A 235,764-nucleotide genomic window follows, 5' to 3' on the forward strand; every position below is an offset into this window, starting at 1 on the left:
TTCGCTAGAAATCACTTCCTATCGAATTCCTGAGGTAAGATTAGTTGGAATTGATTATTAAAATCGTGTCAAACACTCCACAATTCATTTCGAATTTGAAGATAACAAAATAGTTACTTTATTAAAATTAGCTTTTCTAAAATAATAATTGAATTTTTTAACCGCCAGTATCCACCTCCGCCTGTCTCATAATCTTACTTGAAATACGGCAAAAATCCATTAATTTGTAAGGATTTTTGGGAGTTATTGTAATTACTTTCGGATTTTTATCTCTATACGATTTATGTGAAGTGCCTGGTAATTTATTTCAGTTTCTTGATAATTTAACATCATGTTTATGCATGAGATGCGGGAGAGATTTTTTCTCCCGCATCTCCGCATGTTCCAGTTTCCGTTCGGGGCTGTGACGCCACGAAGCCAAGCTCATTTGGATTCTTATTTGAATAACACATCCGAAAATAAAGATTTTTTTGTGTTTCATTTATCCATGTGAAAAGGCCATACAGCAGTCGTCTGTAGTTTCTTATTTACTTAATAATTTTGTATTATAAGGCGTAAGCCAAGTCTTTTGTATATTTTAGTCTTATTGGTTCCGAATATCTTCATTTCTCTTCTTTCTCTTTTTCATTTTCTTCTTTGTCAATTAAAGTAATTTTTCCTCATGTCATAGAAGTAGATTTACCTAGTTGCCAATGAATGTCATATTTGGATTCTTGCTACTTTTAAATAGGAAAAAAATATCTGCAAATCGCCATGGAATCTGTTTATTGAATTGCAAAATATGAAACATCTATTATTAACTCCATCACTATTAATTTATTTCTAGAAAGTAACTACGTAGTTGTTACTTAATAAGATTAACCTGTGAATAGTTCTATAATACCTATTATCTAAGCCAGATAATTTTAGGTAATTTGCCACATTCCTAAGAATTCAAGAGAGAAATTAAGATAAGAATAAAATACTTATCTCGCTGCCGCGGCATTTTTTTTCCTTAAATATATACTTTTGTCGTCATCAGGCACTGAGCCATAAAGACACTCGACATGAGTGCCATTGGTTGAAACATTTTTTATTAAACTTTAACAAAAGAGTGTCACTTATTTTCCTTGCGTAGTTGATACCGCGATCTGTCGGGGATTCGTTGTGCGCCATTCTTTCATAAGGTAAATATAATTGTTCACGGTATACATTCTTTATACTTATCAGATCTCTACAGACATTAGTACTATGAAGACTTACTTAAGTGCATGATAGCTTAATAGCCTCTGAGATAATTATGACGATAAAAAATAAGGTGTTTATTTCGTAGTTAAGTACTTAATTATTATTTTGAAAGAATTGAAAAGTCCATAGTGATTACACTTAAAACTTCAAATTTTTATGTCATAAAGAGTTTCACGTTATTGTGTAAAATATATTGACTGAACCAATAATTATAATCTCCAAGTGGTGGCATCTCTTGCATGGTTTAAACAATGGTATAGGTAGGTATGTGTGTAACTGGTAAATAACCTATAATTTTTCGTAATGATTTAATTTTTTTAAAAATCGTTAAAGATTTTTAACCGATGAGCCGTTGATGATAAGGAACTTTTTATGATAAACAAAATACTGAAATGACTTTGACTTACATTGTTATACTTACATAAAAAGATACAACGAAGTATTACTGCACTTATACTTATTTGATGATACCTACTTACTACATGAGACTTATGTATGTTTGTTTTATATAAATTATTAATGACAATAAGATGAAAATGGCAACGCTAAATTTTATATTTATGAAACTACAATAACGTTTTCACAATTAATATTTGTAATATTTAATGGTTATATATAAAATGTGTTATATAAAAATAAAATGACCTTATAAATTAATTTACGTACAAAGGCGACTGTCAAACAATTGTTTATATTTGTGTTGTGTCTCGATTTTGCGCTATCGACGGATTAAAAACATCAAGAGATAGCCCTTAGGCAAGGTGCCTATAAATTTTAGGTACAAACCCCTTATTAACCTTAAGTAAGTATTCAGTTACATTTATTTTGGAATTAAGTACCTTCAAAAATAAATGCAACTAAGTCTAATCAGATTCAAACTCACTTTTGACCCTCAAGGAATGTACTTGTTGCGGAATAAGGTCACGAAATTGGTAAAAAAATCACGTATACACGTATACTTCTATATAGAAGTCGTTTATAATCTTAATGCGTAATGTCCATGGTAATATTTTCATAATGACATTGTTGTGTGACGAATATTTTTGGGGTAAAGAATTTTTTTTGGCTACGTAGCCATTTAGTTCACGCGCGGCCCGAGCGGATCGCGATCCTATTGTTCAATTGTTTTATTATCTCCAGGATCGAAGGGTACCTAGTGGAAACCTTATGAGAACTATTTCATCGCGCTTACTTTTAACCCTGTTTAAATTTATAACAAACGAATTTTTAACTAAGTAACTGTGTAAATATACGCGCCTAAAGTTGTGTTTGTCAGATTTCTCTTGTTGTTTTTTTTTTTGAGACACCTAGCCACCTTTCTATTTATATTTCTATATGTACAATTTAGAAAAAAGCTAAGATTTTTGATATTTTCATCTTTATTGAGTGTTGATTGTACCAAAAATAGATCAACAAAAATAAAGAAATACGCGGGTAACAATAACTTAAAATGAACTGGATTGATTTTGGACCAGAGATACATAAAACCTTCGGACAGATGCCGAATAACATTGTGTAGTTTGTATGGGAGCTTTTATTTACCGCTAATGAAAACCCAGCAATGTATGAGGAGTCCGTAAAACTTTGGTGAACTGCTCAGCGATGATGTGTAGCCGGCAGTAGAACACTTACCTATTTAGGAAGCATTAAATTCCCACGGGAACGACGCCACGGAGCACAACTAGATTTTATGTATTTTTTATTTAACAATGTGACTGGTCTATGGCAAAGGTGCGTAATTAATTGCCATTAGAGTGTAATTATTTGGAATAATTGTACATGAAGTGGGTATGTAAATAGATAAATGTTGTAATAACGTGAACACTGGACTTGACTGGACGCAATTATAATATGCCATTTTCAATTATTACCGTGTGCAGCCATGGTCTTGTTCTATCTATATAACAATCATTGATTTATATTTAAGTTATGTACTAGTACGTTAACTTAAAGTTGTTTTGTTTATAATATTCTTATGGCACCAAAAATAAGTAGGATCAATTAAAACAAGAATGATACCGTGTACAACGGTTGACTTTACAGTTTACTCACAGCAGCTAAACTCACTCTCTGATAACGTCCAATATTTGTTCGCATAACGAATAATTTTGTCCCACAGTTCAGCATGATCTGGTATTTCCTAGTCCTGGGCTTCTTAGCAGTGGTGTCGGCGTTGTGGTTGCGCTGGAGGTACAAGAACAGACGGTTACTGGCCATGGCGGAGAAGATTGTTGGTCCGCCCACAGTGCCTCTGCTCGGGAACGCTCTCATGTTCATGTGCGAGAGTCAAGGTAATATTATGATATAACTAGCTTTTGCCCGCGGCTTCGCACGCGTGAATTTTCCACGGGAACAGTCATTTTTTTCCGGATGAAAGGTGTCTATGTCCTTCTCCGTACTTCAAACTATATTTATACAAAATTTCAAGAAAATATTTTGACCAGATAAAGCTAGGTAACAAACAAACTTGTTTTCGCATTTATAATATTAGTTAGGATTAGTCCTAGTGTCTTCGCTGTAATGAGAATTTTGATATTAATAATGCTATGGTAATATGGTTAAATCAATTTTAACGAAAACCGTTCAGAAAATAGTGTATTTGAAACAAACATCCAAACTTTCGCAATAATATTAGTAGATAGTAGGACCGCAGGATTATACAATACTTCCAGTGGTAGGACATAGGATATGATAGTAGATATCATATAGTGGATAAGTTTATTAGACTGAAATAATCATAGAACAGTAAACTTAACGACCTTGTTTGTCAGAAAGGTGTAGGATATGGCTCGCGATTCAGTTAGATCTGACCATTACTTTAAATTACAGTAATTTGAGACAATTAAACCGTAAACACGAGGAATCAGGAAAATAAAATAAAGTAGGTATTTGATTAGTAAATTACTTGTTTAATGACCATGGGTAAAAGACTAAAGCACCAATAAACTTTTACTTATTAGTGGGTACATTTAATTAATTTTAGGCATCTGAAAAAAGCTTCATTAGTCATAAAAAGAGCCCCATACTTACATTGTCGCGAAAAAGTTCGTCAAACTTTGGCGGTTCGGCATACATTGCTGATTTTTCATTACGCTAAATAAAAGCTCACATAAAAACTCGGTAAGGTATGTAATGTGCGTGCATGCGTCGACATCTGTCATAGTTCGGCCATAGTATATCTAGCCAGCATTAAAATCAGTTTGGGTGGTTGTCATTAGTTTTGCCTAGAAAAGTGTCGAGAAAACCGAAAATATAAATTCGTCGTTGATTTACTAACATTCTGACAAGGATCATTCAACTTCGATGGAGATTAGCTAAAAGCTAATCTCCATTATTATATTAATTCTATTGAAATATTTGTATATATTTTGCACCCTCTGTGTTTGACCCAAAGGTTGACTGTTAGATAATGTTTTTAGCATTAACTTCGCCTATTGTACATTAACTTCGTAAATTGTACCTATAGCTGTGCAATATATATATAAATAAATAAAAAAAATAATATATATATATATATATATAAATAAATAAAATAATACCTAACATTTATTCTAGTTAAAAAGTCTCTACTGTCTAGCTACAAATTCATTTGAAGACAGTAGTTGAAATATATATGTGACAAAGATACTTCTTGAAGGAACAACTCGTTCCCATATAATCTTTATCTTCTCCTGGTTATCTGAAGATCGAAGCCAGCATACACACAGGGTACCTCAGAACCTTCGGCAAAGGACCTGCCGTCTGTAATCGTTTACCGAAGATTCTGAGGTAAACTGTGAGTAGAACTTTTCTTCTCCATTCTTATTCTTCACTTCTATTTTCTGCACCTTGTCTTCTTCTTTTTTTTCTAACCGTAGCATAGCCTGTAGAAAGAAATAATAAGGCTAAATATTGTGATATAAATCTTAGGAATGTTTCTATTTATAACTTCGATGAGATATTGTACTGAATAATTCACACAAAGTATTTTAAACTGTTTAAACGGGGCAACTCCTAAACGGTTCACTGCATGGACTTTGAATGCAATAAGATCTCTCTGACAACAATAAAAGCTTGTGTTAAAATTTTATTATTGTTTTTTTCATAGACATTTTAAAAACTTCTTTTTTCCAGTATTGATGGTAACTCACTAATTACCAATTTTGAGATTTATTTTTTATTAATTCACAGTTCGCCTAGTAAATAATAAGTAAGCTAGTTACCTAGAAAACTAATATTATTTGTAAGTGGTTGAATATTATTTGTAAGTCGAGCCAGACAACCTATCACTCAAGAATCTAAAAACACTATAACTTTGGTTTCAGAACAAGTCGTCGTTATAAGAGACCTAATGCAAATGTACGGAGATATCTTGCGTTTCTGGCTGGGTCCAGACCTATGTGTGCTCTTGAGCAACCCAGACGACCTAAAGGTGAGTATAAGACCTCGTTCGCACGAGCGTTTTATGTACATAGTCAAAGCTTTGTCTGTATTTGCTCAAATCAATGGTTTTATAACGCAATTTTTATAGCATGCTGCCAATGCCGTTGGAATATATATCTCTCTCATCTGAGTGACTACCTCGTTTCTTCCTCAGCCAAAGTGCGTCGGAGCCCATGGTTCCTTTTACTACTTTTTCTTCTCCATTTCGGCCGGTTGGCAGACCTGATGGTCTGGTCTGGTCCCATAGTACATATTCATCATGACATCAAGCCAGCACTTCTTGGATTTTCTCCATCTACCGAGACCAGGCGAAAGCGCCATAGGTAGACATATTTTGTTGTTGGAATATCAATTATCTCGAAAGCGTTGAAAGAACGGACGCATTATAATTAACTCTCGTGCGAATGAGGCTTCACAGCCAATTAACACCTTTCTGTCATCCCACATTTGTTACCAATTTACAATGTTATTTGTTTTTACAGTACTTAAAATCCTACTAACTAAATGCTAAAGTTTGTGAGGATCTATGAGTGTGTGTTATTATTGTGGTATTTCACGCAAAATCTATTGAACCGATTGTTATGAAATTTGATACACGCATAGAATACCTGGAATAACACATAGGTACTTTTTATCCGGAAATTCGCCACGAAGTAGTACTTATTTAAACGTATAAGCATTGTGTTTCGTTTTGTGTGATTTTCTTAGGGAATATAGTTATGTTCCTGTAGATCGATAGCAGAATACCAGAAAAACTAATATTAAGGTTAAAATTTAACCTTCTCTGCATTCAATATTTAGTGTATAATGCCAGCTCCATCGGCAAACAGTTCGCCAAATATGGCGGTTTCGACGTACATTTCTGTATTTCATTGCGGCAAATAAAATCTCTCTTATAAGTTGCGAAGTAATAAAACCGGTGTCTATCCAAAGTGATGCTACTTTTAAAATTATTTCAGACATTATTAAGCAACTCTAAAATCAGCATAAAGGGTCCACAATACAAGTACATGGCTGACGTCCTCGGAGGAGGAATATTGAGCGGCTCGGGTAAATTTTTATTTTTGACTAGTTAACTTTTCATAACTATAAGAACATCAAAAGGCGAAGTGGAATTTTCCGTTGAGTCCAGAAAATCTAATTAAATAAGCACCTTCAACAATTAAATATTTAATTATAATATATTTTTAAAGTACACAATATTTATTTTTTTATTAAGGTCCAACATGGCGAAAGCATCGCAAGATAGCAACCCCGAACTACGGGAAGCGAGCAATAGAGAGTTACGGGTACGTGTTCAACAAGGAAGTGGACGGTCTGATGAAGAAGTTCAGATCCTTCCCAGAAGGGAGGGCCTTTAACGTCTATCAGTACATAGTGCAGAGCACCAGTTATGCTGTGTGCCGTAAGTACTACCTGATCACATCATTCTAGCTAGGCTAGCAAAACGTCTAACAATCACGACATACAAGTAACCTATCCCGATCCGTGTTTCAACTGGTTATACACGATGTAGAAAGAAAGAAAGAAAATATGTTTATACGACAAGAAAAATACATATATTTTTCAACTAACTATTCTACTTAAAATTAATATTTCAATATATTTGTCGAAAAGGCGACCAGCTCAGCATATTGCTGTAGCCAGAAACCATAGCGCTGATTCAGCTGGCATCATGAGGCGTAGGAGGTATGGTGGCGTGAGAACAAAGAAAAAGAAAGAAAAACTTTATTCGGCTAAACACATTTACATACACGTTTTAGAAACAATTCTGTTTCTGAAAATGACCTAGGGTCAACTGGGTGGCTATTATCAACGCGCATAACAACTGATAGATAATATTGCTATGTTGGACCACAGAGAAGCAAAATTACCTTTAATTGCCAAAATACTATTATTAATTTTCAAATTTACTTTGAACTATCATTACTATTAACAGGATGATCATCATCCAGGTTCAGAGTTCTCCGGTTATGCTCGATTTTAGGGTTCCGTTTTAAAATAATCCGATCACTTGTCTATATGTTTTTCACTTACGCCTTTGTTATATTTCTTTATAAGTCATTTAATTTCTTGTATCAATATCATTTGTTATTCAATATGTTTCCCTTTCAGAAACGCTTATGGGTTTGACTAAGGAACAAACGATGTGTTTGCCTTATTTACAAAGCCTTATAGACAAATCTCCCAGGTAATGGTTATATACGTATAAAACTCAAATTTAAAATGCAATGTCAACGTTTTATACAAAAAATTAGACCTTCACAGACTCTCATTTATGTCAAAAAAATTATGATTTCTCGAAGCTACAGGTTAGGTAGGTACCTAATAGAATTTTGCAAGAAATTCCGAAAGAAACATAATTTCCCGCCAGAAGGGCTTATTACATTTTAACAAAACAAATATGAATAAAAGTTATGAATCTAAACAAATCAGAACAAATGTTAATATCTACTTGAAACTTCGCATAACGATCTACTATTTACCACTTCGTATGTATATAGGTATTTTGTAACACCTCATCTTTGCTTCACATCAGGCTAGGGCTATATAAAGGTCAAACTCTCTCAAATTTTTAATAAATAAAAATCTTAAAGCGTCACAGACAATTTCTTGGATTGCTTTTTCGCAGGATGTACGATATTTGTTATGATAGAATGACAAGATGGTACCTTCAAATCGACCCGATCTTTTGGCTGTCCAGAGCCAATAGGGACCTGAAGGAGTTCCTAAGTATGATGACACCATTCAGCCGAGCCATAGTAACCCATCGCAGGGAGAGACTCAAAACTGTACGAGACAGCCAAGACCTGATGAATAGTGAGAAGGACGAGTCGATTAATACCACGTTGAGTGTTATCGATAGATTTATTCTGTCCCAGGAGTTGGATGACGATGAGCTTTTTACGGAGACCTTTACTGTTTTTACCTCAGTAAGTAATATCCGCCTGTGAATTGAAAGGTGTTATGTTCGAATTGTACTCGTGCCACATGAGTTTGAATACCAATCTGACATACAATACTGAAAGAAAAAGTCGTGAACCAGCACAGTTGTCGATTACTTATTGATTATGCAACTATTTAACACTAGATGGCAGTAGGTAGCTGTAAAAGTAATTTAGACTTGAATAAAATGTGACATCAATTAAGTAGTTACCAATAACACACTTGATAAGAAAGAAGTAAGCAATAGTTATTTCTGTAATCGAAGCTGTAATACAAGATAAAATTTTATTTTGTAACAATATAACTTCAAAAATAAATGAGTTTGGCTTTGTTATTTTTCTTTGGATTATTTTTCAATCAAATATCAATAAGTAGAGAAGAACAAGAAGGTATAGCATCGATGTTTAACGACTAAGAAAGAAATTAGATTTAACGGTCGGTTGAGAAACATAAAATATATCTGCTTAGTTTCGTCTATTAGTTACCTATTTATGTTAATTTTTTGTTCGTGTCAAGTCGTTTCAAGTATAACAATGCTACCTAAGTGTTAACATTATTTTGCACTCAAAAAACATGAAACTTATCATATGAAATATTGAATTATTCATTAATTTTTTTCAGAGTCAAGAAGCTTCAGCTAAAATAGCTTCATATATTATATTGATGATGGCGTACCACCCAGAATGTCAGGTGCCTAATAAGTAATTCTTAGAACAATCTAAGCTACAGACACGTGCATTAATATGTCTATACATGGTTCTTATTCCGATGTGACAAAGTCTACTACTACTAGACGTACTAATCAATGCAAGTGAATGTACAGCTGATGTTGTAACGTGAATACATTCTGTCAAATGACAGTAGACTAGCGACCCGCCCCGGCTTTGCTTGAGTAAAACCGTAATAAAAATACAGCCTATGCTAATTTTGTAAATCGCCTTTCTAGGACAAATTATTCGATGAAATAAAGCGCGTGGTCGGCGACAATGATAGAGAGGTCACTGACGAGGATTTCAAAATCATGCCCTATCTGGAGATGGTCTTCAAGGAGACCATCAGACTGTTCCCGATCGGCGCCATCTTGCAGAGGACTGTACCGGAAGACACAGTCATAAGTAATTTATTGTTTTTTTTTTTTATTTACTTACTGCGTCCCACAGATATAAAAGCATTACCTGCGTCCCGAGTTTATGTGGGATTTTTCTGGACAGTAAGCAGCATTTTTTAATCAATTGGTATGCTCCATATTTCAGTTAAATGATTAAAATTGTTGAAATAAAAGAAATTATACTTCTGAGAAACTAGTTTTCTTTATTTTAAATACAGTACTAATAGAAATTTGCAAGATAAAAGCAGGACGTACACCCGGGAATGGAACAGTCAAAAAAGGTCCACAAACTAACAAGGTAAATAGACAGTTTGCGCTCTCGAATCACTAGATGACGCTACTTGTATTAAGATTATAATTTACTCTAAAATACAACAAAAATAATTAGTAGTAAGTACCCATAATTTATTCCATATTTCGCAGTTTATGTTATAAAATAAATTGCCAAAAAATAATAAATTTATACTTAGGTAGCACTTGGCAATAAAAATCTTTAGAAACAATACAGATTCAAAATATAATATTGTTTTCATAATACTTATTTAGAACCTCTAAATGACACGTGTCGCACCGCACTGCTGTGCAAAGATTATTTTTCGTTTTTTTTTTTCTTCAGAATCCGGGGTTTTGCCAGCGGGCTGCTCGCTGGTCATCCCCATCTTCCACCTGCACCGCGACCCTCGCTTCTGGGAGAACCCCGAGGACTTCGACCCCGAGAGGTTCAGTCCAGAGAACAGTAAACTGCGGCACCCTAACTGCTATATACCATTCAGTTTGGGTCCCATGGACTGTTTGGGTGAGTTGAGACAAAAAATAAGAGTTGGCACACATTTTGAAGACAAATCACCAAAACTAATTTTCGTATAGCCAGATTTTTATTATTCCTATTTAACTTAGATACTGGTGCGGGACAGCTGAAAGGTAACAACAGTGTTCCCAAAGTGGATGACGGTAGACAAGTGGCCAATATTGTAAAACAGACATGTCTTAAGGTTTATTTTAAGCACTAGAATTGTGACCTGCACAAATGCAATCGGAAATTCAATTATGACGACAGAGAATAGAAGTTTCAAACTTTTCAAATAAAATTAAAAGTAATAAATTCCCCTTTCAGGTCGTTACTTCGGAACCAAGTTGGTGAAGACCGTCTGTACTCGCATACTGCGCGAGTTCGAAGTGTCCTCCCCGCAGACCTACCAGGACCTCAAAGTTACTATATCCATATCCGTAATGTCGATCACGGGATACCCGGTCATGTTGAAACGGAGAAACTTTAAATAATTATGATTTTGTTTTTTATAACATTGGTTTTTATAAATGGTCATAAAGGGCGAATGGGTATAATTAATTGGATGTTATTGTTATTACTTTGATTAAAACTAATGTGAGAAATAGACATTGTAAGGGCCATGTCCCATTGTTCGAGTCGAGCTTCACAGCTCGCAACACAGCTCTGTTATTTTCTATAAATTTTGACGGTTTTGGTTTTGACACTGACATTGACGTACGTTTTGAAACTTCAGACCGACGTCAACATGACGGAGCGCAACGGGGCAATGAGGCATGACTCTTATATTGTTGGCCGGTCTTGAAAAAGGTCTTCAATAAAACTGGATCTCAAACTAAAGTCGACCTTATCCGTCGATAATGATAGGTGGTGACCAGTATTTTTTTTAATTTGTAATTTTTTATACATAACTAAGTAGCACTCCGTCCTAGTTGCGCTCGGGTAAAAAAATAATATACCTCTAAACCATTCTCTGGAATCACTCTATCTATTGGTGAAAACCGCATGAAAATCCGTGCACTTTTTGAATTTATCGTGAACAGACAGACATACAGACGCGGTAGAGGACTTTGATATATAAGGCTAAGAAGTATGTACCGATTTAAAGAGAGATTCACATCTATAGACGGTTATGATAATTTGATATTTTTGTGCTATGGAGTTTAGGTAGGTATACTTAATAAACATTTTTAAAAGACATTTTACACTTTCTCTTTCTCCTCTCACCAGAACGTTTTCCTGGTTTCTTCCCCAGCCATTGAGCGTCAGCCCTGTATTTGCTTTTATGTAGGTACATAACATGAATTAACTTATAGTTAAGTAGTTTACTTTTGAAGTTTAGGTAAATGTCACAACATTTTCTCTCATTTAAGTACTTTAAGTTAAACTCACGTTATGTACCTACATAAAAGCACAAATGTCCGAAATTATGTACATAAACAATACATGTTTTATGTTATTACGTAATAAAACGCGAATTATATTTATTAATTATATAATGTTTTTCGAAAGCAATACAGTGTCGAATTATTGTTTTTCGAAATTGAGAACACGTCGACATAATTAAATGTCGAAATTGAGTATGACGCCAAAAGAATGAATTGGTGAAACGAAATGTTGATTGATTTGTTTTGTAAAATATGTAACGACTAGCATTTGCTTTAGTGAATGTCTCTGCGAAATCGGAATAGACATGATTTTCATACAAACTTTCACCCCCATTATGGTTGTATGGGGGTTGATTTTTGAAAAAAAAAGTAGCCTATGTAACTACATGCATACTAAATTTCATCAATCCGTCTAACGGTTTTGCCATGAAAGCTGAACAGACAGATAGACAGATTTTCGCATTTATAATATTTGTATGGCTATAGGTATTACCTAGTTATAACATAAAATAGAAAAGTACTTACATATTCTTCTTCGGACCACAAAAAGCTTGAATAATCACAAATTATACCTACACGTAGATATTTTGATTGTATGAATTTTGTAGTAAATCTAAAGAGTGTTCACACTAAGCAGCGCAGGACACAAATGACAAGCAGAGTCAGCATATAATCGAGAGAAAAGAAAAAATCCATTACCATTACAAGCTAGACGCAATGATTTGAATTTTTAATTTCCATAACAGTTTTTAAGTTACGGGTCGTGCACTCGAGGTGGTGACGTATCGTTATCCTACAAGAATTTAACTTAAGCGCGTAATGGTAAAAGCGCAGTATGGTAAAAGCGCAGAATGGTAAAAGCGCAGAATGGTAAAAGCGCAGAATGGTAAAAGAGCAAAATGGCAAAGGCACCGATTCCTAAAACAGCAAAATGGTAAATGCGCAGAAAAAAGCAAAATAATTAATGCGCTGAATGTAGCAAAATGGTGAAAAATTCAATTGTTAGTATTATATTTTCGCTTTTACCATTATACGCCTAAACGGAATTTAAGAATCTATTTTTTTTTTGCTTTTAACTGAGAACTCGATGTAGAAATTTACAAGCTACTTAGTATCTAGAATTCTAGAACGTATAGGTAAGTACTATACATTCATTTTTTTTTTCTTTTCTGTTGATCTATGATTTATACATTAATCATATATTTTTTATTATCTACATATAATCTCCTAAAAATGTCAGTCTAATAACATTAAATTTTTTGAAGAGGAAGAACCCTAAAAATATTAGGAAAAAACATGTAAAAAAATTACCGCGTAACATTTTTTTGAAAGCAGCGTTAATGATATGCAGCGGTTGTTTCTTCTATTGTCTGCGTTATGTTGTCTGCATGTCACATTGTCACTGTTTTTATTTTCGGCGACGATCATTTTTTCTGTTTTGGTACCCAGTTTAACCTTTTCTGTGCGGTTGTTTTGGAACTGAACACATTCGTAGAATATGACATAAAAATTCGTAGAATATAACTCTCTGTCCATGCAACCATTAGAAAGATTATTAGATTCAGCATTAATTTCATGATTGGCCGCCTGATCGTCGTCAACCCTCGTTGCCTATCATCTGAAGACATATTTATCCCTTTATCGCTTTGAACAACAGGACAAGCTAGAAGGACGAGCAGTGTCCTCATTCCATAATATCACGCTTTACGACTTTGTGTGGTAACTAACTACTTACCTATATCTATAAGATCAAACACTTTTTTAAATTGTTTTTTTTATGGTATGGTATAATGGGCATACGAGAATGGAGGTCACCATCATGTAAGCAAACACCGCAGCCCATGGACACCGGCAACCCGATACCGGTCATCAGTGCGTTGCTGACTTTTGAAGAAAGCGATGAGACTCTTTTCTTAAAAGCCACAATGTCGAAACTATAGGGAACACTGTTGAGGGAAGTTTATTCCATAGCACTTCCATAGTTTAGTACAGCGCAGACGACGTGTACGAAATATCTTTCGTCCATTATTACTCGTTTTAGTGCTCTTTAAAATCTGCGACTTTATATGAAAGAGAATATATAGCTGTATTGGGCCGGTAACTTGTATGGAAATATTTATATCTCATTTTCTTTTTTTATGTTAAGGTTCCATCGCTCGCCAAAACGATGATTTTACAAAGTCAAGGTGGAGAATAGCACCGGACGGGCACGGTAGGTACAGTCAACAGCACATCAACCTACCCAAATTCATTGCAAACTCGTCGCTATTACCGCAACATAGAGTTTCATGCAGGGTAACTTGATGTACTGTTGACTGTACCTACCTATATAATCTACTGAGGCAGCAGCATAACTAATAAACATCAATATCAATGTCACTGTCAACGTTGCTAGTTCTTATTATCGTCATCCGACTGTCATCTCGCTATCTGTCAATGTCAGTGTCCATCCATGGGGAGGAGTGGATTGGATTGGATCTAGGTTGTTTAAATTCTGCTAAGGTTAACCTACCAATTTAATCTTTATAATTTTACTTAGGTACTGTCGCATAACCAAATTCAACTACAATAATAATTTGAGTGTTTTAAGATATTACATAAAGTTTAAGTAATGGCTTCGTTTTCACGTTTGCAAAAAATAGCGTTGTTAAGTCTGGGTGCCGTCGGAGGCAGCTTGGCTTATTATCATGTAAATAGTGAGAAAAAAGAAGGAAAATTCGGTGTGTACAACTCATGGACTACGAATTATACCCCCAGCGTGAAATGGGAGAAAAATTGGGATCAGTAAGTGTGTTTTTGTACAAAATATTCATAAGTGGCACACAAAGGATTTTATTCGTATTTTTTATTTTTTTAAAGAAAACATTAAAAATGTAATAAATTATCTAGTTATATATTTCCAATCATTATTTTTGCAATATATAATTATCTATGTTAAATCAATTAGTTAATAGCATAACACATTAGCAGCAAGTATAAAATGTATGTAATGTAAATACAGCAATGATAAAGACAGCCACAGCTGCAACCAATCAACATTCAATTATCTGCATGTTATTACTCAAAGTAGGTAGCTAAGCTACACTGACTTTTTGTTTTCTAGTCGTGAACCAGAATCAATAGTAAGGCCCGAGAAGACAAATAAACCAGATGATGACAACCGTTACAATGAGCAGATAGATAAAGCAAGAAGTAAAGCAGTGAGGCATCTGTTTCTCATCAGACATGGGCAGTATAACCTAGATGGCGTCACCGATAAGGAAAGAACACTAACTGAATTAGGTAAGGCATTTTAAAGATTAATTTAAGCTATACTTAATAAATAATATTGTGATAAACTCAAAAACTATGCTACTATTATGCAATTAATTTTCATGCGGTTTTCACAAATAGATGGTGTGATTCCTAAGGAACAAAATATATTTTTCTATGTAAACTACATAAACATAACTAACTATAAAAATAAAATGTACATTGATTTTATTGATTGATTGAGGGAAGCTTAATCATTTTGAATTCACAAATTTTCCAGGTAGAAAGCAAGCAGACCTAACCGGCCAGAGGTTAGCATGCTTAGACATCAAATGGGACTTGCTAGTGCGGTCGACCATGACCCGTGCACAGGAGACAGCGGCCATTATCGCTAAGCACTTGGACAAAAACTTGGAGATCAAAGACTGCCAGTTGCTTGAGGAAGGGGCTCCTATACCGCCCGAACCTCCCGTTGGACATTGGAGGCCAGAACCTAAAGTAAGTTTGGCATGGAGTACTAATCTTGTGTAATGTCTACTAAAATTCAAAAGATACAAATAGGTCTTCATGCCTAAAGGGCTGAGCCAACAGCCCCAAGACTTTTCGTACATGATAAGCTGGATAGCATACATCTATAACTATATCTATATAGAATGTTGTCTATAGATATCTATAGACATCATCATATATAAGAAATATAGACAAAGTTCTTTTATTCCTCATTGTGGCTTGTTTTAAAAGCCTTTATTGTGTATGGAAATGTTCATTCATCAAGCATCAACCATCAAATGTCGTTTTGGCAATGCCAGTTTGTTGACTAGCTAAAATTGAGATTCTATCAAAATCAACCTTTGACAAGAATCTCGAGTTTAGTCTTTTCCTTGGCAAATTTTTATGTTAAGCTTGGGGATTTATGTGTAAAAAGTACCCTGTGTATTATTCTAGGTTCCATTCTGTATACCAAATTTTATTAGAAACTATTTAGTATGGATTTACTATTCTTAGATAATAGAAAATAAATTGAAGTCCCCTTGTCTATCTGTCTGTAGTGATAAATAGTGTGTTTCCTGAAGAAGGTGTAAAAGTATAAATCATTATGGTTTTACCTGAATGAAGGCTGGACGAGCTGCTAGTTAATAAAACAGAAATTATGGACGATTGTTTGATGATATATTAAAATTTACATATATCATGTTATTACAGCTGACGATAAATTATTCCCAATGTAAACAATTACAAATTCAAATATGTAATAAGACTTGTAAAACCATAGGTTGAAACAATAAAATTATATTGACAAATTCTAGTAGCTAATTCTAGAGACTTTGGAGGATATTGAGTAGTCCTATTCTAGGGCTGAACCACACGCCACCTAAATGATATCATCTGTATTTGCTTGTTTATCATACTGAGCCCGAAATCGCCATTTTGAAATGTATATTTAGTGTTGTGTTGTGCCTGTACTGACCAGTATTGCATTATTTCATTTAACCCTTCATTGTTTTTTTTTCCATAAATCATTTCCATTTTTTATACATATTTCTATAGAGTTGTATAACTATGTCTACTTAATTTACGTAAGTACATGTCTTTGTACCTACTGTAAAATATATTTTTTTTAATTGAAAACAATTTCTTTCCACTACATGCTCAATACCTATAACATTAATTTTGAACAAAGCGTAAAGCTTCATTTTTATTAAAGAATTTAAAAAACGAACATAATACATTGCGGTTTGCGGTAATAATTTACAGACAATAAGACCGCACGCTTATTTGTCTATTACCTACCTCAAAAAAAGTTGAACTATAATTATTTTTATTTTTAAATCATCTTCTTTTTGTTAGTAATTTTTCAAATTAGGATCATGCGATACCGGCCAGTATAGTAATGCGGTATGGTTGGCACTTGTAGCAGTTCTTCCAGGATAGCGCGCGGATAGAGGCGGCGTTCAGACGGTACTTCTACAGGGCGCCGCCGGAGCAGGTCAATGACACCTACACGCTGCTGGTCTGCCATGCGAATGTCATCCGCTTCTTTGTGTGCAAGTGAGTATAAAACGTAGACAGTAATATATACATTTGTCTTAGTCTTTAGTATAAAGCCTAATTTTCATTAAGATACTATATACCTACGGCGCTGAAATTAGATGAACTTGATGACTTTTCGTCAATATTTCTCGTGTAATCTTAACACCTGACGACAAGACATAAAACTGAAAATATACTAGTTACTTTCGGAAAGACCATTGCTGAGAAGAAACGCCATGAGAAAACTGCAGCTTGCCTGACGTCAACCCTCTTTAAGATTGCTGTTGTTACCTCTCAACTTAACCTCAGCAGCCTTCCCGATAGCCGAACACGCGATATGAGGGATTATTGTGTACACAAAGATAGGAGTATAATATAAAATAATTGCAGAGCGCTCCAGTTCCCTCCTGAAGCGTGGTTGCGGATATCCCTGAACCACGGCTCCATCACGTGGGTCTCCATCATGCCAAATGGCAACGTCGTGCTCCGCTCCCTGAGCGACACCGGACACATGGAGCCCAAGTATATCACCAGCCGGTAAAGCTGTTTAGGTATAATGTAACATATAGTGGATTTGCATTTTAGATAGCTCATTCGATGCCTTCTACGTATTGTGGAATTGCGGATGCTGTGTCGCTCCAAATTTGACATTTTCAACAAAACATGAACAAAACTTTAATATAGATATAGTTATTATTGACTTTCTCGTCAGACCATAAACTAAAATATGTTATATGTCGGTTTTGTAAAGTTATTTGGAAATCAAAATCACTTTAGTAATTAAGATTTATTTGAAAATGTATATATTAATTATATGCGTATTCTTTAATGACACAAAAATCAATGTGGAATTTTTTACGTTTCGCAAAATAGATTACAAAAGTGAAATCCAATTTTTGTCATACAATATCAACATAATAATTAGGAGGCATCGTGTTGTTGAAGTAAAGTTAGCATTAGAGAAAGCAAATAGATATTGATATATCACCAGATGTATAATTGTAACCCATCTATCAAGGGTATCGCATTTTAGCTAGATAAATTTTGAAGTAACGTTTCATTTTGACATTGAAGAAATTCTATCGTATACCTAGTCTTTTTTTTTTCTAAAAATTATATTAACTTATTTCACATCTTTAGGCGAAATACAATCGGTTCAACTTCTACGTCTACTTGTTCACCTTTGCATTCTTTTTTGTCTATTTTCTGAGCGGTTCTCAGCCGTTGACCTTCCTACATTTTCGTCTCCACTTCACTTGGTCGTCGACATAGTCCCTGGTCGTCAGGCTATTGGCACGCATATAATTCTTAATTTCGATTTTTTACTGCATATTTTATACATTGACAATTAGTTACGTACGTCATTATATTAAAATGTCATTCAAAAGGTATGAGGCTTATATACACATAATAAGTAATGTCTATATGTAAAACTGATTAATATAATGATTTTGTACAATAAGCACTGTTACACTAGTATTTCTTCAACGTCAAAAGAGGCACCATTTAGTTTGATTGTATAAAAATTTGTGACCAATGTAATGTTTGTGCCAACATTGGACGAAAAATTGTGAGGCTTGTCGCGCACTGGTCATATTGATTGAAGTATTTCATTCACAAATTTGCAAATAACTTGAAATATAAATTATATTTTTTAAATGATGGAATGCAAAAAGATTGATTGATTTAGGCTGAAATTAGCGTTTAAAATTATTGTTCTTTTGTACTTAATTTGTAATATTACAGATTACATTTAACTTGAAGTATCGTTAACTTGAAATGAGCATTTAATTGTTTTCCTTTAGTGTTGTTATTTTTTTAAATGTCATTGTCAATTCAATACTGATCAGTGCGTAACTTAAACATTTGATGCTCAAAATTACAATACTAAAATTTACTTGTAATATGAATTTATTATCGGCCGTGATTCAATTGTATATTAATGTAGATTTTGAAAATCAACGCGAACTTTACATAAGTAGGTACGTTTAATTTAGTTTTATTTTAAAATGTAATTTTGTTTTACAGTGCCTTCCATAGTAGTGTTCATATCTTAGTCAATTTTAGACGATAATGTTATAATAATGAAAAATGTTTTATTATATAATACATACTCGTATATTGTTATTGAGTTAACAACATAATAGTACTAGTGGTTTGCTTTGATGTGATAAAAAATATTTCATTTGAAAACACCGTAGAAGTAAAAAAAATACTTACAAGTTTGTATTAATAGTTACTACCTACCCAATACCACTATTATTTTGTTTTTTTGTCCCACTGGTGGGCAAAACCCGGTTAAAAACTTGAGAATTGTGTATATATAAATTACGTTTTAAAACACGAAACGCGAACGCGCGAAAACGTAATTTTTAAGATCTAGTCTAACTCTTTAGCGAATTTCATCAAAATTAGCCTATTATTGAGTTTATCCGTTGCAAAAAAAAATCTCCTAATAATATTATTATAGAAGTAATGTTTTACGCAGTGTTTGAAATAGAGGTTTCTTTTAAAATTCAATATCAAACAAACATAATTAAATAGTTAATATAAACATAATTAATAGCAATAGTCTAATCTTATTTCTACTTTAAAACGGCAATCGATAATTCTAATTTTAACTTTAAAACTTCTCATCGGAAAAAGTGACATTAAAATTTCGTATGATTGCTAAATTGCATGAGTCAGTTAGTCAATGGACCTAAAGTGATCCTAATGACGTTGAGATTGGGTTTTTGTGATTTCAATTAAGGCCCACAAAAGAATGTCCGTACACGTATTAATGTTAGTACTATTGTAACTCAATTATATGAGAATAGCCCACTCGATACTAATCGAAAAAATTGTGACAGAATAAATCTAATGACAACAATCGAAATGGAAATAAGAATCGCGCTTCCAGTCTGTTTATAAACAGTAAAAAATTTTTTACCGAACTACATTTTTACCATTGCAATACGTAATAAAATTATTATTTGATAATCAGTCTCGTTCTTTAGTGTAAAAAAATAAATACATTATTTATTTAACTCAGCCTTAAATACCTAAGTAAACAACTATCCAACGTATTTTTGTACGATTTTTACTAATAGAAAGTGTGATTTCTGAGGAAGGTTTACAATATAAGTTTCAATAGGTCTTTCAGGCCAAATATAGCGTTCTGGGCATATAGTAAATTAAAAAAGTTCTCGATTAAAACATAATTTACTAACAGGAATACGGAACCATTCCGAAGGACCTATCTCACTGAACGTACTTGTGAAGAAACCCGGCTGCTTAAGCAAGTTGAATCGTGTGCATAAACAAATATTTTCTTTTATAAGTAGAAAGCCTTTGTGTTGTGCGATGTAGGGGTTTTTATTTTTTTGTACTGAATATTACTTATTTACTGCTGTATTTTTGTTGATTTTTTTTAATATTTCGTCTTTTCAATTTGTATATAACCAGCTGAATGTTTTTCCTTCAGTAAAACTACGTACAACGTCTGAACAAATCTGAATTTTTATATGAAGATATGTTTGAAATAAATAAATATTTTTATTTAATACGAGTTTGAACACTAGCCCCATTACACATAAAAAATTGAAGGCATACATTATGCTAACGTACGTTTTGTCTTTTTTTTTAAATGTCAAATATCGTGACAAAACGTACTTTAGGTTAAAGTATGCTTTAACTTATTTATGAATAACGGGGTTAATGAACTACGATTTGACTTTACATACATCAGTCAATTTTCACTTTTTTTAAATATGTGCAGAAATAAGATCAATGTGAAGAAGAAGACTGTGTCTGAGACAAGTTTTTGTTTCATTAAAAAACTTGCTTAGATTTTGCTAATTTCAAGTGAACAAAATTGTTAGTATAGTTTTCATATCGATATAAACAACTCTAAAATTGTATGTTATTTATTTCCTTACTTGTGTACATGTGTCAAAATATAATTCTACTGCCAAACCGACATCTTTTTTATTGTCTCAATGGTACCTAATGAGGGTTTCATAAATTGCATAAAATTGCAAAAAAAAAGTATTTTTGAATGTATACGGAATGACAAAGACCGACCTTTGTCATTCCGTATACATTCAAAAATACTTTTTTTTAAATGTATACGGACACGGTGACCAAAATTTAAAACATATTATATCAGAAGTCATTTTCTTTTTTTTTTTCTATAACTGTAGCAACGTCATCGCCAAGCCCAAGATGTACTTATGTTTGACAGGCCCATTGATATTTAATTGCACTAAACATAAATACGCTATTAATAAAATTATAAACTGTTAAATATCTACCATAATACCTCTAATGTGTTGTATTAAATATATACCAACCTATATAAATAAGCTGTAAGTATTTTGTATGTTAATAAAAAACATCGGAATATTGCATTGTTTTATTCTTTATTTACATTTTTAATAAGCATTTTAACAAGAACCTAACAAAACTTATTTTTGAATTACGAAATTGTTTGATTAAAAAAGGTATGTAAGATACATATTACATAATCATTTAGTATGTTTTGACTCCAACATTGACCCCAGTTTTTGTAAATAAATAGTTATATTATTAAATTAGTAGTAATTTATAAATGTTCATAATTTAACTAGTGTAAGTATATCTAATAGGAAATAATTAAAACTATTTTAGATATGTTTTAGACTTTTAAGGATATATGATTAGGCGTTGTTAGTTATAGATATGTATATTTTTAAATATGTAGAGGAATATTAATAGTAGGAAAAATTGCCCTATAAATGTAGTTTATTATGAGTTCATTATATATTTTTATACCAACACAAACGCGACTCTAAGATCGTTGATATAGTATGTTGATACGTTATTAGAGTGAGTAAAGAGATATGTATAAAAAGAGATCGCATATATCATATTGGAACTTTCATTTCTCTAAGAATTTATATTTTTACTAGCTAAAATATTTAGAAATGATTAATATCGGAAATATATATATTAACGTATAGCGCAAATATTCGTAGTCAAGTTCAAAAAAATTCAGTAGGTAAATTTGAGGCGTCATCAGCTACTAACAGCCACCGTCGCATTTTTTTTTCTTTTATTTCTACAAATGTGATGATGGCGCTAGTGTCGCCTACGTAGCGCCATAATTAAATATTTTTTAGCCTAAAATATTTACTTCTCAAACGGGAAATATTCACAAGCAATGTACAGTCGCATACAGTGATAGTGAAGATTATTCATTAGTGACGCTTCGCTGTGTGGTAACTACATTTTTTTATAAGGATGTTCAATAGGTAAGACTTTTAGAGACTGCAGTTTTTAATGTCAAGTGATATCAGAAACGATCAGGACTCGAGCCAGCCGCGTAATTTGAATTTATAATCATTTAAAGTTACCTATATTTTTTTCTTACAAGTCTTATAATGTAAACTCGTAATCGTAACATGTCCTTTTATGATTTTACAGCAAAATTAAAATATTAGGACATTATTTAAGTGGTTAATAAATGTTTTACTTAGAAAATGTAGGTTTGAACTCATATTTGATTTTTTTAAATAATATGTGTGAAGATTGGTTAGATATATGTTAGAACTTTAAGAAAAACCTACTTTATATAGATAGATACGCGACATATATGATATTACACTTATGTTAAAATAACTTCTCATGGTGTGAACTTAGTATTTGTGTAGTGGTAATATATTAATAATAAAATAGAAAGAATAAAAAATAAAATGTCAAATTAAAATCATTGCCCTTATAACAGAAATTTACGTATTATTTTCACCTGACTGCAACGACAGAATATTGCAGTATCAAAAGCACTTTACCACACAGTGAAGTACAAATCGTGTAAAACTAATTCGCGATAATAGGCCGTTGTATAAGGAGGTCTGCCGCCTCCGTGGCGTCTTCATCATCATCGTCATCGCAAGCGTCCTCTGGTTCACCAAGAGCTCGGACGAATTCTACAATGAACAAGATTTTTATGAAAATGTAATTTTCGCCACAACCTTTTATTGTTTTCAGAGCGATTTTGTTGCGTCCAATGCGTGACAAAAAAATATTTCCGTTCAGTAAACCATTGAAGTATTCCTTCGTTAGAAAACGATCCTGTGTGCACCATCAGGTCATGCTTATAATAATGCATTGGCATAGAAACTGAATCGACGTAAGAAATTTCAACTCCATAGGTGATATTTAATTAACAAAATTTGATTACAGACAAACAAACCATGGAATTAGTAGGTAGGTAGGTACTCCGTTGTACGTAGTATTTACTAAATCTATGTTATATAATCTATAAACAAATATCGGGACAGATGACACTAAATAAAAGCTTGTAAAAAGGTTCGTGCTAAGTCCCGCGTTGACATTTATACAGTCAACAGCGCATCAACCTATAACGAAATCATTGCGATTTCGCCCATATCGCATAGATATCCCTACAGGATAACGAGACATGCGGTGGACTGTACTTGTGTTATTGAAGCAAGAAAGTTTTAAATATACTAAATACGGCGAATTTCTAACAAAATCTCACCTAAGAAGTCAATGCGGCCATCTCCATCAGAATCTACTTCTTTGATCATGTCCTCGACTGAAAAAGAAACACCTTTTATAGTCCTACTAGCTTTTGGCCGCGGCTTTGCCCGCGTAAATTTTCCACGGGAACAGATATTTTTCCGGGATAATGAAAGGTACATAATACGTATAAAGCACGAAGAGGTAATAAACAAACAAACTTACTTTCGCATTTATAATATTAGTTAGGATTAGGATATCCACTATATAATAAGAATAAGCATTATTGGCGTTTTTGTTATCGTGGTACCTAAGCATACTCTGGACTGGACCCGCTTATAGACGAGTGTGTTATCGAATTGCCAACGCGTTATCATTAAAATTGGCGACAGAAAAAAATAGTATAAAAATAAAATACGATTTTTTTTTGTCGCCATGTCTAGACTAAACTTGAGTGATTTTTAGCGGATCAGATGAAGGCTATGTCTGATCGAAATCAGTGGATGAAGCCATTTTAATTAACTGAATGTCGTATCGCTTATGTATATAGTTTCGTTCATATGCCACCTCATTGGGGTGATTTTAGAGCCGACAAGCCTTGTTTAAATAATTACAATTTCTGTTAGATTTTTTCACCGCCTGACATATGCTGAATACATAGATTAAAAAAAGAAAAAATGTACTTATATGACTCTGAAGTTATCCTTTCAGTCGAATTGAATATTTGTATAAATTATAATGTTTAGTTAAGAATTGCGATAAAATAAAAACAACGACGTAACACACTTTCCCTCATTTCTCAACAGAAGTCTGCTTAAAAATATACGCTTGTTCATAATTTCTATTTGCTGTTGCCTGCAATTTTCATCAAAATCGGCCCAGTGTTTTATTAGACAAAGCGTGACAGACAGACTTGCAAATTTACAATATTACACTAAAACATAGTAAAAAATAGGATGACGGCATGACTCACTTTCTTCTTCGGACAGATCTTCTCCCAGGCACTGCAAGACAGCCCTAAGGTCAGATGCGCAGATGTACCCTCGGTTGTGTTTATCGAACACCCTGAAGGCGTCCCTTAGTTCCCTCTCCTCCTGCTCTGCCGAGGTGGTGGCGCCACCAGCGCCTGACATCGACTTGGACAAGATGCTCACGAATTCCTCGAAACTGACGTTACCGTCACCTGTGGTAAAGGACAACACTGCGGTATTTTCACGGAGAACAAATTTATTAATAGTAAAAATCTGTGACTACATACATACGCGCCTTTTGCCATATTTACCTATGCGAATAAACTGTTCTTTTTTATTATTTATCTTTCACTGGACAGAAATACTGCCTATGTCAAGTCTATATAATAGGAATAGTTATATACACCTTCTGCAGCTTGTCTTGCATCTTCTCCACCCACGCGAACTTGCCCAGACTCCTAATCACCTGGTCTAACTCCTTCCTGAAGTCCCCGTCTACTTCCATATCTTACATGAGTGCCTACCGTCACTGTCAACTACTTGCAACATCTCTTGCGGCTCGTCGACCCACGCAAACTAACCCAGACTCCTCATCACCTGGCTCAGCTCCTTCGTTAAGGTCCCTTCTCCTTTCTTGTCTTATATAAGTGATTTTGCACCCACCGTCACTGTCAACCTCTTGCAGCATGTCTTGCAGCTCCTCAACCCTCGCGAATTGGCCCAGGCTGCGCATCACCCGGCCCAGCTCCTCTTTCGTGATGGTTCCATCTCCGTCCTTGTCAAATAGGCGGAATGCTTCGCGAAATTCTGTTAAAATGTGGATATCAATGGAAGTTTCCTTAAGTACTCATAGATGTTGGTGTTACTTATCTTCTATATCTGTTTACAATGAGTTCTGATAATAGAAATAGGCGTTTTATTCTGGTCAAGCTATAGGCTAAGTGTCCGGTGTCCACTGTCTCAGCCCCGCATATCGTCACACAACGTCAGATAAATGGCAGAGAGCTGTCTTCTCTTAGTTTCACTTCGTGATTCACCTTTCATTTGTGTCCGGGTGATGCCTGTGGTCTCGTCCACGATAGAAGCCTTTCTGTCCAGGGTTGTGTCCGCCGCTGGCTTCAGGAAGGTCACCTGCCGCTGCTGCTGAGGCCGGGAGGAAGTGATCGACTGGTCTGAGAACACGCTGCATAAAATATGTATAAAAGTTATCATTAATTAACTACATAGTACCTATAAAACAAAGTCGCCTCCCGCAGTCTGTCCCTATGTATGCTACGATCTTTAAAACTACGCAACGGATTTTGATGCGGGTTTTTTTAATAGATAGAGTGTTTCAAGAGGAATGTTTATATGTAGATATACATGTCTATTAAACCCATGCGATCACGCCTAAACAACAAAATTTGTATAGTAGAAGCTAGTACAGTGTACAGTTAAAAACCCGAGGTCAAACTGCGCTGAGCTGCGGGCAACAGCTAGCATGTCAACTATAAAGTTCCCTGTCATTTCGTCTGTTTTTATATTCGCCAAAAACTCAAAAACTATATTTTTATGCGTTTTACATCAATATAGTGATTCGTGTGAGAAAGGTGTGTATGATATATTAAGTTCCGAATTCCGAGTTCCGAGATACCTACTTTACTAAACCTGACTTTACATCCCGGGGAAAGCGGAAAATCTAAAAGGATCTGACCACACATAAAAGAATAATTTTATTTATGGGTTAGACATTGACGTGCGTTGCGATACGTCGAAACCATGTAATTAGTAGGTACCTACAAAGTACTTATTAAATCCATGGTCGATACTTCATACAATTTCTATGTTCTTTTGCGTTAATTCGTCGTCGGATATCAACGTGACGGAAGACTGAGCAATGGGAACACGCTCTATACTTATTTATTTACGAGGACGAAGCCCCGAACAAAAGCTAGTTCAAAATATTTAAATATCCCATCTCAATATTTGCATATCACTCGCAGCTGCAACGAGTTTTTAAGAATTCAATTTAAAAGTTCTATCTGTCTCACAAAGATGGCCTGATCAAACAGAGGACCTACTGTTGCATTTACAATCGACCGTAAATGGGTTTGCGCCCAGAATTCTTCCAGTTTACGCCCAAAAAGCCGCAAATTTTATTACAATAGGTTTTCGTCAGACTTTTTGTGAAGAAATTGGTCGTAAACTTGCGTATCTCCGATTCTGATTAACTTAAAGGAAAAATGTGTAACAAAACACGAAGAGGTCGAGTCAGCCTTGTTAATATTTAAAAGAGAACTTCGCCGTGGCGGAGGGATATAAATAATTCTTATTATAAACTCTCGGCCAAAATTTCAATATTGAAATTGTTACGGACTTAACAATTTCCTTGGTTTGCACGACATTGCGATTGCTTATCTTCTCCCAAATTCACAAATCGAACTCACTTTATAAATGTGAAACTGAGTTTTATCACGCAAAAGCTAATCTTGTTGAAATTTCGCATAAGTAAGTACCAACCTATACATATAGTTCTTAACTATACGGAGAACAGTTTGATGGTTTCCTGCACATTGAACATTATACAATAAATTATGACAGATAAACCTGCTTATTTTTTGCATCTAAGTAGATAGTACTTACTGGATATGCATATACGACAGAAAATTAGTAAGCCATCAAATCAATACTGCGATATGATAACTTGTGATAAATACATATTGATCCAAATGTAAATACACGTTGAGATTGAGACACACAACCACGCGCTCTATTGATTGTGTATTGCAATAATTGAGGTACTATTCTAAGGCGGAACCACACGCCACCACTAAGAACTAATTAGAAATAAATATGTATTATATTATTAAAATAATCCCATGACGCATGGTTGCAGTCTTAATTTCTATATAGATTGTTATCGATATTGATAAATCATTATAATAACAACTTCTAGTCGTACCCCGGAGCTCGTTTCCGGAACTAACTAAAATTGTAATTATCAGGCTAATATTTATATCTAGCTGATGCCTGCGACTTCGTTCGCTTGGCCGAACAATTTTTGGTATGGAGTCAAAATTATGAGAGCAATTTAATTGTACAGACAAATGTAACAATACCTGTACATACAGAAGATGATAATCAAACTAAAAAAATATATTTTCTATAGTTCAGGTGTTCCAGATCTTCGATATTTATACTTCAAAAGAAAATGCTCATCAGACTGAATAACTTTTGTTAGAACGTCATTTCTATGTCTCCTAAAGTTTAGCTGTACCATCATAGGTCTACATCAGGTGTTCTAGATATTCGATTTTTATATCTCAACCGAAAATGCTCATCAGACTGAATAATTTTTGTTAAGGCGTCATTTCTGTATTCCCTATAGTTTAGCTGCACCATCATGAGTCCACATCAGGTGTTCCAGATCTTCGATTTTTATATCTCAACAGAAAATGCTAATCAGGCTGAATAACTTTTGTTAAGGCGTCATTTCAATATTTCTTATAGTTTAGCTGTACCATCATTATTCTCCATCAGGTGTTCCAGTTTTCAAAATCATTTATACCCTATATGTTGCCCAGGCTTAATAGCTATATAATAAAAAGTTTCATTCAAAGACGTGCAGTAGTTCCGAAGATTAGCGTGTACAAACAGACAGACAGATATTTTTTTACTGAGTTGCTGTGGCTTTATCGCCTAATTTTATTTTTATTTAAATTTATTCAATGTATAGGATTTTTTTTTCAACTGTTTTATTATGTGCATTGTTGTGCTAGTGGACCATCTCGGCTTCGCCCGGGCAGTAACATAAAGTTTTGAAGGAAAGTTTAGATGTATAGGTAAGGAAACCTAAACTTTCCTTAGGAATCTCACTGTCTATAAAAATCACATCAAAATCCGTTGCGTACGTAGTTATAATGATCTAAGTATACATAGGGACAGAGAGACAGCGGAAAGCGACTTTGTTTTATACTGTTTCAGATTAATACATTAAAAAATCTAATGGATTGATCAGGCGCACTAATTATACGTTCCACTCATATGTCTCATATTTTTCTAGCTGGAGTAACGTACACACTTTAGACACAGTGAACTGAAGTTATTTTCATAACCCATAAAACATACTCTGCGCCACAAATTTATTGCGTGTCACTTCGATTTATAGTAATTATTTTATATCCGACTACACTACTACAGCTCAAATGGGAAACATTTGTTATTTACTTAGATACCTACCCTCATTTTATTCGTTCGATGTTAAATATATCAAGGTGATGGAATTCGCCCAAGTGAATTTTCCAGTAACGATAATTTTCCCGATAAAACGCAAAAGACAATTTTCTTTCCTAATCTCTAAGAACATCAATCTGAAAATTTGCTTTTTTTAATAACTAGCGGCCCGCCCCGGCTTAGCTCGAGTAAAAATACAATAAATTATACACCTAACCCTTCTTCAGGTACCACACTATCTATTGGTGAGAACCGCAAGAAAATCCGAGTAGTAGATTTTGTGTTTATCACAAACAGACAGACACAGACGTGGCAGAGGAAATTTTTTGTAACAAATTAAATATGCTTATATGAATATAGCTTTATAATGTACAAAATAGTTATTTTGTTGTTTTTTTTTTTTTTTCATGTTACACATTTTTCATGTTTTTAGACGTTTTTCTTATGAACCACTTATTTACAGATATAACTCGCCTATCATCCGACACGTGACACACAAATTGATTTGTTGATGTAATATCCAAACACCAGCGCTTGACCCTTTACAAGGGTGCTAGATGTTAAGGAAAACTTTAATAAGCTCGATTCTCCTTCCGTAAGAACCTTGTCAGATTTCTTTAATGTTTACCCTCATCGCAGAAAGGCCATTTCTACGAAACAGCGTTTTTTTTTTCTTATTCAGAAGTTGAATACTTTACATCCTTATTTAAACATAGATGAACGGAAAGTTCTCGTTTTCAATATGTTTCAATAAGGACGGCAGGAACCAACCTTCACATCTATTCTAATACTGTCAATTATCAAAAATGCGAAAGTCACACTTTCACGGCTAAGCCGCTGGGCCGAATTTGATGAAATTTGGAATACATATCATAGGTAGACATAGGCGAAGTGAATCAAATATAGCCGTGGGCGAAGCTGTAAAACAAGCGGGGTGGGTGTGGTAAAATTGGTAGCGAAATTAATAATTAGCTACCAATTTACCATTTAAAATAAACATAACACCCGGTAGTGTTTCTCGTTTTTATGAAGCTTGAATCTTTTTTACCGACGGTGCACGAATGCTGGATATCTCACCTTTCTGAAGGGCTGAGGGCCAGGGCCGGCGGCTCCCTGCTATTGAGGCGGGAGCAGTCGTCGGGAGGCCCCGGCTCTCCCCCACTGCTGCTTGTTTGTCGAGTCTGGAAATAAAATAATTTTTATGCTGACAGTATCTAGACACTCAGAAAAAACTCGAGTATCGAGTTTTTTCTATTATTATTAGAATACCGCCTTACTTGGAGGTTTCATAGGTAATAAATATGCAATGTAAGATAATTCGCGTCAGCATCTGTCTGCGATCGGCCATCGGCGGTATAGTGTAGGAGAAATTGGCTTTTCTATATTTTGTAATTTCACAACCACGTACTCATCTATTTACGCAAGGTCATATTATATATGTATTCATAACTGCTACAAATGGCTACAATGCTACGAAAGTGCTACACAGTCTACGCTACGCGCTACGAAAATCTAAGTTTCGTAGCAGGGACCGGACAAGCCGTTCGTTTGCTTAATCCTTTGAAAAGCTTTCTCATATTCTTGTGTAACCTGGTCAATGGCTAACCCAATCCAATGACTATCCCATATGGTGAGGCTAACCCTTTCAAAGGATTTCCCATATGATATGGCTAACTCTTTCGAAGGGGTAACCCGTTCGCTATAGCGCTTGTAATAAATTATACACATATACATTTCTCTTGAATCTTTATATTTTTAAAGTTGCACTGTGGCTCTCACCATGATGCCCTTGAGCTGATTCACCAGCGGCGAATCAGCGAAGAAGTTGTTCACCGCGGAGAATATGTTTGTTCGTGTGCTCGTCGCGACAGGCAGGCGTTCCCACGCCCGCCAGATGTACTGAAACAACAAGCCCTGTTACATACTGCGCTCGTTAACGTTGAAATATTTCTCAGACCGTTTTTCGATCGATGAGGCCGCGCTGTCATCATAATTTTTCAAATTTCACACATAATTTTACCAGCTGACTTTAAAATAATTAATCTGTACTGTGGTAATGTCAATTGAATGATTGATTTTGGAAATGATTCCTTCTATGGAATTAGTAGAACGGAGTACCTACTATAATTCCATGTTCCTTCCTCAAGAAAATTAATGGATCATAACAACAGCGCGGTCGCAGCGGTACTGTTTTACGAGAGAAAGAGAAGAATTTTTCACAAAACATTTCTGTCCTAATTTTGTATCTTACAAGCATCTATTCAGTTTCAACTGTCCCTATGTTTGTTTGTAATGAAATCTTGCAATCAATTTCAACCACAATGCATTATTATTATAAGCATGACCTGATTGGGAGTCTGAAACGGTTCTCCGACAATTGTTTCGTCTACGAACGTTTCGTCGACAGAATGTTCGACATCGGGCGTTTGAACGACAGAACCCTTCATCTACGAACGAGTCACCGACAGAATAGAGGAGACATTCTGTTTCGCAGACGAAGCAATTGTCGGTGAACCGTTTCAGACTCGACCCGACCTGATACGCTCAGAATAAGAACCTAACGGTTTACTGTCAGCTACGAAAACGTTTTATATATTGATTGACGATGATGATTGATTGTTAATAGGTACTAATGTGATAAAATGATCTAAAAAAATGATGAATACAATAACCCCTTGCAAACTGACCGACTTCAACTCAAGCAGCAGGTAGCACATGTTAAAACATTTTCCACTTTTGGATTTAAAAATAAGTAACTACTTTTTTATTTCACTACGAGTATTTTGTTACAATTCGGTACATTTTTCGGAAAAAACGATATTTTCATTCACACTAATTTTGTTCGAGAGATTCACTTCAAATAACGTGAGAATGGCACTTGAATCCTAAACATATCAATCAAAAACCTTCATATAGAGATTAGATAATATACCTAGTTCGTATACGTGTGATCATAACCGCTCGCTTCTTGTCCCATGGGAAATCACATTCGCTTTAACAATTTACATTTGATTTCCACTATTCCCTTTGCCTTTGTCAAATACCCCCGAAACTACCCTTTTTACGCGCCGATCAAAGGAAAAGGAATGTAATATTTTTCTTTCTTGACTGGTTCCTTTTTTTCTTTTTCGTACATGTAAGGCACAGGAACGTAAAACGTATGTAACTTATGCTACTAGTTATATATAAATTATATAAATGACTGGATATGAATATCAGTATGAAAATGATTAATGGTTTGTTTGTTATTCGATCTCATAGAATTGCTACTTATACAAGATAGATTTCGATGGGTACACGGGTATATAATCTAGAATAGAATTCGTACGAACGAAGAAATACCGAAATAAGTTATTAGTGATATTACTATTGTTCCTGTCAAGCCTGAATCCCCCCAATGTTTCATCATTTTATAGATCAACTGGATTTAAGGTGCCAAAATCGAGAATCGCAATCCGTAATGCTAATGGTAGCATTCTGATTCTCGATTCAAAGCACCGAGTAAATATATTCCACTAGATAGAATCGGTGACTAATCCTAGTTGCGCCATTCTCCATGTCTTTTAATTACTTAACTTTTGGCCTAATCGATTTAACCCGATGTTTCAATTTGTACGCTAAAACAAAAGGATCCCAGTCCATTGATCATACTTGAGAAGTCATTATTTAGTGATTAATCTTCCTAAGAAAATGCGATTCGTTCATCTTCTGCGATCAATCAAACTGTACCGAGCAGGTTTTCACAAGACATTTTCCCTTTTTTAAAAGTAATATTTATTATTAAAAATTGTTTTAAGTTTCCATATAATACACTGCAAGCATTTAGTGCTAAAAAAAATACCGAAGTAAAATCAATATTAGTATTGTCCGTATTGAGGTAATTTTTCTTATAATAACTTCAATCTTAACTTCTGAATTTATTGTTAGTTGCGACAGTAAAGCCTCTAAATCGTTAAAGATTTTTATTGAGTGTATTTTAAACATGCTATGAAACTGGGTCATCAAAGTAAGACTTGCTTCTATATAAAAATCAAATAAAGCAAAATGCAATCACTGTAGGTTTATTACATAGTGACTGCACATCGAGTTGAATTTATTTACTTAGAATTTTGTCTACGACAAAAAAAATATTATGTCTATCTATAGTATTTTGAGGTGTTCTAATGATCATATTTTTTGAAACAGGAAAGAGAAAATAGGTAGGTGTAATGTAATTGCATAATAATATGGACAATTTAAAAAGCATTCATAAATTACTGACGGAATTATAACAAAAATTCTAACTGGATCGGGGCGTAGCTAGCTCAAGCAACACTGCTAGAGTATACTCATAAAACTATGAAAAAAAAATCATCTAGAAAATATATTCTCCTGTGTCTTTTTTCCTGTGGAAAAACCCCAGAAAAACACAAAAGAAATATATTTAAATCTAATTTACGAAATATAGACGCATAATTCTGGTATTATTTTGAATTTCAATGGGTAAGTGGGTGATATAGCAATTTTTTTAAAGGAATTAGATTGTCCATTGTCTGTGCACGCTGATTCTTTTTTTTTGAGCATTCTCCTTTGTTATTTAACATGAGACAAAGATGTTTTGGTAAGAAGGAAGCTAAAGTACAGCCATTTAGTATTAGGAAAAAACGCCTTCGTAAAATTGCTTTTTTTTCCCTTTATTTATTATGATTTTTCTAGGTTACTACAAGGTTGTGCTTGCTTACCTTTTAGGAGATCGTGGAAGATTCTTCGAAGGTGGGGTGGAGGCGACGGTGCCGAGGCCTGGGAGGTCAGAGGCGAACTGAAGAGATGATGGAACCGTGGCTGAACCATTGCGCATGCGTATCTAGCTAAGGTTTAAGTGAAATTTCGTTAACGCGATTTCCGTAATAAATATTATACGAGAATTAATTTTTCAAACATTTTTGAAATTCACAATCGGTCACATCACATGTGTGAGGGAGATTGAGAAATGAGAGATTCTGTAAATTTATGATTTAAATAATGTTATTATTTATATATTAATGTATTATATTTCCTTGTGATAAAATAAAGATAGAATTATACTTTAGTGAAACGTAATAACGACGCAAAGGAAGTTTACCAACTAACCAGTCAATTACCTATTGTCCCTATTAAGAACAAAAAAAAAATCCAAAAACATATATTACTGGAAGTAAGTATATGTAATTTGTAAACATGTGAAAAAAAAATTATTTTTGTATTAGTTTTATATGATGACTGCTCAATTAGTACTAGTACGGAGAGTAGTGGCCAAAGGTCAGCATCCCATCTAGCCAATGTATAAAGCAGATGTAAACATGTATTTGTGCCTAGGCTAAGTTATTGTGAAATAATTTTTTTTTATATTATAATATTATTATAAAATATGTACTGCTTTGGTATCAAACAAATTTTAGAAATAAAGCTTCATGCAAGCACAATTCGTTCAGTGATAAGTGATGCGCCGTGGACCGATTTTAAAAAGGTCAATGAAACTAGGCCTTATCCTTGCCTAAATACAATGTGTAAGCAAAATATATACAGTTAACTCTACAGCAATAAAATACACAAGCACATACTTCCGACCATTTCAGTCGATATGTTTGTTCGAGAGGTCTGTAATTAAAACTTGTACTTATTGTTATTACCCGACTACAAAGGAATGGTATTGTTTTGCGCGTATCTTGTATGTATGTATATTTATGTGTAATATTCTGTAATCCTCATTGATGTATCCATTACCTACAATGGTCTTAGTTTAGTCCAAGAGTTCTTAGAGGTGACGTTAAAAAAAAACAAACATGGCGGCTGTGCAACGTCATTGGACTTGGTGATTAACATATTTTTTTTCGAATACTACAATAAGGGTAACAAATTAAAAAGCTCAACGTAAGGATATTTTTTTTTGCATGTTTTATAGATTCTAATATTAATATCATGTTTTTATCCGTTGCGGGATAGACTTGAGTTTAGACATTTTCCTACAGAGGTAGAAGTGAGATTCTGAAATAGTGATACTGCTCGGGACGTGGGCTGGTTCATTGAATGTTCTTCTATCGATTCTTGACTAAGAATGGTATCAATTCAATATTAAGTCTATCTAATACTTCTATCAAGTTGATACATCTAGGTACTGAGTGTTATTGTGTTTTGTCTCGTTCGGTCTATGTCAAATATCGTACAGTGCAATAGTGACAAAACATACCAATATATAATTACCGTGCTTTAATTATTTTTATGAATAAGAAGGGTAAAGATTACTGCACGACTTAATAGTTAACTATACGTGAAAATGTAGTCTTCTGTAGTCATTAGGCAATCAGTTCTATCAAACAAATCTAATATAATGATTGGACTCTGCACTCCAATGTTGGTAAATATTGGTTAATTTTAGGCTCATATGAGGCTATAGTTGCATGTTTTTTACTTTGTAATGACTTAATATTACGATTAATAATTACATAAATTAAAGATAAAGATTATTTATTTGTAAAAAAATATGAGTTTACATTTTTTTACAATGTGGTGTTAAAAGAAGTTTCACCGTCCACGGGTATGCAAAATGAAATGGGGAGCATGCTATTATCCCACAAAACAAAATGGAATAAATAAAAGTAACTAAATTAACTAAATTTGTATCTACCTATCATTAAAAAAATCGTTCAAATTATAATAACATTTAACAATCAGCAAGGGTGCTTTTTAAATAAATTTAAATTCTGATCTTTAACTTGTTGTGGAATTTTGTTATAAATTTTACTTGCCATACATACAATACTTTTACTGAGTAATGACGTTTTAGAAGGGTGTAAACATAGTATGTTAAAATTAATACAAGAAAAGGTGACGCCGGAATTATCCCTTTTTTAGTTACTAAAATATATTACCTAGTTACACCACAGATTATACTATAACACTAGTAGTTATACATATAATATTATAATATCTTTGAGTTATACCAATATAGTTAGTTACAACCAAAACTAATAAACGAATTTGTCCAATCGTGAAGCTGAAGACAAGTCAATTTAATTTAGAACTTTGGTGAGCGAACTTGACGGTTGGACAGAATGCAGAATGGGAATAAGTTCCTAAAGTCGGTGGAAACAAACGAGAAACTAGTACGTGGCATTCTAACTTGAAAATCTAGAGCAAAGGTTAAATGGCCATTACTAGCTTTTGCCCGCGGCTTCGCCCGCGTGAGTTTCCCACGGAAACATTTACCTATTTTTCGATACCCTGTATCCTTCTCCACACTCCAAACTATATGTATGAATGAAAGAAGATTGGATAAGTAAATAAAGCGTTAAGCTAACAAACTTAATTTCGCTTTTATAATAATTTTAGTTAGGATTAACTAGTAGATTCCCGCAACTCCGCCTGGGGTGTATCATGTGTATCGGGTGCGTTTGTACTAAACTTTTTGCCCGTTTGTGGTAAACGTTAAATAAATAGACTGATATGTACCTCTATTAACGACCTCGGTGGTGCAGTGGTAAAGTACTTGCTTTTGGACCGAGAGGTCTTGGGTTCGATCCCCGGTCGGGTCATGATGGAAAATGATATTTTTCTGATTGGCCCGGGTTTTGAATGTTATATATATATATATATCTACTACATTTTCGTCTCCACTTCGCACGGTCGTTGACATCTCTAGTTGCTAGACCAGCGCAGATACAGCTCTTATCTTCCTCTACTTCTACTATGTAAGCCTTTCTTGGCTTTTCTCTTCTTTTTCCAGCTTCAATTGAATATTTTTGTCTTCTATAAAATATAATCAAGAAATTATAAATATTATTATAAAGATCTATTCTCTTTCAGACTTAATTTTTTCATTCAAAATACTATATGAACTTGTTTTGCATGTGTCGTCGGTATTGTTTACTTATCGAAAGTGTCAGTTCGTTGATAAAACGTAGCACTGGTGTCAGATTTTATCAAGAAGAATTGACAAAAATATTGCAAACAAGTTGCTTTTCATAAGATATAAAAATAGAAATGATTTATTTAACAATAATTATTATTAATCAAGTGCATAGAAGAACTCTTAATCGTTATACAGTCCTTTTTACCACTTATTGTTCATTTCATTCATTCACTATTAACACCGTACGATGCGTATGTTCGTGGGTTCGTATTTAAATTGATAGTCAAGTTGTGTCAGGGAGCCATTCATTCAGGACTGCCTTCCCCTATTACTGCGGGGAGTTAGGGGAAAGGGAACGAAGTAAACAAAATTAAATAGGGTTGTGCTTGCTTGCTGTTCTTAGTTAGGCAACTCTTGAAATTCGCCAAGTAATTATTTAGTAACAATGTTTTTAAAACTACATTTTCTCATCTCATCGCACAAATTTCTTCATTGCACAACAAGATACATATTGAAGGCAAATGAAAAATGCATTTATTTACGGCAATAATAAAAAATTAATAAGAAAAGAAAATATTGCTTCGACAATTTTCCCTACATACCTACGGTTAATTTATTTATTTTGTTTATTTAGTTATGACATCCACTTAGTATATATCTATATATCAATAATGTAATATAAATATTGCCTTGTTTAATATTTTAAACGCCCTGGCCCGAATTGACAGAAATAAGAGTGTCGATATCACACTCGAGGCGACATTTCGGAAATTTATTTCAAATATTGTTATTGTTTGTGACATTTTATTACAATGATAACGAATACACAAGATGAACTTGGATCTGTGTTAACTAAAACATCAATCTGATAAAAACGACCGTGACCATGGCACGATGACGGTGAGTCACTTCACATCACTGATCTGACGAGCATTGTCTGAACCTGAATAAGGAAGTTACAGAATGAAACCAAACCAAGGTAAGTAGTGCATGCAGCATGGAGTTCTATTTTTAAAGAATGTCGAAATTCAATTTGTGAGTCCAAATTGAATTTCGACAAACTGTATTCCGACAAAATTTTTGTTTCGACAAACTAAGACTCCGAAACCAAATCATTTCGACAAAATTGTAATAGGAAATTCTTTAACTCCGACACCACTTTACTCAGACAAAATTTCGACATATTTCATACTTCGACATGAATAATACACTAGGAAATTAAGTATGCTACTACGACTACATGCATAGATACGATAGTAATCGAAGAAGCATGTAGCATTACTATGCTACTCCGACACTAGCTAATTTCGATACATTCTATACATCGACATTATATAACCATCATAGAGTAATTTGTGTCGTGTTCTAAAAAAATCAGTAGTGGTTACGCCCTCAACGGTATTTTCCGAAATTTCCATTCTGTATTTTCCTTATTTCAGACAACATGGCCGCCATTCACTCATTTCATTCGTTCACACATGCGCTCAGCCGACTTGTTACCGGCAAGCGGAATCATCTCGCCATTCTAGTTGTAGCCGCGGGCCGGGTCTCACATTAGCTTCATATACTAAGAGAGTAGTTATATTTTTTTAACAAAATGGCTTTCATCGGCAAGAAGTACAAAATGACATCGTCAGAGAACTTCGACGAATTCATGAAGACTATTGGTGAGTTTTTTTTTATTGTATTTTAACGGACAATATGGTTTTTGCAAAAATGCCGGCCGGCGACGTCGTGCGTGGCATGGATTCCAATACTTTTTGCGGATAATTGGTTCAGTTTTTATTGGTGCAATTACCCTATTCACTGCAATTAGTTTTTCATATTCATATAATTGTATAGTTATTTATAAAAATAAAAACTATTAGGTCTTTACTTTTGTATATATTTTTGTTAAACAAAATCGATCGATAATTACCTAAGTAGGTTTTTTTGTTTTTTCACTGTGTTTATGCAGTACCTACAATTTATTCTTAGTAATTTTATTTCGTTGCGTTATTTAATTTAATTAGAAATCACAAAAAGTAATTACCTTGCTGTTTTTTGTATCGGGAGTTGAATTTCCTAAAGTACGCCACGTTACCTGACGAATGTTTGAATTATTCAAAAGTTAGGCTGGTAGGTGCTTACCTGTCGTTACGTTAAAACGCCGTCTCTGACCTATGAACCTTAGTTTGTCATCGAACTTTCAAATCTTCATACATTAACTATAGTTAGTGGGTAGGTCCTCCAGTGCCGTATTCCTTATGACTGAGGGTCGTGGATTTCGTGTGAAGATTTTTATCATCCATCGAGATTGAATTAGTCATCTCATCTTCACCAATGTATTTAAGATAATATAATCGAATAATTTTACATCGCAAGTTATGTTTAGAGTATAGATAATCTAAACCACGTAGGTTTTAGATTAATTTTTATATATATAACCATATTGCGTGCGTTTTAAATCAACTTTGTCGACGATGAAAGTACATAAAAATAAAAAGCCATTCCTTCACGTTCCACACGTATACCAGAGATTATACAATACTTCCAGTACCTATTTTATCTAAGTACCTAAAGTACCGAGGCAAATCAATACTTCCAGTACCTATACTACCTAAGTACCGAGGCAAATCAAACTGGAGGGTATGCATACGGGTCAGTCAATAGGACCGCAGCGTACACTGCAACCTCTTGGCCGAAATAAGAACTCTGTGTAAGAACTAACAAGATCCGTGTATTTTTTTGTTCGAACTGTAACATGCAGCGCCGTCCGTCCCCGTGAAGTCAGTTGGTGGTCGTGTACTGATAATGCAATAAAAGAACAGTCTGATATGCAGATAGACCGGCCGTCGACATCACGCTTGTACACAAATATTTACATTATTTTTACGCTGTTTGTCGCTAAATATTAACTTTTGCGCACTTTAAAGATATTTTTGTTTTTTACGAACGCTCTCGAAACGTAGCGACTGATTAGTTTTGCCCGCGACTTCGCCAGAGTGAGTTTCGCGCAGGAACAGTAACTTTTCCGGGATAAAAAAGGTACCCTAGGTCCTTCTCTATATACTCCAAACTACATGTACGCATAATTTTTATTAAGATTGGTTGAACAGATAGAGCGTGCAGAGGTAACAAACGAACCAACTTACTTGCGCATATAATAGGTATTAGTTAGGATTATTTTAAATCCTGGGACGGAGTTTGGGATCTCTTTCGCTTATATTTTTTTCTCTTTGGATTTATTATAATATGCTTTCATACTTATTTACAAGCAACAATAAATTAAAAATAAATTGCCTATTTTGTTAATCTTGAGATTTCCAGGAATATAATCGCGTTATATAGTTAAGTGCATTATGGAACCAGTTACGACCCACAACCTTTCTAATATTGTCATTTTGAGAGGCCTATTATTTTGAGTGGGAAAAACAAGGTTTTATCAATGATAATTATATAATATAGTTAGGTAGCAGGGGACTTAACTCGATAGGAAAAAGCGATAAAGAATTAAAAAAAAACAATAAGTAGGTAGGTATTAAGTAATAAAAAGATAACACTGCTTATCGCGTGGCGATTTGCACAAAATGTATCCTGTTCGTAGGTGTGGCTATTAACACAGACTCATAAAATACAGATAAGATACACAATTTGTGATACACGTCAATACAAGCAATACACATTTATCTTGACAAATAAATCCGACAAGTCACCAAAATAGGTACACAATGTAACAAAAGTGAATTGAAATGTAGAATCAATACGTCGGTGCATATTATCTCGATGCTATTCATTATACCGTATTGATTCCATTAATATATAAGCGAAAGACACTCTCTCTTCTCGAAATTCCAAAAACTCTAAGCCAATAAAGATGTAGTTTGGCAAGAAAGTAAATCGTGATAAGGAGATGGCCGCAAAGAAAGGACTTTTGTTAATTTCCGCACTGTGGGTTTGAAAAGTTGCAAGTTTTACTTGGAACTATTGTTTTGTAAGGCAAATTATCGCTGGCAAAGCCGTGAGCTATAGCTAGTATAGTAATATTATTGTTATCGAAATCGATAATACTTCAAATAGTACCTATTAAAGAAATACCTATATACTTGCTAACGAAGCGTTATTATTAGTAAGATGTGAACGTTTTTATATTGAAACGACAAATAATTGATGTAATACGAATTATATCAGTTTAATATAGATTTATTGTCACCTTTTTTATCCAATCGATAATTAATACTATTTAATCACAATAACAATCTTAATTAAACAAAGTGATAGCATATAAATCACGTTTTAGACTATTGTGTATGTGATATGACGGCAACTAAATAGGATTGTCTCTAATAAAATATCTAATTTATCTATATTTAGTCAATCAATGCCAATATGGTGGCAATCAAAACAATTCGATAGTTCGTCTCTGTTCAATAAATAAAACTGGCCACGTGCGAGTAGGTCTCGCGCTTGAGGGGTTTCGTACCAATTATTTACGGCAAAAAAAAAAATAATGTTTGTTATATTAGCCTTATGAGACCCTTGTGAGTTTCTTTCGACATTTTTTCTCATCAGTGGCCGGCCAATAATTTGTAGCTTTTTAGAAATTACTATCCATACTAATATTATAAAGAGGCAAGATTTATACATTTGTTTTACTCGAGCAAAGCCGGGCGAGCCGCTAGTATAGTATAAAATTTACTTTTAAAAATGCCTGTGAAGGTCTAATTAAAAAAATATATAAAATTTTCTGTTTTTTAGTATCTGTTGAATGTTTTAGTGTTTGTTGAAAATAGTTTCGCCTGAATTAAAAAATAATGTTGAGGTGCCTCTGATACTTGTATCATTACAGACAAAAAGTAAAAAGACTTGTCTTTTTACGTATAATCGTGACTCCTCCCGGTTAACTTGGTAATAAATGGACCCATTGAATAACAGAAAATTCTCATAATAATTATAATCTCTACAATAAATGCACCTACTTTAGGTAGGTAGGACGTTAACAACAATAGTAAGTACCTAACAGGTAATTAAAACACTATTGTTACTTATTTCTATTAGTTATCGGTTGCATTTTCCTTTGTGTTGATAAGGAATGAAAAATTAAGTTACGCCTGAAAAAATCTAAATTTTTACTTGGACTAATATTGTAAATGGCAAAGTTTGAAAAATTAGTGGGGGTGTGTTACAAAATCGATTTGACTAATTTCGATAAAATTTGTTACATAAGTAGAATATAATAAAACCTAAAATTTACTTAGCACGTTTTACTCCGAATTGGTACGGAGTCTGTGAGGATATAGCTCGGGAAACCTGTGTTTGCCTGTGTGGTACCTCTCCCCAATCCATGGAACACTTGCTGTCTTTCCCTGCGTGTCCTACCACCTGCACGCTGGAGGATCTGTATGACGCCAGACGCCACACATAGTGGTGTATCGGTGGAGTCTTATTGCTCTTCACAAATAAGATTCGCCGAGTCGACACTATAAGAAGGTAATAGGAATATAAAGTAAAGTCTTGATTTACATAGTAGTTTCGGAGAAAATTAGCTATGAAGATCGAACAGATCTATTCTTTCTTTCAGATGTTTTTTTTCCTTTTGAGGAACGCTGAAAACTGTCTTAATTTTTTAAATTAGTTACTAATAGTTCAATGTCTCACTAATTATAATCAAAGTACATAAGAATACTGTGTAAAATAAGGAATGTTTCAATTTGTACTATTAACACAAAATGATAGAGGCCGATTCATTCGATTTCGTCATCTGATGATCGAATAACTGAGCGTTATTCGTTATCATTCGAATACCAATCGTTTCTCAGTATAGTTAGCGGCCATATCAACAACGGAGCTTATATATTTTTATGACTTCATATCTTTACGACTGTTTATCCTTATTCTTTTAATATTTTTTATGAATCATTTATGAAATTTTATTTCGATCAAAGATTAAGTAAGTACTTATCATGGAGAATATTGGAGTAGGTTGGCAACCGACGTTAGTACACCTAATTCAATAAGGTATTAAATTAACACTTGTAACTTTGTCCTTAGACATTTTGAGTATTGTTTAAATATCAAAGTTGTTGTCTCTTTCATATAGTGTGTGTTTCATACAGTGCTAACACTGGTGTCAGATTTTTTTCAAATCTTCTAAATCTACATCCGCGTAAAGTAAACTATTTTATAATGCGAACTATTTTAAATTCCGCGATTTCAATTATTTTCCAATGCTCGAGAAATAATCAAAAGTGGTTCCGCCCTAGAATAGGACCACCTATCTTCGTACGAGGCGACTGACAGAAATAAATTATCATAACGATTGACGTCAAGTGGTTAAAAATGCAATTACAAAGCGCATCAGTTTTTCATTATAACCTCCTTGACACATATCGTCATGAATGTCGTCATTTACTACCTAGGTTATGTAAATCTCCTTTTGTATTTCAGTCTTTCGCTTAAAAAGACTTAGGTTACAAAAAATTACGTAACCAGTTTATGTAAATTTACATATTTTTTTAAATCCGTTGTGAACCAAGTCTATAAATGCAACGTCTTTTAAAAAAAAACTTAGCACAAATTCATTCTTGCATGACTTGTAAATTTAACAAGGTTTTAGACTATGCTAAAGTTGTTATTACATTTTTGTCGTCTATTTCGTCAGTCATTTCCGTTGGGAATGGATCTTACTAATTATAGCGACTGCTTTGTTAAAAAAAAATCCAAAAAATTGTTTTTGTTTCTATTAGACCCATAAAAAATGTCCACAATATATGATTATATTTAATGAAATGAAACCTAGGTAATTCTGACCATATATCATACTCATCGCTATGTATACGATCTTTCAATTTTTCCTGAAGGTCGACTGGTAGATTACGCGCTATATCCTTGCATATTATAAAACAAAAGTTTATGCTGCGTCTGACTGTCTGTTCGTGTGATAAACTCAAAAAGTGTTGCACGAAATTTCATGCGGTTTACTAATACATAGTATGATTTCTGGGAAAGTTTTAGGTGTATCATTTGTCTTTACTCAAACATACCTACAATATCATTCATTCATTCAGTTGACGAACTGCGGTAAAAATAAATGTCTAAATGCACTTTGGACTTAGCGCCGCTCGGAGTGATGCCAAATGCAAATATTACTAAAGTTAAATGTAAGTTCAGTTTTATAGTATACTTTTATACGTAGACTAGCCGCCGGTCCCGACTTTGCTCGGGTAAAACATAATAAATTATACACCTAAGTCTTCCTCAGGAATTGCTTTATCTATTGGTGAAAATCGCATGAAAATCCGTGCAGTAGTTTTTGAATTCATCGCAAACAGACAGACGCGGCAGAGGACATTGTTTTATAATATGTAGGTAAGGATGTTATATATAATATTTGCTACTATCAAGTAGGCAAACGGGCCTCGAATGGGCCTGAAAGTGGTCACTGCAGTCTACGGATGCCTGCGACATCAGAAATGTCACGTTGCCGACTTTGTGATTATTCTATTTGGTATAGCTGTAGCAAAAAAAATATTCGTCAAAAATCCATTTTCTTGACGGACTGTTTTTTTTTGACGGCTATTTTCCTCTAAACATACCAATGTAAATTTAATTGTGAAGTTCACGGCTATATAATTAATGAACTATTGTTTCCTATGTATGTATCACCTCTGCCAGTCTGGTCTAAGAATGTTAATGAAGGTCATATATACACGTATAGTTTAAACTGTATAAATTGATGTTTTTACAGTAAAACATGGTTATACCTACTTACGAAATAGTGAAGAGCATTGTAGCTTTTAATTGAATAGTTAAGTACCTATTTGTCTAAGGTTGAATGATATTAAAATTAATATTACTTAATACCCTGGGACATAGTATATAATTATATAGGGTTACTTGTAAAACTGCAACCACCTCTCAACACTAGGAAGCCGACATCTTGAATCAGTTTTATAAATGTTTCCGACTTCAAAAATTACATACATAGGTATATCACGCCTCTTTCCATTGCGGGTTAAAAATATTTTTTAAAAGTTATTTTTATAAATATCTCAACATACTTTCTCGTGTAGCATTCTGCCACTAACTTGTTGATAACAGCTTGTTGATTCTATCCTCGCATCAAAGACCCGCACCGATCCTTGTAATTATGGAGATCGCATGTGAATATCCTCAGACGCGATTACCCCCATTGGTCGGTCAATTGTAGTAAAATGGCCGACAATCAACTCCAATTGCTGCCAATAAGAGACGAGACGTTTTCTATAAATGTATGCTGTTCCGGTGGCGAGATAACTGTTGTCATGCTAGATGTGGTTATATGCCAAATTTTTGCATTGGTAATATTAATATTTGCCCATAGAAACGTCATGATGCTTATACCAGAACTTGTTGCGCCCCGATGATCGGCTTCCTTGAGATTTTCGGGATCAAAATTACCCTGATTGCTATTCCAGGACATATTTTACCCGTGTACCAAATTTTATAAAAATCCCTCCAGTAAATTTAGCGGCATTGAGTAATAAACATCTTTGATAACATTCTCACTATACTTTAGCATTTACTATTTATATTAGTGGGATAGGATGGAATGACAAGGATGCTTGCCCCAGCGACCAAAATGGGCAAGTTTTGGTCTTTTTGACATTTGATTTTCTTGTCTTATTAAACAGTAGCGACGAAAAGATATTCCCGATCCTTTCTCTTTTCCATAATTTCCCAGTATGTTTTTAGGATTCCGTACCTAACGGTTAAGAATTAAACACAATGCCTATGGGTTAGGTTAGAGGGCTCTCTACAATTTTGAAATATTCACAAACGATGTTTTAAATTTTATAGTTATTTGTTCGAAACTAATGATGTCATCATCATCATAATTTTTATGTTTTTTAATCTAATGTACTGTATCTAATGCCTCTACGATACGATTATAACCTAACATATAATCCTGACCTAAAATTATGATTGTGATTAGTGTTCACAGACTCTTTGACTGAGCTCCTTCCCATAAATGATGAAAATAACGATATGTCAGACATTTCCTTTCTGAGGGACAATTCAAAAGACAGATTCGCGGATGTCGTCGGCGTCAGTTGCCTACGCAGATTTGTTCCAATCATCCTAACCTTTTTCCTGATTGGTGATTCAACTGGTTTGCAATTATGTGATTGGTCATATGATTCAGTGAGCACGAGTGCTTTATAAAATCATGAAGACCTAATATAAATCTTTATTTTATGCCCAATTTACACGGTGCAGTAACGTTTATATCATCACTATGTAGTTGATTGTGTAAAAAACCTATATAATGGAAATTTTGACAAACAAAATGAATAACAAAACGGTGATGCACGTAAAGTATATATAAAAAGGTTATCAATGATAAGTACACACTCTAGTAGTTGTACTTGGCATTGATATAAATATTATTTAATTTAAAATATGACGAAGTGCATGTGAAGGTCTAATTTCTCAATAAATGCCTATAAAAATGACCTCCTTAACCTTATGTACCTAACTGACAAAGAGAAAAAAAGTCTCATCCAAACCCGAAACCATCGAAATATGAAATCCTTACGGAACCCGTTAGGATATAGGTATAACTTTCTTGGCCAAAACTCACGACACGACGACTCGTAGACAGAATGGAAATTTTGACAAACACAATGAATAACAAAAACTGATGCACGTAAAGTAAGTAGGCAATATAAAAAAATCAGTAGGTATGTCGTCACGTAATCCATTGCGATTATACCTATTTGTCTGGTGGACGTTGAACCACTATTAATAGTTATCTATACATCAACATTTTTATTATACCTATTGTTTACAGTACCTGACCTGTTCTTTTCCTCTTCCCCTACGCTTAATTATTTTATTAGACTAGCGCCACGCGGTGATACCCGCGTAAAATTATAAAAAAAAACATACGTACATTTTACCTATGCATAGTAGCACCAGCTACTTTAGAAAATGCCATTGACTATCAGACTTATTAACCAAATCCTACGTGGATCGCGTACATTCTGGATTAAAAGTAGGTACCTACCTACTTCAATAAAATTCACCCAGCCGTTTGACCGTATAGGGTACAACCATACTCACAAACTTTCACCTTTATAATATATGTAGATTTTTTATTTCAATAGTATGGGGAGAAAAGTCTTGTAGAATTTTATTTGCTAATAATAATAACTTTTTTCACTACCTACACCATTGAATTTACACTAATATCTCGATGCCACGGAACATGGAATTTCATCGATAGATTGGTCTACTATTCATCAATCTTGCTCCGCTTGGTTTTGTTTGATAACTTAGACAATATTGTATGATATCGAAAGTATTTGTCCGAAGACTGCTTGATCGTGTCACTTAACCTAGACCCCTGATTGAGCATGTAGTCACAAAAGATAGCTATTTATAACTTTCAAACACGTCACAAATACATATCGTATTGTTATTTTATTCAATCTCCTTCTAATGGGCCATAAATTGAAAAATTGCGCCAATCGAAAGGTCATTAACCTTACCGTCACACCACCTCGGACAACCAATAGAATCATGGCTCACACTGAATCGTCCAATGGGAGATCGGGCGGGACGCCAGCCTATTGATTCTGTCATAGATTTTGTTTTTCTTTGATTCATCTTGCTGGAACGAATGAGAAGTCCGTGTGTCCGTGTCCGTACATTGCGTTAGAGTAGAAGTGAATGATTGAATGATACAAATATAGCAATAAATTTAGCTGAATGTAGCAGATTGTTGAACCCAAACTCTGCTAGGTACACGTTACAGCTCAAAACAGATACCGCCACGAATGCACGAACTCACTACTCAAAACTCAGCAATGTATGCTGAATCCACCAAAGTTCGGCGAACTGTTTCGCTATAATGCAATGCAGCAGTCGCGATAAGAAATGTCTTTACCTAGCACGAATGTTAAAAATAAAAAAAAATACTGAGTAGGAAGGTACTTACGTACTTTACCAAGCCGTTCAGAAATTATATCAATATTAATAGTCGTTATCTGCAGTTACTTTTATTTTGTAAAACATTTGTTATGTTAGTTTATCAACTGCCTGTTTTATATCCGCGAAGAGACAGCCTGTCTGTTATCGTTCTGCGTCGATGACAAACACCTACTTTGTAGATAGGTATGAGTACTTATCATTATTGTTTAACCTTTCACATAGTTAGGTTAATGCACCGATTAATTTCATATTTATTGCTAAATGCATGAAGGTGAAAAACAATCGATAAATATTTGCAGACACTAAGTTCCTTATTGGTATTATATAATTTTGTATAGTCAACAGAATAAAAAAATATCCTACCTAATTCATAACATGTCATAAATTTGACATTTAAAAATTTCACTATTCAATTCCCCGAGTTCTTCGAAACGGGCGTGAAAAGATTTATTCAGTTCAGGGCCGTCAACGCGCCTGAGTGTGATGCCCCAGGCATCATCTACCTGTAGGCTGCGGTGACCACGTTCCATCAGCTAAGCTGCCTGTTTGCTTGCTCAGTAGGATAAAAATGTTTTTTTTATTAAGAATGGCTCATCGCTATTCGTGGCGCCAGAGAAATATCCAGGAAACGATAAGCCTGGATCTGGCAACTCTAAAGGATCCTAGCCACAACTAATCTAGTCCTGTTATAGAATAGTGTTACATATTGAACCGCTATGCCGCTTGCACGTTGCCCTTGCATATCACCTTACAGACGGTCTAGATTCCCGGTGAAAGGACCGGTCCCCAAAGGCCCACGGAATGCGGCGACGCGACCGACGGTTAAGGGGGAATTCGCTCAAAACCGGTTAGGGCCTGCAGAATAGGAACTTTGAACTCGCAAAAATTCTGACTTGTATGATGTAATGTACTTACTTTTACGTAATTTGAAATATTGAAAAGAATCGAATAAATTATCCGGCACGTCACGTAAGCAAAGAGAAAAAAATAAAAACATAAATAAACAAAACTAAATTAAAACTTAGTAAAACAATTTCTATCCAAACGTGTAGTTCGAGAACAAACTAATGAGATTTCAAGATGGAGGCTCCAAAATGAAAAAAAATAATAGTTACTTAGTTATTTCCGTTGACCATGAACCACAATTTTGGCAGAACACAAGCGGATATTAAGGTTTAGATTAGAAAAGATTTTTACGTGCAGCAATATGGAATAATGTTGATTGATATAGGTTACAAAGCCTAGGTATAGGTTATGTAGCCGATGTCTGCTGTGGTAAAAGGAAAGTTATTTTAAGGAGACTCTCTGGTACCATTCTTTCATTGTTATATAGTTTTTTCCCCACTATCGAGCCCAGCTCTCTTCTTTTAGAATAGAATAGAATAAAAATCATTTATTCCAAAGAATATGGTGATATAAATAGATGACAACAATCAAAAGTACAACATATTCTGCCACAGTTGGTGTAGGAATGTCAAGAATTAAAATTACATTACATTATACATATTGAAACTTTTAAATGTTATACATATTTTGGTCAACCATTTAATAATCATAAACGAAAGTCCCGTGTAAATTTTTCAATTATAAATGACTCTGGAACAATTCCTTAATTTCATAAAAACATTTATTTAAGAGCCAGTCAAATGATTTACTTTTGAATTTAATAAATTTTTGTGTCTCTCTTATCTCTACTGGAAGCGCATTATACAATTTAATCGCCACGCAGAAAACATTTTACACCAACCTTTTCTATCCTGAGCTAACCTAATCCACATACAACTTGCAACTTTGATGATGTCACACATACATATGGCAGGGCGGTATTATTCAAATCAAAAGTACCTACATATCGACCCCTTTAAAATAATTTGTACAAGGGTTGTGTTGTGGTATGGCTCCGATGAACAATGATTGACCGACAAAATTTCAAAATGTTGTAGGTATTTAAGCGGTCGAATATGTACCCAGAAGCATTATAAGTCCAGAGGAAATAGAGAACTTTTTTTTTTCTTAGAGCATTAGGAATGTTATAGAGGCCAACCAAGATGAAATTTAGCACGAAGGTAGATTGTAACTAGGAGTGCGTCCGCTAAACAGGATTTTCGGAAATTCCATTCAAGGGGGTGAACGCGGGCGAAGCTGCCGGCAAAAGCTAGTTAGAAGCCGTAATAAGCGAAATAATTAATTGAATGTATCACGTATCCAGTAAATTCCTGTGGGGGAATGAAATAACAGGTCTTCTAAATAAGGTAGTGGAGCCATAGACATACAAAGCATACCGATCGCAGCTTAGTCGGTTCGAATGTCGCAGTGAATAGCGCTTCTTGGAAATATGCAGTAGTACTATGAATATCAAAAAATATAAAAAGCAATTTATTTTTTTATGTAAGAAAGCAAAGGTGAAATATTTTGCTGAATTTCTAACTTTCTTTCAATTTTAACGCTCGTGTTTCCGCCCGAGGCAAGATTTTTTTCAAGAAGTGGCAAACAGGCATGCTGCCCTCCTGATAGTAAAGTGGTCACCACAGCCTATCAACGCCAGCACCATCAGGAGTGTCACACGAACGCCTATTTTGTGGCCTTTAAGTATAGCGGTTCTCAATCTCCAACACTAGTACTAACTTAGTATGGAAGCTTATATTTTATGGTTACTTTTGAAAATATTATTTGGTATATGGTACCAAATAATATACTTCTTCGGTATATTATTTGGTATATGGTATATAATCAAGACCTACATTTGTTAATTTGAATTTGAAGTCTTTGGAGAAAAGGTTGCGATGAAGTTTGTTGCGCCGTTTCTTCTTCACCTGCGCTTTGGAAGTCGACAATAGACTTATACAAGTGATGTATATCATCCTAAATTGAATAATTTTGAATTTTTGCTAAAAGGAAAAACATCTCACCGTGCGATATAATTATCCTATTTGGATAACTAATTTGGCAATTACTAGTACCTACAGCCTGGGTATATATTTTTTGGATTTTCATCTATGTCTACAGCCATTTGATATTGGATTTTTTCTTTTTTTATGTGTGCCAGCACAGATATAAGAACATCAATTTACCTAATATGTTCTTATATATGTGGCCTAGACCCTGCTGCAGAACATATATATAATATTAGTAGTTCCAAAATTAGAACCTTCTAGAAGTTTTTACTTTATTTATTATTTGACCATGTCAGTTGTCAAGTTTGAAGAGTTGTCGTTCCGGGAAATATCTATATTTTTATTTAAGAGTTGAAAATCCTGTTTCTTTTTGGTTTCTTGTGTGTCGGAGTTGTGATGACGATGGTATGGCTAGGGAAGAAATATGTCCTGTTCTCCAGCGATAAATTTGACGAATTCATGAAGGTGTTGGGTAAGACCTTAGAAACTATGTACCTACAATTTACATGTCATGTTTGGAGTTGATGCATGGAATGGTCTTCTCATCAGAGTGTTTTTCGCCAATGCTTCCTGCTCCAGGGTTCTCTTCCCTACTTTTTCTTCTGGCCTTTAAGGATTCCGAAGACCGTGCGAAGTGGAGAAGAAAACTTAAAAAATAAAGTCCTGAGCTCCGACGATTTAAGGCTATGGAAACAACCGAGAAAACTCTTAGATTAAGTAAACATTTTAGTTCAATGCGCGCCACGAAAGAAAAGACCATAATAATATAATATCGCTATTAGCTGTCAGCTGTCAAAGCTTTTGTCTTAGTCGCCATGAGACGGAGTAGTCCTAATCAAGGGCGGGAACCACACACACTGATACCATGGCACGACATCATCTCATCGCCCACACTATCAGTACTGTTGACAAGGCATATTTTCTCAACTCTTAAGTCTGTAACAACTGTTTATGAAAGCCGATCGCCGTGTCCCGGTTTTCTCGGTATTTTAACAAACGCAGGTAACAATAGCTCAAGCATTTAACAACAAAACAACTGCACAAACCACTTCCACCTGTGAACTTAACTACTTTGAATATTTTGATCATATTCTTGATCGATTTCGCTGATTTTTTATATGGGTACAGCTATGGAGACGAGCACAATTATAATGAATGCTGCACATTTTTAATGGGGGGGGGGGGGGTTGCAGCTAAAGACGAGGTCAAAAATAATGCTACTTTTTTCACGCGGGCATAGCCGCGGTCTACGGTCGATCACTTATTTTCCCTTCATGTGAATTTGCAACTTCACCATCATCACTATCACTACAAAACAGTCGCCCTCCACGTTTGTCTGTTTCTAAGCTTTCATCTATTACACCACGCAACGGATTTTTATGCAGTTTTCACTGTTATTTATTTTTATTTATCTTTTTTGAGATAACAATCGTGTACGAAATAGTAAATCGTCACTAAAATATCATATAAATAGACATTATATCATATAAGATTACAGTGCTGTAAAATTTCTATGTTTATATGATAAAAAGGTTGCATTACATGATTACATGGCAGGAACTAATTAACCAAAAATTAGGACAATTTATTACTTAAGGACCTCGTTTGAAGCCGGGATAGGTCGTAGTTATAAAAGAAATTAGAAGTTCTGGGAGGACGTGAGAAACATCAAATAACTCAATCTTTCTGGTTGCAGGCGTGGGCCTCATCACCCGCAAAGCAGCGAACGCTGTGACCCCCACAGTGGAACTGAAGAAGGAAGGAGACGCCTACATCCTGGTGACGTCCTCCACCTTCAAGACCACTGAGGCCAAGTTCGTACCTGGCCAGGAGTGCGACGAGGAGAGAGCTGACGGTGCCAAGGTATAAAAGCTTATTTCTTGTCTATCTTACGAAACGGTGCAAATGCGCCGGTCAAACAACTACTTACTTACGTTTATCTATTAAGTCTTGATACTGAGCGAACAACGATCGAAACGTTCGAAGGCGGATAAGAACCCCACTATGACAATAATGGATCATGTCTGTTCCGCTTTCGCAGTGTAATCCACGCGGGCGAAGCCGAGGACTAGTAAGCTAGTATGATAGCTACTTTATCCTCTTCAGCCCTCCGCGTGATACACCCAACCTTATTAATTGCTGGCAATCGTTGCCAGCAATGAATAAGCTACAACAATTTTTCAGGTGAAATCCGTGTACACCCTGGAAGGCAACACGCTGAAGCAGGTGCAGAAGGCTCCCGATGGTACGGAGGTCACCTACGTCAGGGAGTTTGGACCTGAGGAGATGAAAGCTGTAAGTGGAACTTTGAATCATATGATGTTGCCTGGACTTCTGTTTCGCATCATTATTTAGTACAAAACCTACCAAAGGTCGCTACACCCTCTGTCTATACTTATGTATTCTTAGATCTTTAAAACCTCGTAACGGATTTTGATTCTGGTTTGTTAGTAGATAATGTGATTCCTGAGGAAGATTTAAGTGCATTTATTATGGTTTTACCCGAGCGAAACCGCTATTTACCTATATTTTTTATCTTTAAAAAATAAATAAATAAAAAATTAGGTTTTGATGATTATATTTATCAAGCGGTAGATTACGTGTCTGTAAATGTAGGTATTTAGACACTAGTATTGAAAAGAATTCTGTTTTTATTATTATTGGCGAATCAAAATCAAATTATACGTATGTATCTACATATTTACTTAATTAATATTAATTTAATAAGTACATTATTAATATAGGTACATCTTTGCGGTAGTAAAAATAAAACCAGAAAAAACATCCGAAATTTTGGAATTTTTCCCATCAGAAAGAATACCTTGATTTATATTCAATGCCGTTAAAATTTATTTCTGTTTTTTAAATTATTATTATTTCTCTGTTCCAGGTAATGAAGGCGAAGGACGTGACCTGCACCAGGGTCTACAAGGTGCAGACATAAACATCATAACTAAAGGTTATTTTAAGTCAATGGGTGCAGTGAACAATACTGTAGAACCTATTCCTATCCTACGTATAGCACTATTATGTTTAACTTTATTTTAGTATAGGAATATTCTCACTTTGGTTTTGTATTCAGGGGAATACTAAATTTTATTTTTGTACGCTGTACTTGTTTGCCAAAGTTGATTTGTCGAAAGTCTAAACGACTGTTGTATAAGTTTTTCAGTGCATATTTAAATAAATCGTTTTGTAATAATCAGACATGTGTTTTTATATAAATCCCCCAGGAATCCTTATCCAATTAAGTACTTAAATTCATCGAAAACAGATTGTCATCATCAATATCAATTCATATAATAAAACAGCAAAAAAAGTGTTTGTGTACACTGAACATATTTAAATAAAAAAATCATTGAGAGAATCAGTAATAGAATAAGAATTTTAAAAAAGGTCTGTTTATTTGTTTGCACACGCTAATCTCTGGATCTAGATCCAGAGTTTAGCGTGTGCGCAAACAAACAAGACTTTTTCTATTACTGATTCTCTATCGATCTCAATTTTTTGTTTAAAAAAAGTTTTTTGTTGTACTCGTAAAGCTATAAAGCCTGGTCAACATAGGGTATAATTTATTTTGGAAACTGGAACAGCTCTAGCAGAACCTATAAAGACCAGCCAAACTGTAGGAAATAGAAAAGTAACCTTAACAAAAATTGTTCGCCCTGATGAGCATTTTCTGATGACGTATAAAAATCGAAGATATGGAACACCTGATGACGAGCACCAACAGACCAGCTACACTATAACAGATGTGACAAAAGCGCCTTAACAAACGTTGGTCAGCCTGATGAGCATTTTCTATCGACTTTTAAAAATCGAAGATATGGAACACCTGATGATGAACTCGAACAGACCCGATACACTATAACAGATATGACAAAAGCGCCTTAACAAAAGTTGATCAGCCTAATGAGCATTTTTAACATAGGTATAATATTTTATAAAGAGACTCAGAGGATTATTCCCCATGTCTTCTTTGCTTCGAGCAACAGCTCTTCTATAATATATATGAAAATGACGTCTTAGTAAAAGTTAACCAATCTGATAAGCATTTTCTGTTAAGTGAAGTCTTAGAAGAAATTGTTCAACCTGAGGAGCAGTAACGTTGGCGTATTAAAATAGAAGATTTCGAACATATCTGAAACGGAAGTTCTGTAATAAAGTTAATCTTATATTTACCCTATACTATTATAACATAAGCTGGGAGTACCTCCACGTGGTGAAGGCGAAAACAGTTTGTGCTAAGTTTCGATGACGACGGAAGGTATTCGTTGAAAACTTGCCTGAACTGGCTAAAACTCCTATTTATGTATAGAATATGCCTTCGGGATTATGTTTTTTTGAGTGGTTACTTATTTCCTTTCCAGTTTATCTTTGTGACACGGCAGCCTACTCGGTAACGCAGGGGAGCAGTCACTTAGATTTTAATAGCAAAGAAAATATTTTAAATTTTGTAACCATGCCTATTGATGATTGTGTTTCAGATTTTTCTGTAAGTTAACCCTCAACCCTTTTAAAAGGGGGTGAAAGATTGTATGGGACTTAATAAAATTTTTAAGATAAAAAGCTGAAAATTGGAAAACATACTCTTTATCATTTTTCTCAAAGAATGACCGAGATTTTACTATGAAATTCACGCGGGCGAAGCCGCGGGCAAAAGCTAGTTGTACCTATTATGGGATCATCGAAGCATCCTGAAGCCGACATGTTTCGCAGCGAGTAATGGAAAATAGAAAAAGAGCAATGCTCCATAACATAACATAGTATGTAGGCAGCTAGCTTCGTTGTACTCAAGTTGTTTTCTCATGGAATTAATAGGTACCACTACCACTAATTATAGTTCTACTACACTACAAATTCCATGGTAGGTATCACTCCGTAGTACCTCCCTCTTCATAGTCGTATTCCTCATGGCTGAGGGACGTGGTCATTACGTGAAATGAAACACACAAAACAACTTTCTTGGCATTATTAATGGAGTGGTTTGCCTTCTCCATTTCACACACAAGTTAATAATCAACAAGTGTGCAGGTTTCCTCATGATGTTTTCCTTCACCGGAAGCAAGTGTTGGTCGATGAAAACTACTATACATGAGTCAGATTGGTATACAAACTCATGTGGCACGAGTAGGATTCGAACCTGGGACCTTTCGAACCACAGGATGGCGTCTTAACAATTACAGCACCACCGCCACCACCACCGTAGTACCTACCTATATGTTTTCCATGGAATGAGTAGATACACGGAGTACCTACTAATTCCATGTGTTCAATTCATTCTATAGTTTGACACTGACATGCGTTGACGTACGTCGACACTTTATACAATTTTAACGTTGTTCTGGACGTAGGTAACGGAGCGCAACGTATCAATTATTTTACGGCTATGCCCCATTGTTCAGTCGAGCTCTATCATTTTTACATCCATCGACAGACCACGCAGAATTTAGCGTGAGCGCCATCTTTGATAACATATAAGTACTATTTATCAAAATGAAACGTGAAGGTTTTAAGCTACTCGACACTAGATGGCGCATCCTACACATCAAAAATAAAAATCAAAATATTAACAGCCAAAAAAATATTAAATATCATAAAAAAACCGCGGATAATAATATCTTTTTTATTTTAAATATATGCAATCGTGTTTTGATTTGTTTCTATAATTTCTGAAAATTTTGTTTCGAAAAAAAAAAAAAACAAAACTGATTAATTTTTGACAGTGACTTAGCTGTCAATGTCACTGTGAGTTCAGTTTCCATCGGTGTCTGGTTGGTTGGTTGGTCGGCCTTGGTCGATCGAAAAAGCGAAACAAGCGTGCGGGTACGGGCAGCCGGGCGTTGTTGCTTGCTTGGTTGGGTTGCTGTGCTGAGCTAAAGCGCCTCACCCACTTCATCTGATCGTCTTCTACCCTGACTAATCTGTTTAGGAATCGTTACCGTAGTAGATACGCTTCTCCGGTACTCGATATCACGATTAAATATCAATATCTGTCAAAAAAATATATGGATTTTTAGTGCTTCGGATCGGAAACGTATTATTTACTACGGAATTCGTGTAATGTATTTGTGTTTGTAGTTATGAAACCGGTGTAACAGTGCTCTTTCTCGTCTCTCGTGAAATAATGCCTGGAATTTGTAGTGTTGTGAACTGTGTGTGACTGGTTGGAGGGTCGTTTTGTCTGGATTACATTTACTTTGGATAAAAATACCAGCAAGTAAGTAAATATTTATGTTAACTCATCTCATATGTTTAGCTTAGTTTTCTGTAGTCTGTCTGTACTTACAAACATTTTGTAATGTACAAGACATTATCAGTGGTATCTACCTGTCTCTTGTTTTATTTCTATTATTTATGACCTTTGGTTGACGAATAAATAATATGAATATTATAAAAACTATACACAGCACACAGTTGCTCAATACATACTGTGTATTGTTAATTCTTACCTTAGCATGAAGTTTTTTTCAAATCCACAATAATTCACTTGGCTACCATACCTACTTATTCAGTGATTATTATGTTTATATATCAAACAATTTAGTCTAAAGATGTTATCATACAAAATGTTCCAATACATAATTACCTAGATATCCAATATTCCTATAGGTACTTGTGGAACCTGTCTGTAAATTATATGACACAATAAGTAATAAATATTATTAAATCAACATGTTTACATATCATTAAAGACTCATTAAAACTAATAATTATAGTGAAACCAATTAATTTCTTAAACCAAAAAGTTTTTATTTATTGGATGTTATAGATCAACACTAGTTAGTATATTCTATACAAACTATGTATACAATTTTGTGACATAGAGTTTTCTATCATTTTTATATTGGTACGTAGGTATGCTATATGTTTTGGGTCCATGGTGAGGGGATCCTTTTAAGGCCTTTATACCAATTTATCCAGGTCCAGTAGTTATTATGTCAGTCTGAAAACTGAAAGGTTCAAATCATACTCATCACACTCTGACTGGTGTGTAGTAGTTTTAACTAACAACTCTTGCTTCTGGTGGAGGTAAACATTGTGAAGAAGCCTGCACTACCCCATTTCCATTTAACACTGAAAGCATAAGTGTGAAATGGAGAAGGCAATGGCAAACCATTCCATAAATATTGCCAACAAAATTGTTGTATGTGTTTCATTCCACTTAATGACCAACCATGAGGAACAACTGTAAGGGAGAAAAGAGATGACTGCCTTTGTAAAGATCTATTCTATATCTGCCTATTTTATTATAAAACTTTTGTAATGTGTGAAACTAAATATTGTAAATACAATATTCTCTAGTTTTTAAAGGTCACTCAGAAAATGCCAAGAACTCATAAGTAGGTAATAAATGTCTATGTAAATGAATTACTAATATGATGTAATTTACATTGAATGGTATTTTTGTACTGTTATACAATGTAATAATAACTTATGTTGTTGTTGTAAGTAAATACAATAATTATTTTAGGCTCAGGAGGCTGCTTTTCATAAATGTACATTATACTTTATAATGTTAATTATACACATTGTATTTTAGGTAATTCCTTATTGTAATTTTCCTGTAGGATGAATTATCACATGGGAAGCTCTTAGAGTGATGACTTTGTATGACAGGAAAGGATCAAATACATGGTTACAATTTTGCAATTCAATTTTATTCTAAAGCAAAATTCTTACATAATGTTAAAAAGAAGTCTCCATGTCCCATCTGTCTGTATGAACGCGATCAACTCAAACTATTAGACAGATTTTCATGTGGTTTTCACCAATAGATAGTGTGATCCCTGAGGTAGGTGTATACTATGGTTTTACTCTCGTGAAGCTGCAATGGGCCACAGTTCATCTATATTACAATCGCATTAACTAAAATACCTACATTAAACTTGACTCAATTGTATTTATAGAAATAAACTAAATCTGTTTAACTAAATACTTAAACATTTTAAAATGTTCAGGGTTTTTTTGTTTTTAATTGGGCAAAGATATAAACTTGAATTTCTGGCGACATGAAAAATTGTACTAAGTCTAAGTAGCATCAAATAAATTGATGTGGTTTCTAGTTTCATCAGTATGGTCTCTGAGTATATGAATAAGGTAGTTACCGTCAAGCCAAATCAGATACTTTTTTCTGTGTCAAAAACAAAACAATGACATCACAAATGTCACAAATCTTTGAGTCAATAAGCATTAATGAAAACTATAAAAAAATTGAATATTCCTACAAATAAAATTAATCAATTAAAGTGACATTTGATTATCGTGTTTCATTATGTGAACGTATTTTATACCCCCAGGAAAGTACACAATTTAACATTTCCTTAGTTTCCTTAGTTGTGTTTAAATTTCCTTTCCTTAGTTGTGTTTAAATTATCTTGGTCCTGAGTCCTGGCTGCGGTGGGGCGTCGGCAATCGATAGCGGGTGGCGGCGCGTCGGCCGCGGCGGGCTGTCAGCTGGGTGTAGTAAACATTTGTTTAATTTACGTCTAATGTAGGCTCCACACTATCGCTGAACTCGGAGAGATGCACGCGAATGCATGAACATTACGTAGTTTGTATGAATGAATAGAATTTATATTTCATTCAGTCATTTTCAGACTGGACAGACATACCTACCTATGTAAATCAATCACAACATTAATTAACGGTATTTACTTATTTGACTATGTATAAAACATTAGTTCGTTCCCTGCTTGAATATGCAATACCCATATGGAATCCTATTTACGATAAGTACGTAGGGAGTGATGTAGTACGTGAAGATGATAAATTTGACTATTTTAATCTTTGTGATAAAATATACGGTGCCACGATCTGCCAATGTGAGCTGCGGCTGCGGTGCGCCTCGCTTGTTCTACCTTGATCAGTGAACAAACGCAGCTTGCGAACTACCAACTACGTGCTTGGCAATTTATTTTTTGTGTTCATGAGATAAGAAAGGAAATCTACTAATGTTCTTGTGATACCTGCCAACCTTGAATGGTAAATCGACAGAGTATACGGCAGTCACGACGGACCGGGCACGTGACTGTCCATGTGTCTTAGCTATTTGATCCCTTAAAAAAGTCTATGGAATGAATGGCTCAGTGTTTTGTACAAATAGGTACGTCTAAGCATATTGTACATTTGTATGAATAAAATATAATAAATAAATATATATTTGTGTATTGATTGATGGGTCTAAACCCATTTCTCAATGTAAAATTGTAGAATATATAACATCCAGGGGTATGTTCTACCTATAATTTTGCCTAAGTCAATTGTGTGACCTACCTATGTGTGTGTGTGTATTCGCAGCTACGTATAATATAATAAAGATACTAATTTGGGTAGTGGTCATATTGCGACGAAACGAGAATTTTGTACTATTCGTGTTTATATGTAACTTGTCGCACACGAAATCTGAGCGGATCAAGAACGCAGCCTACAATTTCGGTATGCACCTTTCTATGTCAGCAATGTATTCAGAATATAACCAAAAGTCGCCTCGCCTTTAGTCCAATGTCATTCAGTGTACAATGCATGTGGTGTGCATATTGCGTTTGTGCACTCCGTGACGTCAGAGGACTGGTGCGCTGCATGCAGATGCTGTGTGTTTAACGATTGACTGCTTTATTGACTGTAAAAAACAGACTATGTCTATTTGAAGTCAAACATTTGAGATACATTTTATGTGTCATCCAATAGAAGTTGCTAAATAAAATAAGTAAAGCTAAAAGTGAGAGGAATGTCGAATGGAATATTCTTAGATAAATAATATGAAACCTGATTGAATCGAAATCATTGACAGAAATGAAGTAAGCCAAGGTGGCAGTGTCTAGCTGAATTAATAAAATTGTTGCAATCCAAGATATTTAAGATTTTAGAATCAAATAAATACTATTAGAAGTCATTGCAGTTAGTCCAGTGCTTGGTCCGAGGGTCCAGGTGAGACGACGTTCTTCCGAACACAATTTTCCCGTTTCTGTTTCATTAGTACTTATGGATGATTATTATCTTCTGTCACCTACAGTTCCTTTCTGCCTTGCTCTCTTTCACATGATATTATGAGAAACTTTTCTCGGTACAGGTTTAGGCATGTATGTGTTACTATGTAGGTACACGTTCTCTTGGGTTCAGACCTTGTAAAACAGAACACACATCCGTTCGGCCTAGCCTCAACAAGAAATTATATATGGAGTTAGTCATAACTTTAAACCTAATAAATGACTATTCGAACCAGGAATTCGGTGGAATGATTTGACATCTTGGACTAATTATATGAAGGAATAAAGCATTATCTGAAAATATGGGTGTTTCCGCCTTTGCACATGGGGCCGTGGTACCGGAGGCAGTCAAACCTTGAGTTTTTGGACTCTTGGCGTACAATATTGTAATACTTGATACGCCAAATATGTTGTATCGTAATCTTAGTCTGCCGAACACACACTCCATCCAACTTTTGTTCGGCTGTCCCCTACTGCTTCTTCTATTATATTTTAAATTCCGTACATGTTTGATTTTCATCAAGTAATTTCATACCTTTTCGCGCAGTTGGCCGCGTTCCTAATTCGAAATGGAAGTGTTTCGTTCTCGTTGTACCGCGACGGGAACAAAGCAATTAAATGCGGTCATTTCAGAGCAGTTGAATGACCTGGAATGTTGTCAATTAGTTGCTCACTTCTAATTATGTATGTTACGCGCATTCTAATTGGATGACTTGGTCAGGGTCGTGAAAAGCATCCCGTTCATTGGCTGAGGACGCTCAAAAAATATTAGGTTTAGCAGAAAGAAATTGGTCAAGGTCGAATTTGATATATAATATGGCGGCTGGCCTCAAGATTGCACTGCAGCAATCATTGTAAACGGAGGGCCTAAATTTATACATAGCCACATAAACTCTGGACCGTCCTGGAACATGAAAATCCCTCCCGTTCTCGTTTCACGTTCTCACCATCATCATCATCGTTGATGCTTCAATATAGATACTATGGATAGTGGTTTCGTTGCCAGACAAGTTTAGAGCGTACAAGACTTCATCGAGGCCAGGTCCAGAATTAATGTGGCCGAATGATACTTGGTGGTAATGCTTCCTCAGCTATAAAACGTTGGAGCTCACGCTTCGCTTTCTAAATTACATCAAGCCAGCTCTTTTAGACTTTGCCGTTTCTGCTAGGACCGTGCGGGTGGCAGCAGCATTGCCAGTATTTTTTTTCCTACGTAACTAACGAGATATAGAAGTTTTGGTACTTCAGCATAATATAATGTAAAGTGAGAGTGTGCGCAAAAACACACACACTTCTTTCGTGGTAAAAGAAGTCTTTATATAAGATTTAAATCAAATTATTATAATACTATTTGTTGGATCGAGCACAGCCATAACATATAGAATTCGATGATGGAGAACAATCTATTAATGCCAAAGGTTATTTATTACTAACGGCAACACGAGGAGTACCTGATGATATAAATTCACCTGTAAGATTATGTCGTTGGTGCTAAAATTCTTTGTCATCTGTCATTTGTTTTCCGTCATTACCTCCTTTTATTGCACTTGACTAATGTCGGTAAACCACATCAAATGATTAGATCTGTTGTAGACAATTAAACAAAATGTTCAAATCTTTTTCCTACGAAACGGGATTGTTAGAGGTAACACCACATAGAACAAATGGTTTCGGAGTAATGGACGAGGTTAACGGCCTTAATTACTGCGGCTACAACACTGGTGTTAGGTTACTGGAAACTGGCCTGTTAATTAAATGTATTAGAAGCTTACCTAAGGAAATATTTTTTCTTAAAACTGACGGTTTCTTTTTCCTGTAACTGGTAAATGTAAGAAGTAGCTAAAATATTCGCATAAAGAGCATACATTAATTTTGTTTTCTGATGACGTTGTCCTGAATATGGTCTTGAAAATTAACTGATTATAGATTTTATAAGGCGCAAAACAAATTATATGGCCCTAAATTTCATAACACGCCAAAAATCAACAAATAAAATTGGATGCCGTGTTACTATATTCGTAACTCTACAATTAGCACAGTTATAATGGGCGCGGTGAATCACACGTTTGATTTGTAAGACGTTTTACGATTGTTTATATGTGTGTATGTCGCAGACCGCAGACATTGACCTTCTGAGCTTGGAATAGCATTGACTTCGGGTACTAGTTTATAGTCTTCCTTATTCCCTACAAGTACTAGATTTATCTAATCTTACTATGCAACTAAAGGCTGTGGTGTAGTTTGTTGCGTCTTTGCAATTAGCAATAGACTCATCGTCAATGAGAGACGAAATAAGCACTTATCCATCCTATATAGAATTTAAATTTGATTTTTGGATACGTGTAGGATAAAATTGCATAAGGAATAGAACCATTTCCACAGATTATTAGCTATTCATTTATTTTTCTGTGGCGATGGTAAGTATTTGAATTTTATATTAAGTAACGTTAATTTATATTCACATGTCGTGTTTGCGAAAAAAAAAGCGCGGATCTGGTTGAATTTGGACATCTTAATCATGGATTCCGGATACATCATAATGTTATGGTCCCGTCTCCGCCGGACTTCCTCGATGTAATAGCAATGTGTTTCAATTTAGCAAAGCCTCTATTCTGCGCTGACTAGCTGAGTGGTTTCAATACGCATTTAAGATACATTTAAGACACAGTATTACGTGTTTGTCCTTTACTGGGTAGACGGAGCCAAGGCTTGCGAAATTCGAAGGCCAAGTACATCTGTGTAATTCTTAGGGTTTATAGTAACTATTCTTCTTCCTTCTTCTTCTTTCATCTACCTTCAGGACTTCAAGTTCAAGGTAAAATTTATAAATGTTAGCACGTAAATTAATTCCATACCTTAGATTTTGCAACAAAAATCGCAGTTTCCGCACTGCGTCGTGTTATCATACGAGCGAGAATCGATTTCCTTCCGAGTGCAACGGCCTACTACACGAACTGATGGACGGAGCGATAGTTAGCCAGCATCCGCGGGCTGCGCGTGCATAGGAAAAAATGGCGCTCATCAAATCATATAAAACAATTATTGTATTTGGGTCATGCTCGTAGATAAAATAAACGTAACTTTTACACACATGCTTTGTTCATTCATTTTTTATCACAATCCAAAATTGAATGAAGAATTTTGAATTTCGAATATTCAATCCTTTATTTCTTCCTAATCTAAATCCAGGTGTTTGTAATGATTGGGAGACATAAATTGCTCCTAATCATCAGTCCTTATTCTCATTTTTTAAGTAATTTCAAGCTATAGAGAAATAGTTTCTTTGAGTCCTTCCCATAGGCAATATAAAAATATTTTCTACGATCTAATCCTAAGTAAGTGCGAATATTTAGATGGCTAAGGATATAAACTTCTAATAATTGCAAGTTTGTTACTCAAACGCGCATATTTTGTAGCTATACCAAGACTTATGAATATAGATTAACTTCGTTCGACGTTTTCATCCAGGATTTTTATACGATCCCTCGGGACATTCGACAAATCTAACTTCACACATGCATTACATTTATTAGCTGCTAGTGTGTTATAAAAATAAATATATTATTACCTCATTCCCATTGCAGCGCTGATTACATAATGATTTGCAGTAGCATTCTCAGTGCAGCAATTAAGTGCAATAATTGATGTCATTACGACAAATTAACTGAAGGAATGCTTGAATTTACACACCTTAGCGTCTCGAGACTGGAAATTATACTCGGCCAAGCAAGATCTGTTTATTTGTCCATGTCTGGAATATTCTGTTCCTCTCAGTACCTTTGAGGGAAAGTTAGTTTCTTTACAGAAACTCATAATATAGTTCTTTATCATTTATTTTGATGATCCGTTACATGCACTGAATGGCTACTTATAGTTGTCCATTGCATAATGTAGTTACAGTTGACTAAATCGAACACTAAATTTCTTTTAATCTACTGTGACCACATTATAGAAAACTATAATACTTTCTACTAAAATTATTTATGTAATTTGGCATGATCTGTTAAAATATTTTTCGCCAATAAACAAGAAATAAAATAAATTGATCAAAATATGATGATGGCGCGCCGATTAAGTGCAACTTTGTTGCAGTGAGTATTACGCAGGTGTTGAGGTGTTACGCCGTGACCAGCGGACCGGGCTGGCGACAAAAACCGTCGCGCATTGTGGATTTATAGCTATCATGTGTTGGTATCATGATGCAACCTCAATGCAGTCCCTAGAGCAATATATCTCGATGTCGGTCGGTGCGTTTTGAACTTGCGAGTTTGACTACTAGCTGTGGATTGCGGCTTCGCTTTCGTGATTTCAGAATTCTGGGTAGCTACTAGCCTTAGTCATGATTACTTTAAAATAGTCGTAGAAGCACTATTATATAAATCTGTACGTAGAAGTCATGTTAGACCCCTTTAAGAGGACTTGTAGGTATATAATCTAACACCAGTGTTAGCAATAACACATTCGAAAAGAAGATGACACGTGATTGTGGCTTGTGGCTTACAAACGCAGATTAATGGTCAAATCCTGTAGCTCCTAAGCTTTATTTTATTAATATTGGTCTGTATTGATAGATTTGTTAGGTTAGCATGAATTTTTGCGAGTGCGTAATCACATTCGCCATCGGCAAAATCGGATGAAATCGAAAAGCGAACATACCGAAGTATATACATTTTGATTACTCATTATGTGAAGGCCCGTACCCCGGCAGTAAAAAGTTTTTATAATGAAGATGAATTGCAATATGTCCTAATGCATAATGTTTGTCCAAAGTTTGGTACAGAGCTATAGCAGAGCGGTACTGTACTATCGTGTACGATATCTCTATAAAAGACGATACTGGAAAATAACGGCAAAATAAAATGATAAAAGACGCCTAAATATTGATACTTTACAAATGGCCGTCAGCAACGAAAGAGCAAAGAAACCGGTAAAAGAAATTGCAGCACATAGCAGTCGTTTCGTTGCACAATGTTACAACAGGTCTATTTGCATGGCTTGCCGTCATAGATGCAATCACTACACTCAGCCACTGGTACTGGTTGCTGGGTTTGTTTGATTTTCATTCGTCTTGTAACTACTTGGATAACACTAATATCATAAAGTCTGCCTGTTGTCCATTAATAGCCGTTAAAAATATTGTAGAAATTTACTAGGTCACTAGTAAATTTCTATCATCTTCAGTTGACCTTAAATGATTAAATCTACAACTTATCTTACTAACAAAGCATCAGTATGTAAAAAATATCTATGAGAAAATCTTAACAGCAAAGACCTACATAATATACAAGCGTCAATAAATAAGGACCGTTATCTACTATAACATTTGTTTATCATAAACTAGACTGATTATATGGTATAGGCATATATTAAAATGTGAGTAGTTCTATAGTCAATAAGGACTGGCGTTTATGGTTATTATACAAACAGAGCAACAACAAAAAACATTATTCATTAATTAGCAAATCTTTCAAGACTTTCAGATGAAGGTTAAAGCTTATTTCGTGTGTGCTATAAAGTTTTAGAGAAACAATCACCTACAATTAAAGTCTTATACCCATTTTCACCAGCGGATCCTAAACAAACACTTTACTAAGGATTTCTTAGCATTAAGGACATCTTAAACCATTCCCTTTCTTAAATCCTGTTTCACAACCCCATGGGGTACCTAATTAAGAGTCTCCTAGTTAAGTGACAAATAGTGCGAAACCAACACGGAAGTTATTGTCGATAACATATTTACAATTAATATTTTCGAAAAATACGACCGTAATAATATAAATTACTTATAATATTGCAACGACGCAGCACGCTGTGACTCCATAGTTTTCTATAGGTTTTGACATGGACGAGCGGTGACTTGCGTCAAAATTTATGTGGATTACAGATAGACGATGATATCAAGATCAACATCGATTACTTATTTGATTATTCGCTTTAATTCAAAGCGTAACAAAACTTAATCTATTTTCCCTATAGCGTGTGCTTCAGCCAATATAGTAGATAGAACTATCTATTGGCTGAAGCTCGCGACAGTGGCGCCGCGGACGGGCCAACATTGTAACTTCCGATATCGGATTGCATCGGCCTGGCCTGTCGATCAGCTGGGGATCGTGAGAAGACCCGCTTCCGGCAACAGTGTGGGTTTTCTTGCAAAAACGGGAAACTTTCATTGATTTTATTCCAAGAAATGATTTTAAAAACAAACATTTAATGATTTCGTTGTGTAATGGGCCACGTAAATTATTCTAGAAATGTTTTAGTTTTGGGGATATTGGGATAAGAAGATATGTCGTTCGGAAAATAATAATGTAGCTTCCTACTTGTAAAATAATTTTGGAAATTGCTTGAAGTTCCGAAGATTACCTCCTACACGTGAATTTGGGAATTTTAAAATACTTCCTCATTGTAATATCAGTAAAACAACAAATATGTATATTTATTACTCATGCTTTAATTCAATTTTAAATTAGTTTCGGTCGCTACTCGCATAATTAACCCCACAAGAAGTTCACTCAGATAACAATCAATTCAAAATTCAGCGTGGCACGTTGGTGCACAAATTTTGTCAGTTGGTGGTGAAGGTGTTGCCAGGACGTGTTGTCTTAGCTAGTGATGTAGCTATGTAAACTTCGTCTGTAATTATTCATATTCAGAATTTAGTATAAATTAAGGTAGAAGGTAAATATTTTTTATAATATTGAAAGACAACATTATTTTTTCTTTCGTAACCCTTAATTTCTCGCAACATGTTCATTGCGAGGCCCGCATGGCGCGAGATGAAAAACTATGGGCCGCTTACGCAATAGGCTGTTGAACCCTATTGATTGAATGATGTATTATGGTGCGTGTTTTTTAAGGTCTTGCTTAGTTAGGGACCTCTTTTTGTGGTTTCATGACTAATGGTGATTTTCATTCAACATTAAATAAATTAAGATTTAGAGTCGAATGAATATTAAGTGTTGTGGGTAAGTTTTCAGTTTCCATGCTGCACAATATAAGGATAAAACTGCAGTTCTTTTGAGTCAAATTTTAGACACTCTTTATTTCAACCAAAACTTTATGTTGGCAGCTAAATAGTATATGCAAGAAATTAGACCTACTAATATAGCCTTCTAAACAAAAACTTATTTTACAAATCATACTTTATTCATATCAATCATAACATCGTTGGCATCTTCGGAACACTAACCTTACGGCTTGGTAGGTAGGTTCTTTTTCAAAATCATTAACAGTCAGTGATGCCACAAAAGCCACTCAAGCTATAACATTCAAGTCATCAATGCTGGCAAAAAGTGAATAATTCTCCACGGGGCTATCAAAACTACCTATCATCAAGTCCGATCGTTTGTCATCCGGTGACAAAAAGTATCGTAAAAAAATATTGCATGGAGAAGCCATTGCGCAAACGGGTGACTGAACCTTAGGCGCGTATTGTTTGTGGTAGTGCTCACGGTATTACGTGCGAAACGAATTGTTTACGTCTTACGTTTCATTACTTTTATGTTTGCCAGTATCCGGAAAAAATGCTATCGAAGGACATGCATAATGTCCTTCGATAGCTTTTTTTCCGGTAATTGCAAAAGTAAGATTCGTCCTACCTATGATATTATCGGTCCGACAAAATTAAATATGATATAGCATTAGTTGATATACTTCTTAATACTGATTTGATAAATGAAGAACTTATTGTGATATTAATAGTGGGTAACCTGGTTGGTGAAGATCCAAATAAATCTAGGCTGAATAAAAGTGATGCCAACTGGACCATATGATTGCATGACAACTATATATTACAGTATTAGCTCATATTAATGAAGCAAATGTGTTGCAAATGAAAGAAAATATAATTTTAATGAAGAAAGAGAATGGATGCAAAGATACAGCGGCATTTGCTTACCGAACCGAAAACGAATGGAAAACAGATATAGGCCAAGCCGCTCACGTTACTACACCACAAAATGTAATATTTTACTAGGATCACGTTCACACTAAGAAACTTGACCTTAACGGTAACCGCACACCGCGACGTAAAACGAAAACGAATAGTAAAGCCGCCACGAAATGTTTGTCATTATTATACTGACAAAAACCTCACATCAGCATCTGTGATGACGCTGGAAAGCAACGTACCGTTCATACGGTCAAATAGATTGTGGATTATGATACTTTTCCTGGTATAGGTAGCGATGTATGTAAATGACTATAATATATTGGTATTCTTTCACGTTGAATATAAAAGACATGCATGCCAAAAACACCATACTAACTTATTGATTAGTGAGTGTGCCATTCATTTCATCAGCATCTCATTTGTTTATTTTAGTTAGTTCTAATCTAACCTTGACACTTTACATGTTGTACTTGTATAAACGATAACACGCAAAGCTATAATTCAGTAATTATAACTGTATTAGTTAAGTAAATTTGGATGCAGATGATTATCACGTAAATGTCAAATGGTAAATTATGTCTGGATGAGCCCATTCATTTCTAAGCAAAGAAACGGATTGTGGTTCTTGCAGAAGAAATGTGGAAACCAATACAGGCATCATAATGTGTAACAGTGAGTGAAGTCGCACCCATAATTCTGAGGTGCAAAAAATGTTTAAACTTATAAATCGTCTGCAGCTATGGTCTAGGGACGACTAAAGTCTTTATTTACGATCTGTCAACTTGCAAGTTCGTTTGCCTACCATGCTATAAAAAGTTTTGTTTGCCATAGTCTTGCGTTGACACACAATAACGTCGTTAGATATAAACGCGCTGCTATCAACAATAGAGGGAATGCGACCGGTGTTAATTACCATTTGTATCGGACCACGAGTTGCATAACACGGCATTTGGACAAGAGGAAATTACTGTGTATGTAGCTTCCGTCCGCGGCTTTGTCCACGTGGATTATTATTTTCAAAGCAGTTTGTTTAGTTTTAAAAACATCGTGATTGATGTTAGATTTTGAATCGAATCTTGCATTGTTTGGGACTAGAACGTCGGAAACCTTATTGAATTTTGACATATATATTATGATCAATGAAATATCTAGAGTAATTAAATATAATGATCAGTGCAGCTCGCAGATACCGTCATATTCAGATATATAACAAAATCTCAAAAAACTTTACAGGTTTCGAGGCCCTTTGTGAAAATTTGTAGCCTTTTTGCCAAACTTGGTTATACGTATGTAGTTCAATGTATTTATAATATTTATGTCACTGTCAGAGATAGGTACAATTTGTAGTAATAATACAATTGGTGACAAAGGAATGTCTCAACTTCTGTTTTTCCCAACAATAATTTGTTGGAGATAATGCAGATTTTCAGACACTCCTGTCTATGGTCCGAAACGAGAGGTATAGAAATTTCTTTTAGAAATAGAAATTTCACAATTACAATTTTAAATTCAAGTTCTTTTCAGTATTTTATGACTAGGTAATAAACATGAAATTTATATTCGATCTCGTGGATTTTCTAATGGTCCATGTAATCCCTTTCTCTCGCCAAATTTAATGCTGCCAAGTCAGCCCCTTTGTTCACACACTATGTTCTGATTAATTCAATTTAATATTTAAATATATACCGTTGTATTCTCTATTTGTAATTTGAACCGTTATACTTCCGATGTACATTTATATGCGAATTTTGTAGTAAATGGGAAAACTGGTAATTGGTAGCGTGCGGGGCGAGGTCAAATTCCCATTCAGTTTCGTAGCAGACATAATCCTTATTTGTAACAATTATGTAAATATTTATCATAGAGTTTCACACCTACCTCATCATTTAGGTACGTTCAAGGAGAACATTTCTGTCGTAAATAATGATTATGTGTGTGATTATGTGGGTCATGATAATCAAATATACAAAATTTACTAAATAATATTAGATTCTATTATTTGATATCTTCTATCGATAATATCCACTATATACCACCTGCATCATTGGGTCACGCGTCCAAAAACAGTTAATTCTCAAAACCCATCTCTAAATTCGTATCACGTGGATTAACGGTGACGATTCTATGCATGTGGGTACTGTTAGGCTCGCTGACTTGTAGGTAAAATATCTGATGGTCATCATTGAACGTTTGCTAATAATCTGCTTCACGACTTGACAGGCACGTGTGAAGTTCGTGATTACGAATAGATTGAAGGATGAAAGCTCGAAGATCTTGTGAAAACAATACGCAATGCCATACCAGATGTTGTTTATATACATCACTTATTACGATCTAGGAACGTGTACCGGCCGGATAGAAGAATAAGTAATTGTTTCTTTGCTATTAATTGATCAGAGGAACATAGAAGTAAATAAATTAGACACACCTCTGCCCATATCTTCTGCCAAGTTATTCTGACCGTCGTTGTTGTTTAACTTGAAGCAACCTCAACAATAAGTCAATTGTTCACACTTTTATAACCTGAAGAACGCAACCATTTTAGTTATTTAACAATACTGTTTACTAAATACAAGCCTTAAGGAAATAAACATCAGAAAGTCTGGTTTGTTGTCTATTTCAATGTTTAAACTGTTATTTCCATCTAAATACAAACTGTTCCATGGTCTTCTATATTGTAGGACGCGTCCCTTGACGTTACTCATGTATGTACAGAATACTTAATGTTACCAGTATTACAATGAGGTTGGTTGCTCCAAATAGTTGGAATGGCCGGAGTTCCAGACCAGTCGCCGCCAGTACATCGATCGCACTGACCGGGTTATGATATCAGCAATGACAATGTTCATTGGAAGATTATTGTATACGTCACCATGTTTTGATAAGTTACGCCTTATGTCGTGAAGGATGATATGTGTACTGACCTTTTGAGAGGGAGGCGAAAAAGTAGGAAAGCGGACACTAGGCTCTGATGCGCAACAGCTGAGGATGAAACCGGGAAAACTCAGATGGAGAGAGGATTGATAAATTTCGAAAATTTTACACATTTGTAATTCCAAGTTTGCCGAATGTGTCTTTTAGAAATCAACATTTCGTAATAAAGTTTAGTACATTACACATTGCTGCTCCTTGTTACTAGAAGGAGTAGCAATGTGTGTGTGTATGCAATACTTTGCATGGTGTTTCTTCATAAGTCATTACTCCACATACCCACTACAGGGCCACGTAACTTGGACCTTAAAAATAAAATTACAGAAGGACCATCTTATCGAGATTGCATCTATTCTAATCTAAATCTGTGGATTTATTACCATCATATTTTTATGAATAATGCATTGAAAATTCATTTGAGATTCTGCTGGTAATAAAAGTTATGATGGCGGGCCCGCGGGAAATTTAATTTGCCTGTTGAAATTATTTTGTATAAAAATCATAACATCAAATCAATCTGAATCATTTTCATATCATATCAAGTCTCGGTTCATTATCAGCTTCTGTATTCTCTTTATTATTTGCCTCATATCTGGCGACGCAATCACCACTAGCAAGAACGCCTGCCGGAATGCCTCCGCTCACTCTTTACTGTATAGTAATTGAATTAGATCGTCGACAGATGCTAATGGTTGACTAATGGAATTAACATTAACTTGGGAAACTGTGCTGATAATGCAATTTCTGTCTGAGTAATCAAGAGCACGTCAATTATGTTTCTATATACATATAACGACACGTTAAAGATTTCATTTTATGATTAATGGAATTGTGTGATCTCTCATCAGCAATCATGATATGAAACCTATTCCGTCCTGGAAGCAAGTGAAGTGATAAAAATAAAATCGACGTGTTATTAATGCCAGAAAAACGAGCTGGCCGCTCTGTACCGCTAGGCTCCAGACATGTCCTTGTCGAGATAGCCGCACCTTCCTATTTATCATAACGGCCAATAGTACACCTTGACTCATCCGTCAATGCATTTATAATATTTAGTAGTAGACCTATGAGATCCGAATCGGATTCTGAATTACCTTTTAGCCGCAGGCTTCATGTATTTCAGATTGTAACTTTTTGGTTCCGTAGTAAAGTTAGAAATGTGATATGAAAATCATTTATTTAAGCAACTTTCAAATTTCTTCCGTGGCCATTGAGATTCGGGACCCAGGGGCCGCTTTCCTATTTTTCTTGTCCACATCGCACGGTCTTCGGCATCCTTAATTGTCAAACCATTGGCATGTGTATTGTTTTTGACTAAATCGTGGTAATGGATTACTTACGCTCATCAAATCTAGGTTTCATACAAAATGTGACAACGAAACCATTGAATAAATGTCTAAGTCATACAAACAATTTGTATGCGTTCCATAGTCGTATTCAGAACACGATCGCACAATGTGTCGACAGTTAGTCACTCAGATGGCTCTATCGATTCTAGTAACGGTATGCTATTGACTGTGGACACATAGTATTTTATCTGTGGACTGGATGCAGGTTTAATGAGGTCTCAATAATTTAAAAATATGTTCTGCTGCTTTGCTTACTCACTGTTATGATTGTTGTGATGTAGTTGAAAAATAAGTCCATTGATACGGTGATATTATAATTATATTCCTTCCTTTCCTTCTTAGTAACTTTTCCTTTTTTGTTTGTTTTGTTAATTACCTACATTGCAAAAAGCAAATAACGACGAAAGAGACGAAATCAAGAAACAAAGGAATCATTGATCTGGTCTATCTGTTAAAAAATCAAATCGATAAGAAAAGGGATTAAGGATTTATTAAGGCCACATATATTCGTAACCTATATATAATTCAAGGTCAAATTGTCTATTAAAAATTGGGTTTTAGCCGTCGAAAATATTCACAGTGCTAAGTCTTTCATTTTATTAATTTGGAATATGTTTTGTTTCAGGATCCTCCGGTCATGTTCAACTTCATGAAGAAGACCGGGCTGGCGGGCGGCGACGCCGGCGCCTGCGAAGAGAGAGACGGGGATAAAGAGCGGAGAAAGAAAGAGAAGAAGGAGAGGAAAGAGAGGGAGAAACGGGAGCGCATCGCCGCGGGGCTTGAGGAGCCTCTCAGGCTAGAAGAGGTGAATGCTTCGTTATAATAATAAAAGACTGAGAAAGCTTTGATCCCGTCACATCTTCCATTTCGCTCATGTGCGTATTAAAAATACATCAGAAGACATGAGACAAAGCGCTGACATCTTTTGTCCTACATCACATAGTAGTACCTATTCTATTTCGCTTGGAGGAGAACGAACTTATCTGGTCCGGTGAGGAGAGGGTTGTTGAAAATTACTTCTGAAAGTTTTGATTTAGATTACCGGGTCGATTATTCTTGCTACAACATCAAAATCTAAACAAGATTTTGATGTTGTGTCACGTGACCATCGTGGCTCTGTCAGTGTCAATTGTTTTGTTAGAAAATGAATGGCTTTAGGATTATATTATGAACACTAGTGTTCATAAAACATAAATTAAAAAAAACGAAAGTTATCACTCATATGTATGATTGATAACTTTCGTTTTTTTTTTAATTTATGCACAAATCAAGTTATTAAATATGTATCTAGTAAAACAACAACACTCATAAATATTATATTTATGAGTGTTGTAAAAAATTTACTAGAAAACTAGTTATACTAATTTTAAAAGTTGATACACACAAATTCGTCATTCTAACAAAGCGCCATTCTTCTAAAAATCATATATATGATTGATAACTTTCGTTTTTTTTAAATTTATGCACAAATCAAGTTATTAAATAGTAATTATTATTTTATGAGTGTTGTAAAAATTTTACTAGAAAACTAGTTATACTAATTTTAAAAGTTGATGGTTTTGTTTTAAGACAGCCTTTCGCAGTTGCTCAAATATTTGTTATTGTCAACGATACTCACGAACAATACCAACGCATTTTCCAATGCCATCAAGGCTGTTCATTATGTTTAATTTTACGTACAATAATTAATGATTTTTATTTATAAATGACAATAAAATATTAAATCAAGGGAAATGTCAGATCTGTGTTCAAACATTAGATTATGATCTCGTGTTGCAATAGGTCGGCTATTGCAGCATTATGGCATTTGCATGCCAGCTTTGTTGGCATTCAGAGGTCGTAGAGATTCATGGGTTACTTTAATTCACATAAATCTTTATCATACGCCGTTTTATAGAATAACATAGCTCGATTGCAGTCTTATTTAAAATCGGTATTATTGTCCTTATTCTATGTTTATAGCCAGCCTATAACGACCGTTTCTCCAAATTTTAAGAAAATATGTGATATTATTGTTTTATATTCTTTAGTTGATATCTAAAAGAAATAAAGATAAATCTTAGATAAAACATTAAATACACATAAAGTAGTGTTATGTGTATTGAATGTTTTATCTAAGGTTCATCATTCTTTCATAGAAGTTGTTTCTAAACAATTATACAATGGTGTAATCTAATTTGACCATAATTTGACAAGCACTAGAAAAATGTGATATGATTTATACATTTATCAAGTACCGTAATATATCAGACAGCGTTTTATCGTGGAGTGGACAGATTGCAATCGATCGCATTGAAGCGACTAGTGCCTACCTGCGTGACGTTTATTGTTATTTGATCGATTTGGTGATTGTCTTACGAAATAGACTAATTAAGACTCCAGTTATGAGTGTGGCAATATAAATTGCTCATTTCAAAACATTATTTCGATCAATTTTAGTACAAGAAGACTTACTTCTTGTACTAAAATTGATCGAAATAAGATGTCAAAAAAGTAATCATAGCTTCTTTCTGCATATTCACAGGCTGGCCTCGACAGCCGGGTGTCACTAACGACACGGTCCACGAGCTAGAATCCAGTAATAGATCAGGTTTTGTGGGAATGTAGGGTGGGAAAATTCATGTCGCGTATTATGATGTTTCCCACAACACTCCAATATCCTTTCGAGTAGAGATTTAGATCGACGTTTTATGTTTTGTCAAGATTGTCCATATATTGGACCAGTTAATTGTTAACAAGTTGATATTCAGATAGATGTTTTTTCACAGCAAGTTGTACTCAATTTGGGATACGTGAAATTCCTTGGCTTCGCCCGCGGTAGCTATGTTTGACCTCGAGTAATTAACTATATCAATTTCAGACAGACTTAGACTTTTGCATTCAACATTCTTTAATGTCAGATTTTATTGCCTAAAGGCTAAAAGCTTTTGCATTTACAATATTAGTATGGAAGTAGAGTTACTTACATTTTTGTGTACATCGTTCAGTTCTTTCCTGTTCTTGTCATCTTTATTTTGATCTAGCGACTCTCACTTCACCCGTTATAAGCACTATCCGAATACTGGCTTTGTTCATCTGAGAACAGGCAACACTCATTGTTACATACAATCTGTCTCTGACCATTACTGTTTATTTACTTTGTTAATTACAAGCTTGTTTTCAATTAGAAAGTGAACAATAGGATTAATACAATTATGTTTATTATTTGTATGTGTAATTATAATAAGTTTGTTACAGTCTATTCGATCTTTCATCGTCAGGAGTTAATCAGTTGTTCTGTCACTGTGCAGTTGCTATTTTGTCGTTGTATCGTTTTAGCCATTTCAATAAATATATATATTAATTTGTTGTGTAATATTTTTTACATAATGGAAAATCTTCAAGTGAAAAAAGGAAAAAGAGGAGTACTGGGAATAATTTTCTCAGCTTTGGTAATTTGAAATACAATTTTGTCTATGCTTTAGAACGGTAAACATGTCAGTAACCTTAGACTGTCTGTACCTAGGTACTAAAATAAGCTGACAAATGAAATATTTCTTCAAATTAATTTGACGTGAATCTTTTAAAATAATTTCTTCTCTACTTTCTTCGATTAGAAAATATTGATTGGAAATTTTGCCAACCTACAAACCAACAAATAAATCTTTGTTGTATATGACGCAAGCCTTGATGGGTCTTCTTGTTTTCATCCAATTATACCTCCACGAAGGCTTTGTTAGAATGGCGAATTTGTGTGCGCGCTATCATGGTGTATATTGTAGTTTTAGGAATTTAAAAATTGCTTTCTATTTTCAAATAATTTCGTTTCATTTCATGACTTTTTATAGATTTAATTGTTGATGTTTTCTGTATTACTACATAGACTCTTGTTTGCTACACACCGATTATTCCGACCTAATATTTTATACTTAACCCTAAGTTTAATTCCCTACTAAAGCTACTGAAATAAATGGGTCATAATAAAAAACAGCAGTAAAAGCTTTAAAGTACAAAGTTAATGTTGATTAAACACAAGCAGTAATGATTGTATTAAGTAGCTAAGTACCTCATTACCCACTGACCAAGTTACCCGAACAATAAACTGCAAGGATTCGAAATGCAGACCGGTTATTTACACTTTCGATGGTAACACGAGCATCGGCGCCGGCGCCGGTTTTTGCAGAACGTTGACCAGTCCCACTACCGTTATATCTCTCCACTCGTGCAGATATATTTCAAGCCATTTTATTATCTCATAATCATCATAAAATACATAATTGCCCGTAAAATCTTAAATAACGGACAATTCGAACTCTATAGATATACTATATGTTGCCCGGGGCTTCGCTCCCGTGGCAATTTTAAGATATAATATAGCCTATAGCAATAGCAATCTTGGATAATATACCTTTCTAATGCTGAAAAAATTTTTGAAATTGGTTCGGTAGTTTCGGAGATTACCCGCCTGAAACATATAAACTCGCAAACGCTTATCTCTTTATAATAATAGTATAGAATAGATTAACCCAAAATATGAGTTAATATCGCTCTGCATCCATGTTTTACTAACGATTACTCTGCGTTTTCCTTTTGCATTGATTTATAATATGAATTATGAAACCACCAGGTGTCACTTGTTTGATGAATAGCTTATGTTTTGTTTTATTCACATGACTTTGAAGAGCCGCTAATTGTTCAAGGAAAAAATGTTTGTAAATTACTGAACTAATCTCTAAGTATTAAACGACGACCACGATAGATTTTTATTGAGGCAACATAATTTTGACTCCGCGACCCTTAGATTTATGTCGTAAGTCATCGGAATTTGCTCATTATGTTATTTCGTCCACAGGTACGGCGATCGCTGAAATTGCGAGGCAGACGCAAAGAAAAGGAGAAATTACCTTCAGGCATCACAGCCGATTACACCGCCTCATTGTTTGCTCACCTGGAACAAGACTCCAATTACTCTAACTACCCGTTGATACCTACATCCGGCTCAAATTCTAATCTCAGCGATGAAAACAACCACCTGTCGCCGGGCTATCCCGCTACACACAACTGGAACAAAAAAGACCCCGTGCTTCAGTCGGATAGTTCAGAAACTTCTTTAAATTCCCTCAACAACCCTAATAATGCAAACACTAGCCCCAGACAACCGCCCAGTCTACCTCCCATACCGCCGCGACCACCCAAACGAGGTATACTTAAAGGACCTCGTCTAAGCAATACTAGTTCTAATTCTCAGGAGAGCAATGTCCAAAGTAATGACACAGTTGATTATATTAACGGCCAAGATTCGAATGTCCTCGCTAGGAATACTCAGCAAAATGAACTGATTTCATATGGCATCCCACCGTCGAAAAGTACCTCGTCCAGTGATGACATGCAGCAACTGCAGAATTTCACCAAGAAGGTAATTCACAGTCCCGTTGAAAATCAGTATAAAAGTAATCAAGGGTCTAACAATCCTTCTATTGTGACACAGGATGTTGACGAGTTACCGAAGACCAATGGGAACAGTTACCATGGAGTGACCTCCACTTCTCCAAGTGCTGATTCTTTGACCGACACAACAACAAATTCGTCTTTCGCCACTCCACCTTTCTCTACCTCACCCGTTGGGGAATCGCAGGGCTTCCACAGATGGTCAAGGACTAGCAACTTCGAAGACGTTTATTTACCGCTACCACCATTAACTCCTCTACAACTACCAAAGCCTAGGTTGCTGACGATACAACGACAAAAAGCTCCACGGAAAGACTTCGGATTCAGTATTCGAAGGGCAATGGTCCAGGAGAGAGTTTTCATTGGCGATTTGAAGCAAATGAATGGACATGAAGAGAACGGCCTAACTAATGGTGATAATAAGTGTAACGGCAATGTTGCGAATGGTTTGACTAGTAAATTGACACATAAAGCTGTGATATTGGCAGAACCCGGTTCATATCCTGGTGCAAGCGAGACTGGTTTGCTTCCTGGTGATAAACTTCTGGAAGTCAATGGGGTCAGTGTTGAAGGAAAAAGCAGAGAGGAGGTCATCGAACTGATCAAGAGCAGTCAAGATTCAGTTACCATCAAGGTTAGTATTTTATAAAGTTAATGTCATGCTAATTACTATTTATCATTAAACGCTTCGTGAATTATCTGAGACTAGAAAGTAAATACTTAATTTACTTTAGAATTAAAAGCGTACATATAGTCCTAAGAGCTCAGTGTGAGAATTCGCCTCCAGTTTTGGATTTGTGATTTCGTGTGTCCTCGAAAGTTGGACAATTAGAGTATCGAAACCTGTCAAGCATCCTCAGATGAAGGTATGATAATTTTAGTAGCTGGAAAGTTTTTTTATTTCATTACGGATCTTCTCTTTAAGAGTTTTTTGTGTCATTTGATTACCTAAAATGAGACTTGAGGAACGATTATTTTATCAGTCCAGAATCCTAAATCCTAAATCTTCTAATTGCTCTCAAATAATAATTTATCAGTGAGATTCCCAACTTTAATGAATCTAAAACCTAATGTTTCAGTAACGACGCTTACAAAGGTCATTTCAATGCAACATCTTAATAATTACAAAATTGTAATTATGCCACATATCGCACAGGACAATAAAATGCAAAAATTTTCTCTCATCTAAGTGTCCCAGTCTTATTCTTGTCTGTGACGCCTTAAAGTCCGGAGTCCGCTTAAAATGTAAACCTTATAATTTCGCTATGGTTTACGAGCCGTCTTCCGGTCATCAACCCTCTTTGGGAATGCTGAGGCTGCCTCTCAGCTGTCATTCTTGATATCCATTAATCGCCATCCATAATACGACATCCATGGGAGTATTGGAATGGTTCTGGTCTAGGGCGGGAACAAATGTACGTAAGTCCAATTCTAAGAGTATTGCTAGGCCAGACGGCATCGCGTGACCAAAGCGTTTATAATTCAACCAAATGAAACAAGCATTCAAATTGTTGCAAAAGTTTAAACGCTAACTGTCATAATAACTTGTGGTTTTTATGTTACTGTTCCGAATTACGGGTCCAGTTATAGGTAATTATTTCGTCGGGACTGCACTTATTTATCCCCCTTTACGAGGGGTCCGTACTCCTCCACTGATTTATATAAATATAATACATTTTTTTTGTATAATAAAGTTTCCCTAAGTTTCTAACACGTTTTTAATAGTCATCTTTCCGTTATCATCATTATCGTTAGGATTTATATTAAATAGCCATACTTATATGTGTCAATATAGTAATAAATAATTTTATGAAGTTGCTGATGATGTGATGATCAGGTTTTTCATGATTTTTAAAAAATAGTAAGTTACGGATTTCTTGTAAACTAGTAAAGTTTAGAAACTAGAAGGCCAGCTAGGAGGAACACTGAAATATGTTTCACAGGACAAAAATTCACTTAGGTCCAGTGTATTTTATATACAAAATTGTTAATAACAATTTCATTTATGCAAAACATTCGGCATACTGATTGGCTATCGATCGAAGATTTTTTTCTTATGAAGTACTCTATTTTCGTAATTTTAAAACGAGTTGTTTATTCTAGAGTTGATTCTGGAAGTCACATTTATTGACTGCATCCAACCACAACTTTCGTATCAAGAATTGTAGTAATTTAATACGTTTTCCCATCGGGTATCTAGTGAAATTATCTGCCATTTAAAGAAAATTGACCGTTATCTGCGTAACTATTGGCTATTTAAACTATATACGTACATGTTGGTTTTCCTATCTGTCAATTTCTAGTTCGTATTTGCCGGCCACACACTATCGCCTAACTCAGACTTAGGCTGACGTAAATGCACAAGCATTGTTTAGTTTATTAGTTTATACGTCGAGTGTGACAATTTTGGCTAAATGTCTGGCGATAGTGAATAGCCGGCATTAGACATAATGGTGCATTTACTTGCGCGCACCTATCTGGACAGCTGAGCAGAAAAATCATCAGGTCCACTTTTGCTTCTTCACTTCGCACGGTCTCCAGCATCCTTAGTACTCAGGTCATAGCAGAGGCACGCATCCATACTTCCATTATAAATGGCTGTCCGTCACTCTTTTGCGACCAAACGAAAGTCGACAAAGATATTGTTGATGACCCAAGGTCAAGACAACAGTTACCCTATATTTTAACATCTATGTGATTGACCAGGTCCAGCCAATAGCAGAGCTGTGCGAACTGTCTCGTCGCCAAGCGGTGGATGGAGGTGCGGATGTGGACTTGTTGGACAGCAACGTGCGAGGAGGAACGCTCAGCCGCTCGGGCAGTCGACGGTTCACTTCCACTCAGGTAGGTGGACTTCACTCATCATCAGCGTCTTATATGGCGGAAGGAACCGCCCACTATTTTACTTACGACATCTTGTTTAGAGGTAGGAGGCAGGATTTCATTACTTTAATGGGGTGTAAACCACTTTCCACTGCATGCTATTCTTGACTTTATCAACATGTCGTCAATATAAGAAAGGATCTATATTGATTAATGTATTATTTAGTCACAATTTTATGTAGCTGGAGTTGTCACCTTGCATAATAGATGCAAAAGTGGGACTTTTTATTATTATTTTACTCTATACTCATATGGTTAAAACTGGATCCAGTAAAATGTTCGGTAAGTACTTAGGTAGGTATTAACCAAAATTTAATTTGCTATTTATCTTTATTTGCAAAGACTTTGCAGACCGCACTGCAGTCATTTTCTCTTATCAGTATTGATTGATATTGGAAATGGATTCGGCAAAATATCAAAACATTTGCACGGAACAAAATATAATGCGGCGTCTAAAAATATGTTAGCCTGTTCCGTAACCACCTACTAATAAGGTTTACAATGTAATGTTTTTCGACGTGTCAGTATTGCATCAATCAAATCTCCCTCGAGTATGAGTCACTGATCAGTCTCGCATGGGGTCAATATCAATACTAGTCCATCTCAATTTACACATTTCTCCCCATTTAGGATGAATGTAGTATGAAATAAGGCGAACGATGTGATTTTGGGTACTTACATGTACAGTCGACAGTAAATAAAGCTACCTAAATTCAGATCCCACACTATTAATCCCGATTTGGCGTTCATCCTGCATGGATCCCGATCCATGCAAGATGATTTGTCGTGCAGTCGACTGTACTTATTATTCTATTTAGTATAACTCAGTTGTTTTTACACTCACTGACATTTTCTATGACGGCTTTGTCAATTTTACTCCATATTTTCCATAGAAAAGTGAATTTCGTTTATTATCCTTTATTTTATTTAATTCTGCAAGGATTTTCTCTTATAATAGCTGTTATTTATATTATATTACCAGCCAGTACGTACGCTATTCTAATAAACAAAAAAAAAACTAAGATTGTTATTTACACTATTAAATGTTTTAATTACAACATTATTTCCTAACAATCATGCTCTACCACAATTTGTGAAGCGAATGCAAAATGTGGCACATTAATTTGACGTGTGCAGCGGCCTATAAGTGATTGAGTACAACAGCGAATTAGTAACACATTTCCTAGACTATTTTTTAAAATCTTGTTCAAAATTATTAATTTGGGGACGGATTAACTAGAGTACCGGATTAACAATTAATCATTATATTATTATTTTTAAAGCTTTTAGAGACAAGAGTGATTAGCTATTTTTACGTTTTTATATATCCACCACTAGTTTATATAGCGTCTGTCTGTCTGTTCGCGATAAACTCAAAAACGACTGCAAGGATTTTTATCCGGTTTTCACCAATAGATAATGTGATTCCTGAGGAAGGTTTAGGTGTAGTTTTTTTTTTAGATCATTTATTCCTTAGAACATAGAGTTGTTAAAAGAGTAAGGTACAGCTTATTCTTCCCTGTATTTTTTACCCGAACGAAGCCGAGACGGGCCGTTAATATTCATATAAACACCATTCTCTTCATAAACTTACAGATAATAACGACGTATATTTATATATGAGAAAAATGCTCATTTACAAGTCATACATAATTTAGCAGCATAAATCGAGTGCGAATGATATCATATCGCGTGACAGTGCGCAACGGCGCGATGCAATGACAAAGAAAGTGATTTTTTTTGTCGATCTTACTCAGCATTACACTCGTGCGCATAGATGGGTTTACGCCCAGTATTCTACCCAGTTTAGTCCAAACAGTCCGGCGCAAACCCATCAATAAGTTAAGTTTGCACCCGTCTTTCTGAGATCAATTCCCATCAACTCGTAGCTTGTGCTATATCATATGTAAATGCGCTATGGTGTTTTATTAATAGAAATTAGCACTTGCCCTTAGCTCCGCCCGCGGTAGCCTATTTTCGACCTCGGGTCGTTAACTATGCCTATTCAAAATTTCATCAAAATCGGCCTAGCGGTTTAGCCATTAAAGCACGTTTTTAATTACATTAATACTTGTAGAACAAAAATAACAATAGGTATATTCTTACACAGTGCTGATTCTGTGTGTTGGGTGAGATGTGTCCATCTCATGGAAACAAGAAAAACTTACAAAACATTTTACATACAAATCCCTTTACTAAAACTCGTAACAGGTTGCCGTATAACATTTTCTCTCTAAAGCTCTAAAAAATATATATTAAATCGAGACGATTCCCATCCAGATATCTCAACTCTATCAAGTTGTCGTCTTCCTACAATGATTCAGCTGTCGAGGGTATAACGCCGCATAACTTGACGACGCCTAAAGTGGGTCAAGAAAGCCGATAGTGGCCTATGTGGCGTTTATCGGATCAGCAAAGTGCAGCTGAGCTTATAATATAAAACCCCTTTTCTAATTATCTTGTTCCCGGTTTCTTCCGGCCGTGCGTGAATTTTCAAACATTTTGACCGCTGTCATTAGAGTCCTTTAAAATAAAGAATCTTAGAAATCAAATGTTGATAAAATTATACACTACCCCCAACACAAATTATTATTCATAAATTAGGGTAGACAATTATTCATGAATTAGATTATTGTCTTTGATGAAATTTAAAGGACGGTAATGACGGTGATCGAAATTGTCAAAAATTCACCCCGGAGCCCGATCCGATTTCGTACTTTTTTTTCTCCGCTTCGCACTTGGTCATACTAGTAGACAAATCATTCGATAGTCCGCCTACAAATATTATGCGAAAGTTTATGAGGATGTATGTGGATGTGTATGCTTGTTACTCTTTCACGCAAATTCTACTGGACCGATCATTATTAAATTTGATACACGGGTAGAATATAACGTGGCATAACACCTGAATAATATAATATAACCTGGAATAACACGTAGTGTACTTTTTATCTCGAAATTCCCACGGGAGCGAAGCCTCGGAGCGTCGCTAGTTACACAATAAAAAACTTTAAGAAAATACGAGTTGTGAATTCGATTTTAATTTCTATCTAACCAATTAGTAGCATAGGTGATTCTGTCTCTCTTTCGACAAGATTCTTGATAATACGGCTATATTTACACGTCACATGTAGCTGTATTTTCAAGAATTTTTTTTTTCAATAAACAGTAAAGTAGAATTTCTAAAAAGCCAGTTTATTTTTCCAAACATCCATAGAGCGCTTGCAGCGCTAAAGCTGAGGTTCGACACGACACGGCTGGCCAGAACATAAAAGTTGCATTTTTAAATTAGTCTAGACTTCTATTCAAATGCACCATTCGTCTAGGCTCAAGCCTCGTTAAGGGCACAGCTGGAGTCCTAAATATACAGGGTGTAGCTATGTATTATACCTGCTTTTGTTTTTCTTTTACAAGTGTACATAGAAATAATAAAAAAACCCTGTAGCATGATAGGAACTATGTATCTTGATATAGTATGTACGAAACTATATGATTATGTGCTCGACTAAATTTCTGTAAATCTTTTATTTAAATGCCACAAGTTACTAGTACCCAATATAAAGTTGTTATGTAAATTTATTATAATTAATATTAATGATTTCGTTTTTGTTTTTACAAAAACGCATGACCTTCATTTCCGAAATAGCAAAAATGACGCTCAGAGGTTACTTATTACGTACAACATACAAAGTTTTATTGTCAGATTTTTTTTACTTACAGTACCTAAAATTATAATATTCAAGACCACAACAATAGGAGTCATATTTCAGGTGTGTGGATCCGCCCTAAAGTAGGACCAATCCATATCCTCCGGTGTATGTCTACGAGGCGACGAAGTGTCACATAGGGTTAGCAGCTGATAAGCTAACATTCCCAAAGAGTGTTACCGTCAGTCGTAAAAACAGCTAAATGTTCAACATTTTAAGATTTACTCTCGCAGCGTCACGGTCCCGAATACAACCGAGAGAATACAAGTAACGATCATCCTGTATATTGTACACACGCACGCGTCGCCGCTGCAAGTTTTCAAGTAAGGGTGGTTGGTACAGTCAACAGCACATCAGGTTACCCTGTTCCTGTAGGGCTCTATGGCGTGCTAATAGAGACGAATTTGCATTGAATTTGGGTAGGTTAATATTATGTTTACTGTACGTTCAAGTATTGTTGGCTGGTAGTATTGTGATTTGATGAGTGGCTTTGCGCTGTCAACCCTTGATGTGGCTCGTAGTTTGCTGTGTCTAATTAGCTGCGAATATTTTCATTCTCTCTTTAACAAAGAATGAAAATATTCGCAGCTAATTTAAAATCAATGGTGTAGGAAATGTATTCAACGAGTGGTGGTTGTGTACGAAAGTTCTTTAGAAACATATAATAAATAGGTGCCATCAAAAACGTTATGTTTAAACTTTAGTCTTGTTAGTCTCTTTTTGTCTCGTTCTGTCGATGTCAAATATTGTAAAGGACGATAGTTAAAAAACATAATTTAGCTTTAAGTATATAGTAATTTAACACTTTGTAGGATATAGAACGAGGCGACTCAAGTATAATCGTTACAACTGCTGAACTGTCAATTTTCGAGCATTTCGACCGCCGTCATATTAACTTCCTTCAAAATAAAGACCTTTCTAAAATCTTAAAAATCAAATAATGATATAATTTTACACTACTCAGACAACACAAGATTCATAAATTACGGTAGTAAAAAGATTCTTGTCTTTGTTGAAATTTGAAGGATGGCAATGACGGTCATATAAATGCTCTAAAACTCAACCTGAAACAACGTCTGTCCAATTCAACCAGGACGTGTTAATAACTTTTCACTTCTGCTATGATTTGATAACCCTGCAAACGCGACGGGTGGTAATAACCACTTAGGAGCCATCTTGGATCGCCTGTACTCAATCATGAAATGCATCTCGCGCAAACAAGATTTGTCGTAGATAAATCGCATCTAAGTCATAGGTCGTACAGTCAACAGAACACCAACCTACTACATCAACAATCAAATTCATTGCAAACTCGCTATTACCGCGCCATAGAGGTTTATGCTGGGTATCTTTGTGCTATTGACTGTACGTGGCTCACAGAAAACAATAATGACGTGTAGGGAAATAGGCCTGGGGCTTACTATTTTGAAGTGAAAATATTAATTTTTTTGTTTGTAACATTTTGATGAAATATGGCACAGAGATAGGCGAAACTTTCATGAATAACATAGGCAATTTTTTTATTATGGTTGTACCCGAGCGATGCCGGACCGCCAGTCTTAATAAAGACCTAAACTGATCTGCATGGTAAATTTGAACCATCAATTTAATTTTAATACAAGTGCGTTCACTGCGGCTGAATTTAAAATGACCTCTGGCTTTCACAGCCCTTTAAATATTAAGCATTGTCGTCTCGAAGCGTATATATACGAACTCTCTTATAGAATTTAGAACGCCATAGTATTTTAGAGCAACGAAGGATACTTCTTATTAACCCTTCGATCCTGGAGATGATGAAAACAATTATAGAACAATATGATCGCAATCCGATCGGACCGCGCGGTATGGTAGGATAGTTTTTATTAAGAACAAGCTGTTGTCCTCGGCTTCGCCCGCGTAAAATTCACACGGAAACAGTTATTTTTTCTGGATGAAAGGTACCCAATGTCCATATTTTAAACTATATGTATACAAAATTTCAAGAAGATTGAGCATATAGAGCGTGAAGAGGTAACATACAAATTTTCGCGTCTACCACTTTAGTTTAGCCGGATTGGATAGGGAAGTTATATGAAAATCTTCTATCTCATCCGTCGTTTATACAGGTTGATTTTTTATACATTGGCATTATTTTTTCTACATGCTCAAGTCGATGGTACTGAACAACTTTTTAATATGGGAGTATCTCCGAAATCAGCTGATCTATACATTTTCCACAAATTAGGTATTTAATTTTGTGTAGAACATTTTTTTACACGATATCGGAGTTACTCCCATACTAAAAGTTGTTCAGAATCATGAACTGAGCATGTAGACAAAATATTACCAATGTATAAAAAGTCATCCTGTAGATATAGTTTATTAGTACTCGTATGGATGAGAATTAGTAAGGATTAGAAGAATAGCGCCAACGTCTCATTTTTACCAGTTTATTTTATTTATTAAAGCTATTTTATTTATAGTGATTTGGTACTAGGTACCTGAAAATTAGCGAGCGCGGGCAGTGACCGATGTCGTCTAGACACCCCCGCCCTCTGCCGTCGGTACACGCCTAAATATAGTGGTGCTAATATACTGCCAGAAGATAATAAATAAATACATATTAGGACAAATCACACAGATTGAGTTAGCCCCAAAGTAAGTTCGATACTAACACAACGATACCACATTTTATAACAAATACTTATAAATAGAAAAACATCCAAGAACCGGGCCAATCAGAAAAAGATCATTTTCCATCATGACCCGACGGGGGATCGAACCCGGATCGAAGATAAAATATAATTGTAGGTTTGTGAGGTTTTTCTTCTTTTTCGACTCTCGCTACCCTATCCCGGCGTCCTATTTCCTTATAATCCTACAATTTAGGACAGCAAAATTTGGCAATGGTGTGGAGCCGGTATTATACAATGCTAGCTTTTGCCCGCGTAAATTTCTCATTTTTCCGGGATGAAAGGTAGCCTCCATACTTCAAACTACATGTATGCAAAATTTCAAGAAGATTAAGTAGTTGAGTCAATAATAAATAGGGCGTGAAGAGGTAACAAACTTTCTTTCGCATTTATAATATTAGTTAGGATAATATATACATACAAGATCCATATTTTTTTTTTCTAAATTCGCCCATTATTGATCCCTACTGTGAAACATCAATTTTAATTAGTCGTGGTCCCTCAGCGATCTGTTAATAATGGACAGTGCACTGTTTATTGGTCATGTATTGGTGTAGGGTGACTGGACGTGTATTGGTGTAGGGTGACTGGACGAATTCCTCATTTGGGGCCAAATTTAAAATTCTTTTGTGTAATCACAATTTCAATATTTTTCTTTTCGAGTGTGTTATTGCTAACACTGGTGTCACCGAAAGGCATCAGACATGACTTTTACGATTACAATTTCAGTAAGTATAAGATCATTACATAACAATTACAAAACATTATTGTATGATGAAATCTATTTTTTTGGCTAACATTAAACATGGAAGCATGTAATATGTGATATAGCTATAAAATTCCCGAAGTTTCCCCCCGACTCTGAAGAGCGTAAGTAATAAGAATTAGGTACAATTAAATCATTATTTAAGACACCCATAGGTTTTATTCAGTAATCTTCATAAATATAAGTAATAATAATTAACAGAGCACTAAATCACTTTAAGTGAGTCTTTAATAAATATTTTACTATTATGTCATTATCACATTACATACAGACAATTATAGGAGCCACAAAACAATGCTAATAGCAATGCACTTACAAGAAGCATTTTCAGTCTCCTTTTTAGTTGAAATGACAGAGCATGATCCATTAGTCAAATATCAATATTTCACATTAAGTATGTGGATTTTTCTCAAAGCTCTGCATTTCGTATTTTGCAATAACATTGCACACTTCCATTTTGACTTTGGGTATTAAATTCGGCTGTAGTTTCTTCACACTAGCAGCCATGCTTCTAAAGAACACATCAATTTCATTTGTGTTTTCTTTGAGTACCTTTTCAATCAGTTTATCTATGACTTGAGATCTCTGCTCCGGTGTCTTTGGATTCTCCACGTACCGAAGTAATTTTGGACCATTCAGTAATATAGGTTTGGGCAGAATTTTCACTGGTGGGATGTCTTTAGGAATCGGTGCAGCCTTTTTTCGTCCAGCCGTCTTTCTAATCTTCTTTGGAGGCTCTTCCTTAGTTTCTATCCGTGGCAGTATTTTAATAAATGGCTTGATTTGTGGTTCCTGTGGTCCGTCTACTACAGTTATCTGAAATTGAGAACAAATATGGTTAACTTAAGAGGTTAACTACTAGTAGTTTTAGTTTAATGGGGCGCTATGTTGAACTAATTGTTTTAACTAAGATACAGTTAATGTTTTTTCATATTTAGATAAAATTTTGTAGACAGCTCTTGTTGAATATCAAAAATGAAGAAAATTAGGCATTACTACGAACTCAACCTCTTTTATATTAAAGGCAATTTTTGAGAGAAGATTTTAAATGACAATATGATAACTTACCTCATAATATTCTTGGTTGTCTGTGATAACTTGCTCCTCGGTTTTGGTAACAACTCTATTTTTCTCATGCTGGTCCGTGATCACTTCTATAGTGTCCAGATTATCTTCCACACTCTCTGCAGACTCGTCAAGGAAATGCAGCTTCTCGAAAATGCCGACTTTAGTTTTGTGCATCGCTCCAACTCGTTTACATCTCATGTAACTGTCTCGAAGTCCACGCCATCGCTTTTTGCATTCTTCAACTGAAATTCACAAAAGTTTTTATTTCAATTTCAATAATTAATATTTTAGGATTTTTTCCCGATTATATGTACACTTGAATCATATAATTGTACACATTGCTTTGGTGCCTTTGCATTTTTAACATTTTGTCAATGTAAAATAAATAATGTAACAAATATAGTTATTTCATAAATTTACTGTAGGTTGGTCATTTTACAATGAAGTCATAATGAATGGCACTATTAGGAATAAATCCTGGTTCACTGACCTGAAGATTATATTTGTTTACACAACATTTTGATGACATATCTCAATCAGCTGATTGTAAAATATGCAATATAAATATGTCGAATACACACAAGAATAACTTCATCTCAAGCATATTATTACAATATATACTATTATTTTTGGTAATCAATAACAAATTGCAAAATCCTGCATTATTATTATGATACGTTAGAGACTTGGCGTTTTTCCAACCGAGCGACAAATATTGCGGTCGTATAATGCAGCAAAGCTTTTGAAAACCAATCTTGTCTTACCTGGCTTGGACAATGATTGCGCTATTATTTGCCATGTAGCTTCTCGCGCTAAAATATTCTTCCTTGAAGGGTCAAGCACATTATACAAAAAACTATGAGGTTGCACTAATTCGACAAGGTTTTCGTCTTCTTCATTTGACCATCCGTTGGCATGCAAAGGCATATTGCCCGTTTTCGCGTGCGTCAGGAAACTGAAACAAAATGTCGGACTGACCTATCAGGAGACAAAAATAGACGCGCTGCGCAATACGACGCCACAGCGAAACTTCTTTCTCGAGTCGAGTGTTGTGATTGGTCGATATATTTAATGTATTTTTTGTCCATTCGCCATCTATGAACGAATAGGAAAACTATTACAAGCGCCATCTACTGTTGAGTAGTAGCTCAACAGTAGATGGCGCTCTCTCGTCGCGGCGCGCAACTCTCTCGTTCTTGCTTTGTAACTAAAAGTTTTATTACTGCATCATAGATGGCGTTATAGTGATTAAAAAGTTTCACCATTTTGAAAGTAAAAGTTACAAATAACTTTTACTTTCAAAAATGGTGAATCTTTTTAAAACCGATGTATATATAAAACATGTAGAATGTAAACAAGTCATAAATTTATGACTTGTTTACATTCTGCATGTTTTATACATCGGTTTTAATAAATTGACGAAAAAATACATACTACACTAGTTAAACATAAATATATTTTTTATTCTTTAATCAAATAAGTTCAACTAGATATTACAAGATCTATGAATGCCCTTCGTGCCTTTCCTTTCTCTCTCCGAGCTTCGACTTTTCCTTCAATCTTGCCTTCAATACTATTTCTGGATTAGGATATGGGATTATATTATTCACTGTATATTATACATAGTGCTGTTAGTTGAACACGTGTACAATCATAAATATATCTTGCCTCTTTATCTGCTTACAAAATGCACCGATGCGCCGACCCTATTGCCCAAACAAGATTGAAATAAACACGTTCCAATCGCGCTTCGTAAATAAGTGCATTAATTCTTATAGATTTAAATTTAAACGCATTCACTTCACTAATTAGTGCAGGCCGTCCGTATCGGCAGCCTTCGTTGTATTTTTATAATTTTGTTTTTCACTTGCACGTTATCTTTGAAGTGTGAAGATGCCGCGGTCTCAGATGTTCGATTCATTTGTTTTTTTCTCACTGATAAAGGGCAGTGGACACACACGCAATATTTTAATGATGTAGGCACAGATGTATATATTACTTAGAATGTAGGTCTAAATCGTGATTGGTTTTTCACAAAATCATTTCCCTCCCGATCAGAAAGTCTAATTAAAAGAGCTGAAGGTTTCACTCAACTGAATCCATTTTCCATATTCACATAGCTAAGAAGTTTCGATTCAATTCTCCTTCAAGTTGCTAGGCGTACGGATAAAACCGGGCACAGTTAGGCTTTTTGATTGCGTGTCCGGCCAAAATAAACCAGTGTCCGGCTGGTCCGGCTCATTTAAATAATAGTGAATTCACAAGTTTGCACAATTCTTGCGATTACGAATGAGCGTCGCTGTTGCATACAATATTTTGGTTGTATGTATCCGTGTATCGTCCGGCAAATCCGACCAGCTGGCTGGTCTGTCCGGCTATGGTTTTAACATTTCTTTTATCTATGGTTTTAACCTTACACACGTTGCCTACTTTGTGTCATTCTACATATTAGTATCTATAATTAACTATTTAAGTAGATTCAAAGATTTTGACATTCAATTTAATACAAATACAAGCTTTTCTCAATTCTCAATCGGCGGATAGCGAGTGCGTAGGAAGCTGTTTGTTTCATAAGATGCGTTATGTTATGTGGCTGTCGGCTTGTCTAGTCGGCTCCCCATGGCGATTCTCGACGCGATGTGTCCATTCAGTAAGTAATGTGTCATTGTGATACTTGCTTATGGATCGTTTGACGACTTATTTCTTAATTCAACTGTAGAGCGTCATATGTTCTTCTTTGCGTGTCGTAAGCCGGGTCAACGGTGAAAATTTGTATGAAAATTGTGTCTGTTCCGCTTTTGCAGATAAATTCACGTGCAAAAGCTTGTAAGTAATATTTAAGTAAATAAAAGCTCTCATACAAGCCACGCTATATTCACGATTTCGCGTCGGCGGTTTCAATCTGAGTGCTGCGATGTTATGTAGCCGGCATAAAACACGAGTAGACAAACACTGGTGTGTACATGCGTACTTTACATATACTGTTAAAGTCATATCAGATGCCTTTAGGTGACTTGAGTATAATCTGATACTAATGTTAGCAATAAGAATAATGTGGTAATTGACTACAAAATATTGATATATCATGTGGAAACACAGAGGGTGAGGCTCGGTGGACTGTGAATCCTATAGTAAACAAAAGAATGCATGGACAATAAAGTTAATCAATATGTTTGTCTCTGGTAAAAACACAGTACAGCATACATCTAAACCCTCCATATTATATTGGTGAAAACTGCATGAAATTCCGTTTAGTCGTTTTTGAGTTTATCGCGAACAGACAGACGCAAAAGAGGACTTGGTTTTACAATATGTTAGGGGTGATTATAAGTACCTATCCAATGAAAATATGATATGAATTAATTCCTATTTATACAAAATGTTCAGTACTTTAATGTGATAATTTAAAAAGGTTGTTAAACAGTTTGCTAAATGATAATACTATGAGTTGTAAATCGACATCAAATCGATATGTGTTTCTGCGCACGTTAAAGTTAACGCCAAAGGTAACGATGTAACGTTAAACTAACTTTAGCTTAAAGCTTCGCATCCATTTACCAAACACTCTGTAATGTTTATGTTGTCTTCACTCTTCAGACATTGCTCATCGACGGTTCGCAAAAACGACAAAGGTCTTATGATATACCCTTGAGAAATACCTAAATACTGCCCACTTTAAATAGTTTATACTCGACAATCTGACACCTAAACAGTTTATATTATCCCAAGAATGCATTTCAAACTATACTATACCTCCAAGCAGATAAACAAAGATTCAAACCGCACTAAGCGCGAGAGACAGTTAAATTCCGCCAAGCGAACATTGCGCACGCGTCGCGTTGTCGCGTCAACCGTTTCGAACGTTCGAATTTTGAATCTCCGTAATTCGATTCGAATTAATTATATTCTTTGTGAAGTGCCGGTGATTTAAATTTTTGTTTTTCATTTGTGTAATTGTTTTGTTATATGGTGCAAATCGGTGTGTGGTTTATCTTATACAAGACATAAGAGATGTCAAGTCAAATAGATCTTGAGCTGTTAAATTGACGACATGTGGACATGACAGCTTAACGCTTACCATCGTTGTGAAACTTAGAAATTATACGGCTATTGCACATATGCGTTTTGACACTGTTATTAAATCGTCTAAGTAGCTAATTGATTGGGCAACGAGCATGCTTAGATTTAGATGTTACCGTTAGTATGTCTACCGGTTTGGATTCAAACTGTTGACAGATCAATATGTTATAGATTTAAATAGGTTATCGACTGGTAGGTCAACAAATCAAATACCAATGTTAATATTTCGTAATTTGTAATTTTTTTTTCTAATACTTTTTTTCTTACTGCAATACTCTTAGGTTTGCTTTTTCTGTTTAGTACAATATACTTGTTCTTTACATAGTTAACATTTATCAATTTATTAGTTTATTCTTAATGCTGAAAAATAAACATGATTTTTTCCTCAGTTGACTCTGAGTTGAGGAGTATCAGTATGCGGACCGTATGTTTAGATTTCATAACTAATTATCAGCTTCAAATGTTTATTTCCACGGGAGGTCGAATCATTTTCTTCTACACCCAATCTATACTTCTTTAAGTACTGATTATTTCTGTCAACGTACACAAAATGATCTCTAGTAATGTTCTCCTTTTTAATTCCTCACTCAGTCCTGTGTTTTCTCACATAATAAAATTAATGTAGATTCCGTCCGTCTACTGATTCGGTATGACCGGAATCCGGTCTATATAAGGCACTGGATTAGCTCGCACCCAACCTATTTTCGTCCGAGACTCGCAAATGGAACAAGATTGTTCAAAGGGATCCTTACGGACATGTTTTGGACATTCATATCTTTTATGTACATGTTTTGACTTTTGATATGGTCGGGATGTAATGATTCACGATAAAAGAATGAACTATGTTTTAGCTCGTCATAGGTGGATCGAAGTAGATAAAAGTGTTCTAGGACCTACATTTGGAGAGGCATTTCGTTGTATAAAGTCTACTGTATTAAAAAGTCCAATGTGTTAAAACGACCGTGGATTTTTGTAGGCGAAGAATATAAAAAACATAGGTATATAGAAGTATCTAAAGAACGAAGTTAGAGCTTATAATTCGGATAAGATCGATGTGCGAAAACACGTAACAATAACAGTAAAAATAATACATTTTATTGTGAAAAATATTAGAAAAATAATAAATATTATTACGTCGGTGTTGTTTCTAAGCTATTTTGTGAACCGTGTGTTCGAAATGACAAGGTTGAAACGTAAAAGGTGAAAGACCAGAAGGTTCAAGTATAACGAGAGTTCGCTTTTGTTTACTCAAAAATTTCACCGCTCTCAACGACCGCCCACGACTATCTGTTGTATAATGTACATGTGGATTAATATTTTATCTTGTATCGAGATTAAGATTATCAAACTTACCTACTTCTTCTCACAGGAATCTGATATATTCTGTGTTTCTTCTTCGTCCACTTAATATTGTCATGTCTTTAACACTCACACGCAGTATTGTACAATAAAGAGTTAAATTCATGTGAGATGCTTTCCGACATAAAAAGAAAGAACGCCTCAGGAAGTTTTAGTTTGATAGTGTATTTTTATTTTCTTTCCACATCAATGTACCATTGACTAGGACCAATCATGCATGATTTTCTTGTTCAAATCTGAAACTGTTCCAGAAAATGGCGGTGCTTTTATTCAGAACTATCTATTTACCACAGCTTCGCCCGTGGTAGCCAATGTTCAAACATAGGTCAATCGACCAACGGAGGTCAACTTTGGGTCGTTAACTATATCTATTCCTAATTTCATTGAAATAATTAATGTTATAGCTAAATAAAAATCATCAAAATCGTCCTTGCGGTTTAGGTATGAAATCGTGACAAACAGACCTCCGCATTAATAATATCAGTATAGATTAGAATTCTCCACACGTTAGTGTCATATGACTAAAAGTATTTGACGGCTAAAAAATAACAATAGTATTAATAGGGTTAACTCAGTCTACTGCCCGTAACCACGGCTCATCGAAAGTTTTAAGTTTGTTTTTCAGCTAACCCTGGGTATCCAGGTGTCATAGCCGCGAAGGCAACCGGGATCGCGCTCATATGATAAGGAGAGATATGTCCCATCTACTTCATATTCATCCAGTTCCACACAAGTCTGCTATGAATAAAATTATCTCTATACACAAACGTCGTTCGACGTTATTGAAATCTAATGAATAATTTGAATATACTAGTACAAAAGGCTTACTTTGGTTGATGTATTTGGGTCGGGGTAGAATATTTACTACGTATGTACATATATTTAGAGAAAATATCTAAGAACTAATGTTCTTCTTCCTTCGTTCCTCGCACGGCCTGATCGGAACGCGATCCTATTGTTGTTCAATTTTTTTTATTATCTCCAGGATCGAAGGGTAATCAAATTTAACTGGTTTTAGGTATTGCGTCTTCATTCTTAAACATTTCATATTGTATTGTGTATCGCATATCTCCTAAATGTCTGTACCGGTGATTTATAATTTTTATTCCAGGTTATTTTGATAAATATTGGCTATATTTTATTTATATTTCCGTTACATACTTCAGGGATAAAATTGGCGTTATTAGTTTTTTTTACCATTTAGCCTAGTACGTAAAAATCATATGAAAACAACAGTTTCCACACAAGTGGTCTATTGGAAAGCGTGCTAAACAAAAAACGTGGGTCGAGCCATCTTTGTTTTCTCGCAACTCGATACTTAAATCGATAAGCATGCGAACCGATTGATCGAGTCGACATCCGGACTCGGATCGTCTCAATCCCAATACCAACAGTACAGAGATGTAGCCAGCGAACCTTCTGGCTAAATTTGTGAACCTTTGACCTCAGATTGTAGAAATTGTTCTAAATTTGAGGAATCAATAAATAAATTGAATTAGAAGAAGGATAACAGTCCTATTACTATTTAATATTCACTATAATAGTAATAATTTATGTATTATGAGGTGTTAAACAAATTGAGGTCTTTACTAATAGATGTAATTGTATACGTCTTAATTTATTTATTTGAAGAAACATCATATTCACCCGTTCACTCCATTTCTTTATGTTTAAAATGTTATTTTACTCTTTAATTTGTGTAATGTAATATATGTAATTACATTTATATACAGTGATTCTATTATGCACATTTGCATATAGGTAACATTGTTACATTCACAATTTAAAAGAATATTTACATAAATTTTAATTTAAAATTGATATTTAGACGATTCTGTTTAAAATAAGAAAAAACAAAGCAGAAGTTATTGAAAATAATGGAAAAACTATATCTTATACGCAGTTTAAGTTCGTTTTACATTTCATGCGAAAAAATGTTCATGCCACTCTTAAACACATTCACCATTTCCATATTTCCTCGTCTTTGATCTATTTCTATAGGTTCTAAAGTACAGTAAATTTTACAGACTTAGTTTGCACCTTCTTCTGGTGCCTCTCTGATTAGCGAAGGTGTGTTCTTTTCGATTTTTTATTGCTAACACTCGTGTTTTGAATATAAAGGTTTCTACTCTTTTCCTATATTTCTGCTATTCGGGCCACACACTACTCGTTTCTTTGTGGTTTAACAATTTTCCGGAAACGGCGGTCACGGGCATACACTTTTACATAAGCCCCCATTGGTCGATTCGATGCGTGCGCGCAACGACCGACGGTTTTCATGCTTCTCGTTTCAAAGTATCACCATTGTTCTAATATATTGTGTATGTTTTTGTGATTTGAATTTTTATGATGAACACGCGAGGCGTTTTTTATTATTAGGTATTTTTATTTATTTTGCTTTATGTATATAATTTTATCTGACTTCAAAAAAGTGTACCAAACGTTCGACCCGTATTATGTATCTTGATAAAATTATGATGTAGAACTATTGCATATAGGTAGGTATTATAATTATTTCGAATGTAGGAAATAACAATAGCGTGATAATGTTTTGTCAGTATGTAAATTTGTGTTCTTTATTTCATGGACAATGTAATTTCATTTATTTCAATCAATATCTTAAATAATGTAACTTTTAAATAGTTTTTGTTTAATTATGGTTATAAAACATGAACAATAGTTTTGAAGTTAAACCAAAACAATAATTCTATCAATATACCTATAGAAATTCGACTGAGATTCTCGTATATACATTATTTGTTAGGTCCCCGCAGAGTCTGTGTGAAGGACGACCAGTATTGAATATAATTGTATGACAGTACATACATATTCTAGTGTTCAGACACCTATTTATTGTCATCTCGAATGTTCTTATGCAAAACAGTCTGGTGTATGCTTACCGTCATAGTTGCACGAATTGCTATTCTGTATTTTGAGAAATATTTTTTTATTGCTAAATATTGATTTATTATATGCCAACTGAGTCTAGAATTAATAGTAATTTTAATGTATTTACACACTTAAATCCCTTAAACCTCTTCGTCACGATAAGTGTTGGTCTTTATTGAATACTGGATGTTGTCCGGGGCTTCGCTCCTGTGGGAATTTTGAGATAACATATAGCCTATAGCAATCTTGAATTATGTACCTTTCTAATGGTGAAAGAATTTTCGAAATCGGTTTGGTAGTTTCGGAGATTACCCGCCTCAAACATACAAACTCACAAACGCTTACTTCTTTATAATAATAGTATAGATTTGGTATGTTTTCTCAAACTGTACATTTTTCCCATTCCATGTAGTTCTATTTCCGTAACGTTTGATTAGCATTCCTTATCCTTATCTTATTTGTTCCAATAGTCTGCTTACCTAAATGCACCAAATAGTCCTCTTGTCCAAATGGTTTACTTTCCCGATGTAACTAATTTCATAAACATAAGTCACCATAAGTACTAGCGCCCTTAAATCACAAGTAAAAATGTTGCTTCCTTTGTTACATTTTGTCACGGATAGTGAAAATACCTTTCAAACTTATTTTTTTATTTTTACATCTGTGAATCGAAAAGGAAGCAATCGACAGTACGATATAATAGAAGGAGTCTGTCCGTCCGTCGTTTCCAAGTAGGACGCCAAATAAATCGTGCTGTCGACACCCCATTCCGCCCCTCCCCAAGTCGGATAATTGAGTTGTATGAATATTTATACCGGCACTAAAATATATCGTAATGAATCATACAGTAAACCGGCCACAATTTCATACAAAAATGCGCTCGCGTACGTGTAAAACGTGCGCTAAACAGTAGGTGTGTACGTGCGTTAAAAGCTCGTATGTACGAAATATGTCTATTTTCGTAACTTAATACAATTTTAAAAGATAAATTTTGGACAAATGGTGAATGGTTTACCCAATCTTTGCCACTATTTGGATGAAATTTTGTTAAGTATCAGAACATGATTTTAGGCTATATTTCACCCTGGAATTCTCAATGGAACCCTAAACCTGGAGCGCAGTAGATGTGATGTAAATGTTTTGCAATGTTTGGAAAATAAACATTTTTTCTTTTTTTAAGTTAGTTTACCTACACGTATAAATGTGATGACGATTAAACTTATTTGTACCAAAGGAAAAATATGTTTGTGTATTAATGATTAAATAATTAACGGTCTCGTGAAATAGTTATTACTGATCTTAATTCAATAATTGTAATATTATGTTGTGTAAATTTACCAAATGTTTCGTAAATTTTGAAACTTACTATTGGTTAAATATCTATTAAATTCTAATGAACCGAAACATTAATGAGCTAGTCGTCGTTGTTGATGGTCATTATATTTTACAACCAATTAAACATTTTGAGTCTTGTAACTGTGGCAAAATCGTTATTATTTTATTACTTTGGCCTACGGTGTTTTTTGCGTACATCGTCACGTGTGTGTATAAAATATGCTGCTGGTAATTAAAACTGCCGGTTAAAAACTAAGTACTTTTTCATGATTATATAGGTATTTATAAATAATTATATAGGACCTACTATACAATTGATTTTTGAAAAATGACATAAAATATACAGGTCTTCCTTGGAAATATAATAAAAAGTACTCTATGTCGCTCAGGAATAATATAATATATATGTGAAAAAATTTTGGAAAAAGATATCCCTCTTCAACACAAATTTACAAACACTTCTCTATAATATTGGCGATTAAGAATAATCCTGCAATTATATCACTAGTTGAGCTTTGTTTATAGATATGATATCAACGGCTTCCTTCATATACATTTATACTACTATCAAACTATAAATATTATAGACGGAAGAACCTCAATGCGAAGTACCTTCTTAGAACCTCATACGTGATCTCAATATAAGTCGTAAACATTCTAAGAAGTATTAATATTCAGTGGTAAAACGACCGTTGAATCCATTAGACCCTAGATTAGAAATACGAAATAAATAGGACACAGAAGAGTTTTTTTTATCGAAAGTTCTTACTTAGGTACTCCGCCTCAAAAGTGGCTCGAAATCCCTCGGCCACGTGGTCCGGCCACGTTTTCCTTTGTAACGAGAGAGCCCATGTCTACTATTCTATCTATGCGATGGTTCGCCAATTGAATGATCCCAACTTATGCCTGTCAGCTCACACAGTGTCGCTACAGCGATATTTCTTTCAGCTTTTTTTGCCCACTGCCGACCATAGCCTTCTCATCGCGTATGCCTGCCCCCTACTATGTCCTGTATGTATCTCCCTCATCTATGTACGACCTGGGACTTTTGTCCGCCCATCGAGGGTTCTACTTTAATTTAATTAGCTTTAGATAAAAATAACTGGAACAGGTATTTTTTTACAAACGTTTTTGTCTACATTTCAAATATTATTAGAAAATATTTTTTTTATACTGAACTGATAACTAAGCCTATGTTTTGTTTAAAAATCTATAATCGATGTGTGGCCCTTCTGTGCTCTGCTTATTCTGTGTCACAGTGAATATCAAATCGGTTATCCTGTTTGGAATTTCGATCGGAAATCTGTCGCGCGTTGGTTCAGAGTAATTATAGTAATACTGATAAGATTTGGCGCCGTGGTTTTAACCATATTTTAAAGGTTATTAAAAAGTGGGGGACTTTAGTGAGGTTTGCTATCCTATAACAATAGTCCATAATCTGGACTTTATTTAACTTAATATATATAATAAATTACCCATTCTTGTCCGCGGTTCTGAGTGTGTTGTGCCCCCATATTTGCGTCCATCGGACTCGCGATACAAGCTTAGTTAGTGCTTAGTAATGTTGTCAATTTATAAAGGTCAACGCAGGGTAACTTCACATACGTTTGACTGTACTTTAGTAAAACAATGGAATAACAATTGTAAGTTTTTTTGTTCAGACTTTATTAGTTTAGACCACTTACTGAAATGAAATATTATGTAATGATGTATAATTATTTTTACGCTAATCTCGGACTTCGCGACGTCACGGTCGCGAGTTTAACCTGTAAGGAATTACGATTGTAACAAACTAATTGGTAATAATTATAAAAAACTCAGCTATTGTATTACCTTACTGTTCGATTGTTTGGTATTTGAACCACTTCCCGTCACTTTTGATATGACGATTGCCAAAAGCGAACAATTTGTAACTGGCCAGTGCCAAAAATTTAATGTCTACTGAGGGGACAGTTCATTGAAAATGACCAATAAATCTATCTAAAATCTCGTATATAATTAATCCATACTAATATTAGGTATATATGCGAAAGTCTGTCTATCTGTCTGTCTGTTCCGCTTTCACGGCTAAAACGCTGGACCAATTTTGATGAAATATGGCATGCATGTTTAACGAACCCATTCAAACATAGGCTACTTTTTTTAATTACTATAAAGGGGGGTTAAAATTTATAAGAAAATCGTCTGTTCCGCTTTCACAGATAAATTCACGAGGGCGAAGCCGCGGGCAACCGCGGGAACTATCCCGGTTAGGCGTGGGTTTGATTCCCGTTCGATTATAGACATTTTTATTTTATTAGATTATTTTCAAAACGTCCATATTTGTTTTACTCTGCCCTCTCTAGCGAGGTCGGGTTTCGTTTGTAACCGATTTGTTAATTGAATTGAGTAAACTTCGTCTTTCATGTGTTACTGTGATTTCTTAACCATGATATTTGATATAGCATTAACTAAGGTAATATGAACCGAAATGATGGTTTTATAATTAATTTATTCATCGATTATGGAACAGTTATCTGTTTATTTTATTAAATACCCAAATGCAGTATTTTAGTATAAGCAGAAATACAAAAAATTAATTCTATTAGTCAAAGGGCAAAATCGTTCTATCTCTCTCTCATCTCCTCATGTTCCGGGTTGTGTGTGACGCCGCGGAGCTCGAGTCATCTTAAAAACTAATCTAACAATTTTGAAGATCGGCTGTGATTTTACAACTGTAAAACTGTCCTCCCACCTGACCAGTCAACCAGCTTTGGGAATGCCGGTCCTTCAGCTGCCTAGGCTGTGTCCCTTAGTCGTACGACATCCAAGATAGTACATGGAGTGATCCTATTCTAGGGCGGAACGACACGCTACGAAATAAGGCAAAGAGCAAAATTTCGGCCATATGTCAAATATCTGTTAAGATACTTCACCTGGTCAACCATTGTCTCCTGGGCTACCGCCAGACTAGTGATTGGCTGCATATCGTACATCTGTTTGGCAATACCCCGATATCTCAGCAAGTTCCCCGTCACGATTGATCAGTCACTAACTAGGCACATTACTGTTGGCGCAGTTCCACAGTCTCACGAGATTTTAAGCATTTTCGTGACTAGTCTGCAAAATTACAATGTGATATCAAACTTTTTTGTAACTGCAGTCGTATCACCTAAGTTGAAACTTATGTTTAGTTTTCGGAACTTTTCTCAATGTACGGTATTAATGAATATTTAAAATGAGACTAATCTGATCCAATCAATGTTTTCAACAATAGATTAGCTTGTTTCCTAGGTCCGGCCGGGTCACCACGGCTGCGTAGAGTTAGCTGTGACGAACTTATTTGACATTTCAACTGAGGGCCAGTTGAATTTTTCTTGCAAATACTTAGACATAAAAAAACGTTTATTTGTATAGCGACACTTATTGATCTTATGCTTGCTTCTTAAAAGCATTCTCTGACAACCTTAAGGAGAAAAGGAAAATAATAGCGATTGTTATTTAGTTTCTCACTATCAGTAGTATTCCGTGTAACATTGGACACGAGCAACGTTATGCAATGTTTCAATATTATCGAATAGATGGCATCTATGTCGTCGAATTTGCATGGACGCTTGTTGACCCACCCTATTTGTTTAGGTTCTGTCCACAAACTGACATAGCTTGAGTGCTTTCTCGTGTATTAACCTTTATTTCAACAACGTGTTGATGTTTTTGATTATTGAAACCCATATCTGTATCTCCGGTTATGCTGACTATAAATATATTATTATCGAGATAAATCAAAATAATTGAACTCTCTCTTTCTCGAGCGATTTTTTCGTTGTTTCCGTAGCCGTTAAGCGTCGGAGCCCAGCGCCCTGAGATCATTTAGTTCTCGTTTCATTTTCTTACGGGGATTTTTTTTCATCGTCTCATTAATACTACTTCAAATCATATATTTTTTACCTCCGATGATCTCCGTAGGCATCATTCCCACGATCGGGTGGAGATAGTGAAGCCAAATATTTACGGAACTGATAAACGAATTAACAGACTAGCGAGGAGTATTTCTGAAGATATTGTGATGAAAATCTTTTACTTTGCACGAATATACTTAAATTATGTAAATCTATATCTGCTCAGCCCAAAAGCAATCTGTTTCATTGAATTAGATTATTGTCTACACTTATGCAAAATTGATTCACGCCACACCCACACAAAAGTTAGTAGGACTTTTACTTTCCTTAAAAAAACGATTAATATTAGGTTCGATGTGACTGACCTTTCTTACGCCACCACTATGTAGGCTTTTATTGCTTAATAATAAATGGTACGAATTTATGAAACAATTCGAGCCAGTAGGCGATCTAATTGATACAGCTGCCCCATGTTTAATCTAAACATGACACGGTCATAAATTAGAATTTCTACAGTTCATTTAGGTACAATGACAACTGTCGATTACGCTAAGCACGTTTATTTGTTTTTATAAACTACAATTGCCAATTCGTTTATGCAATTTTTTCTTTGCACTGTGCCTTTGGTCAGAATTTCAATATTCTCTTAAATTGCATCTGATAGTGACACGTGTCTATACTTACCCCATTAAAATGTTCCTTTAGTACCGTGATAAGCCAATTTATCCTAACACGTTCAAAGCGAGTGCGTGCAGAAATGCCACCCGGCCGGAAATTTTGTACATGATTGTTATTGCCATGAGGTCGGGTCCGAGCCCTCTAGAGTGAAGGGCCTATTTGACACGACATCTAAAACTATACGTTGACCCAAATTTGAATGAAATTCAGCTAACAATCACGAATTCAAACCGCAATATATATCATTGATCCTATCACGCCGATCTGCACCACAACCTCATAACTAGTAAATGCTCTCATTGAACAGTGACATACACTATGATCCGATCTACAGAACGTAAACTCTGACCCCAGAAAATGCCAAGCGTGGCGACCAACAGTCTGCGTGAGAACTCGGAGTAATTGAAACATGTTTCACCTCCAAGGCTCTTTCGAGCAATCCCTGCGGTGCGGCGACGAAATATCGCCAAACGGAAATAAGACTCTCGCTGCTTTAGCTAAAATACATAAACATTGCACGGGGAAAGCACATGCTAATGGATGTATTGACCATAAACACAGTCCTCTCGTCAAATCTGATTCCAATACCAGCCTTCAATCGAGACGATCATTTCGAGGAGACTGTATAATAGAAATCAAAGAGTCAGATAAGAATCAATTTCAGAAAAACCCAGATGGCGCATATACAAAAAGCTTCAGTAACAGCACCAGCTCTTACGAAGGCCACAGCGATACCGATTCTGAGAATATGCCGAAAACTCGACTCGATCAAAATAAATCGGTCGATCCCTGCGAGCGCTTGTTTGCTCAAAATACAAAAGCTTCCTTGATGAAAACAGCTCGTATGAGATACGCCGACGATAGCGTTATCTCGATGATTCAAGATGAAATTGACGGTGACAAAAGTAAACAAAACTTTAATAGAACACCTCTGAGGTCCAGCTATAGAGAAAGGAAATCTAATGTCGTAACAATTGATGAAGTTAAATCTGATGGTTCCAATAACGACGAAGATTTAGCCAATGCTGTTCTTTTTAATGAAAAAAGGAAAACTGTAACGCCAATCAAAACTGGACTTCAAAGAAAAGGATCTAATGGAAGTTCTGTTGTAAACGGAAAGACTAATGGAACAAAACCTCCATGGAGAGGTACATGCAAAAACGGGATTCCGCCAGAACCCTTCGTGCGCACTCCATCTTTGAGAGGTAGCATTAGGAAGAAGAAAAATGATGGTGTACCATGGCGAAGGCTATATGAGCTGTCACTATGGCGCAGATATGGAGTAAGCTTTGCTACTGTTGGAGCGGACGTGGAAAGAGCACTTCTTAGACCATGGAGTGAATTGTCCACTACACAGCATCCGCCGCAGTTTATGGTAAGTTACCAACGTTTTTATTTCTTATTGCCTCGACAACGCTAGCTAAGTTGCTCGTTCTTTTTATTACTATGCTTTTTATTGTTTTTTTATTATGTTTTATAAGTTTAATTATTTGAGTTTTTTTTGAGCCGTACTTGGCTTAGCTGATTACACCTTCGTTGTACATGTATTCCGTTTCGTCATACAATACACTTAGCTCAAAGACGAATTCTATGAACTTTCATCCTGAGTTGCTCTGTAGTCATAGTTTACCCGCCCCGGGCTTCCATTGATATCTTATTTGGCACTTGATTACGGGAACAACAACGGTGCAAACCTCACGATCTGCCTTATACAGCAGAGGCGGTCACGCGTTACCACTTTCTGTAATAGAGGCGTTTACTAAATGTGTGTTATTGCTAGAGATATGGCCACTTTATCTTATCTCTGCCGCAATGCCTTTGTTTATTCATGGTGTCTCGTTGTCTCAAAAATATGAGATAAGTGGATTTCCTCATTTGGTCCTTTAAAGTTTAAAATAAATATTAGATACGTTTTAAGATCTTCATTTATTTACCTTTTGCGTCTCTGGCGTTGTAGTATTTTTGTTTATTAATATTTTCTTTTATATAATATTATACAAGTATTAAAAAGAAAAGAATATTTTACGCCATTATGTCCGATATATTTGATCTTTGTTCTCCAAGGTCTTACTGTGAACCAGAGCACTTTCCTTAAACACCAGATGCCCTGAGGAGAAGTTGAGACTGTCTTAACTGTATGTAACTGCTTATATTACTATTGATCCATATGTGAATCGTAGCCAAAGGCAGCGGGCACAACCTCTGTACCGTGGGATATTGTGCTTTATTTTGCAGTGATGTCTGGTAGAGTATTATTTTCAATCCGTAAAACCTGTGTATTGATACATTTTGACATCATAACTCGTTTAACTTTCATGAAGTTTGGCTTTTTCACTCATTGCAAATTGTTTATTATATAAAAAGAGGCCTTGAGATAAAAGTCGTCTATAACTTAGTACAAGATAATTTTGACACATTAAACATTACTTTTCAAAAAATTACAATAACGCCGCCAGGATTTTATTTTGCTATCATCAATCTATGATTTTCTGGTAAACTTTTTTTGAAATATAAGGAAGCCAGCATCACTTTCGACCCAGGTCACGATGCCTGGAGGTGTTGTTTCGGTGTTGCCATGTGTGGTAACCGGTAAGTGGTTACCGTCGGATAAAGATGGCCGCCGACGGCGGGGGCGGTCATGTCGTGATATATTGATTTGTTGTAATTGAATTGTAAAATGGTATTGTAGCTTAAAAAAGAAGCTGAGTAGTTATTCCTTTGTATATGTAATATAGACGTTAAATCAGACAGAGCAGATAACTTATTGTCGATAATGTACAGACTGCGTCAATTAATTACTTAATAAAATTGATTTGTGATAATTGTAGCATTTTGTATTGGAAATAGAATTTGGAAAGAGTTGGAAAGACATTGCCAAACAGTGGAAGGTTATACTTTTGAAATAAGGACTTCAAAATTAGGATTTCTAAAAAAAATTACGAAGTTTCCTTTTTCCGTCTTTAAAATTCAAAGTACAATGTTCACAACACACCTTGGTACGTTAGCATTAGCCTACAAACAAGTAAATCTGAATAACAATAGCTCACAACATCAGTAAATCCACGATCATCTTGACAAGCTTGCGTAATCAGACCTTAGCAATTATTTATATTCTGTGCCTTGCCGGCTGCAACGCGTCGCATGCAAATTGTTCGCGGATCACGAATGCCTTTATCAGCTACGATGTTGGTGATAATTGTATATTATACTGATTTAAATGTAGATATGTAAGTATCAGTCAGAGCGTAACATTGTTAAGCGCAAATGTAATGAACTTTAAATAAAGGGTTTTAAAAAAATGGAAGGAGTCTTTTATCCACCATTGGGACTTTTGGCGGCTCTATTTGATTAGACGACCTTAATGAGGCCAACGACAAGGTGATTGACTGGTTAAATCAATATAATTGTACTGCTATTACGACTCAAAAAGGGGAGAATCGAGGTAAAAGTACAACAGACGCCCAGAAATGCGGGAAGCGTTCATGCTAATAATTGCGTCCTCATTCTCAAAGAAATTGCCGTGGCATATCGGAGCCGGTTGTGATGTTACATAACATGGCTATCAGGACGAATTGTTAGACAGACACACACTGAGCCAACTCGTTTTACTACGATTTTGTAAGAACCCGTTTGATTAAACGACTGTACATTCCAATGGCAAATTCTTGATGCAAATTCTATGCATCCATTTGTGACTTATTTCTGATTTCTGGTTAGTTTTCCACGTTTTATGGTTCAGGTGGTATAAGATTAACCTGTAAATACCATGTTCGTCGGTCTGCTAACAAATATGAGGAAATTTGATGTGCAATTGACGTAACTACCTATAATACGTGGAGGCTCTACATCTGCCATGGTCTCCAGAAACAATGGGTGTTGCAATCAAATTCACCGCTAATCTCGCGTATAATTTGTCTCCTACAACCGATTGTATTGAGTAACAGAATTTACATTTTTGCATAAGTGTGACATTGCTTGCTCTTGCGCAAAGGTTACTTAAATATAGAAAGACATTTTGTTCGAGATCCCTTAAAGAAGGTCGGGTTAGTCTAGCTGGACAATGCAATTGATAAAATTTCGAAAACTTTCACCTTCGATCTTTAGGTTTGATCAATAATCAACCTAAAATATTTTTTAAATAACAAATATCGTCTACATTTCTTCTTCAAGATCTATAAATAAACATCGCGAAGATTACTTTAAATATTACCTTTTGCATTGTCAGTTTAACAAATAAAAATTGACGTCTTTTGGACAAAATTCTTTATGCAAATTCGCTCAGAGAACTTCCCATTCAGAAATTAGAATAAAAGGGATTGTAAACAGAAGGCAAGGACATAACTCGTCTCCTACACAGATTGAGTAATTGATCACTGGTAATAGTGACTAATGTATGTATGAACTTGAACCCACAAATAATGACTGAAGTAGAAGAACTGCGCATATGATCATCGATGGAAGTAACTTTACTACAGCCAAAGTATATGTGTGACGTGTGACTGAGAGAGGAAAAATAGTAATACGCTTAGAAGATAAGGAACTTTCCCTATCTTATCTATGTGTTTGAAATTCTATGAGCAGACATGCTCGTGGTGTCCCAATTTGTCCCACCGTTAGTGGTGCTTCTACTAATCTTAAATACTAAGGTAGAAACTACTAAACATTTTTTATCGAACGAAAATAAAATACTTGCAAAAGTTTTACAAGAAAGATTATTGAAGATAATTAGTCGGTTCCTTTCATAAATATATGATTTTATAATGGCTTCCGCGGCGCCTGTGTGTTTCCATTATTGCTGTTTCGTCCATCTCGGCCTGTCGTCTGATGGCGTGATAACGAGTAGTTAACAGTCGCCTAATGGGAGGAAAGTGTTTAAATCTGTGTTAATTATACCACCGGACTTAATAATAATTTGTATTGAGGCGTTTCTATTTGAGTAAAAGTTAAATTTATCGTTAGACATTAACAAGTGTTTACAACTGTATCATAAATCGAATCTTAACTAATTACTGCACAATTTAACATTAAGCCTAATTGTTTCCCTCTCGTGAGCTAGGAATATGCTCTCATGATGACGAAACTGGCTACCATATAATTACTAACGTATTTGTTAATTGCAGTTGACATAACTGCATCGAATTGTTAATATTACTATTGTTTCGTTTGCCTTTCCGTGCATATTTTCGTGTATGCATTGATTACAAAATAGCCAACACTTTTTGTTTTGTTTTATTCTAGTTGTAAGAACTTACTCGTACTAAGAACACTATTAGTTAAAAGTGATTCAATGTCGCTGAAGATGCTATCATTATCATCTTCTTTAGGTGGGCAAGTTCACAAAGAGACACATAGCCAGTTTTCCATGGTATTATGTATGTAATGTAATATACAGTGGTAATTTGTTGGATGGTGAGTTGGTGGCTAATGATATCAATTTGGTCTCTGTAATAAAATAAAAACTTGGAAATACTAATTGCATATATCTATATGCAAATGGTGGGTTGGTTGGAGATAATTTATTATTTTTATAAATTACAATATTTTATATAATATTACTGAGTATTAATGAATTTATGTCTTTGTTACAGGTAAGAATCGATGCAAACTCCAATTGACTGGTAAAGTTTTCGTGATTATATTAACAGCTGTTATATTTTGTGTAGGCCCAATGTTTTAGTTCATTTCACAAACATTTATCATAATCAAAGACGTCCTTTTATCCAGTGATTTTAGGTCGAGTCCCGAGGTCCAACCGTTATTACTCCCTGGTTTTTAATTGTCAATCCTTTTATAACCTACTATACTAAAGTTTAAAATTAATGCTGTTCAAATGTAACCTTCATTTGTAGATACATTTCCAATGAAGATAAAGTTGTCAGGAAGACAGATTTGTTAGGATGATGTATCGTAGATGAACATTTCATCACTGCTGCATTACTTAAGTTATATTGTGTAGACACCCTCATAATAATGTCATTCTTAATTAATCTTTCTCTTCTTGTACTTTACTCCTCTGGTACTTCACGAGTCTTATTTAAATCCTTTTCAACGTGTGTTTTTGCACTCGTAGCAGCGTATCATTGCTTCGTTGGAATGCAGGAATCCGGGGCCAACAGGATGAAGATCTGAAGATGGCCAGGCGCCTGTTATGATTGCGTTTACGATAGAACTACCGATATACACACCCTGTATATTGCTACGATTTTATCACGCTAGAGTGCAATACTAGAATGAGATGTAAACACCATTGATTTAGTAAGTACTTCGTCGGAGTACCTACTAATTCCATGGTAAACACAACAAGATATTTTGACATTGACATTTACAAGTCCGATGTAACTATTACAACTTATATTCAAATATCTTATTCGAGTTTGATATGCTTCACTTATTGATGTTAAAAATTGACTTAAAACTAAGCGAAGACGTTGTCATCAACGGTTTATATACAGCAGCTAGTGCTGCCAACTGCGTCAAGGTTTGCATAATAAGATTTTGTATAGATTTTTTCATATATGTATTTTCCGACAGCGAATAAACCTTTGCTTCCTCCGCGTTCTCATGCATCGTAATTTGCATCTCTGTTATGTCAATTGCGTTTAGCATTTATTAATTTTCCAACTATTTACAGCTACAGGGTTCTAAATAGATACATGATAATTCTACGGCTATGTTGGTCGTAGATATTGTAATTACTGTTTGTAATTTGTGTGTCATCTTTTGTGCGTTAATTTTACGACTGTACTCGTATATATTATCATACAACAATGAAATGATTAGTTAAATTCTTTATCAGTTTATTGCCCTTATAAAGATTTTAAGATAAGTGTATGTCTCATCTATCTTTAGCATTAGTAAATATTACGATCCTAAAACACTCCTGGACGTGAAACAACCCTGGTGTTGCAGGGATTGTTAGGCTGTGGTGACCACTTACCGGGCCGCTGTTTGCCTACTTGATAGTATATACAAATATTTAGTTTGTACTAAAGATTGATGAATAGTGGTGAAATTTAACGAGTTAAAGTGAATTAGGTTGAAAACATGGACGAGGCTTTTATGCCTAATGGCTGAAACGCACAATATTCACTATTATCACAGAATGAGTAAAAGTAGATACTACATGCATTGCGATCAATGAAATCGAAACATGAAAAGAAATCCGAAAGCGAATTCCATGAATGGTGTACGAGTACGAGTGCCCACTCTCCTGGAAAGCGCGTCTGTTTTACCAATCGGCTGTCACTCTCAATTACTTTTCATGCTTCAGAGACACATGTTTTGATATTTGTCTCAACATTTTGTATTTTTTTTTTTAAATTAGACATACACTTCTGTAATTGTATGTTCTACTACACTCGGCAGTGCTTAAAAATCTCAAAAAGTCTCAGTGACGAGATGCCGGTCTGGTTTGTACATAGTTGAATCTTGACGGCTAATCACACATACTATTTGTTTAGTCTCTGTTTTAACAGCTGTAGCTGTCATATTTTTGGAGTAAAAATAATAATTCTTAATTTTTAGTAAAAATAGACATTCAAGATTTAAGAGTTTTTGATTGACGTGTGTAATTCCTTACTAGTTATGACATATTTTGCGGTTACTATTACGTTTAATTAGGGGCAAGGTTGCAGCAAGATAATCGTATACATTTTGCCACTGTTTGCAAAGTTTCTTGGCCACGACGATGGTCGATACGTGACTCTAATAATGTTGTGCAGCACGTTTTCTAGTTACTGTATGATTATATTTATTAGTTTGAGGAAATATCTGTATTTTTTTGTTATTTTTATTCAACAGTTACAGTTGATCATTTGGACTGAAATTATTATCTGTGTATAACCTTAAAAAGCATTTTTACATTATCATCGTGCAATAACGTGTATACTATATGACATTATCCAATTATTTACAAACCAAATCATAATTAAATTGGTATTTCGTACAAACAAATCTGTTTCCTATTGCATCCTCGTTTATTGACCCCGGGATTGCACTCCACTAGGTTTATTAATATTACGATTTCGATAACCACATCACAGGCTAGCGAGAGTACAGAAATCGTTTTATGAAAAACTGAAAGACACAAGCTTCTTTTTCTTGTATCCTTAAAAATTTGGCGAAATGCTTTATTAATTTTTCTGTACGGAATATATGTAACAAAACTTTAAGAAACAAACTATTCCATTTTAGTTCTTTAAGTTCAGGAGTTTACTCTGCGTTGAAGTGCCAATTAGTCATACAATGGTCCACCATTTTTCTTTTTTTCACGTAAAAAAGAATTTCGGTTACTAAAAAATTTAAAAACAGAATCATTTTATCGTAGATAAGTAAGTTATTCAGACCTCTATTTCTCATTTTGTCGATTTTCACGTCGTATGCTTATTGCAGTACAAATATTTAACGCCTTATTTCTGTACTGTCCATGTTTTTGAACTGTATTGCATAGTTCTATATCTATATCAGTAATATTAGTATGACGATAGTCAGTTCGACTGTTTATTTTCAACCACTTACATCAATATGTGGGATATTATCGTTATGTAAAATGTTTAAAGTTATTTTTGTATGTTTTATATTTTTGTATAATGGAGATTTCTTACCTTACTTTCAGATTTCTAAAGCTATATTAGTTCTGCCACTGCTGGGCAAAGCTCTCATTAGTCTATTCTATTTGTTCAATGTCATCTGTTAACTAGTGGAATATTTCAGTTTCATCGAAGTTATAATTGTAGCTCACATCAATACACTGCTATACAGACCTCCCATTTTTTTCGCGCCATTTCCTACGATCCCGTGCTAATCTCATCCATATCCATCGCTTTCCCATGACCTAAACAATCCTGACCAGCGGGCTGGTGGTTTACCATCCGATTCCTGTTCCTGTCTCAGCCACTTCGTCACTGCTTTGATCCAGCTCTCGGACAATATTTTTTTGCGTTTTTAATTTATTCTATTATATTTCTTCTATTACGCGTATTATTATCCGAATAGGTTACTTGTATTGCAACGTTTGCGTACCAAGTCGTTTATATTCCCTTGTTTCGCTACCAACAATATTGTCAAGATAACATACAATAAACAGTTTTGATAAATACGCTAAACTGAGAAGTTATTGTACAAGAATTCTCACGCAGAGACATACTGTCGATTCGATTGTAACAATGAGCAATTCAAATTGATAATAATAAACAAGTAATAGAGGTGTTATTTGTGGATTATGAAACATTTGTATTATCTAAAGTTACGTAAAATTTTGCAGACTTATATGATGAATTGGCTGGCACTGAGCCCGGGGCTTCGCTCTCGTGGGAATTTCGGAATAAAAAGTACCCTATGTGTTATTCCATATTTTCTATCCATGTACCAAATTTCATAATAATCGGACTCGTAGATAATGCGCGAAGAGGTAAAAAACAAACAAATTTAATTCAGAATTTATAAGTTGGGATAAAGAAAGCAGATTTAATTTATGAAAACAATGTTTTAAACAATTTTTATTCTTTTTAATACATTTATAGAAATGGAACGTCTTCCATACACCGGCCTGCGCAGATTGTAAAAGAAAATCAAGAGAACCGTTTCTCTTGATTTTCTTTTACACTGAAGATTCTTCTCATAGGCTAGTAACCTAATCACTAATAGATCTCAATCCTAACAATAAATCCGCTATACACCTAAAAGTGGCCTTCAAATTTTGCGTAAGTCTTGACTCTGTCTAGCCCGTAAAGATTAACGATACTGCATCTGAAAAGGTACAGGTCTGCATTTCCTGCAATCTACTAATCACTGTGTGGCATTGTGACTTGACGACAACCACACCGCAATTTGATTGGTTGACTGCCTCTCACTGCAAAATGATTCGATAATAATTAGAGAATGGCTTTTTTATAGCCTGTATTTTGTGTCCCACTGCTGGGCAAAGGCCTTCCCAAATCTTTTCTATCATATCCAAAGGCTTTTATATCCGGAGAAAATTTTTCAGTAGCCGAATTTAGTTATCGTGCCACCGAAGGCGGCTATTATCTCCTATTATATCTCACATGTAGAAATCGATTGTCCAAGTTGCAAGGCCTAATTTAGAACGTGTGGGTGGATAAGTATCACTTTCGGTGGATGAGTCATGATGACCTTTGATTTGGTAGTAAGAATATCAGCATGAGTGCGAACTTATATGTGACAACGTATAGTGCTAGTAATTTGTAGCTTTCGAGAAATAACTAAGTAATATATAAAATTTGACATTATGTTCATGTGAAGGTTTATTATTTTTTTTTGTATAAAATTATCAAACAATTATATCACAAATTATCAAAATTCTAGCTAATGGTATTCTGAAGAACCGTCTAAGCTGTATTACAGTAAAGTTAATTTCACAAAGGAGAAAATCAAACGAAAACTAAAGACGAAAGAAAATGAAAGCAAAGAGTTTGTTCTGATTATGCGTGGACTTACTGTCGTGCACGCCATGTTTGGATCGAAACCATCTCGTATAATTTCTAAGGCCTGCATAAAAATACAATTTACAACCTCTGGCTATCCGGTCCTAAAACATATCTTTATGCGCATCTTCGACTGGATTCGTGTATTTTGTATGCAACCTTTGTTGGCCGATTTAAAACTTTTCCTGACTATTCCATAAAGATAACTTTCATTCTTTTTGGGAGTAAAAAAAATATATTAAAGATTTGTCACGTATCTGTGTTTCCGGACTACGGCACCATAGATGGAATATCCGATGTGCTCTGCGCATCACAATAGAAGCCATATTTACTTTATTAACTTGAAGTTTAGAATTAATTAGTGTCAGGGAATAAGGAGACTTGACGACGAATGATGAAGGTACAGTTAGCGATAAAGTTTCAACGTGGCCTTCAATCAAAGTAAGAAAGGTTTCATCTAATAAAAATATTTCACCATAGTATTTTAGTGGTCTAAGTCCCACATGCCGCTTTACTATCCGTCGGGGCCGGAAAGCGAAGTGGTATGCAAAGGTCAGACTAAAAAAGGACTCGCTGGCAATAGAAGTGTTTTCGAAGCATGATTGATTAATTAATTGATTGATCAATTTAATTCACTTTACGATATTGCTAATAATAGAATGGTCAACTCGACGAAGAAGAAGAAGCACTATATTAAACTTTTGGAAATCATCTTAATTATTGTCTATTTTCAAATTAATTGGTATGCCTTTGTGATTGTCGAAAACGTATCGTTGAACTTGCAGATATTACACGAAAAATTAATATCATTACCATGAATCAAAATACGAGTAGTCGTGTACTGCTGACGACGAGGTATTTATTTTACGTTCTTGAGATCAGGGCACAAAAATATATACTGCAGTCCTCAGATAACTATTTATATACGTTTGGTTCTAAATACGGCGGTCTATGGCACGTTGGAGCTTCCTGCTCATTAGTATTCTAGCAAAGACACAATGCTAGTGAGGATTATGTGAGGTGTGTCAGTGTTTAATGATTCAAGAATTCAATGGAAGGGCCTGCGGGTCAACAAAATTAGTTAACTCGTCGTATTAAACTGATGGTATTCATAAGATTTTGTAATGATTCCTATGATACTATTTTATACTATTCGTGGTCTTTATTTGGACTCGAAATTCACGCGAAATAACTATGTCTAAAATTTAGACAATATTCCGATATGTGCTGATATTCAAATAAATGATGCATATTTATTAAATTATAACTAAGATATCCTGTTACGTTTGAATTATAGTTATAAGTAAATTCATAACCAACATAACGCAGAAGAATTCAAGAATTGAATTCTATCTAAAGTTGGCACAGTTTAATAGCGAAACATGATCAATGGTCCCAATAAAACATTCAAATATAATGTTTGATTAATAGTGCCCACCTGAATGAATTTACCTGCCATGCGATTGACAAATGAATGATACAAACAGCGCAGTCTTTTTGATGAATGACCCGCTGTTACGTCCACGTCTCGTCTAGTAGTTGTACAACATTGATAGTAGGCTTTATTGTTATTGTACCAAGAGTCATCCGTTGTTTTTGGTTTTAGATGTGTAGCGCGTGCGTTCATGACTCATCTTCTTCTATGAATGAATGGAATAAAATTGAATGTTATGCAGGGAGTAAATTGTAATATGATGTAGATGTCACGACAGATAATATTGCAGTGTGATTTGTGATATTTTCAATGGTATTATAAGACGAGAATGTATTTGACATTTGATTTTTAATCTGTAACATTTTAATACTTACATCATCATTAAAGGTTCACACTATTATCTTATATCTTCATTACTTCTTCCTTTGACTCTTTAACAGATTTCCCGTTCAAGGTGGATTTCTTTCAGTTCTTTGTTTTTGTTTGCAATATTTATAATTAAATTACCTCTTTTCTTCTATACTCGAATTAAAACACCTCGAATAATCAGAACTTGAACTTGTTGCTCATAAATCGTAGGTTTCCGTCCGATCCAGTGGTTTCTAGTTCTTGCTATTGCCTAGTAAGATTGGAGAAAATCTATAATTATACCTCCCATATGGTTAAGTATATTGAACGTAGGAAAACCGGTCAAGTGCGTGGACAGGCACTTGACATATTCGTATCGTGTCATTTGTTATTATACTTGTATTTACGATACCCATTTATATATCTTTAATTGAATTTAATTGCATGGATAAGGTATATAAACCTCTCCCTAAGATTTCTTTAAGATCCATTTTCCATTCAACCTGCAGAATCTAGAGTCTAGCATTTTACCATTGTTTTGCTAACGGCCTGTATACTTTTTCTATGAAATGCTATAGTGTGATGAAAAATAAAGATACTTTAAAATTTATGAGCTTATAAATTTAGAGCTGTGATTTCTCGAGAGCCAGTTTGACGAGGAATAAACTATAAATCAGCTACTTACAGTTTATGATCAATGGTTACCGTATGGCGGGGTTTCTGAGTATATACTGTTGTAAGTTATCGATTGCTTTACTTTGTTGGTGGTCGTGTTTTCATTGAAGACAAAATTTTTCTTGTCAGAAATGTGAGTTAGGGTAATCTTTTTCTTACCTTTAGTGTTATTTCATATTTTTCATGCCTTTCGCTTCTTTATTTTCTTATTCTCCCCGTACGATAAGCCTTGTGCCTTTTTCATTAGACTATTTGACTTATAGCACTTAATATTTAATGATGCCCAGTCCATCTGATCAGTAAGATCAGTTGATCTTCCACGTAGACTGTGCATTATTAAGAATCATCATTATTTAGCCTTTTCTGTCACACTCTCTTAAAACTTCGTAGATCCTTGGAAACTTCATCTTTGAACCTTCAAACCAGCATCGTCTACATCATTGTAATCATCTTCATCGGGTAAATACCGCTATTTAGTGGAGTTCTGCTACTCATGGAAATTTTGGGAAAGTTTTAAGCAGAAACCTACAGTGATGAACAGTTATACTCACTAACGTTCAAACGTCCCGTTGGTTTTGTAAGTTATCGTAACTGTAACTCCAGCGAAACAATTTAAAGGGATGGGCTTAATTGCTTAAACGACATCGAAACACCACTTAGCTGGCGTGACGATGATTGTCCAGCACAAAGTATGGTGTGTACAGGCATTGTTACACTAGCAGTTGTATTATCATGCTTCTGCAAATACACGTGTCCGATCAATTGGTATTAATATTATGCCACCGGTCAAAATCATATTTTTGTAGGAAACTATGTAATATGTAAGCAATGACGTTTGGCTTTTAAAGAGACTTGACAAAATAAATATGTACCAGAATTTAATACATAAATTCCCACTCTAACTCTAGACCGTCTTTATTTTTGTTCTAGGACGACGCCTTGTGATTATCTGGGAAAGTATTTGTGACCAGTTGAGTGCAATTATGGCATTGGCTCGATTCGATTAAACTGCAAGAAAAATCCGTGTCTGAAAATAGACGGAATCTATCGTCTCCCATATCAAAAAATAACCAGTCAAATGAGAGTTGGACTCGCGCACTAAAGGTTCTGTAAAATTAACTTGTTTGTCATTTTCTTACAAAACTTCCGAAAATCTTTATTTGCATTATACGACCATATTTCTGCAATATTTCACGGTGCTAAGTCATCGGCAAGTACGTTTTTACGTAGGTTAATTCCCTTGTGAATGTAAATGTGAAATTATAAATTAAACTGATTTTGTATCTTGATTTCTTTCGGTACTTTGTTACATTTGTAGCTTAGCTTTTAGAAAATTCTATACTGAAATTATACCTTTTGTTACGCAACTGCGAGCGGCTATTTATCTGTCATTCATCAATTTTGTGAATAGAATCTGGTATGGGAATTCAAAAACTATTATTCTAATTTCACGACCTAGTGCTAACAATGTCTTGATATGGAATATATTTTATAATAAATACGCTATTATAGTTACTAGTGCTATTAACACATTTAGAGAGATCGTAAATACTGGTGACGTTGCATCACAATATTTATTACTTATAGAAATCCACACAATTCATGATTTTAATCACACATTATAAATGCTAAACATATTTCATTTATACTGTTATATGTATGTTTGTAATTTTGCCAAGGATGATATACCCGAATTTGAGTAGAAAATGTAAGAAAGCTGACTTTAGTCTCTAACTTTTTATAATACCGGGAAATCGCTCAAATGAAAAAGAGTTATAATAAGTATGTAAACATTTCATTACACGAATCTGGATATCTTTTTCAAAAATCTAACAGTTATGTTACTGTGAATTGTGATTAAGATTTCCATTACCATTTAGACGTTCATAATAGATATCGTGTATCACGGTGATAAAATAAAGTTTTATATTTTTTTCCTCATTCTACACTATCGTCCTTATACGTAAGAGAATCAACTCACCTATCGACCCATATAAGCCATAATGATAGCAATATAGACTCCTATAGACATGTCCCTGACCTTAAACAGCAAAGCGATTAAGGTAAATCATAACCACATGGTGAAAGAGACTACAGCGTATGTTATTACTGGCAGTCACGTCTAATAAAGTATATTTACAAGAGTTCTAATTGCAATTGGAATAAGGTTCAAACTGTTGACATGACATGGCAAAACAGCGTCAATGAATAAATTGACAGGCGCACCGATCAAAGGTACACATTTGATACGAAGAAAGATAAATTACAGGCTTTGCCAGATGACCCTTATGGAGATAATTAAAAAGCATGAAAAATATAAAGATGCGCTTGAGCATGTTTTAGGAGCGCTACTTAATAATTTACTTTGGGTTTGATAACTATATAAAATGTACTGCGCTGCATTCTGTATGCAATATCTATTTAAACAAGAGTAATCGTCGTATGGCGTACCTTTGATCTAGTACAATTATTCTATCTAAAAACGCAGCATAAAAATACAAAATTAGTTTATGTTCACATTTTGAAAATTAGGTATGTATGCGTTTAGTATCTATCTATTTTGATTAAAACTGTAATAATTGAAGTTCAATGGTATCATCACGTCTTTTTCTTAGTACACACCAATGCCTCTTTTTTCTATTTCTCTTCCGCGCTGCTGAATGAAATTTCCATATAATAGTGCGCTTGTACTTAGGAGATTTTGTAAGTTTCATATTTACACTGTTATTTTGTATACAAGAGTTAATAATAACATTCAAATGCTGGTCATACGAACAGCGGCATGTCGTTATTTCTACATTGGGATCTTGGACACAGCCTACATCCTGCTGGGCAATTGGCGTAACTAGGACATCGGCTTCCTAAAAGGTTTTGTTATGTCCCATTCGATGGTAGAGACAAGACAGACCTGGACTTTTATGGACCATTGGCCGTTGGTTATGCTCGCACAGTACATACCAACTTTTATAATGTAGAAGCTATAGCTTCCCTTCTTGCCCTTTTTGGCCAAAGTCGTATAAGATGTAGCTGTCATAAAAGATTATGCAAAATTCATATTGCATATGGAGGTTCGGTGAATTAAAATAAAGAAACAAAAACACACGGACGATATATAAGTAGGAATAACAAAATAAATTGTTTCTAATTTATCTAAATCCAATTAACAACGTTTTAAATCATAGGTAGTCGTTGGAAATAGGTCGGCAAGTCGTCAGAACAGATTGAGATCCGGTTTTGACCATGAGATATGGTAACAGCTCGATAAGATTGGGCATTGTCAGGACTAATACTAAATTAGGCATTCGGACAAATCCTTGTGTTTCACAATGCCTTTACTGGGTAATACTTACCTGCTTGCTTATTTTGTTCGCGCAGAATATTGTGTTTTTCATTTGTTTATTGATGTGGTTTCTTTCTATAAATCTAGACGAAGTTAAAATATCGTCATCATCTTAAAATTATTTTCTCCTGTCTTCAAACGTAAACCCTTCAAAATCAAAATCTAATAATTTATTCAGAAATTAGGTCTTCACGGGCAATTTTTCGCGTTATATTCTAAATTAAATTATATTTACCAAAGCTATAAACTAATAACATTTCGCAACGACCATTGCTGAGAAGAAATGCCTTAATTAAATCGACGAAATATATATCTGCCAATTTGAAGTTAAATAGATCGTAAAGCCTGTTTCAACCTATCGAACAGACGAAAATTTAAAATACAAATTTAAAAATTGTTTCACAAATTTTAGATTGCCTGGTAGTTTATCTTTCAGATTACAATGTGATATTCTATAAGAAAGTGGTGAAACAGGCCCTTAGAATAGTCCTGAACAAACTAGTTTGTTCAGTAGAATGCGAAACATATACTAAATGCTTAGCGTTATTGTTACAATGCAAATCATATCCCATGGTATTTCGCACAATTTACCGTCGCTGCTGTACTGTGGTAATGATCGGACTGAATTTCTAAACCCCGCTTAGATTTAGACATTTAGGCAGACATGTCAATAGTAGATCACGACATAGACCGTCGTCAAGCAAATACCTCTAAGAGTATCATATTCTTTGAAATTAGAGTCGAAAGAAAAATTACTATCGCATCATTATGATCTAATTATGATTACGGATAACAGTACTGTAAAGTTTACACTTGAATTCAAGATTGTGTTTTAGACGATATATGAATAGTTTTTGACCCTTTTGGAAAGCCAAGTATTTTACGGAGCCCTACACTAAATCAAAACTTGGTTAAAGTGACACACTTTGGCATATAAGAAATTTATTTACAGCAAGACTTTAAAGAACACAGATACTAATAAATAAAAACTTGTAAATTAAAAATCCAACAGTTGCGATGGAACTATCTTAGAACAGATCAAAATAGAAATATCACGATGAACCTTAACCTAGTGGAGTTACTGGAGGTCAAGCCACGTCCACAATACTCGCTAATAGGCCCTGCAAATGATGGAATATGCATCTAGCATATGGTGGTAACAAGTAACGGAACACGATTCTAGTTCGTAATATGCATGCTCTGCTCGCTAAACCTCATGTACATGTACATACCTTGGTTTAGTTTTAGTGCAGTAACAATAGGGGACCGGACGTGTATTGAAAATTGACAAAAATTATGTTATACAAAATGATCATAACATTTACAACTAATAACTGCAATCAAAACCGATTTAAAATGCAAATAATGCTGCATTATTACACTATTTATTTTGTTTTGCTATTTATTTAGCCTGCTAACAGGCTGTATTTGTGCTTGTCTCAATTTATATTGCCTTTAATTAGACAGCAGTGTCCCTCAGATTAAATTGAAATTTATTTAATGACTTAATGATTTTTGATACAAATTGCTTAATTAATCCCACGTTTTCCTGTTATTTTTGTATACGTATAATCAGTAATTTAGATTTTTTATTATTCAATAATTTAACGAAAAAATTAACTGCTTTCATAAAGTTGTTTTTTTTTTTTGCATAGTTATGTTTCTTGATTATTAAAAAAAAATATCTTGTGTCAGCATTTATTTGTTTTATTTTTCTGTGTTTGTTATTAAAATTGTTAACAGTCACGAAAAATCCACCATAGTTCATTAACCTCGCGTAGGCGTATCTTACAATCTAAAACGGTGCGTCGTTAAGTTTTATAAGGCCCTATTTTTAAAATTATCTTTACGCAAACACCGCCTATAGGTCGCAGGGACTACAGAGACACCTGCACTAAATGCAAGTCGGCGCACTAGGGTTGGCTCTTTGGGGTATTGCAAGATTTACAGTCTGCTCCTGTTATTCATAAAAAAGTTAAAGCGTACTTTAACCTAAAGCTTTGTATCTTTCTGTCGATTATTCTGCCTGTTATATTATAAAGTGCGACAGTGCTATTAGTATTATTTAATTTCATTTACATAGGTACCCTCATTTAAAGGAAATATTAGTTTATCTGTAAAAGATTCAAAGTGGTGTGTAAAAAAAGTCGCCACATAGTTTATAGAAGTCGTCCGCCACGTCTGTCTATTTTGACCGTAAATCTCGTAATTTCACGTTGAGATAAAGACATAATTATTGTAAATTATAATAATTTCATAATTTATCTGTTTGTATCCAGCCACAGATGTAGTAAAAATAGAGACGACTAATACGCGTTCAAAAATTTCTCATATGAACATATAAATGGACATAACTGAAGTTACGTTATAAAAAATTCTAATGCCCGCTAAAAGTTTTAAGTTTTAAGGAAACTATAAATATGATAAATCTTTTAGCTTACTCTGTTTAATTTTACACATAATATTAAAGTTACAGTGGGCTACAGTTTACTGTTACAAAATAATTTATATAAATAGGTGCAACCCGAACTCAAAAATTTTATGTACAAAAAAGAATTACATAAATGATTTTTTTTTTCAAATTTTAATAATAAACATCAAAATCAGACTTTGTAATCTGATGAGTAGGAAATAGGGACAACTTCCCAAAATTTCGCATATACTGTATGGCTAATAGCGTAGCCCTAGTAAGATGAAATGCTGTCTATTCGAGTCTGAAACGACAGAACCCTTCATCTACGAACGATTCGCCGACAGAATAGAGGAGACATTATGTCGGCGAATCGTTCGTAGATGAAGGGTTCTGTCGTTCAAACGCCTGAGGTCGCAACATTCTGTCGACGAAACATCCGTAGACGAAGCAATTCTCGGAGAACCGTTTCAGACTCGTCTATTCCATGCAACCATTAACTCTATGTTGGTAACCCTACAGCGCGTATCAGCGTGGGCGGCAGTACAAGCAGCACACATCGTTTTGTAACTGCACCGTGGTTTCGGAGGCTAAATATAACTCAGCTTGCAATGTAACACTACGGTTTAATGCCGCAAACAATGCTAATGGGTAACCATTTGGCTTATTAGGGATTACAGTTTGAGAGCCACGTGTTTCATGTTTCTCAGCAACATAGAATAGATTCACTTTATCTTTCAAGTTTTCCAAATTGGAAACGCCAGATATTCAGATTAAGCGCGATTGTGGCGTGTGGTTCCGCCCTAGAATCCTCTCGGGTCGTACGAGTCATTTGTAATTGATATTGTTTATTATATGTGTTTGTTATTAGATGTAGTTTCGTTAATATATCCCATTATATATATCCCATTTTCCGTTCAAACTTTGTGGCGAATCCAATACGTGCGCTTTGGAATTCAGCAGTACACTTAGATTTAAGCATGGACCAAACATTTTAATTAAATTTTTTATTTCAATAAGTAATTAATAAAGAAGTTTGAATGTGCATTTGTGTGATTTATGCCTATATATTTATTTGGCTAACGGCGTGTGACGTGTAGTTCCGCCTTAGAATAGGACCACTCCATATTCTTCCGTGGATGTCGTACGAGGCGACTAAGGGACACAGTCTAGGCAGCTGATAGGCAACAACAACAATAGCATTCCAAACTGGAGGGTTGACGGCGGCTGTAAAAACACAGCCGAATCTTCCGAATTTTAAGGGTTTTTTTTTTCAATTGTCATCCATGTAGAGATGAAATTTATTTAGTTAAGGACTATACCAGTAAAGGAACGACCTGGGCAAAAACAAAAGGTCTTAACATGTTAACCCTTACTTGTGGGTTGTCAATTGCCTTTGGCGGTCGAGCAGTGCAGTTAATTGTCTTAATGTTCACATAAAGCTACGACGGACTCGGTTCCTATCCGATGTGTTCCAATTAGTGACTAGATGTCGATCCTAATTGAAGTTAAGCAAGAAGAAGGAAGAAGAGGAAGACTTTCCAGAATTTTCATAATTTCTTACTTTATAGATTGTCAAATTAAACTTAGTTTCGTGGACATACTTTTAATCAATAGTTGTATTATATTAGATGTGAGTTTTATATTCATACATACATATATATCCAATTATATACCTGCCGATTAGATAATGATTAACTTTTACAATCTGCGCGGGAAGAGACGCAGCTTCTTTTCTTTCGCTCCCAGACTAGCATACAAGCTGAAGGTTTATTTATATACTCGTGGCCCGTCCCGGCTTCGCTCGGGTAAAACCATAATAAATATACTTACACCTAAACCTTCCTCTAGAAACATGTATCTATAAAAACCCGCATTAAAATCCGTTGCGTAGTTATAAAGAACTAATAGCGACAAACAGACAGCGGGAAGTGACTTTGTTTTATACTATGTACCTAGTGATTCATATCGAGGTTTAGATGAGAGGCAAAGACATGGTGTCATCAGGAACACACTCTCTGTGACCGTCCGTGTGTCACGATTTATGCCACACAGAAGCGGAGCGTCAGACTTCGATCGTTGGGGCTTCACAGGCGGCCTTATAAGGAGAGTAGCGGTCGCTGTAATTTTGTTGGGAACCACTGGCTTGGCAGTTTTTAATGTTAGGCGATATATGTATTTACTTAGCTCTGGTAAAAACATAATAAGTTATACGTACAGTCAACAGCACATGAAGTTACCATGCATAAACTTCTATGGCGCGGTAATAGCGGCGAGTTTGCAATGAATTTGTTTTGGCTGATTCTCACTGCTTTATAACAGTATTTAAAATTTCATCACTTTTGTAAATGGTACCTACATAAAGGATTATAGAAGGAAAAATCATACATATTATTTTAATTGTGAATGATCAAGTGAAATGTAAAATATGTATATATTTTTGTTTCCTCAACAATATCTCCGATAGACAACATTTTGAGCATTTTTTAAAGAACATTCCATAGAAAAAGGGAAATCTTTACTTGCGTACATTCAACCGCGCGTCAAGTTGTCTGCATAGACTTCTATGCTGTGGTAATAGATGCGAATTCGCAATGATTTCGAATAGATTGATGTGCTGCTTAGCGTACACAATGTATTTCGATACAAAGTTTTATGGTGACACTGGCACTGTTTATGCTTTCCTGGTATTGGTTATTATCATTTATATTCGACGCCGAAATGTACTTATCTTGTTTTATGCTACCGTCCGTTGTTGAAATTTATAATTTAAAATTAAATCAGAATATTATACAAGTTTGTTGAGAACTGCAGCTTTTTCATCTACATACGAAAATTTGGCCAAAATATTTATATTTTGGCCAAATTTTCGATTGAAATTTTCAATATTTCGATTGAAATTTTCAATATTTCCGTATCCCTTGCGGGGTAGACAAAGTCGAGAGTAGTAGCGAAACTGGACGGCCGTATTTAGCTGTGTGGCAATATCAACATCAACTTATTAAAATTAGACCAATCTAATCAAACAGATCGGACGACTATTAGTAGGAGACCGTATCGACTTTACTTATTTATTACCACTACACAATTGCAATTTGCTGTGCATTTTAATATAGGATAATAAGATAGAAACGGTACAATTATTGATTTGCCGTATCTGATAGGCTTTGTTAAGTTTGATTATTGTAATAGGCGTGTGATTACTGTTATGATAAATATTGATTTGAGTAAATACTTATTTAACTGCGTATATCTATTAATTTTCTTTATTCGGTGTGTGACATAATCTGTAAAAATATATTTTTAATTTTCACTAAGAAATAAAAACAATAAAGCTATCATTTCTCGCACGGCCCGATCTGACGCGATCCTAAATTGTTGTTCATTTGTTTTTTATTATCTCCAAGACCGAAGGGTAATAAAAATATGAGGTGTTGCTAGTGTGCAGAGAGTTGCCTTAATGTAGCTGACGTTTCAACAACCTTGTAATCGCCCTGGTCGAAACTAGACTGAATTTGCGATGTGACTTGTGGTGGTTGTGTTGATGATGGTATGGTGGTGTGAGTGGAGTGTTAGCAGCGCCCTGATTTATTTTCATCACTTTCTTGACAAACTGTATTTAGTTTTTGACTGTTTTGTCATGTTAGGATAACTGATACGCCACGACATCTTTAAAAAAATTAAATACAGAAGTAGGGGCAAGATAAAGTAACTCAATTGCATCATCCAAATCTGCTCATAAAATTGTTTATTTACTAAACTTTATTGTTCGTAAATCATACTTGTAACCATTGAAGAAACAAAAAAAATTGTGCTGTGCAAAAAATCATTGTAAAGTACTTAGAACAATGTAATGAAAATTAGTGCAGCGAATAAATAAATAACGTTAAGAATATTTGTTTGTGGCGTTACCAAATTGTAAAGATTTTAGCAAATAAATTGTGCCATTATGCTTAGGGAATCATAACTCATAATCCTATCATTATCAAGAATTACATAGTTTACGCGAACTAGGTAATTGTAACGTAGGTATCGTTTAAGTGCATGCGTTTATAGCTTCCTGCTCCTCATGTCTGTTTTGTGGGCGAAAATGTTAGGGCTGCTAAATATAAAAATATTTGTTGTATGTATATAACATAATTAAGTTATTTAGCATGAGAACGTTTAGTATCTGTAACTTAAGTCACAAGATAGTTGTCCCGAGGATGCGAGAATCCATAAACCAATCCACTAATCGAGTTTTTGTCGGGTAAAATCTCATTCCCCCGTATGTTTCCATTTCATCCCAAAAACTGCCAACAAATGTTTTAATAGTTTTCGTACATTGTAAATAATAATTTAAAAAAACATATCTTTAGTTACTTTAATGCAGCTAACAGATTTATAATGAAAAGTATAATCAACTATTGAATTTAACGATAGTGGTAAAACTCATTTGATAAGACATGTGGAAAATAGAAAACTACTTACTCTTATAAGATATCTTCATTTCATAATAGAATCGTGGCGCTACTGTCGGTGCAAACAACGATTTGGCCTATGTGTTATTGATAGTTCCTGAATTGTCACGCGCAGACTTATCTGGCGCGCACTCTTAAGCTCTTACCTACAGGCAGGGCCTATTTCAGATAAACTTTGACGGTAATCTGACAAGTGACAGCCCTGAATGGCTGAACACGTCAGGCGTGCAACACGCGCGTAGGCTTGAAATTCGCGATTGTCGTGTGAATGATTTATTTATTCGCTTCGTATAGCAAACACTGATTTATCTGACTCAGTCACTTGTATTTGCATAGATTTCTGATGATATAAATCACATTTGGCATTAATATAATGTTGGCGCTGTGTAGATGTATGGAATGGATGTTAGGTCACGATTCCCCTATTTCGATGCAGAACTATCTATCTTCAATTCATTTATTCGAAGTGTGGCAGCAACATTGTTACGAATTCGATAAGAATGTCTTAATAGTAATGAAAAAGCCAAGAAACATTATAATATAACCTGAGGGCGAAGTGCGGTTTGGCATTTTCCTTCTCACTATCGAATCAATTCGAGGTGAGACTCAACGAACCAATCACATTGCTGTGTGGTTGTCGTTACGTCACAATGGCGCACTTTGATTGGTAAGCTGCATCTCACTTCAAATCGACTCTAGGGCGAGATATAAATAGCCGCACTACGCACATAGAGAGATATTTCCACAAATAAAAACCACTTCACACGGTCGTAGGTTCCACTGAAAAGACTAAGTGTTCGCTAAACGGCACTAATAAACCGTATTAGTTAGTTTCCCCGCACGACATGCCGCGTCACTAGCCCGTGTAATATACCAAATTACTGACATTGCCTGCGGTTATTCTGTCTTCATTGTTCTGAGAAATTTATCACATATAGGCGACTTGAATAAGATCTTACACCAATGCCAGCCACCAATAACACACTCGAAAAGAAGAAGGAAGAGATCAATATATATACTGAGTATATATACTGAGTAATTTTGAAGCGTTGTTAGTAAGATCCATTCTACGACAAATTCCGAAGTAGACAGTCTACGTACGAATAAGCAATACTTGTTGCACATGCACATAAGGTAGTAGGTTAGATTAGGCTCTTTATTATACTGTGACATAAGATTGTGAAATTTTGTCAATCTTAATGAAAGTTATTTCTGTGAAATTCGCTAATGCTATATTACTAGAAACATAAAACATTTTATGTTTCATTAGTGAAAGGTAGCTTTTCCACATATTTATGATCGGCGACTCTCGCAGTCGTTTGAGGGAATAAGGTGGAAATCCGATCGTGACTGCAAACTGCAACTACAAGTAACATCTTTAACTAAGATAGCTTTTATTGCGATATTCTTCTGTTTTTTTCTGAATATCGTAATTTAGTGACAAGAAGTGAACATCACAAAGAAAATCTATCACTAGGTACTGTTAAAGTTAGCATTATTTGAATTAATTAGGGTAGAATTCGAAAATAAAAAAATCGAGCGGCAGAAAAAAAATATTTTTTAATTGAAATACTGGCTTGAAACAATTAAAATTCTTTAACTTTTTTTTTCAATATGAGGAATTGGTTGTAAATATTTCCTCTAATGAAATTATATAATATATTGGTGCATAATAGTCTGCAGTCGTGTTCGAAACAGCACTTTAACTAACGCTGATGTGGTGAAACTCGTAATGGGCGATGCTCGTGTCGTTCAAATTACTTAAGAAAATGCAGCATTATGGAAAATTAGCGTAGTAATGCAGTAATATGTAATGTTATGTTTTTATCACTTACGTACGTTGTTTCTTACTACCAGCCGTACATGCAATTATGGTGGTAGAAATTGTACTTCCTTGACCTAAATGTCACGACAACGTCAGTTATCCAAGTGTTCATGGCTTCATTGCGCCACGGCCAGGAATATCTCACTCAACTTATAGTGGATTTTTAGCTTAACGATCATAAAATTGTTTCTGCGTGCCCCAAATTAATAATATTAAGGCCTTGTTTCACCGCTTACTGTGCATAATATTTGATAGTCTATATGTAATTTAGCGAACAGATAGCGTTAAAAATTGTGTTTCACAAGTGTTGGATAAGGCTAACTGACAAATAACGTTTATCTATCAAATCACAATATGATATTTTATCAGAATGTGGTGAAACAGGCCCTAAATCTCGTGTATTCTTTATTCAAATCTTATGGAATATTTCAAATATGATTTTTTTTTTTCTGAAGGCAAAATCCGAAGAGCAACTGGCATGCGAGAAAGAATGGCTTCAAACGGGACAGATGTGGCTCGCCCACCGCGGCGGCTTCACTGCCGTCGTCAGGGAAGGAGACGCGGACGCTGGTCGCGCAAGAGTCAGGGTGGTGCAGACTGGCGAGATACTTACCGTCGATGAAGATGATCTGGAAAAGGTAGGTGTTTGCCCCTATTGAGATTGTGAAGACTGGCTTTGTGTTCATGGCCAGACACGTGTGACTTGATAGTTTTTATTTTAGTTGTCTTGGTGGTGCGTTTGCTTCAGATCTAGACAATGCGAAACAGACCACTGAGTAAAATAACTATATGAGACCTATAAACACCCCTTCATTATTATCCATGGTTTGCTATTGGTACCAGGCCAATCCACCACGACTGGAGCGGTGTGAAGACATAGCTTCCCTGCGTTGCCTAAACGAATGCGGTGCACTCAATGTGCTCAGATCGCGCTATGCTGCTGGTCTGCCCCACGCCCGCGCCGGTCATGCTCTCCTGGTACTTGGACCGCCAAAGAAGTCGGCTCCCATTTATACTGAGAAAGTGAGTATTGTTTTATTATCAACAAAATATTTAACTGTATTTTTTTGAATCTTGTCTATACTATGTCTATGTTATGTTCTCCTAGTACTCTGGTCGAAGAAAACTGTTCTCTTTAACATAGAAAATAAATATTGAAATGGACATTGTTATGATACCAACTAAAATGAACAAATTTGAACTTTATTCATAACTAGATGTTGCCCGGGGCTTCGCTCCCGTGGGAATTTTGAGATAAATATCTATAGCAATCTTGGATAATGTACCTTTCTAATGGTGAAATAATTTTTGAAATCGGTTTCAAAATTCTCACGGTAGCGAAGCCCTGGGCAACATCTAGTTGTATGTAAAATGGCAGGTTTTTTTATGAAAAAAAAAAAAAGATTTTTATTTTACTTTACGAACGAGTAAAGTACATATCAACTCTAAATTTTCAGGTAGCGGCCATGTTCCGAGGCTGTCGTTCGGACGACATGCCGCCGCATGTGTTCGCTGCTGCACAATCCGCTCACCGCTGTATGCTGGCATCCAGGCGCGACCGAGCCATTGTGTTCCTTGGAAGGTAAGTGACGTCATCATATAAGCCACAAACTGCACATCAAAAGATTTGCCTATAAACTCTAGAAGGCTGCTTAGAAGCGATATGGTTCAGCACTTCGGCAGCCTTCGTGATTTGGACAATATAGTCATTGCACTTCATTTCTTGTGCATTATCACTGGATGCCTTCAAGGGAAGCTGCAAAATTCGGCCATCAGTATCGTGATTTCCCCATGGATCAACTAGTATGCACAACTAGTTTTCCCAGCTTTACTTACTTAAGTATTTTACACATTTTGAAAATAATAAGAAGATGTCGAGAAATTCCGGACTCTTCGGACTTCCGGACATTCGATTACAAATTTAAAAAGGCATTTTACATTCGTAGTTGAAAACTTAATTAATAACACACATAACTTTCACATGAATAATGTCTAAATTAATGAAGTACATATTTCTTAAGCTAGATAATCTACCTATCATGTATACGCGCATACACATACGCACTTGTTTGTGTGAAATTTAATATTTTATCTTTTCTTTAGGAAGGTCGTGGTTAATTTCGATGTTTTATTTAGATGAAATGATTATTTTTACCATTATTACAGCCGGGACCATCTGAAGATTATTAGTTCTTTATATGCAAGAGGTAATTATATTATTATAACCAAACTAAGGATAATGTCATAAAAGTATTTTTACAGTTAAACAGATGGTATGTCCAGGTAATACACACATAACGGCAATGGTACACAGAAATTCAGGTTTATCCTAACCTAACATCTCATTTACACGCAACTCCTTAATAGCATAACCGTTAAGACAGCGCCTTTGTAATTAACAAAACCGACCACGTGCAAGTCGGACTTGCGCACAAAAGTTACCGTATCCATCTATAAAAACGACGTTTGTTGTATGGGAGACATCTTAAATACTTATTTTCTTCTGTTTTACTTAGTATTTGTTGTTATAGAAACTAATTTCCTGTGAAAAACTCAACTGTCTAAAAAACACGGTTCGTGAGATACAGCCTTGAGACAGATGAACAGACAGACAGACGAACGGGCAGCGAAATCTTAGTAAATAGTCGGACCCGTTTACGGACCCCTAAAATAAAATTATGTTTGCTATAAGCAATTAAAACATACCATTCAAATATCGTGTGTTGGTAACCGCTTATGTAAAATGACTGCTATTTATATGTAGTAATTAATAGGTAGATGATCTGAGAAATACCATACAGCGCGTAAGAACAAGATATTTTTAATATATGTGATTGTGAAAAGCAGGACAGGTCAATCACATGATAAGTTGTTTGAAAAGTAGGAGGGTGTGGTTTCATCCTAGAATATGAATACGAGGCGTCTAGCACACATGGCTTTGGCGGCAGGTAAGTAACGATAGCATTCCCAAGGAGGGTAGACGTCGCTGGCGGCCGGGGTTAAATCATTTCCAATCTTCAAAATTTCAAAATATACTTTTTAACTATGACCTCAGGTTTTCACAACAGCATGGAATGAAACCGGTAATACGCGAGGGTGAGATAGGGAACTATTTGAAAAGTCATCTATTAGCTTTTCCATATAAAAAAAACTTTGGTACTTTTTTGTGATAGTCTAAGTAGATCAAAGAAGAAACTCTTTGAAGAAGGAAGAGGCTTTTTAAATTTAGTATATAAAGTTTGACGTGAAAATGTGCCTGTGATTTCTAATTGATTTTAATTCATTTAAGAACCTGTAAATCTTCAACTTTCTTTCTTTTAAACCACGCGTTTTTAATGCAATTTTCACTAGTTTTAGTCAATTTCTTCCCGAAGCTTTATACATATATATATGACCTGCTAGTTTAGATGTCGTTTTATATGTCAATTATCGGAATTAGTCACGGCATCGCTGCTAATGGAGAGTATGAAATTTTGCATTATCGAAGGCAAGCCTTGTAAGGTGGTTTATCATGAATATATTATCATTGTAATGGAAATATAAATTTTGTGGCAGATTTTAAATGTAAATCCATAAACCAGTTTATTCACATTTCGATATTTTTTAATTTTAGAGGAAGCTATCTCTCTCTCTCTCTCTCATCTGATCGTTCTCCCGATTACTTCCTCCGCAGTTGAGCGTTGGAGCCCAGAGTCCGATTTCCTACTTTTTATTTCCCGAACTCATCATAACCTGATTATTTGGCTTTACTATTACGACCTGACTTACGTCAACGCTTTTTTGAGAATGCTGTTGTTGTCCATCAGATGTCAGGGCAGCATTTTCTCCCTTAGTCATAAGATAAAATTATATTTCAGTATTTGGCAAGTTTCATGTGAAATACACACCATAACGTGTATACTTTTTGTCAGGTTATGTCATTATTTACCTAATCTTAATTCTAGACAACATTTTATATACATATATTTATTATTCCCAGGTCAGGATCAGGGAAGACGTCGGCAATGCGCCACTGCGTGTGGTACCTCGCTAGCGCGTACCCCGCGCAGGGCTCCAAACTGACGCCAGAGAGATTCGAAGCCGCTTTCGATGTGCTGCATGCCTTCGGGTCTTGTCGGTGAGTTATATATTTCTTTTATGCACGAGTATCACCCAAATAAAGACATAGATTCGGGCAGGACGTATCGGCGTTGAAACATTTCGTGTACCTTTTTTCTGGACGAAAAGCAGCCTGTTTCCTCCGTGCTCCTGACTATACCTTTTTCTGGACGAAAAGTAGCCTATTTCCTCCGTGCTCCTGACTATATATATATTATGAGAAGATTGGCAAATCGGTGTAGATATATCGTATAGAGGCAAAAACAAAACAATTTTTAATTTAGCATTTACAATGTTTGTCGTAAAAGAAATAGGAAGAAAGCAAGGATGTGAGATCAAGCTTTCTTTAGCTATATATTGATAAACCAAAAAAGTTGTTTCTAGAATTTAGGAAATTAGACAGGTAGGTACTTAACGTTCAATTTTATGATTCAATTATCGTTGTACTCACCGCAAGAATGTTATTTTCTCACTGCCATATTAAAGGATCACTGCTTATTCACCCGTGGATGTCTTACGTGGTGAACAAGGGACATAGCCTAGGCAGCTGATAGTCAACAATGACATTCTCAATGAGGTTTGAAGTCAGACAGACGGTCGGTTGTAAAATCACAGCCAAATATTTAAAGGCTAATTTTTAAGCTGAAAAAAAATGTTGTCTCTTTTCAGCACGACCTCGAACCCGCACGCGTCTCGTTTCGTGTCACTGACATCGTTGGACTTCGACGGTGGCGGCGCCTTAGTGTCAGCGTCGGTGCAGACCTTGCTGCCGGACCTCAAGCCTGGCCAGACCCAGCTCAGAGCATTACACATGTACGTACCATCTGTCATGCAAATGTTGGTTGGTGGTCTAATCTGTTATCTGTAATATAAATATAATTATATGTTACAGTTAAAAAAGATGTTATTTTTATTATAAGCATTCCCAAAGACCGTTGACGTCAAACAGAGGGCCGGTTGTAAAATCATAGGTAAATAGCTGAGCTTTGGGCCGTCAGCGGCTCTGGAGAAGGAATTAAGGTTTTGAAAATAATTAAATAAGATGAAAAAATTCCTGAATTTATGTTATTTTCTAGTATATTCAACGGCTGTGACGGCCGCCTCCGCCGCGAACTGCTATTCGACCAAGCGCCGGCGAACTCGCCGAACCCCTTCATCGGCTGCAGCGAGAAAGCGGACGCGCCAGCGGAGTTCTCCGCGCTGAAGGAAGCGCTGCAGCAGCTGGCAGTCACGGAGCAGGAGCAACTGGCTATATGGAAGATCGCCGCCGCTGTCTGCCATTTGGGGTGGGCTGGCGCTGTCAAAGGTACCTACTTCTTGCCGTATGTGGCCACGCTGATCGCTCTGTCATGTCTTTTCTTTGTGTAGTATTGGTCGTGTTCAAGTTCATGTGCAGGACGTAGGGCAGTTGGGACAGCAGATGAGCCATAGATTGTATAGCCGAAACACAAGTTGTTGCTGGAGAAGCCTCACTTGACTCAGTTTTCATGGCATCTCCTTCCTTTGAGACCTCAAACGGTCTGGAAGTTACCTTTACAGCTTTGGTCATAATTCCGGAAGAATTCACGGTAATTTTTACAATCTTTTATTTTAATATTCAATGTATGTATACGTGGAATCTTGCAACTCAACTTTGAATCAGATTATCTTCAACCAAAAGAGCAAAAATTTTATATACACGTTTAGTTTAGATGACAATGCGTTATAATGATATGCATGATCTGATGATACATTCAGGATAGGTCCCAGACGACGGCATCTACAACGTTTTATTGCATCCACGAGATCCGACCACAATAACGCTTGTCTCCAAAATGTTATTACATCACAATGTAATAAGTAAAATTATTGTTTTTATAAAATAAATTATTTTATTTATATCAGACAAAAATATATATAAAAATAAAATTTGTTTTTATTTTAGCCAACACAGGATCGGGGCTAAAGTACCAATTCGCAAGTATGGGTTGCGGGCAGCGTGCGGCGCGGCTGCTGGGCGCGGGCGCGGACGAGCTCAGCCGGGCCGTGTTCGCCGGCGCCGCGCCCAACTCGCCGCAGACCAACTCCACTCTCAGGTATAAAGAAGAACACGTTGTTTTTGTTTTTAAACTCATTGCTTATACATAATGCTCGGTGTACACAGATGAGGGAAACGAGAGCTTTTTTTCTCAACTAAAGATCCTTTAAATTCAAGTGTGTTTCGTCATGTTGTGATAGAAAGAGACAAAATATTTTTTAACTTTGTGTGCTTTCACTTTTTTATGAATTATTTTCTATATTTTTTCTAGTGCAATATAGAGTAATGTATATATTCGATTTCCAGAACTCCATCGCCATCCAATGAGCGGGAACTGTCCGGCACTGAAGCGCTTGATGCATTTGTCACTGGACTATACAACGAAGCGTTCAACATCATCGCGGCTTTGGTTAACAGGTAAATTCTATTTATCGTTAATATCATTCATATTACAATTATCGATCGGCGACTATTTTTGTAAAAAGAATCTCTTATACAGACACACTCTCAGTAGTAAATAAATAAATATATTAGGACAAATTACACAGATTGAGCTAGCCCCAAAGTAAGTTTTAGACTTGTGTTATGGGATACTAACTCAACGATACTATATTTTATAACATATAGGTAGGTATATATATAGATAAACATCCAAGACCCGGGCCAATCAGAAAAAGATCTTTTTCCATCATGGCCCGATTAGGGATCGAACCCGGAACCTCTCGGCAAGCATTTTACCACTACGCCATAATCAGTATTATCGAGTATGTATTTCTGGCTAGCGTTTCAGCTGACATCGTAGAAGACATAGAAGTTTTATCGGATACCGACCGATTGTTATGAAATCTGCTACACGGGTAGAATATAACCTGGAATAACACATAGGGCACTTTTTATTCCGAAATTCCTACGCGAGCGAAGCCCCGGGGCGCAGCTAGTAAGTTGTAAGCGGACGAAATAAACGCGGGCGAAGCCGCGGGGCAAAAGCGAGTATTTATATACTGTGGACGATGTGGTGTATGGATTTTATTAAAATAAAATAAAATTAATAAAATTTAATTTAAAATAAAATAAATAATGTACATAAATAATATCGGAAATTATCATTATTTATGTCCTGACGGCAATTATAATAAATAAATAAATAAATTCTCTTACATGTAGGAGCCTGACGACATCGTGCCGGACGTCATCGTCCCTCTTAGTGCTGGACTGCCCGGGCGCGGACAACCCCATGTGCGCCGGCCAGCAGAGCGGCGCACCGCTCTCCAAACTTCTCTCCAATTACTTACAGGTGAGTATTTGCTACTCGACTCATATCAAAATAATGACCGGTTAGAAGCTTTACGAGTACTCAATAAGACTAGAAAGATAAATAGATTATGTATTGGAAATTGCGAGGTCCCTTTTTTTTTGTCCTATTGTTCTTTGGCATACCTATTGTGACATAAAATATTTTGGCATAATAGTTCTAAGGCATAATTGGCTTTTTGGCATACGGGCAAATGTGGCATAATTAACTTTATATTAGTTATGCGTAAAACGTTATTCGTACGATATTCTTAAAAATCATTATGCCATAATACAGTACGCTATATTACATTATTTATAGTTATAGAGACCCATTGGAAATTATAACTTTAAGGTAAATTTCAGATATGCTTTTTAATTTTTCTAAACTTTAGCAACCACGTAGTTTTATACAAATTGTTTTGTTGTTCTATTCATAACGCTCTATAAACTATTCGCTCCATTTAATTGTCTAAGGAAATAATCAAACTGTAATTTATAGGAACGCCTGCAAGCCGTGTTCCACGAAGCCATGTTGGTGGCGCCGCGGGAACGATACGCGCAAGAGGGCATCACGCTCGATGACGGCGCCGAGGAAGGTAATATAAATATTTGTAGTGTTGTAGTGTGTGTAGTAGTGTCGCAGCTTTATTGTAGAATCCGCATCCGTTTTTAACCCCCGATGCATAAGCGAGATTGTGGTAATGGTATGTTCTACAAGATATGTTCTGCGGGTGTGATGTGTGGGTAGATAGGGCTAAGCCCTTCTAGTAACGTCACTTGGTTACTAATTTTTATAAAATATGTTAGGTATAAATTTTTGTGAAATTGGCATAGATCATCAAAAAGAAAAAAATACCTAGGGCATTGACATTCTTTTCTATTCAAATCTTTCAATTAATTTTTGGTTATTTTTGGTCAGATTGGCTATCAGAGACCGTGAACCCGGGTCCAATGGTGGAGCTCCTGGACAAGTCTCCACAGAACACGATCGTGCGCAGTTCGCAGGCCGACTTGAGGGAGTGCGATCGCCGTGGACTTTTATGGTGAGAATCTTTGTCTTCTTATAATTAGGAAGCAACCGGTAAAACGCACAGGTGAGCGAGACAGAGAAAGAGAGATGTTATGTCTCGGTTCTCTGGTTTCACCTTCAGTCATAAAGCGTCGGAGCCTAGGGTCGGCATTCCTACTTTAACTCTTCCAGTTCGTACGGTCTTCGGCACCCTTAGTGATGGCTTGAGGTGAGGTGATGGAGAGGCTTGATGTTTCAAGCTAGCACTTCTAAAGTTGCCCTTTCTCCCGGGCCAAGAAGCGGCATAGCCATAATTTATCTGTTTTGTCAGCAATGGTGTATGATTGTGATACTGATTATATTTACTAAATGATAGTTAGAAAATGTGCCTTTTACACAAAAGCTAATTTTACTGTTAGTAAGAAGATCTTGTGACCTAATTGTGATACTTTAATGCCTTTATCCATATTCCATATTAATATTATAAAGAGAAAAGATTTGTATTTTTTTTTGTTTGTATTGAATAAACTCAAAAACGACTTGGCCGATATTGATAAAATTTGGCACAGATATGAGCCGAAACTTTCTGGAGACATAGGCTACTTTTTAATTATGGTTTTATCCGAGCGAATCAGGGGCGGGCCGCTAGTAAATATATAAAAACTTTTAATCCAGGTTACTCGACGAAGAGTCCATGTATCCCGGTTCGTCAGACGACACATTCCTGGAGCGCGTGATGACTCACTACGGCGCCCCCAACCACACGCACTACCTCATCAAGAAGGCGCCCCACAACCGCCAGTTCATACTGCAACATCTGCAGGTCCGTGTACTTCCAGGGCAATCGGGGCTTTTACCAATTAAGTAAAGTGTAGAGTAAAAAACTATTGTTATATATAAAATATTGTTTATGAAAAGTCAACATTTTAGGGTCATCTATAAATTACATGATATTTCAAAGACAATGAACTAAAGTCACGTAGCCAAATGAGATAGAACATGTCCATAGTTCTCGATCTATCTCGTACATAGCGGTCAATTAGGCATTGTAAATAATAAAAAAAAAAACATATATTTAACTTAAAACACTTAAGTGTACTGCCGACTTCCAAAATGAATAAAAACACAACAAATGGATTTGCTATACATGTCACACATGTTTTTTAACTTATTTTTGAAAATATTAATGTGATGAAAAAAAAAGGAATAGAATTCCCGCTCGATTCCAGAATGTTTTTTTTTTATTTTCAAAAACACACAACAAACTTCACCGCCTAACGTGGCCTATAAACTTGACACTCGCAATTTCCTGTCTGTTGCCAAAGCTATGTGTCCCTTAATCGCCTGATACTCCACGCGAGGCTATGGAGTGGTCCTATTTTAGGGCGGGACATGCCCTAAGTATTAGGTTGTGTCTAAATATATTTATTTTCAGGGAACGAATCCAGTTTTGTACGATGTCTCCGGCTGGGTGAAGGCAAGTAGGGAAAGTCCAGTTACCAAGAAAGCTCTCACATTACTGCAAGAAAGTCAAAAGTTTGTATAATTTTCATATCTATTTTTGTAATTGATAAGCATTTATTATAAATATGCTGTAATACCTAATATATTTTTTAATTCCTCTTGAATTTTCCTGTTTAATATAAATTATTATGAGAAAGAAGTGTAAGATTACGAGGACTTACTTACTTACTTATGCAAACATTTTTGTTTTAAATTTTAAAAAATGGTATGACTGTTTTCTTTGACAAAAGTGTTTTATATTTAAATACACGTTTCTAGTGAAGAAATTGGTCGTCTATCGTCGTGGTCGCGCGGCGCCTGCGGCGTGGGCATGTGGTCGGCGGCGGTGGGCGACGCCAGCACGCTGCGCCGGGCGTCTTCTATCAGGAGGACCCTTACCTCAGGTTACATTTTAAGCAGTTATTCATAAAAATGTTAAAGCATACTTTAAGATAAAAATATATTTTGTCTCGTTCTGTCCATGTAAAGTGACTACATAAAGAGCCATGGATATTTGATAATTTCCGAAATGAAAATTTATTTTTCATCTCTTTTGACTCAAATACAGCTTAACAGAAATATTTTTTCAGGAACGGCAGGCATGAAGCGGCGTTCCACTGCGCTCCAAGCGAAGTTCGTAGCGGACGGTGTGGTGGACACTCTGAGACGCTGCGGCGCGGGCGGCGTCCACTTCGTGTGCTGCCTCCTCAGCAGCCAGCCCGGCGACCCCGCCGATGACGTCAACGTGCCGCTGCTGCGTTCACAGGTATACTGGCTGTACTGACAGTAGACGGCGGCTTCCAATTCGTGTGCTGCCTGCTTAACGTTCATTTATTCAGACATTGAGATCTTCACACGATTAATTTTAATTTGTATAGTATTTCTCATAAAACTGCAGTGAAGAAATGCCGAAAGAAACTAATTTGAACAGTATTGGTCCTAATCATGCGAGATGGTTTCTAGTAGTATAAAGAAGAAGTACATTTTTGACTATAATTATTAAAATTATGATTTTGTCAACAGTTCCGCGGATTCCAGCTTCTAGAAGCGGCTAGATTGTACAAACAGGGCTTCCCCGAACACATGCCGCTGTCGGAATTCACAAGAAGGTAATATTTTTACTACTCATCATTGTCTATTTGCGTTCTTCTTCATTTACAGATTCAGATCAAATTCATTGCTAACGGGACTAACTGGCAGATGTCGACATGTCGGGATGACCATGCGAAGTGGAAACGAAAAAAGACGTAGGAAACCCTGGGCTCCGACGGGCTCAGGACGGATCGGGCAGATTCATCTAGCAATTAGTTTTATCTGTCAAATTACAATATAATATTTAATAAATAGGCGGAATAATATCTGACAATATTCAATAGGTGCTGTAATTAGCATAGTTTTCAATATCGAAACATGTTAACTTTACCATATATTTCGCTGTAACACCCCCGAAAATAAAATAAATAAAATAAAAATTGGTGAAGTAAGCCCCGGGGGCCTACCACCAACTTTTACAGAACGATTCCAATGATCAGTTTAATTTATGAACCTAAAATTAATCGGTTTCATACAAAAAATTAACTCCATGATACGAATTCCCGATACAGATTAGTTTAGATCTGAAAGTGGATCGCTTTAAGAGATGATGGTAAGCCCTCAGGAAATAATAATGATGTGTTACCAGATACCGTCTGCTGGCGACGTCGGAGAACAACGAAAGTACAGAGAGCACACAGCAGCTGACGGAGCGCCAGCTCGTGGACGACATGCTGCTCGCGCTCGACCTCGACGTCAGCAGCTACAGGCTTGGACTCACTCAGGTCAGAATCCTACTTCCTTACATATTATAAAACAAAGTCCTCTGCTGCGTCTGTCTGTCTGTCTGTTCGCGATAAACTCAAAATATACTGCACTGATTTTCATGCGGTTTTCACCAATAGATAGTGTGGTAACTGAGGAAGGTAAAAATAGCGAGTGAAGCCGAGACGGGCCGCTAATAATATTATAAATGCGAAAGTTTGTGAGGATCTATGTATGTATGATTGTTACTCTTTCATGCAAAATCTTCTGGATGGATTGTTATGAGATTTGCTACACGGGTAGAATATAACCTGGAATTACACATAGGGCTTTTATCCCGAAATACCCACGGGAGCGAAACCTTGGGGTTTATGTATACAACTTAATATAACCGTTTGTTAATGTATGATAATGGCGGTTAAGACACTAACAATGGTCGTTAAAATCCGCCAATCCGCAAACATTGGCACAAATTTAGAATAGAAAATAATTTCAAAGGGCCTGTGTAATTTTTTTCTTTTTCGTTGTTTTGTAACAAAATAGCCCATTTTTTATACACAAGTGGCCAATTTTATGAACGCAGTTTAAATCATAATCATTATGAAATATTTTATCAGTAGTGTGTAGTTAGTGTGTTACTTGTTCTTTAATTGTGTTGTTCCTTCACATTTTAGTGATTCACTACTATATTTTATTATAACTGTTGTTCGCAGCCCTATTGATATTTTCTTATTGATTATTGATATTACACTACACATGACTTAAATTTTCGTTATAGTCAGATAGTAAATTTTTACAACCATTTTTACACTTCTTTTGCATAAAGACATATTGGCTACGAGAAACTGTTAACCGATAGCTAATTGCCGTTGTTCATTGACGTAGAAAAGATATCTTATACCGGTAAATACAAATATTTTGCCGACCTCCTGTCCGCTATCTGGAGGTCCTGGGTTCGATTCCCAGCGTGGGCTAATATTTGTACCTGTGATCACAAATATTTGTCTGCGGTCCATCGGACCCGCGATACAAGTTTTAATAGTGCTTAGTGTGGGCAGATGAGTATTGTGCATTTATTTATTAAGAGTGGACCACACTCTTAAAAAAGTAAAAGATCAGATTTAATATTTTTATTCCTATACTATCAGCCTGCCTGTTCTGTTTCCAATCTATATATATATATATATATATATATATATATATATATATATATATATATATATATATATATATATATATATATATATATAATCTCTTGCGTTATATATATAAAACTCTTGCGTTACTGACTGATTGACTGACAGACAACGTACAGCCGAAATTACTGGGCGTAGGGGAGTGTAGGTGAGCACTAAAATTTTTGGAAATTCTACCCCGATTGGGGTGAAAGGAGGAAAAGCTATTTTACGAAAGTTCTATTCCGTTGAAGTTAGTTACTTGAAAATTTGTTATAAATAAATTTATTAATACGTGTTTCAGATTTTTCTGATAATTAAACCTCAACCCCTTCGAAAGGGGGGAAAGATTGTATGGGACTTAATACAATATTCAAGATAAAAAGCTGAAAATTGGTATACATACTCTTCATTATTTTTCTTAAAGAATGACCGAGATTTTCCCATGAAATTAACGCGGGCGAAGCCGCGGGCAAAAGCTAGTCACTTGTATTCCTCGCCAGTTGCCATTTCTTGTCGAAGGCCGATGACAGTTCGTACGGACCATCTCATATTCAACTTGCCTTGCGATATTTAGTCCTCAGTCGGGACCCAAGTAGTCACTCTTTTTGTCCATAATTCTATACACCCAGAGCTATTAATATAACATATAAAAACAACCGCTATTCTATTTTTAGATGTTATTTCATGTATATATATTTTAATGACCGCATGTAGCTGTCTAAAAATAATGAAGAAACGATCTCTAATTACAGCGATTTTACGCATTTGTTATACAGTATGTTACTTACGTTGGCAGTTACTTTCACTGGTCTTGACTCTTGTAGTTAGGGTTATCACAGGTAAAGAGGGAGTACATAAGAGATACCAAGTTTATTGTTAGACAAATTAAAAAAAACCCGTCTTTCAATATTCATTTCGCTACAACATTAAACGGCTGAACCGATTTTTATCAAAAATATCTAAGAACCATTGCATAAAAAATAGCTATCAAATACAAAAAAACCACATATAAATCGGTTCACGTTGGTTGTGGTACCTTTTGTATTTTTGTTATTTTTAACTCAAAAACAACTGCAGATATGATCTGGAATACTAACATTTACACATACCTAATCCTTCTTTTATTCTCTATTATGTACGTGAGTATATATATATATATATACTCACGTACATAATATAAAACAAAGTCTTTTACCGTGTCTATTTGTCCCTAAAGGCATCTGACATGACTTTTACGACCACCTACCGACATAAACGTGACAATTAGTCGCATACACACTAGTCCAAAATAAATAATAAATAAAATATGTTTGTCCAAAACAGAAATGATCTTAAAAGAGTGTTGAAGTCTACTTTTAAGGAATGACTCCCTATATTATAACAAATAAAATGGAATTTTAGGCGTATATCTGTACATTTGCCACGCCACACGCGATTTGGTCGGCTGTTTTTAAAGTATTACAATCGACATACTACCAGATTGGTTTTGACTCATAAAAATAATGGCTTTTAGAAATTGGTACTTTATTTGGTGGTTGGGAATGTTTTTATGGGACCTTGATTCGTGTCAATAACCGTTAAATTTAGGTGAGTAGGTAGCCCTTAACTTTCGCGACCTTTTGATAAGAATGAGAAAAAACATAGCATTGTCTTGAGTTTGTTTGATAAAACCTCGTTTAACCTAAAAGAAATACTCGCAAAAGGATTCCATTCCGAGTGGAACAATTGCGAATGACGTTATTACACCAAATAAACAAAATTATGGTTTAAAGTCCTACACAAACGTTTTTATCTTTACTGTCTAAAAATAAGAAGAATTCAAATCCGATTAATATTGAGGTAAAGGCGAAAGTTTGTGGATTTTTTTGTTAATTCTTGAAAGTACGCGATTCCCGTAGGATTTCGTCAAAAAGTCCGATAGTCATTGGCGCTTTATAAAGTAGATGGCGCTGCTCATAATATTTAAAACGTAAGTGAACGTTGAGATGTCAATGTCAACGTTGACGTTGGCAAAATCATCGTTTTAGCGAATGATGGAGCCATGAAACTTAAAAAAAAAATCGAATGACAAATGACATGTGACTCCGCGGGATGCAGCTAATTGTTAATATTTGCCCGCTCTTGTGAATAGCTAAATAGTGTAAGAACTTTTTTACTGACACTATAATGTTCCTGAGATTATATATAAAGAAACAATAACTTATAATCATCTACAATAGCGAATGGTGAATGAAATAAAATAATATAAAATAAAATAAATGGTGATGGAAATAGCGGTGAATTCAATAGGTAGATAACTCTCGTGGTTTCAAATTTTGGCTTATTATATTACTATGGATAAAGGGACATCAGTAAAGAGAAAGCGCCTAATTTTCCCCGGGTGGGTATTGTCAATTCACCGGAAAAACAATCAGCCTGCGCAGCCTACCGTGGGTGGACCACGTAATTCCTCGAAAGTACGCCACGGTGATGGTGTGCGGTTTCGGTTGTAAACAAAACTATTCAGCCTAATTCTCATTATGCCAGCTCCACACTATCGTTGGAAAGTTACCGTACTTTGACGGATTCGGCATACATTGATGGTTTTTCATTGAGGAAAATAAAAGCACTCATACAAACTACGCAATGCTCATGCATTCGCGTCGGCATCTGTCAGGTGTTCGGCGATAGTGTGGAGCTGGCATTACGATATTAGTCATGCTGAAATTGGTTCCTTTTGGTGCGAAAACGTCAAATTTTATCGTGAAATCAGGGTTGGTTTATGTGTCATTGGCTGCAAGGTTCGTTCGAATCCTACTCATGTGATGTCACATGTCACATGTATTGTATTTTTCATAGATGATTAGATAGTGGAGGAAATCTTCATGGAGAAACCTGCACAGCACACCGGTTGGTCTTAAAAGCCATCTCAGATGGCTTTAGGCGACTTGAATAAGATTTGATGCCAGTGTTAAAAATAACATAAAACAAAAGCTAGGGTTCGTTCACTGTACATACACGTTTCTAATCGATTTCGTTGAAAATAGCGGTAACGTTTATCTACCAACCAAAAGCCCTCTTTGGCGGAATAATGATTGAATTTTATCTGTGGTTCTGTCTCTGGTCAATAATTTTACCGATCACACCGTCATACCATGAAATTTCGAAAACTTTTTCCACAAGTGTCGTAGAAATAATTATATATAGTGGTGACCTGTTTCCACTGTTTCTTTGGCGGAAATAATGATGGTAAATATATATATCGTTTGTGGTTCGGTCACCAGTCAGTACGTTTTGTGTACGATAGAAAAAACAGTTCTATAACCAGTACGTAGTAACGTGGTTCGCAGTACGTTTCGACCGCTGCAGCCGCGCTGTCATTACGATCAGTCAATTTTCTTGAAGAAGGAATTATTACCAGAATCATAATTCTTAATATCATCATTGGTAATATCAATCATGAAATTGACATTTACCAAAGTCAGATAGTAAACGTAATTCTTGTCTATGGTAAAATTTGAAAAATTGTAATGACGCGACATCGGCAGTCGAAAGGATCTGAGAAACACCCAACATCATATAAATCTTATGGTAGTGATCTATCACAAATTTGGCAGAATGATAAAATATCAAAAATGGTTTATGGTCCGGTTAAGAGTCAGAATATTCTGCTATTACGCTCAATGGAAAGAAAACAAATTCCACAACACGATAATCCGGTGACTTGCGACCCCATAACGTCTACTCTCGTGCCCAAAAGCAATACTTGTTTGGCAGAAACAAAGATGATAGTGTTACGTCTCAAACAGATATGAGAAAGGGTCCAATCAGAAGTGGTCTATATGAAAACGCCCAGTGCGAGTCCCATTTGGGCTGTGCACTGCGACTTTTTTCACGCTCTTAGTTTTTGTAATCGTACGGCGCACCTCTATCTAGTATTATTTTTTGCCTTGTGCATACGCATTCTCATATAACCCGTTGTTGCATTATTACACGCGAACTTTTATACCCATTAGAAAAGGCAGCCCGTTTGAAATAGTCTGTTTGCCGGTCGGTAAACTGCACTGCGGCCAGCGAGGCTGCGAGACGAAAATAAACAACTTCGAGTGAAAGTGTTATGCAATGTAACGCGACCGCAGGGTCTTGATACTCGTACTACCAGGAAGATTTCCTTGATAACACGAGGAAGTTTGCTCAGTGTGTGTGTAGTAATCTGTAATATTGATATTAATGATACGGTTTAATGTTTTTTTTATAGATAAATAAACTTATATGATCCTATTTATTGTGTTTATGTACGAGTAGTAGTCTAGTCTAGTCTAGACAGAATCGACCTACGATTAAATGTTAAATTATTTTTGACCTAATAGTAGGTATTTCCGGCCAAATATGTTTAAATAGCTTAAAAACTAAACTTTAACAAAAACATACTTCCTAATTAAATATGGCATTTAGCATCAGGGTCACACATATTAATTAGTAAACAGTCTATGCATACGTAAAACCGGAACACTATATTAAGAAAATATTAAAATACCTATTTGTATTTGTCGAACATCCTTTTTAAATTTATTTTTAAACCGTACAGTGTATAACTCGACCGCGAAGATTCGAGACAATGCATAAACAATTGTCATCAATAGGCGACGGGCAGCAGATGAATTACCTAACACCAATCTAAACAAGAACTATCAAAACGTGTCCGTCGCAGTACACCATATTATAATGTATTAAAACGGAGCCGAATACGTCCAAAGTGTTACATAATTGCATCTTGCGTAACTTTACTTCCGATCTCCGAGTCTCAGTGTGTCGATGCACGACCTCCTTTTCTGCACGTAGGTATGTGACACATGGCCCACTGAGCTTATGGGGGACAAGCTTTACCCCGAAGCGATAACGAAAATTTCGGATTAGTAATCTGCTATTCGTGATCATGTAACCAATTGCAGAATATATTATTTTCTCGAGTAAGTAATTTTAGCTAGTAGGATGAGAGTCTGATGAAATGAGTCTTCTCAGGTCAGAGATGATATGCTTGCCAGTGGTCTGACCACTAGGGATGCTGACGACCGTGCGAAGCGGAGACGAAAAATTAAGAAAATGTCCCTATATATTTATACTAGCTTTTGTTCGCGGCTCCGCCCGTGTGAGTTTCACTGCGAAAGCGGAACAAAAATATTCACCCCCTCCCCATACTATAATGTAATTTGGAGATTGATTTTTGAAAATAAATTACCATGTATGTATACTAGTAGAGACTAGAAGGACAAATGGTTATTTGTCCCTGAAAGAAGAACTGTTTCCACGGGAAAATAGCGCGCGCAGGCAAATCTTTGTTTCTCATATCGCTGTCTCATTTTCGATCATCTGCAATCGGTGCGCACGATACTAACTGAATTTTACTTACAGACTTGTATAGGATCAGTCGAGAACGCGTGAGCCTTCTCACGTAACGTAACGTTACTCCACTGTGACCTCGGTCTTTGACACGACCCAGTAAAAGCTGGTATCCAGTTTTATTACCTCATCCCATTACATTGTCTCGGCTGCTAAAGTCTAGTCATAATTTTAAACCTTATTCCTAGGGAATACCTTTGCAGCCGACCGTACTTGTACCACGATATAAATAAATGGATATAATACTCAACAGCTTGCTAGCACTAAGTTAACGCGCTAAGCTATTACGGGTCCAATGGACACAACCACAGAAAAGGACAGAAGACACCCTGAACCGCACGCAAACATCTATGATCGCAAGTTCAAATAATTGATCGCGCTGGGAAGCGAAACCAGAGCCTCCAGAAACCGGACGAGCGTGATTAACACTTTTATGAATGTCTTATCTTTAATTTTGTTAAAATCGATGGCAGGAAATAGAAGGCATGAAAATGGAAAACAGAAGACCATCGACAAGAACTTCAATTTTTTTCGCGATTTTCATCATGATTTATTTTTTTATCTACTCCAAAAAGATTATTTCTATCACGACGTAAAAAGTCTAAAATGTTACATGGAATATCAATGATGTCTATTCTCAATATTATTTCTGTTCCCTGCCCCTGATTTTGGAAAGTGTACGCGACTGAAAACCTAATAGAGTTTTCATTGTCTGTTAGATCACTTGTGCAAAATAAGTGTAAAAGAAAAACCATGCCATACCATTCACTAAGCTGTGGCCCGCTTAGTCTCGCAGAGGTATAGTTGCGCAAGAGTCAACAACTTTTAAAATGTTACATCATTTACTTCCGATCTGTGCCAACGGTCCGCTCACCTCATTGCCAGGTTATTGTTTTCCGTAGCCGAAATTATTATTCAAGTTTTTAAATGTCAATTTGATGAACTGTCAGTTAACAACTAACACAACATTTAAATCCACATATTCAAGAGTAGGAAGCGAGAAAATGACATTTCAATTTTTTTCAAGTTTTTATTACCGGATCAAATGTGGCTATGACAAATGTTATTAAATGGGGTCAGACGTTTCTTTAAATAAAGAAATGGTATCGCCTGCGGTGTTAATCATACAATCATTAATGAATGAATTTCTGCATCATGAATGAACCAAATAAATTTTGTTGCTGTCAGATATTATTTTGGATTTCTTTGATTGGCTACTCTCGTAAGTTTACTAATATCAGAGATGACGTAATTGAGAAGTTATGGTACTTACAAGAAAAACCAATCCGATTTTCTATCGATTAAAATATTCGCTGTTATTTGAATGTATCCTAAATTTCAATCCATTTGCCCATTGCCCTACTATTAAAGCCAATAAGTTATGTAAGCAGTGTTACATAAGATACAGGCGAGCCCAGTTTTAGCTGTCGCTCAGTGTGCTACAAACATAATGAAACACCTTCATAAAACTCAATCATTTGAGCGTAGTAGGAAAGCTAACAAATGTCTTACTTACTCCTGTGGCTCAGTGACCGCAAATTGGATTTTGGCAACCGAAACGAGTGAGCGAGAGTCTTCAGTTGTTCGCTATGGTTCGCCAGTTGTCATCTCCCAACTTACGCAGAGCAGACTCCACAAACAATTAATGTATAAACAATTAATATTTAGAACTTACGTGGGCGCTCTACTAAAATGAAATAATATATTTGTAGTGCTAACGAATAGTAAACAAACTCGGTGTGGTGTGCTTTCTTACATTGAGTTCCTTGGAGTTTTCATTTGAAGACATCGTCATTATTTCATCCGCTTATTATACTGTTAACAGCACTTCGACCTACCAAATTTCGTTACAAATCCGCTGCCATTACTAGTATAAATTATACGGAAATACCATTGTATAATACACTACGACTGCTATGATTAGAAAAGACACCAGAACATGGAAAAAAAGCTGTCATTCTGTAATTTAAAGTTTTAACACATCTTATATATAAACGGCGAGGGCGTCGCTGCTGTTAAATAAAGTGACTTTTCAAAAATATTTTATTTAAAAAATTCTGCTAAAAACGTTTCGAACTAGGAAAGGAGATATCTTTCTCGAATGTGATAAACAGAATTTCTCAAAGTCAAATATAAATTATAGGACACATTCTTGTTAGCAAGTAAATTGGGATTTTATGATCATGCATTAAGATATCTCCCCTATAGAATATTTGATTAGCATTAACATAAAGTTGAAAGCTTGCATGAAAGCTATACTATAAATGATACTTTGTAAGCTGTGACATGGACGACCCCTAATAACACCGCTTCAAATGAGGGATTTTACAAACAAATCAATGGAAAGAGGATTACGTTTAATTTTTAACATTACTTGATTAAACTTGTTGAAATTTCCTGTTGTGTTCAAGCAACAAAGCAATGTTTAACGAGCAATTACACGCCGCGTTGCTTATTATTTCCCTATTACTTATTGTTTCTTTACTTATAAAAAAGTTAAAATAGATTCTAACATTAATAGAACGAGGCAAAACATATTATTTTAACAGATTTTATTTTTTTTTAATTAATAATCTAAATACATTACGATTTTAGACTTTGCAACCACGAGGTCTAAAGTTACTTTTCCATGACTGGAAAAGAACCTTTTATGAGATAAATACACCTTTCTCTGATATCTATTACTCTATTTTTAAGCGTTTGTTTTTATGCATTGTTGATGATTATCATAGCGACAGCTCCAACAATTTTGTATTCGCTCGTGTGCTCGAAAATTTCACAAAAGTAATTCAAGTAATTGTCATTTCTATCAAAAAAGATCCACCGTTCCCCCGAAATCTAGAAATTTCTGAAACAACAACGTTTTCACTAGTCCACATTTTAGTTCTGGCAGTCCAAACGCAGTTAATGTGTAATGAGTTATATTTTAACTTTCACGGTTTATAATACGTGATGTAATCTTACATAAGGCCGCGATTAAGATTTAATGACATCGCAAACCGCATGTTAATTGCGCCGTGTTATATTGTAATTTAATTAGACCTAACTATACCGTTCTCCACAATCTTGTTTGTTTGATATAACTTTATTACATAAAGCATAAAGGAAAAAAACAACCGACAGTAAAAGAAATAGTTAATTTTGCAATGACTCACCAAGCAATCGTATCTTATGTACATAAGATACGATGCTTCAGTTTATATCCATACTAAATGTTACCCGCGGCTTCGCTTCGCTAAAAGTATATCAATCTCCAGTCTTCCAACTAGCTCTAGCCCAAAAATCATCACAAACTATTTCTGTTTTGATGTGAAAGGAGGACAAACACACATTCACATCAATCTTATAACACTCCTCAGTAGGCGTTGACAGTTAAAAATTCATCATTTATGATATACATATACATTGTCATGCCAAATAAAGGAACAATTCAGCTAGATGAAGATATCTGTTTCAAAATTGAGTTGTAAAATTCCACTCGAACAAAAATTGGCAACATCGCAATTAAAATAAAAGCTTGTGATACATAATTCTTCGTACGGTGCGTCAACCATCCATTTTCTTTGATAAAACTGTGGCGAACCTTTGTATTTGTACGCATAAATTGAACATATATTTATGATTGTAAATGCAATAAGTTCTGTATGATTGAATAAATTAAACTCAATGATAATTGAAATTATGACAGGTCACCGACTGATAATAGTGAAACTGTAGTTTTATTGTACTATTCAATTCATATCACAAACGGTGCATATAATATTAGTTCACAGGGGACTATATGCCGCTGTAGTAGTACTAAAATTGTAATTAATTTAGACTGACACTGTTTGTACGTACTTATGCGTGTAATAAATTAATAATTGATTAAAATAAAGAATGGAAAATGTATGTGTGAACGTGAGTTGTTTAAAAGGTCAATTATAATAACAACTCAAACGAGACAATACATATTGGATCAAATTATTAGTCAGTAGAGCCGACAAAGGTAAAAGCTTGAATCTTGTTTTCATTGTTTAAAATTTTTCTTCTTTATGTACCCTAAGGCTTCACTTATATTTTTGTGCATTCGACTTTTTAGGATATTATAATACCGTAGATAAATTATTCTATTTGGTTTTTTTTTCATTCTAGTTATATAGTAGAACACACACACATGTAAAAATATGTAGATTTACATATTTTCTTTCTTTTTTGCACACGATTTCAAAATGTCGGAAAATGTCGAATGTCGGGTTCCCAACAACATTAATAGAAAATTTAAAATTAGAATACTTGATGAAATTATCAAATTAGAAATAACACTGTATTTAATGTAGTCAATTAACATGGTTATTACCATACAAATAAGATAACGTGAGTGCCTGTTTTCTTGTAGTTTTCTCAGTTATAGAGCGCGCATAGCAAAACATCAAGATGTTTCTATTTCTTTTTTATAAAACTGTGGGTCGTACCGCATTGATTTTTGTGGCATCATCCTTCTAATTATTTTTTCCTTAGTCTACCCGTAACCCTAAAGCAATGGGATAAAGTGACGTAGGATGGATCAATACGAACGAACGGTGAATGAATACCAAAATAAACAACCAGGCTTTTAGTCTAGTTTAAGCACCAGTCTCCCACAATAATATAACTAATTGTTACCTATAGTCCTTTCTTTTGTGTATTATACATATATATTCGATTAAGTTATATATTGGAGAGAAAATAATTATATAATTATTGCTTCGGTTACAAGTTTGTCTTGGAAACGTGTTGTTTTGACAACGACCACGTTGGTTTACGGTTCAGTTTTAATCCAAGAATCTGTTAAACTTTCTCAATACCGAGACGTTAATATAATTGGGTAACGATCGAGATTCAACTGCATTCCGGCGAAAATTACCGTTTTGGAGGCAAATATTCTTGTCAATTTGTAATGCGAACGTCGTACACAACATAAGTGTGTACAACATACACGAGTGTTCATAGTATGATAATTTGTTCTGATTATAATCACTTACAATAAGTCATTTACTGTTTCCAAGAAGGTTTAATAGGCATTAAAACTTTACCGAGTGTGAGAATCGCCAGTTAAAACTTTCTAAATGTTTTAATTAAGTTAAGCATTCACTGATACATATAAAGTGTCTTAAAACATATTACAAGTATAAAACAACATGTTTTTAATTATCTTTAATTGAAAACAATGCCGCTGCTGCATCTGCCCTAGATAACAACTTTTTATTTTGACGACTATTCGAAGGCCCTTATATTATTAGAAACACCAGTGAAAAATTATTGTAATGATGACAATACATTCAAAGATACGACAAAAACAAAATCACAGATTTTTGGACTCGTCCAAACGCTCCGATGATACTCTAACGTGACATCACGATTGAGTAATATCTTGGCGAAAAAAGCTATTTTTTTAAGCTTAATTATTATAAGCTTTATTAGTTGTTTCAAAAATATAATTTCAAAAATAACTAAATAAGTTGTTTCAAAAATGTAAGTTTATGATGGATGAGTTTATTTTTATTATTTTTTGAAATAGATCTAGCGGCATTGTTATAGTATATATAAATTATCACAATGATATATCTATTTTATTTAGAGCGCACATCTTTTTACTAAGCTTTTTTACAATATTCTGAAATTTTCATCGACTCTATTCAAAACAGCCTGTTTTAAAATCATTAAGAAGATAATAAGTCGTGAATTTACAAAGGTAAAAAATAATCATTAAGCTAGATTTTAGCACTTGAATGGGCAAAACAAAATTATTTGAATATATTTCGGTAAAGGAAAGCCAAGAATTCCTAGATGAAATAAAAGAAAAGGTATAGGTCGTGTCGTATAGGGAGGTGAAATCGATGGCTGAGGACAGAATTAGATGGAAAATGCTCCACCGACAAGAACAATGTTCTTAAATTAATTGATGATTATGATATTTCGGTAAGCTACAAAAGTAAGTCAAGAGAAACTCACCAATGTCATTCTCATAGGCCTGAAATATATTTTAAATTACTTTTTTGTATAAAAGTAATTATAAAAGTAAGCCTCTCAAACTATAATTGTTTTTGTTTTTGCGTTGAACTCTCATACAAACACAAGATTGTATGGAGTAGTAATAGCTATATGAAGGGAAAGTGCGTTCGATGTACGCAATATAGTTTATAAAAACTATAACTAGCTATGTAAGTTTTTTTTATCAGTTTAATCAATCATAGTCCCAGTTATTATTGTAAAAGACGAAAGAGCCTGTTCCCCGGTTGGTGGTATAAAAAATGTTTTGTTTGTTGCCTCATCACAATTTATCTACTAAACGTGTCTTCATGGACTTTTGCATTTTGGCTTTTATCCCGGAAAAATAACTGTTACCGTGGAAATCCATGTGAGTGGAGCCACGGGCACAAGTTTGTTCTAATCTTATCTTAACTAATATAAATGCGGAGGTAATTTTATTTGTTTGTTTATTTAGCTTGAGATATTTTCTCGATTGTTATTTTACCCATCTAATTTTTAAGTTTGAAATTTAGCGTTTTGGACATATGAATATATGGGAGTGCAAGTGTGTGGCATGCGCATGCGCAATATTGAGCAGTACGCGAACGTACTGCTCAATATTACGTACACGACTGCTAAAGTAGCCAATAAACTTCATTTGTCTATTCGAACATTCGCGAAGGAAATATTGTAGGTATTCTAGTTAGGTACACTGTTGTAGGTATAATTAAATCCACTGCGTACTTAATCTATATACACCACATAACTTTTTTTAAATTGAAATTTATTCTTAACATTTTAAAATTAATAATGGTCTCATTACAATGTCGATCAAGGCGCGTGTATCACGCAAAGCGATTTATTAAAGGATTCACGGTTCAATGGTGTATTGGACCGTAATACGTTGTATGATTGCACTCCAGAAGTTCTTAATAAAAAAAAAAAACTAATGCGCAAAAAAATTCGTAGCACACAGACCCTGATCTGAGAATTTTCCCGGTTTCTTTCGCAGCTTTCCCACTTTATTTTTCTCAACCCTCACTGTCTTTGAAACCACTTTATTAATTTATTCCACAAAATGTACAAATATGGGACCTAACGCCATAACCCATTCTCACAGTTATTAATTTTGGGATTTGCACCTTCTGCTTTGTTTTGACCTGACGGAAACGTCAGACATTTATTCCCTACGTACCTAATTAGTCGCTCAAAAATATATTTTTTCAGTTTAGTTGAGAAAAAGAAATTTATTCGTGTAATTTTTGTTGCAGGTAAGGGATATTTCTGTAAAAAACAAATTTCCAACAGCAGGATGCCTGATATCAGTTTCCTGCTACACCAAAGGTAAGTCACATTTGGCGGAATGTTTCCTATTTCTCTCTATCATCTTCGTTGTATTCTGTTTCTGTGAAGCCGCGAAGCCCCGGGAGTCTTGAACTATTCACGAATCAATGACATACTATAGTACCGTACCCATCGCTGCCGAACCGTTTTTATTACTCAGGGAATTATTTCAACCATTTTCTCTATCTTATCGATAGTAATAATTTACAATTTTCGTATAACAAACAATGTTTTCAAATTAAATATATTTACTAAATTTTACTCCGAATTATAGAAATTTAGGGGTAGATTTTTGAAAAAAAAATTTAAGCCTATGTTTGAACAGGGTTCTTTAACTTAAGGCGGTTTAGCCGTGAAAGTGGAACAGACGTACATACAGATAGACAAACGGAGTATCGCATTTATAATATTAGTGTGGAAGTATAGGACAAACTACACATTTATTATTAGGGTACTAACTTAACTATACTATATTCTTCAACATATGATCATGATCTTTGTTTATCTATAAACATAGATCATGATCATATTCCATCTTGACCTGACCGGGGATCGAATTCGAGACCTACAGTCTGCTACACTGTAGGTCCGGCATGATGACCACAGGCCACGGAAGTCATGAAATTGCACAAACTGTATTTCGGCAAATAAAAGTTGACCCGAATTGGTGAACAGCCGTTTAATTTTCCATCAGAGTCATGACACTCATTTCCCTTTACAATTAACAAAGAAAGTTTTGATCGATCAATCAACAACCTTCCTACCGATTCCAATCGATTCCAATCGATCGATAACTACTTGATTTGTACATCAATACTTTAATTACTATTCGTAAATCCCTTCAATATCTTTTAATCTAAATGCTGTCAGAAATGATATTGTTATGTTCGTTTTTCAAAATTTTCGATTCAAGATTGTAATTGGTTAACCAAAGAAAGCTTAGATATTTGTTAATATACAATAGGATACAGTAATGTATTTATTTGACAGCTGATTTTTGAATACAACTAAAATAAATACTAAAGTAGGTCATTACTAGCTGCGCCATGAAGCTACTCGTAAGCTACCGTGAGAACTACGATAGTAGTGATGTATGTCTCATCTCCGCATGAGGTCGCGTTCGTGGCTTTATAAACTGACTAGGTTACTCCTGAAGTTTTCTTCTGTATCTGTGCCAAATTACATTAGAATTAAAAAAAAAAAACAAAAATACAAGTCTTCTCTCATTATAATATTAGTATGGATATGGATTAAGTACTCATTAGGCATTTACTATACTATATTTTACACACGATATCCCATTGTCGGGGGTCGGCGCAAAATGTCTCTCCAGTTGTACTTACTTCTACATTATCTATGCATCAACTCTTATATTCCTTAATACAATTAATTCATTTCTTTTTTAGGCCTTTCTCTCCCAATATAACCATCCGCATAGATAGATTAACTCTTTATTGCACCATTCACAAAGGAGTTCTGAATTACTTTTTTCAGTAAATGTCTCTTTTTCGCCTCATCACATCCAAAACAAGTCTATTGTATTACTGTCTCATAGTCACGATATATGTATGTCTCGTATATAGCATAAAAATATTGTGTAATAGAATTCGGAAACGGTAGGAGTGTCTGCGCCGGCGCATTGTCGCTGGAGGCAGGATTCACAGTGCGCCGGCGTTGTTGTGACATATAGATGATTGTCTTCGTATATCCTGTACGCGATCTATGCCTGTCACGATTTCGTTTTTGTACAACTGCGGCTTCCACGGCAATATTTTTTGTATTGTGGTAGAACTACAAATGTCACACGAGTTTCCATTCTTTGTGGAACCACTTTATAAAGATCCATGGAGATTTTTAGATATTTGTTTATTGTATTTTAAAAAGAAAAGAAGTTCTAAACAAATCTTTTTCGTTTTAAAAATGTAATCGAAGCATTTGAATATTAAACCAAAATGATTGAATTCGATTTTAATGAATGTAATATGCAATAGCCTCATAACGTTTGCAACTTTTTATCGTATTATACCTGTTTAATGTCCTCGCGTGTATTGAAGTTGTGGCCCTATGCCATAAATCTGTGAGTGTAATATTTACCTCGGTGGTGCAGTGGTAAAGTGCTTGCCTCTGAACCGAGAGGTCCCGGGTTCGATCCCCGGTCGGGTCATGATGGAAAATGATCTTTTCTGATTGGCCCGGGTCATGGACGTTTATCTATATATGTATTTGTTATAATATATAGTATCGTTGAGTTAGTATCCCATGACACAAGTCTCGAACTTACTTTGGGGCTAGCTCAATATGTATAATTTGTCATAATATATTTATTAAATTATTTATTTCTTTATAATATTTATTACAAAAGTATATAAATCATTATCATGGTAATTCTCCCTTTCATCCTCATCGTCATCGCATCATAAATTAAAAATATTTATGTCAGCAATAATGTAGCTGGACTCCCCTTAAGCTTAATTAACCTTTCAGATCGCATTTCAATAAAATGATTTATGCTAATGGATTTTACTGGTCTGGCTCGAACATGCATGGTCTTCGGTCAGTGAGTGAGGATAGCACCTTGAGCTTGGCGGCCCTTATGTTTGGGACCTTTTAGCCCTCCCTTAGTTACATCGAATGTTCGTGAATGTTAACTTTGACTAAGCAGTGCGAATGATATATGATGAATACCTGCGTCCCGGGGCTTCTCTCCCTTGATAATTTCGTGATGAAAAGTACGCTCTGTGTTATTCCTGGTCATAAATAAACATACACACATACATTCTCACAAACTTTCTCATTTATAATATTAGGATACAATATACAATGTGGTGTACTATAATTTGGCGAATAGAGTAACTCATTTATTTATTTTGATTTTAAATATTATTTTATTTTAACAGGTAAGTAACAATGATACTAAGGCACCGCTATTGTGTTGACTATTCATAAGATATTTTTAGTTGATTTTAATAACCTATATTGCCCGAGTGTGTAAAGGTTTGTTTCCACTGCAATGGTCGTCAATTTATGATTGTTGATGGGGAAACAAAATACTAAGTTATTACAAAACCGTCAAGGATATGAATCTATTTAATGCTATCATAATCTGCTCAAATATGTTATACTCTTGTACCTTTATTAATTGTATTTTGAGATAAAGTATAAACAACTAAATAACAAAAAAAAATACATTTGGCGAAGTCTTCCTTAATAGAATAGTTATAAATCAAGTTGGTTTATGACCAAGATTTGTTATCAAAAACATGAATGCAGTGAAAGACTCTTATCGAGACCATCATTCTCCAGTAAGCCTACTTACAATTTAGAAAACAGAATATTTCACGTAAAGTATAATGTTTCTTGCTAAGTACAAAACTGTCCTAGTTTGCATTATAATATTTATGTGCTTACATGAAATCGCTTAGATCTACTATCATTAAGTGTATGTCACGATGTCAGCTAAATTATCCGTTTAATATTTAAATCCCTTTGCCCTACCATTGTAGGTGCCTTTTAACTGACAGTTTGTAAGAATGCTAATTACTCTTATATTATTCTGAAGTTGGTCCTGCTCTGTTTTAGTAGGAGCTTGATTTGTGGGTTTGATGATTTTTGACTTATTAGACCTGCAATTCCTCTCCATCTTATATTGGATTCTACGTTTATTCTTTCTTTAATAGCTCATGAGCCCGTTTGTTATTCATAAGCTATGAAGGGAAGTCTGGATTCTGGCCCCAGAAGAGTTTAACCACCTTTTCTTGCAAGCTGCTTTGTCGTTTCCGATAATACTTATGTGGCCCAAGCTATGAGAACCGATGTATACCTAGCGTGTTCATATCTTCCTTTTTCCGAATGATAATGGCCAATATCTACTGCCACAAGCAAGGTTAATTTTTTTTTAAGAATTCAATATAAAAATACTGACAGCCTCAATGTGTGCACGGAGATTTGCGCCTAAAATAGGTACATAAGCCGTATAGGTACATAAGGTACACAATCAAAGCTCATGAGAGCCAGAATAACGGCTTGAGTCGACATTTCTACACGTTGTTAATAAATGTTGAACACTTTCAAGCGCATCCCATTAGGGATTAATTTCGCTTATGACGGCAGAATACTAGTGTTAGGTTTAAATACTAACTCATCCTACAGTCCAAAGCACGTAGACACACACACACGATTACGTATAAACCTATCCAAGACCCAGGCTTACATAAGTTTATGTAATTATATTATTTATAATCTAAAAACATGGCATGTGAAGTTATTAGTAATTACATAAACACTGACATATCCCGTCGTGGTCCATGTTCCTATATAATCTATATATGTAAATTAACCAATCTTGTTATTTTGCATCATAAATTACTTCACATTCACATACTAAAAAGAAAAAACGCACAGACAATAGCTCCAAAAGTCTATGGCAGCATAGAAGATTATTATGACGAAAAAAACAAGTTATCGTTTAATGAATGTAGATCGTATACAATAAAATAATCGTGTTAAATATACCTACCTATATTTTTTGTATATTTACCGACTTATGCAAGTTTATTTATTACGGAAAATCAAATGAAGTTAAACGCAGTTTTTTTATAGATGGATACACAACGATATTTTTATTTATTTAATATATGGCACGCTTATAGTGTTTACGTATAAAGTTATAAACTTCGTTTTCCACGTTGTCTTTGTTCAACGTATAATATAACTCCCATATTTATACGTAGTACAATATGGATATTAATAACGGATTATTTGATTTACCTCTCTCTATATTTTGATAGACGTATGTGCTTTTTACCAAACATATATATTGTAGGTTAACGGTGCAATAAAATATAGAATGGTGCGAACGATACATAACGTGTGTAGTTATGCTAATGAACATATTAATAGAATATTCTCGAAGACGTTTGGTCAGAATTGCAATCTCGGCCAATCAGGTTTCAGATTGGTGCCATTTGTATTATCTAATATTATTACGTATAAAAAAAACTTGTTTGTTGCATAAAATTGGAACTTTTATTGTTTGATAAAGTAGGAAATGTTTTTTATGTGTCCGTATAAAAATCCTTCCATTATATTTTTGTGGTCTTTTTTTTTCTTTCGAGTGTAATGTCAGATTTTATTTAAGTCGCCTAAAGGGATCTGACATGAATTTTACGACTACCTACCGCCATCTAGTGATTAGTAGTCATATGAACACTCAAAAAAAAATTTGTGGCAGTGTTGGGTTGGTATCATGTCGGTCGTGATTTGTGCGTGAATTAGAGGTTTTTGTAGCATTGAGAATTAGGTACATCATTTTTAAAATTGCCCGTAAAAGACTAATTTCTCAACTCAATCAATTTGTTTTGAATTGGATTTTTTCCTCTGATATTTAATCGTTTCCACTATTGCTGTTTACAATTTCCTGGGATGAATAAGCCAATTAAATTATTTTTCTGATCAAGTTAAACGAATTCACAGGTTCGCTATTTCAGTGACTACTTATCGTTTGCTTTTAATATGTTCTTTTCCAATATTTTCAAATCGACTTACAGGAGTAAATAACGATGTTTAATTTATGTAATTGTAAGCGTCATTAAAAATGTATTTGTTTATGTTCGCTATCACTTCTGTCGGTCGATTTGCAAAAACATTTCCTTTTTTATCTGTAGTGTCTTCTGAAGCCGTCTGTGTTTTACGTATTTTGTTAGAGGTCAGAGAGAAAAGTTAATGTTACTGGTAGTACAGTTAACAGCGTCAACGTCTCGACATAACGCAGAATGCAACTTTTGGTCAATTTCGAAAAAAAAAGAAAACAAAACGCGACCTTTGTTTTCTTGAGTGTGTTCTCGCACCACTTATCCTCTGTTATAAATGTGAATGTAAAAACTGTGTTTCTTACAATTTATTTCTGTTATAAATGTACCCGACAAGCATATATATAACAGAATAGTATTATGTCTCTTGCGAAAGAGGTTCAATGATATTCTGCGATGACGATGTTTTGTCGAAAATGACCAAATTCGCGATGACATTATGCAGTTTGCATTATAAATGTCATCGTGAATATGGTTATTTTCGGTCAGCGTCAGTACATCGTTTTGGCTGCGAATTCTCGGATTTTGAAGTCGGGTGGAGGTCTAGTTATGTGTGTTAATGGAGTGGACTGTACCTTGAAATGAGAATAAATTCAGAGCCAATTCGGGTTATCTGTCGATGGTCTTCTTTATGAATTTTACGAGCTTTTGGTCTCATGAACATTTGTATGTGATTGTGTTCTGTTAACGAATTGCAATTGTTGATAGCAGGGGTTACATTAAAATGCTGATGATGTTGTTCTCGTCATATAAATTACAAGTGAATTGCAAATAATATAAAAAAATGCAATAAATATAAATCTTTATAAAGAACCTTACTTTTATATAGATTAGAATATAATTACTTTACTTTTCTGATACTCCACACAGCAAAACATCGAAAATTAAAATAACATTGACAACATGTTATATCACTACTAAAAATAAAATATCATAGAATTACATATCGATTTAAGGTTATCTATTTCGAGTTAAGGTGACATGAGTACTACTACATACAGAAATAAATAACAAGTCAACCTCGATACATAAAGCAATTGCGTATATCCGAATATAGACACCAAGGCAATACTTCGCCAACTTGACCGCTCAATTGCACGCCTTATCCTTGCGCTTACTAAGGTCAGAACAAAAGTCGATGGACTAACGAAAATTGGCCGATTACGTGAGCGTCAAAATGCTGCAGCGCCGGGGTCTTGCTGTCTTGCCGCTTTGCGCGCGCAGTCTTACATTGAGACGCATGCTGCTCGCGCGCACTTTCGCTATCGTTAACTTCCGCGATCGACTTCCTAGCTCTCGATCGTCATAAGGATTTACTTCCTTACTTCTTAATCCCTAAGACTTTCGATCGATTAATTCGATTATTTTGTGATCAAAAGTTGAGTGAAGGAAGGATTGAAGTGAAGTGAATTATGTTTGTGATCCTAGCTTTTATTGGAGTGCGATTCGCCTTAAATGTGTCGAGGCAGAGTGCCCGTGCGCTGGCAGACGAATGCTACACAAGAAAGTAATTTCTTTTTTTTTTCTTCGTTAATTTACATGTGGTAGATCTCATTGTTTACACTACAAAAATCATCTAAAAAATGTGATTTAGATCACTAAAACACACTTTTTTGTAATCACATTTTGCTATGCCACTATTATTTATTATTTAAGGATGCTAAAAACTGTGTTGCTTATAATTTATTTGTATTTTTATCAAAAGTCGTGTCGGCTACATTTTTGTTCAAATTAAATACATTTTAGTTCAGATAAAAAAAAATAGACCAGGATCTCCTTAATTAACCTAATTATGTTCAATGTTTCCTTTGCATCCAATGTCGTCCCACACCTCCAAAATAGCTGCAACTAAATCATTTCGAACCACGGGTCAACAATGTGGAATTTATATTTATTTACAAAGAAAACCAATTCACAGGAAAATAATGGTTTATATAGAAATAAGACTTGTAGAAGAAGTAGTTTGTGATGTGAAATGGAAAACATTGGCCAAAATTGAATGGACCATTGGACTAGAAAATATACTTATATTTATAAATACTGCCAATCTATATGATACTAATTCGCGACACACGAATTCTTTTACCAACGCATAATTTACATTATGTTTATTATTTCAACTATAAGTTTTAACATTTCTTGACATTAAAGTATTATTTTAATTGATGTTACATTGCTAGACCAGTTCATCTTAAAATGGCTGAATTTAAATTAAGTATTAGCCTGCGGAAGATCGTTGCCTAATCTTATTACAAGCATATATTATAATAGTTATAGTTATAAATAATCTAATATAGAACAACTAGCGCTAACTTGTTGATTTATTACATGACGCAGCGCTATTGCGTAAAGTAGCCATCGTCAATTAATTTAAAAACCTAGATTCTTGTTGATGGAATAGTTTAAATTTTACTATATTTTCTGCCATTTATTTTTCCTTCCTATACGACTGCCTCGTCTATTTTCATCATGAATCACCTTGGCATTCCTTTTCCTCTTCTAGTGTTTTATACTTCAATAAAATCTGACACCATCGTGAGCAATAACACACTCGAAAATTAAAGCTTCCTTGTATCATGTCGTATATAAGATGGCCAAATTTTTTTCCTGTTCTTGTCTATGTTAAATAAATAATCATAATTTTATGATTATTTATAGACACGATTGTATTGTCTACAAATGAATAAAGTTCAGTTATCACCATATCATTAGGCTTTTTGAGAGTTACAGACGAGTTGAAATTGCCAAAGTCTGATAATGATATACTAAAATTATAAATGCGAAAGGTAGTGACGATGCTTGACACACTCCATCTCTTCTACTGTCTTCTTGTATTTCTAATCCCACTCAATTTTACATCCTGTACTTTTACGATATTGTTCTCCTCTCTTTTCACAACGTGCACATTCCATCGAAGCAACCTCTATAAAAGTGTATTAAATAATAGAAGATGCTCCCAATGTGAAACACCGTCCAAACTAAAAGCAGGATAACCTTTTAGCATGTCAGGTATCCATTAAAATTATTTCGTTATAAACTTCATTGTATGTGCTAGGACGTGAATGTATACTTTGCATAAGCGTATTGTCTAAAAATAAAAATCCAGTTTCGGTCAGTTGTTTGCAGAGGGCAGTTTAATTAATTCAAAAGTTCATACGGCCATAAAGCCAGGTAGGTTCATACGGGTAATTTGATATGCAGTCGACTGTACGACTGATGTATATGATATGGTTGGAATCGAAGTGTGCCTTATATTCTTCATATTTTATTCATATCTTCATTATTTCAATGTTATAAATAAGGGTTATAAAAAAGAACTCGTTAAAAACTTAAATAGCTTTAGGCCTTCGAACATGTTGCCACCTATCTATCTATACATATATGTCCAAATATTATATTTTTTATTAAAACCTGTACAAGTCATCATTAACATGGAAGTTATTTTGTTGTTAAGGCCACGCTTTAGCTTCCGCAACAACCTGCAAATGAGTAAATATCAAGGTGATTTTATATGCCTACATATTTTGCGAATTCATTGGTTCCAATTGGTTCATATTAGCTTTTTGGAGGCCCATTGCATAGTCATCATAATATAATTTATTATATAATTTAATATAATTTATACACTTATTATATCATTTACAGTTTTGTTTGCACATATACGAGTACACTAGAAGTATAAATAATAAGTGTTTAGAAGATCTAGTAATGACATATTTGTGAACTACCAGCTACGGCCCGGGCTTCGCGACCGTTGGAATTTCGGGATAAAAAGTACCCTATGTGTTATTCCAGGTATGTTCTACCCGTGTACCAAATTTCATAACATTCTTATAATAAACTTTTTTTGTTTTAACAAAAAATGTTTAATACAAGCGTGAATATGAATTTTCAAGTAGTCAACAATAAAATAAATAGCGTTGTGTCTATCTGGTTTTACCTACTACAAATGTGGCTATTTCTAATTTATAGCACCAGAAGCAGCCTCCATAGCCGCAAATGTCTGTATTGTATAACAAGTAACTCTTACGGCCATAATAAAACCTCGTTGATATTCCTCCTTACTTTGTACTCGACTCTAAGGTGATGTAATCTGCTACGGTACCACAACTCTGGATGCTGTTTGCTGGGTTGTTTTGTGAGAATAATAATAACATTTTATTCGCAATCCGTACCAGCTTCGCTCGGGTATCTAGTGGTGAAAACCGTACTAAAATCCGTCCGGTAGGTTTAAAGTAGTTTCATGCCGACAGACGCGACTTTTAAAAAATAATATGTATTTGTGATACTGAAATGTTTATGGATATGTTACGCTAAATGTGATTTTTTTGGCAAGCTTATTGTCGGTCGTTAGAGTGATCTTGTATCATGCAACGCGTGATAAATTCCATACAACTAGTGCTACGACGTGATGCAAGTGCGTTCGCGTTAAGACTTTATATATTGAATATAAGCATTATTTACATGGAACATCTCTGTTTGTGTAATACCTATGCGAATCGTTACAGTAATTTAATGCGGTAGTTATATGCGCGAAATGTCAAGAGAGTCCCTTCACTTATTGTTGAGCAAGGCTTATAAATCCGAAAGTTCTGATAATGAGTGAGTGAGGATATTTCTAACTCAATCATGTAAAATCTACTACTATTACGATGAAATCTTAAAGACAGAATTTAATTTTTATCCCGAAATCCGCGACTTCACTCCCTACATTTATATATGCAAAAGTTTGAGGATGTGTGTATGTATGTATGTTTGTTTGTTTGTTACTCTTTTACTCAAAATCTACTGGACCGATTGTTACGAAATTTGGTACACAGTTAGAATATAACCTGGAATAACGTATAGGGTTAGGGTTTTTATACGTTATTATAGGGAAACGGACGGACTTATCTTATATAAGATACGTGGGATAAGTCCGACATTGTACATATTTCATTTTTTGTTTGAATTAATGTACTTATTTTTCGTATAAGAAAGTATTTTTTTACAAATGAAAAAAATGTTTTATCCTATTGTCCAAAACATATGCGCTATTATATAAATTCGTCCGCGTTGTATGTATATTTCGTTTCTGGTGTTACGTTAGCAGAAACCTATACAAAAATAAGAATAAACTCAACCGCACACAGTAGCTGCAGAAAAAACGGTTACATGTTCAATATCATTGTATAGCTTTTATATCGATTTGATCGCGGTAGTATGCCGATCTGTTGCATTTAATTTCTCATTCATTCCGGTATCGTGATACTGAATATTAGGCAATTTATTTGCAAATATATATACTAGCTGTTGCCCGCGGCTTCGCCCGCTTATTTCCGGGATGAAAGGTACCCTACGTCCTTCTCCATACTTCAAACTTTATGAATGCAAAATTTCAAGACGATTGGTTAAGTAAGTAAATAGACGAAGAAGAGGTAACAAACAAACTAGTGGACAAACTTACTTTCGCATTTATAATAAGTTAGGATGTTGTTAACCTTGAATATAAGTTGAGTAGCATGTGATTCACATTGGAAAATTAAAAGTAGGATTCTTTTTATCCTAAATTCCAATGAGCGCGAAACCCGCATAGCGAAGTCTACTGATGGAAACTATTAATTTATCACATTTATGTGCATTTTCTAAATTGATCACTTTTCTTCTCACAAATCTTTAAATCCCACAGAACTCAATAAATCGCAACTGCCTCGTTGGCTCTTGAATATATATTATTTGATTCAATAGAAAATGTTTCAATGTGAGAAAGCCTTTATTTAATAAAAAATACATTTAAATCAGTGTTAGGCACATTGTAAGCGTTGTTCGATTCTGAATAGAATAATTAAGTAGAGCTTCTCACTTGCTGATTATTGTTTAATTAGTAGGCGGCTCATGTAGTGTTGAAGCTTGATAGCCCGGGTTTGAAAAAGATTTGGGGGCCCTGATTAAGAGCATTGTCATAATCAGCCATTTAAACCTCGATGCCCCACTGCTGGGTGGACTTCCTGACAGATGTGGAGGATGAGCTATTACCTCATAGGCCTAATGCGATTTGATGGGTTTTAACTTCTGCAAATACAGTCGGGATCAAAGGCTTAATGTACCTTACAAAGCACGGAGGAGCTTGAAAGGTACGTTAAGCCGTAGGAATTATATATTTTTGGTTACCTTTGCAAAAGTGATTTAACTGCCGCTGTGCAAGTGCACTACACACTGTGCCAACCACAGGCGCCATCGATCTCCAATTGATAGCATAATATTTATTATTATGAAATGATAAGTGTCTGCCCCAGGGAACGACGGTGCCGCAACTGCCACGCACAGGATCCCAAAGCCTTAGGGCTCTCGGAGTCCTCGGGCCTACTCCACACTCCTCATTTCACAGTGATAAACACCATGCTGTACCAGGGCCCGAGAACTCCGAGGGCCCCTTCAGGTTTTGGGATCTAATGCGAGCATTGTCATTCCCACCGGTAGCTACACCGCTGGCTGCTCGAAAGTTCTCTATTGACAAGCGTGAACTAGAAGTTATTGTCGATAATCACGTTCAATTAATATTACTGTTTCTATGTGCCATGGTATTTTTTTAACACAGCCATTTGTCAAAATTTAACTAGTATTTTTTTAACACAGCGATTTGTCAAAATTTAACTAGTCTAAATATCATTGTTGTATGTAATTTGCTAACAGTACTTCGCTCTTGTTATAATCTTGGGATCCTTATATGAATTTAGGCTGGCCGTTGAATGAAATAAACCCTACAGTTGTATTATTTTAATTTGATTAATTTGGTGTTTTTATTATAGTTTGTTTTTTGTCTACTGCCGCACTGGGGAGAGAGTGACCGAAAATCATACTATATCTATCAGGTAAAAATATAAAAATAAACTCATGTATGATGATCTTTTATATGATATAAACAAATTGTCGGTGCAAATAATTTTGCATGTCGGTGAACTCTTGGACTGTATACAGCAAATCAACTCAATTGCAAAATAGCTACTTTTACAGTTGAATAGAGATACAAAGGTATCATGATGTTCAATTGACTCACTGTACCTGTACGTACTTAAATTTATAAAATTTCAAGGTGGATTTTATTGTGCATCTAAGAAATTAATCTGCATAATCATGATGAAAAGAAAATTCTTTATTTACGTCGATGACTTGCGTGATTACAAACTGATGATACACATCAACAGTGTCGTGTGGCGTGTGGTTCCGCCATAGAATAGCACCACACCATATCCTCTTGTGGGTGTTGTACGTGGCGACTATGGAACTGATAGGCAATAATAAATACGCAGGAAGCAAATTTTTGGTCATGCCGCTTTAACCTGCTGATGGCAGAAGGGTGGCAGAAGAAAAAACCCAAAAAATCTTGGCTTGATGTCGTCAAATATGATATTCGTGCCAATGGTCTGATAATAAAGAATGCCGACGACCATACAAAGTGGAGGAGAAAATGTTGGAAATCCTGGGCTCTGACGCTTTATTGGCGGAAACAAAAAACGCTCAGATGAGCCAGAGAATATTCCAAAACTGTATGCCCTGCAATTAAGCGACCGTTTCATGTTGACATTTTTCGGAAAAGTTGCTCATACCAAGATTATAATCACCAAAATGATGGTGGAAATAACTTCTTACACTTACGAGTAGTAAAGATAAGGAACTGACCCGAAAATATATCACGAGAACTCTCACATGAAATATTTTGTTTGCTTATCTAAATGTCAGCCAGTCGAATGGCAGGTTTCCGAATTAATGAAATGTTTTTGCGACTGATGGCCCGTTGTGTTTTACATCCACATATACAAACAAACATACAATATCACGTCTTTATCACTATATATAGGGTCTTTATAGGGGAGACAGAGCCATGAGTTGAGAAATTTGAAGGCTACTTTTAGCTGTATATGACAAGTTCATTAGAAAACTTAAGAATAAGTAGTGAATTGTTGGTTGTCTAACGCCTATTAGAATCCCAAGTTTATACTCCTTTCTTTTGATTGACTTTTACAATATGCACGTGAGGAGAAATACCATCTGGCACTATGTATTCATTTCGCTCCCAGACTTTGCAGCGTTTGCGTTTCACGTACCTATGTAATTAACTGTTATAGTTTATGATATTTACTTTGCACTGTAAGCTTTTCTTAAACTTTTCTGGTATTACTTATAAACTTTATGTCCTTTAATATGACATCCGCAACGCGCGCCGCAAACTAGTGAAAACATGTCGTGTGTAGTCCACCTAGGCTACGGAGCAAAGAACAAGCATTTTCACAATTTTTCTAAGACTGTGGTGTCTCACCGCTGGGCAAAGGTCCCCCTCTACTTCGCCATCCATCCCTGTCCATTGCGTAACTTCTCAGTTGTAACGTAGGTAAATCTTGTACTGGGGCAGCATCTTATTTGCCGCCGGCCAGCAGGGACCCATTCTGTGGCTATTCTAGCCCATCTTTCCTCCTATATCCTACAAATGTGGCGCTGCCTTTTTCCCCACATCCGCATAATTAACGTTTTTACGCGAATTGTTGTGTTAGGTACACGGTGCGTCAATTTGATGTTCAGTAATTCGGCTTGTATAAATTATAGCTTTAATAACCCGTTACTATCACGTTTTTATCAATAAAAATGTTAAAATGTCGTTACACTATCAGATCTGAACACATCAGATTAAAGCGAATCGTCCATTCGAATCATTTATTATTTTGATAATCCTTATGAACATCCGGCAGGTAAGTAAATCTTGTCAAAACATGGGTGTTATTGGTAATCTATCATCGATATTTCGATCCATTAATCGATATTTTTAGGGTTCCATACCTCAAAAGGCAAAAACGGGAGCTGTAGTCATCCGTCTTATCTTTCTTTCTGTAAAACAAATTTTCTCAAAAACGTTTAAAGGTAACAAATTGAAATTTATATAACCATCATTCTATCAAATACCTTTTGATAGAATAATGGCTGTGAAAAAATCGAATTTTTAAGTCGACGTTTAAAATATATGCCCATTTACGTCGCATATTCAAAACCTTTAGAATACTTCTAATTGACCTAGAAAAACTATATAATTATATTCAACAAAATACATAATAAACATATTTGTACGGAACTCTAGATGAGCGAATTCTTCTCACATTTTACCGTTTTTTAACTGCTTACAAAAGTAATTTCCTGTTTGTTTAACTCATATTCTTCTTCATACACATAGCATTTTGGCGTAGTTTTGATATAAGTGGTCTAAATCATGTATACATTTTTTTTTAAGTGAAAACTGTAGCGTCGTTGTGCACTTTTTGTGATTGGTAAAAAAATTTAAACTCGCGTCAGAACACGTGACCTGATCGGAAATTCGTAAGACGTGAAAAATCCACAACGTTAACATTCAAGTTTTCACTTTTGCCGGCACTCCCGGAGTGCAACCCGTTTTTTTTTTAAGAGAGATGGCTGCTATTACAGTGTGTCTCATCTCTTGGACCTTAGGACGTTAGTGGACAAATGTTGACAGTAACTGTATCCACACTAAGCAAATGTATGCACACTTTATTGATCTTTAAAAAAATAATTCGCTGAGTTGACACGTTGTGAAAGTCTCCACTACTTGCCAAATATCCGTAAAATGATTTAATATTAAAAATATCAGTTCCCGAAGGCAAGATGGGTCGATGAATTGCGAAAGGTCGAAGGTCTAATATGGTTTCGAACTGCACCACAAAGAATTGAATGGCATAAATTGAGAGAGGCCTACGTCCAGCATATCCCACTGCTGGATAAAGGGTTACCCTTGCGAGCTATTACTTGTTAGTAAAGCTTTACATGAGGATTCGCCGACGTGAATTTCCCACGGGAATAGTTATTTTCCGGGAACGAAAGTAGTCTCAAGTCTTTCTCTGTATTCTTAACTATATATATGAGAAATTTCAAGAAAATTGGTGGAGTAAAGAGATTAAAAACAAACCTACTTTCGCATGTTTATTTGTGACGTTATTTGGTGTGATGGTTTCCGATCTCTACCTTAGTACACTCAACGGCACATCAACCCACCCATACTCATTCAAATCTCGCCGCTATTACCGCACCATAGTGGTTCATGCGTTGTAGCTTGATGTGCTGTTGACTGTACATACCATACACCGTATAACCCCGGAAGAGTTATTTTTTGTACAGTGTAATTGCAATTAAAAATAATTTCTCTGTTAATAAGCAGCAATTACACTACATATGTGAAAAACATATGAAATTGACAGACAAGCAGACAGGCTGAACGAATCGTGTTAAACATTAATAATTGTTTATGATCAATTACTAGGTAATGTATGATAAAACCATGTAATTATGATGACTGCGTGACACAGCCGACGCACGCGCAGTAATGTATCATCTTCAAGCCCAAAGATGTCCAATGCTGGACAAGTGGACATAGATAGGCCTCTCTCTCGTAGTGATCTCAACAAAATAATGAATCTGTGGAGGTATAACCCATATAAAGTTTACTTGTAATTAGGGGATTAAAAAAACAATCGTTTGTCCATCATTTCATTTTCGTAATGCTTATAATTTTTGAACAAATCAAAATAATACTTACAATATTAGGGCCTTGTTTAACTAGAGAAGCGCATAAAAATAGTTTCATATTTTATTTAGGTACAATTTACTGCTTTTTTATTACTTTTTATTTATGAAATAACTATTTATTTTAATTTCTGGCTGGCACCACAGTTTCTACTAAAGACCAGATATTATTTTACTCCCATATTATTCTCAATAGTCGAGCGTAAACCCATCTCACCTCATAGATTACGTTGATAATTTTTCGTTGATTTTTTTAAAGTCTATTTCATGTCTCGTCACACATATTATTTTTTTGGTTTCTCTCATCAAATCCCACTTTTTTAAGTAAATCATGCCACTACTGACCGCGATAGTTGTAAAATCTCAAACAGTAAAAAGTGTTGACAGAAACAGAGCAAATATAGGAATGTAAACGAGTGTTCAGTAAACAGCTGAATGCCAAATAACATGCTAATAACAAGTTTTAAAATTTCTTAATGTCAATTAGGTAGTGATATCGTTTTAGGGCTAAGAATCCAAATTAATATTATAAATTCGTTACCGTAGGTCAACAGGTAAGTATCCATAGTAAAACATAATGGCTAGCATGGTGGCAGGGTCATCAAATCTGAGTTGAATCTTGTAAATTAAAAAGAAAACAAGATGGCGGTTTTTAAAACAACATTACGATAATTGATATTTAAATTATAAGGATTTAGAAAAAAATACATCATGCTTTTAAAATACTCCTTAAAAGTTAAGAAAATTTCTTCTTGTTTTTGTGCATTTTCTTAAAAAAATTACTCATATTTATAAAGAGGATATGTGGCTCGTATTCTAGAACTGGACCACACGCCGCATACAATCGCATGACAAGCAGTGTACGTCTTAAGAATCCATATTGCCTTAACAAAACGTTCACATAAATATATGTGTTCCACACGAATGATCATACATAGCGTGTATCTAATATGATCTGAATCGAGGCTTATTAGGTTATTAATTACATATTCCTTCGCCTTGGCTTCAGCCAATAAAAAAAGTATATATGTACTAGCTGCGCTCCAGGACCATTTCGAGCTCGAGATCTGGACCGATTGTTATGAAATTTGGTAGAATAGGTATAACCTGTAATAACATATAGGGTACTTTTTGTCCAGAAATTCCCACGGGAGAGAAGCCGGGGTGTAAGTATACCTATTCTGTTCCATACACATTTATCCTTAATTTTTTGCACTTATTACCGCAGTAGTACCTGGTTTATGTGCCTCTACTATATTTTTAACATATACGTTAAATATAACATACTAGCTTTTGCCCGAGGCTTCGCCCGCGTTAATTTTTCACGGAAACAGTCAGTTTTCCGGGTTGAAATATACCCTATGTTCCTCCGTACTCCAAACTACATGTACCTTATACACAATTTCGAGAAGATTTAATTAGCTGATACTAACGATAGCAAACTTACTAACGCATTTATAATATGTAAGTACTAGCTTTTGCCAGCGGCTTCCACGCATGATTTCCTGATGGGAGCAGTTATTTTTCCGGGATGAAAGGTACCCTATGTTTTTCTCCATATTTCAAACTATATATATGCAAAATTTCAAGATTGCTTGAGTAAATAGAGCGTGAAGTGGTAACAAACTTACTTTCGCATTTGTAATATTAGTATAGTTAGTATTAGTTAGGATGTAATTGGCTTCGTAGTCACATAAAAATCTAAATTTCTCCACGCTCACAATGTTTTAAAGAAATCCTCTCATAAAGTCCTACAGTCCTTAAAACTATCTTAGAGGAACTGAGAAATGTACAACTGTAATTTAGTATGTGTGTATACACATCAGTCAATAATGAAATCTATTGTTACATGATTGCCCTTGATCATGTAGTCGAGGAGAAAATATGGTGAATGCCGTATAATAAAGGTGTATTACTGGTAAAAGTAAATATGGCTAAATAACGCCATTATTATTAGATGTCACGTCACACAGGGGACAATACTAGGTAACAATCATAGTTACCGTGTGGTTACCGCTGGTGACACCGTGACTGTGAAAGTGGTATACTACCACTACAAATCCGTGTCGTTAGCAAATAAATGTTAAAAATTCTATAACTTTGTTAGTAAAGTCGAGTTAAAAAGTGGAAGCATAATTTTTAAGCTCTGATGGTTGGAGAGGACGTTTAGGTCATAACCGAAGAAGTTATCGCCATTATGAGCATGAGTTAACCAACTGAGCTGAGCATATAGCGAAAATTACGCTGGTGGTGTTCCACGAACCATCCTGTATCCTTACACATCATTAAACAAAGCTCTCTAACGCGTCTGTCTGTCTGTTCGCGATAAACTTAAAAACTACTCCACGGATTTTCATGCGGTTTTCACCAATAGTTTGTGTGTCCTGAGGAAGGTTTAGGTGTATCATTTATTATACTCGTACCCGAGCGAAGCCGCGACGGGCCGCTAGTAATACACAAAAGAAGAATGTCATACTTTATCATTTAATATAATAATTATAAATTCACCGATTCATTATCGCTATTATTAATATGCTTTAGAAATTGCCAGGGAATTGTCAAAGTCCACGCGCTATCATGCATTGTTGTTGATTATTGAATAGAATCATCATCCCAGCCATTTCCATAGACAAATGGCCGTAGCCTATGTCTTATAGTTCAAATTGTCTTTGAAATACAATTTATAGGTACTAAAACGTTTAATGTCTAGCTATATTTGAAAATTTGCATTACAATTCCTTTGCCGAATGTGCAAGATATTATTTTCAATCATTTATACTTAAATCGTATGGCCTTATAAATACAGATATCACGTCGATATCCTTTATGGGGTGGACTGAGCCGAGAGTTGCGAAACTCGAAGGTTAGCTTTTAGCTGTTAGACCTTTATATGGGTGTATTACATTAATGCTATTTTATATTATATTACAATAATGAGATATTTTTTCATAACTATTTAGATCTTCATGTCTTAGTATGTGTTTAACTAACACTGGTCTCAGATACTATTCAGAGGCATCTGACAGGACTGTTTCGACTACTTACCGCCACCTAGTGGAGACAAACACACTAGTGAACTAAATAAAATCAAACATTGTGCAGGTATCACGCTGTCCCCTTCACCGGAAATAGTCTACGATAATTATGTACTTGTCAGATTGACATACAAACTAATATGGCACGAGTAGTATGAGATAACACAGGCTAAAATTGCGGTAACTGAACTACTTGGCTTCATTAGAGGTCGATGCAATTATTGCAACGTTTTTTTGCACGCCGCGTCGCTGAAAGATTGCACTAACATAAATCGACCTGTTCATGCTCTGTGACCTTGCCGGTGATGAAAGAGGCAATGGATAGAACAATGCAGAAGGTCAACAGTATCAATGCCAAGGTGTGATGGGCAACGGTCCGACCGAAATTAGTCTGATTCATCGTCGTACATCGTGCACAGAAAAAAAGTATATACATAACCATATATTTCGTTTGGCTCGTACAAGAGTGGGATAAATGAGAAGAGACAAGATTGTGTACCCGATTTTTTAACGCCTATATTACCGCGAGTTAGGCCTGGAAGTCAATAAATAGAAAGAAGTATTTTTTGTCTTTGATTGAATGAAATGAAAATCTTCGTACCAGATACCGTCTCTATCTTTCTCTCACTGATTTGTGTGCCCGGTTCACTCTCGATCGAATGTGCTGGGCGCCTGTTGGACCTGATTATAAATAATATCTAGATAGAAACAGACTGAAATTGGATAGTATTAAAAAAAATGGCCTGACAAAATTGACCACAATTTGAAAAAGATATAGATATACTGCGATGCAGATTTTTTTTTTTTAATTTTCGCGACGCTTTAATATTGTGTTTTAAAAGGGTTCACAGAACTTTTTGAAAAATCGTTAAGAAACATCGTTCAAATAGTCAATGTTATAGTTGCAATGACAGTTTGAAATATACTTTAATTTTTTCGACTCAGTGGAACACTGGAAAGTCTTTAACCTTCAAGGTTTGGGGACATGACTGCAATACAGAATGTTGTGAAACTAAAACAATGAAAACAACAATGCCAGTCTAATTGGAAAATGATCATTCTATCTTTATACAGTGGAAGTGTATTATAAAATGCGATTTAGGGAAAATCTTTTATATCTTAGGAAACGGTCGCAAAATCAATACCATATCAAAGAAAAATCAAAATAATCTCATTTTAATGATAAATTTATCATTATACTAAATATTGATGTAATTTTATGGGTTAGTATAAGTTATTTTTATTTTGCACTTCCGTAGTCGGTAAAACATATAAGCTTAAGGTTTTATCTTTTAACAATGATTTATATGTAATCATAATAATTTACAAATTATTAAAAAAAATTTTTTTTCATTCACTTTCGACATTGACTGTAGCTCGAGATTTAGTTTTTAACACTGTTTACGGGTCAGTACTGATCACATTTGACAAGCAGTGTAAGATCAAACAGAGGTAAATGGTATATCAATACAACGACGGCGGCGGCGCACTATTTGTAGAGAGCTAGCTGCCTAAAAAGTATGTCTACACTTTTTTTAGAAATTTGTTCAATACAAATATTAGAATTGGCGTTATTTTAGAGTAAGCTAATTGATTAGTTATGTACAATGATGTGTTTATGTTTTAATGCTAAATTGTCAAGTATATAGTTTTAAATATAAATTGAATGACTTTGTTTATTAATTTTAAATTTGAGTATTAATAATGGATTGAATGTTATGGAATCGAGATTTCCTATCATAGACATAATTTGTAACATTTTCTTTTATTTATATCCTAATTTCAGATATGAGATCTTAATAATATATTATTATACTTAAAAGGAATCGAAGTAAAATTCCAGTTATTCTAAGACTGGTAAAATTTATTTATTACTATGATTCAAATTCATATTTTTTGTCATCTTTAGTTTAATTCTACGATTTCCGCTACGTGTCTCGTTCCGAAATTTGTCCTGTCCCGTTTCCTGCAAATTGTCCTATTTATAAATTCAAATAAAAAAAATAATGTGTCTCACTTCAAAAATGACGAAGTTCCATACAAATTGGCAATCCCTATTTCACCCCCTTAGGGATGGTGTTTCGAAATATCCTTTCTTAAAGGACGTCTCCTAGTCACAATCTACCTTCCCGTCAAATTTCATCTTCATGGGCTGAGTAGAGTAGTTTTCGAGATTTCGTGATGCGTGAGTGAGTGTTTTTCGATTTTATATTTATAGATTCAACCTCTCATTAATATGTTGTGATATAAAGTCATTATTTCAAGAAATATACAAATAATAATTCTTTACTCAAGATGATAGACATCACTTATTGGCGTCAAGAATTTACTAAAAACTAAATCTACTGGCCTAATTTGAAATATTTTTTAAGTGTTTAAATAATTAATAAGTTTTTCTTGTATAAACCAAACATGTTCGTGTTCAACGGAACGTCTAATACGCGTAATTGTAAAATCGATCGCCAATTGTTTGTAAACAAGAGAGCGCAGGTCACGATGCTGCTCCGTTCCACCGCGAGTGTAATATTATTGATGTAACAGCTGTTATCCCCACTACCGCGGCTGCAGGTGGAAGTCTCCCACTATATCATACATACAGGTTGATGTTTTTATGTGAGCGTGTTAACCGACCGAATAGCGGGGACTGATTTAAACTTTGTTATCACATGTCTATTATCAAATTATATTTTATAAAGAGTCGGCTCAAAATAGCTTCTCTACACAGGTTATCAATTTTCACATTCTTCATTTAGTTTGTAAATGCAAGATTAGTTTTTTTTTCTAATCATGAACCTTCAATATAAATAAATAAATAAATATATTAGGACAAATGACACAGATTGAGTTAGCCCCTATAATATCGATCATCCCTACTGTTTTTAGCATCCTTAATATCATAAATAAACACTATTAACAGATATAAAACTAAATTATTTTTGTGACGCTCACACAAATTTTTAATCGAATCAATGTTAACGAACTTTGCCACCACCTTTTCATACATTTTCACACTGACATTGATATTCTTCTGAAATTTTTTGACCTATCGATAACACATCCAAATAAAGTTTCAAAATAAAACAAAATTGGAAACAAATAAATAGACCTCATGTGAAACCGCAATTAGCATTCGTCCGCCAGCGCACTGCCAATGATACCATTGCGCAGGTGCACAACGGCAGCCGTGGAGCTGTCCATACCAGAATGGGCACATTATCTTGCGGCTGGACTCTTCCTGCTGTGGATCGTGTTTGGAAGGCGGCGAAGCAGCGTACAGAGTCGAACGACTTCAACATGATTCTAAAGTATGTAATGGATATTTTTTTTGGCTTTCAAAGATATTATTAATCTCTTAAATAACGTAATTATCGTTAACAGATTTCAATGGTTCAAAAAACCAGATCATTCATTTAATTGATCAAATGATTCCAAACTGAGTGGATTAGCTTTGCAAAATGTTATTTCTTAGTTTATTAAATTTCAGTACTAGATCGCGATGTTACATCTGACAACATCTGTCTATAATAAAAACACACGTCCATCTAAATTTGGTCGCATTATACTTAGTTCCTACCAAATAGAGCACGCTGTATCTTGACTGCGCACTGCGGGCGGGGCGATTGACCGCTCACTTTAAAGCCGCCTCTTCAATCTTCAGTTAGAGCTCCCCAGTCTTCGTGGAACAGCCCACGGAGTAACATGTGTTTAATACTCGTATTATGTATTTGTATGATTTACATTAATTTAATTCAATGACCTTGCCTAGATTTTAATTGTGCAGAACGTAGGGTAATAGTTCACCCTAATTCCTAACATATCCTGATGGGATAGTCACATTACTTATGAGAATTTTAGTAAATATAATTTGGATTAATTTACTTTCCACGATTTTAAATTGAAATTAATTTTGCGATTCTTCTCATTTGTGGGACATAAATGCGACACGACATATTAAAAAAACCTAGATTTCTGTAATGTTTTGAAAATTTTATAATATATCTATTACCATTGACTTCCCTTACTCTTTCATTCCTCAGATAAAATTATGGTCATGTTTTTCGCAAAGAAAATAACGATTTCTGTGGTTTTGTTCTATGAGTTCTACATTAAATTGTATTGTGTGTCCATTACATGACAAAATTTTTACGTATGGCTTTTCGGTGTATAAGTTACATTTATCTCGGTAGTTTCTTGAGCATATTTATTATTGGGGACGTTATTATAAATATCAACTTATTTCACTGACACTAGGACTGGTTTTAATTTCCTAACTACAGAATATTTCACTTCTATGCAATAAATTACTTTCAAACGTTCGCTATTTATATTTAGAGTGATAGCTACAAGACGCGATAGGTTAAAATTATTATTTACTTCCAGTTTGCGTAAAATATTCAGCGTAAAGTTGAAGCTCATCGGACGCCTTATTAGTCATGATGAGGACCCAACCTGTAGTAGGTAGTTACAGACCTCGGAATAAGATAACATTCCCTTCGTTTGCTTGTCCGCTTTCCACCGCACCGGTCTAATGTACTAAGTTTTTAAGCGCACACTCTAGATTTTCTCCCTATTTGCTTTACCAGTTTTATATTTGTCGGTCTAAATTGTCTCACTAACTCTTTGCTTTACCATTGTGGTGATAATTTTTCCACCCAACAATAATAAATAAAGGCAACAATATATCTGTCACATGCATATTTTCCAATTTGAGAGCTATGATTGTTTCTATGCTGGTATGAAAGCAAAAAAAGGCCCGTTGTCTACGGAGATTGTAAAAGTCAATAAAAGGAAAAAAAAGCTATAAACTGGGGATCTTTCGCTTATGCAACGGGCTAACGACCTGTCACTATTTCGATTATAATCAATCTCAATTATATTTATAAGCCAACTATATGCATGAATAAAAATATAATACCTAAAGGCGGCCTTCTGTTTTCACTACTCCTGGATCTTTTTAACTCGTAAAGGATGAATATGTGCATTTGGCAGACAATGCGCATTAAATTGTGTCTATTGTGTATGTTACAAAAATATAGTATCGTTACAGTTAGTAGCCCATAACACGATTCGAGTCTCGTACTTACTTTGGGGCCAACTCAATCTGTGTGATTTGTCTATACGTATATTTATTATTAATCACATCATTAATCACCTCACCAAATATATTGTTGAGTGCAATTTTTAAATAAATACATGCGATCTAAAGTGTGCGTGTCCCTTAGTAGCCGTGTCCAGTTGAGAGCGGGCAGGGTTTCCGTGAAAGTCTATGCATAATCGGGATGCTATTTCCTCAACGAAGAGGGGCTCCCATGGCCACGAACACTCGCTTAGAAAGTTATGAGCTTGGGTGTTCGGTAATCTTGGGTGGCTTTCGATTTTATAGATTAGAGTTTGCATAGCTGTGACAGGAACCGATAGGTAATTTGCTGGCGTTTTAATTAATATAAGACTAGCTTTTGAATTTGTGAATTTTCCACTGGATCAGTCAATTTTCCCGGATGAAAGGATATTATTAGATATGACCTTATCCATACTTAAAACTACGTGTATGGAAAATTTTAAGAAAATTGGTTGAGTAGATAGGTAACAAATATACTTACTTTTGCATTTTTAATATTAGTTTGTTTTTACAGCAATTTTCATTTATTTGATGAAGCTAATGTATGTTCTTTTGTATAAGTTGGGCTATTTAATTTTTAGAGGTTGGTATTCAATTTATTTACAAGTACAGTCTATTGTACGTCAAGTTATATTGAACTTGTCCCTCATGCAAGGATAATTTGTAATTAATTTGATTAGATTGATGTGCTGTTGACCGTAGCTAAATAAAAATAAGACTTCAAATTATGTTTCCAATCTTCTTCTTCTTCATCTTATCGTGTCGCCTCTGCTAAATTTGTATGGACTAATACGACGCCACCGATACGGCATTATCTGTTTAATATATTACCTGTCTATTTAACATTTCATAAGCATAACGAGTAACTACTACACAGAATACACTCCTATTTCATCCATCGTCAGGTATTTGTTATTCAAAACAAAATGTTATCACTTCACAACATGAGATAAAGGCATAACAAGAGGAATTCCTTCACACTGCGATCGCAAGGTCCCTCGTTCGAATCCACAGCACCGGACCGGACATCCTAATGGCGCCATTGTTGTCTCTTGAAAACTTTGTTTATTTCCAAACTCCCATTGTCTATGGCATGTCATAACTGCTGTACCGCAACTTGTCAATTACAAGTTACTTTAAATTCTGGTAAGCTAGGAAAATGCAGGACCGTTTTTAAAGTGTAAATTTACGAGTCGAATGATTTTTTCTTCGATATGAGATCATTAGCTCTCATGTCATGTCAATCGATTTTATGTGAGAAAGAAGAGTGATAAAAGAGAGTATATTGCTCAAGGTTAGATTCATATGATAGATCTGTGTGATTTGTCCTAATATATATTTATATTTATTTAATATATATTTATTAGATTATTACATGGGTACATGTAAATAAACCTATGAGGATACATTAATTCAGGGGTTTTCATATTGTTAAAATATTGATTAGTATGGAAGAGGAGAGGAAGACCTTAAAACCGTAAAGGGTGATGAATGATTTGGCATGTGTCACCGATGGAACAAAGTAAGGCAAGTAGTGTAAAATAACTTTCTAAATAAAACTAATTTAAAGATCTATCGAATAAATGCTATGGCTAGTTAATCTGCGGATATTTATAAAATTTTTGTAGGTTGATGTGATGCTGCCTATACCATATACAAAACCGCTATTTTCTTGAACGCCTATCGCGAGCGCAACTCTCACGGGAACCGTTGAGAAAATCGCCGTGTACAATTTCTGACGATCGCAACGGGAATCGAACTGGACATTAATCATACGGCTGCCCACACAAAGCCAAAATGTCTTTCACATATTTTGTCACTTTAGTACATCAGTGATTTCCGCCCTAGAATAGGACTCTATATACTATGGTGGATGCCTTGCGGAAAAAAAAATCAGTCGAAAACTAGTAAAAACTTTAACTAAAAATGTCATAATGGTAAATGAATTTTGTGAATTGTAATGTCAATGCCCTTCTCTTAAATGTATTCACATGGCAACGGTTAGAACAATAGCAATATTATGTATAGTTTATCGTAGCGTACTAACGTCCGACACTTGTTTCGTTCGCCACGGTAATTAGAACGTCAATTATTATCTAAATCTATGGTAATTAGGCACTTGACATTCGTCAAGTTAGCTTGGTGTGGATTCTCTACTTCTGTCAACTTTTGTGCTCACAAATGGCCACGGTTTGTTCAATTTTAAACCTTATTTCAAGGGCTTAAGACTTGTTAAGTTTCGTATTGTTTGACGAGCGTGTCGTTATCGTCAGTAATAAATGACACAGTTTGTGGAAACAGGCGCCAGTAGTTATTTGATGAATGCAAAGTAAATAGAAAAAAACTGATTTATGATATATACAATACATACTATATATAGATAGGTACTGCTTACATATAAGCAAGTTTATAAGATTATAGACAAACAGTGATTTATAACATTTCAATTTGTTTATTTATTTTTTTACAACATTTACTGAAACAAATTCTCCATTTTTGCCAATATTTTACAATACACCTTTAATACACGTTTTGAAAATCTCTAATTCTTTAGTAATTCTGATTCTAAATTATTATATAACTAAAATTCATTTAAAAAATTATAACAGCAGATCAGAAAAATAAAAAGACAAATAATAGAACTTTCAACACGAAATAGTCTAAATAATCGTATGTAAGAACCGTTTACCGTTTCAAAGGAACGCTTAACGAAAAAGGTAATTACCGTATTGTCTAACATTTCCACACGTTCGATCTCAGTGGCGTGGCGCATGCCTGCATAATATTATATTGCAAGGAGCGTGTCTTGAATATTAGTTCTTTTGACTTGACTCGAAAGAAGTCCTGTAAAAATATTGTCTTCTTACCATCGATATAGAATATGAACTATATCCATGATTCCTTTACTATACTCGCGTAAGAATTATTCTTCGTCTTTCTTTTGCTTCTGTCGTATTTTTTAATATTATATTCTACGTTCTACAGCTAATAGTTCTCTTCTAAGTGATTACATCTCATGTTTCTATTGGTTTCGACAAATTTTAAATATTTAGACGCGACAGGGGACGCGATAAACTCAAAAACTACCAGATAAATTTTGTACGATTTTTGCCAATAGATAGCGGATTTCTAAAAATGGTTTAAGCGTATAGTTTATTATAGTTTTACCCGAGCGAAGCCGGAACCAGGCGCTAGTATATTTCTATTTTGTATTTGTTTGATAATTATGATTACCACCTTCGTTCCACTGCTTCATCACATCGTAAGTCACAAACCGTGCTATCGCAAAACGCGATAAATTCTCCTATAATTTGCTCAACAGTGGCGATTGCACAAAGTAAGGATCGACCTCCACCGTTAGTAGGAGACGCGATGAGTGAAGCGTGGAAGATAGATGTTTTTTCTAAAAGAAGATCTGTGCTGAAGCTATGCAGCTACATACCTTATACGGGGTTACTGGTATCAAACGCAAAACCCCCTAAAGACTACTTGGGTTCATCAAAACAATTTTTGATATCTTTCTAAACAAAGAAACATTTCTTCTCCGAATAACCGTTTCTTCTTTGCCTGTGGACCTAACATTTCTTGCCAGAGCCTAGATAATTCAATAGCTTCGTCAGAAGTTGCCGTCAAGTCAGTCCGAGTATAGGTCTTTGGGCACCACGCAACCATCTCTGAAAGTAAACCAAAAGCCAAGCAGCAAATGTTTTGGTTATTTTAAAACACACTTCTTCGCCGCTGTAGTGGAAACCAACCTTGATTAATAGGCGATACTAAGATTGATACCCAGCTAAGCTTGTTGCACCAGTTCCCAGTTCCTGCTGTGTAAGCGGACTGGTTACATTATTCTGATCACAGATTTCCACATCGAATATAAATTTGTCGCCTTAATTTAGTACGACTTGTCCCAAGATTTACAATCAAGAAGTGTTATTAATAGAAATCACGTTTAAATTAACACTGACATGTTAACGATTTGTAGAAACATTATAATGCATTTCCCAGTATTACTCATATAATTCTGAAATAATATAATTTTTATGTTTTAGTGGCTCTTGCCCGCGGCTTCGCCCGCGTGAATTTCTCTGCCTTTCAGCCCCCATTATAGTCATTTGGGTAGCCTATGTTTCAACGGGGTTCTCTAACTATATGTCATCAAAATCGGAACAGATAAACAGAGTTGTGCATTTATAATATTAGTATGGATTAACCTACTGCTAGTAAATGCCCAGTAAAATCACCACCAACAACACCAACAAAAAATGTTAAGCACTTATTACTCAGCCGTCTTCAAATCACATGGCAGTTTTCACAATAACATCATGAATACCAAGCTCGATATGCCGATCTGTTTTTTCATAGTGAACGATCACTTTCATTCAGTGAAAACTGTGGGAATCCTTTGTTCCAATGCAAAAACCTTTTAATTACGCACCCCGCCGCCGTTTCTGCGGTGTTGGATAATTGCTATGAGAATAGAACAGGCGTTACACGTCAGATGTAATTGGCTATAAATAAATATTGTACAGAATTGACTCGTCGATGTCTGCAAAATATAAAATATGATAATGAAATGGCGTGGCGTGACTTTAAGCCCATAAAAATCTTACAGTCGTCATATCAAATTCTATTACAATATTTTGTACGATACTTGTAAGATACCAAGACCAGTAATGAAAAAAAATTGGATGTAAACAAGTTTAGATTACTTGGTGTTGTTCCAAATAGGCAAATTCGTAGTCAATGATCTGTACGAACATTTATAAATGTCCATCTGTGAGATGGACCAGGAAGCTGAAGTGGAGACCCAAAAGTAGAAAAGCGGACCCTGGGTCGCTCAAAGGCTGAGGAACAATCGAGAAAAAGCTAAGATGACAGAGAAGAAAGAGAGAGATGCGTATGTACGGAGACGAAACCTTTCTGTCTTTAAGCAAAAATACTAATACAGAAAGATGAACATTTCCCTTCATATACTAAGTTCAACTGTCTCAATCCACGTGTAGATCAGCGAAAACTTCTTTCTCTTCAATCCACAGTGGAAAAATACATTCCATGTATTCATAATTTTTCCTCCACTTGAATCCACAATTAGAAGAGATTCAGTTTTCCCATCTGTACAAACGTTATTCTCTGTAATTGGGATCGAGTTAGAAAGCTGCGGTTGGCGATACGTTTTCTATAAACATTGTCTTGTATACCTCAAAGGGGTTTGATTGCGCATGTGTCATTAGTATCGATAGTAATAGTGGTATTTTAGGCCGTTTTATGGGAGTTTTATTTCATTTTTTGTTTGTGGCTTGTAATTTAGCATGAAAATATTCCATTATTTGCGTCTCCGTCATATTATGTCATAATATTTTATTATAGCTTTATGCTTAATATCACATGGGTGAACACATCATAAATGTCAAATGGTTACGTCGATTGTTAATTCAGAAGTTGTTTCTATTTAAGTTTTAAATAGTTTTATTTATTAATAATGCTAAATTCTTTAAAAAGGTATTAAATAAATTTTCCTGTATTGTGTAATAATTTTGCAAGCGTTATAATGTATATTAAAATAACTAGAAAGCTGAATGTCACAGATATTTTAATATTTTTCTAATTATGCAGGAATATTTAAATGTTTTAAATATTAAATCAAAAATGATCTTTATTATATAAGAAATAAAACGTAAAGTAAGATTTTTGTGTGTGGATTCTTGCAATTTAATTTTGAAGTAGAGAGACGACAAAACGTTTATTTTGCACCGGTGGTGCACCACATCAATAAAAGCTTGACATTTCTTTTTTTTTTTGTAAAAACTTATTCTTTAGAATATCATAATTAACTGACAGTTATGGTACATCTAACTATATAACTAACTGGTAGTCAGGATATATCTAACAGGAACCTAACAAAATGGTTTGTTTACAATGTCAGCCCGTTAGCTTCTCTTGTTGACCTCGGCCAATGTGTGTCAGCTGGTAGTGACATTCTTCCGTGGCTGTCTAAGTCACAAGAGGATGGCGGTTTAAGTGTTTGTTTTTTGCAATTTTACAAAAACTTTCAAGTTTCTATAGTATTTTTTTCGTGCACTTGGACAGTGCACGAAGAGAAATATAATGTTAAAGTAGTTTTTGTTGAAGACACTTAGCACTTAATAATTTATTCTGTTTAATTTCATTTATCACTTTAATATTATTTTCTCTATATTTATGTAGATTTTTTTTATTATTTAATTGAAATCAAAATAGTTTTGTTCAATATTCGGTGCATATTTTTATCACATTTCAATTTTTTATACTTAATTGTTTGATTATTCTCCAAGTTTAGATCTACGGCGATGTTCGTTTGGACCACATGATATTTGTTCATAACATCGTGGCTCAGGGTTCAACAGGAAGTGTGCAGGATAAGGGTACTATTTGACAAGTCGTGTTTGAACAGGTTGTTGTCATTACGTAGCTTTCTATTCGTTAAAAAATTTAAAAGTTATATATGCATTCTTGTAATAAAACATTCTTGAAATATGTTTTAAGTCGGAAAATATGGTATCGTATTCCTCGTCTCTGTTTCGTACATCTTTACACTAATATTAAAAAATATGTTTGTTTTCATTGAAGCTTATGCTTATTTTAGTTTGCAAGAATTTTCTAAATTAAATTTTCAACATAATTCATTTATTTTCACATACACATATATATGTAAATTATATTGCGATACAACCGTGAAAAACGCATACAATTCCAGACATACACACAGAAATCTTCTAATCCCATAAAGATCCCCCATTATTATTTTTATTTAATATATCCTATGTACAGACATACCTACTTACAGTTTTAATATATGTATAGATGAATTATTGCCAGATTTTTATACTTTCTTTTCAAAGACATTTATTAAGTAACTAGTTTGTGTTATTATTAATAATTTTATGACTATAAACCTATTGAGTATAACCAATTCCGGTTTTTATCCCATATAACTAATTACATTTAATAAATAAAATTGTTAATCCAACGCAAACAAGTTGTGATCTGTAACTTTTACTTTTAAGTAATTGAATTAATTGATCATTCTCGACTTCTCGACGGTGATCGATAATGGTTAAAGAATTTATTATGATGTTAGATATCGGCCATAAACTGAAGCAGGTGGCGATTGAATAGGAGCCAATTACGGCCATACTCCACCTTGTTTTTCATTTGGTTCATTAAGTTTCTCGTCTCATTTAAGATCACGTGAAAGTGTGCGATGCACGATTTTTGAGTTTTATACACAAAATTAGTGGCCCGCCCCGACTTTGCTCGGGTAAAAATATAATAAGCTATACCCCTAAACCTTTCACAGGCATCAGACTATCTATTGGTGAAAACCGCATGAAAATCCGTTTAGCAGTTTTTGAGTTTATCGCGAATTGACAGATAGACGCGACAGAGGACTTTGTTTTATAATATGTAAGGTAAGGATTTGGAATATTGGAGATTTTTAATGCTCGTATTCACAAATTTTCTTCCAAAAGCTTACCGAAAGCAGTCAGAGAGGTTCTTTAAATTATCTTAGAAAGTTTGGTCACGAACTCGATAGACCGCGAGGAAAAATCATTCCCGTTGGACAAATTGGTTAGAACAATTAGTTGGGTGACAAGGAAGAACTGCTTTGGAGTTTCTGAAGTTTTCTTGTCTTTATCAACATATGATTTTTCGAAATAAATCGCTCTCTCTCTCTCTCTCTCTCTCTTTCTCATCTGAGCGTTTTCCCTGTGCCATCCTGAGCCCTTGAACGTTGGAGCCCAACAAACTTTTTCGAAATAAATATTCTATCATAAAATAAAACCGTAGTAATTTGTTTTGTTTGTACACGCTAATAATATGTAGGAAAGCTGTTACTATTTTATATACACTTCAAGAGCATACGTTTTTCTACGTAACAAAAACAGCAATTAAGATTCGTCACACCATTTGAAGACACGAGACAGCGATCGATTAAATCCTCGATACACAATTGGCGCAGATGTTTCAACTCGATGCAAATTCGTCACACGTGCTCGATGATTCGATTCCCGCCAATTAGACTCGTCCACGGACGTCCTCGCATTTATTGAGCCTCTTCATTGCTTTTAAGTCTTGTGTACATTTAGCTGTCAGCAGAATTTTCATTTTGTCTACTCTAGTATTTTCTCGTTCTTTTGTCAAGGTTGATATGCGTATTTGGTCTGACAGCTTACTACGCCGGCAACTGAGCGAAGTGGAGGCAAAAAAGTAGCATCCTGGGCTCCGACACTTAACGGCTGTGGAAGAAACCGGGAAAACACTCCGATAAGAGTATTTTCCTGTTCTTTTATCATCTACGTTTATCTCATTTCACTTGGGGTCAGGTCTCCATTTACACCTACAACAGAAAATTCTGCTCCGGTTTGCCATTGGATTTATATTCTACCTCCGGACTTCTGTTTGTATGCAGACCCACTATCAGTTCTGCTTAATTTCTACTCTCATCTTGATTCCATTTGGTTCTTATATGATTTTAAGATCACCAAGACGACCAAGTAGTTTTGAATGCGGCAAGACACATCAGACTGCTTTTGTATGAGTAACTTTCTGGCAAAAAAATGTTTTATTTAAGCCTAATCTACTCTTTCAAACTCCAAATTAATTCTGATAACATCAAATTAATATGATGCCGTAAAGTCATCTCAAAGAAACGTTGTAAAATCATAAATTCTTACCGCATAGTTTGCACCAAGCTTACTATGATTGGTCGGCTAATCTGTCGGTCAACGGTCAACGTCTTAATTAACATAACACCGCTGACAACTGAGAGGAGACCCGTGTAAATAAAATTATATGGTAAGTGACTTCTGTCTATTCTAGTGTCGTATTATCTTTTCAAATTATTGCCACATTTAAAATTGCCATGATGTTCTTGTTTTTTTTTTATGTTGTGTAACTTTCATTGCTTGACTTGAGATATTTGTCTATATCATATATTTTTTACATTACAATACACTCTTTAGCCTGTAATTGTTTCATTTATTTAGATTTTTATGTGATACAACATCTCTTTAAATGCTATTATTGCAATAGTAAAATTTCCATGACAAACAAATTAAATTCTAAAAATGACTAGAGAGCGTAGATGTACCAAAACTGTGTTACATTTTCGCAAGGGCGGTATATTATATTAAACCTACATTATATTAAATCATCAAGATAATTTATAATTCCCATATCATCCGTCTATCCGAAACATTGACGCGGCCCAAATTTCATGCCAATTTGTAAACTTTAATAGTTTTATCACTGACTTGTTGATGTTAAAAGTCGGGATAACCGTGTTTTTGGAGTAATTAGGTCTTCCCAGTATTTCTATTATTGTGACCTCAATACGTCTTGTGTGCGTTCCGTAAGAACCGATGCCGGGATTTATCGAAATAGGTTTATGTTTACGTGTATGTAACGTAATACTGCAATTGCGTAAAATGGGTTTACGCGTCCCTTTTGTCGGTTTTCGTGTGGTCTTTTATCTGTGTAGCTATCAAAATACTACGATGTATTTTGTCAAAGAAAAGGTTTTTTTTTATTTCGTTGTTTAATTAAAAGTATCTATAGAAGAAAAGATGCAAAGTTCACTTCGTTAGTAGTTATTTGATTTTTTTAACGAATGGAGCATCCAAGTGTCGCACTTATCTGGTTTTCTATTTATTCCTAAGTAAAACTTCTGGACAATACTTACGTGATTATTTACGATTTACTAAAGTATTATAAAAAAAATATAAACATTATAAGATTTTGACGTACTACAGTAGTTGGAAATCAATGCATTTGAAAAATATGAATTATCATTGATCAACATCAATAAAATCATTATGATTGGGTTGCAGTGTTTTATCATGTTAGATATGGTGGAACATAAACTCGTGTTTATGGGTGAGTAGTTATTACACATGACGCCATAACTGCATGTCGTAATGTTAACATCAACAAGCGATCTGAACAATAAATTTATCGATGCACTGTCACGCCTAGCCTATGACATTGGCTTTCTTCGGCGGCTGATAGCGCCGCAGCGGCCGGCACACGCACGCCGCCAGTCGACCTGCGCGCGCGCATCCACGCGACGTACCGCGCCCGCCCGGGCCCGCGACATGCCCGCAGTGAAAGTCTTCAACATATTCGGCGGGCAGAAGCCGACCGAGAAAAACACCGTACCCCCCGCACCCCAAGGGGCCCTGCAAAAGTTCTACAGGACTTTCTCAGTTGCTCCCGAAACTTCGCCAGAAAAAGGCAGGAAAGTCACTGCCATAGCCGCCTGTCTCGAAAAGAAAATCGGTGAAAATAATGAAGTCGTTTTAAAAAGTGAGGACTGTGCGAAACCGGACGTTTGCAAACTACACGTGTACGAGAATGTAAACATCAGTGTTGGGAAAAATACGTTGCAACGCGAAAAACTATTAGAAGAAACCAAAGGATATTCTTCTATTTACGAAAATATCACGATTGTGCCTAAACCGGCAAACACTAAACCGGAAAGTGAAGTGTCTACTGAATCTAAGTTAAACAAGGCTTTGGAATCTTTCGATAAAATACTGTCAGAGTTTTCAGCCAGCGCGTCTTTAACGCCAGATATAAACATCACAAAAAACAATTTTGTTCCGGCTAAACTAAAAAAATCTAAAACTTGCAGTATAATAGAATCGCGTTGTATATTAAAAAAAACCAATTCGGACCCACAAAGTGACAGTAAAGCACCAAACAAAGTAACACGCAATAACTCAATAGACAAAACAACCAGTTTGTGGAATCTCGACGACATGAAAGGAAAAGAACTCACCGCTCCACTGATGCCTTTGACATCTACTAACGACAAAATGAATCCAGATAAGTATGCCACCTACAAGATATCGTCCAAAAACCCGTCTCGGACGAATTGCATTAAAGTGGAAGATTTAAAAAAACTGGATGTTAAAACAAGAATATTGAAGAAAACTTTATCTAATCCGCCTTCGACGCCCGTTCCGGTTATACCGAAAACGAAGGCGTTGACAAAAAAAGTTGAGAAAAAAGTGAACGATGCAAAGAGAACAAAACCGAAAACATGTACAGATAATGGATCAACAAATATGAAGACGAACTTAGAAAGTAAAGACGCTCCTAGATCGCAAATGCAGAAGGCCAAGAGTGTGTGGGAAATCGGAAACGAATCAATAATATTACCGTCCAACTTAGAGCGAACGAGATCTACCACTTCTATCGCGGGCTCTCCCAGTAAGATTCCAGTGATAAGGAGTCAAATGTCGCATAACAAGTTCAGCAGTACCAGAGCGCTTTTTTCTCCCACTCCGGTTGATCTAAATAATGTAGACCAGGCCAGAGAGTGTGCTCAGAAAAAGAAACCAACAAGTGCTCTAAGAAAAGGCACCGACAAATTTGATGGTAACAAACAAATAAGACAAAAATCTCAGCTCAGTCTGAAGTCCGATCCGAAAAAACAGAGTGACAAAACTAAGAAAGACACGAGCGACGGTAAAAAAATAACACCGTCACTAAAGTTGTCGAGGGATTACTCCGAGGAAATAAATGCTGTGCGAGCGAAGCTTCAACAGAGGAAAATAAATAACAAACGTGATATTGTCATACCATCATCGGATTCCAAACGAAATGAAAACGACTCGCTCCAAATTGATTCGATACTATCACCTGTCAAGTCTATTGTAAAAAAACTTGAACTCAAAACCGCTCTGGAAGCGAAGGCGGAGCCAACCCAATTTGTCAACTGCAAGGTGATTCCAGCCGTCCATAAAGAGATGTGTGTAGCGAATACTACCTTCCATAACCACCTGAGCACACTCGTAGGCCGTCAGATAAAATACGTTGAATCTAGAGACGACGCGAAAACGTGCTCCCAAATCGAAAAACTCGAATTACATAAACAAAGTGATGAGAAGATATCGGATACGCATTCAGACTGCAGCGATGACTCCGGTCACGTATCTAACGACGCGGCCAACGATAACGACCCGGTGTTCGACAATGTGCACGACTTGAGTCCAGTCCGAGCATCTATCGACGAGGTGGATTGCAAATTCGATAGCCCTAAACAGTTTGGGATCGATTTATCCGAGAATGCAAAGAGCGTGTGTCCCGTGCGGCCCGCGAGGCGCAGCGGGCGAGGCAACGAGGTCGCTAGCGGTACCCGCGCCACCGCTCCGAAACTGGATGAACAGGTACGCGACACTGTTAACATATCGATAGCAACAAATTACAGGTGCCGTCTCAAGCACTTCAGGCGTAATTGCCAAGCCATTAGCATTGCTCCTAATATGCATAAATGAACAAAATATCTAACATAACTTATTACTTCTGATGTCAATAAGACGTCAAGCAGGTCGTAGACCTCTTTTCCTATTTTGTCTTCAGTCGCGCTTTTAAATAATACGTGCATGCATTACATTAACTGTTACTCGAAAATAGGTGTGAATATACCAATTGCATGTAATGAAGAGAATTTATGATTAAACAAGCAAAAACGCAATCTGGATATTTTAAATTTTTTAATATGTACATAAAAATCCTTTCATATAATTCTCTATTATGGCAAAGTATTGTGATAGAAAATATGTATCGTCCACTCTATTAATAAACAAATCGCATTAAAGTGTTAACCATTACGAATTAATTAAGATTATCTTTGCATAATCGAGCTCCTGTTTAGTTCCGTTCTGGTACAGATTAAAATCAACGAAAGCTAGATTTTTCGGGGTCAAAGAGTTTGGTCTCGCTCGTGTCAGTGGCCACTATTATGTAAGCATACCAATTGGCTCTCTTTGTCAGTTGTCCAGGCTTTTGCATAAACGACTACCTGTCGTAAACGTCTGATCATTATATTATGTAATGGCTTTAAAAAAACTGCATTCCTCCGTTGACACCAAAATTGATACGCTGTTATATAATATTCATATAATTAATATACATAAATACAGTACTTAACTAAGTGTCATTTAGACCCGCGTATGTAGCGCCCACGTACAATAACCCAAGTTAGGTCTTAAAAATAATTAATTTTTTGTATTTACATAGTTATGACAGCATTGGAATGCTATTTGACTTCTTATTTCACGTTCCAGTATAATATACGCATTTACTTATTTTAAAAGTGTTGTAGTTTAAAGTTTCAAACGATTAAAATTATACAGATACAAATATAACACATGGTCACATAATCACAGAACGCAACAGGTGTCCCGCAAGGGTCATTCTTTGGTCGGGCTTTATTTACGCTCTCACTTTCACCAAATGCTTTCGGCGCTTTTGATTCATTTTCCTCGAATGTGACGTATGCAGTATGCGGGTAATAAATCCGCCGACCGTTGACAATTCGCGAAATCCTCTAGTGATAATTGTTGTTGTGTAATAGGAACCGTTTTTTCTGCGATCTCTTCGCAAAGGTTGTATCTGGGTAGATTAACTACCGCAAAGGCAGTTATTCTTAAGTCGAACTGTAAGGTGTACGATGTCATGTAATGCTTATACGAGTAACATCGTTGTGGAATAATCGTTAAAATTAATAATATATTTTTAATTAATATATATACATACATATAGATAGTATTATGATATTTTATTAGTGCAATGTCGCTAACCTTCGACCTTTATTATCTATGACGAGAATTTTGTTCTGGTAATATAACTTTTATGCTATAAACTGTATTTCGTTGTGATAAACGACAATTAGTAAAATTATTTCATGTCAACTTTATTATTTTTATCCCTAGACTGGAATGGTAATTGTCCTAATCGTTTAACCATTGCTAGGCAATCGGCTTGCTCACTTGTTGAGTTGTCGCAATTTGCATCTAGATTAGGTAGAGCTCTGACCACTTTCCCAGATCGAAATGCAGAAACTTTACCCTCAACGTGACGCGTTGACTTGCAAATAAAAACACTTTCTGTTTCTACTTTCTCACACATCGCGGTGGACAGCAAAAAAAAAAACGAAATCAATTGCACTGTTTACAATAACATGAATATTTATTCGTTTATTATTCTTATGAAACCTATCCATCATTACAGGTAATTTATTGCTCGGTAGTAGCTACTAGAGATAATATAGTATTACTATTATTAGATATATTATAGTACTAATAGTACATGATTAAAAACTTGAAAACAACTAAGAACAAAAATCATATAGAACTCGAATATTGTCGGTAGTTTAATGGCAATATCTACAACTTCTTATATACATTGATAGACAAGTGGCTATCGACTCTTTAATTTATGTTGTTAATATTCGGAATCTTGTTTAATAACTTTTACAAATTGAATGCACGTTTTATCGTATATTCTTTATTTATCGTATATATTTATATCACTAATTCTAGACCAACATTTCTTCAGTAGGCATCTGAATACATTCGTATGTAATATGTATCTCTATACCTAACCGTATACATGTCTAAGTGGTTACTTAATCAAGCAACCTCTGCAAATCCCAGTTTGAATGTTCAATGAACTCTTTGACGCTGTCAACGAGTTGTAAAGTCACGTATCTTATTTCGTACGGATTGCTTTCGACTATAAATTAGTTGGATCTGCTAGCCCGCCCAATGCTGCGCACGTCCTCGCTTTCCCCAGTGGAAAGCTATCCTTTGTTACCCTTACGTTTGAATGTTATTACACTTCTAATTTATTGTATAAATAAATAAATAAACATATTAGGACAAATCACACAGATTGAGCTAGCCCCAAAGTTAGTTCGAGACTTGTGTTATGGGACACTAACTCAACGATACTATATTTTATAACAAATACATATATAGATAAACATCCAAGACCCGGGCCAATCAGAAAAAGATCATTTTCCATCATGACCCGACCAGGGACGGACCCGGGATCTCTCGGTTCAGTGGCAAGAACTTTACCACTGCGCCACCGAGGTCGTCTATCCCCGTAACTACATGATCTTTGATATTTTTTTCTTATATGTCATTCAGCAAATAGTTAGCATCGTTTTCAAAATAATTGTGATTATTTTATTAATTTTATTTGTTTTTAAATCAAATATTTTATCAAGAATCTATCTAGCTGTCTCTCTGTCTGTGGCTCTGTCTGTATCTAAAAGTTGAATAGTACAATATTCAAACTATTCGCACACCAATTTACATTCATCATCTAATAGCGATCTTTCAATATGTCGATTGTCATCGCGTCTATCAAATGCAATGTACTCTTAGATTTATCTAGAGAGTGGAGTCATTTCATATAATTTCCATTTATGATGTTTGTGATTTATAAATCGACCAAATAGATATAAATGTCCATTTCATAGTTTGATTTACGATTATTAAAATTATATTACGCGTAAATTGCGCTTTACTTTTCCCCTCAATCGATGATTATAATACACATTCATAAAGGTTTTCATTATAATGAAAGTTATTACGTTTATCATTGTCTCCATATACTATATATACTATTTCTATTTAAATACATATACTATTTCTACAGTCTACATCGAAATGGTAGCAATTACTCTAGCCAATTGTACTGTAATACATTTTATTGTATTGTCCGTCCGTTGGGGAAAGTCTATCATTTAAAATGCGGGCTTCCTACACCGATGATTGACTTGTAACTATGTGCATAGACAGTACAGACAGATAGTCATTGTAATATACGAACGGTTATTTAATTTTGTATTAACATGAAAATGACAGTCAATATTTGAATTCGGAAATATTTTAACAGATTTCTGTATCGTAATAAATATATATATATATATATGAATCATATCATTCTCAAAATTAAAAGATGATTAAAGTTATAGCTTCTGTAATATCATTATTTTCTATAATATATAGGTGCCTGACTGAATACCTATGTTATTTGAGAAGCTTTCCACCAGCTAGATTTCTATTAGTCAGGCATGAAAGCTAACTTGTTTTATTATGTCAGAATTTTCCCCTGTCTATGTATATCTTCCTATATGCAGTGAGAAATTCTATGCACTTTGTCAGGTTGAAAAACGTGTTTAGTTTTAAAATAGTCTTTACTGCATCTGTACACCTGGTGATGTGACTGTGATGTGTGACTTTCTGAAAGTTATCAAGCAAGATCAAAACGCTGAATGTAAAAACTTTAATGAAAACAAAAAAATTACCAAGGATTTCTTTGATAATAATTTAACGGTTATAGGACCATCGACACGCAAAGAAAAAAAATTGTTACTAAAAGTATGCGTATAGCAATCCCGGCTTCACTCGGGTAAAACCGTAATAAATTAAATACCTAACCTATTAGTGAAAACCGTACAAAACTCCGTCCTTTTTGAGTTTATCACGTCTATACAGACAGACAGACGCGACAGAGGGACTTATTTTTATAATATGTAAGGATAAGAATTGATCATCCTTAGTGATACCGTTTCCAACAAAAATGCACTTTCGAATGTTAGTTATCTTTATTACTGGCCAGTTATTGTCGAAGCAGCTTGTTTTGCAAATTGTTCGAGTAATTTTCAAGAAGGTGCTAGTTGTATCTGCAGTCGTTAGGGTTATCAGAAAACTGTTTTGGCATCGGATGCTTCTTTAGAGTTTTGTGCGAGTTTCACCTTGTAATTATACGTAGTAAAATTGCAAAAATAATGTTCTCCATATACAGAGCTGAATGCTCCATTTAAAGAGAATTTATTAAAATACTGCGAAAATTAAAATTCTTAAAATTCACAAATACACGCAAAATTCAATTGTGCATCAACAAAAACTGAGATGTAATGACGAGTATAGTAAAGTTACGTAAAGAAGATAATATGAGCTAAACTAAAACATAGGTCATCATCTTGAATAGGTAGTACTTTTATGAAAAATTTTCGCATCGCCAACCCTAGGTCGGACACTTTGTCGACCGGCAGGTGGTCAGTAATGACGATTCACATTCGCGAATACAAATCGCAGAGGTGCGAATTACGTAGACTTTCGCTACTTGACTACGAGTACTGACTGATGTGGACCTATATACTTTAGTGTTAGAGAAATCGATAATGTGATTATAGGTTTACGATATTACATGACAAATAAGGAGGTTTTGACAGTTAAATCGTTTAGTCATTCCTTTTGTTTGATAATTACTAATTTTACACATATGATGGCAAGATAAAAGCATTTGTAAATAAAAAACAAATGCTTGTCCAATCCGCGTTTAGAAATGCGATTTAAACAATTTTTATTATCCACAGAATTTTTTTTTTATTTGTATTGAATAAACTTAAAAACCGAACTAATCCGGGACGGACGTCTACTATATGTATAATAAATTAAGTTCTCATAAAAACGTGCCTAAACGTTGTCGTTTATTTGTTTAGCATAATTTCACAATTTGTTTGACCAAGGAAGGCGGCAATTCCTACACGATTTCACCTCATTTTTCAAAGAATATTTATTATCGGCTACCATTACGTATTCGCCTACGTGAATACTGTTATGGAAACTGATATTTTTAGGATTTCAACTTAGTAATACATTTGTGTACATATATATATATATATATATATACGAGTATATATAAAGTAATTAACTATTAATCAAGAACTGCTGTCACCTAAATGATATAAGGCTGTTGTACGGTTTTATATAAAGTATTTTGTATAATAGTCTAGCCATTTTAAACTCCTACAGGTTTAGAAAAAATATTTTGAAAGTCATCGGCTGGTTGTTTATAACGTGTAGCTTACCTAAAGCTAGTTAGCTTTAGGTAAACAACAAGCTATATGAAAACTCCTGTCTAAAATGTCGTCTTTAAAAAAAAATATTCAGCCTGCCATGTTTATTTCTTTGGATCAAAATTAGTAATTTGAATTTAACCACACTTCGACTATTTTTACGTTAAAAAATACATTTAAATTTGTTTGTATTGGAGCTTTTATTTACCGCAATGAAAAACCAGCAATTATGTCAGATTCGCCAAAGCTTGACGAGCCGGCATTATATTTGGTGAATACATTTCTCGAAACCATTTAGTAAACGCACAAAATTTGCATTTTATTTTTTTTATGCAAACATCGGAAGGAAAACGTTACTACCGTATGTTACATATACACATACTTAACACATAATGTCAATTCTATTCATACACATGTACACGAATAATTAAAAGTGAAACACTGAAACACGGAAATTTATGATGACGCATATATAAACAATGTTGATATTGCTCTGTCTCTTTCTCTTCTGAGCTTTTTCCTTACACCGTGTTTACACCGTGATTAGCAAATGTTGATATTATGTTTATGTGTTTATTTTGGAGTCATCTTGACAACATTTCTTTAGTATGCAAAGTCAAGGGTAATTAACAGACAAGAAAACTAACAAAATTTTGCTTTTGTGATACTTATTAGTGCGATATTTTCTGCTTGCAAAAATGTCGTTGATAAGTTCATTACAGAAAATTACATATGCCTCACCATAATTATTTGTCATCAATAAGTGCAATTACTTACAAAATGCAACAGAATTGAATTAATCATTGCACTCAGGTGAGCTGTCACTTTTAACAACTGCCGGATTTTTAAAAACTTTTTGATTGCGCTTATTTGACTTTTAAATTCGGTCAAGTTTGACAAGTGATCATTTTGTGGTTGTAAGTTTTTATTTCATCGGTTCCACTGAATTTACATATTAATTGTTTCTATAGCATTAATTTGTATTACGCCCTTGTCCTATCGGCCATTTGACAATGAAAGCTTTTAGTGGAAACTCTTTTTTAAAATCGATTAAACGGCTTTCGTAACATATGCTTTATGCATATGTGTAGATTGCACCTATCAACAATGACGTTAACTTTAACCCCCGCCACGTCGTCGATTAGACATAATGCCTTAATTTGCGTTTTTCTGCGTAGGTCAAAGTGAACGTCAAAACCAACCCTAAGCCTATAAAGATTTAATTTATTTGTAAATTAACTAGTAATTAAATAACCAACATATTTCGATTAACACCAACGGTTAACATTTCATTTTATTGCTAGCTTGAGTTAGATCTTGTATGACTCCCAATTAGGCAAGTAACATGTCGGCGCCTTTAACCATCATACTATTTATGTATTTGGCAATTACTGTTTTTTTGAAGCGGTGTTGCGTTGGGTCTAGTGGTTAAGATACTGAGGAGCTTGTGCACAAAGTGTCCGGTTCGAATCCAACTAGTATCACATGAGTTTGTATACCAATCTTACTCGAGTAGTTTTCCATCGACCACCACTTGCTTTCGGTGATGGAAAACGTCGTGTTAAAGCTTGCACTCTATTTGATACTCATCTAGTGTGTGCTTAGTCTTTATTATTATAAATTAGAGTTCTTATGACCTGAATCTGAAGTAAAAATCAGAATTGTTATAGTACACGCAAGCTCAAATATGCCTATTCAGTCTTGCCTTGAAGAACTTGAAGAACTCTAAATCTTAGGTTTTAGGAAACAGCTACGACGAACGATCGGGAGGAAATTATCGACCACATGTCCTTATCCATCCATAATAGGAAAGGCTAGTGCTCCAGCTGTGGGACAAATGGCTGATGATGTGGATGGACCTTGACCACACCGTGTCGTTCGATAGAGAAATTTGAAATAAATTATTCAGTTCTTCAACCCACTTGCTAATGTGATTGTTCTTATTGTTTATTATTCTTATTGATGCCTATTACCAGCTTGCAAGCATTATCTCCGTTACCTCAGTCTTCTACGTTATTATAAGCTCCAATAACTATACCTAAATGGTTATTATCATAATATTTTCCATTTTCATTCGGTTTCTTCGCATCTTGATCCCATAATATTTTTGATTGCCTCCTCGATTGTTTTCGATTTAATTCGATTATTCCGCTTGAGTTGAATCAAGTGTTGGACACACTTGTTGAATATCACGTAACAGTGCTTTTACATACTATATGTTATAACTTCAATTTGGGACTGTATTCGTAATTGAATAAATTTGATAAAGAAATGGCAACATCACTATAATTCTACATGTTTTTAATTCTTTTATGTAACACGCGTTTATATTAATCCAGTTTCTTGTAATAAAACTGTCGGAACGTTTTGGGTTTCATCTCTGAAAATATCATACAAAATCATTAGTGTTAGCTTACTTTAATGTGTTCTTATTTTTTCTATTAATTTTATATTAATTTAAGTTCAATATTTCTTTAACTTCTTTTGAGTTTCATTGGCTGAATGACGAAACACCTTTATAATATTAGTGGGACAGTTCTCCTATAATTGATACGGTATGTCAATACTTATCACTGCTTCGTATTCTATTTGAGTCGAGACAGCAATTAATGTTGCTAATTATTATCAAACATCTATCGTTACTATTGTTTACATCGTTACACACCAATAATGTTTATAAATACGAACTATTACTACTATCAATTGTTTTAATTTATTGCACTGCACTATGTACTTTGCACTAGTGTACGTGGGTTCATATTATGAAACATGTATCACATAAGCTTCGATAAATATGTTTCTATTTCTCACGCTCTGAAAGTACATTTAATTCGAATAGCAGGTGGGAGATTCGGACCATCCTTGGCCAAAAATCAATATATATATATAAAACTCTTCCGTTACTGAGTGACTGACAGACAACGTACAGATAGGAAGCTGAAATTTGGCATATAGGTTCCCTGGGGAGTGTAGGGGAGCACTAAGCACTATACGACATTATGGGTAAAACCTAGTTACATATAAAGTGATGACTCGAGGATTTAATTTTAAAAATAAAATTGGAATTGGTGCCGCTCGCGTATTAATTCCGTCATAAAGAGGACTCACGTGTTATTCAAGCGTGTTATACTCTATCTGTGAACCATTTTCCATAAAAATCCATAGATTTTGCGAAATTGAATAATATACAATTACCAAACATTCGCATTTCAATAGCATTGGTTGAGTACTCGTAGATAGAGCGTGAAGAGGTAACAAACAAACAAACTTACTTTCGCATTTATAATATTATAGGATATATCTTGAAACATAAATACTTAATAACCAGGGTGGTTTGAGTTTATTCATGGTAAATAATAAGTACTACAGTCACTATATCCGTTTCTATTTTCCATCTCCTTTCTACTTTTACTGTTAAATACTGAAATTAATTTAAATATGAATTTTATGACAGCCCCTAGTAGCAGTATTAAATTAGGTGGTCATTACATTAATAGTATAATGAGACGAAGTTAATGGATATCTAGATTTTATTCGACTTTCCTTTAGAAAAGGCTCAGAAAAATGTTGTAATTTAATTTATTTTTTCATTAGGTGTCCCATTGCTGGGTAAAGGCCTCCCTCAATTCCTTCCATTAAAATGTTCGCGTCCTCTGTTAAATTCAACAATATGAAATGTAATATTACTGAAGGTGTTTTTCGTGCGTTCTTGCATCAGACATTCTTGTCCTTAATAGCAGTATATAAATCAGTTTGTAATAAATTTTACAAATAATAATCCTTTACACTTTAAACTGAGTTTAGCACATATGTTTATTTATAAATTTAGAATAAAACGCCGGTTTCATCTCTGTAAACAATTTCTTCCTGGCAACCTTTGAGACATTATCTTATATTTACTAAATGTATTAATTTTATAAATTCCAAACGACCCTTCGCGGCATCGCTCGGGTAATACCATAGATAAATGAAATATATTAATACCATAAAAAAGCCTTTGTTACTCCTGGACGGTTCCAAGCGGTGGTGGTGTAATGGTTAAGACCCCAGCCTGTGGATCGAAAGGTCCCAGGTTCGAATCCTACTCGTGCCACATGAGTTTGTCTATCAATCTGACTCATGTATAGTAATTTTCATCGACCACCACTCACTTCCGGTGAAGGAAAAACATCGTGAGGAAACCTCTTGTGTGTGAAATGGAGAAGTCAATGGGAAACCACTCCATTAATAATGCCAAGAAAGTTGTTACGTGTGTTTCCGTCCATGTAATGACCACGACCCTCAGCCATGAGGAATACGACTATGAAGACTCCTGGACGTTTCGTCTATATCTCTGTGCCAAATTTCATCAAAATAGTATTTTTTAGTTACAAATCTTTATAATATTAGTATGGATATGAATAATATTAATATGAATAATTAAGTATAATAGGGATTGGTATTATACATCGATATTTTAAAACGAACAGCATGCGTCCATATATTCCCCGAACAGATCAATATGCGTTGAGAATTCCAAACGAGTAGCGTGTTCTCAGCTTTCTTTATTATGTAGAACGCGCGCTACTAATTTTGAGCAATGTGCTATTGTCACAGTTGTAATACTATGTAATTATGACTGATAATGTAGCCCGTTTCATCAATTGGGCATCAAACCATAGGAATGTTATGTACTTACAATTTTGCCTAAACGAATTATCGCCAGGATTTATATTAAAAAGAAAACTGTAAACTGAAGAATCTAACCTTTATTTGTTACCAATATCGAGTAGCCCGCTTCGAAATGCCTACACCGAATTGCCTTAATTTCAGAGTAAACATTTCATTTTCACTTACGCGCGTTCTATAGTGGACACACTGAGGGTATTCATATTCATATCAATGTGATCTTCCGATGTGCTCCAATTGCCGGATGCCGATGTACCGGTAACTGCACGTACTGTTACCACGTTGTCTATTATTTATTGTCGACTGTACTGTACAGTGGACGGTCTCACAAATCCACCGTGTTCACGACTTGAGATGAAACTCTTGTAATAGTTTGATTGTATGTCTGGTCGACTATATAGCGTGACTATGATTAAAATAATAAATGAGTTCCGCGGCTTTTTGTAGAAATATACGTATCAGTAATGGACCATCCACTTGAACATTCTTTAAGTATAATTACGAGTTCATTCGATCAACGGCCAAGTCACCGGTTGAAAATACTGTCACCTATTGTACTAATAAAACATGCATCTTCATACATTAACGATCGCCTACATCGTACTACTTAATAAACATAGACCTTTATATATAGCTTGCTACACGACAACATGGCGTTTCTCGCAAATGGTCATGTATTACCATATATCTATTGCATGGATTGAGACAGTGAAAAACACAGTACTTTGAAGAATAAAAATGCATCTGCAATTTAATACGCCTGAACAGTTATAAAAATATGATTACATTACATAGGTACAGTCAACAGCACATCAAGTTACCCTGAATGAACCTCTATGGTGCGGTAATACTGGCGACTTTGCAATGAATTTGGGTAGGTTGATGTGATGTGGATAATCAGATAAACTTTCATATGAGGCATTATTTTGAAGAAACTTAACGGCCACTAAGCATATATGAAAAGGTGTCTTCAGATCTAAATGTGGATCATAACCATGAATCTAATTAATTCCATCCATTAGTACAACTGATTATATGTATAGTATAGTAGATAGGACGTCTTAGATACTGTATGTAAGTATGTATGTATGACGTCGTGTGTCTTGATTCTCAGTTTTGTAATTGATACTGGTGCTTCGTGCAGGTGCTATTCTAATAGATATAACCCCGTTGAATTATGTAGGTCACTATTGTGTGCGGCCATGCTCAGGTTTACAATGCAGTGACCGGCGGTCCGGATAATATGGTCAATGGATTACATTGAGATGAAGTAATAGCTTTAACCGTTGTGCTGTTTACTACAAATCGTCACAAATTAGGCGTAACTTTTTGAATGGTTTCTGAGTGTGAGACAACAATTGTGTCAGCTACGAGACTTTGCTTTCCTTAAGTCACATTTTGCGTTTCCTGATTGAAGTATATGAGTGACATATTTACCTATATATAGACACGGGAATAACATATTGTAGCGGACTGTATTTTTGTAGATAGGTTCTGGTGTAGGTTCTTCAAATAAAGCTACTATTTAGAAGAAATAGAATAATTATTGACAAGAGTACATTCAAGCTCAAGGATACGAAGGTGAATCTTGACGTGTTCGTTGATCTCGGGTTTCTTCGGCATCGCTCGGCTCCCAGCGCGGTGGTGGGATCCGGTCGCCGCCAATCAACGTATGGATGCATGTATATGCTTCTACAATATGAATGTATGATATTATCTGAATTGTGATGGTTTATTCATGAGTTGTATGTAAATAAATAGATGCAAATACGTAGCTTGAATGATACAGGCTATCATGTCTTTTTCAAAGTCGCAAAACTAATAGACTTCACTAGACAGCCGTCTTGTTGATGGAAGTGAAATTCTGAATCAGTGCCAGGCCTATTAGAAGAATCTCTAGTTAATAGCACTGTCTCTTTATTGACTTTTACAATCTTCGTGTTAGCAGAAGCAGTACTATGCTTAAAATAATCTATTTTTTAAAGAAAAAATTGAACCACTGTAAATTAAGACTATGTGATCTGTTATTACTAATATATCCTACTAGGTAATACTAATATTATAAATGCGAAAGTGTGTGAGGATGTATGTGTTTGTGTTTGTTACTCTTTCACGCAAAATCTACTGGACGGATTGTTATGAAATTATATGACATAACATGGAAACAGAATATAACATGGAATAACAGATAGGGTACCGCCTGGGGGCAGTAAGTCTTTTAAAAAAGTATTAAGTATCAAACAACTAATATCGAAAACTGGGGATGTTGTTGGTCAAAATACAAATAAACAAGATCAAAACAATGATATGCCACAGTTATTGAATAACCAACAAGTGTATGTACTACAAACTTGATACTAGATTACACCGAATACTCGTATCTTTCAATCATCGCAAATTCTCGTTTTCGACAATGTAATACTGTAGATCATAATCCGAATACTGGCCATTTTGCTATTCTAATACCATTGTAATACGTACTGGATGTTATGCGTTACGTAAAACTATACTTTCCATCATCTTTTGTATCAATGATATGGATATTACCAACGTTTGCAACGCGAAATTAGTTTTTGCGGTCCATCTAATTGATTTTCACGTGTTTTCGACTTTCAGTTTCAACTAGTCATGTCATGTCATAAATGTTACTCCATCATTAATAGTGTTGCAATTGAAATTATTCTACCGTGTCAATAAGTCTATAACTGATTTGACAAGTTGCTTTTTTTTATTATTATTTTACTGACTGTCGTATATAGGTGTACTTTACTTAATTGAATATGGGCCAAGTTTGATTTTCCCATTAGAGCCAGGCCACATTGCTACGTTGTGCTCCGTTGCGTTGCGACGACGCAGCACGTTGCAGCTCCGTCGTTCTCCGTTGTTTTCTACAGGATTTTCACATTGATATTCGTTGATATACGTCGTTGATCCGTCAACGTGAAGCAATTTGGCCATGGCTCTAAGCGCTAATGTTATTCGATTGAACTCTAAAAAGATGAAAAATTAAATAAACTAATATCGAATTTTTATTGTTACAGATTATGTTCAGGGGCGGCGTCGTCGGTGGGCTGGATGCGCGCCGCGACGCCGCGCTTGCTCGCGTGCTTGTTCGCTTACAAGCGCGCGCGCGCGGTTTGCTCGCTCGCCGGCGAGCGCAGCGGCTACGAACACAACACACGGCCGCTAGGTGCGTGCAGAGGAACGTTCGCGCGTTCCTGGCGGTGCGCGATTGGCCCTGGTGGCGACTGCTCGTCAGGGTCACCCCGCTGCTCGCCGTACATCGGACCGAGCATCGGCTCAAGCAAGCACAGGTACGTATGAGTTTGATCAACATTGGCCCATGTACTTTGTGTAGTATCTACTTCGTTATATTACTGTGAAAAAAATATTATAGCATAATAATAGCCCTTCTGGCATGTCATGATATGGTTTAATGAGTGTTTTTCGCCATTTCTTTCCAGCGTGGTCATTACGAAATGTTAATACATAGTTTGTTTAGATGATCCGGCGAAGATCTAATTTCTGAATGATTTAACTTTAACATTGCACAAGCAGTTTCCCAAAAAATATCTTCCTTTTTTAGTAAACTTCCCGCCAATACAAGATGTATTGACGTTATAAACTTCACACAAAAAGCTCAACTGATGAAAAAAACAATTAAAATGGCTCACCGAATATGCAAATTTTAATTGAAAACAAAGAAATTACTTCTTTAAAGTTTTTTCGAAAAGCAATCTTTGAGTTTCCAGCCTGAGTCTATGAACTCTGCGATAAAGATGTGATTTAGTAACGTCTGACTTTTATAGGGTTGACCCAACAACAATATCATCAAAAATATGATTGGAGCATCTTACACAATGCCACAATTGACCTACTAGTCGTGGGTTATCTGGAGTCCACTTGAGCGCTTCCTGACCGGCTGGGAAATGGGTCGTCGACCTGAGATGCGTCCAGATATGCATACTGGTGCTTTGTTTACACGACGTTATAACTAATGTACAGGTTGATGAGCTAAGTCCAAAGTCGTATGCCTAAAAGGAACGTCGGAGAAATTCATCTGGTTTTTATTCTGAATATGAAGTAATATAAATAAAGATAAAAGCGAATTAAACCTGAAATGCTCATTAACATTCATAGAAAAACGTGTCTTTACAAATGAAGTTTATTTTCTGTAACTCGCCATATACCAATCAGAGCAGCCTATATAATTCCACAATTATTCCAAAAAGAGCAAATGTGATATTTCTCATCGTGGAATAATTAAATTGTTAACTAAAAAGCTATTACGTAGCTTGTTATACACAGATTGATATATTACTTGTGTGAATCATTATATTTTTAGATCGTTATGAGATTAGAATATAAACTAATATATTCGTTTCTATAAAAATATTACTATCAAATGGCAAAAAAATTAAATATCACAACGAAATCATCCATAACTTTGTGATAACTAAGTTTATGTAAACATCGCATAGCAATTTAGCTAGCCGCTACAGTGCCGCCTGCACAGTGGGTAGAGTAGGAAGCCAAGTTAATCGCAACTTGATTGTATTATAATGATGCTCAAGCAGCTTGATGGAGCGTGCCGCTGATAAGCTGATTGAAGTTTTTGCACGTTATATTCTGATGTTAGAATTCCTGTCAGTTACATGTTTCTTGATTAATATATGGCTTCTTACAGTATATTAAGACAATAAAAAAAAAGTTTTATTTGACCTAATTTCAACTCTGTCGTAATATCTGAAGCGGATATTTAACACCCACTGGATTTCAGGATTCGACCCCAAGTGCCTAATGAACCATGGAATTCGTGTAGCCTTCATTATTAGACCCTACGCGAGTAATACATATTTTTGTGTAGGTACTGGACCGATATGTTTTCGGCTCATATGCTAAGAACGCAAACGTCAAAGGAAGTAGCATAATGATTTCAAACTAAAAGTCATAAAAGCGATGTCAAATTAGATTTTATTCATTGTATTAACATAAAATTAGTCACGTTTTATAAAGCCCAATGGCAAGTTACGTGAAAGGTCATATAACATGACTTTCTTTCTGTGTGGAACATTCGGTTAAATTGATTAGTTAAGGAGTCGACACTGGCACACTTAAATTATTGAATTAAAATCTTTGCATGTTTTTCGATAGATCGAATGTCGTCACTTGGTAGTGACATCCACGAAAGAATATGGAGTGATCCAATTCTAAGGCGGAACCACACGCCGTACCAACTGTACTATAAATTATCGGAAACTGTTATCAATACAAAGACAGTTTTTATGAGATATTTTGCGTTACCATTTTCATAGAGTTAAACGGATGACCCCAAACAAATAATAATTGAATACCATCGATAAGAAATAGAATAAAACTTTTATCTATTTCTCTTCACAAATAGTAACACCGTGCAAGTAACTGTAAAAAATATGTTTATTTTAAAATGTTGATCTTTACAAACAATTTAAATTTTAAATGATTTATTTTTCTCCACAATATTTTTATGAAAGTATTCTTAAATATAATTACTTAATTATAACATAGGGTATATTTATCATTTAAACAACATAAACAGATTATGGCGCGAATCAGTTACCTACTATAGATTTAGAATACTGATAAAAAATACAGCGACTAAAAGGTCGCAAGTTAAAATAATTTCAGTCTAAGTCGTACGTACGTAATTATTATCACAGAGCTGGGATTTTATTTTAATTATCTATATTTAATAGAACAATATTTAAATTGAATATGCATTCTGACTTTCCAAATGATATTTAAATATTCTTACGAGTATAGTCTTCGAACTTGAACTTCACAACCCCAAGGAAGTAGCTTCAAATATATATTTTGATTCCCACACGCCACATGTACTGATCCAAATTATAAAATGCCATAAAAAGATCACACATGAAGGTTTTTATCTCGGGGCAATAAGGTTCAGTATACAATAAATTTGGGTAGCTTGATATGCTGTCATCTGTAAAACCCAAATGATGCCACCCGCTTCGAAAATATTGTTTTGATTTTTTGATGATGACGCAGCTATGTATTGACGTAGGTTAGTTTTACGATTATGGTGTCGTATCGTATGACTGTTGTGAACTTTTCATATGGAATGGTCGTAACGTCTCGTGACATCGTGGGAACGTTGTTTTTAATTTTCAATGTTCCGTATGTAGAAGGGATAATAGAACCCTAAATAAATATGATTATGATTATCTATTTGTCAGTCAGAGGGCTCTATCTCTGATCATTACCTATTTTAATAAAATAAGTAGACATTAAATTTTGATTTAATTATAACGACAATTATCCTTAATAACAGGTAGTGTACAAAATCGATGAAATCATTTCACTTAACATATTCTAACAAAAATAACGAGACGCAAAATATCTTAATAGATAAATCAGCGAGAGAAAGCACGTGCGAGGAATAACTAATTAAAAAGTACCATCGAGACTAGGGAATATTCATTTTCATAATCACTTATATCATTATGCTTAGGGTTCAACATTCGGTTAAACAACATCGGTTTTATATTGCATCCTAATCTGTATTGATACCATAAAATGAATCTGGGACACCAGCACATCATTATTAATTTATAATATATTGAGTAAATGTAAAGTATAAATGAAATGAATTTATAGTGCGTTATCATAGCGACGAAGAAATGGCGCCAATGTTCGTCGTCATTCGTTATCTGTAGTCTGTAACGTCGTGCATGCTAATTGCAGAGTCGCAGCCGTACCGATAACAAATTGTGCATGTTTATGCGTCTGACAACGTGATTTAGCTGCAAATAAAAAAATATATATTTTGCATTGCATTGGAGGATAACTCCGAAAATCAAACAACAGTAAAACAATACTCTTTCGTATGTAAAACTAAGCCAACAAAACCACTTTCCATAAAATGCTAAAATTTGTTATGTAGGTTCCTTGGAAGGAGAGTAAGGGATCCTAAAAGAGGATTTCCTAATGATTTTTTTACACGCGTACATACTTATATAGACAAAGTCGTGAGTAAAAGTTGGTAAGAAACAAAACGCATTTAGCATCAATAACATCCATTTAAAAGAACATACAAATATTCCTCATGCATCTACGTACTACTGGTACGTATCATCTAGCATCGTGCATACTTTTTAAATAATATATTTTTATACGATGATAACTAATGGCATAAGGGTTTTTACTTGAGTTAAAAATAGTTCACCAGAGACCACCTTATAACAGTAGCGGCACAGGAAATGCTTTTTTAATTTATTTTAATAGCTGACAACCCTAATGACGACCACAAATCGTAGAAATTTCCGTTTTGACTGAAATTTCAGAAAAGAAATGTTTTTGGAGCGAAATAGGCATTGCCATTTTGTTCAATGTTTTATTGGTAACAATTAGATGTTTTTTTTTTAGATAATTTCACTTTTTTCGTGTTAAAAATGATGCATTAACTTTTAGATCTGAGGTCGTTGGCCTCCGCTTTGATACAAGACAATTTTATGCTCATGAGTTATACGGCTTATAATTTCCTGTTTATAGTGCAGTGTTAGATAACAAGGTGATAATATTCATTTAAGTGTTTAGAGCCTTTATGAGGAATATATGTTTACAGCAAACAGGCGGTTTTAAATTACTTACGTTTATTGCTAGTTATAAGGTTGGGTTCACCGTCAACTTTGACGTTAACTTTAACGTGCCCAGAAAAACGCAAAGTAAGACCTACACTACATGTTCACTTGCCGACTATGTTATAAGAAATAACAATTGGCCAATATACGTCTTAGGTGCTAACTATATATTCTGAATGAATTCTTCTTCTTCTCTAAATTCTTTAGATGAGATACAGTTAATGAGAACTAGCAAATGAAATATTTTGCATTCAGCTATCAAGATGGTAATGTAGATGCTTACCCTAGAATCCGCGCCAGCAATAGGAACAAGCGACGCGGCGCTAATCGGATCAATGTTGTGTTAATAACAGTAGAAAAAGGCTGCCCATATATTGTACAGCAGTGAGCGATAAGAGAGGAAATTAAATATCAGGTCAGTAGATCTAAATGCATGACAGTAAAGCGTATTGCGTAGCCCTAGGATCTCCTATGATATTAAATATCCACCAATATGTTGATCAAGACAGCATATCTAAGTCCCAATCATAAGTTGTCGAGAAATTTGAGTGTCACATGTATTTTTCGCCTCAAATTGTTGTATATATTCAATTATAATTGTGATTATTAAAGTAATATCAATTTGGAACGATAACTACTGGTGAGAAGAAACGCCTAGAAAGAGAAGGAAGGACTCTCCTACTCTCCCCAACGAGGTTACATACGAAATTTCAGCTATCTGCCCAGTAGTTTTACCTTTGCTTTGTCTGTCATTCAGTTACAAAAGATGTTTAAATATATATTGATTGATTTTGCTCGCTCATCCGCTACCGCTTATCAACGTGACCTATCCTTACACTACCTGTAGCGACTACTCACGGGAAAAATTGCGGATCGCTTCCCACGAGAGATCGCGATTTTTTTGCTGACCATATAGGGCTGAGTGATTGAGTGGCTTGGGCTGCTTATAGATTCGATTCCGGTTGTGCATGTAACGACACGGCGAGACGGTTAGAAAGTACGGTCTGTTTGTTTTTCGATACGACACGATACGTCGACGTGCGTTGTCTTGTTGGCAATAGTTTATTATTCAATAGTTTATTGATCAGGAAGAGCATATTTATGTAAATATTTAAGTACTATGTAGCGGCCCGTACCGGCTTCGCTCGGGTAGAATAATAAAAAAGCAGCATGTAGTGTTACTCGTGAACTAGTCGTCTATCTCTGTGCCAAATTTTGTCAAAATCGGTCCAGTAGTTTTTGATTTTACTCGTTACAAGCAAAAATACAAATCTTTTCTCTTTGTAATATTAGTATGGATATATTTTTTTATTTTTGATTAGTTAAAATTTTCGTCAATCATATTATATCATTATGCATACAATAGGTACATAATATAAAATAAAGTCGCTTATTGTTGTCGCCTCTCCCTATGTATGCTTAGATCTTTAAAACTACAAAACTGATTTTGATGTGGGTTTCTTATATACTTAGATAGAGCGATTCAAGAGGAGGCTTAACATACATAATATTGCACCCGGAGCGGTACATTAATATACTTCTGCAACGTCAATTGTGGAATCAAGGCTGATAATGTGAAGAAATAGACCGTGATCCAAGGTCTGCCGGAGATCAATGGCGTGGCGGATTGAAAGGGCATTGATATAACCACAATGAGGGAAACTCTGCCCGATTTCTCACATTGATTTTACTTGTTGTGATGTTATGCCAGTCCCCACTATCAGCCACTGTCGCCAATCTCAGACACATATCGACGCGAATGCGTGAACATTGCCTAGTTGGCATAAGTGCTTTTATCTATCGCAATGAAAAACTAGCAATGTATACCGAATTCGCCAAAGTTTGGCAATCTGTTCGACGACTGTGTGCAGCCGGCATTAAAAATATACGTCTATTTATTTTCTTTGGATTATATTTTGATGATCAGCAAGTTTAATGATAGTAGTGAAACTGATTATATAATCCTTACTTAATATAAAATGAAGTCCTTCTATCGCATCTGTCTGTATATATTAACGCGATAAACTCAAAAACCTAACAGATGTTTTTTTTATATGGTTTTCATCATATATAGTGTGTATGTCTGAGAAAGATTTATTCGTAATTTTTATTGGCTTTCAATAGCTTAAGTTCTCATATCAATAAATAATTTTTTTATAGTGAAACTTGACCCGCGGCGCAACCATTAACGCTAAAATGTTTCTGGTTAGAGCGGCGATTTTACGAGTTTTGCATCTGTCTACGGCTATAATTTATAACCTATGTACTGCAATAAGATGGTAGTTTGCAACCGTACAGGTTCTGCGGTGCACCGCAAGCATCCTACCAGATGCACGGTGGAAAAACTGAGAAACCTGAGGCCAGGATTTGCGTAATAACTAGAACTGTTTATAGCCGATTTAATGTACTTGGTGATGTTAATACTCTTATTAAAAGTTTGCATAATATGGCGTATGCTTCCGCCCTATAATGGGACCACTCCATAACTCTCTTGGATTTACTTATAACTACGAAAAACCTACCAGTCAGCCGACATAGTGATGAAGGGACACGTAGCCTGCAGCTGATAAGAAACACTAGCATTCTGAAGGAGGGCTGAAGGCAGACGGGTGGCCTTAAAATCACGGCCAAATCATCAAATATCAAGCCTTTTTTGACGTTGTAAGTTTGTGTGTTACCTCTCGATTGTTATGAAATTTTTAAATCTAGTACACGGGTAGAAAATAACCTGGAATAACACATACGGTACTATTTATCCCGAAATTCCCACGAATTTCGGGATAAAAAGTCCCTAGCTGCAGCTAGTAACTAATAATTTTCACTTTCCCATATAACGTTTCATTAAATTAACATACACAATATGCAATAGTTATATAAAAGCCCGCTAATAAGATAAACTATCTGATGTTGGTGATAAGTTGTGACTGCGAATCACAATCACAACTTATCACCAACTCTAATAGCACAGCAATCCGCTAATTACAACATACTTCATACTAGGTAATCATCCGGTATGCTTACACTGCAATCGAGCCAGGGTTGTCGCGTTTCATTCAATTATACTGCTTCTTTACCGCGTGATTGGTGGTTATTTTCTAGCTATTTGCCACACGTCTGTGTTTATCTTAGAAAGATAGTATAGTGGAAATCAACACGAGATCTTTTAAACGGTTGTGAGCTATATCGTTAGGCCCGGACACGGGATAGCTTGTCAAGATTTAAAAGTTAAACAAAATTTTTGGATATATTTTCATAACTAATACATATAGTATCCCGTATTTATTCCTGTCAGGGTGGAGGGAGCGAGACTCGTGACACTAAATTGACTTATCTACGTAGATCCAAATAATTTGATCCTTTTTTCGTTGAGGTTTGTGTTGTGGATTCACTATTTTATAGGCAATAACATTCAATATTATTATCCATAATCCATTTAATTTCACAAGAAACTTGATAACACCGATGAGATCGTATTTGCTATCTCTGTTCTTGGCTATTGACAAAAAGCTAATTCAGTTTTTGCGTCCGACCACTGCACTTCCGCACCGATGCACCACGATGAATTTCATTACAATTTATGATGGAATCTGATATCGAATAACCAGTCGTAATTCGATTGACGCTTCTATGGATTTTATTTAACGAATATAGAGCATAATAATCCTTATACTACAAGTATTATATTATAAAACAAGGTCCTCTGCCGCGTCTGTTCACGTTAAACACAAAAACTTTCACCAATAGATAGTGTTATTCCTGAGGAAGATTTATGTGTACAATTTATTGTGTTTTTATCCGAGCGAAGGCGGGACGAGCCGTTAGTTATGACTATAATATACGTTAATTGAACGTGGTAACAAAAATTTTGAAAGTTTTTGAAAAAAAATTTTGAAGTGGAAACTTCTTTAGCGATGTTGTGCACTTTTTGTATTGGGTGAAAAATGTTAAACTCGCGTCAGGACACGTGACCCTCATCGAAATTTCGTATTCGTAAAGACGTCAAAAATGCACAACGTTAATTAATATTCAAGTTTCACTTCTGCCGGCACTCCCGGAGTGCAATACGTTTTTTTTTATTGAATTGTAAACAAATTAGCATGAGGGTTGCTTGATGGTAAGCAAAGACCGCAATCTTCCACGAGTAATCAAATATTCTTATTACATTGAGGATCTTATTAATTTCAAATTATTAATCAAGTAATAAATTTAATTAAAGTCTTGTTCTGTTGTCTTGTACGAGATATTTTTTAAAACACCATCCAAGTAAATCTGCTTAAAATATTTTCTGCTCGTATGAAAAATCAAAATTAAGTGTTTCTCTTTCATGAAGTATATTTTTTATAATATTGTTCAGAGCATATTGTGAAATTTTAGTCTGTTGTCTAAAAACACTGTGAGTATATAAGTAGAGAGAAATAGATCGGATAATTATAGAAACAATTTAATCAAGCACCGTTAATTAGTTCCATCTTTTCGCGCCATTCGTTTGATTTTCTGCGTCTGCACGCGACCACCACGCTTCGCCACGTCAGATACAAGTATACGATGCTTTCTCAATTTTATTTATATTTACTAGCTGTTACCTTCGACTTTGTCCGTCTGATTTTCTTAACTTACGCTATAGATTAACCTCTGCAAAATTTCAATGTGCGTTGACACAGTATATTGATAAATATTCTAACGTACGCTACCGGTTACCGCCGCAGATGGGTTTGGTCTCAGTATTTTCCCGAAAATTCGGGCGCAAATTCAAATATTACTTTGTAGTCTTGGGTCAGATTTTTTGGGAAGAAACTAAAAAAAGACTGGGCGTAAACCCATCTCTAGTTACTGCACAGTTACCGGACTAACAGAAAAGCGTCATCATGATCATAGCAAGCCGCTTCATGCGTTACCGAACGCACTGCTGTATGACGCCTACCCACTCGTATCTCACACACCTGCACAAAATTACATGTTCACACAACATATCGTTTTATAAATTTTTTCGGCAGTGTCAGACTTATGATGTTGATACCAGTCAGCACAACTACCCAAGGTATAATCTGTGCCAGAGCGTCCAATTTTATGTTAGCGACTGTTTGATCTAGATTACCGAACTGTTGATCTAGTTTAAATTTCTATGAAATGTTTCTATCAACAAAGCATTGATTAATATATTTAACAAAATGTTAATATATTTAACAAAATGCTAGTATATTGTTAAATATATTAATACTTATTAATAAGTATATAAACCTGCCGAGTGTAATAAGTATGAGCGATAATTATTGAATAGTACCAATAAAATGACGTATTCACTTCTAACCATATTTATCTCTAAAAATATAAATTATTTATTCGTCATTCGTTCATTGACCTCTCTTATATTAATGTAGACAGCCACAATCTATCTCATTGTAGTAAGAGTTGAATATTTGTTTTATTAAATTACTCTTTTAATTTATTAAGCGACGCGTCTCTCTCAGCCCAGCCTTGTCCCATTTTGTTTATGTATAAAAATGTTATAGCATATTTTAAGCTCAAGTATGTCGCACTTTACAAAATTTGACACTGACAGAACGAGACAAAACATACTTTAAAATTAAAATAATAAGTTAAACAATAAGTTGTTAAATGCTTTAGCTGAAAGCATGCTTTCAGCTAAAGCATTTAACAACTTTTTTTTAAATAACCCTATTATTTAAAAAAAATGAACACAATATTTATATATTACTTATAATAACTTTTTGAAATAAAATATATAATAACTTTTTGAAAACATGAAAGTGCGACTAACTTACAAGAATTCTTTAGGTTATGGCTATACTGTTTAAGTGATAACTCATCCGCCAGTATCAATTTATTTATATTTATATTGTTACAGGAGGAGCTGGAAGCCTTGCGGTCTAAGCTGGAGAAGGTGGAGGGAGAGCGCACACATTACAAGAGCGAGACGGAAAAACTTGAGAATAAAGTGAGTACCTACAATCTAGAATTCTAAATACCATCAGGGCTCGGCGATCCAAAATGTCTTGGCCTCCGATACAAGAGCACGTCATCGTCATTTGTCCTACATAATTTGGATCCTAAATTATTTAGCTAAGACTGATTGAATGATTTGAATAAACTAGTGAATGATTTACAAAGTAATGATACATATAAACTTAAGCAAAAGTGTGCAACAAGATAGCTTGCTGTACTTAAAGCCACAAGCTTGCCATGTGGTTGCTAAAAAACGAGTTTGTTATTAAGACAGTGTAGTAATGACAGCAATAGAATTGAGTTGCCAATAGTATCGAGTATCGGCTTGTCAAGCATTTTTAGAAATATAAATAAAATACCTACATAAGCTGAATCGCCCTTTAAGATGAAACTAATATAACTTACATTCTGAAGAAAAAATATTCCTTAATCAGATCTATAGGCCTACCATCAACTTTTACAGAACAATTCCAATGCAACTCAGTTCAATTTAAGAATCTAAAATGAATCGCATTCATACAAAAAATTAAGTCTATGGTACGAATTTGCGATGCAGTTCAGTTTAGGTCGTAAAGTGGATTGCGTTAAGAGATGATGCCCCCAGGTCAAAACCTTATGTCAGTATCATTGCCTAGCACCATATACTAGTAGGTACTACATTATTAGGTACTACATACAACTGAACTGAACATAAGTTCAGTTCAGTTGGCATAGCAATCGTCACACACTGATTTTTTGCTCTTGAGTTTTTGCAGGAAACAAAACAAAACCCATCTTCAAATTGTCCAGAGATTCTAGAAGCGAATTTTTCGAAACATGAATTTGAATTACTAAAATGTTATATTTGCCAAAAGGTCAATTATTTTATAGAGTTTACCAATGTGACTCCTGTTCTACATATGTTATACCATACCAAGGAAATATCAGTTAGTTAGGTACATCCTATATTTGTTCTAATGCATTAACACAATAATATAGGTAATAAAATCTAAAGTATAATGAAGAATCAACCTACATTCTTGCCCATTGGCTACTAAACTAACCGAGCATAACTCTACAAAGTAATAAGTTTCTTCAGCCTTCGTCTATAAAACCTGTGGTCATTAACCATAGACTTCTTAGACCGGGCCGTAGACAATAAAACCTCAATGATGGCCGGTTGGACCGGATCGTGTCCGGTCCGAGGAGCGATCTTAATGATTTTATTGATCGCAAAAACTATACTTATGCGTTTTATATTTGTCATTAGCGAGTGTATGATCGAAACTTCATAGCAGAAATATTTATACCTGCATCCACGGCTTTGTTCTTGTGAGAATATCGGGGTTTATGTCGATTTGCCGCAGCAATGTGCCACGTATCTATGTCATGTTTTTTTTTTTAATTCGCCGCCTTACCAGTCTTATATTTTGTTAGCCAGATATGACGCATTGGCAATTGATGGTTATTTATGGAAAATGGACTACTTACATATAAGCCGAATTTGACTGTCATGATTTTAGTAACAGCAGGAAGCTTTTGTAACACCAACTTTTCGGCAACACGTTTGGATGACAAAATAGAGCAGTAATCAGAGAAATCTATAGTAAAAACGTCATTATTTATCTCGGTCTTAGTATGGAAAGTCGAAAATTAAAAATTCATTTCAATATACATTTTGCTAAACATTGATGTATTAATAAATAAATAATTCTGTCTTAAAGATATTATCACGTAAAAGCCTAGTTATATTGCGTCAAACTCAAAAAACAAGTGCCTAGAAAGTCGGAAGTTTTTTACATCGCGTGAATTAATCGAAACACAATTTACATTATTTTTGCCGCGCAGTTTTTCAGCTCTTTCAGATTCAATTGATAAATACTCGTATCGTTAAAAAAGAAATTGTATCTATTGTGAGACAATTTATCGACTTTGAAAACTACTGAAATACGTCCGACGACGATGAATAGAATCCATTTTCTTTATCGATTCGATAAGCCGGGGATTTTAAATCGAAACAATAGTCTGTTATGTAGTTAAACAATTCAAGACTCCACTCATGGGTAACGAACCACCTACATTTCAGTACTAGACTAGGTCTCCTTGAGATTTAATACGTAGGTACTACCAATCGTCCTAGCAGTGTCTGTTTGTATTTCGAACGATACACTGCAAATTATTTTACGTTTCGTTATTAATTTCACGGTATGTGGCCAGTGACAAAATTATGAGAAATAAAGTCATATGAAATGGCAGCCTTCCAAATTCAATTGGCGTTATCTCTTCATCTAAAATTTCAGTGCCAGTGTTACAACCAACCAATTTAACAACAAAATATGCGTGTGTTTTAGCCGCTATATCGTGACAATATGCACGTATGTAATTATACTAGTTCTACCACACGTTTGCACTTTATTTCAAAACTATTTGCGCGTCGAAGTTTCGTTGTGGTAGGAATTGCGGGTTCAAAGCTATTTGTGATAATAAATTAATCTATATGTATTAATTTAGCCTAAATCCTTGTACCAAACACATAACACTTGCCTTACAGTCGCGTAAAAATCAGGACTTTTCTTACAGGACGTCTCAAATGGTATCTTTAATGGGCCTAGTTGTTTTCGAGATTTCGTGATGAGAGAGCGAGTCTTTTTTTCACCTTTATATTATTTCACACATCGTCTAGAATCATGATTACTGGTATAAATCAGTGTCACCTACTAATATAATAAATGAAAAATTTACATATAATGTAAGTGATTGAATATCTATCGGGCGGATCTAAATTAAATTTGGTACATGGATATAGAATATAACTCGGATACTCACACGGTACTATCATGTGATTTTTTAGAAAAAGTAAATAAAGAAAACACGAAGTGCGCTAACCTACTCGTGCTGTGCCCGACAAAGAGTTAAAAAAAAGCTGTTGACAATTGTTTCGTCAGCTCTTCTTGACCGACGACGCACAAATTAATGTGTTACGACTTACGACATTGTTACGCAACTGTTTTCCGCAAATGATTCACTCTGCGTACTGAAGCTTTCTTCGTTGACGAGCTTTCGAAGATTTGGCGAAAATATTTTTGAAATAATCTTCGAAATGATATAGTTACGGTTTATTAGCTGGTCAGCAAAAGTCACAAGTACGTTTATTTATTTAGTATTGTTTACTTTTTCGTCAAACGCGACATTTGTCAATCGAAAGCGGCTGGCGCGTATTATTTTTATGCCTGTATTTAAAGATGAATCAAAGAATTTAAAAGATTTATTTTCACCTACAAAGAATCTTAAAATATTTAGAACTAACCACCCCAAACGTGTATTTTAACGAACATCTAACCAAAACATAGATTATGATTAATGAACGACCCTTATAACTTATCCACGTATGTTACACCCCATGTGTCTATCACTTTTAGGTTCTTCCATCATATAGAAACATTTTTTAAGCTTATGAAGCATTACATTTTACCTCGTTCATAAACATAAAAATTTGATACAAAAGATTAAATAAATCTTTTGAATCAAATTTTTATTTTTACGGTTATTTAATATTTTTTCAGAAAAAACACTTATTTATGATAACGACACACTTATCCGTAGCTAAATTGCACCAATGCATGTAAAACATGCATTGGTGCAATTTATAAAAAATTAAATAAAATAAAAATTATTCAATTATTTCCGAAAAGTGTTTTCTGTCTCGCTTTCACCGACCTGATCATTTCTGATGATGATGACTGTGGCGTTACTGATGACAGAATTACGTTTCATTAAAGTAATGATTTCCATTAAAACTTTCGATGTGTTTGATACACTCAATTAATTTAAACATTGTGCGATATAAAACAGATTTATTTGTACGAAAATATAACGTCTCGTTATTTGAGTAAAATTTATTTATGATGATAGCTTGTATATGAGGTATTTATAACACAAAAATACCGCAACGTGTTTTTTAAATAACCTTCAGTCGGTTGGTGGCTTTAAATAGTAGTAAAATTGCAGCGTTAAAGCAATCGCGAATTTCTGCGCAGTTTTCAGGAGTTTTATTACCATTAATTGCTACATTTAAGATTATGTGGCGTGTGGTTCGGCCCTAAAATAGGACCACTCAATATTCTCCCGTGGATGTCGTACGAGACGACTAAGGGACACAGCCTAGCTAGATGATAAGCAAAGCAACTGCAGCATTCCGAAGGAGGCTTGACGTCTGATCCTCCTGATTACAAAATCCCAGCAGAATCTTTCAAATGTTAAGGTTATTTTTTAAGCTGAAGCTAAGGGCTTCGTGGTATCACAGCCTCGGACGCAACTGGGAATATGCGGAGATGAGAGAGAGCTACATTTAAGATTAGTGCTAACTCCTTGCTTGTCTTATAAAAGTTTCATAATTAATGAATCTGAAATGCATTGACTCTCACGGTGGATAGATGCGAGTATAGCAGCTTGTGGAATTTATGTGTGAGACCGTACACGCGACACTTATTTGCTCAGTATTTACAATTATAATGAGGGCATTGGCTTCAATCAATTTATTTTTTTTAATGCGAATAATACACATTCGATATTCAGCTGTAATTGTTTTTCAACCTATAGAAAGAGACAGCTTGTTTTGGTTTGTATAGCGTTTGCAATCTATTTGACAATGTAGTTTTTTGAGACAAGCATTTGTTATCGTCAGAGAGATTTAAACGAGAGAACATTCTAATCGTTAATGATATTTGATTACTATCGTAAATAAAAGTGCATCGAAATCGTCGTTCGCAATACGTAGGGCTGCCATCCTGCCACCCTTCCTTCTATCATTAATCGTCATCATTATTATCCATCCATAAGGAAAGAAAATCAGTGTTTCTGTACTAAAGTGCAGAAAGTTCGCTGAGTTATATCCTCCTTACGTTGCTGTAGCACCATTACTCATACAGTACAATGTTTTTTTAAACTTTTTTTTTAAATGAATAATTTCTATTTTTCTTATTTTAAAACTTGTAAACGGAGGACTTAACTAAGCATTTTCTACCAGTAGTAGACTACATCACTTTGTCTGTCGACTGGTAGAAAAACAGAAACAGTAACAAATAAAGTTTTTATCTATCTATCTAACATAGATGTTACACACAGTTACAGACAAAGAAAAAAAATATTACTAAAAATACATAAAACTAACAATTACATTGTGCCATAAAGAAATAAAAAGGCCACAGTTCAGCTATATGTTACCCAGAAGAGTAACAGCTGATTTTCAGCTGACACCTTTGAGGTGTCTGATGATGGCAACCCTAGCAGTAATCGGTGACCAGCCACATTGGCAAGCGACTGACGTTTATTTATTTCTCATTGGAACAGCGACCGAATGAGCACAGTTATTGTTGAGATTAACCTCCGCTGTCGTATTGTTTGGCATATAATTTAACTGTTGTACGGTTTGACATCTAATCCTTGTTATAAACTAATAATATATACGCGGAAGTGAACGAGAATTCGTGTTTGTTATGTTTCTTTTGCGCGCGTGCATATTATGCACCGATTTCGAGGAATTTTCGTACGCCCATAGTGTTATAATAGCATAAAGCTAAGAAGAATTAATTTTGGATAATCAAAGTCAAAGCTATTATTCAGATCTTCACAGGGCTTTTTTACGTCTAATTTTAACACAATGTATTTTTCAATAATTGTGCTTGTGAAGCTTAATCAATATTAACTGTATTATATTAATCAACTCATAAAACATATTTAAAAAAATAATTTACTCATTTGTTAAGTTACAACTAGATTTCGTTGTTAAATTTAGTCTTGTGTGATTCGTGTCACGATGGCATGAAAGTAAATTGATCTGTCATATAAACAAACCGAGAAATTAAAATTCTAAACAGACGTCTGCAAATGAACACAGAAGCGGGTCAACTGTCGCTGATTCTGAAAACTAATCTAGATTTAGCCAAACTCATGTTTCGTTAGCACTACATAAATATTTATCAAAACTCCGGCATTCAACTGATCCAAGCCAAATCATACTAAATTGTGTACTTGGTTTGAGAAGCAAAGATGAAATTATTAAAAAACTGTTGTTATTCTAGGTTATATTATACCAGTGTACCAAATTTCATAACAATTCGTGCAATAGAATTTGTGTAAAAAAGTAACACACATACACATATACACACATTCATCCAAGTGTGATAACTGAATTGAATGAATAGAATATAACCTCGATTAACACTTATGGTATGTACTTTTTATCCCGATATTCCCACGGGAGCGGAGCCCCGGGGCGCAGCTAATAACTTTTAAACACCATATACCTTATATTTTGGTATTTAAAACATCAAAATAATCTTATACATCAAGTTTACTAAACACAGAATTAACAAACCACTTCGGTCTTAACAGGAAGTGCTTTAATTTACATTTCCTTTGAATTTAACCCAATTTAGAGACTGTAAGCTAGTTATCAGTTTTGTACAAGTACTTACTGGTTTTAATAACATGTTCAATTTAAACTTTGGGTCTATTCTTGCCTCATAGTGCTTGTATCCATACTAAAATTATAAATGCACTGTCTCGGTTAAACCGCTGGTCTGATTTTGATGCAATTTGGTGTGCATGTAGATAAAGACCCCCTTCAAAGATCCCGTTAGGCTACTTTTTATTTTCAAAAATCAACCCCAATTGCCCATAATGGGGGTGAAAGTTTGTATGAAAATGAATATGAAAATCGGTAAACATTCACAAAAAAAAATTACGCTATCAGTGTCAGAAGTAACTATTCCACGTTGACGAAGTCGCGGGTAAACAGCTAGTATAATATAACTTCGTCAAATACTTCCGTCTGCTAACCGCTCGCCTAATGTTTTTGCCAAATCGTGCAAACAAACCCACACATTAAACATGGATTTTCGCGTATTAATATAATTTCCACCAACATTTATACCTTCATGAAGATTAACGTGTGTTATAATATGTTTTTATAAACAATCTGTGGATATTTAATTTTGTCCTTGTGCCCCATTTTGATCATACGTTTTTAGCTCGTAATTATAGTTTTAACTAAATGTTACCTATCCGAAATCGCGGCCATCTTATTATGTCATTATCTATTTCTAAAAGTTACCGTAAAATGTTGATTATAATAGCTTTAACTTGGTGTCTATATTTCATTACCCTCCTGGACGTATTATCAAATTAATCAATCCTGTATAAAATTTGAGTTTTATACCGCAACCAAAGTTTTATAATTATCAATAATAATTCAGTGTCCTTCACGGTTTCCGCTCCGCAGCTCATAGCGTCTGATGATCTATTGACATGATTATCGGCAGACCCAATTCAAACCTCTGCTCGTCAATATTATTATTTCGAAAACTGAACATCAACTCATTGCATTGACTGATTTGTGATCTCAAATCTCTTTTTCTCGCAATATTTACTGTATTTGGATTTACATTTGTCTTCGTTCTATTTGCATTGACCTTTTCTTTAATACAGACTTTTCTTTAATACAGCGATGACCGCTGTCGGATGTCCACAAAATTTTGAAGGTCCAATGCGTGTCACTCGCTCATGCACTTCGACATCTAAGTAAACTAAAATAGTCGAGCGCTCCGCCCGGCGACCGAGTTAGCCGCGTCCGCGCAGTGCGTCCGCGGTTCACTCTCGCGCCGGTTCTATTTCCAACTGATGTCCCGCCACATCCCGATTCGCTCGCGACAATAATACAGCAGTGAAATGGCACTGGACTTTCACCGCGGAAGCTTCCGCTACAACAGGAAACGCAAACGCACTCCAGCATAAATCACCATGCCACATCTACCAAACGGCATCCATCAGGACGCCGCGACCAATGGGTTCACCCAGCTCAAGTTGCAAATACCACAGCAGAAGAGCAATGGTGTCAGCAATGGCACGAATGGTGCACTTTTTCCAACCAATGGAGCGCTGTCTCCAACTTCACCTTTGTCACCACCTATACAAGATGCAACACCGAAAAAACCACCACCCCCACCCCGTAGACCGGTATTGTCGATGAAAAAATCTAAAACACTTCCGATACACTTAGAAGAGACTATTCCTCCAAAAGCACCGATGACCTTATTAAATGGGAAGAAGTTGTTTGTCACCAAAACATTGAAGGAAGTGCACACAATACCTCAAACTTCTTTAGATAATGGCAAGTCCCTTTTAACTCGATCGGCAAGTCCGTCCTACAGAAGAAGCAATTCATCAGCTTCAGTAGAAACGGGATCTATTGCGGAACTTGCTAGACGCCATGTTCCCAGCAATGTATTAATTTCAAGATCTCCAAGTCCTTTGTCATATAGTAGTGTAAGGAGTTCAGGTAGCCAGTATTCTACATGCAGCAGTAATGGCACATTTGTTCCCCTGTCTAGATCAACGAGCATGAACTCCACACTTTACAACAGAACTCCAACGCCAAGAAGGATGTACCCCCAAACCAGCTGTACTGACGGAGTTGATTTAAGAGAGCTGAAATCAAAAGAACAGGCCCCCGTTGTTTTCGATGCAAACTTATCTTTCGTACTCGGGTGCAATAAGCAACCTTTACGGCAACGATTCAAACCTGTCGCAGCACATTTAGAAGAAGGAACATCCTCCAATTATTTGAGTTCAAAAATTGATAATTTCCTAAGAAGAACAGATCATGTTATGGACGAATGGCGCAGGCTCGGTCATAAAGATGAACCAGATTTAGACATTTATTACGACGGGAAGAAAAGGAGGATCGGCAGGTCTAAATCTGCGACCAACATTATGATTAAAGGCTTCACGTTGTTTAGTAGAAATGGAAGCCGGGCTAGCAGTGTGTGCCGGTCCACTCGTGGGATTTCCGAGGACAGAACAACGGTTTCTGAGTTGGACGAGGTCGGTGAATCATCATTGCACAATCGATTTTATTTCCAGACGAATAATCCATTGAAAACATTTTGCAATTCTTTCTAATACTACGTAATAAATTATAGTCTGTTGTTATTTAGTTGTACAGATACACGGGTTAAATGTGGGCAGTGGCGCTTACTCGAGTTGTTGCCAACTTTTTTTTATTGTTGACTTGTTACTATAACCATAACAAATTCGTGAGATTCTTGGCTGTCCGTCATCAGTAAATTTTAGCGTTGTCACTCAGATTGAAGAAGAAACGGATGTTTTTCACGTATTTTCTGTTTCGCTGGAACATGACCCTGGGTTTAACTGTGATTGTGTGCGCGTTTGGCACAGGAACACAGATTTTCACGTTGTGCAAATCCATCAAAATGCTGTTAAATGCACCGTATGGACCACCAAGGTACAAAGCGCGCGTCAATGTTCCAATTTTAACCTGTTATGTCTGAAATATTACCATCGTTATGTTTCATTCATGCTTTGGCATCAAGACTGGTGTACGTATACGAATGGTAATACGCACCAATATTTTCCTCTGTGAACGAGCATTAACCGAGAATCACGCATGTATTATTTATTCTCGGGGTGTTTAGACCGATTTGTTATTATCACGATCAATATTTCATTCAACTGGCAATAACGTTTTAGTCGTAAATTCTGTCTTAGAATGCAGTTTCGATTGGTGTCAAGTGGCTCGCATTTAAAATTTTATTCGTGTTCTCAACCAAAGGACGATTTATTATGCCTATAAAATATTTATCACAATAATAATACACGCTTTTTGCAATTACATGCAAACTTTCTGCCACTGGTTTCAGGACCAAACTGACTGTACCAATATATTATTGGGAAGATAAAGTCACTTATAAACCCGTCCGTCTAAGTCGAATCAACAACGAAAAGACTAAGAAATATTTAAAGACTAAAAGTGGCTACATATTTACCAACCCCAGATAAACCAATTAATTTCAATAATAATAGTACTAACTTGTACCACCTTCTGTTCCAGTTGTCGGAAGTTGGCGGCGAGCTGGCCGAAGAGCGCGCTGCTGCAGGACTCGCTACCGAAAGGGCAGACGCTGAAGCGGCTGAGAGGTTACGAGTGGAGAGAGACAACAGGGAACTGCTTGCGAACAACCAGCGCTTGCAGCAGGTTAGTACCGCTTTACATTATCTTCGGTAGATATATACTTCAGCGCTCGTCTTTGATAGATACGCTAAAGCGGCTGAGAGGTTACGAGTAAGAACCAGGGATCACTTGCGAACAACCAGCGCTTGCAGCAGATTGCTTTTTATTTCTGATAGTATAAAGTAGCAGATGCTGATACACAGACCATTTAGCCTGATATGTACTTAACTGGTTACTCTATATTTCCAGGCGTCCGAGCGTCTGGAGTTGGAGCTGCTCCACTGGCGGTCAGCTGAGAGTGGCGGCGGCGAAGTCTCCGACTCTGAGGGCTCGGAGGCCGACGCTAGCGGCAATGGTGATAAGTACAAACGAAGGTAAATGATATTTTTATTTACTAAGAAGCAGGCAAACAGACAGCCCACTTGAGGGGAAGTGATCACCACAGCATACAACACCAGGGAGAAAATGGGATATGTTATTTATTATACATATATATTAACTCAAACGAAACTACATTTAATAACAAACACATATAAATAAACAATATGACACGCGCGTTACCGGCCATGAATGGATCTTTTCACGCCCTTTTTAAAGCACTACATGTAGTATATAGGGAAACCCATGGCTGGCTCATTCTACAACTTCAAAGTATGTGGAAGTAAGTTCGATTTGAAGTGCACTTAATACTAGTCTTTTGGCTCCATAGTGTGAGGACGAACCCCAGTCAGTAGTAAAGGCCAAACCCAAGGTTTTTTTTTATACAACCTTCTATATGTACATATTTATTGACAGATTCGAGTGTGCCCACCGAGAATTACAGCTGCTGCGCGCTCAACTTCGCAGACAACACGAAGATGACCTGGAGCAGTTGGTCACCGTCAAAAAGCAACTCGAGAAGAAGGTTCGTATAGCTCGTATACTGTACTGATAAATGGCTGTTAGCAAGTTCCATACAAATCGCTAGTGTAAAAAAGTCTTCAACGTTGATATCTGGTGATTACACTGTTTCCTGATTCGCAAGCTATAGTTAACAGTGACATTCTACACAGATTTAAGATATATCTTAAACTGACTTCAATCACAAATTTGAGTGTTAAAAATTACGAATATTGGATTTTATTTCTCTCGCAATAGTGGTCATATCGACTTTAAATTAAAATATATACGTATGACAAAATAATTTCGCCGATAACAATATAAAGGAGAGGCACGATACCAAAACGTTAGTTAGCTGTACCGCGGACGGAATCGCACTAATCTTAACAATGATCTCCTAAAGAGACTGAAACTACTATAGTCGGCATCTATGTCGACAGTTACACAATGAGTGACCTGTATTTTTAAATATAATATAACTATATGTTAAAATTCGTGCTCCGTTCAAATCAAACAAACCGTGTGAATTAACTGACTACCTTATCATAGGCATGTAGGTCACATATTATCTCGAAACGTATCTCAGATCATCCTTGGATGCTGATAAATGAACGATATGATTGGATCTTTGTGACAGTATCTTCAAAATCCTATTATTTTATTAGTATTCGTTCAGGTAAGACGTATGTCACGATTGAAAAAAAAAATTAAAAAGAAACAAAGTTAATGTAGGCCAGCTGTTTGAAATAAAAGCATTTGATTTTTATATGACTGGCACCAAACTGTTTTTTTAAGAACAATATTACAAAGTATTGAAGTGCAGTCCACCGCCGGAAATATAGATAATGATTGTTATAAAATAATGTAACTTAACATTATGGTAAAAGTTTATCAGTGATAGTGTCGTTATTTTAGTTTAGTTGACTGTGCGTGTGTCGGGAGAAAATTTGTGACCAATACATATTGTTTTCATTAAATTTATATTTCGTTAGTAGCCTAGTTAATATTACCTTATAGTACAAAAATTGTTTTAATGATGGTAATGTTGTAAACTAGTTAAATGACCGAATGACTGAACGAATAACAATTTAGAATTGAAGCGCAATCATCGTTTTTCATACGTTTACAATAAAATATATAATAGTCTGTTGAGCGGTTGACATATATATTTAAATCAATAAATTATGGATAATACTGTACCAGCGTTGGACGAAGACGGAGAGGTGAGTGTACTCGGTTCGTTAGTAAATTATCAATTTTATCCGGTTAGTTTTGGCGACCGCCCAAATTAAAACAGCTCAGTATCTCTAGTAAGTGTTCAATTATTAATTACATCGGTAGTGTTTGCCTGGGGTCCGTTAGATTGTCGCGAGACATCGTGCCAGAGAGATAGCAGGAGATTGGTATTTTTAAACTGCCTCCATTTTGTAAACTAATCCTAGAAATACGCTATCGATGAATTAGTTCGTCGAATGTGGAGCTTTTCCCGTACATTGCTAATTTTCTTTGCTGTAATAAAATGCTCGCATAACAGATATGAGGAATACTACTATGAAGATGAATTGATTCTTGTTTTTCTATATATTTAGTATTTACTGTTGTTTCAAACATAAAATTACTTTTTGCATTATATACACTCAGAAAGTACTAGATAGATTTTGATGAAATTCCTGAAACTTCGGAGTAACAAAAGCCATAGCTTTAACGCAGCAAAAAGGTAACAGAATCGCGGGCGTCCGATAGTAAACAATACAACGTAGTTATGGATTTGCCGGTCTCTTTTTATATTATCTTAACTGTAACTGTCTTAGATAGTGTTTATCTCGTCTGAATTATATGACTATCTACATTCTTAGTCATAAAAATCTATATATACTTATTTACTTATGTATTACATCTGTATCTGAAACTTTCTATAATAAATATTATCCGAATGTTTCATACTTACACATAGAATAGTAACGTCGTATCTTACAAATAGTAAGGGCTGATTTCGTACACGGCGATGAAGGGGGTAAAATGCTTTGACGACTGATAGGCATCAACAGCATTTCCGACGGACTTTGACGAAAGACAGGCTGACGGTCAGAAGTGTTTTTTTTTTACTGGCTGATTCCGTACACGGCGATGAAAGGATACAAAGCTTTCACGGCTGATAGGCATCGACAGCACTCCCAAGCGGACTTGACCCATTTGACATTTGTCCCAATATATTATTATTTATTTAATTAATTCAACCGGGTAGACGTATAAATATCTTTATAAAGTTTATTTGTAAAGACAACAACACAACACATGGTCGTGATATGTCCAGGTACAAGACGCGTATGAGGAAGTGGAGGAACAGCGCGCGGTGGCCGCGCAGTGGAAACGGAAGCTGCAGAAGCTGACAAACGACATGGCCGACCTGCGCTCCTTGCTCGACGAACAGGTATACAGTTTAACCTTTAAAAAAACGGGTTGCACTCCGGGAGTGCCGGCAGAAGGGAAAACTTGAATATTAACGTTTTGCATTTTTCACGTCTTACGAATTTTCGATCAGGGTCGCGTATCTTGACGCGAGTTCAATATTTTTTACCCATCACAAAAAATGCACAACGCCGCTAAAGAAGTTTTCACTTCAAAAAGAATTGGCTACCTGACTGGATTTAAAATAAAACACACATAGCTGCATAGCATATTTATAACAATAAATAACCAAATATATTAATTAAAAATCACTTGAATTGATTGCTTGACAGTGTTATTAATTACGTCATGGTTCTTAAGTACGTTAGTCATGGTTTTTTACTTCATAGTCTGTGACGTCAATGCAATTATGATACAACTAGGAGTTTACAAGTTACAGGATTAGAATTTAGACTCACTTGAAAATCTCTATAAGTTTCCTAAAAACCTTATAACTTTTTCTTTAGGATATTAAGGTGGTAAGTAGTGCATAGTTTACGATGTATTTTATGAACAACTTCCAGACGTGCCGCAACAACCTGCTTGAGAAACGTCAGCGCAAATTCGACGCGGAGCTCCACGCGGCGCAGGAGGAGCTGAAGCGGGAGCGCTCGGCCAAGGAGAGGCTCTCCCGCGAGCGCGACCAGGCGCTCGCGGACAAGTTCGCGCTCGACCAGAGCCTGTCTGTGAGTGTGTCTCCGTCTCTAGTCCCTACACCCTGATACTATGACACTATACAGGGGAGCTGAACAATGCAAGGAGAAGCTCTCCCGCAAGCGCGACGAGGCGAATTAAAAAACCAAAATTCAAATTACATTCATTTTGGTTATTCATTCATTACTTTATTGTAATTTCTATGTGGCCAGAAGGCGAAGTGCGGAATTTCACTTCTAACTATCCAATCGATGAAGGGAGACGCACCGAACCAATCACATTAAGATGTGGTTGTCGTTGTGTCACTACGAATAGACTCGATGGCGAGATGTAAATATCAAGGTTGCACTACGTACAAAGTTCTATTTAAATTAAGAAACCTATTCACCATCCGTCATTATTACAGGAAGCTCGCTTGGAACTCGAGCTGAAGGAAGAGAGGTTATCGGCCGCAACTCGCGAATTAGAAGAACGAGGCGGTGGCGGGGATGAAGTGGCGGCTCTCAGGAGGACCAGAGCTGACCTCGAAAGACGAGTAAGGGATCAGGAGGAGGAGTTGGATGACCTCGCTGGACAGATACAAGTGAGTCATTTGATTTTGAACACTATTACTATGTTATAAGGTTGATTTAAAGAGACTTTAGTCATTTGAAATTCGTGACTTGAAAAGCTAGTTGTCTGGACAACATTTATCTTCAGTTTCCATGACAATGCATTATTATACATACTTATATGCGGCTCCAGAGGGAACTCACCAACGGTTTGCAGCACGTACATATTTTTTTCCACGCGTTAAATGCAACGAGATCTCTTTGAACTAGCCACGCGGCAAAAAGGTCATATGTAAAAAAAAAAAAATGTTTCAGTTATTGGAGAGCGCGAAACTTCGCCTGGAAATGTTGCTGGAACAACAGCGCAAGGAAGCGCGGCTCGAGGCGGCCGCCAGGGACGACGAGATGGAAGAAACCAGAGCCAACGCGTCTAAGAAACTCAAGAGTGAGTATTTTCCACTATACGCAATTTTTTTTATACCTAAAACTGCATATCTCCTATCTGTAGACAGTCTATCAGAAATCATTGTTTTTGGTATTAAAACTTGGTCGACGTAAGCGTTTTTGTTATAAAAAATTAACCATGTAATAAAAGCGGTCTCTACAAACCTAGATTATATTATGCTAAAATGATTGACACCAAATTTGATCGATTAATTCGATTGATTGAAAAAGATTTGTCATAATTGAATTAAGTGAAAAAAAAATTTCTAACGCAATTTTATCATAAACGATATATATTATTTAAGTATGAACTCTCTCGCTCTCTCTCTCTCTCGCACTATGGGCGTTACCTCAGCGTAGTCGCGATAGCATGGATCTTAAATTACTATTTTGTTAAAATGACTTCGCCATATTTTAGTCCTTTCTAAGACCGCAATCTTCGATAGATATTGCGACGCTTGCCATCTTTAGATACTATAGCGTTAATAAGTAAAAAAAAATATTTATTTCTTAAGGTTACAATCACACAGCAGGATACAATCAAGTTAAAAAGATATTTAAAAAAAATATTTATTTTCAGACGTGTGTCCATACAAACAGAGATATTAAAGTAATAGATAATTAAAAAATAAAATGAAATTGAACCGAACTCTATATTATATAAGGAATGAATTGTGTATATACCTCCAGTGCTGGAGAGTCAGCTGGAGTCGGAGCACGCGGAGCGCAGCCTGCTGCTGCGCGAGCGGCACGAGCTGGAGCGGCGGCTGGCCGCGCTCGAGGAGGCCGCGCGCGCGGAGACTCACGACCAGGCACAACTGCTGCACAGGCTCAAGAGGTAATGTACGCCTTCGTGTCTGTCTGTCTATCTGTGTATCGTATCTTCCAAACGGATGGACCGATTTTAGTTTTTGCGTCGGAGTTTAAAAATGATTTGTTTCAGCATAGTAAAACAAAAATGTCGTTTATTACTATGATAGATGATGATGACGAAAGCGATGATGGTGTAATAGTTAAGATCCTGTGGATCGAAAGGTCCCAGGTTCGAATCCTACTAGTGCCACATAAGTTTGTGTACCAACCTGACTCATGTGCAGTAGTTTTCATCGGACACCGCTTGCTTTCGGTGAAGGAAAACATAGTGGGTAAACCTGCACACTTGTTGATTATTTAACTTGTGTGTGAAATGGAGAAGGCGATGGCAAACCACTCCATGAATAATGCCAAGAAAGTTGTTATGTGTGTTTCATTCCACGCAATGACCACGACCCTCAGTCATGAGGAATACGACTATGAAATAAAGTGATAGATATATCTGTATATGTGTGTGAGTGATAGATAGATCTGTTTGTGGTTGAAATGTAAAAAATAAAATAGTAATAAGACAAATTTACGATCTGACAGTAAATACTGTTTTACTTATTGCTCTAAAACGCGACAAGTTTTCCACAAATTTATATTATTTATTTCAGAGATTTAAAACGATACCGCGCCCTACTACGCGACGCGCAAACGATGCTCGAACAGAAAGAGAAAGAAGGTGGCGGCAAGGCGCAGATCAGACAACTGAAGAACCAAGTCGAAGACTTAGAGCTGGCCGTACGCGCAGCAACCAAGGCGAAGCAAGCTGCCGAAGCAGAAGCGACCGAGCTGAATGCTGCGCTGGAAGAAGCTACGCGCGCCAGGAATGACGCTTCAGAGAGGGCCGTCACAGCTACCAGGGACGCCGCCGCTGCCAGGGCGCAGTTGGACGATGCTGAGGAAGAAGCTGCTGAGGTAAGAATTGATAAGGGAGCTTTGTGATATCAACGATCATGGGTTAGCATACTGCGGAGCTGAATCGGTTATGATGAAATTTTATGTTTGGATATCTTGAAAGTTATGTTAATTTATACATATTTTTGACCAGAAGCGAACGGGAGCGAATCCTCTCCGCTCAATTTTGTTTCTCAATCAAATTCTGTTTTCACAAGTGTTTAAATAAATTAAAAGTAAACCCTGCGTCTATGGTTATATCGATGGAAAATCAAAACCAATTAGAGTTCCGCAAAATTTATTCGCAAGCTGCTATCATCGATATATTTTTACAGTTACTAAAGAAATACCGCGCGAGTACAAGCGCACTGTGCGCCGCGCAAGCCGAAGCTCGAGACGCGAGTGCGCGCGCCGACGTCGCCGCGGACGAGGCCCGCGCCGCGCGGGACAAGCTGGCTGAGCTGGCCACCAGGCTGGCCCATGCTGAGGCCGGACACAGCCAGGGACAGCATGAGGCTGAACGGCGACTGGAGCTGAGGAATAAGGTTGGTATATATAGCTTCTAAGTTTTAGAGATGTGGTTTAGGCTAGGAGTGCTGGTACAAGTTGGCTGAGCTTGTCACTAGACTGGCCCATGTCGAGGCGAGACACAATCAAGGACAACATGAGGTTGGAGTTGAGGAATAAGGTTAGTATGTATATAACAGTCTAGATGCGATTGTGGATGAAGACAGGAGTACGCAGGACAAGTTGGTCGTGTTGGTCTCGAGGTGGGCACACGCTGAGTCGGGACACAGCCAGAGGAATACAGATAGTATGTTCGTATAATGTCTGATTCTTTGGTTCGAATGCGTGTGCCAGTTATGAGTATATATCTATAGTGTAATCTATAATAACTCTTATATGTCAAATATGTCCTATAGATTTCTAATAATAGTATTATCATCTGTTTCACGATATGATCAGTGTTATGTAAAATGACTTTAAGTATACAGGGAAAACCCCAAACACAACATCTCAATATTTTAACCTATAATATAATGTACAAAAAATGTGAGTACCGCAAATAATTTCCAGGAGTTAGAATCGAGCCTCGAGCTGGAAGCGACAGCGCGCGCGCGGCTCGAGGGTCAGCTCTGCCGCGCGCGCGACGCGCACGACCAGCTCGCGGCCGAGCTCGGGCTGGTGCGCGCGCGCGACCAGCTCGCCGCTGATGAGCTCCGGAAACTCACCAGGCAGCTGCGGTGAGTTATATCCTCCCTGGCTAGCTGATAGGCGGTTGACGTCAGACTGGCGCCCGGTTGTACATTCATAGCCAAATCTTCAAAATTTTAAGGTTAATATTTTACCTCACCCCAGGCTTCACGACGTCACAGCATCAATGCGAATTGGAAGAACTTGTAATTGTAATGTAAAATAATATCAAATTTCTTCGTAACCACTCCATTACTTATTGCGTGTATTATAATAATGATAAAACAAAAATTTTAATTCGCCCAACAGCGAAATGAAAGAAGAAAACTCCAACCTAAACGCGAAACTGAGCGAAGCGTGCCGCGCGAAGACCGCAGCAGAAGCGGCCGCGGCCGCAGCGAGCGCCGAAGCAGCCGCAGCTAAGGACGAAGCCAGACTGGCCGCTAGACGAGCCACCGCTCTGCAAGAAGCTATCGCTGGAGATCTGTCCAGCCCCGGAGACTCTAGGGACACTGACAGGTACATTCATTTTACATTGACTTTTATATTAATAGTAATCGATATATTTTCTCCGCCAAGTTGTATGTCGTATGCAAAAACTTCCCAATTGGAATATTTATTTTTGTTTGCAGTGACAATGACAGCTACAGTTCGGACGAGTCGATAGGCACGTTCCTGGCCAATCACAAGCTCAGTCCATCAGTCCCTTCTAGGAACAGCATTAATCTCGATTCACAGAAGTAAGTCACATTCTGAATACTATATAATTTTTTTTATTATTATTATTTTATTTATAGCAACGTTTGAATGAGACTTGTCACCATAATTTCGTCATTTTGACAACACTAGGAGCTTATCAAACAATTTTGATCATTCGATTTGGTATTGCAATGGCAAAAAATGTTGTTCGTAAAAGTCCATTTGACTCTATAGACAGACGGTAAATCTGACACCCAATCAGATGTTAATAAAATCAATTATTCTGTGTCCCAGATCTCACACCCCAGAAGGTCGGCAGTCGCGATCAAGCACCGGGTCCACAACGAAGCCAGTGAGTCCCACCAAGGAGTCTTTCGCATAACAGCCGGCCGCCGCGGGGCTCCTCACCAGCGCCCTGCCCGTCATCTGCGCCGTCTTCTGTTCCCGCCAGCGACACGACTCTGCCCACGTCGTCGTCGAATAAAAAAGATAAACGTCAGAGTGACAACTGACAGTGGCGCGAAACTTGTGACTTTAGTGATGTGACGATACTAGACGGAAACGATTGTCTCGATTATAAGCGATTAAAAGTTATCATGTATTAAACTTGTGTGGTTAACTTGATTAAATTGTTTCTGGTAGTTGTCCAGAATTTGATAATGTTAATCAAACTATAGTTTATTAGTAAATCATGACGCGCGATAGGTATTTTAAAAATAATCAAGACTTACCACATGCATTAGAAATAGACGTGTAACGACAATGGCTCCTAAATTAGACTGCTCAACTATATACAATATTAAATATACTCAAGTTTTTCAAATATTTGATATAATGGCTTTACAGTTCGTACAACACCCAAGATTTTTATATGGATATCATTAAATATAGCGCTAGTGTTATATAGTATTCAAATAGCCTAATAATATATCAGAAAGAATGCATTCCAAAAAATCTCTGGACAACTCTCTAAAATGTGTTTGGCTAACTACATGTGCATAGCGCGGTCTTCAGTGATTTATAGATGAGGATGATGCGTGACATTTATATACAATCACTAGCACCATTAATCTAGGCTTTTGACATTAATTTATTTAGCGTAGGATTCGTAGAGGAAATTCGTCGTTGACTTAGATATTTGTTGTACTGCGTACAGCGAGCCAGTCAGTATTGGGCCGGCCGAGGCGATATAACTTACAAAATAATATTAGGTTCTTTGTTATTTAGTTAGCTAACGTTTGTAAATAACTAGATGGCATATACATTTTATTATTTAATTTGTAATATTTGTGTGATCAGACTGTTATTCTATGACTTATTTGTTACAATTGAGTTGTTGCTTTATAGACATTCAATACATATCTGTTAGGGAATATTTTTTTTATATCAATGAATAATCTTAGACTGGTTTTGATTAATGTAATGTTTGGATAATTAGCGGAACTTAACTATAATCTTCATGAAATGTAGTCCTCTTAACTATAATTCCATTACCTATAAATTGTCATTCAACCTATATCTTTATATATTTGTGTCTGTAACCATGATTATAAAATTTTACTATTCTATGTGTATTGTACGATAATGTGATGAAATGTTACTGCATTCAATACTGGTTGTAAAATGAAATTATTTAATAAAGTAACAGAAATGTACATATGTTTAGTTTTATTATTGGCATGGCAACCGTAACGATACAAATTCCTAAAGATGAAATTGATTTTATTATTTAAACATGTAAGTACTACATTTTGGTCTTTTGCTAAAGCACTGACTGCTGGATTATTTTTATTTGTTTTTACAGATTACACCGTACACTATATACGCGACCTTTATAAGTAAATAGGTAAAGTAAGTAAGCTTGAAGACTTCGACAGATCCATAGACAGTCTTGTCTGTACCTACGTAGTATTTTCCATGGATTTAGTAAATACTTTGTACGGAGTAAGCGGTTATAATCATTTAGAATCCGTACCAAAAATAAAAGTACCTACTTTTATTTTTGGTATGGATTCTAAAATCAAAATCTAATAAACTTTTTAAATCTAATGAAGTCATCAGATAAACCTCTAACTTACGCCCCCATATCTGTCAAGCGAGCTCTTTGTAGGCGTTTTATCAAGGGTTGCCAGTTCAGCTTATGGAGTAATAATTTCGGGTATTTTTAGAGTTGGTAGTCGAAGCCAAATGGCAAAAGCTTTGAATTTTACATACAGTTTGTCTATCTGTACAACACTTATTAAGAAACTATTAATTGGAACAAAAACAATAAAAAACCGAATTACGAGGCGCCCCCCATGGAAGGAACTATTTTTTTTCAAGGCGTACGGGTATCATTTTACATATCGTACGGTCTTTGAGAAAGTGGCTACAAAAGCAACACGAAATATATTGTGAACGAGATATAGTCATAAGGTTTTTAGATGCATTTAATACATATTTAAAAAACCACAAATATACAGTCTTTCAAAAAAGCGATGAAAATGTGGGTGTTTATCAACCAATCTTGGTATCGCAATGGCAAAAAAATATAGTTCGATTAATATCAGTTTTCTTCACACACAACTTTACATTTTTTCAGGCGAAATATTTGAATAGGGAACTGCGCATTTATCCCGCCAGAGTGCAGCACTCTATGGTAGGTAAACAAAAGTATTGCCGCCTTTTGCTAAGTTGATGAAAACGATTATTTTGCAGTAGCATATTCGGGTGCCGAAATATTGGGAAAAAGCGTTTTCCATAAGATAAAATACTTCGAAATTCATAGGATACGCCTCACGCTGTAAAATTTTCGAGTCGAAAAGAAACTCGGATCACTTCACACTTGAAGACTTATTAAAATATG

The 235,764-nt window shown here is 35.3% G+C and overlaps 6 protein-coding genes and 1 long non-coding RNA gene across 15 annotated transcripts; 4 read left to right on the forward strand and 3 right to left on the reverse strand.

Annotated features, from left to right (window-relative positions):
- Positions 1 to 1,032: 1,032 nt before the first annotated feature.
- Positions 1,033 to 11,132, forward strand: LOC128679293 (cytochrome P450 4C1-like). Of its 3 annotated transcripts, none has more exons than XM_053761424.1 (11): positions 1,033 to 1,166; positions 3,347 to 3,518; positions 5,532 to 5,638; positions 6,609 to 6,699; positions 6,869 to 7,054; positions 7,765 to 7,840; positions 8,282 to 8,582; positions 9,217 to 9,285; positions 9,542 to 9,710; positions 10,320 to 10,499; positions 10,818 to 11,132. In XM_053761424.1, the coding sequence occupies exons 2-11, from the start codon at positions 3,353 to 3,355 to the stop codon at positions 10,982 to 10,984; spliced, it is 1,512 nt and encodes a 503-aa protein (XP_053617399.1). In that variant the 5' UTR covers positions 1,033 to 1,166; positions 3,347 to 3,352; the 3' UTR covers positions 10,985 to 11,132. The 3 variants fall into 3 exon arrangements, with proteins under 3 accessions (XP_053617399.1, XP_053617398.1, XP_053617400.1); XM_053761423.1 differs by lacking the exon at positions 1,033 to 1,166 and adding an exon at positions 1,265 to 1,297; XM_053761425.2 differs by lacking the exon at positions 1,033 to 1,166 and adding an exon at positions 1,325 to 1,487.
- Positions 3,241 to 12,580, reverse strand: LOC128679295 (uncharacterized). Its single transcript, XR_008405743.1, has 3 exons — positions 12,455 to 12,580; positions 4,258 to 4,451; positions 3,241 to 3,411 (listed from the first exon to the last, which is right to left on the reverse strand). It is a non-coding gene; the product is annotated as an uncharacterized LOC128679295 (long non-coding RNA).
- Positions 12,581 to 14,316: 1,736 nt separating this feature from the next.
- Pgam5 (Phosphoglycerate mutase 5) lies at positions 14,317 to 21,118 on the forward strand. Of its 3 annotated transcripts, none has more exons than XM_053761286.2 (5): positions 14,317 to 14,662; positions 14,982 to 15,160; positions 15,411 to 15,628; positions 17,049 to 17,179; positions 17,552 to 21,118. In XM_053761286.2, the coding sequence occupies exons 1-5, from the start codon at positions 14,490 to 14,492 to the stop codon at positions 17,700 to 17,702; spliced, it is 852 nt and encodes a 283-aa protein (XP_053617261.1). In that variant the 5' UTR covers positions 14,317 to 14,489; the 3' UTR covers positions 17,703 to 21,118. The 3 variants fall into 3 exon arrangements, with proteins under 3 accessions (XP_053617261.1, XP_053617262.1, XP_053617260.1); XM_053761287.1 differs by having other exon boundaries at positions 17,058 to 17,179; XM_053761285.2 differs by having other exon boundaries at positions 14,318 to 14,662; positions 17,046 to 17,179.
- A 190-nt stretch (positions 21,119 to 21,308) lies between these two features.
- LOC128679207 (neo-calmodulin-like) lies at positions 21,309 to 33,664 on the reverse strand. Of its 2 annotated transcripts, none has more exons than XM_053761284.1 (8): positions 33,570 to 33,664; positions 30,628 to 30,747; positions 29,926 to 30,029; positions 25,674 to 25,819; positions 25,300 to 25,443; positions 24,639 to 24,848; positions 23,685 to 23,741; positions 21,309 to 23,109 (listed from the first exon to the last, which is right to left on the reverse strand). In XM_053761284.1, exons 2-8 carry the CDS (start codon positions 30,628 to 30,630, stop codon positions 23,000 to 23,002), a joined length of 774 nt encoding a protein of 257 aa, XP_053617259.1. In that variant the 5' UTR covers positions 30,631 to 30,747; positions 33,570 to 33,664; the 3' UTR covers positions 21,309 to 22,999. The 2 variants fall into 2 exon arrangements, with proteins under 2 accessions (XP_053617259.1, XP_053617258.1); XM_053761283.2 differs by lacking the exon at positions 33,570 to 33,664 and adding an exon at positions 31,536 to 31,672.
- Positions 33,665 to 38,221: 4,557 nt separating this feature from the next.
- On the forward strand, positions 38,222 to 53,767 carry fabp (fatty acid binding protein). Its single transcript, XM_053761387.1, has 4 exons — positions 38,222 to 38,382; positions 52,259 to 52,425; positions 52,747 to 52,857; positions 53,453 to 53,767. Exons 1-4 carry the CDS (start codon positions 38,313 to 38,315, stop codon positions 53,504 to 53,506), a joined length of 402 nt encoding a protein of 133 aa, XP_053617362.1. The 5' UTR covers positions 38,222 to 38,312; the 3' UTR covers positions 53,507 to 53,767.
- Positions 53,768 to 56,342: 2,575 nt separating this feature from the next.
- Positions 56,343 to 234,574, forward strand: Mhcl (Myosin heavy chain-like). Of its 4 annotated transcripts, XM_053761586.1 has the most exons (38): positions 56,343 to 56,782; positions 73,348 to 73,527; positions 77,554 to 78,117; positions 78,190 to 78,783; positions 80,856 to 80,993; positions 128,855 to 129,037; positions 129,243 to 129,422; positions 129,857 to 129,981; positions 132,379 to 132,516; positions 133,167 to 133,310; positions 133,574 to 133,803; positions 134,422 to 134,572; positions 134,821 to 134,931; positions 135,679 to 135,808; positions 136,307 to 136,403; positions 136,727 to 136,850; positions 137,492 to 137,639; positions 138,252 to 138,352; positions 138,599 to 138,723; positions 138,910 to 139,085; positions 139,343 to 139,428; positions 140,001 to 140,136; positions 203,724 to 203,996; positions 214,189 to 214,278; positions 224,176 to 224,319; positions 224,545 to 224,669; positions 225,091 to 225,199; positions 227,489 to 227,605; positions 228,147 to 228,308; positions 228,683 to 228,859; positions 229,143 to 229,272; positions 229,962 to 230,109; positions 230,744 to 231,047; positions 231,362 to 231,571; positions 232,104 to 232,270; positions 232,530 to 232,739; positions 232,853 to 232,960; positions 233,214 to 234,574. In XM_053761586.1, the coding sequence occupies exons 2-38, from the start codon at positions 73,360 to 73,362 to the stop codon at positions 233,299 to 233,301; spliced, it is 6,411 nt and encodes a 2,136-aa protein (XP_053617561.1). In that variant the 5' UTR covers positions 56,343 to 56,782; positions 73,348 to 73,359; the 3' UTR covers positions 233,302 to 234,574. The 4 variants fall into 4 exon arrangements, with proteins under 4 accessions (XP_053617561.1, XP_053617560.1, XP_053617563.1 ...); XM_053761585.1 differs by having other exon boundaries at positions 77,554 to 78,783; XM_053761588.1 differs by lacking the exons at positions 56,343 to 56,782; positions 73,348 to 73,527; positions 77,554 to 78,117; positions 78,190 to 78,783; positions 80,856 to 80,993 and adding exons at positions 93,053 to 93,167; positions 103,772 to 104,839.
- On the reverse strand, positions 87,155 to 90,274 carry LOC128679389 (uncharacterized). The gene is made up of 3 exons (XM_053761589.2): positions 90,010 to 90,274; positions 89,246 to 89,487; positions 87,155 to 88,993 (listed from the first exon to the last, which is right to left on the reverse strand). The coding sequence occupies exons 1-3, from the start codon at positions 90,170 to 90,172 to the stop codon at positions 88,568 to 88,570; spliced, it is 831 nt and encodes a 276-aa protein (XP_053617564.1). The 5' UTR covers positions 90,173 to 90,274; the 3' UTR covers positions 87,155 to 88,567.
- Positions 234,575 to 235,764: the final 1,190 nt, after the last annotated feature.

The sequence above is a fragment of the Plodia interpunctella genome, chromosome 21, assembly GCF_027563975.2.
Source record: "Plodia interpunctella isolate USDA-ARS_2022_Savannah chromosome 21, ilPloInte3.2, whole genome shotgun sequence".
Lineage (NCBI taxonomy): Eukaryota > Metazoa > Arthropoda > Insecta > Lepidoptera > Pyralidae > Plodia > Plodia interpunctella.

What these genes read in the sequence shown, in the direction of transcription:
- LOC128679207 (XM_053761283.2), bottom strand. Translation starts at nt 31,565, where the DNA reads ATGTGCTACCTGCTGCTTGAGTTGAAGTCG. An exon ending in TGCTGCTTGAGTTGAAGTCG is followed by an intron (nt 30,748 to 31,535) that starts GTCAGTTTGCAA and finishes TTGTTGTTTCAG; the next exon opens with TACATCTGGCGGGCGTGGGA. An exon ending in ATCAGCTCAAGGGCATCATG is followed by an intron (nt 30,030 to 30,627) that starts GTGAGAGCCACA and finishes TTTTATTTCCAG; the next exon opens with ACTCGACAAACAAGCAGCAG.
- Mhcl (XM_053761585.1), top strand. Translation starts at nt 73,360, where the DNA reads ATGTTCAACTTCATGAAGAAGACCGGGCTGGCGGGCGGCGACGCCGGC. An exon ending in ATCGCGGCTTTGGTTAACAG is followed by an intron (nt 134,932 to 135,678) that starts GTAAATTCTATT and finishes TCTTACATGTAG; the next exon opens with GAGCCTGACGACATCGTGCC. An exon ending in GACTGGAGCTGAGGAATAAG is followed by an intron (nt 231,572 to 232,103) that starts GTTGGTATATAT and finishes AATAATTTCCAG; the next exon opens with GAGTTAGAATCGAGCCTCGA.
- fabp (XM_053761387.1), top strand. Translation starts at nt 38,313, where the DNA reads ATGGCTTTCATCGGCAAGAAGTACAAAATGACATCGTCAGAGAACTTC. An exon ending in CGAATTCATGAAGACTATTG is followed by an intron (nt 38,383 to 52,258) that starts GTGAGTTTTTTT and finishes TTCTGGTTGCAG; the next exon opens with GCGTGGGCCTCATCACCCGC. An exon ending in AGAGAGCTGACGGTGCCAAG is followed by an intron (nt 52,426 to 52,746) that starts GTATAAAAGCTT and finishes ACAATTTTTCAG; the next exon opens with GTGAAATCCGTGTACACCCT.
- LOC128679389 (XM_053761589.2), bottom strand. Translation starts at nt 90,172, where the DNA reads ATGCCTTTGCATGCCAACGGATGGTCAAATGAAGAAGACGAAAACCTT. An exon ending in GCAATCATTGTCCAAGCCAG is followed by an intron (nt 89,488 to 90,009) that starts GTAAGACAAGAT and finishes TGTGAATTTCAG; the next exon opens with TTGAAGAATGCAAAAAGCGA. An exon ending in ACAACCAAGAATATTATGAG is followed by an intron (nt 88,994 to 89,245) that starts GTAAGTTATCAT and finishes TCTCAATTTCAG; the next exon opens with ATAACTGTAGTAGACGGACC.
- Pgam5 (XM_053761285.2), top strand. Translation starts at nt 14,490, where the DNA reads ATGGCTTCGTTTTCACGTTTGCAAAAAATAGCGTTGTTAAGTCTGGGT. An exon ending in ATTGGAGGCCAGAACCTAAA is followed by an intron (nt 15,629 to 17,045) that starts GTAAGTTTGGCA and finishes TGGCACTTGTAG; the next exon opens with CAGTTCTTCCAGGATAGCGC. An exon ending in ATCCGCTTCTTTGTGTGCAA is followed by an intron (nt 17,180 to 17,551) that starts GTGAGTATAAAA and finishes AAATAATTGCAG; the next exon opens with AGCGCTCCAGTTCCCTCCTG.
- LOC128679293 (XM_053761423.1), top strand. An exon ending in CTTATAGACAAATCTCCCAG is followed by an intron (nt 7,841 to 8,281) that starts GTAATGGTTATA and finishes GCTTTTTCGCAG; the next exon opens with GATGTACGATATTTGTTATG. An exon ending in CCTTTACTGTTTTTACCTCA is followed by an intron (nt 8,583 to 9,216) that starts GTAAGTAATATC and finishes AATTTTTTTCAG; the next exon opens with AGTCAAGAAGCTTCAGCTAA.